General features: G+C 58.3%; 17 protein-coding genes and 2 long non-coding RNA genes across 28 annotated transcripts; 9 read left to right on the top strand and 10 right to left on the bottom strand.

The window, feature by feature from the left end:
* Positions 1-5709: 5709 nt before the first annotated feature.
* Positions 5710-11990, bottom strand: LOC138111052 (ras-related and estrogen-regulated growth inhibitor-like). 2 transcript variants are annotated; one of them, XM_069016235.1, is made up of 5 exons: positions 11787-11878; positions 9588-9723; positions 8188-8244; positions 7474-7547; positions 5710-7026 (listed from the first exon to the last, which is right to left on the bottom strand). In XM_069016235.1, exons 2-5 carry the CDS (start codon positions 9592-9594, stop codon positions 6541-6543), a joined length of 624 nt encoding a protein of 207 aa, XP_068872336.1. In that variant the 5' UTR covers positions 9595-9723; positions 11787-11878; the 3' UTR covers positions 5710-6540. The 2 variants fall into 2 exon arrangements, with proteins under 2 accessions (XP_068872336.1, XP_068872335.1); XM_069016234.1 differs by lacking the exon at positions 9588-9723 and having other exon boundaries at positions 11787-11990.
* Positions 11991-12015: 25 nt separating this feature from the next.
* Positions 12016-17568, bottom strand: LOC138111059 (uncharacterized). Its single transcript, XR_011151235.1, has 3 exons — positions 12978-17568; positions 12655-12796; positions 12016-12277 (listed from the first exon to the last, which is right to left on the bottom strand). It is a non-coding gene; the product is annotated as an uncharacterized lncRNA (long non-coding RNA).
* A 912-nt stretch (positions 17569-18480) lies between these two features.
* On the bottom strand, positions 18481-28745 carry MRPL21 (mitochondrial ribosomal protein L21). Its single transcript, XM_069016236.1, has 7 exons — positions 28684-28745; positions 28009-28069; positions 26752-26837; positions 24419-24582; positions 22751-22803; positions 19220-19323; positions 18481-18696 (listed from the first exon to the last, which is right to left on the bottom strand). Exons 1-7 carry the CDS (start codon positions 28712-28714, stop codon positions 18632-18634), a joined length of 564 nt encoding a protein of 187 aa, XP_068872337.1. The 5' UTR covers positions 28715-28745; the 3' UTR covers positions 18481-18631.
* A 37-nt stretch (positions 28746-28782) lies between these two features.
* Positions 28783-52202, top strand: IGHMBP2 (immunoglobulin mu DNA binding protein 2). Its single transcript, XM_069016222.1, is given in 16 exon segments — positions 28783-28870; positions 29448-29617; positions 29892-30084; positions 30598-30695; positions 35137-35300; positions 36023-36223; positions 38260-38407; positions 40163-40337; positions 44888-45070; positions 45498-45616; positions 46559-46653; positions 46947-47070; positions 48952-49779; positions 50157-50329; positions 51733-51921; positions 51923-52202. Coding segments are annotated over 16 exon segments (3087 nt in total). The 5' UTR covers positions 28783-28796; the 3' UTR covers positions 52076-52202.
* A 2030-nt stretch (positions 52203-54232) lies between these two features.
* Positions 54233-63268, bottom strand: SYT12 (synaptotagmin 12). The gene is made up of 8 exons (XM_069016229.1): positions 62912-63268; positions 60269-60333; positions 58783-58976; positions 58095-58487; positions 55948-56163; positions 55746-55866; positions 55443-55576; positions 54233-54882 (listed from the first exon to the last, which is right to left on the bottom strand). Exons 2-8 carry the CDS (start codon positions 60303-60305, stop codon positions 54709-54711), a joined length of 1269 nt encoding a protein of 422 aa, XP_068872330.1. The 5' UTR covers positions 60306-60333; positions 62912-63268; the 3' UTR covers positions 54233-54708.
* Positions 63269-66009: 2741 nt separating this feature from the next.
* Positions 66010-95991, bottom strand: PTDSS2 (phosphatidylserine synthase 2). 2 transcript variants are annotated; one of them, XM_069016226.1, is made up of 12 exons: positions 95807-95991; positions 87617-87718; positions 82929-83011; positions 78102-78169; positions 76405-76539; positions 75546-75596; positions 73961-74074; positions 73237-73355; positions 72481-72595; positions 70723-70868; positions 67721-67906; positions 66010-66933 (listed from the first exon to the last, which is right to left on the bottom strand). In XM_069016226.1, the coding sequence occupies exons 1-12, from the start codon at positions 95989-95991 to the stop codon at positions 66789-66791; spliced, it is 1449 nt and encodes a 482-aa protein (XP_068872327.1). In that variant the 3' UTR covers positions 66010-66788. The 2 variants fall into 2 exon arrangements, with proteins under 2 accessions (XP_068872327.1, XP_068872328.1); XM_069016227.1 differs by lacking the exon at positions 95807-95991 and adding an exon at positions 94602-94909.
* Positions 95992-103607: 7616 nt separating this feature from the next.
* Positions 103608-114797, top strand: ANO9 (anoctamin 9). The gene is given in 24 exon segments (XM_069016117.1): positions 103608-103742; positions 103745-103921; positions 104117-104233; positions 104479-104615; positions 104899-104948; positions 105197-105255; positions 105465-105547; positions 106263-106397; positions 106498-106594; positions 106880-106940; positions 107846-107928; positions 108180-108284; positions 108981-109145; positions 109225-109261; positions 109702-109813; positions 109972-110029; positions 110174-110271; positions 110411-110577; positions 110996-111148; positions 111371-111518; positions 111985-112095; positions 112190-112283; positions 112379-112491; positions 114180-114797. Coding segments are annotated over 24 exon segments (2523 nt in total). The 3' UTR covers positions 114208-114797.
* Positions 114798-116675: 1878 nt separating this feature from the next.
* SIGIRR (single Ig and TIR domain containing) lies at positions 116676-121779 on the top strand. 2 transcript variants are annotated; one of them, XM_069016231.1, is made up of 11 exons: positions 116676-116824; positions 117327-117405; positions 118565-118673; positions 118950-119136; positions 119213-119343; positions 119509-119649; positions 119747-119890; positions 119962-120064; positions 120136-120286; positions 120885-121065; positions 121206-121779. In XM_069016231.1, the coding sequence occupies exons 3-11, from the start codon at positions 118667-118669 to the stop codon at positions 121403-121405; spliced, it is 1245 nt and encodes a 414-aa protein (XP_068872332.1). In that variant the 5' UTR covers positions 116676-116824; positions 117327-117405; positions 118565-118666; the 3' UTR covers positions 121406-121779. The 2 variants fall into 2 exon arrangements, with proteins under 2 accessions (XP_068872332.1, XP_068872331.1); XM_069016230.1 differs by lacking the exon at positions 117327-117405 and having other exon boundaries at positions 116677-116824.
* Positions 121780-122288: 509 nt separating this feature from the next.
* PKP3 (plakophilin 3) lies at positions 122289-129149 on the bottom strand. Its single transcript, XM_069016223.1, has 13 exons — positions 128930-129149; positions 127885-127961; positions 127061-127767; positions 126555-126678; positions 126209-126413; positions 125832-126006; positions 125565-125682; positions 125184-125351; positions 124666-124851; positions 124395-124548; positions 123986-124178; positions 123507-123594; positions 122289-123252 (listed from the first exon to the last, which is right to left on the bottom strand). The coding sequence occupies exons 1-13, from the start codon at positions 129147-129149 to the stop codon at positions 123217-123219; spliced, it is 2451 nt and encodes an 816-aa protein (XP_068872324.1). The 3' UTR covers positions 122289-123216.
* A 5045-nt stretch (positions 129150-134194) lies between these two features.
* B4GALNT4 (beta-1,4-N-acetyl-galactosaminyltransferase 4) lies at positions 134195-152990 on the bottom strand. The gene is made up of 20 exons (XM_069016221.1): positions 152840-152990; positions 145625-145728; positions 143950-144060; positions 143777-143872; positions 143483-143573; positions 143052-143152; positions 142676-142743; positions 142255-142333; positions 140944-141010; positions 139449-139592; positions 139170-139279; positions 138813-138913; positions 138477-138559; positions 136667-137867; positions 136252-136559; positions 135909-136062; positions 135490-135562; positions 135245-135398; positions 134896-135022; positions 134195-134671 (listed from the first exon to the last, which is right to left on the bottom strand). The coding sequence occupies exons 1-20, from the start codon at positions 152988-152990 to the stop codon at positions 134557-134559; spliced, it is 3438 nt and encodes a 1145-aa protein (XP_068872322.1). The 3' UTR covers positions 134195-134556.
* A 2382-nt stretch (positions 152991-155372) lies between these two features.
* LOC138111055 (interferon-induced transmembrane protein 1-like) lies at positions 155373-156993 on the top strand. The gene is made up of 2 exons (XM_069016239.1): positions 155373-155950; positions 156458-156993. The coding sequence occupies exons 1-2, from the start codon at positions 155756-155758 to the stop codon at positions 156641-156643; spliced, it is 381 nt and encodes a 126-aa protein (XP_068872340.1). The 5' UTR covers positions 155373-155755; the 3' UTR covers positions 156644-156993.
* Positions 156994-159061: 2068 nt separating this feature from the next.
* LOC138110971 (interferon-induced transmembrane protein 5-like) lies at positions 159062-160101 on the top strand. Its single transcript, XM_069016116.1, is given in 3 exon segments — positions 159062-159245; positions 159248-159354; positions 159754-160101. Coding segments are annotated over 3 exon segments (639 nt in total).
* A 709-nt stretch (positions 160102-160810) lies between these two features.
* LOC138112088 (interferon-induced transmembrane protein 5-like) lies at positions 160811-161751 on the top strand. The gene is made up of 2 exons (XM_069018776.1): positions 160811-160969; positions 161533-161751. The coding sequence occupies exons 1-2, from the start codon at positions 160811-160813 to the stop codon at positions 161749-161751; spliced, it is 378 nt and encodes a 125-aa protein (XP_068874877.1).
* Positions 161752-163000: 1249 nt separating this feature from the next.
* Positions 163001-171778, bottom strand: PGGHG (protein-glucosylgalactosylhydroxylysine glucosidase). 2 transcript variants are annotated; one of them, XM_069016219.1, is made up of 14 exons: positions 171708-171778; positions 170593-170860; positions 169970-170180; positions 169049-169484; positions 168717-168836; positions 167537-167668; positions 167160-167271; positions 166687-166759; positions 166116-166252; positions 165749-165894; positions 165488-165583; positions 165267-165364; positions 163744-163955; positions 163001-163656 (listed from the first exon to the last, which is right to left on the bottom strand). In XM_069016219.1, the coding sequence occupies exons 2-14, from the start codon at positions 170843-170845 to the stop codon at positions 163592-163594; spliced, it is 2091 nt and encodes a 696-aa protein (XP_068872320.1). In that variant the 5' UTR covers positions 170846-170860; positions 171708-171778; the 3' UTR covers positions 163001-163591. The 2 variants fall into 2 exon arrangements, with proteins under 2 accessions (XP_068872320.1, XP_068872321.1); XM_069016220.1 differs by having other exon boundaries at positions 165749-165882.
* A 1107-nt stretch (positions 171779-172885) lies between these two features.
* On the top strand, positions 172886-174411 carry LOC138111040 (uncharacterized). Its single transcript, XR_011151231.1, has 2 exons — positions 172886-173198; positions 174193-174411. It is a non-coding gene; the product is annotated as an uncharacterized lncRNA (long non-coding RNA).
* Positions 174412-175607: 1196 nt separating this feature from the next.
* On the bottom strand, positions 175608-182542 carry PSMD13 (proteasome 26S subunit, non-ATPase 13). The gene is made up of 13 exons (XM_069016211.1): positions 182320-182542; positions 181970-182048; positions 181325-181359; positions 181121-181176; positions 180906-180949; positions 180620-180706; positions 179881-180052; positions 179291-179370; positions 179082-179207; positions 178573-178635; positions 177785-177865; positions 176999-177115; positions 175608-176282 (listed from the first exon to the last, which is right to left on the bottom strand). The coding sequence occupies exons 1-13, from the start codon at positions 182412-182414 to the stop codon at positions 176187-176189; spliced, it is 1131 nt and encodes a 376-aa protein (XP_068872312.1). The 5' UTR covers positions 182415-182542; the 3' UTR covers positions 175608-176186.
* A 58-nt stretch (positions 182543-182600) lies between these two features.
* Positions 182601-188541, top strand: SIRT3 (sirtuin 3). 4 transcript variants are annotated; one of them, XM_069016215.1, is made up of 8 exons: positions 182601-182717; positions 182891-182966; positions 184998-185189; positions 185461-185693; positions 185809-185909; positions 186102-186263; positions 186599-186808; positions 188052-188541. In XM_069016215.1, the coding sequence occupies exons 3-8, from the start codon at positions 185143-185145 to the stop codon at positions 188070-188072; spliced, it is 774 nt and encodes a 257-aa protein (XP_068872316.1). In that variant the 5' UTR covers positions 182601-182717; positions 182891-182966; positions 184998-185142; the 3' UTR covers positions 188073-188541. The 4 variants fall into 4 exon arrangements, with proteins under 4 accessions (XP_068872316.1, XP_068872315.1, XP_068872314.1 ...); XM_069016214.1 differs by lacking the exon at positions 182601-182717 and adding an exon at positions 182767-182817 and having other exon boundaries at positions 185831-185909; XM_069016213.1 differs by lacking the exon at positions 182601-182717 and adding an exon at positions 182767-182817.
* A 1261-nt stretch (positions 188542-189802) lies between these two features.
* RIC8A (RIC8 guanine nucleotide exchange factor A) lies at positions 189803-201878 on the bottom strand. Of its 2 annotated transcripts, none has more exons than XM_069016209.1 (11): positions 201790-201878; positions 200261-200434; positions 197966-198013; positions 195266-195880; positions 194829-194923; positions 193889-194039; positions 193189-193284; positions 192881-193025; positions 192386-192530; positions 191605-191724; positions 189803-190865 (listed from the first exon to the last, which is right to left on the bottom strand). In XM_069016209.1, exons 2-11 carry the CDS (start codon positions 200342-200344, stop codon positions 190745-190747), a joined length of 1620 nt encoding a protein of 539 aa, XP_068872310.1. In that variant the 5' UTR covers positions 200345-200434; positions 201790-201878; the 3' UTR covers positions 189803-190744. The 2 variants fall into 2 exon arrangements, with proteins under 2 accessions (XP_068872310.1, XP_068872311.1); XM_069016210.1 differs by lacking the exon at positions 201790-201878 and adding an exon at positions 200517-200648.
* Positions 201879-201901: 23 nt separating this feature from the next.
* Positions 201902-203921, top strand: BET1L (Bet1 golgi vesicular membrane trafficking protein like). Of its 2 annotated transcripts, none has more exons than XM_069016218.1 (4): positions 201902-201982; positions 202623-202714; positions 203395-203451; positions 203667-203921. In XM_069016218.1, the coding sequence occupies exons 1-4, from the start codon at positions 201964-201966 to the stop codon at positions 203832-203834; spliced, it is 336 nt and encodes a 111-aa protein (XP_068872319.1). In that variant the 5' UTR covers positions 201902-201963; the 3' UTR covers positions 203835-203921. The 2 variants fall into 2 exon arrangements, with proteins under 2 accessions (XP_068872319.1, XP_068872318.1); XM_069016217.1 differs by having other exon boundaries at positions 201937-202012.
* The last annotated feature ends 268 nt before the right edge of the window (positions 203922-204189 follow it).

Here is a 204189-nt window from a genome sequence, read left to right as displayed (position 1 = left end):
AGATTTCCATTGACTTCTCCATGCTCCAGTCCCCACTCACGCTCATCTCACCCTGTCTGCAGGTGATCAGGGAAGACCAAGCGATATTACAACCTGTTGGCTGCCAAGAGATAAAAAACTTGGGATTTAAAAGCATTTCCCCATCCTGCATCCCGGCAAGACCCCGGCAATCCCAAGGCCACAGCCCTGCTTGCCCCAGATGCTGCTCATCAGGAGAGTCCCAAATCCACCAGGAAAATTCCCATCTGTGGCCCAAATAAGCCCCTGGAGGGGCTTTTGCCCTCCAGGATTAATTTTTCATTGCAGCGGGGGCAATATCCAGTGTTGGATGGAGGGAAAAATGGTGGATCCCATCAGGGCAAGAGGGGACTCCAGAGCAGGAGAGGAGGTGGGTCCAGGATAAGGAGAAAGGATGAAAAAAGCTTGGATATGAGCTAGGAGACCGTGATGTCCATCCCAAAGAGGCTGGGGAACGTGATTAGGAGAGCTGTGGGTGGTGGACTCAGGGGACCCCAAAACTGGGTAAAATAAAGGGAAAAATTAAAAACCAAAGAAGGAAGAAGGTGTGTTCCTTCCACCAGGGATGCTACGGGCTCTTGAGGGGCTCAACACTCCCCGTGACCTGGAAAAGGGGAACAAGTAGCAGTGCATAAACCCTGTGGGGATTCAGAGCTGTTCCCCCACAGCATTAGCCAGAGCCGATGGAATTACTGGGGTGGGATTTACCACCTTTGGCGAGGCTTCGTAGATCCACGCGCCCCGGGGAGGGCTCGGCTCGGCTGCAAAGCCTGCAGAAACAGGGCAGAGGAGAGACAAAGAGGGATCTTTGGGATGATTTGGGATCCTGGTACACCAGGAAGGTTTAATCCTCTGTCCAGGGGAGAAAAAGGGACGTAGCAGCACCCAAAAGCCACAAAAGCTGCACAAGGATCGGCAATTCCCTGTTTCCCACCCCAAAGCGGGCTGGGAGGGGGGCAGCCGATGGGGTTGTTTGGCTGCAGCAGCTGAAGGCAAAGCTCTCTCACACGGCACAAGATTAAATCTCACCCGTGGAATGGCAGGGGGCCCCCAAGGTGGGATTAGGGAAACCCCGGGATGGCGCGGGTGCGGTGGGATAAGCAGGGACAGGGGGCCGTACCCAGGTGGGGTAGCAGGAAGTGGGGATGGTTTTAAAAACCTTTTCTTTAAAAGCAGCGCAAATCCCAGGGGAAAGCCCTGCTGGAGCTTTCAACAACTCGATATTCCAGCAAGTTTGGCCCCCCCAGCTCTGCACGTGGCCTGGGGGTTTGGGCCGAGCCCTGTCCCACCCTCCCAGAACTCCTGGTTTTTGGGAGGAGGAATGGTTCCATGAGCTTTCCTGCCCATCACAAATCTCAGCGGGAACTGGCTCCCACGAGCAGAATGAAACCTCCCTTCATCTTCCTCCCACTGCCAACAAAAACCACTTAGCCTTAACAGGTCATGGGGAAAAAAACCATTTTGGGGTGGCTCCCTGGATTCCAGGAGGCTGTCCTGCCCCTCTGCTTCCAGAGGGGTTTTTTAAAACATTTGAAAGTCTCTTCCTATGCAAAACAGAGCATCTTTTCCCTCTTCCTTGTTTTTCAGGGTTGAAAAGACCTTGAGGTTGCTTTTCTTATATCCAGCAGGGCTTTCCAAGCTCCAAGGTCGCTGAGGGGCTTGGAGCAACCTGCTCTGGTGGGAGGTGTCCGTGCCCATGGCAGGGAGCTGGAACTGGATGGGCTTTAAGGTCCCTTCCAACCCAAACCATTCCAGGATTCTGGGATTTGCCAGCACTCCAGGTTCGCCGGGCCGTGTGGGATGTGGCACCTACGGGTGGACAGCGCCCAGGGAAGGGATGGAGTGGGAGGCTCGGGAATCTAAGCCTTTTGGTGAAACACCCAGAAAACAGGGACTGAGAGTTATTCCCACTGGGATTTAGGGTCAGTGTCCCCAGGAGAGGCTTCCATCCCTGCATGCCCTGTGGATCACACTCCTTTCCAGAGCCCTGTCGCCACCTTTCAGGCTGCCTGGAAAAAGGGAGAGCGCGGAGAGCCACAGGGATTTTCCACTTCTGTGGGGTTGCACTTGGGAAGGCCCAGCCCTTTCCATCAATATTTTCCTACAGCCTTTAAGCACCAGCAGTTACAGCCGCAGCTTCCCAGCCAGGCCCTCCTGGGGTTTCTGGTTTGGGGTTTCTTAAATATTATTATTTTAAAAAATATATACAGGAAAGCTGTGTGGGTTGGCCAAGAGCAAAGGAAAACTGGTGGGAGCAGCAAAGTGCCTCCAGGACTTGGCATCCCTCCTCCCTTTTCCCCAGTGGGGAGCAGCCTCATCCCAAAAGTTTCCCTGCGGGGATGGATCCTGTGGTACCTCACAAGCCCCCACCAAACATCCATGATATCTACAAGCTGGGAGACACAGTGAGGAACCAGAGTGGATTCCCCGAAGATGCCAGCATGGATGGACATGGATATCCCATCTAACTGCCCTCCCAGAGTTTATCCAAAGGGAAAAGATACCTTCAGAATCCATCCCGGGAATAAACCAGCCAATGCGCCGTGGTGGGTGTTCTCCTTGCGTTTTCCTTCCCCTTGCAGTTCCCAGCCTTGCCTTTCAGGGCCAGCAAAAGCCTTTGGCTGTGCTGGAGTTCTCCGTGCCTTAGGGAGCTTTGGGCTCCTTACTGGAGCTGAGCTGTTGCTCAGTTTAAAAGAAGTAAAAAAAAAAAAAAGGCAAAAAGGGCGATGTGGTTCCTACATCCCCAGATCTCACCCCAGATTTCCTCCTGGAAAGCAATCCCAGATTTCCATGAACTCTCCAGCTATTTGTAAAGCAAAAAAACCGAGCAGCAGGGCTTGCAGTGACAACGTGGCCTTACGAACAGGAACGGCCCTTGGAAGCCCCCATTGTCCCTTCCCATCCCAGCTGTGTCCCACAAACCAGGAGCACCTGGATTTGGGGGCTCTTTGTGTCCATCCACAGCCCGTCCGGGATTTTGGGAGGGTCTCACATCGAGCAGCGGGTTTTGGGGAGACAGGGGGCCGGGGAACAGCCTGGAGCACCCAAAATAATCCATGGATGGATAATTTTCCAGCTGGAAAGTCACCAGCTCCAGCCACCAGTTTTGGTTGGTGCCGACAGGATGGAAACAGCCCCCATGTACCCCTTGCCCCCCTCTTCCCTTCAGGCAAAGCCTGATATTTTGGGGACACCAAACCCACGTTCCAAACGCACAATATTCCCTAAAATTGCTAATCTGGAGAGAGGGGAGCCCGCCCTGCCGAGGAAAACCCCGTAATGGGGCACCAGCCCCCCGCACCCCCACAGCCAGCCCAGGTACCTTAACTCAGACACCCTCAGTGTTCCTTCTCCGAGCTCAGATCCCTCAGAGGGGGGGTGAGGGTGCTGATTTGGGAACTCTGGTTTGGGATCTCCCTGCTTGGAAAAGGCTGTTGGCAATTCCACCGTCCCCACCGCTCCCAGGAACACGGCTGCGGCGAGGCCAGGGCCACGTGCTGCTCCTCCAGGAGAAGCCTTCGAAAAGGCCCAAAGCTCTGGTTTTAAAATTAAAACAAGGTGCAGCCGATGACAAAAGCTGCAAAGAGAGAGCAGCTGCACCCCACAGCCTCAGCCCGGGATTTTGGTTTTCCAGCAAACCCCTTGGCAGAGGGGACAAAGGGGGGTAACGGGGGGGCCTGGCACGCCAGGGAGCTGCTGGGGGTGAGCACAGCGAGGGAGCTCTTGGAAAGGACCTTTCTGCTTCACCCGCCTCTCCCAAGCTTCCCAGAAATCTGGTGAGCAGATTTGCAGCCCGCCTGCTGCCAAATTCAATCCCAGCCCTGGAGATGCCGTTTGGATGATGAGACCAAAATCGTTCAGCTTCTCCCCGTGGAGCTGAGCCACGGCAGGCTGGAAAAGTGCAGGACAACCGTGAGGACAGCAACGTGTCCCCAGAGAGGTGGCACTTCCCAGCGGCACACAGGGGATGGGCAGGGATAGCCCGGCTCCGTCCATCGCTGTTCCCTGCGGGAGCTGTTGGCAGCCCCGAGGCCTGGCGCTCCCCGAGGGCGCTTGTGGCTCTCTTGGGAGGGCTCCAAGGCAAACCAAACCCCGGCCCTCATTCCTGGCTTGCCTTCCCAAAGCCCCCTGAAGTGCGGCTGTAGTGGCACTGCCCTGCTCGGCAGGGAGGGGGCTGCAGGTCCCACAGCCCCACGGAACCACCTGTGCCTCCAAGGGGCTCCAAGGGAGCTCCGGGCACCTCCTTTCCAGGGACCTGGCCTGGACTCACCTGCCCGGGGCTCCGACACTCCGGTAAGGCACAGACCTTCCTCTTCCTCCTCATCTTCTTCCTCTTCTTTTCCTTCTGGTTTTTGTCCTTCCTCCTCCCTCCCTTGCCCAACCCCTGCAGACCCCTCACCACAGGAATTTAGGATTCATGCGCCCCAGAATTCCCCCCCCCACAACCTCTCCCCACCCCAATGGATGCTGCATCCTCGAGACCTTCCTTTATAAGGGAGAGGAAACTGCCCCTGGAGAGTCATTGGAGGCTTCCAGGAATTAGCAATTACCAGCCCTGAAGAGCTGCCCCTGCCTCTCCTAACGAGGTTTGGTGCTAATTATAGCGGGCAGGGCCAGGAGCCCTGGTGAGGGGCTGCGGGGGCGACCACACGGAGCCTTCTGGATTCCTTGGCACATAAAAAAGGGCCGGGGTTACTCCAGGACAGCGATCCCGGCTGTGCCGAGTGCTCCTCCACTGCCAGGAGCTCTGGGGATGCTGTTCCAGCGCTGGCCCGGCTTCCTGCTCACGGGCTGGTCCCGTCTCATCCATCACTTGGAATAATTCCTGCTGAACATTGTGGGATTCTGCCACGCCCAGCTCCAGCCAGCAGCTAAATCCATCCCCTTGGACGAGCCTTGGGGGTATTTGGGAACCGAGCAACGTGGAATGAGGGCACCCAAACCCTTCACTCGACAGGCTCAAGTGTGTGTTCAGCGTCCCAGTGGAGTCGAATCCCTCCTGGGCTCCTCTCTCCCCATCCCAGTGCTTCCCAAAGTGGCTCCTCTCTGGCCAGGGCAGCAATGCCCACCCCAGAGCTGTCGGGCCACAAACCCCCAGCCCAGCTCCCAGTGTTCAGCTCCCTCGGGAATGCCATAAACCCCCTAAAAATAAACAACCCCCACCACCCCCCCCCACCTTGTCCAGCCCCCTGAGGCGTTTTAGCCCCGTTTGGGCTCTGTGTATGGGCAGAATTTTAATTCACTAAATTAAATTTAATTCCATAAAATCGGGATTTTAAAGAAGGTGCTGAGAAGGAGCAGCCCCAAACTGCTTTCCCAGCCCAGCCCCTTGATGGGGCTCATTTTCCCCCCACAGGGGAGCGTGGGTGTACAAACAGAGATGGAATTTAAGGAACCCCCCCCATCTTGGAGGGAAACCCCTTGGACAGACACCGGCAGTGCTGGGAAACTCCTCTGGGAGCTGTAGGAGGGGAAGGGGTGTCTGGGTGGGTTCTGGAGCAGGCTGGGGAGGTGGGATAAGTGGTTTCCCAGGCTGTGATCCTCCAGGGAAGCCTTTCAGGGATGGAGAGAGACAGGAGGGCGCATAGTGCCAGGGCCCCAGGGGGGAGCTCTAATTTAAGGGCGATCCCACACCGTGCACCCCTTTCCTTCAGCTTCCTAAAATAACCTCTCCTGGGAGTGCCACAGGTGGTTGGGAACTCGGCTTTTATTGTCACAGGACGTGGCAGCAGACAATGGGGTCGGTCACGACAGGGGGGACAGGGGGGGTGACACCACAGGGGAGTCCCAGCACAGCCACCCCGATCAGCCTCACAGCCCCGGCATCCAGAGGGAGGGAAGGAGAATGAGCCACGAGCCCGGCTCCTTCCCACGCCTTTCCTGCCCCATCCCTGTGCAAAAAGACAAGTGCTCCGCCCACGGTGACTTTCCCTCTGGGAAGAGGGCAGCTGATGAGCAGACAGAGGGGTACCTGCAAGCAGCTTCTGGAATCGGCCCCGTTGTGTCCGTGCTACTGGGCGCAGCTGGGATGGGCTGCAAGGGTTTGGGGGTCCGGGGGGTTTTACTCACCAGCCACGCTGAGGAAGCAGGCTCCATTCCCAGGGAATGGCTGGTGCCAGCCCGGGAGCCAGCACGGCTCTCGGGTGGCCCACGGCAAGGTGGGTGCGGGATTTGGGGTACAGACACACACCCAGCCAGCTCAGGGCAGGGGGAAAAACCCCCCGACATGTCTGTGCTGGGTCTAAGCCCCACCAAAACACGGCTGGGGCTCCCTCCAAGGGTTGTCCCAACACCACCAGAGTCACCAGGGCCACCTCGGCTGCGACTGCAGCCACGCCGGAGGGGGAGGAGGGAACAAAGGGATCGGATGGATGAAGAAAACTTCCCTGCTGGCACAAAGGTTGTAAGAACAACCTACAGGCTTGTGTACCCCAGTCCCACCCTCTCCACTCCTGACCTTCCCCTGCGGAGAGCCGGCACAGCCCCAGCAGCCGTCCCCACCCGGGGCTGGAGCCGGGCCGCTCACTCGGGAATGTAGTCCCTGAAGGAGTTAAAGCTGAGGCTCCGGCCCGCGGAGTTCAGGCTGGAGCTGGCTTGCATCTTGGGAATCTTCTCCATGAGCTTGGACACTGTCCTCCTCTTGAAGGAGCCTGGGGAGAAGTGCCCCTGCCTGAGCAGCTCCTGGTAGAGGCTGCTGAACACCGCCACCGGCTCCTCGTAGCTGTCCCGGGTGGAGATCTCGTAGAAGGGAATCTTGAGGGCCTTGGAGAGGTTCTCCCCGTCCTGGGTGGACACCATCCTGTCGAACTGCAGGTCCTTCTTGTTGCCCACGATGACGACGGGGGGCTGCTCGGCGGCGCCGCTGCGCTTGGGGCTGCCGTGCAGGTGGTTGATGAGGAAGCAGAGCCGCATCACCTCGTCGAAGCTGCAGCGGTCGGTCACCGAGTACACCACGGCAAAGCCGTCGCCCCACTTGATCTTCTCCTCGATCTGCAGGGAGTCCTCCTCCTGCCGGGGCGGGCGGGCTCCCGTTAGCACCGCTGGAATGCCAGCACTGCTGGGTGCAACCCCGGAAAACCTCCCGGCGCCCTCTCTGTAACGGGTTTGGGGACAGCGGTGGTAACACCGGCAGCCCGGGGCAGGAATGGGGTGGCTTAGGCAGCGTGGCAGCCATCAGCCCTGTCCTGGCATGGATACAGAGGGATTCAGTGCTCCCCCGAGCCACCAGGATGCTCCACTGGCGCAGGGAGCCCAGCTGTGCCCCGCACGGGAATAGGGGAATATTTACCCGAAGCCTCACTGTAACGGAGGCTGGACATCAATTCACCAAAACGCCCTTTCCCTGAGGCATGCACCACGAGACTCCAGACAGCAGGGATCAGCCAGTGGAAGAGCAGGGACTGCCTTCCCTGGCAGGCCGCTCTGCTCCCACGCTGTTGTCCCGGCTGAGCTCACCTGTCCGGCCGTGTCGAGGATCTCGAAGTGCACCATCTCCCCGTCGATGACAGCCGCGTGCCTGTAGATCATTTCTGGGTGGGACACACAGGGAAGGTGTGAGAGAACCCCCAGGGAGCAGCCACAGCCTGGGTGGCTGAGAGGGCAGCAGTGACCGAAGTGTGGGAGCAACAAGGGAGGGAGAGGGGCTCCTCAGGAGAGTGGGAGGAGGGGACATTTCTGGGACATTCCAGCAAGGACATGGCTTCAGTGCTCAAAAAACAACCCAAATGGGAAAAAAAGAAAATCCCCAAATCCTAGAATTCAGGAGAGCACAGGCTCCAGGGGCTTAAATGCCTCCTGTCCTTTAAAAGCCACCTCCCAGCAGATTGGGAAGGAATTCAAGGAGCTGAGGAGGAACTGTTGGTTTGATGGTTGGACTCCTAGAGGTCTTTGCCATCCTAAATGATTCTGTGTGATTCTATGATTCCACATGATTCCCTGATCCCATGACTGAGCCTGCAGCACTTCCCTGTGCAATCCAGTGGCTCATCCCAATAGATTTTGCCATAAATAACAACAGAAAGGGGAAAAGGGATGCAGGACCCAGGGAGGTGTCAGGATGGCCGTGGGCTGCCTGTCTGGTTGAGGAGGAAGAAGAGGGAATAATGGTGAATTTGGGAGCAGAGTTGGCTGTGCCACGGTGACAGCACCCAGGAAATGGAGTTTTCCTACCTAGGGTTGGGTCATAGTCTCCAATGAATCTCCTGGTGATGAATCGTACGGTCAATGCTGGAAAAAAACACAGTGAACCCTGTTGGAGCTTTCAGTGCTCTGGACTAATTTTTCCTCCTTGCAAGGGCAGAGGAGCAGCAGGAGCAGCCACAGCTCAGGCAATTAAACCCCCTCATCTGATTACACATCTCCCTGCACCAGAGCCCGGCGAGGCAAAGCCCAAATTGCTGGCAAAACCCTCCTTGGGGCTTTTGGCCCTCACATCTTTTCCAGGAAGCTCCTTTGGAAACGTGGTGCTGATGCCTGGAGAGGGAATTTCTGGACAAAGCCACGGTTGAGAGCACAGGAGTGGAGGGTGGAAGTGGTGCTTGAGCCCTTCAAAGCGTCAATGATGGTAATGGAGATGGGAGTGAAAGGGAGTGGAGAGGCTAAAAGCTGGCTTGGAAAGGATACAGGAATGGAAAGAGAAATTAGAGGAACAGGGGAAAAAAACAGGGGGAAAAGAGCTAGGCAGGAGCACAGAGCCAGGAGGGAGAGGAGGGAAGGAAAACAGAGCAGGAGCATTGACAGGAGGATAAACCTCACCAGAACCAGGGTGTGATGAAAAGATGAAAACCTCTCCAGAAACAAAAAAGGGAATGAAAAGCCAACACCGAGCTGGAGCAACACACCGAGCTGCCTTTCCCTGGGCAACCCAGGGTCAGTTTGTCCCAGCTGCCCACCAGCAGATGTTCCTGGTGTCCTGCCCTCACAGACCCACACCAGGCCAGGATCTGCGTGTTTATCCCAGGAATGTGGCACCCCACATGGGCCAGGCTTAAATAACCACAGAAAGGGAAAGAGGGATGCAAGAACTTCTCCTGCCTCCCACACCTGCTTGGCTCCTCTTTGGGGGCTTCACCATCCTCTCACCCCCCAGTCTGTCTCTGGGTTTAAACCCTGCCCAGCAGGGAAGGCAGTTGATGGAAAAAGCAGGTAATTTAGCCAAACTGCTCTGAGGAGATAGCCAGGGACCCTGCAGGAGACACCTACAGACACCTTAAAGGAGGCGACAGAATTATCAGGGGGAGCAGGACGAGGCTGGCTCGGTCTCTAGAAAGCACCTGATTGTGTGTCATATGTCAGGCAGCCGCCCAAAGCTGGAGCACATGGTGTGGGATGAGAAGAGGAGCCAATTAGATTGATTAAAAATTGGCTGGAGTGCAGGAGCACGAGTGGAGCTGCCAGTGGGGGAAGCGGCTGCAGGCGGAGCGGCCGTGGCCACCCAGCCTTATAAGGAGCTTTTTCTCCCCATCCTGAACATCAGTCACCTCGGGAAGGGCTCTCCTTGGAGCTCAAAGGGTTAACTGTGCTTTAAATGTGGGGTGGGGGGATGGCCGTGGGCTCAAGGGGTGATTTACCTGCCATGGAGTCGGGCTGGGCACACCTGGGCCGTGCTGCCCCGTTTGTGCCGCTGCGGAACGGCTCCAGCGCCGATCCATCTCCGCTCCACGTGCTGCAGGCAGAGCTCTGCTCTGGATTATGGCAAAGTTTACGCTGGGCAGCAGCAGCAGAGGATAACATGAGCCCAGTCTGGGCTGGATTTCCAGCCCCCTGCCGCTGATTCCCACAGCCCCGATCCTGAAACCACACGGCTGCACCCAAAGCTGTCCCTCCTCGCAGGGTCTGGGACCTCTGCTCACCAGATCCTGGAGGTTTCCAAACTGCTCCGAGAAAACCCAAACTGGCTAACAATCAAGGGTTATTTTTCCTTTTGCAGCTACCCACATGGGATTTGCCCTTTGGGTTGTTCCCACCCCTCAGCTCTCCCGACCTGGCTCTGTATCCCATGGATACAGCAGCTCGTCCCGGGGATGCTCCGGCGTGGGGCCCACTCCCACCCTGCCAGGATGGGAGCTTGGCAGCTCAGGGATGGAACCCACCTTCACCCTCCCCTGCTTCACACCCTGGCCTGGAGAGATGTCACCCCCGTTTGGGGACCCGGCTGCCTCCCCTGTCCTCCCCACAGGAGCTCAGGCAATGATGCTGCTGCTCTTGGCTCCTTCCTCGCCTCTCCCACACCCGATCCATCACCTGGGATATCACCTGCTAGCTGGGCAGCGACAGCAGGACAGGTGTCCTCGTCCCCAGCGCAGGGGCTGGCAGCCAGCAGGAGGACTCGGCAGCTCGGGCACAGCCCCCGGGGAAGGTGACGCGATGTCCCCTGGCAGGGGAGGACGTGCAGAACAGCGCCCAGGGACACAGATGGGGAGGGACTCGCTCGGGGGGGCTGCTCCCTGCTCCTGGCACGCTCCAGCTCTGCTCTGCACGAGCCACGTATCGATTTACCTCCCCGTGCCCCGGCTCCATGGCCTGTGCCACTGCCACACACCCCGCTGCTGCAAGGCACACGGGCTGACAGCCGAACCCAACCGGAGGAACTTTTAAAGACCCTCGGCACGAGGATCCCACGCTAAGGAGGAGGCACAGCAGCCCCGCAGCTGCCCCAGGAGGGGCCCGGAGCTGCCAGGAATGGGCTGTGTGCCGGGTGGGATGCCCAGCAGCAGGGAGACACACGCCTTTGGGCTGGGGGCGAGCCAAAGGCTCCGTACACCCCCTACAACCATCTGCTCCAGCGGGGCCAAGCGCTGCCAGGGCCCTCCGGGGCTCTGGGTACCCCGGAGCTGAGCCCCATCCCGTGCTCCAGCATTGTTCAGGGACAGCTGGGAGTCGCTTCCTTCAATTTAATCAGGGAATTAGGATTTTTCGGCAATGCCGGTTGCACAGAAACGCAATTCCAGCGGCTCCAACAGCCTGGCACGGGTGCCACTGGTGTGGTGCCTTCCCTTTTCCAGAGGGGCAGGACATTCCCTGTCCCCAAGGGCACGCCAGCACAGCCGTGTCCTACCAGGCTTTGCATGGATCACGGATCACTGCAACGTGGATCCACATGGATCCACAGTTTCCCCTGCCTCTGACCCCACTCCTGGGGGCTACAGGGGACACCTGCACATGCAAGTGCTCACAGCCCGGGCTGGAGCAGTGGGAAAGGGGGGAGGATGATCCCCAGGAAGGAATGGAGTGAAGGAGGGAGCTGAGGTGCTCCCAGCACAGCATCCCAAACCCCCGCCCCAGCAGGCACAGACGGAGAGCGCCGAACAAGGCGCAGGGAAAGGGAGTTTTCCCGAAGGAAAACAGCCCGGTGCTGTGGAGGAGGCTCCGCAAAGCTGCTGGGGGCGCTGGGAATGAGCAGCGAACTCCTCACACCCGGGAAAACCCATCCCGAGCCCGGCTTTTGGGAAAGTTCTCCCGGCCAGTGATGTCCACCCCGGGTCCCCACGCAGCTGGGGACGCCTCGGGCAAGGGAAAACCCCCATGGGACGAGCCCCGGAGGCCAAATGTCCATGTGGGAAACCCGAGGGGAAGGAAACTCAGTGCCCTCAAACCCCACGGGTTGAGGGGGCGCAGGGATGATGCCCCTCGTCCCGGCTTTCTACGGGACGTGGGAAGGCTGGTCCCTCTTGTCCGGAAGGGAGAATGCCGGGGGGATGCCAGAGGGTGCCAGGGGATAGCAGAGGGATGCAGTGAGATGCCAGAGAGGTGCTGGGGGGGTTGCCTACCTGTCTTGCCCACGGCGCTCTGTCCCAGCACGACGAGGCGCAGGGTGCGGGCCGGGCTGAGGCTCACGGAGCGGCGCAGGGGCCGCGGGAAGCTCATCCCGGAGCCGGGCCGGGGCTGCCCCGGAATCCGCCGCTCCCCGCTCCGCCGGCCGCTGCTCCGCCGGCCCCGCCTCGGGGGCCGGGCTGGGCTCAGCCCCGGGCGGGCCCGGCTGATGCCGGCCTCCTCCTCCTCCTCCTCGCTGGCCAGCGGAGGCGGTCCTCATCCCGGCCCGGAGGCGCTTCGAGAATTGTGCCTCAGTTTCCCCGCACGCAGCAGCGCCGGGCGGCGCTTCCCGGACCGGGAAAGCTGCTCCCCCCAAAGGGGCAAAGCCAGAGTTGGACGGGACTCGGAGCCACCTGGGCTCTGGAAGATGTCCCTGTGCACGGCAGGGGGTGGCACTGGATGGGCTGCGAGGCCCCTTCCATCCCGAACATCCTGGGATTCCGTGGGTCTATGAACGTGAGGAAAGAGGGAACTGGTGCAACGCCTCCCCAGCCAGGGAAATACGGCCAGAGTGCTGCCTGTCCCCAAAGCCCTGCCTGAAATCATGGTTTTCCCCATGTTTGGGCACGAGGCAAGCTGGTAAAGACAAGAAGAGCTGTCTGAGCCCCGGCCTTTCCCCTGGCCCCAAGAGCAGGGCGAGGAGCGAATCCTGGCTCCACGCAAAGCAGTGACTAAATCCCTGTGGACGTCCAAGAGCAAGGACTCCACACCAGGCCTGGAAGCAAACTTGGTGCGTTTTGGTGCAGCGGCAGCACCGGGCTGCTCAGCAGCAGCAGGAGGGTGTAGCCAGGTGTGCAGGGAATATGGAACAGCTCGGAGCAGTACCTGGAGCGGGCATGGATGTGCCTTGGGCGTGCTGGGAAGGAGGGAAAAGCCCAGCAACAGCTTGAGCAGCATCTTGACTCTCTCCCATCAGGCCCCAGAGTGCTTCTGACCCGTGGGATGCAGATCGCAGGCAACTCCAGTACTGCAAAAGAAGTTGGCAGAAGGGACCCAGCCAAGGGTGTGGAGCCTTCAAACGCCCACAGCAGGGACTCAGTCCCTTTTCCAAAGGCTGCAGCCACTTCTCTGGCACAGGGATCTCTCAGCCTGACCATCTGGGGTGACTTGGCACAGCCCACTTGGTGCTTGAGGGAACATGAACCCACCTGGTATTTATAGCGCCTATCAGGTGTCCGAAGGGAACATCCTGGTGCCCACAGGGACAGCAGCACTCAACCGGCCGCAGGGTTATCGGGATCACAGCTGCTGCCAGCGGGATCAGTACTGGAGGGAGGCCCCTGGATAACACAGGGAGTCGTGGAGAGCCAGCAGACCTCTCCCAGAAACCCATCTTGCCATCATGTGTGTCCTCTTTGTGCATCAGCCCCTGGAAATGGCCCTGCTCTGGCTTCTCCAGAGCCAAAAATCAAGCTCCCAGCTACATCTGGGGCCCAGGAAACAACAGCGAGGCAATAAACAGATTTTGGGACAAAAGCTGATTCCCAGCTGGGGAATGGGGGGCGTCAAGAAAAAGAAGTCTCCGTTACATTCCTTCCCTATTTTTAGCCCCATTTCCTACGGAAGTGAGTTGTCTGCAATCAAGTCCTCTTCTTGCCTGATCCTCTCCAACACCAGCTTTAATACATCGCCTGATTCCAGGCAAATGGGGGAGAAGCCACGGAGAAAACCCTTCTCCTGCGAGCCGGGTGACAACAAACGGGCAAATTTCATGGAAAATCAACCCTTGCACTTTGGAAGGCAGGAGCTGGCTGGGGGAATGCAGAGCAACAATTCCTGCTGCTCCAGGTTCCTGCTGCCCTCGCCGCGGGTCCAGCACCTCGGAACAACAGCCCTGGGAGCTGGGCAGTCACACCTGCCTTAATTCCAACAGCACATGGATTGGCAGGGATGAGGGAACAAAGGGACAAGGAGGGTGGAGTTCAAATGGAAGCATGCGCTTCCTCTGTCACCTTGGGAAAATCGGCTCCTTTCCCACCGCCTCCATGACCACAATGACCTTCCAATCCAGTACCAGCTGCTCCAGAAAAATAAATCCCTGGATTCTTTAGGAAAAGGTCCTGGAGCTGGGGAGTCTGTGTCCCTGATGGCACAGCTGGGAGAAACTCCTGCTCCTCTCACACAGCTCTCCTCGGCATGGTGGAAGCCACATGCGTGTTCCCACGGGAGCACTGAGCGCCACGCCCCACGTTTGCCAGGGAATATTTGGCTGGATCCGAGTGGAAACAGGACTTTATCAGCGCTGATCGCTGGATAATCCGCCTCCAGTGCTCCGCAGCGGAGCCAGGTGGGAAAGGTGCAGGAGATACTGTGTCCTGGTGAAATATTTGTGGGCAGACTATTCCATACTTGCCGGGCCTTCAAGACACGGAGTCTGCTCCGGGAACCAAGCCAGAGGCTCCCATGAATCACGGCCCTGCAAACAGAGAATCGGCTGAAATGGAAAGCTGGCCCAAAGCAAAGAGCCAAATCCTCTCAGGCTGTAGCCTCGGATCGCGGGGATCCCATTCCATGTCCAAACCACTTCCCTGCTGGATCGTCAGCTGTTTTGAGAGCTGCCCAGAAAGTGAACTTTGGTGCTTTTGAAACAGGACAATGGTGCTTTTTTACTTAGGAAAGGAAGATAAGATAACCCCAGTCCCTTTTCTCTCCACGAGATGATCCAAAGTCATGGAATGCCAACAGATCCATGTGGGAGCCAACTCCAGTTCAAAAATGACTGAGGTATCTCAAAGCTTTGGTTCCCCAAGGTTAAGCTCCTCTCCCGAGCCTCCATTTGAAGGGCTCAAACCCTTTTCCAGCTCACCCACCACATTTAATTGCCACTCATTAATTGCTGCACGGACATTCCCACGTGCAGCTCCATCAGGGAATGCTCTCCAAGGATACAACCAAAGCCACACTGCCCTGTCCACAAACGTATTTTGGGTTGCTGCAGCAAACCCAGCACACCCAAGGGTCCTCCCAGCCTTCAGCCCCTCACATTCCTTGATCCACTCTGTTCTGTCTGACACCAATCCAGCTGGGAAACCTCTGCATCCACCACATCCAGGGCAAGGCACAGGGACACAGATCCCAGCTGCTTCTCCATGTGCTATAAATAGGGAGAGGGAACACAGATGAAAGGCCCCGTGTCCAGGCGTGCCGGCCGTGGCCGGACTCCTCCGGGTGGGATTAGCATCAACATGAACCCACTGGGAACATGTTCCCTTCCTTTTTTTAATAAAAGGCTGGGTTTTAGGTCACAGGAGATAATAAAACCTCTAGTGCGAGAGAAATCCAACCAACAGAGTTTCCTGGTGTCCTGTTCCTGCCTGCTGCTGAAGCGGATTCCGACACGCGGCCGGATCACGCTGAGAAAACAAATCTGGCTCCACGTCAGAGCTCAAAGACTCCTTCCCAAAGCTGTGAGGGATAAAATCACAGGGAAGGGGCAAATTAACAGCATTTCCCTCCCGCCCCAGGGCCTGAACAACATGTCCCGAGAGCTTTCCGAGCTGCTTTGCAGCTGGATAAACGGCGGCAGCTCCTGGGCTGGCAGAGTGCGTGATCCAAATGTCCTGACGGAGCTGCTAAATCCCTCTGCTGCCCCGTGGGCTCCAAAGAGAGTGTCCTGCACTTTGTTTTCGTGCAGGAGCTGGCTGCTGGGAAGGAGGATGCTGCCACAGACCCTGTCTGCCAGGCTCCGTCAGACTCTGCAAACAGCTCCTCACGGCGGGAAGCTTCCCGCTGCGGGAATGGCTGTGCTTGGGAAGCTGATTTTAGAACACAGAGCAGCGTGCTGAGGGAAGGAAGAGAGACCTCATCATGGAAGTAACTTAAACCTCCAGAAACGCTGCAAAAAGGGATCCTGTGGGATGGCCAGGATGGGGCTGCTTTACCTTCAGTCACAAGAAGGATTTTATGTGAAACACAAGTCCAAGCCCCTCAAAGCTGCAACATCCAGAGCATTGGAGGGGTTTGGAACAGCACCGGCCTTTGAAATGATGGAAACCTCGCTCCAAAGCAGCTCCCAAAAGCAGCTAGAGCTGAGGGGGAGGGAAAAACCTGGAGCCACAAAGGAATTCCGATGCCATGGGCCACTCTTGAAAGGGCAGAGGAAGAGGTCAGGGCTGGGCTCAGTGCGTGGCACACAGAAATCAGGGATTCAAACCCCTCCCGGAGAGAGGATGGCAAGGAGGGGTCTCGGGGGACACACACCTGGGATCCAGGGAGCAGCAGGGCCAGGGATCCGCTCGGTGCTCCTGCCCAAAACAGGGATGCCACGGGGAGCTGGCAGAGCAGCAGCGGCACCTCCCGAGTCATTCCCGACAGCTCTTCCCGAGCAAACCTCGCAGCTGGCAAGAAAACAACGCTTCCTTCTGATGGGAAATGTCAGGGCTGCAGAGCCAGTCGTCCTGCTGCCGTGGAGCCCTGCTGGCATTCTTGGAAAGCACGGCAGGAGCGGCACAGGCAGCGGCTTTGTGGCCAGCGGGCAGGGATCAGCGCTGGAATTCACTCCCAGTTCCCTGCACATGCCCTCTGCTCCGGCTCCCCAGCCTCCCTCCCGGGGGGACAGACGCCACAGGGGTGGCCAGAGCCCAGGCCTGCTTCTTGTCTGACCCACATGGATCTTCAGCTCCGGGCAAAGCATCTCAAACTCCACCCGGAGCTGTTTTGTCCCGGCGGATAAATTTCCACCATGAACCAGTACTTAAGGAGAAAAACCCCCAAACCTGCTTTGCTGAGAAATTGCTGCTCTTAAGCTATTTCAGTGCTATTTAGCACCGGGAAGGGTGACAAGGATCGCCCCCCTGACACATGAAGCCACGTGGAGACCTGTGACTTCATCCCAGAGAACTGGGCATTCCTGCTTCCACTTGGAACGACAAAAAGCTTTTGATTTAAACTCCCTTGAAGAAAGCATTAAAACAATCCCTTTTTACCTCAGTCTGAAAAAATAGTTCCAACAAAACCTGCTTGTTTTGCATCATAAACTTTTCAAACCAAGAACTTCCTGATACTGGTTGCATTTCCCCTTCCTGAATTTTTGTCCCCCCTCAAAGTGCTGTGAAACCACCCTAATTTTGTGTAGTATCTCACTTGGATCAGAACTACATTCCCAAGGGCTTTTTGGGGGATCAGACTGACAGAACTTAAGCCCTTTGCTTTTCCTTTGACTCCACAGCAGCCTCTGCCCTCCGTATTTCCGAGCCCTGAATCTCATGTTATTTCCAAGTGTTTCTTCCTATTTGGGAAGGACAGAACATTCCTGCTACATCCCCTTAAGAGCCAAGACATGCTGTTTCTTAGCCCCAGCGCTCAAGCACGGAGGGACTGAGGGTTTCCAGGCCAACTCCTTCGGCTGGCAAACGCCGCTTCCGCTCTGGACCGGGAACAGCCCGCATCCGGAGGCTGTGGTCCCTGTGCCAGCCCACAGCACTCCCTGCCTGCTGCTGGGATCTGCTGCTCCCAGTGTGGAGCTGCAGTCACCTGTGGGAGAAGGCGAAGAGGTGGGAGATGATTTTTGGAGGGGCCTCCCCACTCTTCTGTAAGAGGCTGGGAACAAGGATTGCGACGATCCAAGCTGTCCCTGCCTCCACGTTCCCTCGGCTGCTGAAAACCGCGTGTCCAACCTCAGCAGCAGGGAAGGAGCAGCATTCCCAAGGGCTATTTGTGCCAGAGGATCTGAAATGGGAAGGGCTGAGTCCACCCCTGCAGATCCAGCTGTCTCCAGTGGCTGAAGAACCAGCTGGACCCCGGCACACCCGAGTCCTGTGGTGAAGGTGAGATGCAGCCAGAGCCACCCGAGTGGCACCTGAAGTGATCTCCCAAAGGAAGTGTGACATTGGAGAGCCAGGGCAAGTCCCAGATGGAAGAGAACTCCCACTTCCTTCAGGACAGGGTTGTGGCAACCTTTGTCCCAGGAGGAGACATGGTGGGAGTGCAAAGGACACCCAAATGTGGATTTTCCTCCCAGTTTGAAGCAAGATATTCCCTAGGGAAGTGACAAGGTGAGCAGGGCCTGTTATCCCTTCCCAGGGTGGGATTTTAAGAACCCCATAGTACAAGAAACTCCAGGAAATTCCAGTCCTGGTGGATATCCAGCCTGGAAACACCAGCAGGCCTCGGCTGGATCCACCTGGCCTTGTTATGTGCTGCTCAGGAAAGGACAGTGCTCAACGTGCAGCCACAGAAGAGGGGAAAGATCAGGTTCTAGACATGGAGTACATGCAGCAGGCCAAAATCCAGCTCTAAAACAGGCACAAAATCCCTCCTGAGCCACCAGTGCCTCGTTCTGATGGTGTTACACACACACACAATTCATTGCTGCTCACCTTCAAGAGGGGAATTTTTCAGCTCCACTTCCCAGTGCTAATCCTTAAGAAGGATTTTCACCCCTTGGCACGATCTGGGAGTAGATTCAGGACCTTGCAGTCTCCTGGTTTCACTTCTCTCTTCAGTGCCATGGGCTGAGGGCCACACTGTACCCCAGGATGTTCCCTGGAGCCACAGAATGCCCGGAATTACATGACCGGAATTCCCAAATTCCTAAAGTTCAGGGAGGCGTGGAGGCAAAAAGATCCATTAGGCATGAAAAGGCCAGACAGCCAGCAAGGGATCCTGGGGGCTTCCAAACCCCTGCCAAAGAAACACCAGCAAAGCTGAAGCAACAGTTTAAAAAATATTCCATTATTTTAGAAAGGAAGCACATAGAGATTCCCATTTCCCACCACAGCAAGTCCAGGACTTCCCAGTGCTGAGGCCGTTTTATTTCCACAATTGCCTGGAGCAGCAGTGATTCCCAGGCACAGCCCCCCAGTCAGGACAAGCAGGGGTAGATTTCAATGGTGTTGATCCGGAGGACGGTCTGGGGGTTGGCAATGACTGAAAAAGAAGGAAAAGGGGGGAAAAAGAAGGATCAGGTACCAGCATAAACCTGAGGTGCCAACCTCATGCCAGGGTGCCTGGAGGGCGGTGCTGGCAGACAGCTGCATTCCATGGGGATGCCAGGGACAGCAGGTCCCAGAGTGGCACTGGGGCAGCCTGGTCAAGGCTTTACCATCCATCCCATATGAAAAGAGCCAGGATTCTTCCCTCTCACAGAGAGGGAAGAGTCACTTGGCAACCAAAACCCACACAGGACCCTGCTGGGGCCTGCAGGCAGCTGTGAGGACACATCCAGTGTTTAAGGCTTTGGGAAGAGAATAGGATTGCTCTCCTGCCCAGGAAGTTTAGGGAACACTGCGGGAATATTAAATCCCGGTGCTCTGTGGGCACGCCTGGGAGAGGGGCTGGGCCCTGAGGGGCTCTGGGGACATGGAGAACGAGCCCCTTCCTCAGGTCCTTGTGCTGGGATACCTCCCCTCCCACATCCAGCAGGGAAGGAAACGCGTCCTTTCCCTCTTACTTTTCTTCCTCTGGAAGTTGTGCCTCCTCCAGAAGCGCATGTTGACTTTGGGCCACGACTCCGTCTTCTCAATCACCGTGGCCTCCACACGGACCAGGTCCTTCCTTAAAAAGGAGTGTTAGAGGCATCAGGTCTTAGTTACTGACGTCCTGCTCCCGGGGAGTGGGTTTCTGGGAGAAGAGACGCGTGGATAACACATCTTGCCTGGCAGAGCCAGATCCCGGGAACTGCAGATCCTCCGTGGGAGGAAGGCCACCTGCCCAGGCACGGCCAAAAGCCTCCAGGTGCTGTGCCTGGATCAGGAGATGCGACAGGTCCCAACTTTCCTGTCACGCGAGGGATGAGATCATCCCACCTGAGCAGGCAGGAGAGACAGGGACCTGCAGGAACCTGTAGGATTGTGGCAAGAGGAATTCCCCTGGCACCTCCACGTGGATCTCATGGGCCCTGCTTGAGTTTCGGCACAGGATGAGCCCATCCCCGCTCCTGGTCACCACAGAAATCCTTCCTCCTCCTCCTCCTCTACGGCATCACAGACAGCTGGAAGAAAACCTCACCTTGTTGGAAACACTATAACTTTCCTAATAATTTTTAAATTAATTGTTCTAATGAACCGTAAACAATTTTCCACCATAGCCAGCGTTTAGCAAGGCTTGCCACGAGCTGCTGCTGTGGGAACACAATCTTTGGGAAAAATGACAAAAATGACAACTTGGGAAAATTTTTGGAAAAAACTAAGTTTTGCTGAAACAACTGTGATCAACCTTGATAAGCTTCAAGGGTCTCAGAAGGTGAGAACCCCCAGGCAGGATCCAGACTGGAGCTTTGGACAGGGGGGTTTTAGTCAGCAGCCACAGGGAAGGAGGGGGAGCTGCTCTTCCATGCACAGCACTGCAGAATTCCATTAAAAGCTCGTTAAGTTTGCCACAGGAAGACATTTAAAGACCATTTTGCTGACAAACGGCTCTGTCTGCACTTGAGGGGGGCAGAGGGGGAAGCCCATCCAGCTGAAATTGTTCCAGCAAGGTCACTGGGAGGCCAAGGGCTTCAGACAGCCACCATCTCTTAAAATCCACCCTGGGGGTGTGATTAAATCAGAGATTGGATCCTGGAGGAAACTGATTTATCTGCAGTTAGTGACCAGCCCAGAAGAAAAGAGCCAGAGAACAATGTAGATTTTAAGAGACCACTGGGTGACCCCGACATCCCAGCTCCAGGGTTTGCTCCAGATCCAGCACCACTGAACCACACACACGCCCTGCCACCCTGAGGGAGAAACCAGGGAGCAAACTGCACTCAGGCCGTGGTTTACCACTAATTTGGGACTAAACTTCCTGGATTCAAGGCTCTGGTGAGTTCTCTGAGGGACACAGCTCTAGGAACTGCTGGCGGGAAGCTGAAGCACAACAGAAACCAACTTGCTGGAGAAGAGCTCGTGGGCAGGACAAGTTCTCAGCAAAACAGAGCCCAAGGAAAAAAATAAAAATCTCTATCAAACGTTTTAGGTATGACTGGAATGTCCATAAAAATAAGAAGGGGGTCACACATTTCCCAGAGCCTGACACAGCTGGGCCTGCTGCCTTCAGCAGCAAAATGTTCCATGGATTGGATTTTTGCAGGAGGCGGGAAAAACTCCGGCTGGAATCTCACTCTGGATCTGAGCTGGGCTGAAAGGTGCTGTCAAGAGGCAGAAAAAAAGATCCAGGCAAGCTACAAGCCCACAGGATCATAACTCTTGGAGGTCATAACTCCAGCTGCCCCACAGGAGTGAATCCTGGCCCGGCTGTATGGGACAAGGCCTTTGGCACTTCCACTGCAAAAAGGAGCAGGCAGCAGGGGAAACAGCGAGGTTTCCTAGAGGGAAAATTCCCATCAGCTCTATTTTGTCCACAAATAAGCCAAACTTTCCCTCCACTCATGCCTAACACGGGTTCCAGCCCTTGTGCCAGCCGGGGCAGGCAGCGACTTGGACAAACACGGAGCCCGAAGGATTCCAGAGCAGGAGCCAGCCAGCAGCTCCCAGAATAGCCTCTGCCATGCAGATGTGGTGTTTCAGGGTTTAAAGGATCGTCATCCTGGGAGATATCAGAAGAACAAACCCTGTCCAGCTGTCCCAAACAGGACACGCTTGGGAGCCGACAGGAAGCGGCTCCGGTGAAGTGCCTAGGGCTGTGAGCGCTCACCGGGTGTTTATTTATCCAACAACAGAGACACAGAACTGCCTCTGCTCTCACCCAGCCTCTTCTCCCCTCCCCAAAATGCCTGTGGGCTAGGGGACTGTGTGAGAGAACCGCAGTGCACGTTGCTGGTGATGACCTTTTCCCATTCCACTTCTCCTCTCCCCCATCCCGTACCAGAGAGCTGCGATTTCGGTGGTTCCCCTGCAGCTCAGGGGGTGATGGCACCTCCCCCCAGCCTTCACTCTTCGTGGCCAGCCTCTTCCTCCTCCCACTGACTCCCTTCAGCCAAAGGCCCTGGAGTCCAGGCCAGATGTGCAGCCTGGTCTGCCTCACGCAGCTGCCAACACTTCCCACACCCTCCGGGCGCCTGCAGGAGCCAACAGCTGGTTTGCTTCCTGTCCTGGAGCTCCTGGGCATCCCCGAGCCAAATCCAGCACAAAGAGCTGCAAAGAACCACCCCAGGGCCCCTGGATCAGAGCTGAGGGAAGGAAGGTGCTCCTCACCTGCCTGACGTGGCACATCCCAAAAGGAAAAGCCCCTTTCTAGTCCTAGAAATGAGATTCCCCTTCCTAAAACCTTCCCCAAGGGCACTGTCTAGCAGTAACTCATAGAATCCCAATGATCTGCTATCCCAGATCCTCTTCCAGTGCTGTTACAAGGACTGGCAGCTCCCAAAATCCTGTCCCACACAGGGACCTGAGGCAGGTGCCACCGGTGCAACTCAAGGCACGTTAAAACTGTACAAATAACTCCTAAATGCCACCTGCAGTAACACCTGGGCCTTCTGGGAAGGCAAAGCCTGAGGAACCAGAGGTTCTGTACAGCAAGTCCTACAGCACTGGGATGGAGGCAGTGCCAAGGGATAAACTACTCCTGACTTCTGTGACTGCTGGATTATGTGATTGAGAGCAAGGGAAAAATTAGGAGCCCTAAAATTAAGGCTAAGGCCTGCTGGGGTAAGACAATGGCAAAAGAAAAAGGATTAAAAACCCAACTCGAGGGATTAAGGAAAAGGATTTCTGGCTTATTTCAAGATGACTGCCACCAAAATTAGGGTAAGAAAGTAAAGATGCCGAAGGGCAACGTGTCCTGCTAGTTTGTGCAAGGAGGAAAAAGATCCAACTGAGGTGAATATCCAAGAGCTACCTCAGAACTGGGACCTGCTGCTCTCCCGGCACTGGGGAGGGGGAGTCACCAGAGGCTGATGAGCTGTTTCATTGGTGATTCTTTCAGAAGCCACGGGGCTGGGATCACAGTTAGTGCTGATAAATCCCAGTTTCAGGGACTGCAGAGCCCTGAAACCACAATTAAGCACAAAAATGCCACATAATTCTTTTATGAAGCATCTTACCCCAGCAGCGGCCTTCCAATGAGCGTGAAGTCGTCAGCACCAACCAGCAGAACCTGGGGGAAATAAATCAGGCACAAATCACTGCTCATTGTCCTGGCAGAAATGCAAACTAGACCTTTCCAATTCTACAGCCATAAAGGAGTCAAACTGCTTAAAGCCAGGCCTCCCCACATTTCAAACCTGACACTAACTGCAGGGGTGGTGGGGAAAGCTGCAAACAGGCTGGAGACAGAGCCATTACTCTTCCAGAGAGCTCATCCCACTGAAACAGACTGCAGAAGTATCTTTCTCCATGATCAGAACACACTGAACCTCTCTGTCCTAGCTCACCAGCAGCCGTAAAAAAATATGGAAAGCAATCAGGGAAGAAGAATAACCTGCCTCGTGTGGGATCTGGACAAACAGCAGCTCCTAAACCGCTGGATTTTTACAGCAGTTGCTGCAAATCCCAGTGGAGAAACAATTCCCCCATTCTGCTCAGTAAGGCCTTGAGATGGGAAAGAAAGAAATGACCATGTGGGGGTTCACCAGCCCTTGCTGCTTTGGGGCATTTCGGCGGCATCTGAAGGAACGGGCAGGATAAGAGAGGAGACAGTGGGAAGAGGCTGCATTTCACTGAATCATCGAGGTTGGAAGAGACCTTCAAGGTCACGGAGTCCAACCATCAACCCAGCACCACCATAATCTTCCCTAAACCATGTCCCCAGGTACCACATCCGGAGCCACTTCTCCCAGGCTGCCTCACAAATCCTCTGGCAGCACTTTAGAACCACACAGAAATGATCCTGAGAAGTCCTGGCTTTCGTTTTAGACAGAAAAAAAAAAAAAGTCCCTAAAGGGTTCTGGTGCTCAGGCAAATTTTCACCTTCACTGCCATCCAGACCTTTGCATTCCGAGCTCGCTACACCACAGAAATCCCTCCTCTCTGCTGGACACAGGGATGTGGGACACAGCTGAGGACATGCCTAAAAAGCTGCTTCGAAACTGGGCTTCAGAGCAAAGGCTGAGCACAAAAACTCCTCAGCTCTCCTGAATTACTTGCTTAGCTCCAACAGCCCACATGAAGGTGAAGCCAACAGAATCCCACTCCATAATATTTCCCTTCAGTCTGGATTAATGAGCCTCTGCAAGTCCCTGCTGGTTGTCCAAGGCTGAGGATAAAGATATTAATTGGATCTTGGCAACTCTCCCCTCCGTTCCCCATCCCTCTGCCTCCACCCGGCCCAGCACGATAAGGATCTTGCAGAGCCCTGAGGAGTTTATAATCCCTCTGGGAGCCCTGCAAGGAATTAAGGGGTTGGACTCGATGATCTTAGAGGTCTTTTGCAGCCTAAATGGTTCTGTGATCTGGGGTGTTGGAGTCTCAAGGCAAACACAGGCTTTCGCTGCCGGCTCTGGAAACAACAACTGTCATTTTCTTTTTTTGGACGGAGTTAGGACAACAAAAATCTGTCTCCCCACGGAGTCTGGCAAGACTCACTCCAGCCCTGTTGAACAGAAATCGCAATAATATCTGAAACTGGAACAGAACTAAGGGAATTGGAACAAAGCAAAGGGCTGGAATGAGGTCGGGAGACCCCCCAGGAGCACTTTGGGACGTGGTGTTAAACCCGGTGATGGGTTTTGCCTCCAGGAACGTTTGTAGGGAATCTGCTCTGGCTTTTTCACCTTCTCCATGCGGATTCGGTCTCCACACTCAGCCTCCAGGACGTTGTCCATCATGATCAGGTCTTCACTGGTGATTTTCCACTGCTTGCTGGCGAAGTGCACGACGGCGAAGAGCCGCCCGTATTGCCCCGCGGAGATCAGCCCGTTCACCTTCCGCACCACTTCTGCTGGCAAACAGCGAGGCAGGGATCAGGGCAGCACAGCCAGAGAGCTGGGAAAGGCTGGGAAAACCCACCCAGCCACCCGGCTCTCCCCCCAGCACTCTTATCTCCTGGGAGTCTTTAAGCAAGGATCAACAGCAGTGTTGCTCCCCAGACGTGCGAGCCTCCCTTTTTAAAGTTCATGAGTTATTTGTATTTTAGGTGCTGGCAAAGCCACGTGTAAGTAAACATCTTGTATACACTGTGCAGCTACTCTACACTGCTGACTCTCAGCCCGTTCCTCAGGCAACCCAAAGTGTACTGTACTTGGGTATAAAGCATTCCAGCAAAGAGCTCTTGTCCATGCATCCCGCCTTTGGAGGAAATTCCCTCCAGTTCCAAGTCATATGCAGACAGCCCAGAACTCTGAGTAGTGCCTAAGGCACACAGGAACGTCAGGAAGAGCTTGGGAAAAGGCTTCCAGCACATGGCAAAGCCTGGCCTGAGAACGTGTACCTGCAGCAAGGACAAGAGACACCTGTCCCTCGCTCCCTCCCAGAAAAACCTCTTCCCCCATGCATGGAGGAGCAGGATCCTGAAGCCAGGTCCTGCACGTGGACAAACCCCATTTCCTGCAATCAGCCTCCTGGGCAGTGAATCCAAACCCAGCTTTTACAGGAACACCAAAAGGTGTTGCTCCCTGACACCATCCCACTGCCGAGCAGCAGCTTCCCACCCTCCCTGCTGCCCAGAAAAACACATTGTCCTCATTGTCCTAAAAAGTGGCCGAATCCTTTTTTCTTTTTTTTTTTTTCTTGGAATGCAAACAGAACATCCCTTTGGGACAGACAGGAATCCAGCAGCCAGGCAAACCCAACCCAATCCTTACAGGAACGCTCGGAAGAGGTCCAAGTTCCAAGCCAGAGGATACAAACTTAAAGCTAGAGGTAGGAACACAAATTACTTGTAGGGCAGGAGCTGCAGCAGGATAAAGAGTTGTTGATAACTCTTCCAACACCTCCAGTGCCAGGAAACATCAAGTGATTGCTGGCTTGGATCTCAGCACCATGCGGAGAGACCCATCCCAAAATATCCGGGGCTGTTTCCACAGCCAGCAGGAGACAGGAGGCAGAACTGCAATGCTCCCGCTGCTGTTCCCTGTGGATGAGCACAGCCAGGAGATACCGTTCAGCAGCAGCAGCAGGAGGGAATCCATCAGGGATGGCACCAAGCCCTGAGGATGGGACCCTGCTCCCCGCAGGGCTCGCACGGAGCAGTTTGTGGTTCGCTGCTGGGTTATTTCACACGCAGGGACAGGCACCCATCTGTCATTTGAGCAATCCCAGGAGCACGGAGCAGATAAAAAGCAGGATCAAAACAGCCTGGGAGGAGATGTGGAGCAGGAGGCTCTCTCCAAAGCACATCCCTCCATTAGGGACACTCTCCAGCCACATGAGGGGGGAGATCTGCAGGGAGGTGAGCTCAGCTCTCCTCGCCAACCTTGTCCCCAGCCCATCCACGTCCGGTCATTCCTTGGACACCTCCAGGGGTGGGGACTCCAAACCTCCCTGGGCAGCCCCTGCCAAGGCCTGGCCACCCTTTCCATGAGGAAATTCCTCCTGATGTCCAACCTGAACCTGCCCTGGCACAGCTTGAGGCCATTCCCTCTCACCCAGCAGTCCTGACAAGCTGAGGGGACAGGGACACGACCACCACCGTTGTGTCACGTTGTGTCCCGCCTCTGCAGGTCTGTCCTGTGCCCACCATCCAACTGCTCCTGCTGGCTGGATGTTCTGTTTTATGCACCGAAATACACCAGCTCTCCATGTGCCCACCATCCAACTGCTCCTGCTGGCTTTGATTTAGCCAGTGAATGCAAAATAGCTCGCTTCTCCTGCCCAAAAGGCTTCTCTCACGCTTTTAGTTTTTTTAGTACATTGTTTCATGCCACACATCGCATCAGGTAAGGTTCCTCTGGCAGCACGACAAGCTGCCACAAACTAAGGAAAAATCATATTGTACCCAAATCTCCCAAACCAGCAGCTGGAGCACAATCCAGCGACGCTAAAACACGTGAGAAACGAAAAAAAAACACCAAAAAAAGTGAGGAACACAAACTTCCAGCTGAAGGCATTTATGCTCAGTCAGGCCTCGAGGCAATGCTGGAAGGAAGACCAGATTTGAGACTTTTACCTGCATGATACTTGGCTTCTTCTGCTGGATCTGGAAGTTTCACTTCAGGCCATGGGGGCGAAGTCAGGGAAGTTTTGGCAGCAAGTCTGTGAAGGACAAGGTAAAATTCACTGCAGCAAACAGATACTGCCAAGAGATGGAAAACAGGGAGAGGAAAGAAGGAAAAAGGAGATGGAGGTGGAATAGAGATGGATATTAACACCCAACCAAAAGGCATCAGCTTACAGGTATCAACTAGGCAAGAATCTGCAATTGCACAAAACCAATCTTAGATATAAAGAGGAGGGATATTCGCCTTGGAAAGCTCCATGAGATGGCCACAAAGGTCGTGGTTCCTGAAATCTGAAAGCTTAGTAGATTTTGTAAATAGCATCCCAGAGCAAAAAGCAAACACCATCCCCCTCAGGGGTGGGCAGTTGGGGTTGTCCTGCGTGCCGAAATCCCCACTTTGCCTAAGCACCACAGGATGCGCAAACGGCATAAAATATTCAGGAATAAACATGAGATGGGAGTGGGAAAAAGCCAAATTGACTCAAGATCCTTTGCAATGATTGATTTACTTGGTAACCCCCAGCCAAACGTCCCAGAGGGTTTTAATTTAACAGGAACTCCAAGTGCCTGTGAGTACCTGACCACAGGCCCCGAGGCCTTACAGGGTTTAGTGAGGATTTTGGGTGCTGTGTCACCCAGGCAGAGATCCAAGGATCTCTGACCCTAGAGGATGAGCAGGAAGAGGGAACAGCACATCCTGCCGTTCCCTGCGGCAGGAATTCTCTGCTCCTGCAGTGTCCCCTCCTGGTCACAGCCAGAAGCAGCTCAGTCCTGCAGGAGATGCCAGCTCGGGGAATGGAATAAAAGCACAACAGGGAGCTGCCAAAGTGCTGGAAAAAGCGAAGCCTAAAGGTCCCGTTGGAGGAGTTATCACAGAATTCCAGAAAGGTCTGGCTTGGAACGGATGTTAAAGTTCATCCAGTCCCAACCCAAGGCAGAAACACCTTCCACCACACCAGCTTGCTCCAAGTCCTGTTCAACCAGGCCTTGGACACTTCCACGGGTGGGACAAAAAAAAACCCAAAAATACAAAATGAAGGGAAGCACCCTTCTGGGAAAGGTGACTGAAGGCAGGCAGAGTCTAAAACATCGGGAAGCGACAGAGTGACCAAGCCTCCTTCCCGAAGGAAAACCAGCTGCCCTGCCCACCCCGCTGAAGCAGGCCAGCATTCCAGGGGGAAAAGGCAAAGCAACGTGCGACATTACCCTGGCTGTGGGGACGAGCTCTGGGAACTCCGGTGCCGGACCGCAGCCGACAGCAGGGAGGCTGAAAGGGAGAGAGGAGGGAATTAAACACAGGCAGCAGCTGCTGGGCTTTTGCAGAATTCCAGAATCATTTAGGCTGGAAAAGCCCTCCCAGACCATGGAGCCCCAAGCTGTGCCCGGTCCCCACCTTGTCCCCAGCCCAGAGCACTGAGTGCCACGTCCGGGCATTCCTTGGACACCTCCAGGGATGGGGACTCCAAACCTCCCTGGGCAGCCCCTTCCCAGCCCGGGAAGGAGGAGATTGATGAAGCCCCTACTCCCTCCCATCCCCTGGATTTTGCTGAAGGGTTTATGCCACGGCGGGAAGAACTGTGTAAAGCTGATTCTCCTTTCTGTTAACATGGCCCGGCTTTCGGGCTGCTCCGAGGCTGACGCTGGGCAAGACCCGAATCCCTTCCATTTCCACCCAGGGAAGCGCTCCAGGGCTCATCCAGCAGGTGCAGGGCAGGGATACAGCGGGGCCAGGAGGCAGCAGCGGAGACCCTGACCTACTGTCCGCCTCCTTCCCTCCATCCCAGCAGCTGGCAGAGCTCCCTCCTTCCCTCCCAGCAGCAGGGGCAGGGACTGTTCCCGTTCCCGGTCCCGTTCCCGTTCCCGGTCCCGGTCCCCGCTCACCTCCCGCCCGCCGCGCTCGCGCCGCCGCCATCGCGGTGACCTCGCGCCGGACGCGGAACCGCGGGGGCGGGGCCGGGGCGGCTGAGGGGAAGGGGGCGGGGCCCGCGCGGGCCATGGCGGCCGAGGCGGCGGAGCGGCACCTGGGGCTGCTGCGGGACGAGCGGGAGGCCGAGCTGGCACAGAGCAGGTGCGGCACACACGGGACAGGCACCGACGGCCGGGGACACGTGCGGCGGGGGGGGGGGGGCGGGACCGCTGTGGGGAGCACAGAGGGACCCCTCAGCTGGGACCCACTATCTCCTGTAGAAACTCAGAGGGACCCTCCTCTGGGACTCCCTGTCATCTGTAGGAAACCCAGAGGGACCCTCCTGGCAGCCTTCTGTCACCCGTGGGGATCTCAGGGACCCTCCCCTTGGACCCACTGTGACCTATGGAAACCCTGAGAGATCCTCCCCTGGAAGCCCGTGTGACCTCCGGGAAACCCTCCTGTCACCTGTGGGAATGCTGCTGGAATCCCACCGTTCTGGCCAGCTCACCCCAACAGGAAACCCACCCCACGGGGCTCTGATCCGTGGGGAATCCTGCTGGACTCGCCCCCTTAGGACCAGGACACCCTCTTAGATGCCCACGCGGGGGGTACAGACACTTACCCAGCCGCGAGGATGGAGGTGCCAGGAGCCAGGATGAGGCCATTCCACACTGTCCCCTGGAGCTGTGGCCCTCAGCCTTACCCCATGGTGTCCCCACCCGTGTTTGGTTCCCAGGGCATGGCAGGAGAGCGTCTCCCTGAAGGAATTGCAGCGGAGAGGTGTCTGCTTGCTCAAGCTCCAGGTCACCAGCCAGAGAACCGGCCTCTATGGACGTCTCCTCGTGACATTGCAGCCCAGGAATCGGGATTCGGACACCGAGCTTCCCTCCAACAGCTTTGGGCCTGGTCAGTGACATTCCTGTCCTTCCAAGGAAAGATTCCCCATCCCTGGAGGTGTCCAATTTCATTCCAGTCATGGAATGGTTTGGGTTGGAAAGGACCTTAAAGCCCATCCAGTGCCACCCCCTGCCATGGGCAGGGACACTTTCCACTATCCCAGGTTGCTCCAAGCCCTGTCCAACCTGGCCTTGGGCATTTCCAGGGATCCAGGGGCAGCCACAGCTTCTCTGGACAGTGACACATTTGCCCCACCTCACGCTCTGCCTTCAAACCTTTGCAGGGGACATCGTGGGGCTGTACGAGTCAGCCGGGCAGGGGGACCCGCTGTGCACGGGCGTGGTGACACGTGTCACCCCCAAGGCAGTGACGGTGGCCCTGGAGGAGCCCCGGGATGGGGAGCTGGCCGTGGACCACGAGCACTCCTTCCGCCTGCTCAAGCTGGCCAACGATGTCACCTACAACAGGCTCAAAAGGTGAGGGCTCACCCGGGCTGACTGCCCAGAGGGGTGAGGAGTGCCAAGGTTAGTCTGGAAAAGCTCTTCCCAGACCCTTCCCAGTTTGGATTTGTCGTTCTACAGCCTCACAAGAGCCTCAGTTTACCCACCTGCTGGCTGGTCCTGCTCTTCCCTTCCCCTCTCCTGGCTGCGCTTTGGCCCTGTTGCATTTCCTCTGGAACTCTCTGGGTTCTGTGTAGGGCCTTTTCCATCCTGGCAGCAGGAGTGAACAGCTCCTTGCGGGATAAACGTCCTGAAAAAGTACACGTGGCTGTACCAAGCAGGGACGGTGGGAAGTGGAAGCCTGGCCAGCACAGGGATGTGTGTGCAAGGGCTGGGGGATGCAGGAATTGCATGGGATTAGTCCTGTGGGGTGGCATTGTTCAGCCTTGGAATAGTTCAGTCCATACTCACAGCCTGTCCCTGGGCCCTTGGGAGTCTCCAGAGGAATTCCTGCTGTGCCTGTAACCTGGATATTCCCTTCTTTGGCAGAGCTTTGATTGCACTCAAGCAGTACCGTGGTGGCCCAGCCTCCGACCTGATTGACGTCCTCTTCTTTGCCTCTGCTCCCAGGGCGTTCCCTGAAACAAGTAAGGATCCTTTTTTATCAGGCTTTACGGGCATCCTTGGGAATTGCCCATGGGAACACTGATAGCTCCGATCCCAGTTTTTATCCACACGTGCAGCCACTTTGCTGCAGAAAAGACCTCAGTGCTGAATGTGAGGCACCAGTGGTGCTGCAGCTGGTAGCATTGTGCTCATACTGGTTTATACTGGGCACATTTCCCTCAGGGAAAGACCCTTGACAAAAAACTTGGGTATAAGTAGTGCCCACTTTGTTGTGCTTCTCTGGAAAAAAACGAAAGATGGAGTGGCACAGCTTCACCTTTCGGAGAAGCCACGGGGAGAGCAAAGCCTCTGATCAGCAGCTGTATCAGGTATCAACAGCTGCTAATGGATTTTATCCCTTGACAGAAGGGAAGGATCATCTGGGCTGCAAAAGTCAGGGAATGAGGGCTGAGGGTGGGCTGGGCTGAAGGGTGGGCTGTGTCTGAGCCATGTGCAGAGCTCAGGTCTCTGCTCTCCCCACTCGTGCCGTCCATCCCTGCCAGGGTTCTGCCCCTTTTCCTCCCCTCCACAGCTCCCTGCAATGTCTGTCTTCCTTGGATTCCTGGATTGGGCTGCCCACCACGGTTTGCCTCTCTGCCATCCCCTCCAGCCAGGCTTGACTTCTGACAGGATATACCAGGGACAAAAAATGGGTGTTAATGGGTCCTATCCCCGTTTCTCTAAGCACTGATCCCAGTCTGAGTCAAACCTTTTAGCCCTTTGGCTGCCTGAGGACCTTGGTGCACTCAAGGTTTTTAATATTAAATAAAATAATTAAATTTTAATCAACGGACTTCCCTCAACAGTGCTTTCACCCCTGGGGGAGCAGAACTGCCTCTAATGAAGGAAAACTCCTTTTCACCACATCACTCTGCTGTGCCAGGCTGCGCAGAGATGAACTTTCCATCTCCCCAGCACTGGGAATGTGGATGGACGGATTGAGCCACGTTAGGCAGACAGAGGAGGTGCAGTGTGAACACAGAGGCCTCACAGTTACCCCCTCACTTCAGAGCTGCTTTCTCCCCAGCTAGAGAGATGTTGTACTAGCCAGGAATTAAGTGATAATAACTTGGAATAAGCCTGCCCTGAGCGGAAGGGCTCTGGCAGACAAACCTCCCTGCATTCAGGCAGCTTTTCCACGTCACAGCCTCTCCTTCCATGACCGAGCACCCATTAGCCTGGTTTCTTTGGGGATCTGTCTCATCCTGTCCATTACCTGGTTTCATACAAACCCATCAGCAGCAGGCTGAGTCAATAAGTCCTGGACAGCTGATGAAATTGGCTGTCTAGACACACATCTGTGTCAACACCATTCTGGGATGCCAGAGGAGCTCGCTTCCCTCAGAGACCAGGGAGCCACGGGGAGGAGAGAGGGCAAAATCCACTCCAGCGGGTGAAATGTGCAGCAGCAGCAGCCTAAATCTGATTTTTAATTTAAATGTGGGGGAAAAGATGAGAATCCTAATTTTTCAATCAGGGAATCTTGTAGGTGGGCCCTGATAACCACTGTGCATTTCAGTAATTAATTACCAGACAGCAGCAGCCCAACCCAGCACATCAAAGCCCAAGTCCTTTCAAAGCACTTAAAAATGCAATGATAAATACCCTTGGCATAACACAAAAGCATGGGACAGGCTGTGGGAAGAATAACCTAAGAACAGTCAAAAGGAGAGGAAGGGATCACCAGTGGGTACCTGGGATCTGCAGCAAAGATTGGGACTGGCACAAAGCACTTCCACACCTCACCTTGCTGCCTCCAGGAAGGTGCCAAGTGGGAGAAGAATTTTTCCAAAAAGGGCAGACTCTGAACTGAGCAGGAATTTTGCCCTTACCAGACTCCCTGGGAAGCAGAATCCAGGTGCTCACCCATCCAAAATGCCCTGCTTGTCTCCCTTCCACTTTGACCTGGCACCCATGGCCCTGCTGGAGCTTCCACACCTGAAATCTCCTCCAAACAATCCTCCCCTGCTCCCAGCATCCATGTGGGACCCCTGCACCCCCACATTTTGGGAATGGGGGGGAGCAGAGAGGCTTTGCTTGCCAGCAGAGGCCAGCATTGCTCTGCTGGCAAGCTCCTGGCCATGCAAGAGGATTGGATTCCCTTTGGAACGCAGGCTCTGCCTTACCTGTGCAGGTCAGTGATAGCTGCCAGCTCTCTCCTGTGCTCCTGGGCTGGAGAAAGTGAGGGAGGCTCATTTTTCATCCCAGCACTGGCTCCAGAAGGCCTGGCTTGTGTCCAATTCAGCCCATGGCTATAAAAACATTTGAAGAGGGAAAGAAGCAATTAAAAATCCTGGTTAAAAGGCAGGAATGTCCCCAGTAAAAGCCAGCCTGGCAGCAGAGCACTGGGAAAGCACCTGGGATTTCCATGAAAAACTTCCTTGGCTTTTTGGCACAAGCCACTTGCAAAACACCCGAAATGCTCCTCATCCCTCTGCCCTGTGACACCTCTTGTCATCACAGGGGCTGTGGAGAGGCCCCTGAGGCTCTTGGGGAAGACTAAGCAGTCCAGACAGCTCAGCTGCCAGATACTTTGTCTGGAGAACAGGGAAAGTTCTGATCCAGGCTGAAGTACCCAGCTGGATTTTGTCCAGCAGCTTGGCTGCAGTGAGGTTGTGCCGGGGAGGAGCTGCTGGGGAGGGTCTGGATTGCTCTTGGTGGGGAATATACCTTGGAAAGGGCTTCCAGCTCTGGAAAACCTGGGCTCTTCCTCCCAGAAAGGGCTGTTCCCATCCATTTTTGGTGCAAAGACCCCTTTCCTGGGCTTGGATATCACCCGCCCACCCACTGCCTCACCGGAGCAGCTGGAACTGTGCAGAAAAGCATCTCAGTTCCTGGGAATGTCGGGGCACCAGCCTGGGCAGCCAAGGTGATTTGGTTTTCAACACTAATAAACAGAGCTGTGCATCAGGGAACAATTACCCAGCCACCAGGGAGACACATTGCAGGGATTTCTTCAGATGAGGATACCTGGAGCCCGGCTGCTGCAGGGAGAAGAGTTTGGAGGAGCCACAGCATCCCATAGGAGGCTTTTCCCTCCTCCCCACCACTGCAGCCAGCCCAGGAGAGGCACATTCCCAGCCTTCCCACACAGCAGCTCGTGGCAGCGTGTGCTTAGGAGGGATGAGGGTGGGCACATGCCTGGAGAAGTTCCTGAGCTCATCCTTGAGCAAGGAAACATCAATGACTCCCACGGCCCGGCTGTTCCTCACTGTGGGAAAAGCCTCTCAGGTTTTAAGCTATTCCTGCTTTTTCCCCCCAGCCCATGGGATGCTTCCTGCTCTTCTCTTAGTCATTAACACACTCACCCAAAAATTACATCTAAACCAAGAGGCAGTGGCAGCAAAAAGCACCTCTAGCCCCATTTCTCTCTTCCCCATCACCTTCTCAATGAGTATATTTTGTTTAACCTCATTTGGTGGTGCTGCTGCTTCAAAAGCCCCAGGCCGCACGTGAGTTCACCTGCCTAAAACCAGGAGAAACTTCCATGGCTTTAATCCAGCCCTTAACGCAAAGGGAGGGATGAAGCACATGATGCCCGGCAGGGAAGGATGCCCAGAGACGTGTCTTACATAAGCTTTTGTGGGAACGTTATTTTCGGGAAACCTCGGTGTAATGAGTCATCATCCCTGCTGTAATTAACTCCCATAATGAACAAGGAGATTAGGAGCAGGACTGGGGGGGGGGGATGAGAATCAATTTGGGCCTAAATGAGATAAATCTGGCAGGTTAAAAAGGAGCTTTTGAGAATTCGGTCTCTGCAGTGAAACCAATTCTCTTCTAATGCAATTTGCATATTCTTTCCTCTTTTTTCCTCCCTTCCTAAAGCAGAAACTAATTTTAGTTTTATCATTTAAGTTGCTCTTTGTACCTTTTCCTGCCTTCATTCCCAGTCTTGGCTGGCCACCACGGGGCTGCTCTGTTCTGCTCACAGACTCTGTAGGTTTTCCTGCTTGTTCGCTGGTGCTGCCTTGGGTTTGTTCACTGGCAGTGATTTGTTTGCCAGATCTGCTACTTCCTCCCCAATTTTCATTGTAGATTTCACTAAAGATGCTGGTTCTCCTGCAAAACAAACCCAGAGCTCCCTCCAGAGCCAGGAAAACCTACCTGTTTGATGCTGGAGCAGCTAAATGCCTCTTAAATTCTGGGAATTCCACCACTGACTGGCTGAAGGCCAGATATCAGGGCTGGGGAAGCAAGGATGCAGGATGCATGGATGCCTGTTTGTTTTGGAAACATGAAATGCTTAATTTTACCTTCTGGGGTCTTCCAGCCCCCTCAGTGCCTTCCTCCCAGCGTTCTCCTCATTATCAGCTGGATTTGGGCTGGCTGCAGAGAGCGCCGTGTGTTCCTGGATTTGTGCTTCTCAGCCAGCTCCCAGCTGGGGCTGAGGTCCCAGTGACTGTCCTGCTGTCTCCCCAGAGCCTCTGGAGTTCTTCAATGCCTCCCTGGATGAGTCTCAGAGGGAAGCTGTGTCCTTCTCCCTGGCTCAGAGGGAGCTCGCCATCATCCACGGGCCTCCCGGCACAGGGAAAACCACGACGCTGGTGGAGGTCATCCTGCAGGCTGTGCAGCAGGGCCTGAAGGTGAGGCTCGGTGCCAGGGCTGTGGTGACAGGTGACCACCTCAGGTGGCCACCAGTGACCACCCTTCCTGGCGTGGGGACCTCAGAGCAGCTTTCCAGTTATGGGAGGGGCCTACAGGGAAGCTGGGTGGGGATTCTTCATCAGGAACTGGGGTGATACCACAAGGGGAAATGGCTTCAAAGTGGGAACAGGGGAAATTTAGGTTGGATATTGGGAAGAAATCCTTCCCTGTGAGGGTGGTGGGGCCCGGGCACAGGGTGCCCAGAGAAGCTGTGGCTGCCCCATCCCTGGCAGTGTCCAAGGCCAGGCTGGACAGGGTTGGGAGCAACCTGGGATAGTGGAAGGTGCAGGGGGCAGGACTGAATGGGCTTTAAGGTCCCACCCAAACCATTCCAGGTTTCTGTGATTATTTTGCATGCTCTGGGCTTTCTGGCAGCTGGAGCAGTTCCCATTGGATCTGTGCTAATCCAGAGCCTGGCTTGGCTTGCAGGGTCCAGGGGCTTCCCCAGCAGCTCCAGCAAGGTCCTGACAGAGCTCAGGTTGGGTGTTCACTGGGGACCCTACACACGTGCTGCAAAGCAGGGAGGGAATTACCTGTGATGGCGGTTTATTCCCAACAGAAGCACACTGGTCTCCCTCTCTCTGCTTCTTCCTGCTTGGATTCCTCTGCTCCAGCCTTTGGGTGCCCTCAGAGGTGCCAAGGCCGTGTTTGTGCCCGGCAGGTGCTGTGCTGTGCCCCCTCCAACGTGGCCGTGGATAACCTGGTGGAGCGGCTGGCCGGCGGCAGGGCGCGGCTGCTGCGGCTGGGCCACCCCGCCCGCCTGCTCCAGCCCATCCAGCAGCACTCCCTGGACGCCGTCCTGGCCCGCGGGGACAACGCCCAGATCGTGGCCGACATCAGGAGGGACATCGACCAGGCCTGGGTGCGTGGCCCTGCAGCACGTCCCGCGGGGGTGGGCACGTGTGGGGCCTGGAGTAATCCCACTGCTCTGGCTGGGGGTTAGGAAGGTCGGATGTTCGGGAGAAGTTCTTCCCTGTGAGGCAGGGGAGGCCCTGGAATGGCTATTTCAGAGAAGAAGCTGTGCCTGCCCCTGGATCCCCAGCAGTGTCCAAGGCCAGGCTGGACGGGGCTTGGAGCAACCTGGGCTAGTGGAAGGTGTCCCTGCCCATGGCAGGGGGTGGAATGAGATGATCCATAAGGTCCTTTCCAACCCAAACCATTCTGGGGTTCTCTGATCTTCGTGTGCTGGAGGGCAGAACTCCTGCCTGAATCCCTCATGGCAGTGGGAAAATCCCAGTCCCTGCTGCTGTGTGGGGAGCTACTGCCCCTCACATCACCTGTCTGGCCTGCTCCATGCCCTCCTCTTCACCAGAGAAACATTCCCATCATTAAGTCACTTCCTAACAAGCTCTCTGCCTGTCCTGACACTCCCTCCCACTCTCAGCCACCTCAAGCAGGAAGCAGAGCAGATTTAAAAATGCATCCTTAATTTCTTCTTTCTCACCCTAATTTTCCTAACCTTATCTTACAACATAGCTCCGTTACTTGGGGTGAGGATTTGATGCTAATTAGGTTCTTTTCCCTCCCTTTCTGGTGGCAGCACTGTCCAAAAGCCATTTTTTTACTTCTTTATTTATTTTCCTTCTTTCTCACTGGTGATTAATTTTCCCTTTCATGTCCTTGGGAGGATTCTGTCACAGAAGCTGCCCTTGGCTGCAGAGAGCTCATCTATCTGAGGTCCTGACCCATCTTTTCCTCCTCCTGCCTGTTTCTCCACTGCCACATGCCCTATTTGTCCCTGGAACAATTTCTCCCTTTGCAACTCCACATTTTGCCTCTTCTCCCTCCTTCCCTTCACCCCAGCCCACAGAAGGAGCAGTAACAGAATAAAAACCTGTGCCCTCCGTGGGCATTTCCTACCCCTTTGTGCCTCCTTCCCTCACCTCAACTTCTGGATGGCCCTTGCCCCCAGCAAGGTTTCAGCCCCACAGTACCTGGGCGAGAAATGCAGCACAGGTCCAGGGCCAGTCCAACCCCAGGGATGCTGAGCAGGGTCAGGGAGCAGTCCAGGAGGATGAGGCAGGGAGTCCAGGGAAGAAACTGAGCTCACTCCATGAGCTGGCCTTAAATAGACTCCCAGACCAATGAGTGGATGGGGGAGCCCCTATGAGGCAGGTGGGGATGATTAGAGCTGAAATTCCTAATCGCTAACTAGGAATGGGTGACATCCAGACTGACCATCTCCTCAGGGCCTGTGATCCCACCCCTGGAATTCCTGAGCCCATTTCAACCACACTTGACAGACACATGGAGGTTTCACAGTTTTAGATACCCATGAGTTCAACCAAAACAGGTGGCTGAGCTGATCCATGGTAGACCCTGGAAAATCCATCCATCCATCCATCCATCCATCCATCCATCCATCCATGGCATGACCATAGGAACCAGCAAGTCTTACTGTTTTAGCTGCATGTAAGAGCTTCTGTCTGCAGCCTTTTCATCTTTCTCAAGTCATCAGCCTTACCTCCAGGGAAATAATCCCAGTTTCCATCTGGGATTGCTCAGTCAGCCACATCTGAGCTGTGGTCCCACGGCTGCTGCTCTGGAAGTGCTGGTGCCCAGTGCTGGTGGGTTGGGGTGGTAGATGCATTTCATAATACCTGTTAAAAAAAGCCCTGGGCCTGTCTGGGTGCTGCCCTGGATCCTTTCCAGCAGCTCGGAGAGGCCAGTTTGAGATGGCAGAGCTGCTGCTGGGGCTTGGGGAGCCCTCCTGCTTCCAGAAGGGCTCTGCTTCCCCAGAATAAAATAGGAAATCCCAGTCTCTCCCTCAGCAGAGGAACAAGACCCCTCTTTCCAAGCATTCCTCTGTGCTCTGTGCCCACATGCTTTGGCTGGTCGCAGATATGGCCAGAACTGAGTAGCAGCAGTTGGCTCTATCCTGATTTTTCTATTTTCTAGGCAAAAACCAAAAAGGCCCAAGACAAGGGAGAGCGAAGCCATTTCATGGGTGAGATTAAGACCCTGAAGAAGGAGCTGAAGGAGCGAGAAGAGGCTGCCATGGCTGCAGCCCTCAGCCAGGCCGGCATTGTCCTTGCCACCAACACAGGTGTGAGATCCTCCTGCTCGGTGTTTTCCCTCCCTTTGCCAGGTGAACCACGTGCCCTGCAGGGCAGCATCCTGCTGGGATAGCTGGGAGACTTGCTCTGAGCTCCTGGGAGCTCAGCAAAGTCTCCCAAACCCCTCCCCAGTGGGGTTCTCCCAGCTCCCACTCTGGCACAGGATGTTGTTGAGCTCAGAATATGGATCTGGAAGGGCCCCTGGTAGCTCTGAGTAGGAGCTGGGAGTGCAGTGAGTAAACAAGTGCTGCTGGAGGTGTGCAATCTGCTCCCGATTGCGTAAGTCACGTGGGATTGCTTCCCTGCCTGGAGCGCTTCCAGGACTGATGGAATCCAGCACGTGTTTCCAGAGCCCGCTCCCACGGCTGCACGGGGCTGCTTCTGTACTCACCCAAATGGTGTGACACAGGACTTCAGGGAGCAGCTCCAGGTGTCCATCGGGCGCCTGCAGCTATGGGTGGGAAGGTTTGGCACATGTGGAAAGGCTTTTCTGGCTCAGGTTTTTGATCCTCCAGGGCCCACTTACAATCTTCAGATCTGGTTGCTCAAGGGTCGTTTGTGAAAGGAAACATCAACAATTTTAGGTCACAAAAAGCAAGTTACTGGAGTGAAGGTTAATGGAAAGATAAATCCTTCCGGGTCTTAGTCCCTGGGAATTGGCCTCTCTCTTCTTTTAACTTGCCTGAAAGACAGGGGGAGAGATTTCCTTCTCCCAGTAGAACTGGTATTCTTGTTGATCAGCTGTGATTCTCCCTGGGACTGGAGCTTCCCAGCCAGCTGGGGGTCTGTGCAAGTGGTAAAAGTCAAGTTATATCTGTACAACTCACCAGAGCAGATTCATACAGGCTGGAAAACGGTTTTGGAAGGAAAACAGTGCCTTTGATGGCAAACTGGTACTGGAACGTCTGAGGTGATGCAGAGCTGTAGAGGCAGCAGGATTTACAGTGGCAAAGCCAAATCCCTGCTCTCCGAGCTGCAATAGCACAGGAGCTTTGGAAAAAACATTTCTGTGAATAAAAATCCCCTGGTCTGGGAGGCTGGCTTCTCCACCCTGCTCTCCTCCATTGGCATCCTTTTTCTTTGGGAACAGCAGGGAGATTTGGACGCCCCTGGAATTCAGATTTCTGATCAAGGCACGGATCAGTATCAGTAGGTCTGGGTTAGAGCAGGATGTTTGTAAGGAGACAGATGTTACAGATGGACTTCTGATGTTAAAAATCAGCCCTCGCTGTGGCTGTCTGGTTCCAGTCTCCTGTTCTTTCCCTCTTCCCAGTGCCACAGGGAGGAGCAGAGGCAGTGGGGTCTCAGCCCATCTCCCCCTCCCCGGGTGTCCCTCGGTTACCAGACGGGTGGGTCCCCAGTCCCTCACCCTCTGAGTGCTGTGGATGAGGAGTTCTGTTGGCACTGGGGGGCAGCAGGAAGGTGGGTGTTCCTTGCTCTGCTCCGGGTGAAGCACTGGAGCATATTGTTTGGCATCTGGGCTTTGCTGCTGTTCCCAAAGATACTTGGAAGCTTCTGGGCCCAGATGCTGGGGAAAAAAGGACAAAGAGGAACTGGCAAAAACAATCCTGACTTACACATACCAGTGGATACATGTTTGGCAGGGCTGGATTCCTAAATCTCTGCAAAGAAACATGATTTCACTTGCCTCAGTCACTATTAGAGCTGGTGAGGTTTGTTTCCAGAGCAGGTTCCTCGCTCTTCCTCACTTCCCTGCTCAGTTGGGAACCTTCTCCTTCCACCAGGTGCTTCCTCAGACGGCCCCTTGAAGCTGCTGCCTGAAACCCACTTTGACCTGGTGGTGATTGATGAGTGTGCCCAGGCTCTGGAAGCCAGCTGCTGGATCCCTCTGCTGAAGGCTCCCAAGTGCATCCTGGCTGGGGATCACAAGCAGCTGCCCCCCACCATCATCTCCCACAGGTAAAAATCCTGGATCCTCCTGGGTTTTGTGCAGCTTCTGAATCCTCGCAATGGGAGACATTTCATGATGGAGTTCTGTGCTGCCTGCAGGCTCTGTGGAATGAATTCGGGCTCATCCTCAGGCTAATCCAAGTCTCTCCTTTAGTTCTGCTTCTGTGGTTTCCACATTTATTTATTTACTGTATTAATATCTGAATTGGCCCAGTGAGATGCTGCATTATCACACACCTCAGGGATTATAAAACCTCCTAATCCCTACAACGTGGATAATAAGAACAGTTAGTTTGTGAAAAAGAGCTGGGGACAGTGCAAATTGCCTGTGCTTCCAGGGGGATACTGCAAAGAGTTCTGAGGAATCTTGGAGTAATTTAAAACATAAATGTGCTCATGTTTATCTGGTTTAGGCAGTTCCAAATCTGGAATTACTGAACCACAGAAGCAGAGAAATGGGACTGACTTCATAAACGTCCTCTCCTGCTTCCAGAGAATAATGAACAAGACACATATCTGCCATCTCACTTGAGTTTTGAACACAGGAAATGAAAAATCCAAGGCAGGCAGCAGCTCTCGGCACATGGCTGAGAGATAGGGAGAGCAACGTTCAGGGGCTGCAGCATCCTCTCATTTTACCTCTCTCAGATGCCCAAAAGCTTGCTGATCGTGGCAGGTGATAAACACATGTTCAACTGCCTGGAGGTGTCTGGGCTGGTGAGCTCCAAAAGCCTCTCCAGAGCCCTGCACCCTTGGCATCCTGCTGTTTATTCCCTGGGAATTTGCAGGCCACCTCTCCATGCCTGGGTTTTCCAAGCAAGGCACGTTTTGGAGTAGTATCTTGTTGGTAGCAAGAAGAAATTGCCCATTTGGCCCTTCTAATTTCAGGGTTGTCATTATTTTCTGGAAGTGGTGCATGAGGTTCCTCTTCTCCTCCAGAAAAACTGCATCCTAGCTCCATAGTGCTCCATAGTGCCCATCCAGCTGGATCCACCTCAGCAGCCTCAGCCTGGTTCTTACCCCAGACTGTCAGATTAAGGGCAAAACACAGTAAAAATCCCAGCTCTGTTGCTCTGGAACGGGGCTGACGCTCAGCTGATGTCACTTTTGGCTCCCTCTTTTGAGACAAGGCAGCTTTTCTTCACTCCAGAAACATTACAGCAGCTGCTTTTTTCTGCTCTGTCACGGTGGCTGCTGCCAGGAGCCTTGGCTGGAGCCAGCAGCAAAAAGCTCCTCACGTCCTGCAGAGCTCCTGGATCTCCTCCTGCTTGGGGAGTTGTGCTTTTCTCTCCATCACCTAGACTTGGTGGCCTCGGCAGTGCTGGGGGAACGGTCAGACTCCATGCTGTCAAGGATCTTTCCCAGCCTGAACAATGTGATGCAAATAAATGGGACGCTGGAGAGCCCTGGTTTGGGCTTTGCACATTCCCTGCAGGCCCGGGAAGCAGCGCAGAGGCAGGTCCCTTCCACCTCCTTCCGTGGGTATTTCCAGAGCTCCCACAAAGGCCCCGAATCACCTGCCACCTCCTCTGTGGTTCAGAGGAAGCAAGGAGCTATTTCCAGGGATGATTCATGCGGAGGACTCCAACCCTTCCGCCCACCTTCCCCTTCTCCATTGATGACAGCGGGCCTGGAGTGGGTGGGCTCCTATTTTTGGGGCCACGGGGAAGGGTCTGAAGTTATCCGGGATGAATCCAGGCTGGCGGGAGGCTCGGCTGTTACTACAGCAGGGAAGTCAGCCCTGCTCAGGCAGGAAGCCTCTGTCCAGCAGGAATGCTCTGGGACTCTATTTTTCCTCCGTGGAGTCAGCATTTACCTGTTACTGTCAGCAGTGATTCCGTGAGGCCTAGGGAATGTTCGATGGAGAGTCTGAAGGGTGCTCCTCTTCCCTGCTTTCTGACACACCTGGAGCTGTCCCAGGATGCAGAGGGCATCCCCACACACACCGTGCAGTCCATGCTGGCACATTCCAGCCCCCTCTGATCCCCCTCGGCAGCTCTAGCGAGGCTCACAGGCAGCAGCTTCCAACGTCCATCTTGGAGGTCCTCCTTCTCCTCCATTTTGTCCCTGTCCCAGTGGGCATCTCCATGCCAGGGCACTTCCTGCGGTCTGACAGGAACATTTGTTTGCCTTGTTGGAGCCCTCATTCCACCCTTTTCCCGACAAATTCATCTCCACATCAGGGCTCTGATGTATTAATTTGGTTTTACTCCCCTCAGATATCAGCAGATGTTTATCAAACCTCTTGCTCTCAACCCATCTCCTAGACAAACACAGGGACATTTTGCCATCTAGTTTGCCAGTGGTCATTCTGGATGTCTGCACCATCCCAAATCATCCCAAATCCATGTGCTGATTCCCACATCAGGTCTGAATGGACTTGCTTTCACTTTGCCATTGAAGCGCCAGGCCTTGGGTTTCTGTGGTAGCCTCCACAGCTGAAATGTCCTGGGTGCACATCCATGAATTAATTAGTATTAATTACTATTATTATTAAAAACTCCATTAATGTGGAGTTCCTAAGGTGGGAAAACAGCCTTCTCCAGGCTTTTCCAGCCAAATCCAGTGTGTACTGCAGGGATCAGTCACACCAGCATCTCCTGTCTCAGGGATGAATAAGAAAAGATAGGCCATGACTGAGGACACAGTTCCAGCCTTCCATGGGAAACAATTCCCTGTTTTTCTCCTAGTGCTGATCATTGTGGACACGTACAGGGCAGGCTGGCCAAGCACAGCACTTCCTGCAGGGAAAACAAGGTGAAGCCAGGTTAGCAACAACTCCTGCCTGCTGTGGCCTGGCTTTGGGAATTCTACCTTCCCAGCTGTACTTTAAAGTAGATATTCCCAAGCATCCCATGCATGGTTCTGTCTGTCCAACCTCTTACCCCAATTTTATTTCTCTAAAGCAATTGATAGGTAAAAAACCATCTGCTCAGGGCACTCAGGATTTTGTGGGCAGAGAAATCAACCACTGTAGGAATTAATTGAGTGGTAAAATAATAGAAAATTATTAACAGGTGAAATATTGCCAGGCAGATTAATTCCTCATTATTAATTCAGCATATAACCAACCTGCTGCGGATCCCTGCAGTGGGAATGGTGCTGGAAGGGTAGGGAAGAGCATCATTCCTGAGGCTTGCTGTGAGGTTTAGTGGCTGTTTCAGGCATGTGCCTGCACCTGAGTGCTAAATTTCCTTCCTGTCCAGGAGATCCACGCTCTGTGGGCAGAGCGGAGCTGGGAGAGCCAAGCTAATTCCTGATAACTGGAATGCATCCCCCAACCCCACATCCTGCTCTGCCCCCTCACCCCACCCAGCCCAGCCCACCTCTGGCAAACTTCTGCCTCCCAAGTCCTGCAGCCCTGTCCATCCAGAGGTTTTTCCCCTTTTTTTCGCCTGTGCGCTGCATCCTATGAGTCAGCGATGAGGAGAGCTAATGAGGCCCGGCTTCTTGGAAAGATTTGTCCTTAATTGTCCCTTCTGCAGGTTTAATGACTCGGCAGTGTCTTGTCACGTTTCCCAAGTGCCTGTGGTGAGCGTGGCAGGGCTGGCCGGTGCCGCCACCATCCGCTCGCTGTGGGGCCACGTAGCGCTGGAACTCCCCCGGCAGGCATCGGATGCGTGCCGTGCCCCGGAGCTCGATGGAAAGCGTTCTCCTGAGCTCTCCCCTGTCATCCTTCCATCACCTTCGTGCTGCTTTATTGTGTCTGGCAGCTGCCAGCACCCCTCAGCGTCAGCCTCCGTGAAAAATCTCCGTACGCTTGCAGCATCCAAGCGCAACGACTTCCATCCTTCTTCCTCAGACAGTGCCTCCCAACAAACGCTCTGTGGGGCCGGGGAAAGCAAATAGGCTCCTGAAAGGCTGAGATCAGTAGGAATTTGATTGATTTGTGCCACAGATAGGAGGAAAGGGTGCTGCTGGATGTGATGGGGGTTTAATGGGTGAAAAAGCAATGAGTGTGGTGCATCCATGCGTTAGCCCAGGGTGATGGCCCAGGGAAGGATGGAAATGCTGGAGCAGCAGGGGTCTTGCTGTGTTGACACTGAGCATTCCAAACTTTGGGGTGGAGCTCTGATCCTAGTGCACCGGAGTAACACCGCTGCAGCCTTACACTGATGGATCATGGAATCCTGGAATCACTGAGGTTGGGAAAGACCTCCAAGACCACTGAGTGCCCCCTGTGACCAATCCTCACCTTGTCAGAGCACTGAGTTCCACATTCAGGTGTTCCTTGAACACCTCCAGGGGTGGTGACTCCACAGGCCATACGGTTGGCATTGCTTGAATTCCGGAGGCAGGATCCGTGTCCAGGCTTCTCTGATCTCACAGAATGAAGAGGGTCTGACAGGCAGCACTGTTGGCACCCAGGTGGAACAGGGGAGACCCTCAGCACGAGGGTGCTGAGCAGGGCTGGAGTGCAAGTGCTCCCAGAGAATTCCCACGGGCACCCTCGGCACCGACGGACACGGCGCGTGTGGGGAAGGGCTGGCCGAGTCCATCCCGCCCTGGGCCGTCACTGGGGGATGGACACTCCCGCTCTGAGGCTTTTCTCCGCGCAGGGCCGCGGCCGAGGGGCTGTCCCTGAGCCTGATGGAGCGGCTGGCGGGGCACTACGGGGAGCGGGCGGTGCGGATGCTGACGGTGCAGTACCGCATGCACCGGGACATCATGGAATGGGCGTCCTCGGAGCTCTACGGCGGCCGGCTCAGCGCACACCCCTCCGTGGCACAGCACCTGCTCAGGTGGGTCACTTGCTCTCTGCTGCTGCATCATCAGCTGAAATGTCCTTTTCATCCCAGTTTGTCCCTTCCCTGCGGAGTTTTCCGCTCCTCCTGTGGCCAGGGCGGTGTTTTTGTTTCAGCCATTGCTTCATCGAGGAGACATTGCCTGGGGGGGGTTTGTCCTTTTTGCCCTGTAAGCAGAAGTGAGGCAGAGTTGTCTTCTGTGTCCTCCTCCACTGTGATAATCATGGAATCCCAGGGTGGTTTGGGTTGGAAGGTTGGAAGCCCATCCAGTCCCGTGCCATGGGCAGGGACACCTTCCACTAGACCAGATTGCTCCATATCCCATCCAGCCTGGCTCTTCTGGGGACAGGGCAGCCACAGCTTGTCTGGATATTGCTGTAACATCAGCGATGGTAACTGGCCCTTTCCCATATACCTTGTGCAGGGACCTGCCAGGCGTGTCTTCCACGGAAGAGACCGGCGTTCCCTTGCTGCTCATAGACACCGCTGGCTGTGGCCTGTTCGAGCTGGAAGTGGAGGATGAACAGTCCAAGGGCAATCCAGGTACCATTGGCCAGGATGGATGGACTGAGGTGCTCAGCCCACCATGGGCTTGGCCACATCCCAGACATGTCCCCCTGGGGAAGGTGGGCTCCCAGAGAGCCTTGCTTAGCTGAGAGATCATTCCCTCCATAAATCCTCGAGCTCCAGGGACTCCGAGCTGTGTTGGAGCTCTGGTGACAGTGTCCAGCTTGTGGATGGCCACTCTGGCTGCCATGTCCCCTTACAGGGACATTTCTCCATGCTGAGGGCTGGGACAGGGTGGAGAATGCCTGTGGCAGGTGCTTTGCACCAGGGCAGGGCAAACAGCAGCAGGCAGAGCACAGGCCTGTTTTGGGAAGGCTGTGGATAGGGCTCAGAATTACCTCTCAGTCCATGAAATCCTGTCTGGCTCTTCTCCATGGATTTTCCTAGAACACTGAGTTCCTGCTGGTTTTCACCTGAAAAATTAGGTTTCATTACGGAGCTTGGATGCAAAGTCAGGCTGGAAAATGCAAGGGCAGTTTTTACCAGTTTAAATATCTTTCACCTTCTGTTTGACCCCCACCATCATTCAAGCACCCCATTTTTCTGTGCACCATTCCCAGGGCCCTGCTGAACACAGCAGGCTCTTGTTCCCTCACAGAGAGCCAAAAAGCCTGCTCTGAGAGAACTCGGGGATTTGGAGCAGGGGATTAGAAGCACATCTCCCCAAATTTGGGAGGCAGCCTTTTGGCACAGCTCACTGCAGAGCCTTGATGTTTATCACTGTGTTTTGCTGCAAAGCAGAAGCCCAGCCAATAAACCTTGAAAGAATTCGTATAGGATTTAATTTTTCCCCTTAGATCCCTCTGAACCAGGCACCATCTTGGATAACCAGTTTGTAGCAGCCTTTCCTGCTGTTTTGGGGGAGATGGGCACATTCCTCCAGCCCCTATTCCCTGTCACACTCTGTTCCTGTCCCAGGGGAGGTCCAGCTGGTGGGGATGCACGTCCAGGCCTTGGTGGACGCCGGTGTGAAGGCCAAGGACATCGCTGTGGTGGCTCCCTACAACCTCCAGGTGAGCTGTCCCTCTCCTGGCATCCCCCCTCTCCCTGCACACGGAGTACCACAAGATCCCAGAGACCTGCAGAGCCAAATTTAACCCGCATTTGGCACCAACTCCTGCACCTTTGGGCAGCCGGAGGCCGTGGAGGGAAGAGCTGTTAGTCAGGTGTTCCACTCCCAGCCTCAGGAGATGCCAGTGCTCATCCTTGTGGGTTTGGGAGGGAGGGATTTTCCCCCAGATGGTGCCATTTTAATCCTTTTCACCCATGTATTTCCTTTAAAAGCTACCCTTGGCCTGTTTCTCAGGTGGACATGCTCCGACAGCACCTTGGCCACAGCCACCCCGAGCTAGAAATTAAATCAGTGGATGGTTTCCAGGGAAGGGAGAAGGAGGCAGTGATCCTGTCCTTTGTCAGATCCAACAGGAAAGGTAAGAGCTCGCTGCTGGAGCGCTGCTCCCCGGGGAGTGGGATGGAAGTCGTGTAGCCAAGTGCTGTGGTTTAATTGCAGGGCTCTAACACTTGGCTCTGGGTGGATTTACTGGCAAACCCTCCCTTTTCAGCCGTTCTTGTTTAATTAATGAATCTCTGTGCTGTCAGGGCTGCAGAGGAGGCTCCCGTGGTACAGCAGGTCCAGGAGTGCTCAGTTTGAAGGTTTCCTGGCCCTTGAGGCCTCACACAATTTAAACCAGAGCCCTAAGAATGTCACATCCCATTAGCTCCACATTTAGGGGAGTTGGGGGGTAATTTCTTGGGGTTTGAGCCCATTTTGGGTCAGTTCCCTGCAGAAAGTGAGCAGGAGCTGCCATCCCAAGCCATGCACAGAAAATGCTGCTTTTGGGAGCAAAATCTAGAGCGGAAAATCAAGTTCTTTGCTATCAGCAGCGGCAGTGAAAGTTAATAGCTGGAAAAAAGCTGCTGCCCTGGGGGCACGAGGCTCCTGTGGGGGAGCTGAAGGATTTTGTGGAGCCAGCTGAGCAGGATCACTCTGTGATCACCTCTGTTCCATGCTGGGATCAATTCCCTTTCCAAATTCACAGCCCTGCTGCCCCGCATGTGCTGCTGGATGTGAAATGCTGAGGGCTGGAAGGGGAAAAAAGGGGGGAAAATGTGCTTGGAAGGAGGAGGTGCCTCTTTGTCCAAGCCTAGAGGAGGAAAAGCAGCCTTGTGGGGAGAATGGAGGTGGGGACAGCACTAAGAATAGTCTTGATCCAGGAGTGACTCACCCCTATGCTGGTGGGAGCTGGTGGCTCCAGGAGGGTGAGTGTCCCACAGCCCCTTCTCCTGCACAGGGAGAGGCCAAAGCTCAGGTGTGGGGCAGGAACTGCTTTCCTGGGGGCATGGGGAGGCTTCTCCTTGACCTGTCCCTCTGCAGCCATTCCTGATCCAGCAGGAAACCTTCTTTTAAGAGGAAATCCTTCCCTGGAAGGGTGGTGAGGCCCTGGCACAGGTTGCCCAGAGAAGATGGGGCTGCCCCATCCCTGGCAGTGTCCAAGGCCAGGCTGGACAGGGCTGGGAGCAACCTGGGATGGTGGAAGGTATCCCTGGCCAGGGGTGGGACTGGATGGGCCTTAAGGTCCTTCCCAACCCAAACCATTCCAGGGTTCAGAGGAGTTGGACTTGCCCCTGCAGCCGGGTTAAACCTCATCGGAGAAGCTGGGAACTGTTCTCAGAGCAGGGAGAGGGGCTCCCCCTCAGCCCGTCCCCCAAAGGCAGCACAGATGAGGCTGCTGGGGCAGAGCCAGGCTGGGCACTGCTCCGGCAGAGATGGCATTAATCTCTTCCTGACTGCCCTGCTGCTGTTGCCTGGAGCTCGGCACCACCCACGCTCCGCTCTCACTGCCTGATCCTGCCTGAGTCATCCCGGCACTGCCGGCTCTCGCTGCTGCCTGTGAGCAGAGCAGAACCTCCTCAAGTTCCCAAATGGCTGTTCCTACTGACCCTCTGAGAGTTTGGGAGCTCTGTAGGACAGGGGGAGTTCTTTACCTGCAGTCCCTCCTCTGTCGCAAGGTGAGCCTTTTCCACGCTGCTCCATCTTGTGTTTGCTCCCAGCTCCGAGCTGAGCTTGTGTCGTGGGCCAGGCAGGGAGATAGTTCCCCTTTCCACGTGCCTTCCGTCCTCTTCCCAACCCCAGGAGCTCAGTGTGGAGCCTGTGGAACACAGGTAGGAAGAGGAGCAGGTGTGAGCAGGGACCAGAGCCCATAAACGCCAACTCCCACCCTCCAGCAAAGAAATCCTTGGATCACTTGGACCAAACCCCTACTTGGAGGCAGCCCTGCCCCCTCTGGCATCCCTTCCCTCCTGTCTCCCAGGTGAGGTGGGCTTCCTGGCCGAGGAGCGGCGCATCAACGTGGCGGTGACGCGGGCGCGGCGCCAGGTGGCCGTGGTGTGTGACAGCCACACCGTGGGCAGCCGCCCCTTCCTGCGGCGCCTCCTGGACCACCTGTCCCAGCACGGCCTCGTGCGCTCCGCCTTCGAGTACCTGGATGACCTCGTGCCCCAAAATTACCCCGGGGAGGGCTGGGCCCAGCGCCAGCAGGGCCCCAAACCGCCGGGCCCCAAAGCACGGCCCGCTCCGGCCGGGAAGCTGAAGGCGGCGGCAGCCGGAGCAGGGAGCCAGAAACCAGGAGCACGGAGCTCGCCAAGCACCTCTGGGCCTGGGAGAGAGGGCTCGGGGACCAAGGAGGGTGGGGACAGGTTCAGGGCCATGCTGGTGGCCTTCCTGGCGAGCAGCGAGGCGCAGCTGGATTTCCCAGCATCCCTGAATTCCCACGAGCGGATGCTGGTTCACGTGCTGGCGGAGGAGTGCGGGCTGCAGCACCTGAGCTCCGGGGAGGGCCGGGACAGGTACATCAGTGTCCGCAAGAGACTCCCCCAGCAGCCGCCGCTGCCCTCCGAGCCCCCACTGCCCTCCGAGCCCCTGCTGCCCTCCGAGCCGCTTCCTGAGCCCCAGCATCCCAGCGGGAACACCCCTGACCCCGCGGAGCCGGGGAAAAGCAGCGAGGGCTCAGGGAAAGTGGACCTGAAATCCCTGCACCTGGAGAGAGTCCAGAGGGAGAAAGCCAGGCGGGAGGAGGCAGCAAGGAAGGTGCAGGAGCCCAGCCGTGGCAGCAGGAAAAAGGACAAGAGCGAAGCCAAAGGTGGGTCAAGCTTTTCCTAACCAGCACAAGTAATGCTCTTCCTTGAATGGATCTTAAATCCCAGTGGGGTTGCTCCAGACCTTGGGATTTGTGCATGGAGCGTGTGGCTCCTGGAAAGCTGCAGGGAGGTGGGAACTGGCTGCAGCACCCAGGGAGAGGGGTTTGGATACCTGGAGGCACGTTCCTTAAGTCAAAGGAAAAACACTGGGGACCCTTTCCCTGAGAGAGGCTCAGGAGCTGCATGGGAGGCTCCCAAGAGGAGCTGAGGGAAGTACCTGGCCCACACTGAAGGATGTAAAGGCAGAGGCTGCCCTGTGGCTGCAGGAGGGTGGGTTTGATTCCAGGCCCCAGTCCAGGTGTGTGCTCCCCTTTCCCAGGAAAGCCGGTGATCGGGAGCGCGGCCGGGGAGGATTTCGACGCTCTGATCTCGGCTGCCACCGAAGCTGACAGGACCTGTGGCTTCCCCCGCTGCAAGGCCTCTGTCACCACCCTGGGCCAGCTCTGCCACCACTGCCAGCGGCTCTTCTGCCTCAGCCACCACATCCCCGAGGTAAGGAGGGGCAGGAGGAGCTTAGCCTGGGAGTTTTCCCTGTGGAGCTCCCCGGGCAGGGTTTCCTTGCAGGGAGTTTGGGCAGAGCCCCCCTCCCTGTCAGAGCCTGCGCCCACCTCAGGTACACAGGGCTGGCAGGTGCTGACACCTGGGCTCTGCTCACCTCCTCCTGAGGGCTTTTCTGTTTTCCTCTCATTTTGTGCCCTTCTTTACCATTTTCTGGCACTTGTCCTCTGAGGCTGTATGGATAAAGTGAGGCAGGGAGCAGAAATGGAGAAGCACAAGTTTCAGGCTCGAGCGAGCCTGGACTCAATTCCCAGCTCTTTGCACATTCCCTCTGCATTCTGAGGACGATTCCCAGCCCTTTGCAGATCCTCTCTGCATCCTGGGGACAGGTCAGGCACGGAGCAGTGCTGCCTGGCCAACAATTCAGAATTGCCTCTGTGTTCCTGTCGCTTATCCCACAGTTTCCATGCCCTGTGGAGCCTCCTGGAGCTCAGCAGCCCTATAAATCCTAGGCACAGCTTTTCCCCCTGTCAAGAGCTATCTGTTTCCATGGCAAGGATTAGTTGTATTTATGGTCACTCACCATCCAGGAGGATGTGGATTTATTCCCTGCAGAATGGCCTCTCCCTGCTGAATTGTAACGAGGCTCCATCAGCTGTAGGGATTCAAATCCATATCAGCCCCAGGAAGGGCTGTCACGGCTCTGAGGGAACAGGCTGGAACCCCCCTCCATGGAAACATAAATGACTCTGGGATGGGCCAGGAAAAGGGGTCAGATTTTAGGATCTCAGCTGTGGGAGATAATTCCAGTGTTGGAGTTGGCTCATTAAAGCAGATCCATGGCTAAATAAGGTCTCCCATTCTCCAAAAGACCTTTCCCAATTCACTGGAAAGGGGGTGGAAGGAGCCACTTGAAGCATCCCAAAGGATGATTTACCTGCTGTGCAGAGCCCAGGACCTGGATCTTTGTATTTCATTCTCTGCGAGAGGAGCTATAAATGATGGCTTAATAAAAGATAGAATCATAAATATTAATTATTAATTTTAAACACTAAGTATATGAATAAATACATAAAAATATAGAATCTAAATATAAAGTGAAACTAAGTGCAAGTAAAATTAAAATAAATAGTAAACAACGATAAATAAAAATAAATCATCATAAACCAATAAATTTAAATTATAAAAATAGGCAAGTGTATAAAGCGATATGGCAACACAGGAATAATAGATAATGATGATGGTGATAATAATAATAATGATAATGGTTGTAAATGATGGGAGCTGATTTCAGGGGGATGCAAAGCAGGTAGAAAGGGAGTTGCAGGCTCAGGGAGTGCAAGCCCCTGGTTGCCACACGGGCGGTCCCTGGCCCGCTGTCCCTTCTCTCCCGCCAGGCCCACGGCTGCGGGGAGAAGGCCAAGGCCCACGCACGGCAGCGGATCAGCCGGGAAGGGATCCTGTATCCCGGCAGCGGCTCCAAGGACAAATCCCTGGATCCTGCCAAGCGAGCCCACCTCCAGCGGCGCCTGGACAAGAAGCTCAGCGAGCTGACGAGCCAGAGGAAGGGCAAGAAGAAAGACAAGGAGAAATGAGGGACCCAAATGCTGCTTTTTTAACCTCAAAGCCACAGCTCAGCCCCCCGAGGGTGAAGCTGCTGTTCTGGGCCTGGGTGGAGTGGGGGGTTCCATTTTGGGGGGAAAGCTTGGAGCTGGGAGCCTTTCCAAGCCGCAGGGCTGAGGCAGGGGAGGGAGAGCTGCTGTGCTGTCCCGGTTATCCGTACGGACACGGTGATGGATGCACTCAGGGGCCGGGGCACACGGGTGGAACGGGCATTAAACACCCAAAGCTGTCAGTGTCACTGTCACATCGGTCCCTGGAGCACAAAAAGTGGATGTCCAGGAGCAGGAGCGTGGGAGGCACCGAAAAGCCCAGCTGACCCTGTGCTCCAGGGAGGATGACTGAGGGAATGGCTGTGTCCCAGCCCGGCAGTCCTCCGGCACCGCTCGGAGCTGGGGGGACCCGGCCTGTCCACACCGCAGCCATTCCCTCCCCACCTGGGCCAGGGGCTCAGGAGGGGCTCAGCCCTGCTCTGCCTGTGCCTGGGGATGGGAACAGGGATGGGAATGGGGAGGCCTCGAGCCCAAACGGAGCCGCTCCAGCTCAGGGAAGCACTTCCCTGGGAGAGCCAGCCTTCCCTGTGGCACTGGGAGGTCTCTCCCTCCTCACTGCTGCCCGTCCCTTCCCTGACGCTTCCCAGACCTGTCCTGCCCTTCCTGCAGAGCTCCTTGGAGGCTGATTCCCACTGGGAAAGCCCACAGTGACAGCAGGTACAGCCACGTGAGCTCTGTGCAGCCCTCCCAGGTGGGAGGGAGCCTTGTGTCCCTCCTGGACCTTTTCCTAACCCCTCATGGTCCATCCATCTCCCCACCAAAACAGCTGCAGCAGCATTTTTTGAGCGCAGGATAAAGGAGAAGGTGCAGAGGTGCCTCCAAATAGGAATGACTGGAGAGGAGCACTATAAAAATGCCTGACCCACACATTCCCCATCATTTTGGGGCTGAGCATCACAGATTCCAGCACCTGTGGGAGTCACCTCATCCCAAGCAAAGCTCAGCAGTTGGCAGGAGCTGCCAGACAGCCAGGGATTTCTGTGTCCCTGTTTTCCCAAATACTTGGCTGGGATAGCTAATAAGCAAATTTTCCCCCAGACCTTGTGGCCTGTGGGTACTGGCTGTGAACAACTTCCCACGAAAACTTCCTCATCCTTCAGAAAACCTCATCCTTCAACCCCCCCCCCCCCCCATTCCTTGGCTCATGCCTCAGTGCCCAGGGCAAGGCCATGTGTCACCCATGGAGGGATGGCACCGGCTCCCCTGGCAGCAGATGGGACAGGGGGGCTCCTGGAAGGAAAGGTGGGGAGGAGGAACTGTGGGAGAAGGGAATCTGGGCATCAGTGAGTGGAGATGGGCAGGGGGAGGAGCCGGAGCAGAGGTGGGTGATGGAACAGGGACATCACAGCCGTGTCCCAAAGGGAGGGTCAGGCAGGACAGATGGGAAGGGCAAAGTGCCACCAGCTCAGGGGAGAACTCACCTCGGAGTTACTTTTAATCAGGGCAAAAAACATAAACGGCTCATTCACACCTTTTTCCCTGCTCAGATCATCCAAGCAGCCACATCCCAGCCCATGCTCATCCCGTGGTGCCAATTTCCTGGCACAGGGCCCCGGACACCCCCAGATTTCCCAGCCTGGCTTCCCACCAGCATCCTGCAGGCAGGGAAAAGCCAAGGCTCCAGGCAAGGAGGCATGTGGCCCCATGGCATCCTCTGCTCTCCAGCCTGTGCCAGGAGGGGCTCCATCACCCTGCACAAACCAGAGTGGGAATCAGCTCCCCAAAAATCCCAAACCTGGCTTGGGCCAGAGCCCACCAGCAGACAGGATCCACACAGGCTTTTCCTCTCTCTTCCTCCTGAAATGGGAGTTGGGCTTAAAAATTACAAAATTACAAAATTAGGGACCTCTCCCACCTGCCTTGGGTCACAGGGCCAAGATGTTCCTCTCTATGCCCAAATCCTGGATAAAATGAGTTACAGGGTAAATCACAGCCCGAGTCCAGGATTAGGAGCTGGAGAAAACAATCCTCAGGTATGAGAGTTGTGTTAAGGAGCAGGAGTTTGCCGTGCTGTCCTGAGCACCCCGAGGGTGAGGTTGGGTTGGAAAAGTGGCTGGGGTGGGAAAAGCTGCCCCTGATCCTACTGGACCTTCAGGGGATGATTCCCAGTGTGGATCTGGCCTCAAACCCGAGAGGTTGGAAACCAAGTGCAGCCGTGCCTGTGCAGCAGTGGAGATGGGCAGGGATCGAGTGTGGGGAAACAGACGGAAGGAGGAGCCGTATGTAACAATTGATTTTCTGCTGTAATTGCTCCCTTTTTCCATCCTCGCTGGAAACATTCCAACCCTGGCACAGAACACCAAAATCCCTACAAAAGATGCCCTCAGGATCACCACCCACGCCAGGCTGGCTTCTATCACCTCCCTCACGATTCCTGCCCCAAAACCACCTTCCGAAGGAATCCCCCCCTCTCCCTCTCTAGGAGTCCACGTTTGAGGATTCCGCGGATTTCAAGGCCGCCGGGAGCACACCGAACGCTCGGGAGCCGCAGTTTGGGGAGGTTCCTGCTGGTTTTGGTCCATTTGGGCTCCTTCCCGGCGGGTCTGGCCCAGCAAATGCGGGGGCGACCCGGGACGTGCCCCCAGAGCCGCTCCGTCCGTGCTCCGGGTGTTTCGGGCCCCTCGGCGCCGGCGGCTCGGCCCCGCGCGGTGCCACCGAGTCCCTGCTCCGGGCCCGCTGTCCCCGCTGTCGGGATGCGGCCTAATTCCTGCGCAGCGGGTGCCACATGGAGACGGGCTTGCGGAGCGTGGCCAGCATCTGGTTCCAGTGCGTGGTGCCCATGCCGCTGGCCGCGGGCCCGATGAGCACGTGGCCCGTGTTGTCGCCGCGCCCGTCCTCGCCGCTCTCGGCCACCGTCACGCGCAGGGACAGCTCCTGGGGGGCACGGGGCTGTCGTCACCACGCACAGACCCCCCCCGGACACGTGCCCCTGAGCCCTCTCCGAGGGGACGTGCACCCACGATGCCAGTGCATCCACGCATCCCAAGCCCAGAAAGTCGCCACCCAACCTGCTGTACCCCCCATACACACGGCCCTCTGTGCCCTCACCCCGTTCAAACCCAGCCCCTGCTGTGAAACCCCCCCAAGCCCCTACAAACCCACCCTCCTGTACCCCCCACACTTACACATCCCCCTCTTTTCCCCACATGCCCTAAATCCATGCCCCTGCCCACATACCAAACCATCCCTGTGCACCCTGCTATATCCCAACCCACGCATCCATATCCCTCCCAAGAGTTCCTCACACACATCCCCTCTCCAGCAGCCACTTCCACACATCCACACCTCCCCAAACAGCTCCCACACATCCACCCCAAACCAGACCCAAACACACACAACCCCCACAGCTCCCAGGATGCCCCCAGAGCCCCCAGGAGCTCCCCACTAGGTGGGTTTGGGGAGCTTGAGGAGCACTGGGATGTGCTGGGCCAGACCTGGAGCACGATGGCGGGCACGGAGAAGATCATGGCCTCGTTGAACACGGGGTTGGTGTCTCCCCTCTTCACCGCTGTCTTCTTCTTGCTGATCTTCCTCCCGTCCTGCAGCAGGTACACCTTGACGAAGGGATCTGCTCGGGGGGCAGAAGAAGGATCAGTCACACGTGTCCCCAGCCATGTGGACAAAGCAGGGGGACCCTTTCTGGTGGCCCTCCCCAGCAGGTCTGTCCTCACCGGGAGCCACTCCCGTGGAACAAATGGGACAAACCAGGACAAACACCACCACAGAGCCCCCCTCACCTGCAGTCACCTTCCCGTTGCTCCACACGAGGTTCTTGGCTTTGACCACCACCACCGTGAGCCGCTCGGCCGTGGGCAGGTAACTCAGGGAGAGCAGGATCTCCCCCACCGTGTCCACCGCCTGCGGGACGCAAAGCCCAGGCTGTCACCCACCGGCCTGTCCCCAAAACCCTGGCTGGGAGATGGGGCACCCCCGGCTCACCTTGTTGGTGTCCTGCAGGTAGAGCCAGGCGTTGAAGGGGCGCATGGCCAGGTCCAGGTCGGAGAGCTTGAGCTCGGCCACGCCGGTGCTGACGCTGCGCTCGTCCTCGTCGATGCCGAAGACGGAGAAGCGCAGGCTGTTCTCCTCCAGCGCCGCCGGATCCAGCGGCACCGAGAAGCGCTCGTCGAAGGCCACGGAGTAGGCGCTCCTCTGGATCTGCCACGGGAAGGGGGGAGCGCCCTGGCACCCACGGGGCTTGGGGCTGCATCCCTGCTCTGCCCCGTTCCATGGGAATTGCAAAGACATCCCCAGGGCACCCCCCATCCAATGGGATGATTTATTCCCGACCCAACCACAGCAGCTGCTCAGCCACTGGGGTAAAAACCATGGCTGTGATGTGCCCCAGTGCTCTCAGGTACATCCCACCCCCCTGGGAGCGTGGATGCACATCCGGCTTGGCCATATCAGCTGTCAGGATTTATGGATACCAGGTACAACCCCCAGCCCTTCTCCAGGCAGAACAAACTCCTGAATGTGCCCAGTGGGAATGGTGCTGTTTGGCTGATGCTGTCCCTGTGTCACGTCATTCCCTGGGAGCAGAGGCAGCAGCAGCTTCCACGGCTCATCCTGTGGGTGCTGATCCCAAAGAACTGACCGAGGGAAACTGCTCTAAAGTCATGGATTTTGGGGTGGTTTTTTTCCCCCTACTCCAGCCCTGTTTCAGCATCCAAGATGCCTCACACAAACCAGGGGTTTGTCCCATGGGATGGAAAGCTGCAGCCCTGGACAGTGTGAAGCAAAGCGGATCCACCAGCTCCCCAAAGCCACCCAAATCTGGGTGGAGAAGGGACTCCTCTGTGGGGCTGTGTGACCCCAAAGCCTCCCAGGAGAGAGTTCATCTCCCCCAAGGACTCTCCTGTCTCAGCCTGCTCCTAACCCTGCTCCATCCCTGGCATGGAGGACACAAATGTGGCACCTGCCATATCCCCCTTCCCAGTCTGTGCTCTCCCACTGGATACCACCAACCTCCAGAGTCCCCGGGGACTCTGAAGTTCCTCTGTGGGAAGAGCAGATTTTACAGCCCTACGGATTTTACAGACTGTCTGTCTGCAGCCCACGCTGTATTTTGGGAGCTCTGGATCAAGCAAAACCAAACAGGAGCTGCTATTTAAAACCCCTCCAGAAGCACTGGAAAAGCTCCGGCTGGGCCTTTATCCGTGGCCTCGGGGCAGCCAAGGAGGTAAATTGTGCTGGTGAATTATAAATAACTACGCTAAATAATAAATATCTCCAGAGCATAAGTAAAGAGCCAGAGATCTGGATGGGAAAATGGGCTAAAAGGGCACTGTGGAAATTCTGGAGGCAGCAGCCGGTGTGTGTGGATGGAGCAGCACCTCCAGCCCAGTGGAGAGATGCCTTAATGGGATGCACGTTCCTACTCTTTGCTGGAACATCCTGATTAAATCAAACTGGCTCTGCAAAAAAGGAGCTGCTGGAAGAAAACTGAGGCTCCTGCTTTCCCACAAGCAGCTTTTGAGGCACTTAAAAAGGGAGGGTTTGCCCCAGATCCACCCCTGGTTGTGGCTGTCAGTGCCGCCACGTGGATTTTCCGCTGCTGCGCGGGGATGGAAAAGCATTTGGGCTGCTGTGGGAAGGAGAGGGACTGTGGGGACTCAGGGGACTGTGGGGCCACGGCAAGATACCAGCAGCACCTGCCCAGACTGCCACTGGCCCCAAATCCCACCCCAGGCCACTTCCTCCACCTGCCACAGCATCCCCAGGAGCAGGGACAGTCAAGCAGGAAATTTGCCACCAGCCACGCTCAGAGATGACGAAGTGAGCCCAAATCCCAGCCAAGGGAGAGACATTCCTGCCTCTGCCAAGTTTCTGATGTGCAAACCCACCTGGGACACCCCCCAAAATCCCATGCCAATCCAGAGCTCACTGCTCCCACATCCCATCACTGCCTCGGGGAGCTGAGACCCCCCAAAATCCCTTGTCAACCACATCCAGTCTTCAACTCCATGCTCCCAAACCCCACCACTGCCTTGGGGAATGTGGCCAAGGGACACCACCACCCAAAATCCCAGGGCAATCCGTGTGCACAGGGGTCTGTGGGGGCGTCCGGGTGGGAATGAAGGGCTCACCCGGGAGATGCCGACGATCTGCTCGGCCGGGAGGAGGCTGATCCGCATGAAGCAGGACTCAAAGCGCGCGTCCTCCTTCTCCAGCAGGTCCTTGCCCTGCAGCAGCGTCACGTGCAGGGCGGTCGCCCTCGCGTCGTACTCCATGGACACCTCTACCTGCCCCACCGTGAAATCCTGCCCGAAGTTGTTCCCGATGGACGAGATGGAGTTGAGGGAGTCGGCCGAGATGGATTTCCGCAGGGGGCCGCAGTGGGCCAGGCCCAGGTCTCTGCCCATCAGCTCCAGGCTGCCCAGCTCCTGGATGCTCTCCAAGGTGTCCTCTGCCCTCAGGCTGCTCTTGCGGGACGAAGAGCTCCGACCTGGCGCCCGCTGCGAGCCCGGGGCCAGCCCTCGCTGCCAGGGGAAGGAAAACAGGCGCTGCCATCCATCCCATCCCTCCGTGCGGAGCCGGACAGCTGGGCTTCTCCTTGGATGCATCCCGGCCCCCGCCTGGCCTCAAGCTGCCGCGGCAGCGAGCCCGGAGCTTCCCGCAGCTCCCAGCTCCAGCGATCCCCCCAAAAGCTCCGGCAGCACCAGGTCGCTGCCTGCGGCCGTTCCCCTGCGCGAGGGGATCCAGGAGAGATTCCCAGCCCTCCAGCGTCCCGCGTGCTGCAAAGGGAAAGAGACGAACCCGAGTTCCCCCCCTCACCTTGCTCCTGATGTCCGGACACGCCGCTCCGTACTTCTGCTCCAGGTACCGGTAGTCATAGTTGGGGAAGGGGGAAGGGGCCGGGTAGCTCCCGGAGCGCCAGAGCTTCCACAGGTTGATGGCTGCGATTCCCAGCAGCGCCAGGGCGCCGGCGGCGTAGAGCCCGATCTCCCAGCGCGGCGGGCTGGAGGCCGCTGCAGGGACAGGGGGCTCCGTGAGCCGCTCACAGCCCCGGGAGCGCGCCTGGCTCAGCCTCGGCCGCTGCCGCGCCGCGACCTCGGCTCCGAGCTCCGAGGATGGGATGGGATGGGCCGAGGAGCGGATAAACCGCAGCTCCCCCCCGGGCTCTGCAAACGGGCCGGGCAGAGGCTCTGCCAGCCGAAGAATGCCAGCCCTGCCTCGGCTTCCCCGGGAGGTGAAGCTCTGCGTCCCAGCCCCGCTTCCCAGCGAGTGGCTGTGCCACTCCCGAGGTGCCAGGGGGTCCCTTTGCCAGCCGCGGCTCTGTCCCACGGACAGATGTGCCCGGCGCACATCTGCATCGCCCTCGGCCCCGCGGGACAGCCCCCGCTGCTGCCCGGGGATGCCAAGGAAAGCCGGGAGCAGGGAAAAGCCAAACGAGAAGCTGTCGGAAACGGGCAGAGCCCCGCGGGTGCCGCCGGAGCGAGCGGGGAGGGAGCGCCGGGCTCGGTTCCTGCTGCATTGCACCAGCCTCCATCACTCCCGCGCCGAACCGGCACCAGCCGCTCCGTGCGACACAGAAAAAGGGGGAAAGAGAGGATTTCCTCCGGCATCATCACGCCGCAGCGCTCCCTCCTTCGGAGCCGGAAAAAGCCCAAAGCCAGGCTGAACTCCCACATCGCATCCGAGCGCAGGGACAACCTGCTGCTCCCCGCAGCCCTCCTCCAGCGGGAACTGCGGAAGGAACTGAGTATTCGCATCCAAAGCACCTGCTTTGGATCCGGGAGCAGCCCGCAGGGATCTCCCGGGTTAAACATTGGGGTGGGACCCGGGTCCTGCTGCCTCCACCCCGACACAAACCCCTCAAGGGCTCTGCTTTATCCCTGCATCCCGGCTAATGATGCTGTGGGAAGCAGCTGGAGGCTCCCCGTGCCAGAGCTCCCAGGCTCCTGCTACGGCGGAGAGGCAAAATCGGGAATAAAATTGGGAATAAAAATAAAAATAGCAGAATAATCCTTTACTGGCTCCTACCTCTGAGTAACTCCAAGCGCAAATCCCAGCTGAGCTGGAACCTGCTTCCCCCTCATTCCTGCCCGTTTCCGAGGGCTGAGCTCTCATGTTGGAAAACTTGGAGGTTTTAAGGGTTTTACCCTTGTTTTAGGAAACAAAACCCCGCGGGCGCATGGAGCAGAGGGTTCTCCCCACGGGAAGCAGCAAGGACCAGCCATCCCTTCCCCCCAAAAAACCTCGGTGTGAGCGCCAGCAGCTCTGCCCCAAACCCTTCCCGGGCTCCCTGGGGAGGACTCACCACTGAAGCGGGATCTGCTTACGTGCCCCGTGTCCATGGCAAACGCTCCCGGCGAGCGGGACAGCCTGGAATGAGCGAGACACCTCGTTAGGATGAAGGGGAAGAACCCAAGAAGGGAATGCCTTGTGATTTTCCAGCAGGGACGCTCCATCACTGCTCCCCCTCCATCGCTCCCGGCCTTGGCTCCCCTTCCAGGCGCTGAGCAAACGCTCTGGAGCCTCTGAGCCACCGGCAGGAGCTGAAGGGGGGACAGGAATCCTCGGGAAGGGGCAGAGCCGCTCCATTTGCCTCGGGAGCGTTTAACAAGCGACATTCCCAACCCCTCTGTGTGTGTGGACATCTCCCCTCCAGGAGCCCTCAAAGCCCTTTGCTGCTTTTCCAGCTGAAGCCTTCCTTTGCCTCCTGCAGTTTCCCAGCCTCTCCCGAGGGGTGCCCTGCCCCCAGCCGAGGGGGGCAGCCCCATTCCCCCATTTTGGGGTCACTGCGGGGTTTAGGGGATGCTGTTGCCCAGGGATCAGCTCCTGCAGCGGGAAAGCTGCGTTGCCTTCCCCCCCCCCCCCGAAAGGGCTTTTCCCAGTCGAGTCCAAAGGAAGCTGCTCTGCCAGGCAGATCCCAGCACAGGCACCACGGATGCTGAGGGGGATTTATCCAAGCCAGCTGTTCCTGCTATGAGAAGGGGGTTTGGAATCCCCAAAAACACCCAACAAGGAAATCCAACGGGAACTGACCAGCACCCCCTGTTCCCTGGCATCCCTGCCGGGGGACCACAGACCACAGGGAGCTGGTGGGATCCCACAGACCCCCATGGGGACACAACCTCAGCACTGCACCTAAAGCCCCACACACCTCCCTCAGAGCCCCTCAGCCCCTCCCCAGAATTCCCAAAGCCCACTCATGGAGCTGGATTGGCCTTGGACAGATGATCCCACAATATTTGGGCCCCAAATTCCAGCTCCCCTTGGGTGCTCACAGCCTCAGGCACTGCGGGGCGTGATCAACTCCCCCCCAAACCATCCAGGCTTGGATTTTAAAGGGCAAAAGTGGGAATTTCACGACATGGAATATCAGCTGTGCTGGCCTGGCCTGGGCCCCTCCACAGGGGCACATGGCCCATGCTTGGGGTAACAGGAGGAGGGGGAGCCCTAATGTCACCCGAAGTGACAGCGATGCTGGGATGGGGCTGGGAGGTGCCCAGCTCCTCCCCGCCCTCCTCCCTCTGGCACAAATCCCCCTGTGCAATGGATAGAACAGTCCCATCCTGGCTGGGCTCGTGTCCCGGGCTGAGCTCAGCTCAAGGCAACGCTTTGCTGTTTAGTGCTGAAAATTGACATCTCCACAGACCAACGTGACAGAGATTTACCCTAAACTGCCTCTTTTCACGCCCTGAAAAGCTCCCGTACCCAAGCAAGGGGCTCTGTTCCTCCCCCTGCTTCCCAATTATTTTTAATATGAAAACAGCAAAGTTTCCAGGACCGGGTTTCCCTGCAGGAGGACAAACATCCCCTTTAAACCCCCTCCATCTCTTCCCAATTTCTTCTGGAAATTAGAAGGAATTTCTGATTTTTCCTTTCTTTCAGAGCTTCCACCCCCAAAACCTCCCTCTCTAATGAGCTCTAAGCGGCAAGTCAAGCAGATTTCCAAGGCATCACCACGAAAGAGACTGCGGTGCTCAGCACTGGGATGAAACCCAGAGGTATTTTCCTATTAGGAGAGCAGCATCAATCTCCCCTGAGCGAGGAAACGGGGGTGGAGGAGCTCGGGGAACGATTTATGGCGCTTTTTTTTGTTAACTAAGCTCTTCCCCGGAGCGTTGCACTGAGCTGCTCCGACATCCCCCTGACCTGCCGCTCAAATCCCTGGGAAATCAAGCCTGAGGCATTGGGAAGGGAACAGGCACCGATCTCCCACTACTGGCAGCACAGGGATAGATGGATTTTTCACCCACAGACCTCAAGATCAGGCTGCAGAGCCCTGGTCTCGGGTGCAGAGACCAAGAATGGGGGGCAGAGTCCCAGGTTTGGGGCGCAGAGCCCTCTCCATCCATCCCAATACCCCAACACAGCCTCATTTTCCTCGGGAGCTGCTGCAGAGCTCAGCTCTCTTTTCCCTGCTTGGAGGGACAATAAAACAGCATCAAAGCCACCTGTCCCCCCTGGAAAAGGGGGTCCCCCAGCCTTCAGGGGGTTGTCACCTCGCTGCTGCCAAGGCCCCAGGCACAGCAACCCCAACTGCTGGTCGCAGAGCACCGGGACCAACCTGGCTACGACCCCTCCGAGCACGCTGCAGTCCCCAAACGTCCCGATCCAGGTTCCAGCGATCTCCCTGCTCATCCTCCCTCCCTGTCCTGCCCCAGACACCCGTGCCCGGTGTGCTGAGCCCGGCCTAAACGCAGCTCAGCGGTGAGGCCGGTCCCGCAGCGCTGCTCGGCCGCTTCCAGCCCTGTCCTGCCCCCTCCGGCCCCCCGGCCTCCATCCGCAGGGCACAGAAGCGGGATGCAGTCTGCTCCCGGCACGAATAAAGACGCATCCCAAACTTGCCCAAACAGAAGGATTTGGGCTCTGCTCTCCCCCAGCGCCCTGCCCAGCCCCCGCAGGACACACGTCCCACCCACGGGCACCCAAAGCGGCGCCCCCCGCGCTTTACCTGGACAGGTACAAATCCTCAGGGACCTGCGGGGAGCGCGGGGACCCCCGGGCGGCCCCGGCATCCGCCGAGCTGCGTCCGCTCCCAGGGCGGGGGGGAAGCTGCGAGCCCCGGGGCCCGCCCGGCCGGCGGTGGGGACCGGGCAGAGCCCCCCGCGCCGCCCGGGGGTCCCCGAGCTCAGCCTCGGGATCCACGGATCTCCCCACCCCCGGGGACCGGGCAGAGCCCCCCGCGTCTGCCCGGGGGTCCCTGCGGCTCCGGAGCCCAGCCCCGGGATCCGGGATGTCCCCCCACGGCCGGGATGCTTCCCGGCGGTGCGGGACCGGGAGCGGCTCCGCTCCCTCGCCCAGCCCAGCCCGGGGCGGAGCCGCCGCTCATCCGTGCCATGAGCTGGGCGGTCTCTGCGCTCGCCAGACCCTCCCCGGGGCTCGGCCCGGCCCAGCCCGAACCCCCCGGCAGAGCCTGCGGACCCCGGGGGTCTCTCGCTCTGGTCTGTCTCCCAGGCTCCCAGCTTTCCTAAGGAAGTCGCCATAAAAAAACCCTCAAAGAAATTCACCCCAAACCCTGCAAATGCACCCCAAATCCCAGCCAGGAGTGAGGAGGACAATGCCAGACCCCTCACCCCACACCAGAGACCCTCTGCTGTGTGCTTGGCCATAGCAGCCTCCCCCAAATCCCCCAGTGCCACTTCCCAGGGACTCCCTGGTCCATCCCACCGCATCCCTGCATCTCCAGCTGCTCCTCCTCACGGGCCCTGAGGAGCGTTTTGCTGCATGGGGCCCCATGTCCCCTCCCCTTGTCCCTCAAAGGGCACAGAGCCCCTTGGGGTCCCTGGATCACCACCCCAAACCGAATCCTTGGGTTCTCCCTTGTCCCAAACAGCTTGTTCCAGCTGTGTATCCTTCCTGGGGCCATCCAGAAAGGTCTTGCCTTTGGATGCTCCTAAGAAAACCCATCAGATCCTCTCCCTCTGCACCAAGAGGTGAAATCTTTTGGCATCTGGCCCCAAAAGCTCCTCATGCAGTTTGGCTCCGTGCCCACCACACCCTGACACCGTGACCGTCGGAAAGACTGTGCCTACACACCTTTCCAGGGGATCTTCCCTTCCCCTGCCTTCGTATCCATGGCTTCAGCCACCTGACCTCACACGCCAGGCGACTTCCAGGGCAGCACGCAGCAATTTCAGACAGCAGGAGAAACACTTCGCTTGGAGGAAACGGAGTAATTGGGATTTTGTGGGGAGAAAACACCCACACACCGTGAGCAGAGGTGGGGTCAGGGGCCATGGAGCAGTGTGACATTCCAGAGGGACCTGCAATTCCCAGGAACACCCACCATATCCAGCCACGGGGCCAGCTCAACCCTGGCTGCAGGCTCCCTGCTCTGCCCTGGGAGATGCTCCTGTCATCTTCCTGGTAGGAAGCTCACTTTCAGGGAGGAAACAGCAAGTTTTGACTGTACCAAAAACTGGGTGGGAGAGCTGCCTCATCCTGCAGCCAAGGCTCCTTTCCATGGGGCTTCCTGGCTCTTCCCTGGGCACAGCTGGAAAAGAGCAAGCCATGATCCTTCCCCAGGGATGTGGCAGGCTGTCCCTCTGCAGCACTGCCCGGGACCCAGCACCCTCCTGCCTGCAGGGCACCTCAGGGCTCACCACTCCAGACTCTGGGCAAAAGTGACTCCCAGAGCTGTTCCAGACGGGATGGGATCAGGCTGAGGTTTGGAACTGTCCAAATGCCCCGGCTGGGCACCGGGATTCCTCCAGCCTCACACAGACACCAACCCTCCTATTGAAAACCCCTCCTTTTTAAAGCCAACACTTACCTTTGGCCAAGCTCTCCGTGGAATCAGGGTGACCACAGGTGGGACACCTGTTCCAGGTGAGCCGGACACCCCAGTGTGCGGGAGCAGGAGCCCTCCACCTCTGCCCTCTCCACAGGGAGGGTCCCATTTCAGGCCATGCCAAATGTTATTCCCACGAGGACTCTTGGCTTCCTTCCACCTCCTCACGATGAGGCTGCTTTGAGCACTGCCTTGAGACGATCACAAAGGATTCCTAAATCCAGGAGAGTTTGCCAGAGCCCACCTTTTTCCCTGAGAACCTGGACACATTCCTTACCTCAAGGCCCAGCATCCACGCACCCATCCCGTGTGCTGGAGGGGGCACCGCCCAACCCCCTCGGCCCCCGGCTCCGTGTGTGAGGTGACAAGAGAGGACCCATGTCCCAAAGGACAAACCAGCACACACAACTAAATGGGCAGGATCCAGACTATCCCTGGGATCCCTTGGATGCAGACAGATGAGCCAGTGGCTCATGTGTGAGGCCAAGTCTCCCGGATCCCTCTGGATATTCCTCACCAGGTGCTGCCAGTGCAGGTAAGCAGCCCTTTGGCGGGAGGGGGGTGCAGGGACAAGTCCCCCCAGGTCACCTGGCCACCCCCCCAGCTGGGGATTCCCAACTTCCAGACTGCCTGTTGCCCACTTTTTATGGGTGGAAAGCATTTGGGACACTAAAGCTGGGAATGTTGGCTGTCATTCCCACGCAAGACCAAGCAGGATTAAAACCCCGCTGTGTGCTGGGCAGCAAGTCTGCAAGCTCCTGCCACCTCAGAAGTTTGGGGTTGCACTCTCGGAGCTGTACTGTGGTGTGTGTGTCATTTTCTTCTGGATAAACCCTTCCCTGGAAAACAGCCAGATTGGATTAAGCAGGGAGTGACGTCAGTGCCCGGGACAGTGACGCGAAGGCTCGGAGCGGAGGATACAGAATCCGCGTGGATGAGTGGAGCTCTCACATTTTGGAAAAATGACCTGGGGAAACAAAGCAGCCCAGGCTTCCCATTCCCCTTCCAGGATGCTGAGTCACCAGCAGAAACACCGCCTGGCTCAGGATGCTCCCTGGCTGGGCTGGGCTGTGCCAGGGACGTGCGGTGCGACACTGCAGGGAATAGCTTTCCCAGAGACCCCTCACTCTGGAGCCATCCCAGGAGGAATGGGGCAGGGACAAAGGGTGGCAGAGCCTGACGTGCCCCTGTCAGACCCCGGAGCAAACCCCGCCGGGTGGGGACACAAACCCAGCTGAGGAGAACGCAGGGAACCCCAGACCGACGGGACACTCCTGGTTTCTGCTTGTGACACATTTTACTCCGCAGAGCGAAGGCAGGTTGACCTTTCTCACTTCACCTTCCCTTACATTTAAGAGATGACCGAGACTAGAAGAGAAATTAAAAATAAGAGCTAAGGAGAAGTTGCCTGTCCCCCCAGAGCTGGGACACACCACCCGAGTGCCGCAGGCCGCTCTGGACACTGGAAGCCGGCGGGATGCCCTGCAGAGGGGCTGGAACAGCAGCGTGCTGTGGTACATCCTGTGCAAGGAACGCAGCGTGGCCACAGGCCCCCGTGTACCCGCGGCCATCTCGCTCAACCCTTCACCCAATCCTCCTCCGCAGCTCCAGGTAGTTCCAGCAGGAAGAACAGCATTCATTTCCCGTGCCTGGTCTCTGTACGCTCCAAAACAAGTGTTCCTAGTGCCCCAACGCCCCACGGAGCTCTCAGTTCCCTGGGAATGCAGCAGCAGATCCCTGTGTGCCGTGCTCTGAGCCCCCTGCCTCCACACCAGGTTCCGAGGAAGACACGCAGCACCCGGTGAGGGCCCCGGCCCGTGCGCGGGGTCGGCGCTGACCTCCCTCCACACCGACTTCCTCTGGCCCTGCCCAGGTGACACGAGGAGAGGGGGGGGCTGTGTCAGTGCCATCCTCCCCGAGAGGATTCCCACACGCCGGAACGCTAACAGTGACAATTAGGAGTTAGGTAGGATAAGGTTGGGACCGCGCACCAGGCCCGCTCGGGCTCCGCGAGTTCCTGTCAGCCCCGTGTCCACGCTCAGAGCTTCTTCTCGCAGAGTTTGTCCCCGCTGGGCTCATCCAGCAGGGCCGAGTGTCCATCCCCGTTGCTCAGGCATTTGTCCTTCTCGTGCCTGTGCTCCTGCTTCTGCCGCCGGATCTCCTTGTACCGCAGGGTGATGTCCCTGCAACACACACAGCACACCATTCCAGCCTGCAGGAAGAACGGCACAGCAGCCTGCTCTGCACGAAGCTTCTTGGGATAACAACTCACTGGAGCCCCTGGCTGGGCGCTTCTGCAGCTGCTGATGGCACTGACTCACGGGCAGTTTGTGTTTCTGGCTGGTGGCTTGGCTCTTCCCACCTCTGCCACAGCACAACAGCCAATCCCACAGGAGCAGCCACTGACGCCCCTCCACACACCACTGCACTTCAAACTATCATGGAAGGGTTTGGGTTGAAAGGGGTCTTAAAGCCCATCCCATTCCACCCCTGCCATGGCAGGGACACCTTCCACTAGCCCAGGCTGCTCCAAGCCCCGTCCAACCTCGCCTTGGACGCTTCCAGGGATCCAGAGGCACCCACAGCTTCCCTGGGCACCCTGTGCCAGGGCCTCCCCACCCTCACAGGGGAAAAAGTTTTCCCCACACTCCATCTAACCCTGCCCTCTGGCAGTGTGAAGCCATTCCCCCTTGTCCTATTCCTCCAGTCCCTGACATGCAGAGTCCCTCTCCAGCTTCCTTGTGGGCCCCTTCCAATACTGGAAGGCTGCTAATTCCTGAGGGCCTGTGCAGCTGCTTTCCGTGATCCGGACAGGAAACTGCCAGGATCAGGCCCTGTTTATTTCAGGAGTTGCAGCCACCCAGGAGAGCTGTGCTCTCTCCCCAGGCAGTCCCGGGGAGCACATTTGAGGATGGGGGTTGAACAAATCCCCCTAAAGCCCTGGCCAGCCCCAAATGCAGCCCCACTCACCGAATGAAGAAGCGCCAGGCTGTCCAGGTGAGCACCAGGATAATCCCCAGGATCCAGCACTGGGTGATGTAGAAGGGCAGGGAGAGGGTGAGCGTGTAGGGATCGTACTTGACGACGATCAGGAACTCTGTGGCAGTAATAGCAGCAACCAGCCAGGCCTGCTGGCCCAGCTTCTTGTGGAACTTCCTGCAGGAGAAACACAGACAAAACCATCTCATTGCTGTAAAGTTAGGGATGTGGAGAAATCTGCACAAAAAGACAGCTGGGGCAGTGATTTCACTCAGCTTTGCACAGTCCTACAAGCCTAGTTCAGATCACACATGCACTAAGGCTCTGCAGGAGGACACTTTCATGGTGGTGTTACTTCAGTTTCCTCGCAGAGGCTCTAAAAGCAAGCAAAGTTAAACTTCATCGCCACACAATGGAGGGAAGTGTCCCCATTCCCAGGTAAATCCACATGAAACGATTCTCTGAGCAGCCTGAGACCAGCTGATGTTCAGGGTATGTCTCCAAGCAGGAGCTTCTCACACACAAGGCCCAGAGCTATCTTTGACACCAATGCGTGGCTCAAGCTACACCAAACCATCCAAATACCCCGGGAAAAAGCACGGAATAAATCGAGTGTAGGTGATTGCTGACGCAGAGGGGATGAGTGCATTCCTTCTTAAAAGGTATCCTGCCTGGATCAGCTCGGATGAAAGGGCTGCAGAAACTGCTCCAGGTGGTGACAGATTAAATGGGCAGAGACCAGCCCTAACCCACAGGCAGGGAGATGAAAGGAAGCAGCAGATCTCTCACAGGGAATTCCAGCTGCTGGGATGATGAGGGCACCTTTCTGCTCTGCTGGGCTGCTTCCTCCTCTGCCATCCTTTCCCTGACAACAGAATCAAAGGTAACCCCAACACAAGAGCTGTGCAGCCCCAAGGCAGCCGAGGAAGAGAGCTGGTTTCCTGCCCTAACACTCAGGAAAGAGGTGAAAGGTTTTTCTTGTGATGAGGGAGACAAAAATTCATGGCCTTGACGCAGACTCCCTGGAAGTGACAGGAAGGCTCCAAGCAGGAATGTGGGACTAGGGTCAAATGCTACAGGCTGTTGCATCAAGACACTCCTGGTCAGGAACGTTTCACACATCCAGTCCTCGGGAACTCAGGCAGCACGTGGATCAGGACAGCAGTGGGGTGTGTGAGGGCTGGAGAAAGCTCCACCCCTCTTCTGGGACTATGGCAATTCCAGGCACTTCACTGTCACCACACTCAGCCCAAGGCCCTGCAAGCAAAGCCCCAGAACTGCCTGCGGACACTCAGCATCCTGAATGGGAAAAAGAATTCTTCATGTTGGAATTTCACTGCTTTGCAGACCCAACACTGCAGGGCTGTCTGGAGAGACCTCATCAGTTCATCCCAGACAATCCCATCACCACCAGACAAGGCAGTGAGCCACGTTTCTGTCAAGGAAGGGCAGTGGGATGTTCCAGTCTTTGAGCATTAAGAATTTCCAAAAGGAAAAGGTCAGCAAGGTTTCCCACGTGATGTAAGCTGGGAGCCTCTGGTACAGCCTGCTCTTTCCAGCAGCTTCTCCCTACAACACCACAGGAAGAATCCTGAAGGATCCTTGGCTGGAAATGATGTGCCAGTGAAGCTGCCAAACGGGGGCAGATCCTCTCTGCCTGGATGGCCTGGAATGCAGGAAGGGGTGGCAAAACCCCCTGCAGAGAAGGTACCAGGTAAGAGCTCAGCTCTGCCCTTCTGCAGGAGCAGCCTGATGTCAGCTCTGGGGGGCGTCAAGCAGAGCCAGGAAGGCCAGGATGTGGGGGCAGCCACCTCCCCCAGCAGGGAACGTGGCAGGAGATGGTGGCAGTGCCGGGGGCGCGCAGCTCGGGATGAGCTGCTCCGGCTCGCGGAAGGAACGGCAGCAATCGGAACCAGGGCTGAGGCACCGGCGAGGGATGGCTCTCCCAAATTCCAGTGTTATGCCACGTGGTGGAACAGAGGGCAAAGGAGCTTTTCCAACCCCACCACAAGAAGATGAATGGCGCTAAGGAGAGGAGCTCGGCAGCGAGGCAGAGACTCTTCTTACCTGTGAGTTGGAGGCACGTCCCAAACCAGTAGGTCCAACACCAAGGGCAGGGCATCCTGCCCCTGCAGAATGTCCTGAATTCCGACTAAGCAATGTGGGCTGGCCCTTCTTCCCACTTCTAGGAGTCAAAGCCTTGCAAGGGAAACTGATCTTCAGACCATGTTGGAACCCTAAATTCTGAACACAGACACTTTTTTGCGTTGGTCAGCGACAGACAATGAACACCCCTGGAAGCCAGACGGTGCCTTAGGCTGAGGATGTGGGCTCAGGCAGGTTGTGACATTAAAAGAAAAGGTGATTTTGAGAACAAAGCTTTCTCAGCTCTCACATGGTCTGCAGAAACAAAAGCAGCGAGGACAAATATGATGCTGAGGTGGGAACAGTCTCAAGTACATGCACTGCTGTGTGTGGTGCTTCACCTGCAGCACATCCTGCTACCGAGGGCCTCTGACCTGCAAGAGGATGCCAGGAGAGCTCCGGAGGGCCAGGGGGAAGACAGCTCAAGGAAAGAAGTGCCTTTAAGAATCACATTTTTTAGTCTGGGCCCTGATGTCCCCAGAGGGCACATCCAAGGACTGCAGTTCCTGGCTCTCGGTCTGGAATCGGAGCACGGAGCTCCTCCGCCCACGAGCCAGTGGCACTCCAGCTCATTTCCACACTCCCTTCTCCACAGAGAGATCATTTACCAGACACTGAGGTTAACACAGTGCACACACAATGCCCTTAACAACAGCTGCTCTCTGACCGGGGGCAGTGAGAGTGGTACCTCCAAAACAAAGGAACACGAAGCGGGATGCTTTGGGATTAGGCCTTTTTTGTCCCTGACAAGCTGAACTAGTGCCCAAGATGGATGCCAGCAAGCTGGAGCAAGTTCAAAACAAAGCACGTGGAGCTCGACATGGGAAGTACAGAGAGGTGGGGCTTACGGGTCATCCATGAAGTCGTAGATCTCCCTCATGGCCACTCCTCCCACGTTGACAAAAAACACGAGGCGTAGCAGCACCAAGTAGTGTTCGGGGGGCATCCACAGCACAAACTTCAGGTAAAACGTGTTCAGCTCTGCCAGCAAAAACTGGGAGAAAGGACACGTGGATTACATTTGGAAAACGCCAGTGGATGAAGCCTGGAATGCCCGTCTCTCCCTGCAGGGCTCCCCCTGCCCATTTCTCAGCCCTGCTCAGCATCACTGAGTGAACCACCAGCACCAACCCAAAAAAACCAACTGGGTTTTTAAACATTTCCTCTATGTTGGAAGAGGCACTAAAAACAGCTGGACAAGCAGTACCCTCAAACTTCAAACACGTTTGTGAACTTCAAAGAAAGAGCCTGAAGCACCAGCAGAAGCACTGAGGACAGATCCCAAAAGCACAGCTTGTCCTTTCCCTGTCCTTTAAAACCCACCATAACAAGAGGCACGAGCTGCACATCCTGGGGGGCTGGGCTGGGTTGTTTTGTCTCAGTTATGCAAACTCACCCCCAAAGCCAACTCGGGAAAGTTGATTATAAATCAAGAGCAAAATGTTCTCTCGAGCAGCTGCCCTGGCAATGTGCTTAAGGGAGCAGAGAGACACCAGAGTGTCACTTCAAAAGAAGTGATAACAAAGGGCATTAAGCATTGCTTAAGCCCAAGGAGCGAGCCAGAACCTGAAGCTGCTTAGAACCTGTCAGCTGAAGCTGGGATGTGCTGAAAGAAACATAATCCCACAGTCCAGTATAAATTCACTGGGATCTCTGTTGCAGCAGCACCTCAACCCCAATTTCTTCAGGGTGCAACCAGCAACCTTTTGGGGAAACATCTGTTTTATTTACACTCTGTCGCTGCTCCCACAAAGCAGGCCTGGCGTGCCACATGAGCTTGGCCAATGTGTCCTGCAGCAGGAAGCAGGTGCTGGGAGCTTGTTCTGGCAAAACACAGAGTTCTGTCCTGTGCCACCTGAACCTGGATCATGCCCAGTGCCTCTGGATCACCCCGGGCATCACGGGGACGGGTTTAATTCAATTTCACAGCTGCTGGGTTGCAATAAGTTTGAGTTGCTCAGAGCAGAGCCAAGTGACATCCCACGGACGGCACAAAGGCCAAAGTCCCCTGGCTGGCAAAGGGGCAGGAGTGGGAAAAAGGCATTTAAACTGCCTAGTTCACCCTCCCTATCAGTGTCACGTGGGTGACAAGTTCTGTTCCACAGGCACAGGTTTGAATTTCAGATGCTGCATTCCCAGCAGGAAACAATTCCACCCCCTCAGGTGCTGTGTGTGCAGTGAAATATTTAAAAACTGAAAAATCCAGGAGAACTGAATTATTTAGGCAGATCTGTGCTTCAGGAGTGAGCTCAGAGGAGCCTGAGGCCTTGGATACAGCCCTTTCCAGCTGTAATGTGACCTGTACCTGCATAAAACTGAGGGGGTTTGAGCTGCTTTCACCCACAGTCGATGCTTTGGGGAGCAACAAATTGCTGAAAACCCAGAGATCCCACTTTATATTGCTCCCATTGCCAGCAACAGTGCTCAGCAAGCAAGGACAACCCTTCCTGCAGTGAATCTGTCACCTGTCCCAGAGACACGGACACAGCTCTGCGGGACTGGGAAGGGATCCCTCCCGGCCTCAGCTTCAGGAACATCCCCAGAACTGCAGCCTGAGTTACAGGAGCTGGAACCAGGGGACAGGAGGGCCAGAGAGGTGTCCTCACCACGAAGATGATGCCGCAGACTGCGAGCCACCTGCGCAGGCTGGAGGCCGGCTTCCACTCGAACTTCACCCAGCTGTACGGGGTGAACTGGAACACGATCCTCTTCATCTTGCCTCTGGAAAAGAGCAAAATAACCACTGCAGCTTGAAGGCAAGGCAAGAGGCATCTGCCAGCGCTTCCACTTGAGACACCAGTTCAGATATGCAAAACGCCTCCGTTTACTCCATTAAAATCACAACTTAATGAGATTAGCTCTGAGCTTGTTATTTCAATTATCAATTTAAGCTTTAACATAGTACACCCCGTGTTGTAAGCAGTTCTGCTCTGCTCAGCAAAGACACTACACAGCACGACGGGGCACTACTGGTACACCACTACAAGGGATTTATTAAATTTTAATTCCCAGTGTCCCAGTTCCCGTGAAGTTCTGGTTACTAGGGAAAGCAGAAAGACCAAACAGATCCTTGCTGTGAATGGGAGTAAGATGCCAGCTTGGATTCCCACACCTCCTTAAATGATTTCATTAAATAAGCTCACTTCCATCGGGCAATGCCTGGGACACACAGGTGTATTTCCAACAATCCCATCCACAAGGTGAATAAAACTCTCAAACAAACCTCCCTGCAGCAGTAAGTCACTGGATCCTGGAGTCACCTGAACACCCAGGAATTCTTTAATTCACATTAACCCACACGGAACAACCAAGCTCTTGAACAGGGGCCCAACCTTTGTGTTGTTCCCTCCTCCCCAGCTTACTTGTAGGTCGGAATGTTCCAGAGTCCTTGCCACTTGTAGGTTTTCAAGGAAAGCCAGGACAGGGTCTTCATCCCGCAGTAAATTCCTAACCCGTTACATAAGATCACATCCATTATCCACTGGAAGGAGAAACACACCAGTGATGCTGGGGAAGGAACACTAGAGCATGGGTCCAAGGAGTGGGACAGAATGTTAATTCCACGGATTTTCTGAAGGCTAAATAGCTTGGCTTGGTGTCTCTAATAATGCACTGACTTTTGTAAACACAACCACGGAGAAAATCATTCCAAGCTTGGGTCTTTCCCAAAATCCATCCAAACACAGACCCAGAGCTGTGTGCCCTGACTGCAGGGAACTCTGATGGCTCTGGCACCAGCTTAAACCTCACAGGAAAATAAAGCATAATTTTAAAAGGGTGTCCCTTGAAGCCCACACCAAGTTTTGCCTTCCTCTGAATTTCAGACTTTAAGCTTTGCACCAGAAGCCAGTATTTGAAAGTGTTCAGGTACAGCTTTAGATTCTCCCTCCGGTGTGAAATGAGCCCAAACAAATATTCATCCATGTCCAAGGGTTTGTAACCCACAAAATTACAGAAACAGTGACAAGCACGTCACAAACTCAACAGGGAGCAGTCCCACACGTGATACAATTCAGCTCTCACCATTCCCAGCCCTCCCCACAAAATGTGCATTCCCAAATAAGCCCTGGTCCCTGCAGTACGTACGTGATCCCACCAGCATTCACTGAAGTTTGGGAGCTGGTGCTCCAGGCTGTACTCCAGGAACTCAAACATGACACTGATGATCATGCACATCCACCAGTCCCGAATCATCAAGGTCTGAGGGGAGAAAAAATGTCTTTTAAACAGCTGCTAAAATCCATCTACAGTTGTAGATCTTGTCACCAGTATCCAGAAAAGGATCAGGAAACTCGGGATAGTTTTGTTTTCATGATGTGATGGTCTAAATGCCCACCGGCCTCTCAACATTGCCAGTACAAGGGACAGGAAAGACACTGAAGAAAATCACCTCTACCCCAGCCAAAACCAGCCCAGGAATATAGATTATGATAATAACCCCACCACATGGAAGAACAGAGAGAGGTAAAATGGGATTGAGCAGGAGGGAAATGAGTGCATGGAATTACTGGGTGCTCAACCACCACAGGCAGCACCATTCTAACAGTGCTCAGAAAAGGCTTTTCAGAGCTTTTCATGGGCTCTAAACGACTCCAAAGCCACAATAATTTCTGATGAATGAGGCCCATTCATTCTCAATATTGCCATCCTGGGGCCTTGTGATTTGGGGAAAAAACCCAAACACAAGCCCATCTCTGTTTATTGAGACAATACACTCAACCTCCAGCTTTTAATAGAGAAATAGGTTAATATTTAACATATTTAAGAGAAAAATATGCTATGGCCCAGCGGAAATCCAGCAGCCTGCTTCCTTCCAGCTGGGCAGCCCAGTTTCTACGGCAATTCTCTTGGAATAAAGAGGATCCAAGTTTTTCAAATTTACAGCTCAGTTCACTGACAGAACAAGCTGAAGTCCAGGTCTCCCCAGGCCCAGCAAATTCACCTCTGGTTCTGAGGGATGCCCCAAACCACTCACAGAACACATCGGCACTTTTAAATGAAAACACAAACCAACAGCTCCAGCTTGTTTTTCAAACAGCTGAGCTCTGCCAGCTTGTTATTTAAATAGCAAGCCCAAACAAGGTCTGCAGGGGGCAAAACCGCCTGAGTTAGTCAGTCTGCTTGGGTTAAAAAAGGTAATATTTAGACCAAAGTAATCAGCAAAACACTGCTGACTGTTCTGCCAGAGACAGGCGCAGCTGGAATTCCTTCCACAGTTGGTTGATACTGACTAAAAAGCAACAAGAATTAAACCACTGCCCATTTAATGGTTTAAAACCCTGATCTGATGCCACTGGGAAAGCAGCAGCAGCAGCATCTGTGTTTGGGAATATCACTGTCATTGCCTGCCCCACACTCCACTTCCAAAGGTCGTTCCAGCATTTCTGCTGCTACAGGAATTAAGTTCTTTATTGATCTGACCCCAGAATGAATCCCTGTGGAGGAGAGAGGGAGCCTGTTGCTGTAATAGATCTCTGGAAATAAATGAGGTGGTCTAACATGGGCAGGAGACAGAAAAAAGGGAGAAAAAGGCTTTTCACATCTTTACATGTGTTTTCATGTATTACAAAGCCTGGTATAACTGACTGTGGCTTGGCACCACAAAAGCAGCAGCAGTGAGGCTCTGGGAGCAGAGGAGCAGAGTCCCTAAGACGAAATGAGCCATTCTTACCTTCAGGTACCACCCAAAAAAGTGAGCAGGAACAAATCCATCCAGCTTGTCCTGCAAACCAAGAAGAAAGTGAAGGTCACAGCCCTTTTTTTCCCCATCCCACCCCCAAGAAAAATGCAGCAACAAACTTCTGGTTTTCCCACACATAAATACTTGCATTCCTTCATCAGGAAGGAATTTAGCAGAGCTTCTTAAATCTTACCAGCCCTGCCAGTCCCTGAGCACAGTGCCTTTCCCTCTACTTTCATAAGATCCCAGTTACTCCAGTCCCTGGGGCACTGCAGATTTACAGGGCAGACCCAAAGGATTGGGTGCTCCTCACTCCACAGAGTCAGGGAGCTGTAAATGACCATCATTCCTTTGCCCTGGAATTTCTGCCAGGGAGAAACAATAGCCTGATGGTTTTCAGGACTCAGAAAAGTGCTGCTGGAGCAACCTGGACTAGTGGAAGGTGTCCTTGCCCATGGCAGGGGGTGGGACTACGTCATCTTTCCAACCCAAACCCTTGTGGGATTGTGTGGTGCAGCTTCTGGGCTTCGTGCTTCAAGGTGACCGAGGAGAAGAGTCCTCAAGCACACAAAGAAACCCAAACTCTGCCGGGAAAATTGACACCAACAACCTGAGAAGGAAGGGCTGTTGAACAGTTCACCCCCGGGCAATCAGGTAATTGGGATCCCAAGAGACACATCCCCATCTGATGGACAGGAAAGGTCAAGAGAAGAGAAATAAAGAGGCTGAAGAGTCAGTCACAGGCTGTGCTCCGATTCAGCACTCAGCCAGACTCACAACTGCACTCTAAAGAGTTCAATTAAGCAGCTTTTTAGCCCAAAACTGCCTCATTAGTCAGTTTGCTCCTTACCCAGATGTTGTGGAAGGGGTCAGTTCCATTGCCAGGGTCATAAATCAGGCAGTTGCCCCCGTAGTCTCTCTCTGGCAGAGGAACCCCTAAATGGGGGTCAATGTACTTCATGAACTGCCTCCCGTCCTGCACGGTCTGCAAGGGAACACAGAAACCCAGGATCCTCCTGAAGGACCCACACACAAAAGGCACAAACAGAATTAAGGCCAGCACTGATCTTCACATTGACTTTCTTTCAAATTGGTTGCAGAACAATTCTTGACATAAAGCCAGGCCTCGAAGCACCCCACACACACACACCTGACTTGGAGCCTCCAATCCTAAATATTAAGGGGGAAAATGGCTACAGAATGACCTTAAAGATGAGAAATCAGTGATCCTTAACCCTTTACCCCAAGCCACTCCTCTGTGCTCCCAAAACCTTCACACAGCTCATCCTTCCCAACCCTCATTTCCAGTAAGGTCCCATGCAAACAGCAAAAAGAAATTACCAAAATGACCAAAAAGTGAACTCATCTGCCACTAAAACAGCCACACATTGCTGAGAGTTTATTTCCCAACGGAATCACCCAGTGCTGTGGTCAAGGCTTTACCCCAGAACATCTGTGACAGGCAGCACAGCAGGACAAGGCCAAAATTAATTAACAGAGTAATAATGAAATTACAGAATGAACTGCTGAAGCCACACGAACTCTGGGACAAGTTTCAGCCACGAGTGAGCTCGGATGTGCTGTCAGGAAGTCCAGCCACCTGCAGATTCAGCAGAACTAAACCTCATTTAAACCTGGGCAAGGCAATGATGTATTTTTAGTAAAAGAGCTGAGCAACAGCAGGGAGTTCCTTAACCACTAAATCTCTGCTGACACCACACGCTGCCAGAAGGAAGCAAAGCCATTCCAGCCTTTTCTGCTGGAATTCAGAGCCACACCAGTACAACCAATGAAAATTACTCAGTCTGACTGCAGCCACTCAGGACATATCATGCTCAAGGATGGCTGGAAAAACCCAGGGTGACCAGCCCCACTTCTTCAAGCTCACACGGCCTCTAGAAGCAAAACTTTAAAAAGAAAAAAAGCATTCCTCACCCTTCTCTCATGTAAAACGATTTTTAGAGCTGCCTGATGAGTATATTGCCTCAAAATATTTTAACTTCTGAGAATTGTAAAAGTCAGGGGGAAAGTCTCAGATTACCAAAGGACAAGATATGGCAAAATGTGGTCAAAAAAGAACACAGTAAAAACAGCTTCATTTGGAAGCACCAAGGGCACGTCCTTCCATGAAAAACCTCCCTCTCAGCTCCTGCCACCACACAAAGCTGGGTGTGAAGTTTTGGTTTATTGCAAAAACCCCACACCTACCTGTCATTCAAGGCTAAAGGTATTTCCAAAGGTGAAACCAGGTGAATTCCTCCTGAGTCCAGCAGAGCAGAGACTCCTGAACATGAACTCCCTCACCAGCTCACCTAAAACCACTTCAACACAGTGTCTGCCCCGGGCTGAGGGTGACTGGAGGTCAGAGCAGGTGAAATATTTCTGCATTATCATTTCCCTCAGCCTCAAAGCCTCATTAAACAGCCCAGTGATTCCATCTCACAAAAACGAACATCTCCTGTAGTCAGCGGGGGGAAAAAAACACCACAAAGGAGTTGATCTCCACATGGAAGTGGCCTTTAGGAGCTGGAGGTATCAGTCACTTACCTGGAAGAGGATGAAGATGAGGAAGAGCTCATAGACCACACTGACACACAGCCAAAACCTCCAGTAAGCTGCAGAGAGACACAGGGGGGATGTCAGGAGCTTTGGAGCAAACCGTAAATTAATTATTCATTTACTTCAATATCACCAAACACGGAATCCTGGAGTGGTTTGTGTTGGGAGGGACCTGAAATCCCATCTCATCCCACCCCCTGCCATGGGCAGGGACACCTGCCACTATCCCAGGTTGCTCCCAGCCCAACCTGGCCTGGAACACTTCCAGGCATGGGGCAGCTGCAGCTTCTCAGGGAGCCAACTCCGTTTCAAGGGATGCTCCCAGCACGGAATTATAAACCCCAGCTCCCAAGCACAGAGCTCCCCACCCTCCCTCAGGGCCACAGCCAGAGAGGATCTTCAGCTCCCACACAGGCTGCTGTGTAGGTTTGCTGGAACTGCTCAGGCACTGACCTGGATCTGGGAGAAGGGACCCGGATCCGGAGCACCTCGACCCAACAAACTCAGCAGTTGAGAAGCGGAAGGAAAGGAATGTGCCACCTGCACTGCTTTCCAGCAGTCCCTGGAGGGGAACCTGATCCTTCCTGAACTTCCTCCCTGGTCTCAGGTGACCTGACCTGTCCAACCTTGGCTACACCAGACACACCCAAGGCAGGCCAGAGCCACTTGTGGCAGCCCAGCTTTCGGCCCGAAGACAAGGTCGTGTCCCCGCGGGGCAGCAGCATCTCAAAACCCCAAAGACAATTTCACTTCCACTTGGAATGCAATTAAAACCACGGGGACCGAAGGTTCAGCAGGTGCTGGATGCAAAGCCTCTGAGACCACCGGGACTCTCCACAAGAAACGCCACGCCGAGCTCAGCTGCTTCGGAGCCCCCCGCAGACGTGTGATTACAGATCTGCTCACACCCCAGCGACACCTGAACCCAAAGGGTGCCCAAATTGCCGTGTCTGCACACTTCCAGCTCCACCCTGGCACCTCAGCCCTCCTGACAGGCTCAGCCCTCGGGTCACAGGCCATCCTGGATGGGAGTTTAGTGCTCCACGGGCTCATCCATGCCCCTGATCCATCCTGCTCCACCCAGAGCCTGGTTTCTGTCCCATGCAGTAACTTCTGGGCTCTGAACTCCCCCAGCGTTCCTGTTTCCTGCCCTGGGAGGCTGATGCAGAGCCAGGGTAGGCACAGACACAGCTCCAGCAGTTTTCCCTCCCCAGATCCAAGGATTCTACACAAGGGAATTCAGGAAAACTGGACATGTTCCCAGTGGGTATTGAAACTGCAGAAATATCACACACCAGCCCCTCTGGAACGGGACCTGCCTTCAGGTGTTTCCTGGTTATAAATGGAGCTGTCCTTCCTCAGGTCCATGGGGGTGATGGAGAGGAATCTCAACAGGGTTGGCCAGGAAACCCAAACCTTCAGGCCTGGCTTGGGAATTCCTCCCTGTTAATTCCAAGGCACTTTGATGTTTAAAGCAGGGCCAGGCATAAATCATGCAAGAATGAAACAAATTCCAGGCTTGCACCCAAGAGTTATCAGCTCAGAACCCCAAATCAACTCCCCATGGAGCTCCTCAGGAGCTGTTTTATCCAGAAATGTGTCTTTATCCAGTTCAGCCTCAAGTAGAAATAATGCTTAAAAAAACCCCAAAACAACAAAGAAACAGTAAGGAAAAAAAAACAAACCAAAAACACCAACAAACCCCACACATTTTTAAAAGCAGTCTCTGACACCACCCTTGAAACAGACCACAGTGTGAAAGGTGGGACCTTTTTGCAGCAAACCTGCTAAATTAATTCCATCCAAATCACCCATTTTACACTTCTGGAAAATAAAAAAGAAAAAGGGAAAATAAAAAAGGCAGGTGTGGCCCAGAGAACAGAAGTCCAGAGCTCCGTGAACTCTTTCACCCTCCTGTCTTTCCAGAATGCAGCTTAGGAAAAACCAAACAGCCAAAAAAAATATCCTCCATTGGTCACAGGAGTATTTGGGAGAGAGGAACCTCCTCCCAAGCTGGCACCACACTCAAGCCAGCAGGGAGAATGAACCTTTCCTCACCACGCTTCTCCCACCAGAACTGAGTGGTTTCTTTTAAATGCCACTGCCAGATGCCTGAAAATGCTGGTTTTTCTAACCCATAAACCTCGTTCCAGAGACTTTACACCGCTCACAGTCAGCAGAGTGACAGACTGGCCCTGAAAGTGGTGTAGACACAGAAAGCAGAGAAATCGAAACCCTTGTCTGAGCTTTCATTCCCCCTTGTCTGAGTTTTATTCCCCTCTGTACACAGGGCTGGGGCAGCTGCTGAGCAGGCTCAGCCAAAAGAGGAAATTAAAAGTTGAGATCTGGTTCTGATTTAGTGCCGTGGTTTCTCCCCAGCTGACAGAGTTCCCCGAGAGGTTCTGAACACACCCAGTACCTGCACCCCAAATGTCTTCAAGGCTCTACAAACACTGCTCCCTCTCCTCCTGGGCCAGGCTCAGCTTTCTCTGTAAGGTTATTTCGGCACATCTCCAATACTTGTTTCCCTCAAATTCACTTGCCATTTCTCCTCCCTCCAGCCAGGACTCTCCTCCTGATTAAGGAGGTCTCCACTAACCACTGATACACCTGCCAACCCAGTGATTCCCACGATCAAACATTAAACTGCTGCCTTTGCCGGGATTTGGGAACAGGGCATGAACATCCCGGAGAGCTGATTCCAACCAGCCTTTTTCCCTACTTCTGCTCAGAGTTTGGCCCACTCTGCCTGAGGGGCTAAATGAGAAAAAAAACCCACAAAAATCTGGGTTGTTTTCCCAAGGAAAACACTTGTCCTGGAGCTGCTCCTCCCAGTGCCACCAGTACTGCCCGTGCCTGGTCCCTGCCTGCACATTCCCAGCCATCCCAGCCCTCTATCCCATGGGTTACTCCAGACCCTCACAGCTTACTCCCCAAACAGCTTGTCCTGTCACACACTGTGTACCAAGTCAAAACAACTCCTGGCAAAGGCTGGGAATGTGAAAAGCTGCTTCTCAGGGCATTAATAACTGTCATGGATAATTCCTCTGGCATGACGGCGTGGATGTGTTATCTTGACAGAGGCAGTAAAGCATCCCTGGGCTCCTACAACACCAGGCTCCAGAACAGGAGCTGCCAGGGAGAAGGAAGAGTATCTCTTATCTGCAAATCCTAAGGAGACAGGCTACTGATGCTGACTGTATCCAGGATTAATTCGACTGGGAAATGCTCCCCAAATTTGGCTGTTCACCCACCAATAAATGGATCCTCAAGCAGAGTTTAAGATGTATCCCTTGCACCACACTGTTCCCTGGGGCTAAGGCAGTGCTCCCCCTTTCCCTGAAGGTTTGGATGGAGCCAAAGCCAGGGGAAAATGGGGTAAAAGCAGGGCAAGCCAGTAAAGTCTTGCCTAAACAGTCATACCTACTTACTTCCATGATAATCCCATGTTTTTGAGTTACAGGGAGGCAACTGGTGCCCGTCCACGTAGCAAATTATTAAACTGGAGAAAACAGGGGCTTGTGTGGAATCAGTAGGGAAATGGCAAAGCTGGATGAGCCCCTGGCTGAAGCTGGGAATGCTGAGAAGGCAGCCAAAAAAAGAAATAAAGCCACCAGTCTGGACGGGTGCCACTGAGGTGGTGGCTGGGATCAGTTTCCTTAATGGCCTTAGTGAAAAGTAGGTTAATGACACATAGCAGGAGCAGCAGGGAAGGCAGGGACAGCAGAGAAGATGATCCCAAGGGACTGCAGGGACAGAGGAGCCCCTAACACAGCTCCACACTCTGGAACCAGGAATTTGGGAAGCATCACAAAAATCCCCAAAACAACCCTGCAGCTCTGGAGAGGACATCTGAAAGCAGAAAGCTCAGAACAACACCAAAATGTTATGGGGAAGCATTACACTGAGGGCAAGACTAAAAGCCAAACTCCCCTGCTTTGTTCTAGGGAATAAAACCAGACAAACCCCCAGGTGTTCCAAACCTGGGCACACCCAAGTGTCACTGGTGCCCTCAAAAGGAGCAATTGATTTAACGGGAGGAACCACAATCACCAGGAACAGGAGGAAAGACTAAAACCTGCTACTTAACAAGAAAGGCCAATGTAATAAACGCCCGGGTGCACAGAGGTGTGCTGAGGGCACCGCTCTGGAACCACGCCTGCTTTGGCTGAGGCTTGTGGGGTGGCTGCTGGGTTACATTTTTGGCCTAAACCCCAGCTTTATTTGGCTGTAGGAGAGCCCAGTGCTTTCAGGAATATCATTTGAGCCTGCAGGAATTCCCTTGATGCCTTCTGTTTCAATGATTCACATCTAAAAACCAGCAAAAGATCAAAGACATCTACATATTTTCATGTTTCAGCTGCTGTTACATTACCTGGAAGAGGCTTGTGCTGTGCTTTCAAAGGCTTTCAAGACTTCCAGTCTTATGAGAAACCTTTAAAATCATAATCAAGGGCCTCTAGTCCGCCATGGATAATGGACATGGAGCTAAGGAAGTGCTCCAGCACTGGATACACAGTCACAAGCGCAGCCCCAGCACAGAGAGGAGGGAAAAAAAGAGGATAAACAGGGGAAGTTCAGGTTTAGGAACCTGGCAGTTCTCACAGAGTTTTTCACCAACAACGGGAAGCCAAACCAGGGAGATCTGAACAGATCTCCAGGCTCCATGGAAGCCCAGCAGGATGGTTATGGAGGAACCTCTGTGATTACTGAGATCACAACTTACCTGCTCTCCAGGCAACACAAACATTCACCTTCCCCACACACCAGGCAGCTCCTCGGGAGTATCTGAGTGAGCCCAGCAAGGGGAATTACCTGGGTGAGGTCTCGAGAACGGTCCATCCTTAGCTTGTGTCACCCCGAAACACAAGAAAACCAAAATACTGGCGACGATTCCTCTGGAAGGAAAAACAGAACACCCTGGTTTTATTGCCTCATCCTCCTCCTGGGACTGCAAATTACGTTCTTTGATGTGAGAAACGTCTGGCCCTTGTTTTCTAACTGCTGAATGTGTCCATCTTAAATGGATCCAGGCGCCATCCAGAAAAACCAAACAGAAAAAGGCTGAGGATCACAGCGAGTCAAACACTTCCCAGCGTCTGGGAGCAGCTTTTATTCCCACTGGCTCACAAAGACACTTTGGATTTAGCAGTGAGAGAGCTCTCACCAGATTTCCATGGAATTTAAAAAGGAGCTGTCAGACTTGTCACCACTCCAAAACAGCTTCTTAACCAACTAAAGACAAGCAGGAGCTCTCCCGACCACACCAGCACTGCTGCTATTTCAGGAGCTGGAACCACAACTCAGAGCCTAAGGAACACAACAGAGATTTTAAATAAAAACAGATTATCAGACCAGGAGCCCAAATATACTAAAGAGCCACGACCCTGGGCATGTTCCTTTAGTTTTAATGGATTAAATGGCACAAAGCAATCACAAAATGCTCTTTTTACTACACCTCAACTCCCACTGGATCCTGCTTGCTGTCTCACATCACCTGCTCAAGAGCTGGCTGAAAGGAGGGGCAACTGGGAAAGAGCTCACTCCACGTTGGCAGTAAATGATGCAACCCCTGACTGCAAATAAAATGGCTCAGTCTGCAGGAGCCACACACAACACCCAGTAATTTTGCTGCTAGGGAGAAAATGTTGCAAAGCAGAAGCGACACGAGACTGTTTGTGCTTTAAACGTGTCCAAAAAATCTTTCAAAACAGAAAACTGAAGGATTTACAAAAACTATTTTGTAACGTTCACCTCTGAGTATAAATGTTTGTGCTTCCTGAAAATAAAAATGGGGTCCAGTTAACAGATGTAACTCAGTTATTTTGTTTGCTTTAAACACTGGGAAACACACCAGCATTAGCTGCTGACTGGATCTGTGAATAGACAGTTCCACGGGGATTTCCAAAGATCTGCAGGGCAACACCCTTTCAGCTGACCTCCAATAATGAGAATATTCTGCAGTTTGAGTCCCTGGCTGCATCTGGAAGCCGCAGTGCTGTGTGATGTGACAATCCCATCCCCGCTCAGCCATGAACTGAGAGGTCCAGACCATTGCTCTGGGCCTTGGGAGGGTTGTTTCCCCAAAGCTGGAATTCAAATCCCGGATCCAAATCACCACGGGAGCTTAGCAGTGCTCCATCCCCTATAACCCACTCTCAGCCCAAGAGCAGCTGTGCTGAAATATGCTGGGGCTCCAGATACATTCATTTACTTCAAGTTCACCATGGGAAGTTTGGAAGCAAATCACAAATTTACATAAATAACCACACCAGCTCCATTATATATTTTTTTTCTCAGTGGTAACTAAATTTTCCCTCTTATCATCATTAATCTACCTCCTTAGGAGGCTTCCACTGCCTAAGCAGCAGCCTGGCCTGAGGCAGGAATGCTCCAGCACCTGAGAGGGGTTCTCCTCTCCTCACCTGGCTGGACACAGCCAATGGATTTTCTCAAGCAGCAAATCAGGAAGGCATCAAATAGCAAAGCGTGCCCTCAAAAATCATTCTAGCACTTAACCAAACAAACAAAAAAAGGGAGAGCCTGGCAGCAGCTCCATCAGCACAAACAAACTCTTGTTTGTGCTGAGAGTCGATTCAGACACACAGGACAATGAGGAGCTGTGTATGGCCCTTTGTCCTGGGATTCAAGGAGCCAGCTCCCACTCCCTGTCCCTTCCCGGGCTGGATCCATGCTGGTACAGCTGGTACAACCCCCTCAGGGTACCACAAGCCCTGGCAGAGGGCTCTGGCCTCTGGTTACCTCCATTTCCCTGCGGGTGCTCAGCCACAGCAGCAGGAGATCAGCATGCAAACCCACATGTCCCTGGATCTGTCCCCGTGGAAGGCAGGCATTGCCAAAAGCTATTTAAAAAAATCTCAGGAGAGACATTTCCCAGCTGGAAATTCAACAACCCTGAAGCATACAGGTGTTTTTAAACCCAAATGTGTTTTTATGGAAAAAAAAAGAAAAAGAGAGATTTTTTTTTTCTTCCCCAAGAAACCCTGCTCAGCATTCCAAATACTGGGGAGCTGTGGATTTCTCCCATGGTCTGCAGAGGAGGTGCTCAGTGTTTATTTGGCTAGCCTCAGAGCCTCAGTCCAGGCTGAACGGAGGAGAATGCCACAGCTGTCAGTCAGGATGGGCTATTCCATGGCTGGAAGAACTGTGGGAATAAAGCTCCTGTGGATCAGATAGGTTTGCAGCACAATCTCTCCTTGCCTAACAAAGGAAATGTTCCACGGCTCTTACAACAGGGGCAGTTTGATCCCGTGTGTGATCCCAATGAACTCTGACTACATTTACATATAAAAGTCTCCTGTAAACCTTACCTTAAAAAAAAGAAACCAATCCTCCTTTAATTGTTTCATCCCCAGCCCTGGTGCAGGAAGGAAAATATCCTGCAAGAGGTGCAAACACCAATCTCACAGCCACAGAAATCACACCCTGTGAGCTCAGAGGCTCCTGCTCGCCTTTGGGTCTTGCCCATCACTTCTCCTGTGAGTGATTCCACGAATCCACCTCTCACCCTGCTCCCGCCAGCGACCGGATGGATACGGTGACATTCGGTGACACAACCCTGATTTTATAGGGGGAAAGGTGGGACCATCACGTGACTCCAGTCTGGGAAACAGAGCCAGCAAATTTGGGAAGCTCACCTCAATTTACTGCTCTGAGCACCTACTGCAGCTCATAGGGGCACCTCAGCCAGGGCACGGAAACAAAGGAGGCTGGAGCCTTCGGAAGTGTGTACTTAGGCTCTGCACCTACCCCAGACACTGCTCCACTGTCAGTGTGCAGGAGGTGGAAATAAAACCCCGTGGCAGCTCCAGGCTCTGCTCCGCGGTGACAAAACCCCCCCCCCGGTTATTAAGCACCAAGTGCTCCCGTGGAATACCGGCACACAGGGACGGCCTCGTGCTGGATGGGGCTTGGAATCCAATTGCAGCACAGCTCCACGCTAGGACTGACCGAGGCCACGGGGCAGGATAAGGGATTTTAGGCTATGGAAGCAAAGATACAAAATCTCTGACACTCTGGGCTATGGATACACTGATTCACATCGTGCCCATCTTGCCCTGCTCTGAAATGCCTCTTTTTGTGCGGAGATACGCTTAAACACACGAAACCTGGAATATTTGGAAGGTCGTGTCCAAGCCTCAGGATGCTGCTTTTCAAGGGCTGTTGTGCCAAGACCTTGCAGAGCTGCAGGAGTGAGCAAAGCCCATTTGCTGCCCCTTCCCTGGCATGATGCTGTAAATCGATTTTAGCAGCTGGGCACTGGATAAGCAGACAGCAACCCATGTTTCCCGAGAGAAAGATCCACCTGCTGACTAATCTTCCCCGGGTTTGTTTTGATTCAGGCAGTCGAGGCTCTAAGCTCAATAATAAGATATTCCACTGAGTCACCTTAGCTCCGTGTTACTCCCTAAGGAGGCGTCACCACTTCTCCTTCAGCTTTTCCCCTTCCCAGTTCTGAGCGGCCATTCCAGGCCATACCACGCCTCCAGCCTGGCCTCCCTCATTATGACTGGGAATAAAATAGCATTTGTTCACACAGAAGCCTTCCAGAACCTTTCCCAGCTCCAGATGCCTTCCAGCTTGTCCCGTGTCACCCCCACGTGTGAAATCCCAGCCCTCAGCGGGGCACGGTGTGAGTTCCATTACCCCCGGGCACTGTGTAACTGCCAGAACAACAACCAAGATTATCTCAGGAAACACCCCAATTCCTGCACCTCCAGCACGATGAATGCTGTATCCTGAGTCCCTTCAGAAACGTACAAAAAGAGGAAAAAACCTTTCAACAGCAATGGGAAAAATTTCACTGTATTTAAGAAACCAGACTGGCAGAAAACAACGATTTTCATGCTTCTAGCAATGATGCTTTGCAGCATATTTTTAAGACATACTTAGCTTTTAAAACACCACTTTCTTACCTCCTTTTTCTTCCCTACTGCATTTTAAAAGGGGAGAAATTCAACCACATTGAACCAGTTTAAATTACAGTAGGAATTGACCACACACGTACGACTCATTCCCCCAGAGCTTCCCTCTGGGCTGCATGCTCTCACAGCGATTTTCAACAACAAACAAGGATTTGTACCGAAATCTGGAAGTTTACAAAAAGCACTTGAGCCAGAAAAATGTAGTCACAGCTCCCAGCATTTTGAAATGATGGTTATTTTAAGGAAAGGTTATTTTTAAGAAAAGGCTATTTTAAGAAACAGCAGCAGAACCCTTGCCAAAGAAACCCAGCCAGGAGGCTTTAGCAAGAGCGTGTATTTTGTTTTAAATCACACCACAGCGCAGCCACAGGCCTGACAGTGACACTAAACTGATTAGAAATTAAATTCAACGATCAGCAGCAGAGGAGCTTACGGATTTACGACTGGTTTTGTAACTTCCTAAGGGAACAGGCACTTCCACAAGGGAGTGCAGGGGTCACTGGAGGACCCTTTTCCAAAACACACCTGGGAACATTCAGATATTTCTCAGATATTCACCTCTTTGTGTTGTAGGCCGTGTCCTGGGGAGTCTCTTCCAGCAGGGTTACGTAGCCCAGCGCACAGGTGAGGATGAACAGGACTGTCAGGGTATGAGCTCTCCTGAAATTCAGAACAGACAAAAATGACATTAAGAAGAAGGAAAACTCACACCTCCCCCTGCCAGTGCAGCCTCAGGAGGCCAAAACCACGGCCAGCAGTCAGTAGTATTGAGGTTTTCTCTATGGCAGGGCACAGAGAACAGAACTTACAGTGGCACTGCCTGTGATCAGCAGCAGCTTGGGAAAAACCAGCACCCAGTGCAAACACCCGGATCTAAACAGCTCCAGGTTTGGCAGCTCCACATCTGACAGTGCTGCTCTACTTCACAGCCTGCTAATCAAACATGCAGCTGAGGGAACAGGCCCTTGAGAGCAACCAAAGGGAATTCACTCCAGACATGGGAATCACACAAGAAAAACTAGTCATTAAAAAAAAAAAATCTCTAAAGGACCATAGTTGCTGTTGTAGAACTCTGATGCCACCCCAAGATGTTGGATTTCCAGGGATTCCTACAGTTTCAGGGCACTTAGCACAAGGGGTTTCTGTGGGAACAGCCATGTCAGCAAAGCTGGGTGGCAGTTCCACACCAGTAAAACACCCCCATCCACGGGAGTCCATAGGTTTATACGGATTTTGGTGAAGCACTCAGGGAGAAATTCTCCTGGCACAGGGTGCCCGGAGAAGCTGTGGCTGCCCTATCCCTGAAAGTGTCCAAGGCCGGGTTGGACTGGGCTTAGAGGAACCTGGGCCAATGGAAGGTGTCCCTGCCCTTGGGAATGGATGAGCTTGAAGGTCCCTTCCAGCCCAAACCATTCCAGGATTCTGTGATTCTACGGAAGCAGAGTGAGCAGAGCGCACCCAGCCAGGGGACATCCACACCCTACACCCACTGATCACCACACAGAGAACATTCTTACAATGCCCTCATCTTTTCTTACTTCGAGTTGAAAATTCCTTTCCTAATGAGAAGTCAGTCATTGATTCCAATGGAAAACTCCTCCAGCCCCAGCTGGGAAGCACAGGAACTCTGTCCGTGGAAGGCCAAAGGACAAGCCGCCCATTTTGCTTAAGAGGACAACGTCCCTTAACACGAACTAATAAAACAAACCACGTGTAAAGAGGAAGCTTAGGGAGGACAAAAGCTGTAAAACAAAGTGTCTGTACGTGACGTATTTGGCTGTATTTCCATTTTCTTTATATACTCTTTTGTAACAGCAGCTCACATCCCATCTCCACGTCATGCCAAGGTTTGTATATTCCGGTTGTGTGGTGCACAATAAACCTCGGAATTTCCAAACCATCCACTGACTTACCTCTAAACAACCCCCCCAGTAACCCACCTAAAACTGCTCTGAAAATCAAGGAAAGAGTGCTGTTGAATAAAAATTCCATCCTACTCCAGACCCCAGTACTCCACACCATCCCTGCAATCCCACTGGGAACACACGCAGTACCTCATAAGCAGACACAATCCTCTTCTGCCCCTGCCACAACGGAGTTTGGCATTGAAGGCTCTCCTTCCTCGTGGTCCCGAGGACACGGACCACCAGCTCCAGGAGAAAACCACAAGGAGCCACGACCGCTTCTGGAATTAGCAAGGAATCGGCGGGCCAAAACCCAGGGAGAGACTCGGGAGCCGCAAGCTCCTGCTGGGCAGCTGCATCTTCCCGGGTGCCAGGACAGGTGATTCAGCCATCAGTGCTCACGTGGGGCCTGCCCTGGATCCTGCAGGAGCTGGAAAGCTCAACCCCAGCCTCTCCCAGGAGGCAGGACAGCAGGCACGGAACCCAGGCTCCAATCACACCGCGCTGCCGCTCGCTGCACTTACACGTGGGGTGCAACGAACGGGTTCTACCGCCGCCACCAAAAAGGCCACGTGAACTCAAGGCTACTCTTGTACCTTGTGCCTCATTTTGTCCTTTGCTTTTGGAACTTGTTATGGTATTGTTATACTGTTACAGTTATACACCTCGTTGTATAGTTATATACATTAAGCATTACACATAATTGTTACGTCGCTGTTTATTTCTGAAGAGGCTACGAAAACAGATCTAGAAATCCCACCTTAGCATTTCCCCACCTGGACACCCCCACCAAGCCAGCTGCTTTTCCAATGCAGCCAGCATCCCATAAACTGCCAAAAGATCTGTTATTACACGTCCTCCCTTGGATAAACGCCTCGAGAAACCCCTCTGCCAGCACCAGGATGATTCAGTTGCGTTCCTCCCTGCGAGGATCTTGTAGCACAGCGAAGGGTCGGTGTTGGAGAGCCCCATGTATCCCATTTCCCATTCATTTTCGGTGCCACAGCCACCAGCCTGAAACCCAACCAGCTGCCCTGTTTAAGGAGAAACAAGAGGCTGCTCTCTCATCCCTTCCCTTGTAGCTCAGCTTTCATCTCCAGCTGCTGCCAGATTTCCTCCTAGCAGGTTTTCAAGGTAAAGATGCTTCCAGCGCAGCACGAATTCCAGGAGCTGGGATGAAAGACTCTGGAGATGGGCTTGACTTCTGGAAAGAGCAAGCTGTCAGCTCTGCCAGAGAGCTGTGAGCAGTGACACAGCAGTGAGAGGGAGCACAGCACCACCAGACAAATCTGCCTCAGAGGGGGAAAAAAGCCAGGAAATATGGATGCACACCATGTCTTCCCACAGCTCAGGAGTTTAAAAATAAAATAAAACGCCACAAAAAGGAGCAGCTCTCCTTAAGGAAGGGCTTATCCGAGTGATCAGGATGAATTTAACGGCACAAGGGGATTGTTTTCATCTCCACACACATTTTAAAATAACACACCAGAGGAAGGCGAGCTAAGAACAACCCAGCAAGGTAAGCAAGGCAGGAATTACATTGTAAGGCTTATGTTCTCCTGGCCTGGAGCCTGGGAGGCTGAAAAGAGCTAAGCTGGGAATCTTCCCCTCAGAATTACACACAGGAGTTTGGGCAACACTTTGCCCGAAGCAAAGGGGGTACAAACTGCAGCCAGATCTGGGAGGTTTCACATCAAAAACTCTGCAAAGCAGTGCCTGACGTACCTGAGCACAAAAATATCTAAGGCCAGGGAGAGAACTCACAACAAATCCCAAACTGTTAAAAAGATATTAAGTGGCTTATTTTTCTGCCTTTCTGCACCACACATTTGGCTCTTTCCCCAGTCAAGCCCTGGGAGATGGAAATTAAATAAATCAGGTTTGTTTTCACAAAAGCCCTTGCCCCGCTAATTCAAACAGCCAGTGAGAGCAAGCAAAGCTCTCCTGCGCTGCAGATCACAAACAAGTGGGGTTCTTCTCCCAGTTAATGGGATTAAGTTTGATCTCAGCTTCTCTTTCTCATGCTAAGTCATTCTCCTGTCTCACTGAGGCACTGCAGGTTTCCCAGCTGAAGTCTATGACAGAAATGACAGAAGGAAGTCGTTTAAGTATCTCATTTTTTGGTTGATTCTGGCAGATCCTTGGGTGGAAAGGAGAGAGTAACACCCAGGAGCAGGCGGCCCATGGCCTCATTCCATCTCCCACAAAATAAAATCAGCCTAAGCAGGGACCGCACCCTTGTTATCCATGGCTTGTTTGTCACCAGTGATGCAACAACTCCATTAAACACAATAACAATCACTGGAACACAATGCAAGGAATTTATTTATTAATATTTTGGTCAGTCCTCTTAAGTGGAACAAAATTCCAAAGGAGAGCCAGTCCAGCTTGCCCCTTGGGTTAAAAAAGTTGCATTAATTGCGGCTGCTGGTGAAAGGATCTGTCAGCAAACCCAATTAGTCCCATCAGTGACTTTTTCATTATTTAATTATTTATTCCAAATAATGGCAAATTAATGAAACCATTCCTGAAGCAGATTTTTAAACAGATGTCAAAGCTTTGTACCCTCCATAGACCAACACGTCACCTGGAAATTCCAAGAAAATATGGCAAATAGCACAACAAACCCTTTCCTCCAAAAGCAGCAGGGGGTTCACGTGAAGAATAAGACACGAGAAAATACAACAAAAATTAATCCTGATTTAAAACCAACCACTTTTGAAATAAAAGTTGTAATTAACAGGCAAACTGTTAGGGATAGACAGAGGGTTTGGAAACCTTCAACTCAAACCCAGCCATGTAAATATCCCTGTTGGTTTTAAGCTCTCAGTTGTGTTTTAAAATCTGTCTAAACTCTCAGAGTTAATAAAACAGTCCCTATTCTTAGAGCAGTCGCACATCTTCGGCACATCCCTGAAGTCACCCGAGGCCGATTAAATTTCCATACGGACTTGTGACACTCCAAAATAGCAACCTGCCTTCTCCTTGCCATCTCCTCAAAGAAGCCCAGGAGCACAGACCTCCGGAGAACCAGAACCACAAGTCAACCAGCAAAGCTTTGGCAAACCTGGAGTTTTCCTTCCAATCAGGAGCAAAGACCGAGCTGCCAAAGTTCCCGAAGTTTCCACAGAGCTTGCAAGTTCCACAAATGCCCTATTTCAATTGGTAAACATTTTTTTATTTAAGCCTATGGAAATCTGTGTCTCAGGAGTTAGTTCAGAGCAGATCTACCAGGACAGGTGACCAGGAATTACAGGTAACACTCTTTGAGCACACCTTCCCCTATTCTCCTTAAAACTTTGGGAATGTGATTCCAAAAAAAAAAACGCAATATAGACAACTGATGTCCAGGTGGGGCATGGAACTCTCAGGCCCTCTCCACACAGATATTCCTTCTACACTTCCAGCTCACTTGGCACAACCATGCAACCCCTTCCTTTGAGGAAAGGGCAATGCTATTCCCACAACTCAATTCCCAAGGCACAGGCCCTCTCATCCATGACCAGCTGGCAAACGTGGCTTAGTGGGATTGCACAAGGCCTGGATGTCCCTGCTCCCTGCCCTGCCCAGGGCATTCCCACAGGCTGGAAAAGCATGGCAGGGTGACCCAGGACACTGGAGCAATGTTCCTCTGCTCCAGCGCAGTGAATCCTGAGTGGGCAGCATGGCTCGGCACGGCCCCATTAAAGCAGGGAAAAATCCCATGTTCAGTTCCCAGCAAACTCGAGGAATGCTGCCTTGGGAGTGCTACGGCCATCCCTCAGGAGAGGGCACAGAGAGCAGCTCCTGCTGACCTGCAGATGTTCCCTCTCCCTAATCTCTCTTCCAGATAAATCCCTACCCCTTCCTCCAGACTGCCCTTAGCAAATCCTGGGAGGTGTTTCAGAGATAAGAGCAAGCTCCACGAGGAATGGGTGAGGAATGTTCTGGGTTGAGTACCAACCCCTTCTTTCCAATGCCAGCCGGTTTGCCCACACGTATCCTCATTTCCCAGGCCATCTGGGAAGGCTCACCACACCGAACACACCGAGAGGAACACGCCAGCAGGGGCTGCCTCTCCCTTAGCTGCAAATTCCACGCTTTTTGCACAAAAAGGTGGAAGTAATTCCTCTAAACACTGCCACTAGCCTAGAGAATCACTGCCACTCCCTCTTTCTTAGTTCTTCTCTTATCAATTTTAACTCCACAGATCTCTGCTGCCACACCATGACCTCAGGAATTAATATCACATCCATGTGGTGGCAATATGGGATCATTAGTGCGAGAGATAAAACACATTAATAATCAAAAGGTGACATTAAAGCTAATTAAACTCAAATTAAAGTAAGGCTTTGAAAAACCAATTAACCCACAGAGTCACAATGGGGTGGCAAAGGTGCATCTGGCACCTCCCAACAGCCTCAAATCAAGACTGGATGGACGTTTTCCCAGAAAATCTTCTTTGGTTAAAGACAACCTACGAAATATCTACAGGAATTTTAGGAGAACATCATACACAATATCAAACGAAATGACCCCAAAAACAAGAGGGGCTCTGTGTGACAGCTCCTGCTGGAGGCACACAGACAAGAACAATCCAAGGTGCTGGAAACACCAGGGAACATGTTCCAGTGGCTTGCCAGGAGGGCCTGGCATTCCCAGCTCTCCACTAGGAAATTAGTTCAGGGATAAATGATACAGAAACCACCGATCTGCCTCAGAAAGCCTCCTCCTGTTCCCTTCCCTTGGCATTTCCTAATGGCAAAGGGAGCTGCCAGGCTACGCTGACTGAGCAGGTTCCCACAAGGGAGTATTTTCCAGCTCCAAGTCGTTTGTATGGAATAAGAGCAGAGATATTAGCACACAAGTGGTTTTCCAAAGTTTCAAACACATTTTAAAGAGCAGGAAGCCAGCTAGGAAGCTCTACCTTTCCCAAGGACCACATTGATAGCAGGAAAATCATCTCTACAAATTAAACTACTCCTGGAGTGATTTCTGCATCCACAGATCCCAAATGCTCTCATTTTCCCAAAAGGAGCGAGACACGTGAGGAACCTTATCCCTAACTCCTGAACTCCAATGAGAAGGTGCATTCCATATTTTTCCAAAGTCAGAAGGAAACTGCCACTGTTACTGTTAAAAATTTCCTTTTCCTGTAGCCACCTCCACAGCAGGAGAGGACTCCCAAGGGTCACAGGAAGAAAACCATTCCTCTGGATAATCTTTATTCTTGGACATGGTAGGAACTGAGTCATTGCCAAAGAACACTCTAACATGTACAGGGTAAAAGTAACACGAGGAAAAACCTTGGGACTTTTCCAGGTGTTTGAACTCCTGGCTGCCAGCACAAGCTACTAGGGAAAAGAAAATCGGATAAATAGGAAGTTAAGGAACACACTTGTCCATGCTGCCCTCCTGGAAGGGACCACCCGACACAGGGAAGCTCCTGAGAGAACAAGGCACGTCCAGATTTCCATAGGAACAATCCACATGGACACACTAACTGCATCACAGCATTTCCTCTGGGGTGACAGCCCTGTCACCACCACAAAAAGGTGCAACAAGGCGAGATTCTACAGCAAAAAAGAGGTATTTTAAGGCTTCACAAAACAGCTGGCAAGAGCCACCGTAACGAGGGAGTAAGGACAGGACAGTTTTACCCATTTTCCATTTAAAGGTTGGCACCGGGATCCCGCGATTCGCTCAGCCTACATGTGGTGTGCCCGCCAGGAGAGGTCCTTTTGTCCCCGAGACCACGGCGTCCCTCGGCTACACCCGCGCGCGTCAGGGCTCCGCAGAGATCCCGCCGGGATCCAGCAGCATCCCAGTGCTCCTTTGCAGCTTGCACCGGCAGGAATGTCACGTCCTTCACCGGGATCGACGCCCTCGGCTCCGCTGCTGCCCAGATTGGCAGGGTGAGAGCCAAGGGCCCTCCCCTCCCACTCCTCCACGCCAGGCTCCAGCCAAATCCCATCGCCCTCGGTTCGTATTCCAAACGAGCGTCTTCAGTGTCAGCCTGGTTTCCTTCATGGAAAGGGACGTGTGTTTCACACAGAAAAAAAACCCTGTACCTACGCACACGGGTGCTGCTGAGGGGATTTATGGAACAACTCCAGCAAGGCTGGGATTTAGCAGCACTTTTCCAGGTACCAACACACCTCTTCCTGCAAGGACCGAATTTAACAAAAAGCTGATTTTCTCCGCTGGCCCAACACCACCAGCCGTGGGTTTCTGCACCCGTTTTATGGACTGAGACACACAAAAATACACAACACCAGCAGGAGTGGGGCACGACAGCTTCAGCTTTCTGCCAGGATCACTGGGAAGAGCATGGATGGAAAGAGCCTCTTCCAAGATTAAGGGAGGGGAGAGAAGGAGGTGGGGTCCATATAAACAATGCTGATAACTGGAGTCAGGCAGGAAAGCTTGCCCGAACACGGTGGGCTCCCAAGGTGCTGGAAAACACCTCCCAGAGCACCCACCAGGCAGGACAGGCTGTCGGGGTCAGCCCTAAGGGTCCTGCTCCTGGAAAGGCGGGGACCAGGACAGGGAAAGGAGGCGCCACCGCCAAAAGCCAGCCCTGAATCCCCGTTACATTGCCAGGAAACCATTAACGGTAGGGCCACACCGGGAAAACACTGGCAGCCTGTTCCAGCACCGCTTTCGGCGACAGAAGAGACATGTAAACAAGACAACGCGTAGCAGACAACTCGGATATCCCATTTCTCAGGGCCCCCTCCGTACCCCATTCCTTCAGGGACCCCCATATCCCGTTCCTCAGCCTTTCCGTATCCCATTCCTTAGGGCCCCCTCTGGCCCACGCGGAGCCCCGAACGGGGTGGGGGCCGTGCCCGGCGTCTCTCACCAGAAGAACGTGTTGGTGCCGTCGTCGTACACCTCGGACTCGGTGCTGCGGCGGGGCCCGGCGCCGTCCCGCTCGGCCCCGGGGGCGCCGCCGTTGGGCTGCGCGGGGGGCGGCGGCGGCGGCTGCTCCTCCAGCGCGGCCTTGCCCACGTTCCCGCCGTGCGCCCGCCGCTCGCCGCGCCTCATGGCGGCGGGGGGGGGGGGGGGAGGGGACCGGCGGCGGGGACGCACCGGGGGTGGGGTGGGGTGGGGACACCCCGGGGGCCGGCGGGGCCGCGGGGCGTGAGGCGGGGACGCGGGGCGGGAGGCGTGCGGCGGAGCGCGCGCGCGCGCGACCCCGCGTCGGCGCGTGCGCGGGGCGGCCGCTCCCGGGGAGGGCGGGGCCGGGCGGGGCGGGCCCCCGCCGTTGCCGTGGCAACCGCGCGGCCTCCTCCCCCCCCCCCCCCCCCCCATCCCGGCCGCGTGACCGCCAGGCGGCGCCCTCCGCCGCCGCCCCTCAGGGGGGAAGCCCGAGCCCCTGAGGGCACAACCGAGGAGCGCCAATTAAACAAAATGTCTGCGTTCTGCGCACTCGCTCCGGAACTGTGCAGGGAAAAGCGTCCTTTGCCAGGCTGCCGTGCTGCTCTCGAGCACCCCCCACCTTGGGGATTCCAGTTAGTCCCGTCCCTGACGCCGTGGCTGTCCCGATCCCCGCGTCTTTGTGCGATGAGACGTTAAATGCCCGTTACGTATCTGCGTTTTGCTGGCAAAATAAAAGTGTGTTTTGCTTGGCAAAGGTTTTTGTTCCCACCCGGAGGGTGTTTGTTCCCACCCGGGGTTTTCCTTGGCCAGGGCTGGGGGTGCCTGCAGGGTGCCCCTGTGCCCTCGGATTCGAAGAATTCCAGAATTCCTCGACCCTTCCCAAATTACCTTGGTCAGGCTCCTCGTCCGGAACGTGCCATGCTGACCCTGGATGGCAGGCAGGGAGCTCCGGCTTTCTGGAAAGATCCGGGCATGGCAGCAGGCACCAGGGATGCTGCATGGAGGAAAGGGAAAGTCCTGCGGGAGCAGAGAAATGAAACGCGGAAAGAAATTAGAGGAAACATTTACAGGACTGCAAATAATAAACATGATCCCTTCCCACCCAAGCTATTCCATGGTTCTATGAAACACTGAAAGGGAGCAGGGTTAGGAGGGATAATGGGAAGAAATCCTTCCCTGTGAGGGTGCTGAGGCCCCGGCACAGGGTGCCCAGAGCAGCTGTGGCTGCCCCTGGATCCCTGGCAGTGCCCAAGGCCAGGCTGGACATTGGGGCTTGAAACAACCTGGGACAGTGGAAGGTGTCCCTGCCCCTGGCAGGGGTGGGACTGGACGGGCTTTAAGGTCCCTTCCAATCCCAACCATTCCAGGATTCTCGGATTCTGCGGAATAACGGAGCTGGCCACAGGAGGGCAGCAGCGGGCTGGGCGAGGAGCGGCCGAAACACGGTTCTGGGACAGATAAAGGACATCTCTGGCTGCTGCACAATCCCCGGCCTCCCCCGAGCCCGAAACGCTCCCTCCCGCACATCCCACGATGCTTTATGAGAGCTAGAGACGCTCACCTTGTTCCAAGAGACCACAGAATGTCCCGAGTTGGAAGGGATCCATAAGGATCAGCCAGTCCAACTCCTGCCCTGCACACACACCCCAGCAATCCCACCCTGTGCCTGAGAGTGTTGTCCAAACACTCCTGGAGCTCCGGCAGCCGTGGGGCCGTGACCATTCCCTGGGGAGCCTGCTCGGTGCCTGACCACCCTCTGGGGGAAGAACCTTCTCCTAATACCCAGTGTAAGCCTTCCCTGCTTGGAATGAGCACCCAGGACTTTAATTACAAGCAGGGCTTCACCCCAAACCACATCCTCTGCTGTAACGTATTGACTGTAGCTCCAAGGATAGCGATGGATCCAAACAGACCACCAAAACACCCCCAGCTTTACAAGAGAACGCAGACATCTGCTGCCATTTTAGCACTATCCTGAACCAGTGCCTTTGCACCCTCAGAAGAGGAGCTCCCTGTCCAAAAGCAGGAGGTGGACAGGCAGCCTCTATCCAGCCGCAGTGGTTTCACACACAAAACCCTTCAGCAGTCTCCTCGGGTGGGAATTACCATCTCCACATCCAGCCAGGACTAACAGGTCACAGAGTGCTCCTGCAGCTTCCCTACCAACACTCGGTGCAGGTCAAACCTCTGCCCAAGGTGGCTGGAGCCCAGTGGGTTCGGGTTTGTGACCGACCCAGCAGCCACAGAACTGATCATATCCTAAATAATTCCCTCTGCTCACACAGGGTTCGTGTGGCCGCAATACCTTGGCACAGGTACGATGCAGAGTTCCACAACACCTCCACAACAGCCTGGCAGGTGCAACATCTCCCTCCCCAGTTTCAGCTTTTCCTGCTGCTGTCCTCAGCCCCAGTCACCCGAGAGCAGCAAATGCAGGAAGGGAGGGAAGCACTGGAAGAGGGTCAGCATCAACCTGCTCACGTGCCTTGCTGCAAAAGCAGCTAAATCCTGCCCAGGCAAAACCAAATTCCTCCTAAACAGGAACAGCAGCAGCACAGTCTCCCCCGAGTGCCACGAGAGATGCTGCAGGGGCTGGATATACCTCGGACAAAGCCAACCTGCAGGGACAGACTCACCTTCCCCGCTGGCTGGTGACACCCATGGGCTTTCGGGACTGCTGCTGGGTGCTCCTGGGCTGTCCAGAGAGCCGAGTCTTTCTCAGGAGGGAGAAGCAGGAGCGTGGGAGGAGCGCCACGGGCTGTTCTTCCCACAGGTAACCCCGTTTCCCTGGAACACGGCGGCGCTCCCATTGCAAAGGCCTTTGCTCTGCTGTCGGGTGGAAAGCACTGCCTGGCAGGGCTTCACTCTCTCTGGGTAAACACCACACGCTCCCAGAGATAAAGCCCGTTCTCCGCTCCCAGCCCATGGATCACCCCTGGAAGGCTGAAGGTCTGCCCACACCTTGGTTTCACACACAGCAGGACATTGGGAAGACAACTTTTTTTCCCCCTGATAATCCCCAGGTCTGGTTTGGCACCTGTTCAAGGCACAAAGCCGCAGGGTGATGGTAGCTTAACTGGGATCACCGCTCTGAAAATGCTGGCTGCCTTTCCTAGCAGGATACAGCTGGATTACCACCCCCAGGACCTAGTTTATTTTACAGCAGCCCACAGGAATGCTGTTGGAGGCACAAGGGAATCCAGAGCAGTTGTTCACCATCCTGTTATTCCCAGGAAATGCTCTTCTTATCTGTAAATGAAAGCAACAAGCCCCCCAGAAAACAGGTGTAAGGCAAGACCTGGCTTACACATAACCTTTTCAACTCACTTTTTAGGGTAACAGTTATTCCCTGTTCCAAGCCATAGGTCCAGATTGGAGATGATTCTTTCCCCCTGCTCCGCTCAGGTGAGACACCACCTGAAGTCCTGCACCCAGCTCCGGGGTCCCCAGCACAGGAAGGACAGCGGCCTGTTGGAGAGAGGCCACAGGAGGGACACCAAGATGATCAGGGGAACGGAGCAGCTCTGCCATGAGGAAAGGCTGACAGGATTGGGATTGTTCAGCCTGGAGAAGAGAAAGCTCCGGGGTAACCTGACTGCCCCTTCCAGCACCTGAAGGGAGCCTGCAAGAAAGCTGGAGAGGGGCTTTGGACAAGGGCCTGGAGTGACAGGATAAGGAGGAATGGCTTCCCACTGCCAGAGAGCAGGGTTAGATGGGATATTGGGAAGAAGTTCTTCCCTGTGAGGGTGGTGAGGCCCTGGCACAGGGTGCCCAGAGAAGCTGTGGAAATGTTCAAGGTCAGGTTGATAGCACTATTACACATGGGGGGGAAAAAGCACACGGCTCCCACAGCTGTTTTACCAACCAGTGAGGCATCAAGAGGAGATTTCTAGAGCTTTCCAGAGCTTCTGCTAATAGCTCCTTTTGGCCAGTTTATGGCACCTCTTGGGGACGTCACAGGGTACAGCACACGGCCCTGGCACTGCGAGGGGCAGAGGGGGAAGCAGAGCCCTGGGGCTGACAGGAGGAACTCGGCACTGTTACCTGCGCTGGGCGATTCTGGGCTTGCCACTCCCCTGGGCGAGGGTGAAGGGCAGCTCCTTTGCCTCCTCCTGATATCTGCCCACTGCCAGGCAGAGGCAGCTCCCTCCCAAGGCAGGCACGAGTCCCACACGGAAGTCACGGCACCACTCGGTTCACATGAGACCTCTGAGACCTCGGTCGAAGGAGGTGGGGAAGGAAACCACAGAGTGAGAGAGCCCAGGAGCCTCCAGCCGGTCCTGCCTGCCAGCCCGCTCCTTAGGGATCTGCCCTGAGGGGCTCCAGGAGAGAGGGGCACCGAGGAAGGCTCTCCGCTTCACCATGCAGGTAGGAACAGAAACTGCCCCGATATTCCCAGGATGCTGCTTTTCAGCACCTCTGAGCACCTCTGGCTTGGAAACACGGGATACACTAACCTCCAATCTCTACCACTCCTCTGCTTTTGGCCTTTAAGGTACAAAATTCCTACCACAGGTGTGTGACAGGGAAAGCAGGATGTGCTGCTGGTCCCATGCACCATCCCAAGGTGTAGTGGGGTCACACTGGCCCCACATGTTGGTCCCAGAGTTCAGAGGTGCCAGCGCATGGTTCAGAGAAAGATGGTATGGATGGAGCTTATGTAAACCTAGGAACAAGCACTGCAGAGATGACAGCCTCAGGTGTTCCAGGAGCACCTGGCATACAGCAAGGGCAGAGGGGGAGCTGTGATCTTTTTCTTCTCTAACTTGGAAGAAAAGATGTGGGTTTTTCTCCTGGAAAAAGCCAGGCAAACTCTCCAAGGTCAGGGCAGGTAGTAAAGGTACAGGTCTGCCTGTCCAAGCAAAGGCTGTCCCACTTCTCAGGAAGCCATGGGCTAAGCTGGAAGTGCTCCAAGGGAAGCTGTGTAAGAATCATCCAGGAGATAAGAGCAACTTGATCATCTCAGTGTGGGTGATGGGAACCACCCAATCCTACACCAATCCATGAGTGGAAAGGAAAACAAGGATGCCGGATCCTATCCAGGTCCTTATCCTGAGTTACTCACACGGATGACTCCGCACCCAGCCCAAGGGTGCCCGTGGCCATTTCCCAGGAGGAACGCTCAGGGCAGTGGGTCACCCGGCCAGGGGACAAGGACCAGTGACACACCCGGAGGCACGGAAACCCACTTCAACACAGACATTCCTGCTTCCCATTGTGCCGGTCACTTCTACACCTTTGCACCGCGGCACCTCCACATCCTGTTCCAACCACAGGGCAGGGAGGAGTGAAACTGAAACTATCCTTCCTGAGAGCAGGGATGGAGTCCAGGGTTCCTACTACCACTGCAGAGCCCAGATGGCCCTACCTGCCCCTGATCCCACTGCCCTGTGAGGCCAGAGCACAGCAGCCACCATCAGACAGCGTCCCTAATTCCCAGGAAAAAAACAGTTAGGTGTGAGAGTAACAGTGATCTGAAGTCCCTGCCCTCTGTGGCTACCCCTGTCCAGACATCCCTGCCTTCCCATCAGGACCTGCAGTGGCAGGACAAGGGGCAATGGCTTCAAACTGCCAGAGGGCAGGGATAGATGGGATATCGTGAAGGAATCGTTCTCTGTGAGGGTGGGCAGGCCCTGGCACAGGGTGCCCAGAGCAGCTGTGGCTGCCTCTGGATCCCTGGCAGTGTCCAACACCAGGCTGGACAGGGGGGCTTGGAGCACCCTGGGCCAGTGGAAGGTGTCCGGGCCCATGGCAGAAGGTGGAACCGGACAGGCTTTAAGGTCCCTTCCACCCAAGCCACTCTGGGATTCTGGGATTCTATACACACTCCATATGGCCCCAAAAGCAAGCTGGGCACCCGCATGGCAGCCTGAGCCCCAGCAGCCACCGGGATGAATACAACACCCCATTTGTGAGCCTGCCTTGGTAACCTCTCAGCCTCTTCCCAAGGAAGTGGACATGCTGGCTTGGACTCCCAAGCAGGACTGTGCCTGCAGGCGTTGGAGTTGGGAACAGAAGGTGTGATGCCAGCAGATCCCTTCACCTCATCTTAAGCTCTACTGGGGTCAGCAGCAGCAGGAAAAGTGTGCCAAGGTGGCATTAGGAACACCCAAAAACATCTCCGTACCCAAAGGATAGCTTCCCGTCCCCATCCCCATGATTGCAGGCAGCACTGGCAGGGAATTGCTGCAGGATGAGGCTGGTGCACATGGAGGCTGAGAGAAACCAGCCAGGCAGGAATGAGCCAACATGACAGCAGAGAGTGTGCCAAGCCAGATCTGTGCCAGCATCAGAGCACTCACTGGCAGTGGGTAGATCCCAGAGAGGCTCCCACTCCCTCCCCTGTGCCCAGAGAGGGGCTCAGACTGGGATACAGGGAACTGCTGCACCCAATCCTGCCCCCCAGACCGGGTTAGAGCAGATGACAACACCAGAACCCTCCCTCTGCCTCTTGCCATAAATTGCATACCTTTTATCCTAGAGAAGTTCTGGCTCTTGTTACATTAGCACCTCTGGGGGAGAGCATCCCCTCTCCTCAAGCCTTTCCGCTTCTCCTTCTTGTCAGTCAGTCTCCTCATGGCTCTTGTGCTTCCAGCCCTTTCCTCATCCCGGCCTCTCTGTTCCCATGGCCTCATTCTCCAGTGAAAGCTTGGGATCCAGATCTTACATCAGGGCACAGTTGCACCACCACAGCTCTGCTGCAAAGATTACAGCTGGAGGAACTTGTCTGGCTGGCCGCTCTTTCAGGTCACAGTGTCTCTGGTGACACTGAGTGACAATATTCCCATCCTGGGCAGCTCCCTCCCACTGCTGCGCTGCGCCACCCTCCTGGGGAACAGCGGCATAACTGTTTGTGGGGACACACCACGGGTCACACCAAGTTGTGGGAAGATCCCCCACAGGGGCAGCTGATGGCTTAAGCTGAAGGAGAGCAGGGTTAGATGGGATATTGGGAAGAAATCATTCCCTGTGGGGGTGCTCAGGGCCTGGCACGGGGTGCACAGGGAAGCTGCGGCTGCCACATCCCTGGAAGTGTCCAGGACCAGGTTGGAGCAACCTGGGATAGTGGGAGGTGTCCCTGCCCATGGCAGGGGATGGGACTGGATGGGCTTGGAGGTCCTTTCCAACACAAACCATTCCACGATACTTGCTTTGTGCTCCCCCAGAGCTGCACCCTTGGATGTCTGAGTGAAATTACCTGCAACCAGGAAGGTGGGAGCTGCACAACTGTTCTTTCCAGAGCCACTGACACACAGGAGGGAAACAGGGAAAATCCAGAGTTCAAGCAGTGTTTGGACAACACTCTTAGGCACGTGGATGCTTGGGGTGGTCCTGTGCAGGGCCAGGAGATGGATTCAATTATCCTTGAGAGTCCCTTCCAACCTGGGATATTCTATGATTCTATGATCAGCAGCTCATCCTCCCCTCTCTGTCCCATGGCTGCAGTCTGAGGCATCCAACCTGTTTTCCAAGGGCTCATTTCACCTGCTTTCCTGCAGGGTGGTGCCAGCCTCCAAGTGTCCGTGCTCCACTCTCCCTTCACCGGAATTTAAAACTACCTTCCTCACCCTCCCCAAAAAGCCAACAGTGCCCTATCTGATAGGAACAACTGACAAATGGAAAAGGCCGATTAAAGCCTGTAAAATCCACTGTAGCGTGGAGAGAGAGAGGGTGAAGGGCGAACACTTCCCCACTACAAACGTCAAGGCATCGGGTGAAAGAGCTGAGGGAGGGTTTTTCTCCTGGTCCACATCCCTCACAGCCCCAGGGTGCTGTTGGGCATGGTGAGTTCTGGGGAGGCTGCACACCCTCCCAGGGCAGCAGTCCCTGCAGCATCCCTAAACACAAATCCCTGGCTGGCTCGGGAAGACCCCAAACTGGTGACCAGGAGCATGTGGGAGAAGGTTTCACACAAGCTTCGTCTTACCTTCCTCCCCGGGCATCCCTTCAAGGCTGCTGGAAGAGAAAAACATGGGATCTCCCAGGGAGCCTGATGAAGCCATCCCTTCACTGGTTTTCTTTTCAGCAGGATGGAATTCTGCTGACTCCCTTCAGGGAATCTCCTGTTGAGGACATGGAGCCCTTGGCCTTCCCGGTAAGCTTTGCTCCTTCTGCACCCACAGCGAGTCCAGCCCAGCTCAGAGAGGAGACAAATCCCCATTTCCCCTGCTCATTCCCAGTTCCCCTCCACACAGCCACAATGAGGGTCCAAACCTCTGAGAGGCTGGAGCTGGGAAGGAGAGCTCTCAGCTTTCCATCCCTAATAATTCCCTGCCGGTTTTGTGGGCAGAATGAAGAGAAGTGGGATTTTGTCCTGGTGAGCGACATCCACGAAGTGGACAGCAAGAAGGAGATCAAGAGGAGGAAGTTCCTGGATGAGCTGAGCAAGAAAGGCTTCACCATCAAGGTGAGAGGCTGTGGGAGGAAAAGGCAGCAGACACTTGGCCTGGCTTGGGCTCCTGCATCCCAGGAAATGGGAGAGGCCTGAACCACTGAGCTGTTCACCATGTCAGAGCTGGAAAATAACCCACTTGCTCAACCAGCAGAGAGAGACCCCAGCCCCAGGACTCACACAGCCCCCAGCCCTTCCAGCTCTGGCCCTTCCCTGCCCCTCTGGCCCTGTTTTAACAGCCCTTCTCTTCCCCTCACCAGAAAATTGAGGACACAAAGCTCTTTTATGGAGTCCGTGCCCCGAAGGACATCTTCCAGAAATACCAGCGTCTCCGCAGGAAGGCTGACAGCAGGCAGCCAACCTCCAGCGACCACGAGGATGTTGAAGATACTGCCAGGTGGGTGCTGAGCTGATTTCCAGCACCCTGCACTCACTGTTCTCCACACCAGCATCCATTTTCCAGCTCGGTTCACAGCTGTGCCAGGCTTTTCATTTTCCACAGGACCTTCCTGCACCTTCCACGTCCAAAGCTGATGGCTTCTGACTGCCCACATTTCTCCCTCCCTTGCTTCCCTGGGTTTTAGTGCACACCTTCTCCCTTCTCTGCCCTGTTTTCCTGAGCCACACAACACAAGTCTGTATCCCACAGCAGCCTCTAAACAGAGTTTCTCCTTGTTCAGGATACGGATCGTGAACTTCATCGTGCACAACACCGTGACACCCGACTTTGGTAAGGGAATGGGGATCACAGGGGTGATGCTCAGCCCGGATCTGCAGGAAGAATCCTGCCACGTGGTGGGCACTGGCATCTCAACTGCCTTGCCATCCTGGGGAGAATAGAAAAGGGGTGCTCAGACAAGACAATTTACTGCTGCATCCAGAGGCTGGGAGATGTGCACTGCAGGAACCAGCAGTTCCTCTGCTCTGTCTCCCCAAATCCCTCAGCCTAACCCTCTTCCCCTTCTGCTCTGCTCCCAGAGAAGCTGCATGACCTGATGAACAAGAAGGTGTTTGAGGCAGCCTTTCCCCTACACGAGGTGAGGCTGAGCACACAGCACCTGGGAGGAAAATCCAGGAGAGATGGAGGAGCAGGACGGGGTGGGGGGGACCTGTGGGTGACTGGGGCTGCACCAAGAGCTCGCTGGGTGAAGGGCACAGCAAAGCTCCCGGCAGCTGCCTCGGAGCTGGGCAGGGCATTAAGGGTGCTCTGATATTCCTGCATCCAACCAACTTCTCTGCTCTCCAGAAAGAAGAGATAAAGAGAATACTAAATGAGAAGTGGGCTCGCTGGGGAGTTTTATTTAAGGAACAGCCAATTGACGCGATCAGGTAATACAGGCACGAGAGGCAGATCTTTCTAACCAAGAGGTCCCCTGTGAAACCCAGAGGGCTCAGTGCCCTTTGCCAGGCTCCTGCATTGTCTTAAAAATCATTTGTTTGAACCTGGCTCTTCTCACAAGCACTGGGCTGCCTCTGCAGCTTCCAAAGCTCTTAGCCTGAGGGTTATCCCTCTGGCTCCAAGCTCCATCTGCTGATCCTGCAGAATGAAACAACCCCCGTGTCTGTGCAGACTTTAATGAACCCGTTTGGTTTTCAGCCACGTTCAGAAGGCAGGAGAGGTGGGAACGGAGCATCAGTGCTGCACACCCAGCCCGGGGCTGAACTCGGGGCAGTAAAGGCAACATGGGGCTCCTACAACCAAATGAAATCCCAGGAAAGATCACGGCTCTTGTTTTTGAAAACTAACTCCATGGGCAGGGGGCGAGAGGGCAGAAAGAACGTGTTATTCATAAACCTGCCAGGGGGCTCTGGTAGAGAGGCGAGATCTTAAGATAGAGGCGCTTCTCTGACAGCTGGCACAAAGTTAATTCCTCTGGGATACAGGGCTCCCAGTTCCTCAGTCAGTAGGTCATTTCTTATCTGTGACTCCAACCTGCTCCCCACACCACAGAAACTCAGATACTGCCACCATGGGCATTCTCTAGTGACTCCCAAAATCTAATCTCCTCTCTGGCCACAACACCCACCTCATCTTTCCTCCTAGGTGCTATTTTGGAGAGAAGGTGGCCTTGTACTTCGCCTGGCTGGGCTGGTACACCTACCTGCTGCTTTTCGCTGCCCTGGCTGGGCTGGTGACCTTCGTGGCTGGGACTACTGTTTTCAGTTCCAGCCAGGTGAGGTAAGGCCCTTGGGAATGCCAAATGCACATCCCGTTCATCTCTGCAGGTGGCTCTGAGCCACCCTTGTCCCCCTTGGCTTCCCTCCTCCTTTCTCTCCAGCAAGGAGATCTGTGACGCCAACACCACCATCATGTGCCCGCTCTGCGACCAGAATTGCTCCTTCTGGGTCCTCTCCGACACGTGCACCTATGCCAAGGTAGGGAACCCCCTTCCCAAGGCAGGCTCAGGGTAAAGGATGGGGAAACACTCCCAGCTCATGCTGCTCCCACATCGCTAAAACAAACCCCCACCCTGGATCACAGTCTCCATCGCATCATGGAATATTTTACCAGCAACAAGCCCCAGTGTCCATCACCTTCCTGCGTTTTGCCCTCCTGTGGCACCTTTACCTGTCTCGGGAGACATGAGCACAGCAAGATCCCGAGGTGCCACAGCGCCTGCACCTCAGTGCCCCATCACACTCTTCCTTCATCTCTTCCAGGTCACTCACATGATTGACAATGAGGCCACAGTGGCGTTTGCCATGTTCATGGCCATCTGGGGTAGGTGTCCATGTCTGGGTGCCCAGCACACGTGGCTTAGAGAGGGAGCAGAAGGTGGAAAACAGGACACCAACATAGCTTCAACCTTGGGGGGGGGGGGGGGGGGGGGGGTTTATACCTCCTCTGCTTCCAGGGCCTTCAGCTCCCCTTCCAAACACAGCAAGAGACAAAACCATTGTGGTGAAACCCTCCAGCTCCCCAAATATTCCTTACCTGAAGCTTGTCCTACCTGAAGCTTCCTCTCAGCACAGCCTCCCCCAACACACCCAGCAGTTTTCTAGCAGCTGCCCATAAACGGCCACTGCCACAGGAAGGAGGGGCCGTCAGACTCCTCCTCCACCTTCCCAAATCACTGCACGGCCTCTTATTTGCTGTGGGATGATGGGATCCCATCACAGCCTTACTTACACACTCATCTGGCTTTTCCACAGCCCTTTCCTTGACCAACCACCTCAGGATTGGGCTGGGTGTCCCACCCGTGAAGCCACGGCAGGGTCCTGGGTGTGTCCGTGGGCTGGGTCACGCGGGGACACACTCAGGAGGGTCGATCCAATTAACAGAAGGGGTGGCTGGAATTGGAGTTGGAGCGGCGTGGCCTTGCCAGGGTGCAGCGCAGGACACCCATTCCACCTGAAAAGTGACTTATCCTAAATTCCCTGCAGACACTAGAACAGGCCTGACTGCCAGTGAAAGCTCACCTGCACTATCCCCATTCCCTCAGTGCTGCCTGTCCAGGGCCCTTCCAGGTCACCAAGGTGCAGAGGGGACTGCCTGTCCTTCATGGCCCAAGGGCAGTCCAGGCTGGTTCACCATCACATTGGATGTGATGTGACCCTCTGGGAGACAGAGGAGTGGCTTTCAGAGCCATCCCTAAGTGTCACTGCTCTTTCTCCTTCCCAATCCAGCCACTGTATTCCTGGAGCTGTGGAAGAGGGAGAGAGCCACTGTGGTCACCAAATGGAAGCTGCACGAGTGGGATGAGGATGAGGTGAGGACATCATCTTTCCTACCCGGTGTTCCCTTTTCAGGGCAGGAGTCACCTGGACCTAGAAAAGACACATCAGAGGGATCCCCTGCCCAGACTGAACTCAATCAGGCTGGGCCATGCTGTTGTGGGTTGGGTGCTCAGCCCTGTCCTTCAGCACTGCTCATCCCATATGTCCACTGACACAAGGGGCACAAAGCGCTGCTGGGTCCTTTCTCTCCCATTTTTAACTTAATTTTTTTTTTTTTTTTAAGGAGGAGCTGGCTCTGCAGCTGATCAATAATTTGCAGCACAAACCCCGGTGGTACCAGCACTCCTACTTCCGCAGCACCATCATCCTCATCTTGGCTCTGCTGCTGGTACGTACCAGGTGACCACGGGAACGTTTGGGACCAAAGGAGCAAAGGCACAGACCAGGTTTTTAGGGCAGTTCCACGCCCATCACAAGGATCCTGGGGCTTCCTCGTGCTCACACCTCACTGTGCTGAGGGCAGGAGCCCCCCATCCTTCAGGGACATGGGCTGGAGGCTCTGCTCTTGCAGTGAGGATCAAGGCAAGGACACGGAGGGCAGGAAGAGGCAAATCCCAATGCACTTGTCCCCACTGTGGGTCAATGGAGACTGGTTCAGGTGGAGACATAGAATCCTGGAATCATAGAATGTTAAGGGTTGGAAGGGACCTTATCTAGTCCCAACCCCCGTGCCGTGGGCAGGGACACCTCCCACTACCCCAGGTTGCTCAAGCTTTGTCCCATCTGGCCTTGAACACTGCCAGGGTCAGGGCATCTGCAACGTCCCTGGGCAGCCTGTTCCAGTATCTCCCCACCCTCACAGGGAAGAATTTCTTCCTAACATCCAGCCTAAATTTCCCCTCTTTCAGTTTGTACCCGTTACTCCTTGTCTTATCACTACACCCACCTCATGAACCTATCAGCCTCCACCGAAGGGCGCTGGTTTGCCTTTGAAGCCACATCCAGAGTCCTGCTGAGGGGACCACCAGGTGGGATGGAACACGTGGCCTCGGTGGCTCCTGACCCCGCCTCTCCCTCTCCACAGATCATGCTGCTGATCGGCATCGCCCACATGCTCGTCATCTACCGGGCGGTGGCCATGGCACTGTTCATGCAGAGCGAAGTGAACCTGCTGAGCAAGCACGCCGACACCATGGCTGTGATGACAGGGGCCGTGCTGCACTACATCACCATCATCATCATGACCAAGGTGAGGAGCTGCATGGGGTGCCTGGCAGGATTTCTCCACGGCCAGAACTCCCTGCTCATCATACCCCTCTGTCCTGCAGGTCAACCGGTGTGTGGCCCTCTTCCTCTGTAACCTGGGTAAGGGAAATGGGGTGTGTGCCACCTGCGGTGCCCTTTTGTCCCTGAGCACAGCCACTTCACTCCCTTCACCAGCACAAGGCAGCTCCCAGGCAGCTCCAGCCCGGGAGGCCAGCAGCCCCCCAGCACACGCTCACCTGTGGGCCACATGCTGTCCCACAGCCAGTTTTGCAGGGACAGTCAACCTACAGGGCTGAGACCTGGCATGAGCAGGAAGCCACCCCAGCTCCAGGAGAGGTCACAACCTGGATTTCCTCCCAGTCCTAAGGCCTCTTCTCCCTCAGCTCATGGCTCTGAGGGACCTGGACTCACCTCCATCAGAGGGCTCAGGTGGAGGGCAGAGAAGGCTTCACAAGGGGCAGACACCCTTCAGACCTTCAGAGCTGCGGTGGCACCCACTGCTCTGTGACCAAGCCCCTGGGCATTGCTCCCTTTCCTAGAGAAACCACGGACCTTGTCCCAGCAGGAGAACAGCTTTGCCGTGAAGATCTTCATCTTCCAGTTCTTCACAAACTTCTCCTCGCTCATCTACATCGCCTTCTTCCTGGGACGGTGAGTGGAGAACACAGGGCAGCCAGGGTTTGGGATGGATGTTGCCCAGGGTGTAGGAACACCCCAGCCCCTCTACCCTCCCCACCAGACACAGAGGCCCCATTTGGGACTCAGGAGGGCCATGACCCCATGGATATCACTGTTGCTCCCTTGTTCAGGATCAATGGCCACCCAGGGCACTATGTGCGCATTGCTGGCCTCTGGAGGCTGGAGGAGGTGAGGCACCCACTTTCTGACCCCCCAAACAATTCCTCCTCTTCCTTTCCCTGCTGCCCAGGGAGCCTCTGGGAAGCTCAGCTTTCTCCCATAGCACCTGCGAAAGGGTCCCTCGGGCCCACCCACCCTTATTGTCCCCTCCAGTGCCACCCCAGCGGCTGCATCACCGACCTCTTCATCCAGATGGCCATCATCATGCTGCTCAAGCAGACCATCAGCAACATCATGGAGTATCTCATCCCGTAAGCTTCCCACACTAACACTTTTCAGAGAGGAACCCTGGTTGTTTTCCTTTTTCCCTTCCTCCAGGGATGTGCCGGCAACAGCCCAGCCCTGCTGTCCTCTGCAGGCAGCCACACAAATCCCTCTCTCCCATTGCAGCTTGATATCCCACCAGCTACGGAAGAAGCGCAAGCGCCCCAAGAAGAGAAGCATGATGTTAGGAGAGGAGGAGGAGGCAGAGGACCCTTGCAAAAGGAAGTGGCTGAACAACTATGAACTCAATGATGTCTACATCTTCAGCTTGTTCGACGAGTACTTGGAGATGGGTACGTGGGGCAGGGGGCAGATCCACGTGCACTCCTTGGCTGGGGAGTGACAGATGCTGGGGAGGCCGTACGCAGGCAAGGGAGAGCTCTGAGCCACAGCCCCACACCCCGTCCCCCTCCGAGAGCCCTGGGATGCCAAGATCATTCCCAAAACAGAGAGCAGGCAACTGTGCTGGCCTTGGGCCCTGCCTCGGACCTTCCTCTCCTTCCAGGGCCACGGCTGTAACCCCAGGGTGTGCCTGTGCCTGGCTGGCTCAACTATCCCCACAGATCCCACTCTCTGACAGCCCTGTGACAGCTGGGCGTCCCCAAGACATGGCTGTCTCCCCCTTCCACCCCTGTAAACCCCCTGACCCAAGCCACAAAGCAGGACAAACCCAGTGCTTCACACCAGCACCTGGCGTGTCCCCCTCCACAGTGATCCAGTACAGCTTCACCACCATCTTCGTGGCAGCCTTTCCCCTGGCCCCGCTGCTGGCCCTCATCAACAACATCATCGAGATCCACATGGATGCCATCAAGATGACGCGGCTGCACCGGCGCATGGTGCCCAGGAAGGCCAAGGACATCGGTGAGGGGGTCCTGCCAGCTGAGCCCCTGAGCACCCCATGGCCATGGGACAGCACAGGGAGAGCTGTGGGTCGGGCAAGAAGAAGCTGCTTCAGACCCTGCCAGAGGCTGAGGGGCAGCTCAGAGGCCCCTTCCTTGACCTGGCCATGCCAAAGCTGTCCCTGAGCTGGAATGGTGGCAGTGAGCTGGCAGAGGGACCTCACCGGCTGCTCCTCTCCCACAGGGATCTGGCTGCAGATCCTAGAGGCCATCGGCATCCTGGCTGTCATTGGAAACGGGCTGGTGATCGCCATCACCTCTGACTTCATCCCTGTGCAGGTCTACAAGTACATGTACAGTCCCTGCAGGAGGGAGAACCACACCAACATGGAGTGAGTTCAGTTCCGGGACAGTCCCTGCCCACAGCATCCCCACGGCCCTGTCCCCACAGCTGTGTCACCGCCTGCCCCAGTGCCACCACTGCAGGAGCGTGAGGCAGCTGAGCTGTGCCCCAAAGCGAGGTGGGAGGGAAAGGGGAGCAGGGGAACATTCCCACATGGCATTACCTTCAGCCTCCCACTCACATCATCCCTGTGGTGGGTAAACTGTCTGGGAAGGGCAGTGTGTGACACTGGAGAGCTGCAGGATTCCCAGGATGCAGGCACATGCTCTCTCCTGCCCTCTCCCTGTTCCTCCGAGCCTTGGCTGACTGACCAAGTTCACTCAAACTGGACAGAAGCCTCCGAGCCCTCCATTTTCACCAGTCTTCGTGAAAGTGGGTAGTGAGAGCCCCAGGTGGGTTCTGCTTCCCCAAAACAGGAGGGTACAATCCGTGCTCAGCCCGGTCCTTCCCCACAGCTGCTCCACCGGCTACATCAACAACAGCCTCTCTGTATTCCGCATCCAGGACTTCGAGCCCCACACCAGGGTGCTGCCGGAATTTAAGGGGCACCAGATCAAGGAGTGCAGGTAAGAGCAGCCCCCTGCCACGGCCCGCCCCTCAGCGGGACACCCAGGCTGGAATGGAGTGGCCTGGGCTGGCACCGACAGAGCTGTGCTGCAGGTACCGCGATTACCGGGATGCCGATGACTACACCTACACCGTCCAGTTCTGGCACATCTTCGCAGCCCGGCTCGCCTTCCTCATCCTCTTCGAGGTGAGCACCCGGGGAGCCAGGAGAGGGCTGGGAAAGGGGTTGGATCCACGCCTTGTGCCCGGGCTGGGAGCCCCTGACTGCCTTGCTTCCCACAGCACGTGGCTCTGTGCGTGAAGCTGATCGCAGCCTGGTACATCCCCGACGTCCCCCAGAGGGTCAAGAATGACATTCTGAAGGAAAAATACGAAAATCTCTGTAATGAATCAAGGTGGGTGATGCCCTGGAAGGTGCCTGGGGTTGCCAGGTTTCAGGATTCGTCTGCTCTGGGGCCCCTTTTCCTTCAGAAAAAGAAAAGCTCCAAGTTAAAACAAGAAGCGATTTTGCCAAGGGAAGGACTTTGCCCATGTTTTCCATCTAAACTTTGCTTAAAGAGAAAGGATTAAGTATCACAGTGGGAAACAGAACCATTGTACCTGCCCCAGTGCTGCTGTCCCCCACTGACTAAGCCCTGCTCTGGCAAGGGCTCAGCCTGACCCCCCTCCATGGCCACCCTGTCCCGGCTGCCACCCATAATCCCAATGGGAGCAGACAGCAGGGTTCAGGAAACACCTGTTGCGGTTTGACACTGGCCAAACGCCAGGCACCCAGGACAGCCACTCACTCACCCTCCCCTGCCAGAGCTGGGCAGAGGAGAGAAAAAATTAACAAAGGGTTCATAGGTTGAGATAAGGACCCGGAGAAAACACTCCAAGGGCAAAACAGGCTCAGCTTAGAAGAACAAAGTGAATTTAACACTAACAAAACCAGAGGAGGAGGATGAGAATTAATAAGCCCTTAAAAACACCTTTTTTCCCCCAGCCCCTCCCTCCTTCCCACCGACAGCGTGGGAAGACAGGGCACGGGGATTTGGTCAGTTCGTCACCTGAGGTTTTCTTCCGCTGCTCAGGGAGAGGAGTCCTTCCCCTGCTGCACCATGGGGTCCCTTCCCACGGGAGACAGTTCTCTGTGAACCTCTCCAGCGTGGGTCCACCCTCACGAGCAGGAGTCCTCCCAAAACTGCTGCAAAGTGAGTCCCTCCCACATGTACACAGTCCTCCCAAAACTGCTGTGGCGTGGGTCACTCTTCCACGGGGTGCAGTCTTCCAAGGACAGGCTGCTCCAGCCTGCAAGCAGGGCACCCTCTCTCCATCGGGTCTCCCACTGGAGCACAGCCTCCTCCACGGGTGGATCTCTGCAGCCCCCGTGGATCCCCAGGGGCTGTGGGTGGATCTCTGCATCCCCATGGATCCCCAGGGGCTGTGGGTGGATCTCTGCATCCCCATGGATCCCCAGGGGCTGCGGGTGGATCTCTGCATCCCCCGTGGATCCCCAGGGGCTGCAGGGGCACAGCTGCTCCACCATGGTCTCACCACGGCCTGCAGAGGAATTTCGGCTCTGGTTCCTGGAGCACCTCCTCCCCCTCCTTCTCCACTGCCCTTGGTGTCTCCATGTTGTTTCCCTCACAGTTCTCACCTCCTCCTCTTCTCTGGCTAGCAAAAAAACCTGTGGCCCTTTTTGTTTTGATTTTCTTCTTAAATCTGTTATCACAGAGGTGTTACCAGCCTCCCTCAGTGGCCCAGCCTTGGCCAGTGCCATGTCCATCTTCAGAGCCATCAGGGACTGGCTCTGCCGGACATGGTGGAAGCTCCAGCAGCTCCTCACAGAAGCCACCTCTGTGGCCCCCCTGCTACCAAAAACCAGCCCGTGCCAAACCAACACCCCACCACACTGCCACAGCTTTCTCTGCCTTCCTATTGACTGTGGGATTTCCCACAAACAGGGGTTTCCCACAAACAGCCTGTCATTCTTTCTCTATCTATTTTGGGAAAAAGGCCCTGTTCCCACAGAGTGCTTTTCCACACCTCCCAACCCAGACGGTTCCCTTCCCAGCGCCTCTCTCCTCTCCTCTCTCCCCAGCATGATGGAATACGTCTCTGAGGTGTAGCCACCACTCACCAAGGAGAAGGAGAACATGGACTCGAGCCCCTTTCCCAGCCTGGCAGTGCTGCGGGTGCTGGATGAGCTCCACGACATAGTGCCACATGTCCCATCTGGGACCGAGCTGGACTTGAGCTGGGAAGTGATGACAAGACAGTGGCTTCACAGGAGCAGGCTGCTTTCTGACTTGGGAAGGAAGGATGCCGTGCAGAGCTGGGATGTGCCTCCCCAGCACGGGGAGTGGCTGGGACAGAGCTGTGGCGCTGGGGACAAACCCAGGGGCAGCACCCGGCTGCTGGGCTGCAGGAGATGACCGGGCTCCTTGTCACTCACTTCCTTAAGCACAAGAAACACCACTTTACCTCATTCCAGGCTCCCTCTCCAGCCCTCTTTTTGCACCTTGGCCTCTTTTTCCACTGCCTTCCGTGACCTCCCCACTCTCGCACCACTGGGGAACCTGAGTCCCTCTTCAGCACACTCTTCCCCGGCATGACTCCCACGTGGCTGCAGCTCCTCCCTGCTGTCCCCATGGACACAGCTCCACCCTGGTGTCTCCATGGACGTTGTTACCTTGTGCTTAGCTCCGGGCTCAGCCGGGTGCTGAGAGTTGTTCCTGGCTCAGCTGCCACCGGCCATCGGTAAATAAACACAACACCCACGTGGACACGCAGACCGTCACCTGCTGCCCGGTATTGCTCCTGCCTTCCTCCTCTGCCATCCCAAATCATTCCCCATAACCTTTCCTTGTCTTACTGGGGACAATCACAGCAGGTGGGAGCTGGCTGGTGGGACATCAGCCTGGTAAATGTGCCAGGATAATGGAAACACCCGGGGAAAATGGGGAAAACACAGCAAATCCCGAATGATGGGGTTATCCCACCTTTTCCTTTAGAGACACCACTGCTGGCTGGTCCCCCTACTCCAGACAGAACGGGTTTGTCTGCAGCAGGAACGGGGTGACACCCCGGGGCTGGACAGGTGCCACAGCTCAGAGAGGTCTGACAGGGGATCCCAGAGGCAGAACTGGGGGGCAGCCCCCTCCTTTCCCACCGGTCGTGACCCTAACCTGGCCGGACACCAGCCTGACACTGCCCGTGTCCCTGAGGGTCCCACCACAGACGCTTCCCAAGGTGCCGGTCCTGGGGGCTATGCCCTGGAGGTGACATACCCGAGTCAGGACTGCAGGGAAAGGCACAAGGGTTAACTCAGCCCCAAGAGCATGGAAAGCCGCTAATGATCCCAAAGGGAATGGAAAGGAGCTTGCTGAGCCCTCAGGCTTGCCCTGTTGTTGCACCATTGTGACCAAAACTCTTCTGCTCCTCCATTTAACGAACCTACCACAGGGATAACCCTGACGGACAAGGAAGATCTCATCAGCTCCTGATTTACTCCCAAGCCTCCCCACACCCCTGCTGTGCCCAGGACCTGGGCTTGTTCCATGCAACCCTTCACCATCCCACAAATCCAACAGATTTACACTGGATTTTGCAGCTGATGCATCGCAGTGTCCATGACAAGTGGCCAGCCCTCAAAAAGGGGTGCTCCAACACCTGCTGCCCCAAACACACACAGCCAGTGGCTGTGGGGCCCAGGAGCAGGGGATTCTCCCCAGAGATCCAGCAGGATTCTCTCTGTCCCTTTCCTTCCCACAAGAAGCCAGCAGCACTGCTAGTTTACATCCTAAACAATGAGGAGTCAGAGTCGGGGTGTTTCTCCATGGGAACAGGCCCACAGACCTACCAGTGACCTGTACCTGTTTATGTATATATAGATAGTTATTCAGTATACATCTACATATATTTTTATATTATTAAATATCATATTATATTATTTTATATATATATGCATGCATACACTGCACCCATGGCCCTCTTCTCCCCTTTTGGGCCTCAAATCACATGCTGGCTGATGCTTTTGCAGCTCAGGCTGGTGTTTGTCCAGAGGCTGCTGGTGCTGCTGTGACCACATCCGTGCCCAGGGCCTGCCAAGGCTCTAATCACCTCCATGGTAATTAGCACAGGGGATACCTGCTGTCCACCGGTGGCCACGGCGGGATCCGGCTCCCCACAGCCAGCACCAGCCGGAGTAACCACCTCCAGTACCAGCTTCATCTGGCAAAAAGGCTCTGAAGTCACGGAGAGAGGGAAAGGGAGGAGAAGGAAACAAACAGGAGACCCCATGATGCCCACGGGTACAGCTGATTGCAAGTTTCTTCTTGCCCTGACATCCCCGTGGGCTCTTCCAGCCATGGAAAAACAGGGGGCTCCTCCTTGGCCCCCAAGCCTTGTGATACCTGCTGGGTGTGCTGTGTCCCCCTCTGCTTTTCTCTTTTTTCCTCTCTTTTCCCCTCCCCTGAAGCCGGAGTTGTTGAATTTTTCCCCGCAGGTTCAGGTGGAGGTGGAGCAGTGGGAGGAGGGACAGCCAGCCCTTCCCACAGGCCTGGTGCCTGGGGATTGGGGCAGCAGGAGCGCCCGGCCGAGGGCAGGGGCTGAACTGGGAGGAGAAATAGATAAACTATTAAAACAGAAAGGAAAAAAGAGAAATTCCAAGCACTGATCTGGCCGGTCCGGTTGGCTCAAGCGGGAGGCGACGGAAGGAAGCCCGCAGCTGGGGAAGCTCCAAAGGTAAAAGCAGCTCTGTTCTGCTCCCCTTTCCATGCTGAAGCCACCTCAGATGAGGTCGGCAGGGTTTCACCCTCACCCCATTCCCTGTGGCTCTCCTCTGGCTCTCCTTCGCTCTCCTCCGGCTCTCCGTCCCGCTTGCTCCCTGGCACACCCACCCCACAACTCCCTGGCCACGGTGCCTCCCTGCCCTCCTCGCTTTCCCCACGGCCATGCTCCAGGAAATGCTGCACCCAGCCATCATTTACCACCCCACAACATCCACACGGTCCTCTGCCTTAAATCCCGGGTGTTCCCATCCCAAGGTATGGGAAACGGGAGCCACTGCTGCCCGTTAGCCAGTGCTCCTCCCTCCCTGGCACTCAGCAGCCCCGGCACCCACTCACTCCCTTGTGGGCATCCAACGCTGTCATTCCCTGGAGCAAAGGGCTCCAGGGGTTTTGGGGCTCCCCACGCCCCCTGGCCAGGCTGCAGCTTGTTGGAGCTTCCTTATTCCAACCATCAGAGGAAATGGCTTAGGAGTGACCCATCCAGGAGCAGAGCCGGAGCATTGTGCCAGGCAGAGACAGCCCCATGCCACACTCGTGAGTGTCTCCCACCCTTTCTCTGCGTGAAATCCAGGTGGGCTGGCTCATCTCCATCCCGTCCTCTTCCTTCCCTGGCCATGGAGAAACTCAGTTAATCCTTTAGGCATAAATCACTTCCAGCTGGTCAAGCTGAACACGTACCAGGCGTCTCTCGCGTACCTTGATCCCTGTTTTCACCCCACGCCTGGCACCAGGCTGTTCCAGAGGGAAGCACCGTGCCTGCATCCCTGCTCCAAGCCAGGCAGCACCACAGACCTCCCACTTCCCATGCCACACCAACAAACACGGGGGGACCAGCCCTGCTCCCACCCAAAATCAGGAGTGCTGAAGCTCCAGAGCAAAGAGGAGCTCGGGAGAGGCTTTCACCCCTCCTGACTCCCAGAGTTAGGCCGGGTGTTTACCATGGAAACACCGGCACCGTGATGTCCCTGAGGCTCCCCCCTCAGCCCCAGAACCCGCATCACCCGCAGCGGGCATGTGGGGACAGAGGGGCCCAGCCTCGCTGGGCTCTGCTCCGCTCCCTGCTCCGAGCATCCGCCTCTTCCCGCGGGGCCAGCGCGGTGACACCGCTGCGTGGTGCCAGCTGGGGGGTCCCCGTGTGCCATCCCTGTGCTCCCCGCTTGCCTGGAATGCCGTGCAGCTGTGCCAATCCCTGGGCACGGCCACGGGGTAGCAATGCACCGAGGAACACCGCACCTCCAGGTGGGAGGCTGCGTTTCCATAAACAAAGCAGACCTCTGGTAATTAACAGGTTCAAGGGCATGTCAGGCTGGAGGCAGCTCTGCAGCCCAGGCAGGAGGCTGGCAGGTGAAGGGGGTCCCACTGAGACCCCCAAAGCTGCGGTTTCCCATGGCTGAGCTCATTTCCCCTCCTTGGTTTTGGATTTAGGCTGAAGCCAAATTTTTAAAATCCTGCGGCCCCCGGCTGGTCATTAATCTCCTCCCACCCATGAATTCATGGTTGGGAAAGCCAGGCTGGGAGTCAGTGCAGGGCGGGCAGGTGACACAGTGGCCACCAGGCCGTGGGTGGGACATGGCTTTGGCTTTACCGCAGAGCAGCACCCGCCACCCCCAGACGGAATCGCTGCGGGGGCCGATGGGGGTGGCCGGGCCCTCCCTGTGCCAGCACTCACGGAGCCCTTCCCGGTCTGTCCCAGGCCTGGCCCGCCCTGCGGCGGAGGCAGGTGGACTTTGTACGCCCCGGAAGACGCCGCCGCTTGCGATGCCGGCAGCGCCCGCGCCTGTCACCTGAGCGTGCCATGGCAGGTAGGTGAAAGCCCAATTTTCCCCTGTTCTCAGCTGGGAAGGATCCCTGTGCAGGCACAGCTGGGGGTGCTGCTCTGGTGTCACCTCACAGGGAGGGCGAGGGTCCTTCCCAGGCTCCCAAACCGGCTCAGCCTGCTGCTAAACAGCCACGAGCACCACTCACTGCCAGACCCCCACAGCACAGCTTGCTTTTCCGGGATGGCTACACCACTCACCTGCCCAGCGGGGAGCTGGATCAGCTTTCCCACCCAAACCCCCTCCCCTGTGTGCCCCCAGACCTTTGCAGTGTGCCCCCCGAAATCCTGGTGCCAGCTGCCAACGAGACGCTGGACCTGCTGCTGGGGAGCCGGGTCGAGCTGAACTGCACCGTGCGCTGGGCGGGCACCGAGCGCTGCCAGCCCATTCCTGCCTGGAGCAAGGACGGGCAGTGGCTGGGCAGCGGGAGCAGCCAGGACACCGCCTGGTAAGGAGCCTGCCCTGGGGACACCCATGCATCTGCTTTTGGGGGGTGTCACCACAGCATCCCCATGTCCCCCCAGGTCTGGCCAAAACTCCTCGGAGCAGCTCCTGGCCAGCGTCCTGCAGCTCAACCTCACCCACGATGCTGATTTTGGGGTGTTTGCCTGCTGGATCAGCAATGCCACGGCCACCTTCACCCTGCGGCGAGCGGGTAGGGACCTGCTGGGGACAGGGAGGGGGGGCATCCCACGGAGAGCCCAGGTGCACGGGGGGATTGAGGAGAGTGATAGGGGCACCGCTGCCTCTCTCGCACCGGGGTGCCAACCTGTGCCAAACCCAGGCGCGCTGCTCACCGTGCCCGTCCCTGTCCTGGCAGAGGCGGCGGGGCACGTGCCGGCGGTGCTGGCGGCCCTCCTGGTCCTGGTGCTCCTGGTGCTCCTGGCTGTGCTCTACGTCCGGTGTCGCCTGAACGTGCTCCTCTGGTACCGGGACCGCTACGGAGAGCTGGAGATCAACGGTGAGCCGGAGGTGACACCCCGCTGGGAACAGCCTCCCGCGCTCCGGGGGCTCACCCAGCCCTTCCCGTGTGATCCCTGCTCCCTGGCTCTCCCCAGACGGGAAGCTGTACGACGCCTACATCTCCCACGCCACCGCCCCCGATGACCGAAAGTTCGTCCACTTCATCGTGAAGCCGCAGCTGGAAAACCGCCACGGCTACAAGCTCTTCCTGGACGAGCAGAACATCCTGCCCAACTCAGGTAGGCACCACGCAGGGCTGGGCAGGGGGTGACACGGGGACCTGGGCTCTTGAGACTCTCTTTGCCCGCAGAGCCGTCTGCCGACCTCATCATGAACGTCAGCCGGTGCCGGCGCCTCATCGTGGTGCTCTCGGTCGCGTACCTGGAGCAGGAGTGGTGCAACAGCAGCTTCAGGTAGGAGCGGAGCAGCTCCCCCAGGAGAGGAGAGGGGCTGGCGGGTCCCTCACCCCCCCCCTGTCTCGCAGGGAAGGGCTCTGGAGGCTGCTGGAGCTCTCCAGGAAACCCATCTTCATCGTCTTCGAGAGCCAGTACCGGGAGATCACTCACCCCGCCATCACCCTGCTGAAGCAGCACCGCAGCGCCGTGACCCTGCTGGTGTGGAGAGCCGGCTCCATGGTGAGCGCCGAGCAGGATCCTGAACCCCCTCGGCACCCCCTTTCCCTCCCCAGCACCCCACAGTGCCAGCCTCCCTGCTGCCCCTTGGGGCTGCCTCATGGTGAGAGCTGAGCAGGACCCATCCCACCAGCACGCCCCTTCCCCTCCCAGCTCCCCATATTGTGTCAGCCTCCCTGCTGCCCCCGCCGGGGATGCTCCCGGGCTCCAGGGCTAAACAGCCGGTTGGGGCACTCTCCTTTCGGAGGAAATTAAAAAACCCAACCAGAAAAGCCCTGGATCTGGGAGCTCACCCCCCAAACCTGCACGGTCAGGACCCCATGGCACTCCAGGGTCTCCCCAGCCTCAGCTCCCGGAGCGGAGCTCTGGCCCCGGGCCACTCCGGCCATTTCGGGGCCAGGCGGGGAGCCGGAGCCCTGGGGAGTGTTCCAGCAGGTCGGGCCGGTTTCTCCGCCGGCGCGTGGGCACGGTGCCACGCCGGAGCACAGCCCTCACCTTGGCCGAGCTCCCAGCGCCGGGGAGAGCGAGCCGAGCCCGTGAAACCGTGCGGCGCCGTGCTCCGGCGGCCCCGGCCCGCCTCATCCCCGCCCGGCCCCTTCAGACCCCGTCGTCGGACTTCTGGAAAGAGCTGTGCCTGGCCCTGCCGCGCAAGGTGTCCTTCCCGGGGAGCGTGGGGGACCCGCAGACCCAGCTGCAGGAGGACAAGGACCCCATGCTGATCCTGCACAGCAGCTACCTGGACAGCGCGGGAGACCTGGACCCGGACGGGGACCTCGGCACAGGTCCGCGTCCCTGCTGCTTCTCCTGAGGGGACAGAGGCGCGCTGGACGTCCCTCCTGGGCTTTGCCTCCCGCTCCTGTGGCGGCGGGGGTGGGTCCGGCCCCTTCCCTTCCACCTAAACCCATCTCCCTGCTCCTGCCAGGCCTCCGAGGGCGCGTCTTCGGAAGCCCCCCGCCCCCCCGCCTCGGCGGGCGCAGCGCTCCCAGGGCTCCGGCAGCCGGCGGGATGGAGGATGCGCAGCTGCGGGATGGGCAGCGCTCCGAGCTCGACGTCTCCGATCTGGGATCGCGCAACTACGGCGCCCGCACGGACTTCTACTGCCTGGTGACAGATGACATCTGAGCAGGGCCACAGGTGTCCCCCATCCCTGTGGGGACACACGGACCAGGACACGGCCGAGGAGCCCGGGAGTTAGGATGGGACCAGAGCCACGGCCATGCTGGGAAATCAGGAGCTGGCTCCAAAGTGGAAAACTGGAAAACCATCACCAGGAACACCCTGCCCATAGTGCCTCAGTGCCACCCTAGGCTGCTGAGCCCTGTCCCTTGCCCATGTGGGCGGCAGGGACATTCCTCCTGCGTGAGGGACAAGTGCTGGGATGGGTGATGCTCTCTGAGGAACAATGTGCCCCAGCCCCAGGGAGCGTCCGACGGGAGCGGCAGCAGGACCTTTGTCCCATGGAAACCCCCGTGACAATAAAAGGCTGCTGCAGCCACTGGGTCTGTCCATGGTGGGGACACGGGTGACACTGGCAGGGTGACACGGGGGGGGTCTCCCCACCGCAGGCAGTGCTGTGCTCTGTCCTTCCCACACCACTGTCCCTGTCCCACTAACTCGGAGCCACGCCGAGCACGGGGTGGCACCGTGGGGTGAGCTCACCCTGTGCTGGCGTCCCCATGGCACTGGGTGTCCCCGGGGCGCTGTCCCCCCTCCCAGGTGCCATCCAAACGCAGGTGCAGGTGGGCAGCACTCAAGGCCTTTATTTCAGGGATACACAGGGCTGGGGGTTGTACACAGAGAGCTGCAGAGCCGAACACCCCCTGACCCCGAGCTGGGACTGCACCGGTGCCACTCACCGTGGGGAGCCCTCCATCCCCTCCCCCCATCCTCCCACCCCTCCACCTACTCTACATCACCCCCCAGGGTGCCCTGTGCCCCCCAAGCGCGGGGGCTCCCCCAGCCCCAAACCCACCAGCAGCCCAAAGCCACCCCCGGCCCACCCGTGTGTCCCCTCCCAGCCACCACCGCGGCACAGAGAGCTTTGGAGCCGTCTGCACCCAGCACTGGGGACACTGGGGACACCCGGGGCATCTCCCCACCCACGGGGCAACACCGTTCAGCAAACACGACCCGGATGGCCCTGCCCGGATCCTGCTCCTGCTGCGCCAGCAGGGCCCAGCCCTGGCAACAGCTGGTGAGGAGCGACAGCAGCGGCTCTGCCACGCTGGGACAGTCCCCACAGGGTGACAGATGGGGCCCTGAGGCCCCCCCCGGGCTTCCTGCACTGAGGGCCGGGGCAGCCCCATCAGACACAAGCCCCTGCCCACCCTCCCTCGTGAAGGGGAATGCAGCACTGTCACGGTGTCACTTCCCAGCTCCCTGCAGCCGCCGTGCCACCCCATAAATTGTGGGAAGGCACCTCAGAGCCCTCCAAGCCCCCAAGCCATGCAAAGCCCCATCCCCACCCAGCCAGGGCACCACACAAGTGTAATGCACAGCACATCCCACACTGGCACGGGGCACGGACGCCCCCCAGCCCCGCGGCTCAGGGAGCTGGGATGAAGCACCCCCAGAAGCCCCCTTGCCCCAGAATTGCTCTACAGGAGCCTTCCCAAATCCCTGCAGCTCCTGCCCCCTTCAAGCTGCAGGACAAGCCAAGTTTTGCAGACAGCTGGCTGAGAGTGGGGGAGAGCCCCATAACTGGGGTCCCAGTGGGGCCCCACAGCAGAGCCAAAAGCAGCAGCTGGGTTTAAGGCTGGGCAGGAGGGAGGACAAGTGTCCCCCGGCCGGGGAAGGGGACCCGGCGGAAGGGGGAGGTGCATGGGATGTAGGGATTAGGTTACAGGGCAGGGGTCCGGCGGCGAGCAGCCTCCCCACGGCGTGGCCGGCAGCACGGAGCATCCCAGCGGGGCATTCCAGCTCCCAGGGTGTCCTCACAGGCTGAGGAAGTCCTCCTTCCGGTACCCCTTCTGCAAGGAGACAGCCCCATCAGGCACACGGAGCCCCTCTGCTCCGGCACTGACAGGCCACGCTGTCCCCACCCCGCCTGCACAGGGACAAGGCTCTGGGAAAAGCGGGCGTGGAGTGGGGACCCAGCACATGCAGCATTTGGGTGGTGTGGCTCTCCAGGATGAATCCCCTGGCCTCCACTCCCTCAGGATCCCCGCTCAGGATCTCCCTCAGGGCCCTGCTGGCTGCGGGAGGCTCTGGAACAGGTACGTACCATCTTGAAGTCCCGGTGGAGCTTGGTGTACTGCCACATGTTTCCCAGGAGGCTGGCGGCGGCTCGGGAGGACTTCTCGTTGTCCGAGCTGGGAAAGGGACAGGATGCAATGAGGTTCTGGGCACCACTGAGCACGGGACAGTGCCCACTGGAGACCACCCCAGAGGGGCCCGGAGGGACTGGGGGCTTAGTGTGGGTGGGGAGAGGCAGGAGGTGAACATCTCGGTCCCACCACAACAGGCAGGAGCAGAGAGAGGCTCCCTGATGGGAAAAGGCAGCTGTGGCAGTGGTGGGGCGTCCTTAGGGGGTAACAAAGGGCTGGCAGGTGGCCATGAGGCCACTCTGAGCTGGTCTGGGGACTCCCATCACCACGGCTTGGGAAGGGACAGTTGTGTCCCTCTTCCAGTGTGCTGGAGCAGGGGACGGAGGGGAGAGCAGGACAGGAGCCAGGGTGTGAGCTGGGACACGGCAGCTCCCACCTGTCCCGTCGCTTCTTGATGAAGAAGAGCTTCCTGAGGCCGTCGAAGTAGACGATGTCGCGGGCGGCCATGGGGCTCTCCACCACCAGGTTGTTGAGCACCGCGATGATGTTCACGATGACATCGGCGGGCGGGGCCTTGTCCCCAACGCTCCCCGGCAGCTTCTCGATCAGGTGGCTGACCACCTTGGTGGCTGCGGGCAAAGGGCACGTCAGGGCTGGCGGCCGGAGCCAGGGGGGACAGAGCCACGTCTGGGAATAGGGGATGGAGCAGCCTGCACGCTCAGCTGTGAGCAGGGGCACAGCAGGCAGGATGGGGCTGGGATGTGGCTGGAGGTAACGGGAGGCCAGACTGAGGAAAAGGCTGGGAGGAACCCCCCCGCCGGGCCTGGTTCACCCCCGGCACTCACACATCTCGTCCTTGTTGCGGGCGTGGCGGGACAGGTTGCGGATGAGGCCGGTGAGGGAGCGCAGCTGGTGGTGGTCGGCGGTGCGGACGCGGTCCAGCACCGGGTTCAGGATGCGCTCCTGCTCCAGCGCCAGCCGGCTCAGCACACCCGCCCACTGCAAGGCAAACACCCCCTTGGAGACTCCTCCTCCTCCCGCTCACCGGGAGCGGGTCAGGATGAGCCCTGCCCAGGTGCCCTCCTTGCCAGGTGGGGACTGCCCGGCTCTCCTCACCCTGCGGTCCCCGGCCGTGATGTTCTGCAGGGCGCCCGAGGCCGCCTCCGTCGTGTGCTTGTTGAGCTCGCAGCGCTGCAGCAGCCGGTTGTAGATGCCCACGATCTGCGGGTTCCAGAGCCACTCCATGCCCTTGGGGTCCTTGGAGACCTCCGTGAAGGTGACGATGTCCGCATTCAGGTAGTGCTGAGGGACACGGGCACTGTTAGACTCCGGGGCTGTCCCCTCCGCGGTGTCCCTCACTGCCAGCGTCCCCTTTTCCCTGCCTGCCTGGCCTGAACGGCTGGACAGGCAGCTGGCAGGTCACCCTGGCTGCATCATGCCCCATGGCATGGAAAAGCGGGGCTTCAGCACCCTGATTCACCCCAAACACCTGATTCACCCTCCGCTGAGCTCACCCGTGTCCCACCCACCAGCCGAGGCCGGCGTCCACCTCCGCCCTGGCATCACCTCCGCTGCCAGCGCTTCCCAGCGCCAGCCCCACCCTGCTGACACGGCCACGACGTGCCCCCGCTGACCTCCCGGGCTTTCTTGCTCTGGGGGCTGAAACAGCCCACCAGCTCCCCCGTCACCGTGCCGCCGGCGTTCCTCCGGTGGCCCTCGAGGCGCTGGAGCGAGGACGGGGGCATCTCATCGTACAGGCGGTAGGAGAGGTTGCGCAGGACACAGACAGCGTTCTCCACGCTCTGGGGGGGACAGGGAACACGAGGGTGGCATCCCAGGGCCACCTGCAGGGTGTGTCCAGCTGGCACGGACGCTCCATGGCAGAGTCATGACACCGGCCGTGCCCAGTGAGCCCGGAGGTTCTGGTTCTGCCAGCATCACATCAAGGCGTGCCTTTGCACCACGGGACGGGGGAGCAGCACCTCAGCCCCCCCAGCACCAGCTCAGGGGCTCACCTTGTCCTCCGACTTGCCCACTTCCAGGGAGCTGTTCACGTAGTGGATCATGGAGTCCACCAGCCCGTGGCACTCGCGCATCTTCTGCCGGGTCTGCTGGCTGGCAGAGCTCAGGTTCCTGCATGGGAACGGGGCTGTGTCATGGAGAGGAGGGGATCCCCCACAGCCACCCCCTCCTGAGCCCAAAAATGAGCCCTGCAGACCCGGCTCCCGTCTCCTCCTCCCTTCCAAAACTTTGCTCCCAGTGGGAGGACCGGGAGGAGATACCTGAGGAAGCCTGTGGAGTTATAGAAGATCTCTGCCTCTGAGGGGTTCTGCTGGATGACACCCGAGCCCCCCAGCCCAGAGAGAGGGACCAGGACCAGGTCTGTGAGCTGCTCCAGCGTGTCCCGGGCCAGGCGATCCTTCAGGTTGTCACTGGAGGACAGATTCCACAGGATCCCTGCACAGAGGGGGCCTCTCAGTACCGGAATGGCTGGAGAGCACATCCACCCCACCTGCCCTCCCTGGGGGGGCTCACGCTGCTGACAACGATGCAAAGGGATCACCCCTGTGGAGCATCATCCCAGCTCCCCTCACACCAAGGGAGTAGAGTGCCACCCCCTGGGGAGGGGGACCCCGCCCAGCCCACCGTTGTCCCCAACCTGTGACGTTCTTGCGGAGCTCGTCGTCGGGCTCCCGCAGGGTGCGCATCAGCTCGTAGATGCCGTTCTCCTCCACCAGCGCCAGCTTGTTCTCGGCGTTGTCGTAGATGAGGTTGCGCATGGCGCCGGTGGCGTGGCGCTGCACCTCCTGGTTCGGGCTGTTGAACAGCTTCACCAGCTTGGGCATGGCCTGCAGGCTGCGGGCCTGGGGAACAGCCCGGGGGGTCAGACACGCTGCGCTGCCGGGGCTCCCTCCGGCCCCGCGCCTGCCCGCGGTGTCGGAGGGGCTGGGAAAGCCCCTGCTCCCGCTGGGAAAACCCCTGCTCCCGCCGCTCCGGGGGCTCACCTGCTTCTTGGCGCTGCTGTCGCTGTAGCACTTGTGCTGCAGGTAGGCAGCGCCCAGCACCTGCAGGTTGGGGTCGCTGGCGATCAGGTACTTCACTGCCGAGGGCAGGTCGATGTCGTCAAACCTGGAACCACGGCCGGGTGAGGGGCAGCCCCAGCGGAGCGTCCCACAGGATCCTCCAGCTCTGCACCCCACCACGTCCCCCACTTCCAAGGAGCCCCACCAACCCATCTGCTTCCCACTGCGCTCTGGGCATGGGACTCCGCTCCCAGGGGAAGGAGCATCATCCTCCTGCCACATCAGGATGTGTCTGTGGAGGAGCCAAGACCACAGGCAGGACCCGCTCAGACATCAGCCCATGCCGTGCCCCGTAGCCACGCCAACAAACAGCGCCCACCGTCCCACCCCTGACACCCACTGGGAGCTGGAGGGGTTCACCCTCCCCGGGCAGGTGACCACAGTGGGGACAAGGACCAAGACGCCCTGGAGCAGCCCCCGGCACTCACCCGCCGGCGTGGTGCCCGAGCAGCGCGCCGTGCCCGTTGTACATCTCCATGGCGCGCGGCTCCGCGAGGTGGTGGCCGGACTCGGCCAGGCTGCGCACGGAGGGGGCGCGGGAGCTGTGCTCCCCCAGCCCCAGGAAGGCGCCGCCGCCTCCCGCCGGTACCGTGCCGAAGGAGCCGGCGCTCAGCCGGGAGCGGTTGTTGCTCTGGAAGCGCTGGAGCGTGCGCATGGCGGGCGCACGGATGGTGCGGCTCGGTGGCCCCTCGGCACCGTCCAGCCAGTCGCAGGCGGCCTTGGCGGCCGTGCCGGCGCTCAGCTGCCGCTCAAAGGCGAAGGAGCGGCCAAAGCCGCCGGCGGCCTGGCTCTTGTAGAGCTGCCGGTGCCCCGGCGCGTCCAGCTGCTCCGACAGGACGCTGTAGCGGTCGTCGGTGAGCGGGAGGGGCCCGTCGGCCAGGCGCAGGGAGCGCAGCGACAGCGTGTCCAGGTTCTGCCGGCAGCGGAAGTTGCGCTCGTGGAAGGAGCTGGGCCGCGGTGAGGCGGCGGGCGCCTGCGAGGCCGCGTAGCCGGCGACGTACGCGCGGCCCTTGGCCAGGCCCCCGTTGCTGATGGTGGCCATGCGCTTGTGCGGGGTGAGGTCCACGGCCGAGCGCGAGGACCAGCCGCTGCCCCGCACCGTGCCGAAATCCTTCTTGGCCAGCGGCTGGTAGAGCTGCCGGGGCGAGAACGGCCGGTGAGGTGTCCGTCCCTCCATCCCTGCCGGGGGAGCCCAGAGCCCTCCTCGGCACAGCCGAGGCGGCGGGCAGGGGGACAGAGCCGTGGTACGTACCGAGGCTTTGGGGTCCACGCCATTGCTCTGGGAGCGGGAGCTGAAGGAGGAGCGCAGGGTCGAGCTGTACTGACCACCTGCAGGACAGCGACAGAGGAGGCAGCGTGAGCACGGGCAGGGCAGGAAGGGACCTGGAGATCAAAGATCGCCCCAGCTCATCCCAGAGGGACCTGCTGCGGGAACCACGGCAGCGCAAGCGGAGCTGGGGGGACAAAGGGGTGGGAGGAGGCTGCCTTCACCTGCCCGCTGGCCACGGGGTGCAGAAGTGGCCTCCCCGCCACGCCCCGTGCCCCGACGGCGAGGGCACTAATTGCCACCTTGGCGGGGACGCCGCGGCTCAGCCCGGTCCCCCCCGCCGCAGCCGGATCGGCAGCCCAGGCATCCCCCACAGCCAGTCCCGGCTCCCCCACCCTAGGAACGGGACCCTGGCAGGGCCTGGACACCGCAGTGCACCCCATGGCACCTCACGCTGCCCATCCGCCACCGCCCCAGGGCCGCCGGCGGGACGGGACGGGACGGGGACGCCGCCAGTGCTGGTGGTGCCAGGAGCGTGACTCAGGCCTGGGGCAGCCCTCGGGGTGCCACAGGGGGTCTGTCCCCACCACCGGGGTCCCCAGCACGGGGGTCAGGGCTCGGGGGATCCCGGCGGTGCCGGGCGGGGCGGCAGGGCGGAGGCGCAGACGTTAAATGGAGGAGCTGGAGCCCGGCCAGCGCTGCCGCTCAGGGCCGGGGGGGCTCCGCCAGGGCGGGAAAAGCCTCCCCCCTCCCGGCCCAGGGCAGGGTGTGGGGCCTCACCAGCGCACAGCCCTCCAAGGGCAGGCGGGGGAACTGAGGTGGGACCCCGAGTGGGGCGAAGCGAGCCCACGCTGGGGCTGAGCTACCCCTGATCCCAGTGCCGGGGGTGCTCGGGGGCGTTCGGGGGGCTCGGCCACCGTGGGGGGGGCACCCCGCACCCCGGCTGTGCCCAGAGCCCAGCGCCGGCCGAGGGGCTCCCACCGCCCGTCCCACCGCGTGTTCCCATGGGGTCCCGGGGGGGGTCTCCCACCTCTGGTGCCGTCGGCGAGGTCCTCGGGGCGGGCGGGCGCTTGCCCCCGCAGCATCATGCGGATGCGGACCTGCTCCTGGACGCGGGCGCTGCGCAGCCGCTGGGCCTCGGCCGCCTCCCGGCCACGCTCGTCCAGCTGCCGGTCCGAGGGCAAGGCCAGGGAGCAGACGCCGGCCTCGGGCTGCAGGGCCGACAGCAGGAAGGCGTTAGTCTCCTGCATGGCGGCGAGGGGCCGCGGCCAGCCCGGCCGCCCTGCGCAGGTGAGCGGCGGCAGTGGCGGCGTTCCGGCGTTCCCCAGCCGTAGGGAGGCTCCGGCCCGGCCCGTCCGTCCCGCCCCGCCGCCACGCCTCGCCGGGAAAAGGAGGGGGCCCCACCGGGGCCACTGTCACCATCGCCACCATCACCATCGTCACCGCCACAGGTGGAGGTGCCCAGGGGCGACCTCGCGGGGACGAGGGCATGGGGGAGGTGGGTGGTCCAGGGGTCTGGGGGGTCCTACCTTGGGAAAAGCCAGGATCCCCTCAGACAGCCAGCCCCTGACTCCTGGGCAGCCACACCAGTGAGCCCCAGACCCCCACACTGTTCTGTCAGTGAGCCCCAGACCCCCAGACAACCTCGCAGAAGAATCTTGCCCCCCCCCCAGAAGCCTCCCTGTTGATCCCAGAGATCCCTGCCATTGAACCCTGGACACCCACATTGCTCCCCCAGTGAGCCCTGCAGTATCACGTGGTCTCCTAGGAGAGTCCCAGACCCCCGGACAACCTTCCCATTGACCTCCAGAGACTCACATGGCCCTGGCACTGAGCCCCAGACCCCTACAATGTCCCCCCCCAATGAGCTCAAGGCCCCCAGGAAACCTCCTCAGAGAGCACTCTGGACCCCCATACGACCTCTCTGTACGGCTCTGGACCCCCATATTGTCACTCCAATGAGCCCCAGACCCCCACATGGCCTCCCAGGAGTGTCCCAGACCCCCATGGGTCAGACCCCTCAGCCAACTCTGACTGGCAGCCTCCACAGGGAGCCTCCACAGGGAGCCCCAAATCCCTCAAGCCACTTTCCAGGAGCACTCTGGACCCCCCTTGTGCACAGGGGTCCGGCCTGGAGCGGGGGCTCCGTGCAGTAACTCCTGGCTGAGCCCTCCCTGCTTTGCTTTTCAAATCAGCCGGGGAATGAAGAAACAACAACAATAAAAAAGGGGCGGCTGAGCGCCGCGGGCCCGCGGTGACGAACGCGGTGACTCAGGCCCCGCTGCCACCACAGGTACTAATTAGCCTCGCCCCACCCGCCGAGCCGCCCCATCACGGCCGGACCGGGGACACCGCGTCCCCCCGGCCCGCCGTGCTCGGGATCAGCTCCCGGGACGCCCCCGCCGCTGTCCCGCAGCCCGCTGAGCGAGCCGCCCGTTCCTGAGCAGAGCTGTGGCCGTCCTCAGCCCCTGCTCGGGGACACGGCGGCTCCGGGTCACCGCCCGGCCGCTTCGGGGTGAGCTCTGCGGCCGGCCCCGGCTCAGCGCCTGGCGTCAGCGCTCCGGCAGCGACAGCGCGTTCGGGCTGGGCCGCGTTTACAACAGCCGGCGGTGACACCGTGTGCGCTTCGGTCGGGGGTGAAAAGGGCGGCTGTCCCCGAGGAATGTGCCGCCGTCAGCAGGAGCCGGCGCAGGGGCGGGGTGGCAAAAGCTGCGGGCCAGCAGTTTGGGGTGACGGGCCCCTGACGGCCCCCCCAAATCCCCCGCGATGGCACCGTCCCGATGTTCGGAGGACCGACGTGGGGGTAACCCACCTCCCCAGCTCTGGGGTTTGTGGGAGCCCCTTTTGCCCAGGGGGCCCCCTGAGCCTTTTGGGGCGCAGCACCCAGGAAAACCCCCGAAGCCCCCCCTCTTCTCCCACCGCGGCACCGCCCCACGGGCGCACCGAGTTTGGCAGAGCTCGGCGGGCGCTCCCAGCCCTCCGAGCCCGGATGAATCACGGGTTCCCCCCGCAGCGGGCGGAGGGGGCGGGTCGCTCCCTCTGCAAGCCAACACTTGCCCGCCGTCCCCGTGCCAGGATCCCGGGGGATCGGGATCATCCCAGGAGCCCCCCAGCCCCGGGGGCTCCGGGGACACCCCTGAGCCCCCTGGCAGCCCCACTCTCCCCCAGCTCTGCCTCCCTCCCAAAACCCCGTTCCCCCAGCGTAACACTGCCCTGCAGCTGACAGATGGAAATTTGGGGGTCCCGGGGGATTCAAGGAACGCTTGGAGCTGGAATGGGCAGCGCTCGCCTCATCAAGCAGCTCGTTAATTGGGGAAGGGTTGGATAGGAGCGGGATACACCAGGGGGCTTAAAAACAGCAAATCAGCACAAAGAAAACATTTGAAGCAAAATCGAGGGATTCCCGAGGGGAGCCCAGCGCAGCTGGAGTGACACAGAGTTAAATAAACCCAGTCTGGGATCCCTAAAGCAGTCGCTGACCCCCCCCCCCCCCCCCCCCCAGCCCGGAGGCACCTCTGTCACTCCCTCGCGGGGTGACAGAGCCACATTCCCGGGGAGCCCCGGCTCCCGGGAGCGCCGCGTCCTCTCCCGCCCCCCGAGCAGCACCGGGCGCCCGTCCCCACGCCCGGGTCCCCAGGGCCGGCCGTGCCCGCCGGGGCCAGCGGCGTTGGGGCAGGGAGTGGCCGGCGTGGCCCCGCGCAGCCCGGACACGGCGCGCACGTGCCAGGAGCCACGCTGGGGACAGCGAGGCACGGGCAGGGAGGGAAAAGCCTCCCGGGGCCAGAGCTGGCCGGGGCTGGGCAGCCACCAGACGCACGCGTTGGAGCCCCGGACCCCCGGCACCAGGCTGGCCAGTGCATGGGGACAGGGGGCGGGTGACAGCGGCTCGCCCCAGGGACCCGCGGTGGGGACAGTCGCGCCGATGGCCGCGGCAGTGGCCCGCACGTACCTGGGTGGGTGGCCCCGGGGGGCCGTTGTCCTGCAGCATCCTCGGGCGGGCAGGTGCAGCCCTGGGTGCTGCGGGTGCGGGTGGGCGCCGGCGTCTGCGGCGGGCGTGGGGTGCGCGGGCCCGCCCCGCACCTCGCCCAACCAGTCTCCTGGGGCCGGGGTTTTGCATGGAACCTCTCGCCTCCCCGCCAAGGCCGGGCTCTCGGGGCTCACCGGGGCTCCTCAAAATCGTCAGCGCGGCCAGGGGTCCGGGGGAGCCAGCCCCCCACAGCGGAGCCACGTCTCCGCCGCCTTCGTGATGCTGCAAAGAGTCCCCGGGGATCCCCACCGCCACCGTGGCCATGATCCAACGCGCCCTTCCCGCCACGTCCCCCCGAACACCCAGCTCGGGGCACCCATGGGTGCAACAGGGAGGGTTTGGGGGTGCCAGAAGGAGAAGATGGAGGGGAGGCAGAGCTTGGGGGACACACACGTTTTTTGGGATGCAAGGGGCTCCCCCTGCTTCACAGGGAGCGTGTTTGTGTGCGTGGGATGGAGCAGGAGCCCTTTGAAGCCAGATAAGCTGAGAGGCAGCGTTTGAAACGGGCCAAACCAGTTTGGGGGGGGTCACCACTTAGCTCTTACCACCGCTAACCCAGGCCCCCCACCACACCCCACGCTCACTGGGGAATGCCAGGAGGGGACCCCCCGGCAAAGCCCAGTGCCGGGCAGGAGGTGCCGGGACCCTCCACACGGCCACTGCTGTCACGTGTGGCCCGTTCTCAGCCCGGGGTGTCAGGGGGTTTCTATGCTCCCCCCAGCCTCCACAACCTCCCCTCCCTCACTCCCGTGGCTGGGGCAGCCCCTCGGTGAGGGAACTCCAGGCTGGAGTTCGCCTCTGCCGCCCCGGACAAGCCCCGACGCCTTCGCAGTGTCCCCGCGGGGCAGGGAGGGCCAGGGCTGATCCTCCAGGAGCGGGGACCTGCCCGTGCCCCGCTGTCACCTGGGGCTCCGACGCCTGGCCCGGGAGAGGCTCCCTGTGGCTCCTGCAGTCCCCGTGATCCCTGTGTCATCCCGCGGCCACAGCTCAGCCACGGCGGCAGAAACAACCCCTCGGGCGTTGTGCTGCTGGCCCTGTCCCAAGCAGACACCATCAGCCGGCCCCGAACTGTCCCCAGCACGGGTGGGGATGGCACTGCTGGCACCAATCCCTGCCAGCACCAGCGGCAGCTCTGCGTTTGGCTGGGCCCGGTGCCTGCTCCGATGGTGGTGGCTTTTGGAGCTCTCCCGGCTGGGAAGCTGCTGGAAAAGCTGTGCCTAAGGCCAGGCTGGTTTTGGGATGGGACTGGTGGCCCGGGGGCCGTGGGGCCACCCGCTCTGCCCAGCCACAGACCAGCTCCCGGCGCAGCGGGCACAGCCCTCGCCCACAACAAAGCGCTTCCAAAGTGCTGCAAAAAAACAGGGAGCAGGGCAAGGAGAGGGGAGAAACAACTCCTGCCTGCCAGGACGGTCCCTCCCCAACAGAGCCTGGGGCCACAGCTACCGAATTTGGGACAAAAAGCCCCCAACTGGGGCTGTTTGCTGATGGCACTCGGGTGGCTGAGCCCCCCTCGTCCATCCTCACCTCAAACTCGGGATGCTCAGAGCGAGCCTGGGGGATGCAGATGGGGCACGAAACACTCGGGGGGAAACTGCCAGGCTGTTTCAGGGAGGAGCCCAGGGGATCTGAGGGACGGGCTGAGGAGCAGGAGCCCGTGGCAGGTGGGACAGGACACGCGCCTCGAGACGCCACCACAGACAGACTCCGGTGAGGGGCAGCACCAGCACAGAGCTGGGACAGGGGTGGGCAGGGACAAGTGTGCCAGGACATGCAGGAGCCCAGGGAACCCAGGCAGCCCCCCATGGAGCTGGGTGGAGCCCAGGAGTGGGGCGGAGGCTCAGCAAGCCCGGGCTCGTGGCTGGGCATCAAACAGGGTGCTGCCTCCTCCTCCTCCTCCTCGCATGGAAACAGCACGGAAAGCTGCTGCCCACTCCCACCACAGAGAGGGGACCCTCGGGGCCCAAGGGACAGAGGCCAACGCGGCTCCCATGCCCTGCATCCCCACCCGGGTGTGGGGGTGACAGAGCGGAGGGAAATCCCAGCCAAGACATTGATTTTAATTTTTTAAGAATAAAAAAAAAAACCAAACCAAACAGACAAAAACTTCCTGAAAACAGCTTCCTACCTCATAATTTCACAGAAATTAGCTTGGAAACGTCATCTGCCCATACCTGCTCCAGGCTCTGCCCTGTCCCCCCCCCCAGCCCAGCCCGGCACGGGCAGCGCCAGCCTCGGGGCTCTGCCCCCCACCCACAGCGTGTCCCGCGTGCAGGGCACAGCCAGACCCCCCCTTCCCTCCGTGGGTCCTGGAAGGGGAGCAGGAGAGCTTGGGCAGCCCCCAGCTGCAAAGCGATCCTGGATGCCACAATTCCACCTCCGGTATCCCCAGCCTGGCACAGTCCCCCAGGACCCAGCACAGCCCCCAGGACCCACCGGCACTAAGGAGTTAATAAATCCATTGCTGACTAAGAAATAAGACCCTCAAGAAAACAGCCACCACCCACCGTGGCCCTCTCCGCTCCCCCCTCCCCAGGCAGGGGGTGCTGGGTGCCCCCCGTGTCGGCACCGGGGCGCGGTGGCGGGGCACAGGCGGGTGCCGGGGCTCGGTGGCTACGGGCCGGGCTTGGGCACTAGTCCTTGGAGGGCTTCTTGCTGCGGGCGTTCCACATGCCGCGCTTGGAGTGGTAGTAGTGGTAAAAGTTCCTGAGGCGCAAGCGCTCCACCTCCAGCCCGCTCTGGAGCACCCTGCGGACCGAGGGACACAGGGACGGGGCTCAGGGGATGGGGCTCAAGAAATGGATGGACAGAGGGACAGGGCTCCGGGTGGACGGACAGAAGGACACGGCCCTCCCAAAGGGAAGTTTTGCCCTTCACCACCCCAGCCCCCAGCCAGCTTGATGGATGTGCCCAAATCCACGTGGCCGACCCTGCCCCTGGGGGTTCAGGGGCTGCAGGACCCCCAGGCTCACCTGTCCAGCAGCTCCCAGTCCTCCCCGCCCCAGCGGTCCCGGAACTCCTCCGTGTTCATCCCTCCCACACGGTCAAAGTCCGACTTGTAGATGCCAAAGAGGCCGAAGCCGTTCACCTCCCAGTAGCCTGGGGGGAGGAAACAATGAGGTGAGGGGTGGGGGGACCCCCAAATGCCCATCTCATTATCCCCTCTGTGCTCTCCCCAACATCTGGGAGCCACGGGGATTCCCCATCCCAACCCTTCTTGCCACCATGGGTCTGTCCCCATCTGCGCCACCTCCTGCGGAGATGCACCAGGGGTTGGCCCGGTTTTGGGGTGCTCCCGGCCGGACAGGGGTCCCTGCTCACCGTTGGGCTCCCGGGGGGAGCTGCCGCAGCTCAGCCTCATGACGATGGGAGCGTAGGCCAGCTTGCCCTCCACGCAGTGCTTCCGGATGCTGTCCAGGATGTTGGCAGGGAAATGGATGTGCAGGTCGCACAGGAACACGATGCTGTGCTCGTCCTGGGAGGGGACGGGCACGGTCAGGGCGATCAGAGAGGAACAGCCCCGGGGAGAGGAGCCACGGCCAGAGCTGGTCCCTGTCCCCGCTCACCTCCACCATGTCCACGCCGGCCTGGAGCCCGGCCGAGCGCTCGAAATTCCCCGTGCGCCGCAGGTACTGGAACCTGGGAGAGAGGACAGGGCAGGTAGCGCTGGGGACAGGCAGGGACACAGCCGGGAGGGGGACAGGAGCCACCGGCGTGGGGAAAGAACCTTCCCAGGAAGGCCCAGGTGCTACAGCTCAAGCTGAGGCTCCCCCTGTGGAGTCACAAGTTTCTGCACCCCCAAATCCACATGGAAAAGTAGTTTAAACACCCAAAAATGAGGAGGAGGAGGAGGAGGAGGAGGAGGAGGAGGGAAGGGGCAGTGAGGCAGGCTCTGAGCAGGCGGGGAAGGAGCAGCAGGCTGTGTGAGCAGCTGCCCCGCCACGGGGAGCCCCCCAGACCCCCGAGGCTGCAGGCTGGGAGTTACCGGGGCAGGCGGGCGTCCCGCAGGGCCTTCTCCACGTCCATGTCCTCGCTGTCGAAATCCACCAGGATGACGTTGAAGTTGGCGTCCCTCGTGGCCCCGTAGAGGCCGGCCATGTCCGAGATGAACTGCTGCACCCAGCGGGCCTGGTTCTTCACTGCCGGAGACATGACCCTCAGGCTCACGTGGGGCACCCACAGCACCCCCTCCCAGCCAAGCCAACCCCTCCTGAGGCGAGCTGACACCCTCATCACGCTGGGGAAGCCAAGGGGCTGCCTTCCTCCCGCTGGAGGATGCTGAGGGAGCAGCACAGAGCCCGGAGAGCCGTGTCCTCGCCGTCACCTACCCGGCACCACGAAGTGCACCATGACGTCCTGCCTCCAGCTGAGCCGCAGGGGCCGGCACAGGACAGATTTCCCATAGAGGACGCTCCAGGCACTGGGCTGGGCCTCGGTGGCCCCCAGGGCCAGCCCGTCGGGGTTGGCCTCAGCGCTGTCGTCCTGCTTGCCCTGGTGCAGGAGGACGTAGACGTACTCGGAGAGCCGCACCGTGCGCTGGCCACGCTCCGCCAGCTCCAGCTCCAGCAGGTACCGGTTCCCCCGCGCCGTGTCCCGCCGCTTCTCCACGTTGATGATCCTCAGGAGGGTGTAGATCCTACAGGGAAAAGGGAAGCCTTGAAGTCACCACCACCACCAGGCTCTGCGTCCCGTGATCCGGGACCCAGCCCCCGAACTCCCACCACCATCCCGCTCCCTCCGCACCCTCCGTTCTTCTCGTTGAGCCTCTCCATGTACTGGGCCACCACGTCCACCACCTCGCTCTCGCCCAGCTGCAGGTTTCCCGACACGTTGCAGCGCAGGTCGTTCCAGTCGGAGCGCAGCAGCTCGAAGTCCACGGAGCTGACACTGAACGTCCGCTGCCAGTTGATGGAGTCTTCCAGCCAGCCCTGCTGCAGCTCCCCCGCCTCGTAGGAGTAGTCCGACACCTCCTCCTCCTCATCCTCCTCCTGCCCCTTCCCCTCCTCCTGCTGCGACGCCGTCGTTTCCGACACCTTCAGAAAGGACGTCGCCTGCATCCCCTCGGAGCGCGTGGCCTCGGACGAGTTGTAGCCGGCAGTGGCTGCTGTCCTGCCTGGGGCAGGGGTCGTGTCCTCACGGCTGAAGAGCCCCTCGGTGCCCAGGGCGAGGAGGCCGGGCAGCCCCTGCTGCTTGGGCGGCCGCTCCCACCTCCTGCCGCTCTTCCGCCTGGCAGGGTCCCTCTCCTTGGAGATGTTGCTCAGGAGCCAGGGGCTCCGGCGGCCAGGGACGGCCCGGAGCTTATTGGGGGTGATGGGATGCTTCTGCGGGGTCCTGGAGCGCAGGTGGACTCTCTTCACAGGCTTTGGGTACAGGAAGATGCCGGGGAAGACCGGCTCCTGGGCCGGGGCTTTGCGCTTCCCGGGCTGCAGCCGGGTCACATAGACCTTCTCCTGGCTTTTCCGGGGCTTCTTGTCCTCGCTGGGAGCTGCCGGCCTGCTGGGACCCGGCATTTTGGCTTTGCCACCAAAGATGGGCACAGAGAGGTGGGGCTGCAGGCCCAGGGCCGGGCCGTGCTTCGGAGACGCCGCCGCCGGCAGCCCCAGCTCATCCTCCTCGCCCTCGTCCTGGGGCAGCCAGTGGAGCGCCCGGGCCGGGCCCCGCTCCGGCACGGGATCCTGCTGGAGGGCAGGGGATGGGCTGGACGTGCTCCACGTCCCCAGCTGCCCGGGGGTGCCCGCCTCGGCCCGTGCCCGGCCCCGCTGCCGGCGGAAGCTGTAATAGTCCAGGTTGTCCCCGTAATCCCCGGTGACCGGCGGGGCATCCTTCCCTTTGGCTCTGGGTGCCGGCCCCAAGCTCTGCTCCTTGGCCTCGGCAGGGGGGTCTGTGGGCTCAGGGCTGTCCACTCCTTCCTCCTCCTCCTCCTCCTCCTCATCCTCCAGGAAGTCTAGGGAGCAAAGGCAGAGGTTAATACCCTGAGGCCAAGACAAGGAGGCAGAGCCTGACACCACCAGGAGAGGAGCCTGTTTGTGGCTGAGGTGAGGGAGCAGGGCTGGGGCACCAGGGGATGCCCACCCAGGGATGCCCACCAGGGCTGGCAGCTCCAGTTGCTGCTGCTTATCCCCACCTCAAATCTCAGCACCAATCCCACCTCGTCCAGGAGCAAACCCAACCTGCCAGGGCTTTGCCAAGCTGCAAACTGACCAGGGCAGGCTCCAAACACCCTCTGGTCCCCCAGCAGCACCCCCAGGCTCCATGGACATGCCCAGACTCCACACTGGGTCCGGTTCCTGCTGCCCACTGCCAAGGCCAACCCAGGAGATGCAGCAGGAAGAGCAAATCCCACTCCAGTGTCCCGCTTCCCACACCGCCCTGTGGTCACGCCAAGCAGGATGCTCGGAGGGGTGCTCTGAGGGATGCTGCTCTGCACAGCCCTGCCCTCCTGGAGCCTCTGGCACCGCTGGAGTCATCCCGATGAGCCACAGCTCCGAGGGGATGAGCTGCCAGCGAGGCTGCCGGGAGCTCGGCCCTGTGCCCAGCGATGCCGGTGACTCACTGTCGGGGCCGAGGAAGAGAAACGCTCGCTGCCGCGGATCCTCCTCCTCCTCATCCATCTTCATGTACTTGTAGAACCCAAACCTGGGGACGGAGAGGGGAGCTGAGGGCCCGGGAGAAGGGAGGAGCAAGGGATGTGTGCGGGGAGGAGCACCCAGCTGCCAAGGGAGCCGGGGTTCCCAAATCCAGGAGCACTGCCAGCATTCAAGCTGCTGCTGCGTGTCCAGGAGATGAGCAAAGAGCCAGTCTGGGGTGGCCCTTCCGTGGGGGACAGGGACACGCGGCCGAGGACGCACCATCCCAGCGCTGTCCCAAAATCCCAGCCCCCAGTACCTACTTTTCCAGGTAGAGGGGAGACTCCCTGTAGAAGCACTTGTTCTCTGTCTCCATGTGAGTGAGGCGCGTGAAGTCGTTGGGATACACGAACGAGAGGTAGACCTGGGGGGGTGACGGCGCCGTGTCACCCCGAGCAGCTGGGGACCCGAGGCCACCACCAGCACCGAAGCGACCCCCGGCACCTCAAACACCCCATAGGGATTTAGCCCTGAGCCGCTCGGGCCGAGCCAGGGAAGCTCAGCCCAACCCTCCAGCGAGGGATGCTTCCTCCTGGATTTTCCCTGGATGGGAACATCCCCGCCCTGGGCTCCGCCGTGTCCCCGTGGGAGCGTGGCCCTGTTCCCAGGGAGACACTTACGAACTGCAGGCCCTGGTAGCGGGCGATGGGGAAATCCTTCACCACATAGGTAGGGCTGTAGGCACAGGGCACCAGCACGTTCTCCACGCGGGACGCCTCGATGGCGGGGGCTGTGGAGAAGCCCAAAGTGTCCCAATGTGTCCCCACAGAGGCCAGCAGAGATGCCTCCACCCAAGAGACGGGCAGAGGGCAGCAGGGATGACCCAGGTGCCCACAGCAGCCTTCTTCCTCCCCAGATCCCATCAGGGATTGGCACGGAGCCATTCCGCTGGAACTTACTGAGGAAGAAGGTGTCCCTGGGGTCGGCCTTGAGCATGTCGGCCCCGTGCTCGTCCTGCTGGGCCTCCCAGAGGTGGCTCCCGCTGTGGCTGGCCAAGGTCTGTGGGATGTGCTCCACGTGGTTCATCTTCAGGGACGACTCATCTGCGGGACAGGGCCGGGGCTGAACCCCCCGGCATGCCAGGAGCACCCTCCAAGGGGGCCTTTCCCAATCCCTCCAAGAGGGCTGGGAGCACTGTGGATTCCCCCTGCTCCCAGGGAAGCCGATGTTGCCCTCCCAGCCATCCAGCAGACCCCGTGACTAATCAGCCTAATGATTATTGCGTGGACTAATGAGGGCGAGGGCACAGCTGATCCCAGCCAGGCCACCCTGCTCCGATTACTGCGGCCTCAAAAACGCTCAGGGAACACTCAGGGCTTTAACTCCCAAGGACACGGGGATTAAACCCTGGGTGTCCTTCCTGCAGGTAGCTGAGACACGAGCTGGGGTGCCTCCTGCCTAGGGATGAGGGTGGCATGTCACCCTTGGCCACCAGCCAGCCCCCAGGCTCCCACAGGAGGTCACCTCAGCCGTGCTCCCACGGCTGCTCCCTTCCCAGGAAGCCCTGCCTGCTGCAGAGCCACAGGGAAGCAGGATTCCCCCTTCCCGAGCCCCAAATCCTTCTGCTTGTGGCAGGCAAAGGCTTCCGAAATGTGTCCCTGCAGCTGGCTGGGGTTGTGCTGAAGCCCCTGGAAAAGTCCAGAGGGAGGGAGGAAGGATGGAAAGAAGGAAGGAAGGAAGGAGCTCTGGCTGCTGCAGGGATGGGCTCCCCAGGGGTGACATGGCTTTGCCTCAGGGTGCTGCTAGGTCTGAGGGAGCCGGGAAGCAGGAGGGAGAAGCGGGAAGAGCTGGTGCTGAGGGACAGGGATTTATTTGCATGTCGTCCATCTCGTGGGCACCTGCATCAGCACCGCTGGCACCGCTCATCCCTCTTCTCCCCACGGATCCCGCCTGCCCCCTCCTCCTCATCGACACCTTCCAGAGCAGGAATGATGACCGCTCCCGCTCCGTGCGGAGCGCCGGGGCAGCACCCATCCATCAAGCCCTTTCCTGCTGCCAGGGCAGGGGCAGGAAGCAGAAGATCTATAGATTTAATTAAACCTTGTGCCATCCATCCCCGCTCCCACGACAGCTCCTCATAACTCAGGGCCAGGCCCCGGAGCCAGCGGGGTCTCGGCAGCCAGGACGAGGCTGCGGCACCAGCAGAGCTGTGCTTCTTCCGTGGTGTGCTGCCTCCACATCCCACTTTCAGCAGCGCCTCAGCCCGCTCCCAGCATCAATCCTACCCACTGCAGCCCTTGCATCCCTCCCTACACCAGGCAGAAGCCCAGTGGTGGGGATTCAGAGGCTGAGATCTCTCCCCAGGACCCCATTTCCCAGGTTCTGCTCTCCTTCCCACCTCTCCCAGCACGTGCAGCCCGCTGGCTGTGGCTGCAGGAGCAGCCTGGCCCTTACCTGTGTACAGGGAGATGTAGGAGGAGTCGATCACCTCAAACTTCAGGCTGGGGAGGAAAACTCGCCACTGGGAAAAAATAAAAGGAGATGGGGAATGAGCAGGAGAGAGGCAGGGGTGGGGATGCAGCTGCCCAATGCCGGCACCCCAGGATGGGTCCTCCCTGCCTGCAGCTCCCAGAAACTTCCCTGCAGAAGAGGAGCAAAGAGAGAGAGGTGATCCTGCCCCATTTCCTGCAGGGTTTGGGACCAGCAGGGATCCCCGCAGGGTCAGAGAGGGAAAGGCTCCTGTGGGTGGGACACAGGCTCATGCTGCTTCCCTCTGGGATTGCCACAAATTCTGTGGCCAAAGGACTCCTTTCCTCACTCCAGTGCTTCATAAAGGAGAGTTTGCCTTGATTTAAGAGGGTCTCCAGAGCTGCCTGCCCTGATTGAACTCCAGCATTTTAAAAGCCAGTCTGGAGCCTTTGTCGGGACAAGCCCTTCCATGCCCCCGGGGCGAGGCACACCAGGGTCCTGCTTTTGTTGTGGATGTTGTTGTTGTCTCTCTCTGCACAGCCGAAAGGTTCCTCTGCACGGCTGAAAGGCTTCTGCTCCCTCCTCCCTCACTCCCTCCAGCAAAAACATCCCATCTCAGAAACATCTCCCCCGTCTCTTTGTTTTCCCCACTATTTGTTTTTGCCCGAAGAAACTCAGATCTTATCGGGATGGAGGGGATGGGGAGGAGGGAGGCAGCCAGCAAGGAAGGGGTGCTGCCGCTGCCGGCCTCCCTGGTGCTCTGCTGGCACCGCTTTGACTCCGGTGATTAATGAGTTCTTGGGAGAAAGGAAACCTTTGCTAACGAGCCAACATCTTCCCCTCAGCCAGCCTGAGCCCCTGACACACGCTCGGGGCTTGGCCAGGGCTGCGCTGCCAAGGCAGGCAAGTTCAGATTCGAAACTCACGGCGGTTCCAAGGGGGGAAAAGAAAAAAACAGGGAATCGCTCCATCGCCTCGGCCGCCTCTCTCCCACTGCTGGGATGCAGCCAGCAAGGTGGGACCTGCCTGCTCTGCGCTCTCCTTGCCCACGGGAGGGGGATGGCAGGGTCTTCGGCTGCCCAGAGACCACCAGCAGGAAAGGAGAATTCCACGTGTCCCAGTGCTGGAATAACCAGGGAAACGGCGACCCTGACTTGTCCCCACTGTCAGCCGTGGCAGGGGGAAACCGTGGCTTTGCTCCGGGATGAAGCACTTTGACACGCGTGGGGAAAAGCCCTGGCATTGGCTCCGCAGTCCTGGGAGGAGCCTGGCGTGGGGTGGGGGGCACTGACTCACCCCAACCTCCACGTGGTCCGAGCCCCGGTCGTCCTGCTTGTGGAGCAGCTCGAAGTAGTAACGCCGGGAGGACATGAGGCTGCAGGGGAGGGGACACGGCGGTCAGAGCCCAGGGCCAGCCTGGGAAAGCCTCCCTGCCCTGCCCACGGGTGGGTAATCCCTTCCTGGGGCAAGGAGAGCGGGAGCTGAGGAGGGTGTCTGCTCCCCACCCCATCCCACCGCTGAGGGGTTTTGTGGGATCGGGCGGACACTGGGACATCCCCGTCCCCACCTCATCAGCTGCCCCTTCAAACCATGGATCTGGGGTCCAGCCCAGCCCCATGTGCCTTCTGGGAAGGGACCATGGCCCAGGGAGGTCAGAGCCAGCAGCTCCACGTCCCTGACTCCATCCCCATGGGATGATCCCCAAGGATGCACTCACCGCAGGGGCTTGGAGACTTGGGAGCTGAACTTGGTGAACTCCCCCGGCGCTGTCCACTCGGTGCCCAGCTGGGAAGAAGGGAAGGAAGGAGGAGCACGAGAGCAGCAGGACACCACACCAAAGCCCACCAGCCTCCCGTCACAGGGATTAACCCCAAGAAAACCCAGGGATAAACATTACATCTCCTGGTCTGTGGCAGCTGCAATCCAGAGGGGACCAAGGGGGCTCCTTTGGAAGCCAAGCCAGGCGGGGCCAGGGGCAGGGATGGGAGCAGGCTGAAACAGCCCGCATTCCCAAGGGAACAGAGAAGCCACACATGGATCCCACACAGGTCCTTCCCCCTGGAGCAGGGAAAGGAGGAGAGGTGATGCCATACCTTGCCCACAAAGGCAGCCAGCCGGGAATTGGAGGGACTGTCGTCAGAGCTGAGCCAGAACTCCGAGTTGTCATCCGATGCCACGGAAAACTGGAAATCCCCTGCGGAGAGCCACGGAGAGGGTCACCACGGAGGGACACGGGGAGCCCGGTGGCGAGGGCTCAGTCCTGGTGCCTCATGGTGAGATGGGGAAACAGGGATGAGGACACCCCTGACCCCACGTCACGGCTCTGTCCTGGATGGGATCAGGGCTTTGCCTCCCTTCAAAGCCACAGAGAAAAGTTCTGGGCTCCAGAAGGACCCTCCCGCCCAGGAACCAGGATTTGGGGACCTTCTCCAAGAGCCTTTCTGTCCTCCTGTGGCCAGGAAGGGGAAGGACACGGCGTCTGCACGCTGGTGCCTGGGGGAAAAGGCCACGCCCCGTCACTCACCATCCTTGAAGGGATGGATGTAGCCAAAAATCCTCAGCCCGTAGTTCTTCCACTTGGGAGACACAGCCAGCTTCTTGACTGTGGTGCGGGTCTGCCGAGGAGACAGGCACGGATCACCTCCTCCGTGTTATCCCAGGCACAGGGGGGGCCCCATCACCACCCACCTCCCCTTCCAGCTGGGAATCACCTCCCCAAGCCAAACGCTGCCTGCCAGGGCCTAGAGGACCAGCGGAGACCCAGGGAGGGATGGGTGGAGCCTCCCACCGACCCCCGAGCACCTGTCCCGGGACTCACGTGGGGAAAGAGCGGGAAGTGGAGGTTCTTCCTCAGGTGCCTCACGGCCCCACCACACCAGTCCTCGAAGACGTGCAGGTTTGCCTTCCCTTTGTACTGTGGGGGAAGAGGGGGAGCTGAGTGGGGCTCCTCCTCCTCCTCCATCCCCCCCAGGCTGCTCCCTGCCCACCCACCTGCTCGCTCCAGGGCAAGGCCTGCTTGGTCAGGTTGAGTTTGGGGCGGGTGCTGGCTCGGTTGGAACGCTGGCTTCTGGACAACCAGCCATCCACGTCCTGCCCGTCGTTCTGTGGAGGAACAGAGGGAGAGATGGGATGGGTGATCGGGGCCAGCACATCCTGTGCCTGTGGGATGTCTCCCTGCATCTGTGGGGAGGCCCTGGCACAGGCTGCCCAGAAAAGCTGTGCCTGCCCCATCCCTGGAAAAGTTCAAGGCCAGGTTGGACAGGGCTTGGAGCAGCCTGGGATAGAGGAAGATGCCCCTGCCCATGGAACTGGATGGCTTTAAGGTCCCTTCCAACCCACACCACTCCAAGATTCCATGATCTAAACACCTCATTTTGAGCGTTGCCAAACCAAGGCCAAAGATTTCACGGCTCACGGCAAAGGAAAGCAGGAGGAGGCACAAAAGTATTGGCAAGGTGGCGCAGGCAGCAGTTACAAAATGTTCCAGCTAAACTTGTTTCCCTTCCTCTGCCAAAACTTCTCCAAAACAGTGAGTTTTCTGTTCGTCCAAGATGCTTGGCCACTCTTGGGGGCCGCTGGAATTTTGGGCTCCCTCTCCAAAAGCACAGAGGTGATCTCTACGTCCTGAGTGGAGGAAGTGGGACGTCTCTCCACTCTCCCTCTTCCTTTAAAGGGGATTAGGTTAATCCCATTGCTTGTATCTCATCATGTAGAGGGATTAAGTGAGCATTCACCTGCCTCCAGCTCGCTGATGGGTGACAAGGAAGAGCCAGGTACTCCTGGAGCCCCTCCAGAACATCCCCCCTCTTCCTCAGCTTCCCCAGAGCATCATCCCCCTCCTCCTCGACCCCGCCCCGGGGCAGACACAGCTCTGTCACCACAGCACAGCCCAGGTGGATGCACAGTGCCAGGGAAATAATTAGCAACCTGCCTAAACAAACTCATTAGAGCCCCGGAGGAGGGAGCAGTGCCCTCGGAAGACCTCACGAGGGAGGGTTTTGTGCCACGCTCGCCCGCTGGAAGGATTCTCCCTCCTCCCAGGGAAAGCTGGGATGCGATTCCTGCTGTGCCCTCTGTCCTTACCCAGCACCAGCCTGTGCCTCCTCTGGGCATTCCTCCTTTGTCCATCTGTCCCTTATTTCTGAGGAGTGACCCACTGGTGGGATGGGGCAGGGAACACCCCGTGGCTCCCCCTCCCGCCATCCCACCCGGCTGCCCTGCCACGAGGCCTCTTGGTGACAACGGGATGCACAGGGACAGCAGGGCTTTCAACAGGGCCTCGGTGACCTGCTGGACAGGGGACAGCAGCCAGGTGTCCACGTGGCCACAACTCCAAGTGCCTCCTGCCCGGAGGCTCCCAATGTCCGGGATGGAGTGGAGCACATGAGAGCAGCCGGCTTTGCCCAGCAAGGCAGGAAGTGCAGAGCAGATGAAGCCGGGCCCTTCTCAGGGAAGCTGTGCCAGGGCACAGGGAGCAGGGTGTGGGATGCTGGGGGGGATATCCCGCCCAGTTTCAGTGGGAGACTGGGGCCGTGCCCACTGTGAGGGCTGCTGGGCGGAATCAGTGGTCGCACCCCTGAGCCCTTGGATCGCCTCAGCTGGACGAGGCCGGCAGCGCTCTGCTCTCGCACCAGAGACCTCCACAGGCCCCATTCCACCCCGTTACCATCGGATCTTCCTCGTGGCTCTCGCTGGAATCCTCGGCTTTCCTGCGCCGCGCCGCCGCCGGCCGCCTCCCGGGATCCGTCACCTCCCCCGGCCTCTCTCCATCTGCGAGGGCAGCAGAGAGGGGTCAGACCACAGCCCCCCATCCCTGCACCTCTTTTGGGGACACCCCTCTCCCCAGCATTGCCTCCGCTGCCAGGGGACAGCGACACGGAGAGGGGGGTGGCATGGGGAGCCCTGGCTGCCACTCCCCTTGTTCCATTTGCCCTAAGCAGCTTTGCAGCAGCTCATCAGCAGCAGGTTTAATTACACCCCCTGCAGCTCCCGGCCCTTCACATGAGAGATGCCAGGATGAGCTGCCGGGGGGTCTCGCTCCCCGTCCATCCTCAGGGATGCATCCCTGCTTCCTGCCCCTCCAAACCCCAGCTCTCCCAGAGCACCACCATGCAGCTCTGCCCAGAGCCCCAGACCATCATCCCCCCAAACCATCTTCTCCCCACTACAGCACACGCACATCGAGACCTCGCTCTCAGACCCATCAGCTTCGTTACCGTGCTGGGTTAATTATCCCCAGCCTTCAACTCCCCTCTGCAGCTCCTTTTCCTTGGGCAGGGAATTTTAAACTGCCCCCAAAACAGTGGAGCAGACTTGGAAAATGTTGGGTTTTTTTTTTTTTCGGGGGGGGCACACCCCCTTTTTCTGCCACCCCAAAACCCGGGGGGGGTGGGGGGAGTTTGCGGTTCAGTCGTTCAATCCGGAGCCACAGGAAGCTCAAGGCAATGCTCGGAGAGGTGGGTGTCCAAAAGCCAGCTCCACAAACACCTGCGGGTCCCCAAAAACCAGCCACCCCCGCGTGGCAATGAGGGGGAGCCTCAGGTGCACCCAGCAGTGACCCCCCCCCCCCATAGGAATTGCGGGAAAGGGGTCACTGACCCATTCCCAAGGGTGTGGGAAGATGTCCCTGTCCCTCCACACCCTCCTTCCCACCACCAGCGAGTCCTGGGGGCTCCCACTCCCCAAAATGAAGCGGCCTCAGTGGCTGCCACAGCCGGGGAGGAGCCCAGGGTGCCCGGAGCCCCCCGCCACACGCCTCCCACACCATTAGTATTCCAGCGGCCGCGCAGCCGGCGTCTCCTTGGAGATGGCAGCACAAATCCCATCCCCACGGCAGGGACAGGAAATTAAGCTCTAAAGCCCCTTCTTCTGCTCTCGGCCATTCTTCAGCCCCTGGCAGCCCCAGCTCGCTCCTGGCAGCTCCCCCGGCCGCCCCCTCCCTTCTCCCAGCTCCATTCCCGCATCCATCCCTCTTCCCTTGGCGAGGAGGGTGATGGGGAGCAGCGGGACCGGAGCCAGCGCTCGTCCCGCGCACTCCGCTCACGGACAGCGTCGTTCCCACCGCGCTGATCCGTGCGTTCACCGCGGCCACCGGGAGCCCGGCGCTCCCAAGGGACCTGCCCGGGGCTGGGAGGCAGGAGTGGCTCTGTGGCACCCACTCAGGGAGTCTCTCCCGGCCTCGGGGGAGATAAATCTGTCTCCCGTGGGATTTGCCACAGACAAACCCCCTGCCTGGCAACCCGAGGCAGCAGCATCCCTGGCCGCATCCACAGGGATGGCTGGACGTGGCCATCCTGCTTCACTCTCCCCCAGGAGTTAACCCAAGCTGGGCAGGCTCATCCTTGGAGCTCTCAGGACCCCACGAGCCCCCCGTGCTCTCCCCATCCCTTCCGAGGGGCTCCCACATCCAGGGAGGAGCAAAAGCACCAGCACCGCTCCAGAAAAGGCTTCCGGGCATCCACGCAATTCCCTGGCAATGTAAATATCGGAAAACGACTGCTGGTCGGGCTGTGGGGAACTGGGAACCAGAGCCATGGGGACAACGGGCGGGGCAGGGCAGCGCCCGCTGCCAGCGAGCATCACTGCTCCCAAAAATCCCTTCGGTCCCGAGCGCAGCCCTGCGGGAGGAGCGGCTCAGGGGTAGGAGAAGAGGAAGAGGAGGAAGAAGGATTCCAGTTCCTCCCAGCATCCCACCGGGATGCACAGCAGCCCTGCTGCACCCATTCCCTCGCCAGCCTCGCTCAAGGAGCAGAGAGGGCGGGAGAGGGACAGCGGAAGGTCTGAGGACAAGCAGGGACCCGCTGGCCTCGGGAAGGGGATGCTCATGGAGGGGATGGAAGCACTAAAAGCTCTTCCCTGGAGCGACGCTGATGTGTCGGGAGCAGCGGGGAGGGGGCAGGAAGCACCAACCATGGCACAAACCAGCTCTGAGTCACAGCAGCCTCCAGACAGGGAGCCAGGATCCTCATCCCGGGGAGCAGGCCATGGGTACGACGGACCCACAGCGATGCCTCCCACGGGAGAAGCGCCTCCCCGCTATCCCAGCCCCGTAACTCCGCTGGGAAGCACAGAGCGCCTTTCACATCCCAGCGCCCGCCTCCTCCTCCCCAGCTCCAAACACAGCCCCTTTCTTCCATGCCGGGGTTTCTCCTGGCCCTTTTCCAAGCCCTGCGACGCGGAGGGATGGAGGGAGGTGACATTTAAACCCCGACACAGCTGCAGCAGAGGTGGCGGCAGCGGCGGCGCCTCCGTTAAACCCCGAGGTTCCATTCCCAAATCTTCCCGGCCCTGAGATGTCAGGCGATTATAATTAGCCAGCGAGGAATCAATACCACAAATCCCCCTGTCAGTGCCACAGAAACACGGGACAAAAATCCCGGCCACGACCCCCGGACGGAAGGTGGTGGCACGGGCTGGGTGACAGCCGGTGACGCCAACGGGGCCGAGGGGAACGGGGTCTGTGTCCACCACGGGGACATGGCACCAGTCCCTGGCCACCCCTGCCCTGCCTCCCTCGGGCACCGCTGCCTGCACGGACCTATCACTGCCTTGCCGAGGGAACTGGAGGAGTGAGGGGGATTTTTCCTGCCTGCCCCACTCCTTTCCAGCTGTTTTCCTGCTCTGTGACAGCCCTCTCGGCTGGAGCCATGGAAATCGATGCGGAATCGCTCTGGCTGGCGATGGAGCTGCCATGAGACCACTCCAGCTGACAAACACCCACCAGGGGAGGCGGCTCTGACACTTCCATGCTCATAATCAGGACCTCGAATCCCTCCTGGGACCGGGCAGCCCCCAGACCACCCCCATGTCCCTCCCTGCGTGCCCGACACCCTTCAGCCCCTCCGGTGCAGCCCCACAGAGAGCAGGAGCAGCTCCCACGAGACCCTGCTCCATGCCAACAGGGATGATGAGGCTCACTTGCAGCCCCCAGCACAGCCCAGAGATTCGGCTGCCTGGGATGCAGCCTCTGGAGAAGGTCCCTGTGAAATGCTGGCAATTTTAGGGTGCATTTCACCCCAGAGACATTCCAGCCCCTGAGCTCCGCGCTGCCCGTGGGGTCACCATCCCAGTTCCAGCTTTCCAGCCTCTTCCAGCAGCTCCCACCTGGCTCCTCATCCAGCCAAAATCCCTGTGTCCTGCCAGTGCCAAGGCCACTGATACCCCAGGGGGCTGCTCACCCCTTCCCAAGGAGCAGCTCTGGAGAGGCCCAGCTGCAGGCCCAGGGAAGGGATGGAAGAGACCCAGGGCAGCGCTGGGAAGGATAAAGCTCCCAAACACCAACACAAAGAGCTCCCGGTGCTTGGGAAAAGCCATCCCTCGCCTCACCCCCGGCTGAAAGGGGCAGTTTTGGGGACCCTCTGGGTGCCAAGGGGGCCGGGTCACAGCCAGGCTGGGGACAGATGCCACCCTGGGGTGGTTCAAAGCCACTCGTGCCTCTGAAGAGACACATTTTTGCCTTTGAAAAGCCCAAAAGAGGCAGGTGCCAAATTTTTCCCATTGGGCGCCCCAGAGGATCAGGGCACGGAGCCTGGGGCAGCCGGGGAAGGGCTTCCCATATGGAAAAAGGGTCCCAGTGACACCCAAACCAGCCCATTCCCCCAGCTCCAAGCTTCCCTTCCAGCAGCAGGGATGGGACCTGCTTTCCCTGGCACCAGGACCCCGTGTGGGTCCACCCAGGGAAAACAGCCTTTCCCAGCAGGGACAGGAGACCAGGGTGATGCCAGGAGAAGAAAAAGCAGCTCCCAGCCCAGTCCCAAATCCCGCTGCCCTTCATCTTCAAAGGGCCCTTCCCATTCCCTTCCCTACCCGCTCCCGGCGTCCCCGACAAAAAGGACGGAGCCCATGGCAGGCTGCAGCATCCCAGCCTCCCAATTAAAATCAAAGGATCTGCCGAGACGGATCCCAGAGGGACACATCATCCCAAACCCTCTCCCTCCTGCTCCCCCCAAAGCTGGGTCCCTGCAGGGAGCACAGCCAAGGACAGGACACTGAGCATCCATCCCATCGCTGCCTCGGGATCAGGGGGTTTCGGGAGCCCTCTGGACCACGGCAGAGGGGTGGCCCACATCCAGCAGGCAGCATCCCCCGTTTCACCCATGGACTGCCTTTAGCACCCTTGAGCACCCATCCCGTGCTCCCCGGAACCCCAAAATCCTCCCAAAACCTCGCTCCAGCACCGCCAGCACCCTCCATGCTAAATCCCAGCAAACCCCCAGCCCCACACCCCCACCGAGAGCCACTTCAGCGTTTTATTGTCATTTTCTCCCTCTTCTTTTTGGCTTTCTCATCCTTTCCCCTTCCCTTTCCACCTGGCGCATCCACGTTTCCACCCCACTGCCTCGGCGCGGTTTCCAGCCGGGCGAGCACGGTAATGGCCTCATTATTTCCAAGAGGAACCCGTGTGTTCAATTAGGCAGAGAAGGGCAATTATCTGCTCGGAGAAGATGAGGAGAAGGGGGGTGTTTTATCAGGGGCCAGCCCAGCTCCCAGCACAGCCCCTGGATGCTCCAGGTGTCACCAACGAGGGGGCCGGAACCCCTGGGATAATCCCACTGTGCTCCCAACCCCACATGGATGTGTTTTCCCCACTTTACACCCCCCAAAACTACCTAAAATCCTCCTGTCCTGCATCTGCAGCCTCCAGAGCGTCCAGCTGCTCACTGACACCCTGTTTAATGAGTAATTAACCTTTTTCCCTGTTAATTAACCGGGCAGCACCCCTGGCACAGACAGACAGGTCCCGGCTCACGGTGGCCAAATCCAAAAGTCATCCCCAAACTCCTTTTGGAGTGCAGACCCTTGAGGTGATGCTCTTCCCCCAAAGCCTTGCACCAAGTTTTTTCCTCAATGTGGTTTATTTCCTGTGATCTATTTGGGGTTTTTTGGTCTGTTTTTTTTTTCTACTCCGTTCAATGTTTTTCCACCTAAAACACTCCCTGGCTCTCCCACTCTGGCAGCAGCAGGATGAGGGTCCACCTGTGCACGGCCAAAGCCTTCCCCAGCTTCCACCCAACCCCTTTCCACCACCTCGTGCCCAAAAAAGCTGAATGGGACCTAAACTCTGCCTTTCCTACACCTCCACCCAGGTTTTAGGTGCCCACTGGAAAATCCCAGTGCAAGGAGCAGTATCTCCCTGGAGTCCTGCCCTGGACAACTGGATCCAGCTTTCCCTGGGGAATCAGCCATCCCTCCACACCTCAGCCAGGGAAGGAGCCCGTGTTCCCCATGGCAAGGGGCAACCCGAGCCCATCACCGGGCCAACACTTTCCCATCTCTCTTCCCCCCTCCCAGAGACCCTGTTCTCCACCAAAGCCCAGCGCCCCTCGCTCCCAGCTCGCAGCCATTCGGCCCCACTGGCACCCAGAGCGGGGCTGGGCATGCCCTCCCCTCCTTCCTTCCACAGGAGAACCCATGGAGCACCCCAGGGGCCGGCCGGGATGCCAGGCACGCAGGGAGAGCAGGGATAAGGCACGTGCCAGGCTCAGCACCTGGGAACATCCCGGCACACGGCATCCCTGTGCATCCTCGCGGCAGGAAAACCTCGGCTCACCCTCGCGCCGCTGCACCCCAGCACCCGGGGGGGACCCCGGTCCACGGTTTTCCCAGCCAGCCATCCACAGGGATGGCGACCCCATGCCATTTCCCCCCTGCCGGAGGCCGGACACGGCCGTCCCGAGCACCGGGATTACGGCGGGGCCAGCGGGAAGCACCTCGGGATGACGGTGGGAACACAGGGAAAACCCCCTCGGGAACACCCGGCGGACCCTGCGGCTTTCCCACCACGGAGGATCCCGCAGGGAGCCGGGAGCCGGCAGCCCCCGGTGCCCCCCCTCCCCCAGCAGCCTCATTTCCTGCCTCGCTCATTCGCATTATCCCGATTTTACCGTAAGGCCCAAAAATTTGCAGGATCATGCTGCTGCTCCGCTCGGAAACTTTGGTTTTTCCAGCCGGGAGGCTTTGCCAACCCCCGGGACCGCTCTGACCCCCTCGGGAAAGCCTTACCCTCCCTCCATAAGCACCAAATCCCGTCCCTTTCTCATTTTTTAGGACAAAACGCGCTGGGCGAGGTCGGTCCCACCAGGAACGCTGCAGCTCAAGTTTCACCCAGCAAATATTCCGAGCCGCTTTGTGCCCCCCGCCGCCCCCGGGCAGCCCACGGAGGTCTGCCACGGGAAAACCGGGAGCGGCTGGACACGAAGCCGAGCCTTAGGGCACCTGTCCCTCCGGAGCATCCCGGAATCCCGTCCCGGCCGCGATCTGAGGGCGGGAGAAGAAAGGAATTTTGGTGTTTTATACAGCAGAGAAGCACAGGCTGAGAAAGTGTTGGGATGGGATGGGGAGGGTTGGGAAGGGCAGGGAACGTCGGGAAGGGACGGGAACGAAGAGGTTGCCCCTTCCAGCAGCGGCGAGCGGCTATAAATGGCCTCTTTGTCATCGCAGCCAAGGCAGCGGGTGGAAAAATGAGGACGGAGCCGCTCGAGGGGGGACAATGAATGCCCCGGCCGGTTTGGGGGCCCTCCTGGGTGTCCCCTTCTCCCGAAGGTCCAACGCCGGGGCGCGGAGCCCACGGAGGGGTCCCGCTCGCCCCAAACCCACGCGGGTGATGCGGGACGCAAAGCCAGCGCTGCAAACGGGGGGGTCCCACCGATGAGGGGGTGCTGAGGGGCCCCAGCGGGGCGGGGAGCCCTCAAACCCCCTGGGGACCCCCAAACCCCAGGTGCTCTGAGAGCTCGGTGAGGAGGGGGAGCCCTGTCACGCCCTGGGGACCCCCAAACCTCAGGTGCTCCGGCGTGGCGGGGGGGGCTCCACCACCCCTTGGGGCCCCCCAAAGCCCCCCGAGGCCCCGCTCCGGGGGCTGCCGGGTCCCCATTCCCCCCGTTACCTTTGCCGTAGGCGAAGGGGAGGCGCAGGGCGCGGCCCTGGCGCACCAGGCTGATGTGCAGGTAGGTGAACCAGGCGGCCGAGGTGAGCAGCGCCAGCAGCAGCAGCAGCTTCAGCTGCTTCCGGAGCTTCTTCACCGGGAGCCGCGGCATGCTGCCGCCCGCATCGCCCCCGCCGCCGCCGCCACCACCACCGCCGCCGCCGCCGGGCTAACCCCGGCCCATGGGGCCCCTCGCCCGTCCAGCCCGCGCGCTCCGGGCCGGCCGCGGGGCGGCTGCGGCTCGTGGGGCCGGGGGTCGGTGCGGGGCTCGGCGGCCCCGGGCCCGCCGGTGCATGGCCCCCCCCGCGCCGCGCCCGCGGGGGGAATGAATGAGCGGGCGCTGTGCGCGGCCACGCCCCCGCCGAGGAGCGACGGCGCCGCCGGCCAATCACGGGGCGCCGGCCGCGGGCTCTCCGCCAATGGGAGTTCCGCAGGGGCGGGGCCTGCGGAGGCGCCGCGCGTCTCCACGCCAACGGTCCGGCATCCCCGCGGGGCGCCGCGGGCGCGGCCATGCGGGGCGCGGGGGGGGGCGCCGTGCCCCCGGCGCTGTCCCCGGCGCCGCGCGGAGGGAGAGCGGGGCGGCGACGGCGAGACGGAGGCGAGCGGGGTCTCGGTGCCGCGGGGACGGAGGGATCGGCGCGTTTGGTGACGCGGGGTTCGGCGGGGCCGCCCCCCGACTCCTCCCCCCGGCGGCGAGGATGGTACGTTCCCGCCCGGCGGCGGCGGGGGCTGCAGCGCCCAGCGCGGTCCGCAGGGGGGCGCTACCCGCACCCACGGGCCCCCCCGGACCCGCGGGGATCCCACGGGATCGGAGGCGGGATCCCCGGGATCGCCCCGGGAAGATGAGTGCGGGATCCCCGGGATCGCCCCGGGAAGATGAGTGCGGGATCCCCGGGATCATCCCCCCGCTGGGTGCGGGGGTCCCGTGGGGGCTGCGACCCCCCGACTCGCATTCACTGGGTTCAGGAGCCCCGTGGGGGCTGGATTTCCAGGATCCTCCCTGGTGGGTGCCGGGATCCCCAGGATCCCCCTGGCTGGATGCAGGGTCCCCGGGGGCCACGGCTCTGTGCCCCCCCGGCCGCCTCTGCTCAGCCGAGCTGAGGCCGCCCACAACTCACTGCACTGATGTGCGGGCTGGTTCTTCCCTCTGCTGCTCAGGGGTGAGAAACAATGGGACTTTTTCCCTCCTGTCCCATTCCACAGGCTGAGGCAGTGTCCCCTCCTTGCTGCGGCTCGGGCTAGGGGCGAAAAGACGGGAGAGATCTGTTACTAAAGGAAAAAATAACACTCACGGCTGGGAAAACTAGAGGGCACCAGCGCCCTGGGCTGCGATTCCCAGAAACCAAATCCCGGTTTCCAGGGCGGGGCCATCCTTGTTCGGTTTGTTTAATCAGAAACATTCCAGCAGGATGTTACGGGCCAGCGTGTCCTGCGGATTCCGATGCATTAACACAGCTCGAGCAGTCTCACACCGTGAAGCCCGGGAGGGGGATTCCTTTAAGGGCATGCAGCCCTAGGGAAGCGGAGCTTTCCAGGGATCCCAAACGGCATCTCCAGGAAGCGGTACCTCCCGGCCTCACCGTGTATTTGTGGGATCCAGGAGAAACTTCCTCCAAAAAAATTCCGGGAGCAGCAATCTGCATCCCGTCGGGACCGAGAATCCAAGCCCTGGCAGTGGGGGGGGGTGGGAGTGCCAACGGGGGTCCCGGTGCCACGTAGAGAGGACTCTGTCTTAGGGCCTGTTGTCCCAAACGCACCCCAAAATGCTCACGGTGGTCCCCAGGTTGCTGCCTGGGAGGGGGCAAGGAAAGGGACAAGATAGGGACAGGGAAAGAGGGAGGGAAGAGAAGGGGGTACAGATAGCAGGGAAAAGAAAAAGGGGGTAAAAAGGGGGCAATGAAGGGGGGCAGAGAAAGGGACAGGGAAAGAAGTGAGGAAAAAAAGAAAGGGTGAGGAAAGAAGCAGGCAAAGAGGGGACAACGCAGGGGGAGAGGGAAGAAAGGCACAAGTAAGGGAGGAAAAAAGACGGGAAAGAATGGGGTAAAGGATAAAGGGAGGATAGGGGGCAAAAAAGGGGACAAGGAAAGGGACAGGGAAACCAGGAGGTAAAGAGAGAAAAGGGAAAGAAAACGGTGAAGCAAAAAGGGGGCAAAGAACAGCTAAAGATGGAGATGAGGAAGTAAGCGGGCAGTGAGGGGGCAAAGAAAGGAGCGGGGAAAGGGGTAAGGAGAGGGATAGAGCAGGGAAGGAGGAAAGCGGGGAGAGGAAACGTGTGCCAATGTCTTCACGAACAATTCCGTGGGTGGGGGCACGGGTGTCTTTGCAATCGGTCTCGGCGTCGGTGCTGCCTTCGGGCAGCCGGTTCGGCCCCGGGCGCGGGCGGCGTGGCTGCTGAAACAGACACGGCTCTGCACAAGCGTGAACTTCTGACCTTGGCATGTGGGGCAGGCGGTTCGGGAAGGCTGCACCTTCCTGCTGCCGCAGCCAACGGGGAAAGGAAGAGAGCAACGTGCGGCCGGGAGCTTGGGATTAAAGGAGGCTGCGTCCCCCAAAACCGAAAGAGAGAGAAAACCCCGCGGGCCTGTGCCCCGGTGCACTCTCTCCTTTTATTCGAATAAAGTTGAAGGAGTCCTCTGTCTCCCTTTTGGACATAAACCTCTGGCGCCGGTGGATTTTCCTGACAGCGGGTTCTTCCCACGGCGGAGGAGGAGTCTCCTTCCCCCTCACAGGGAGGTCCGGAGGGGCCGCCTCTTCCCGCTCCATCCTGAATCTCGGGGAAACGAAACCACCACCAGTGCACCCGCCCCGCCGTGCCTCCACCTCCCGGTCAGCCACGTGTCCCCCAGGTGCCACCTCCGGTGTCCCCGAGCCGGAGGGATGCAGCACTCACTGCCGCCTTACGAGGTGCTGCCGGCGGACGTGAGCATGGAGGAGCTGCCCCGGAGCACGACGGTGACGGTGGAGGAGACGCAGCCGCCGCCGCCCCGGGACCACCTGGTGTGGTCCCTCTTCACCACCCTGTACGGCAACTTCTGCTGCCTCGGCCTCCTGGCGTTCGTCTTCTCCGTCAAGGTGGGGAGCCCGGGGGGGCACCGGGGGGGCACCGGGGGTGGGGACGGCCCCGGGGACCCCACGGAGTCCCCGAGCTCAGGGACGCCCATCGAGCCCACTGAGCCCCCAGCCCGGGATGCCCCGGGGACCCCACTGAGCCCCCGTGGACGCCACTGAGCCCCCATGGACCCCACTGAGCCCCCGGCCCCAGGGAGACCCATGGACCCCAGAGAGCCTCAGTTCAGGGCTGTCCCATGGACCCCACAGGCTCCAGACCAGAGGGTGCCCCATGGACCCCACAGAGTTCCCTCTTCATGGACTACTGACCCCACAGAGTCCTGGATGGAAGCTCTGGAGACGGCAGGGGTTTGGGGCGGGGAGGGCAGTGGGCACCTCAGGGTATCCCCGGCGTTTTGGGGGGATTCAGCCCGCTCTGGCACCTCCAGCATCTTTCCCACCCTCCCGCAGCCCTGAGACCCCGGGGTGCCCCCGCCCAGCCCCACTGACTCTGCCTCTGCCTCCCCCCAGTCCAGGGACCGCAAAGTTCTGGGTGACTACAGCGGGGCACTGAGCTACGGCTCCACGGCCAAGTGGCTGAACATCACGGCCCTGGTGATCAACATCCTCATCGTCGTCATTGTTGTCACCGTCGTGGCCCTGGTCGTCTCCGGCGCCATCGGAAGGATGCAGCGCTACCCGTACGGCCCCACTTAGTCCCCTCCTTGCCGCGAGAGCTGTGCGTTCCCCCTCCCCTCCGAGTTCCCCTCAGCCCTCGGAGCCGGGGAGTGCCCTGCAGTCACCGAAACTGCAGAGTGACAATCCACGTGTTCCCCCGGAGCCCGCTGGTCTGCTGTCCCTCTTCCCTCGCCGCTCGGAGCTTTTATGGAGCCCTCGCTGGAGGTGTCTGGGGACGGACACCAGGGAGGAGCTGAGCACCCCCAACCCCGCTGTTGCCTGTTTGCTGCTTTGCTCTGGGTCTGGAGCCCCAAGTGCCTCAAAATAATCCCGAGGAGAAGCACCTGGTTCAGAGAAACCTCGTTCAAATAAAGGTCTCTTTCACTTTTGCCCCATCTTGGTTTCTTATTGTAGGGAAGTGGTTTTGTGTTCCTCCACAGCAGCTTGGCCGGATGACAAACAACATCAGCCCGTGGGATGTGCCTGGGGGAGGGGGAAACTGTCTCTCATCACAGAGACAAAGCTCGGGGGACACAGCAGGCTCCATGATCCTGCATACTGCATCCGTACGGGGTGTGAAGGGTCACGCTGAGGACGCGGGTGGAACCCGATCCTTGCCGGGGTGTCACTGGGAGCACCCCCGTCCTCGCCGGCCCTCAGGAGGGGCTGGGGGCAAGCTGGCTTTGGTGGGGCAGGATGTACAAAGGGCTTGAGCAGGATATGAGCTGGAATGGGATTGTGTGGGGCAGCGGGGCTGGAGAGGCTCCCAGAGGGAAGGGGCCGGCGGGTGCTGCGGGTCCATCCCGAATCCCCTCACTGGGGCTGGATTCCATGGCTCTCCCCTGCAGCCAGGCGATTTGGGATCCTGCTATGGCTCACAGCCCCCATCCCGCTTGCCTGGAGCCCAGTTTTCCCGGGAACAACTGCCCATCTGCCTGCAACGGGAAGCAGGGAATGAATTCCGTGTCTTGCTTCGCTGGCATGCTCTGTTGCTTTCGCTATTAAACTCATTCCAGCCCACCAGTTTCCTCACATTTATGCTCCCAATTCTTTCCTCATACCACAGGGGAGGGAATTATAGCCGGAGGAAGCCACACCAAGCACCAGCCGTCCCGTTCACCCGGCTGGAAGGGCTGGCAGGGCAGTGATCCTCGCGCCTCCGGGCTGCTGCACGTGCCACTCCCTGCCCGGCTCCGGCGCAGTCTGGAGTGACCTCGGCAGGGACATCGTGGAAAATCCTGGCCGCAGCCCATCTGGCAGAGCCTCAGCTATGCAGCTGGCCTGGCTTCCCCCTTCCCCTTCGCACTCCTCACCCTCGGCAGACCCCGGTCCTCGGGGCTGGGGCCCCGCAGGGATGGGAACAAAACCCTGTTTTTCCCTCGCTCCGCGAACATCAGGCTCCTGCCAGGACACCGCACTCGTAAGATGTCTGAAATCCCACTCACAAACACAGCCGATATTTGTTGCAGGATCCCTGGCACTGAGCCTCTGGTGAATCATTTTTTGCTCGCTTTTTCCTGGAAGACACGGGCTCCTCGCTGCAAGCAGGATCTGCTGCCTGCCCGGCCCCAGGCTCGGCCTGCCCAAACCCCAGCACTTCCAATGGGAACTCAGGACAGCAAAGGCTGTCGCTCCAAGATCCCCTCTTTCTCCTTCTCCCTGTTTTCGTCAACAGCTTCCAGCACAAATCCAAAGGGCAGCCCCACACAAGCCAACATGGCAAAAAAATCGACCCTTCCCCAGCCCAAAGCCTCCCTCCCTCCCGCCTGTGGCCACTCTGGGCTGCCATGGAGAGCTCCCCCCCAGCCCATCTGTCACCAAAACTCGGGAAGAGAATAAAAACCCTCCAGCACGATGTTTGTAGAGGCAGAGAATCAGGCATGACTTTGTTCTGGCCAGGACGTGCCATGGAGAACATCCCATCCCCACATAGCTCCTTACCTGACGTTTCCCATATCTATACAGACAAAACCCCAAAGAAATCCTCGTTCACCAGTCTTAAAATTGCACAGTTCTTAGTACTCGATCTCCTGTTGGTTCTTGATCCCTTCGCCTTCGGTGATAACTTGGTCCTCATTGTTCGCTTCTCTCACCGATCAATTTCCCAGCCCACGTGTCCCCGACCACGCCAGGGGAGTGATGCTGGTTCATGTTCGCTACTGGCCGCTTCTCTCCTCTCTATCTTCTGGCTGCTCCCGATCTGTGCATGTTCAGATCATCGGGCCTCTCCCGGCGGACAGAGAAATTTCTCTTTTCCAAGAGAAACTTGAACTCCCCTCCCCCCGGGCGAAGGCGAACAAACCCCTGACTAAAGTTACATAAAAAAGATTAGAAGTTGTATCATTTCCAACATCCCAAACTCCCCTCAAGTCCCCTCAGAGTCCCCTCAGAGCCTCCCAAGTCCCCCGAAGCCCCTCCAGGTCCCCAGAACTGCCCTGCACCCCCGGGCTGCGCGGGATGGGGGTCCCGAGGGCCGTGCCCCCCTCCCCCTGCGGGGCGGTGCGGGGCCGGTCCCCCGCCCTGAGCGCGCTCCGTTCCCGTTCCAGGCGTTCATTCCCGGTCTTGGAGCCCAGGCAGGCGGACGTGTCCGTCCCACTGCAGTCCTCCGGGCGGGGGCGGCCCCCCCCGGCCCCCGGTCCGACCCTCAGCCCCGGGACTACGTGCTCTGGTCAGTGTTCAATGTGCTGCTGCGGTGCGCGGTAGGCGGGCTGGGCTGCCTCGGCTTCCCCGCGCTCGTCTACTCCGTCCTGGTGAGGGGCGAAGCGGGGACCCTCACCAGGCACCCCGGATCCAGTCCCGATCGGCCCCGGCACCCCCACGCAGACCGACCCCCAGCCAGCTCCTCCCAGGACCCCCCGACTGAGCCCGGCACGGGACCCCCGGCGTTTCCCGACCCCCTCCTCAGCTCGGGACCCCCCAACCCAACCCGACCCGGGACCCCTCGACCCAGCCCGACTCGGACCTTTCCCTCACCTCGGCACCTCCCAGTCCCGTCCCCCCACCCCCAGCCCTCCCTGACACCACCTCGGTCCTCACCCCTGCCCTTGGTGACACGTCCCTGGGGTCCCAGCACAACCTTGAGGCCACCCCCGGCTGGGTTGGCCCCCCAGCCTGTCCCCCACACACTGAGCCCCCCGATTGCCCCCCAGGCCCGTGACTGCAAGTTGGTGGGGGACCTGGAGGGTGCCCGGCGTCACGGCGACCGCGCCAGGGTGGCGAACATCACCTGCTCCGTGGTGGTCGCCGTCGTCGTGGTGATCATCATCATCATCGTCGCCGCCATCGTCATCTCCACACACAGGACCACCCTGAGTGTGCTTCCTGGCCTGGCCCCACCCGCGGGGTGCTTCCCCCCTCCTCCTGCCCCCAAAACGCGGCGCGGGGGCGATGGGTGTGAGCCCCCGTCCCCTCGCTGTCCATTCCGCGGGTGGCGGGGATGGGGCGTGGGGAGCAGCCCCCGCTCTTTGCTCTGCTCACGCCCTTCCTGGCACCTGTGACACACCCGTGGGTCACCGCTGCCCCCAGGAGAGTCCGTCCCGCCAATCCCCCTCGCTGTCACCTCATTCACCGCCGGGCGCCGCAGAGGGTCCCCGGGCATCTTTGTGGCGTCCTCCTCCTCCTCTCCCTCCTCTCCCTGCCTCCATCCTGCCGCGGAGCAGAGCGCTTCCAGGCCACATCCCAGGAAAGTTCCTTCCCAACACCTTGGGCACGGCAGGAAAAGGAAATTAAGGCCCCTCCGTGTGTTTTGGCTGCCCACGCCCCCCACGCTGCAGCCCCGTCTCCTCCCCTCCCCGCCGCGGAGTCCCGTGGCTGTGGCTCTTCCACCTTCCCACATCAGCTTCCCATTTCATCCCGCCGGCAGCCCAAAGGTGCTGCCGAGGGGGGGCTCTGGCCTGCCCAGCACACCTGGAGGGTGGGGCTGGAGGTACCTGTGCCGGCCAGCGCCGTGGTGGTCCTCGGAGTGACCCTCCCGCGGCGTCCGAGCCACGCTGGAGCCACCCGTGCTCCTCATCCCGGGAGGAAGGCTGGCTATAAAAAGCCCGTGGCCTCGCCATCCCAGCCGTTCTCCCAGCCCGGCCCGCGGGACAACCGCACGCCTCAGGGCTGTAATTTCCCAGGTTTATATTTAGCGGAGCAGGGGTATAAAAGGGGCGCCGGCCGCGCTGCCCCGAGGCTGCCGGAGCCGCGGTGCCCCTCTCGGTGGCCATGGACACCTCGTACCCCCGGGAGGAGCGGCCGCCCCCCAAGCGGGGCCCGGCCCCCGCCGCCCCCGCGCCCCGCGACCACCTCATCTGGGCCATCTTCAACACCCTCTACATGAACTTCTGCTGCCTGGGCTTCGTGGCGCTCGCCTTCGCCGTCAAGGTACCGGCACCGGCGGCACCCGAGCGCCCGGGGGGCTCCGGGAATCCCGCCCCACGCGGACGGCCGGGGAGGGATGCCCGCGGAGGCACAGAGCACTTGGGATAACTCCCGGGCTGGCAGATCCCCACACTCTCCACAGGCAGGTGACACCTGCCGCTGGTGAACCCTCCCTGCTTCTCCTGCCACTGATTCCGGAGGTTGCGGGACAGTGACAATCCACAGCCCCCTACCCACCACCCGAGGAGCAGCTGCTTCATCCTAAGAAGGGCCGTGGGGGCCGTGACGCCTCCAGCCCCTCTGGCAGGAGCAGCTCCAGCTGCAGAAAGACGGGGACGAGCAGCGGCTGGAGCCAGAGAGGCTCTGGATGAAGCAGGAAGGAAAACACGAGTGGGAGAGAATGCGGGGCTGGAGGGGAGCAGGAGCAGCCTGGGATGGACGGACGGACGGACGGATGGATGGGTGGGTGGGTGGATGGGTGGATGAATTGTGGGTTGCAAGGGGGACAAAGCAGGAAGGGGCTGAGGGAAGGGGCTGAGGGAAGGGTCTCTCCCCGGCTGTTGCAGGCTCGGGATCGGAAAGTGTCCGGGGACGTGGAAGCTGCTCGGCACTTCAGCTCCAAGGCGCGCTGCTACAACGCCCTGGCCACGGCGGGCAGCGTGGTGCTGCCGCTGCTGCTCGGTGCCCTCATTGTCACCGGTGTCATCCACCTCTCCAAGCTGGCCCAGGAGTCCGTCGGCTTCTTCACCTACCAGTTCAGCGGGAGTGACGACGAGGACCAGTGAGCCAGGGATGAAGGGCTGGTGGAACCTCCTCTGCCTCGCTGGCGGCCGCCCAAAAGGCCACCACCGCTCTCTGCCACCCCGCTGCGAGGGCAGAGTCATTTTTCTTTGTCCTGTGGGGGTTTTTTTCACCTCCCGTGATCTCATGTGGAGCCCCAGCTTCCTTGATCACTGTTTAGTCATTAAACGCTTCACTGAGCGCGAGTTTCTGGGTGTGGAAAGGGACAGGGGGGTGCCAAAGGGAAAACGTAAATAGGGATTTTGGGCTCCGATCGGGCTCCTGGCAGCCGGGTGACACCATCATTCCCACAGCCTTCAGGGCCACCTCTGGCCACCTCTGGCCCCAGGACCGAGGAGGGGAGGAAGCAGAGCCGCTCCCGGGCCTCGTGGGGACAGGATGAAGCAAATGGGCTGTCACCTCCCCACCCCAAAGGGGAGCTGAGACCTGCAAACTCATTACAGCAACGCAGACACCCCCAGCGAGCCCCAGCCAGGACGGGGGGGAATTGGGATGCACCCCCACTGCTCCCTGCTCTCCCTGCCTGGACTGGAGACGGCTCATTTTGGGACTAAAGGACCCCTTTTTTGAGGATAAACCCCCTTGACTGCCAACTAGCCCTGGCTCAGAGCTGGGCTTTATCCCAGCGCCATCCAAATCCCAATCCGGGCGCACTGACGGGGCTGGGGACATCGTGGTCCCTTTCTCCTGCCAAGAGTTGCCTCTAATTAGGGGCCGGCGGCTCTAATGAGGCCGGAGCAGGACCCAAGTAATTACACGGCAGCGGGAGAGTCGCTGCTCCAGCCCTAAGCAGTCCCAGATGCTTCGGGGCACGGAGCAGCCGCGGGGCTTTTTACAAACCGTGCCGAGATTCCTGGGGTCGGTTTGGCCAGGACAGACCCCGCGGGGCACGGAACGCCTTCGGCACTCCCTGCTTCCACCCGGGGCTGTCCTGCCCTCCCCGGGGACAAGGGAGGGTGCGGCAGCGAGGATGCTGCGCAGCCCGGAGTGCGGGGCGGGGGGTGCCACGCCCGCCCTGTGCAGGCGCAGCAGTTCTTGGGATTTCCGTGACACCGGCAACGCCCTGAGCAAACCCACAGCAGCTCCGGGCCCGGGAAAATGCTGCCCTTGCCGCCATCTGGCAGGGGGGTTCTACAGATCACTGCCGTCCGGGCTTCCCGCAGCCCCTCAGCCGCCAGGTGAGAAAGGATTTCACGCCAAAACCGCTTGAAAAGAGGGGGAATAACGCAGATAAAGGTTTAAGAACACGTGTGTTGTTACACAACAAACAACGGGGAAGCAGCTGTGTGCTGCCCACACGGGGCTAAAAGGCTTTCGGCTGCACATCTTGGGGTAACATTCAGTGCCAAAACATCACTCATCTGGTGGAACAGCGCTGGCTGAGCCTCCACAGCCTTTGAGCCCACGGAGCAACACGGCGGGAAGGAGAGGAGTGGGGCAGCACATGCTGGAGGGGCTGGAGTCAGGATCCTGGAGTCAGGAAGGGGCTTCCTTACAAACACAAACACGTGAGAGCACAGACAGCTCCTGGGTGTTTAGAAAACACGTCTGAAATGGTCGTTTCCAGGCTGGGTTTCCTCTCCTGTGCCGAGTAAGAGATGTGTGGAGGGCAGTGGGGAGCTCTGACGTGGTGACCGCTCTGGCCATGGTGACAGCTCCAGCCACCGACCCCCGGAGCCACAGCGACAGGTGGCACACACAGTCCTGGGGGGAAAAGGCCTCCTGGCACAGCCTGGCACCCCCTCTCCACCCACTGTTACCTTCCCCCACCCCCAGCATCCCAGATCTGCTGCTCCAGGGGGCAACGCCCGGATCAGCCAAGGTTTAGGGGGTCCTGCCGGGGGACCTCTGGATCCATCCGGGCGCTGTGGGGAAGGAGATGCTCTGCCCTGCAACACAAAACCCCTCATGTGAGATACAGGAATGATTTCTTCCCAAATAATTTCAGGGCGCAGATCTGGGCACCGCTGCCGTACCTTCCCTCAGGGGAAAGCGCTGTCCCGACTCCAGCACAGCTTCCAGGGCAGATGCCGGAGGGTCCCGGCAGGTCTCAGTCACCTCCATCCTGGTCTCCTCCCTGGTGATGGTCACCTCCAGTTTGTTGCCCAAGTAGGAGACGCCGGAGACGTTGAGCTTGGTGATATCGTCGGGAAAGGCGGGATCGAAGAGGAGGCCGGACCTCGTGATCCTGGAAAGGCAGGAGCACAGCGGGGTGGGAACAGCAGGAGCCACAGAGGAGCCCAGCTCGGGCTGGGGGAGCAGCCACCTCTCCAGGCATCACCACCCCAGAGGAGTCCGAAAGGGTCCTCAGTGCACCCGGGGATCCCCGGGCAAACCCCGAACACCCCGATGGAGCACCTGAAGAGGAGCTACCGGGGCCGTGATTCCACAGCCCACCCCAGGGCACTCCTGTCCCATCCCGGGCTGGGGCCCGGCGTTTCCGTAAGCTTGGATTTTATATTAAAACAAACACAGCTCGGTTCCCTGCTTCAGTAGCAACCCTGCTCCTCTGGGAGCAGGTGACCCTCAGACTCCCACCCCAGCTGCCACTCCCACGGGATGGAGGGCTGGGAGCCCAGCACCGCTGGTCATGCTCCCTGCCCAGAAACAATGGAGCAAGATCCCGGCTCACTCCCTCCATCCCTGACCCAAAGCCGAGCTGCCTGGGTGGGCATTGGCTCTGGGTGAGGAAAAGCAACGGCCCCTCTTGTCTCCGACCCAAATCCCGGCGCAGCAGAGTGCTGAGAGGGCTTGAGGGACCGGAGAGGGCTCGAGGGAGGCTTGGGGAGCCCCAGCGCTGCGCAGGATCCGTGTCCCGCGGCGGGACAGGCGGCAGCGTGGCCGCACGACGTCGCCGCCGCCTCTGGAATTTGGCCGGAGCCCCGAAGCCGTGGCTTGAGCCAGTGCCACGAGGGGCCCGAGCCGGCACACACCGGGCGCCTGGAGGCCTCCCAGCTCAGCCAAAGCCGAGGTTCCCAGCTGGGAATACGGCAGCTCACACCCGGCTCCGCCAAGGAACGGGGTGGGTTTCCCAGCAGCTCTGGCCACACACAGAGAGTAAAAACACATAGTTAGGGCTGGAAGTTTTCACCGGGAACCAAAAGGCTTGATCCAGCCTCAGTTAAACCAGGAATAGGCTGAAGAGATGGTGGCTCCAGGGTGGAAACCACCACAGCTCTGAAATTACATGAGCAGCTCCGTGTTTTCCCAGGATATTTTAAAGCTGAGGCGATGCCTGCTCAGCACCTCCCTGCAGGGAGGCTCCCGGAGCCACATGTGAGCAGGGAGCCCACAGCAAGGCTGCAGGAGGTGCTCCCTCACCACATCCAAAGGAGATGTGGTGATGTTGCTGCTGAGCCGCAGAGCAGGCTTAGGGAATGGCGTTTTGCTTCCCCAAAGTGACCTGGGACCATGAGCCTCCTACCTGTTCCCAGCCAGACGGGGACATTTGAAGGGGCCAGCATTGCTCGGGAGTTAAAAGTGACACAGCAGGTCTCACCTGAACCCCGTGAAGCCAAAGAGGACGACCTGCAGGAATCCACCCATCCCCGTCAAGAAGTTCACAGCTCCCGACCCATCCGAGTTCTCCACCCAGACCTGCTCCAGCATGAGAAAGAGATGATGCAGGAGCTGGTTTGGGATGCTCCAAGCGGTTTTGTGGGTTTCAATCCCATCGTCACCCGCCCGGGAGCAGGAGGACTCTGCAGCCCCGCTGCTCACCTTGAAGGGCTCTGTGATGTTGCTGAAGCACTTCTGCAGCTGGCTCCGGGCTCTCTGCAGCTCCTTCAGCTCCAGCCAGCCCACGGCAAACATGCTCTGCCGGAGAGGGAAAGGTGGCAGCGCAGCGGAGCAGCGCCGCCTCCGCCACCCCTGCGACCCGGGGCGAACACTTCCAGGGCACGTCCCAGCTCTGCAGCATCCCCTGGATGGGGACACCCCCCCGGGGGGTCAGTCCCAGGCTGGGCCCTGCCCTCTCCTCACCCAGGTCATGGCCGGCCCGGCTGGGTCGGTGACGGGCTCGTACATCTCCAGGTCGTTCCTCCGGACCTCGGCACTCATGGGATGCATCAATGGGAAGCCCAGCAGGACCACGTCAGCCTGTTTCACCGGCTCACCTGGGGACAGGGCTGGTCAGACAGGGACAGTTCCCAAATTTCCTGAGTTTTTGAGCCCGCTGATGAGAAACAATCTAGTGAGGCAGGAAAACCACCCCGAGCCCAGCTCTGTGCGCTGCAGCAAGAGCAGGGACTCTTCTTTTGCCATTCCCAAGTCTGAACCGGTCAGAATTCTGATCCTTCCAGGATTAAAAGTGTGATCCGTGGGCTGCTGCCACTGCCTCCCCGCTCACCTGGGCTGTAGCCGTCGTACTCAGGGTGGTATTTCCTCTCCTCGTCAAAGGGCACTTTGATTTTCCTGGCACGGTCCTCCCACTCCTCTGGCACTGGGAGCAGCAGGTCCCGAGCCAGGTCAGCGGCAAAATTTAAGCTGGAAAGGAGGAGGAACAAGGTTTTACGTCAGGGATGGGTGACAGTGAGAGGAGGGAGAGGACAGAAGGAGCTGCAGAAAAAGCTGCTGTGGAAGAACGGGGGGGCACAGATTGAGCCGGGGTAAGAGCTTCCATCACGGAGCCGGGAGCCCGTTCCCCTGGCTGCGGGCGTCTCCAGCTGGCTGACAGCACGGACGCCTCACGGAATGCCGAGGGAGAAGCCCCGCTGCGAAGGGAGATCCCGCTCAGCCTCACTGGGCACTGAACAGGGCGGAGGAGCCGGGGGAGCCCCTGCTCCTCCTCCGACTGCAGAGGGGCGACAGGGAGAGGGGTGTGAGCAGAGGGAGGAAGGATGCCCTTGGGAGTGCCAGGTGGAAGAGCAGGGAGCCAGGCCGTGCTTCCCGGTGCTCCTGGGAGGCTTTCCAAGCGTTACCTGCGCCGGGCCAAGGCGTTGGTGAAGGCAGAGTTATCGACCTGGCTGTGGTACTCGTCTGGGGGCATGACACCTGGGGGGACAGGAGGGGACACCTCGCACCTCAGCACACCCAGGGGCTGCCGTGGCTCTGGGCCCCTCCTCAGGGACATGGCTGGAGGAAGGGGACCCTCCTGCCCATCCGGATCCTGCTGGCAGGGTCCCGCCCAGTCCCGGTGGGATGCTCAGTGGAGAACATGTGTGGTGCTGGTGCTGAAGGAGGAACAAGCTGGGATGCAGCTCTGGCTGGTGGATGCAGGCACCTCATCCTGAGGGCATCTTGAAGGGGACCTCCAGGTCATGGAATCCCAGGGTGGTTTGGGTTGCCTTAAAGCTCATCCAGTTCCACACCCCTGCCGTGGGCAGGGACAGCTTCCACTAGACCAGGTGGCTCCGAACCTCTGCTTTCCACCCCATTCCCACAGCAGAGGTACCTCTGATGTGGTAGAGCTGCTCCTCCTCACTCCACTCCATCCTGCTGCACCAGTACTGAGCCACGGCTTCCACCAGCTCCCAGCCCCCGTCCTCCCGGAACAGCTGCTGGTCCTGGGGCAAAAACAGGGCCATGAGGGAGACTCCGCCAGGCCCAAAGTCAGCGGGAGGATGGAGAGGAGCTCTGAGGAGATGGAGGGAGCAGGAGGAGAGACTGGCCTGGTTTGAGCCAAAAAGATGCTGAGACGCCCACGGGAGCAAGGACAGAGGAGGCAGGGCTGCAGGAGGGAGCCTGCGGAGCAGCGAGGGCAGAGCTCCTCAGCGAAGGGACAGCGACAGCGTCCAGGTGTCCGGCCACCGGGGGGGACCCTCCCTTTACCTGCGTGGTGCAGTAGTACTGCTCGAAGGCCATCAGGACATCCCCGCTGACGTGGATTTCCTGGGCTCCGTAGATCTCCTCAGGACACACCTCCCGGCCAGTGGCCGCGCTCTCCCACGGGAACTTTGCACCCTGCCGGGCGAAGCATCCATGAGCACATCCCCTTGTGCTGCGCCCCGCGGGAACAGCCCGGGATCCCCTGGGGACAGCGCTGGGAACAGGGCTGGGGACAGGGCTGGGGACGGGGCTGGGGACGGGGCTGGGGACAGGGATGGGGACGGGGCTGGGGACAGGGATGAGGACAGGGATGGGGACAGGGATGGGGACGGGGCTGGGGACAGGGATGAGGACAGTGCTGGGGACAGGGATGGGGACGGGGGCTGGGGACAGCGTTGGGGACAGGGCTGGGGACAGTGCTGTTGCCCACCGACCACAAACACAAACCAACAGAGAGTCAGTTTATGCGGTGCTTTATTCAGGGCCCGGGGACCTGGGGACTGGTGTCCCAAATCAGGCTTCCCAAAGACCTATCGTTTCACTCAGCTCTTTATACAGTTTCAAACATTGGCACACATACAAAATTTAATTTTCAAAGTAAAACATTAACAATTGATAATCATACCCCAAGCCGTATATCTTCATGGTTGTCTAGTCTTAGATAATGCTCAACGAACTCCCACCACTGAAATCCCCCTTGCATGCAACATATATCGACCCAGAACTATTTACTTTTAGACATGTTCTCCATGCCCAGCTAATTCACTACTCCTAACTTCCCCACCCAGCACATTCCATTCCTGTTTCCCAAAAGAACTATTTCTACACCTGAGGCCTTACAGCTTAGCAGAGCCTTAGCCTTACTACTTCTAAAATCCAATATCCTATCCCTTTTGTAACAGTGCTGGGGACAGGGCTGGGGACAGGGATGGGGACGGGGGCTGGGGACAGCGTTGGGGACAGGGCTGGGGACAGCACTGGGGACAGCGTTGGGGACAGGGCCTGGGCACAGCACTGGGGACAGCGTTGGGGACAGCGTTGGGGACAGCACTGGGGACAGGGGCTGGGGACAGCGTTGGGGACAGGGATGGGGACAGCGTTGGGGACAGCGTTGGGGACAGGGGCTGGGGACAGGGGCTGGGGACAGCGCTGGGGACAGCCCCGCCCGGTGTCCCTGCCGCACCTCGTAGCCCTGTTCCTGCGCGTTGCGCCTGGCGCCCTCCAGCGTGCGCAGCCGGTAGTGCAGGACGGCGCGGGCAGCCTCGGGATACAGCAGCAGGATGTTCGGGAACACCCAGGTGTCCTGCCAGGCCACGAGGCGGGATTGGCTGCGGTGGGGACACCCAAGTGCTCCCGCCAGCTCCACCCTCCAAGGACACCCCCATCCCGGCGGAAGGATGGAGCCTCGTCCATCCCTACTGAAGGACAGCCTTCTCCACCCCGACGGAGGAAGGATGGAGTCTCCTCCATCCCCCTCGCCGTGCCAAGCCCCCAGGTCAGCACGGCCCCCCTCACCTGGTCCCAGAAGACGTGTCCCCAGTAGTCCTCGCCGCGGGTGCCGTTGGACAAGCCGCCGGGGCTGATGCCGTGGAACGGGACTCCGGGGCTGTCCTGGGGCGGGACGGCGCTCAGCAGGTAGTAGAGGCAGCCGTGGAGCGCCTGGCGCAGGGCCGGGGGCCCATCCAGCTCCACGGAGCAGCCCCGGCGCAGCGCGGCCCAGGCGCGGACGTGGGAGCGGTGCAGGGACCCCGCGGCCACCAGGGCCAGCCCCGCGCTGTAGCTCCGCTTCGCCTCCTCCTCGCTCCCGGCCACGGCCGCCAGGAACTCCCAGCACCGCTCCCGCTCCTCCCCGCCCAGCGTCAGAGACTGTGGGATGGGGGTCCACAGCATGTGGACAGTGGGACGGGGGCCCCCCTCTACCTCGGGAACCAGCGTCTGCCCGTAGATGTAGCTGTGGGAGACGGGAAGCGGTGGGGGAAGGTGTTTCTTCCCAGTATTCCATCTAACCCTGCCCTCTGGCAGTGGGAAGCTGCCACAAATGGTCTCCGGTCCCAGGAATCCAGTTCTAAAAAACGTCATCCCCTCCAAACCTCCCGTTTTCCCCAGCCTCACTTCTTTGGAATCACATCTAGCCCCTGGCCCCTTCCCTGCTCTCACACATCAGAGTGAGGAATAATTCTGGAGCTGCAAGGAATAAAAATGTTACTGTGCTTAATTTCAGGGGGTTTCAGGGGTTTTCGGGGGTTTTCAGGGGTTCAGGATGAAGTGGGTGTGCAGAAACCTCCACACCCGTCACCATTCCAGCCCCACACCCCGTCACCATTCCAGCCCCACTCCAGCCTTACACCGGCAGTTCATTCCCCAGGGGAGCAGACCCCTGTGCCACAGCCCGTGGAGGGTGGGCTCAGGGCCGGGACCCCCAGCCCCCACACTCACTGTGCTCCCTGGAAGTCTGGCCCTGGGGTCAGGTCCAGGTCCTGGCTCTGCGGCACGAACAGGCTCTGGAGCTGGACGGTGATGGGATGAGTGGAGCCGTCCAAGCGCCGGATGGTGATGCTGAAGGCCATCAGGTGGACCAGGGAATGGTGGGCGTAGAGCTGGTGGGTGGCCGTGTAGCCAGGGGACCAAATCGTGTGGCTGAAGGTGCCTGTAAGCACACCCAGAGCCACCAGCCTTTGGAAACACATGGATTCCCACCCCTGCCCTGTCTGCTGGTTCCTACTGGCCAAGGAACGGCTTTTCCTGGGTCCAGAGCCAGCTGTGGACTGGACAACACCGCTGACACCGAGCCTGGCCAAGCTGCTGAGGGATGGTCTGTGCCATCAAACATTTTGATTAAAGAGCATCTGCCGAGCCTGGCCCTAGCAGGGATAGAGCTACAGCCTGAAAATCGCTTATTCCCGCACAAAAGGGGAATTTCCCCCTTGTTCCAGGGGAACAGCACCCCGAGGCGAACGGAGCACGAGAGGGAAGATGCGACTGAGCGGCAGAGGCAGCAAAAGCAGAGAGAAGGGAACCTGCGGCAGAGCCCGAGGGGAAGGGGGCGGCTCGCTGCTCACCTGTCCAGGTGTCGAGGGTGAAGCTCTCGGCCGGGCAGCGGGCGCCGGGCGCTGCCATGCGCAGCCCCAGGGGGCTGGGGACATCGGCGCGGTGCGTGTCCCCCGCGGCCCCGCTGTACACGCCGGCGGCGTGCAGGATGTCCCGGAACACGCGGGTGCCCAGGAAGGCGTTGGTCACCGTGGGCAGCAGCCGCGGGTCCCCGGGCAGGGCCGTGGCCGTGAACACGCCGGGGTCGCCCTCGCCATGGGCCATCGCCGCCGGCCCCGCCTGCGGAGCGCAGCGACGGGGCGGGGGCTGAGGGCACAAAGCGCTGCCCGCTCCCCGTCACCCCCCGCCTGCCACCGGCCGTCTCTGTCCCCTCTGGTCACCTCCAGCGGTTTTCCCCCATCCCAGCTTCCCCCCAGCCCCGCGGTGGATCCCCTCCGCTCTTCCACGCCATCTCCAGCTGTCCCAAACCCCCGACAGCTCACGGGCTTCATCACTCCTCGGCCTCCCCCCTCTCGCTCTTCTGCTGCCGCGATGGGATCGCAGCGGTTTCTCCCACCACACAGAGCCACCTTCCCCCTCCAGCCTCCTCTTCCTCCCCGTGCTGTTCCGTGGCACTTCGAAAAGTTCCCGAGACTTCCCCCTCTCCCTGCAGCTCACTGCACCCCTCTGTTCCCCCTCGCTCCCGCATCTCCAGCTCAGCTTCCTGGGGCAGGACCTTCCTATTCCACTGGTTTGTACACAAATCGTATTTACGTGCCACGTACAAACATCCGTGTAATTACAGACCAAAAACACGCACAGAGACGGAGGCGCGTAAGCAGCCCCCGACAAAAGGGAGCTGCAGCTGCCTCCTGGCAATGCCGGGCACAGGGAAAACACGGGAGTGATGAAATGGGGCTCTGAGAGACTCCGAGCAGAGCTGGGAATCCAGCCGGGGGGACGCAGGGGCAAGGAGGGCGCCCAGCCCCCAAACCCCTCCCTGAGAGCAGCCGGGTGCAGGCACGTTCGGGCTCAGCCCGGTTTCCTCACCGAGACTGAACGGCGAGGAAAGTCCTGCCTCCGGGAAAGTGAAAAATCCCGACCCAGCCCAAGCCCCAGGGCGCGGAAGGGAGGAGGTGGGTCTTGCCTTCGGTCCCGAGGCCGGGCTGAGCCTGTGCAGGCAGAGAGAGGCTGCTCCAGGGAAGGACGGAAGTTGCCCAACCGAGAAAGAAGGAAGGAAATCGCTTTTTTCCCCCCCTCTCCTTAAAAAGAAAGTTGGAAAAACGATCCTGGACACGCAGGTGTTGGTCCAGCTGAGCTCAGTGCCCGCGGAAGGAGCCGGGGAAGGAGGAACCGAAAGAGCAAAACCACGCCGTATGGCTCGTGGTCCCAAAGCCGCCGGCAGAGAGCCGGGGTAGCAGCACACCCTGCTGACCTCCCGTGTCCCCAGCCAGGCTCTGACCCTTCCCCTCGGCTGTTTCCAGGGAGGAAAAAAATTCCATGTGGACTCTGGCTTTGGCACGCTTTTCCAAGCCCCCAGCCTGCTGGCTCAGGGATCCGGGGGTGGAGCTGCGGCCAGGCAGCACCGGCCCCTCCGAGCGGCCAGCGGCCCCGGTGCCCACAGGGGTTATGCCACTGGCCGATCCAGCCCTCACAGGACCGGCATAACACGTCTGTCCTCCGCTGTAAATCCACGGAAACCCCCCACGGAGCCTGGCTGGGTCAGTCCCCATGCCCCGGGGCCACCCTGGGGACACCCTGGGGACACCCTGACACAGGGCAGAGCCCGGGCAGGTGCTGCCAGCTCTACTCCTTTGGTGTCCCAGGGTCTAATCCCAGCTGTGCCCCAGCAGGATTCACATCCCCTTTGGTTTGTTCCTCACAACCAGCACAGTGATGCCAGCACAGGCTGAGTCCGTGGCAGGGGCAGGGATATCCATCCCCTGGATGGGGATATGGCTGGGCATCCGTAGGGATTCTGGAGCACTGGATCATTATCCAGCAGCCACTGGCACACGGGGACGAGCAGTTCCTTCCCCAGCTGATCCCAGTGGAATGCACCCCACTTCCTTCCCTTCACCAGAGGAATTTGGAAATAGGACTTTCTGGAAAAGGCTCTCTCGCTGAATGGTTTTTTGAGCGCTATAAAGTTTGTAAAAGCCCGCTGAAGAGGAGGTCCAAGGAGAGAGGAGTTCTGCTCCAGAGGAAGAGTTTTGCTCCAAGGGAAAAGGCCCCTGCAAGAGGAGGTCTCTGCTCTCCAGCAGAGCGTCTCAGTGTCCCCCTGTGCCGGCTGGGGACAGTTTTTGGTCTCAGAGTCCTGGGCAGTGCTGAGGGGAAAAAAATCCGAAAACAATTAAGGGAAGAAAAATCAGGCAGAGAGCAATTTGGGAAAACCTTGCCATGCCAGGCCGTTCCTCCCCGTGGCCCTGGAGCCATGCCGAGGGTGGCAGGGGCGTGGTGGCAGCGGTGACAGTGACAAGCTGGGCAGCTGCAGAGCCAGGAGCAGCGGGATCGCCCTGACAGCGCCATGAAGGGTTTCCAGAGGGGCTCCCAGCTCCTGGCAGCTGCCCTCCGGATCTCCCGGGTCCCCCGGGCACAGCTCCGCTCCCACCCCCCCGAGCACCCGCTCTCTGCTGGCGTGAGTATCCTGGGGGGCTGAAAAGGTGGGAACAAGCCCGGGTTTTTTTGGGGGGGGGCGAGGGGGCAAACCCTCTGTGTCAAGGCCAAATTATTTTGGAAGGGAGTGGAAGCAAAAGGGGAGGGGGAGGAACAGGAGGAATGTGCGCCTGGCCTCCAGCCCACACCCCCGCGCTGTCCATGCCCTGCTCCCTGCCTCCGGCTCCTGCTGCCGTTTGTCCTTTCAGGCCCTGTCTTAACCTTTGGGGTTTGGGGGTCCCCTGCAGCCCAGGGCGAGGAGCAGCCGTGACACTGGTGGCCCTCAGGGACAGACCCAGACCCTGTGTCCCTGTCCTGGGACAGTCACCCCAAAGGGGTGTCCCCACGGGCAAGGACAGGGCTGCTGTCACCACAGAGCCCAAAGTCCCTCTGACACTCCCCCTGTGGGGACAGTTTCCCCCAAAGCAGACCCTCCTGGGCTGGGTGAAACAAGCTGGGAAAAAGGAGCTTTCTACCAAAATCCTGCCCGGTTCCCCCTCCACCCCCTTTTTTGGGGGGTTTCCCTCTGCTGCCTTTCCAAGGTCTGCAACAGAGGAGCTGCAGGGGCCTGGAGAGGCTTTTTCCAGGCAAATAAATCGAAGAAAGGTGCCAGTGCAGGGGGGTTAATGCTGTCCTGGTTCCACCAGGGATACGAGGCTGCAATTCCCATCCCAAAGTCATCTGAAAGTCAGGAACACCGCAGGCCCCGGCCCCAGCCTCAAGGTCACGCACTGCTCCCGTGTCCCAGAGAAACAACGAACCCGGAGAGCACCAGCTCGACCCACTGCCAGTGGGAACAGCTTTGCTCCCCAGACCTGCCTCCAGAGCCCCGGGGCGGCCCCACAGGAGGGGGAAGAGCGCAGGGGAGCGAGCTGGGGGTGCGGTGTTGGACGGCACCAGCGCAGCCATCCGGGAGCCCCGTGTGCCGTGGCCGCGGCCCAGCCGTGCCCCTGATTCCCGCTCCTCGTCCCCCACAGGAACAAGCCATCGCCTTCGCCATGATGTTCACCTCCTTCCTGCTGCCCACAGCCTGGGTCCTGGCCAACATACACCACTACAGGAGCCGGCCTGAGTGAGGAGCGGCAGGAGCAGCCCGCTCCCTGCCGAGGGAATCCCGGGGCAAGAGGCCTCGGGACAGAGCCTCGCCGGGATGGAGCCCCCCGAGCCTGCTCATTAAAACCCACGTTTGTGTTCAACAGTGGCTCGCTGGGTTTGCTCCGCCCACGGGGTGTCCGTAGGGAATGATCCGGATTCCTGCCCGCAGCCTTCCCTCCAGGGCTGGCAGCAGGCTCCTTCCCACTGGAGCCTCTTGCCACTGCAGCGCTGCGTGCACCCCTCCCAGCGCAAGCCAGGAAGCCAATCCAAGGTAAATTCCTGGCAGGAAAACACTCCAAGGCTGGAAGTGACATTAAAAGGGTGCCACAGGCTGGGGGCTGCACGTCTGCCCGCTCTCCTCCCTGCAGGAAGGGCCTCTCCACCTACCACATCCCAAGGTACCTGTGCCAGGGAAGCAGCCAGCACGTGGAAGATTCGGGTAGCGAGGTGTACTTCCAGGTATCTTGGAAAAACCTCTGGAGCTGTCACGGTTCTGCAGATCTGAGCCTCATTCCCAGGAGCTGCTCAGAGCTCCACAGCCAGGAGAGCTGTCGGAATGCTCCTGGGAGAAGCTGCCACTGCTTCCCGCAGCGACATTCCGGGTTTTGGATGCCGATCTCAAGCGGCAGCAGCCCCATGACTGACTCCACTGGAGTTTCCTTTGCTCCCTAAGGAGCAGTGACAGCTCTGGGAGTGAGGGCCAGCTCTGACACGGCACTGGGAAGGAGACCGTGCTCCTTAAAGCCTTCTCCTGTCCCCAGCTACGAAATAAAGGGACTATTTTCCTGATCAGAACACTTATCCCTTCCACACGCTCTCCTGAAGTCAGTAAAACTGGCACCAGGAACAAGCCTTGGAAGACAGGGTGCAGCAGGAACTGGGGAAGTCAAACCCAGTGTCTGGGCAGGGAAGAGGCAGGCCCCGGGCACTGAACAACCCCCATCCAGGCGGGAATTTCAGCCAGAAGGGCCTGGAGAGCAGCAGCAGGAGGCTGAGTGGGTACAGACTCCAGCAATTCCATTTTGTCCTGTGTCCCAAAGCTTGTCTCCCTTGCATGAGGCACCTCTGTGCCTGCACCAGTCTGGCACCAGCTCCCTTCTTTCTTTCGATGGGTTACGCCCTCAGGCAAGGCAGGAAAAGCAGGAAAAGTACCAAAATTCCAGCAGTGCCGTTTGCTACCAGAGAACCAAACTGGTGGGGAAAGCTCCTGAATCCCAGCAGTGGCAAGGCCTGACCGTGGAAACACGTTTTCAAAGGGATCAGCAGCTCAGCTGCCAGGGACGGAGACGACACAGAATTCCCAAAAAGGGAAGGCAGAGACGTTTATTCCGGCAATGCCACTGCACCTCACCTGAGCACAAAGCGTTGGTGAAAGACAACCACCCCCTCAAGTGTACGGACACACCCACTAACCAGGAATCCCGGGAAAACCCTTGGATGGAGCAAACGCTCCCTCTGCTGCAGATGAGGAGAGGTGGAGGGAAGGGGGGCCAGGGGAGGAAGAGGATTTGGGGAATGCTGCCTCAGGCTGCTGCAGGGGCAGGGGGAGAGGGCAGTGGGACAGGCCGTGCCCCCTAAGGCCAAGACCCCTCGGATCCTGCACCAGGATCCCACCCTCCTGCAGCAGCTGGAGGCAGGAGGGCTCAGGAGTGATCCATCCCCCCAGGACGGAGCTCTGGGATCAGGGATCAGAGCCACTCATGCCAGCAGAGGGAAAGCTTGGCTCGAGCACCAAAGGGTCACACGGCAAAAGGCCACATCCTCGTCCTCCTGCTCGCCACATCCCCGGCTGCTCCCGCTCTGCCCACCCACCCCTCCGGGGATCCAGTGCAGTCAGTGCTGCCGGCCTCGGGAGCAGCAGGAATCACTCTCTCCTCTATGTCAGGATGTCGTGGGCTTGGTGCTCCACCAGCATCTCCATGCTCCGCACGTCCGTGCACCAGAACTCCAGGCGATCCTTCATGCCCTTGATCTGCAAGGCAAGGCCACGAGGACGGAGTGCCTCAGCTCCTGGGAATGCCCACAGGCTCCTCCTCACACCGGAGAGCCCACACCACTCCCCACAGCCCCACACAGCCAGAAACAGGGATGCCCCATCCCTGGAAGTGTTCCAGGACAGGCTAGACAGGGCTTGGAGAAGCCTGGGATAGGGGAAGGTGTCCCTGCCCATGGCAGGGGGTGGCACTGGATGGCCTTTAAGGTCCCCCCCAACCCAAACCATCCTGGGATTCTGGGATGAACAGCTTCTACCAGCAAATCAGCAAGGGTTAAACTGAAATGCACCAAAGGAGTCGTTTGCAGCTGGAATTCCAGGCACTCGATTTTGGGTTTAAAGGTAAAGACACCCTGCACAGTCTCCTTAAACCTTACAAGGATGAAGCTGAGAAGCTCAACAGCTCCATCATCATCCTGGACTTCCCTCTTCCCAAGAGCAATGTGCCTCCTACACCCCCAGAACTCCCAGAGGCTGTTTCATGCACTTAGGAACGAGGCCTGGATCCTTCTGGAAATCACAGCCATGGCTTCTGTGTGGCTTTCACGAGGGACGTGCCAGCCCTGTCCCTGTGAAACACCCCTGGGCAAAACCAAGCCCCCAAGGAGGCTCATTCCCAAGCTGTGCCCCTTCCCAGCTCCGGTGCCACTCCCGGGTCACCCCACTCTGGCCCAGCTGGAGCTGGTGGCCGTTACCTGCTGCAGGTCCAGCACCCGTGGCTGCACCCACGTCATGTGCACCCTCTTGTCCACCTCGTCGATGCTGCCCTTCACCAGCCCCACCGAGAGCGCCTTCATCACCAGCAGCTCCACCTGGGAACACAGATAATCCCGGGCAATGACCCAGGCCGCCCCGCTTTCCCCCTGACAGGAGTAAAACCTGGCACCTTCACACGAGATCCCCTCAGAATCCAGGGCAGCAGCTCTCACACCTGCCCCCTTTCAGGTGACAGAACTGCCTCGAGACTCGGCACCTCAATGGGGAGGAGTCCTGCTCCCTAGAACTTTCCCCTAAAACTGGATTTTAGGGTTTTTTTAGTTCTTTTTCCCTACAACTAGATTTATTTTCTTTTCTCTGAAATCCCAGGAAAGACAAGGCAAGTGGAGAAAGCCAACAGAGCCCAACTGTCCCTGAGCAGCAGGTGGGAGTCGGTTTCTTCTCCCAGGATTCAAGGGACAGGACAGGAGGAAACAGCCTCAGTCTGCACCAGGGCAGGTTCAGGTTGGACACCAGGAAGGACTTCCTCATGGGAAGAGCTGTCAGGCCTTAGAAGGGGCTGCCCAGGGAATCTCCATCCCTGGAGGTGTCCAAGGAATGACCGGACGTGGCACTCGGTGCTCTGGGCACAGGTTGGACTCGATGATCTCAGAGCTTTTTCCCAGCCCAGATGATTCTGGGATTCTGTGTGGTTCAGGTCTATCCAGGCACTCTTAGAGCTCCAGAACCTGGACATGACCAAGGGTGTCCACCCCCAAACTCACCTCGTTGACGGTGACTTTGGCACTCTTGGCAATCTCCTCGAAGGTGAGCTGGCGGTGGTTGGCCGGGCGGGTGAAAGTCATCTGGATCCAGGGAACAAACCAAAAAAACAACCCCCACGGGGTTTTAGGGATTCCCACAGCTCCCAGAGCCTCCCTCAAGCTGCCCTGCCCAGTCTCACTCTGAGCTGGCAATGGCATTTCTCACGTTTAACCAAAGTCCAACGAGAATGTTTTACACCAGTGTGGGGCGGTGACAACAGAGTCGGGGCCTTCCAGTGACAGGAAGGGACTGTTCAGGTTATCCACCAGGGAAAGGACCCTCAGTCCCTGGGAGACAGAGACGTTTAACCGTGTTCCAGCCTTTTGTTATCCTGGAACATCCTCCAGACACCATCCCTGAGGGATTCCTCTCCCCCTCCTCCACACCACAGAATGGACACCTCCCTCGATCCCCAGCTGCTCCAAGCCCCAATGTCCAGCCGGGCCTTGGACACTGCCAGGGATCCAGGGGCAGCCACAGCTGCTTTGGGCGCCCTGTGCCAGGGCCTCAGCACCCTCACAGGGTGCCCAATATCCCATCCAGCCCTTCCCAATAACCCATTCTCCCCCGTCCCGGCACTCCATGCAAGAGCCCCCCTGGAACTAGGGACAAGCAGCCCAGCACAAGGTGTTTTCCCTCACAGCACCTGCTCGTGGCTCCATCTACAGGCAAAATACACCCTGAACCTCCTGTATCCAGGAGTTCCTGCAGCTGAGGGATCAGGCACCCTGAGCACATCCCAGCTCACCTCCATGAGACACAACAGCTGGATCTTCTGCAGCAGGAGCGCTTCGTTCGCAGCCAGGTCGGGCTGTGAGGGGAGAAGAGACACCAAAGCAGGTCATTATTGCATTTCCCCCCCATCCTGGGGGAGAACATACAGGAATAAATCCCTGGGAGGGTTCATTTAGGAGGAAGGAGGCCACCACAGCCCACCCAGCAGCCAGGAATGGTTCCAGAAAGCAATCCAGGTGCCAGCGGTCTCACAAAACCACTGCTATGCCAGTGCAGGTAACACCCAGCATCACTGCTCTCCTTCCCACTTCCCAGAACAGGAGGGAAAGCACTCCAGAGGGAAGCCAAAAGAAAACTAATGATGGGTACCGAGATGGAATAACCACTCCTATGCTCCAACCAGGATTACACCAGTGCTCCAGAGCCAGGAATGAGGCAAAGGTGATCAGGAAAAGGTCCACAGACTCCAAATGTCAGCTGCAAACTCCAAGCCTGGGCCTTCAGCAGTGCCAGAGCCCTCACCTGCTGCCCCCAGGCCGACTTGAGGGCCTGGAAGGTCTCCACGTTGCCGCTGTTGAAGGCGAAGAGGGTGTCGATGAGCCACTGCCGGTCTGTGCTGCGCAGGGACTCCAGCACGGGGTGCATCAGCTGCAGGGGACAGGCAGGAGGGTGTGAGCAGGGGAGAAACAGCTCCTGGGGCTCCAGGGATCAAGGGATATGGCAGCACTCACCAGCTCCCCGAAGTTGTAGACGCCTTCTCCCAGCAGCCCGGCCAGCCCCAGGGTGAAGGCTCTCTCCTGCTGCTCTGATACTGGAAAAAAAACCAAAACAAAAATAATTTGCATGAAAAAAAAACCCAAACCAAAACCGCTATGGATAAAGAAAACCTCAACCAAAAATAATTGGATGATAAAAAAAACCCCAAGCCAATAATATTTTGGATAAAGCACCACTTTAAGCTTAAGCCCCATCGAGCCCTCCCTCACCTACATTAAACAATTCCCAGCCCTCATCTTCCCCCACGCTGCCTGAAACTCAGGAGCCTGCAGTAAGCACAGCACAAAAGGGCTGCTTTTTGAACCTAGAGTGAAGATTTTGGGGAATTGGAACAAACTTGTCCTTCTGGCAGGGGCACTCCCCCTCTTCCCCCTGGTGCAGGCCAGGAGCAGGTCCTCAGGGGTCACTCCTCAGTCCAGCCGGACCTCGGATCCACCACGGCACAGCCAAAACAACAGGGAGAAAACCCCAGCCAGGGCGCTCATTTGGCTTGGGGGGATGAAGCAGGGCGTGGGAAGTGGGATTTCCCCTGCAGAGGAGTTACCTGGCAGGTCCTTGACCTCGATGCAGCCCAGGAAGCGCAGCGCATCCTTGTAGTAGGCGGCGTGGTTCCCCACGGTCTGGTAGTACTTGCTGGAGAGGTCGTAGAAGCGGCTGTGCACTGATGTCACCCCGGGGAGGGTGTTCAGCATCTCCTCCACCTCCTCAATGGTCTCCTGGGAAGGGCAAGACCTGGCTCTTACAGGGGAAGGAGCACCTGGGGCGTGCCTGCGCTCCCGGCTCCGAGGGTCGCAGCCCTCCTGGGGGATCCCCAGTGACATCCCGGGCAGCTGTGACACAGCCAAAGCCACCACCACTCCCAAACCCCTCCCTGTGCCCAGAGAAGCTCTGGCTGCCCCATCCCTGAAAGTGTCCAAGGCCAGGGTGGAGCAACCTGCTCTAGTGGAAGGTGTCCCTGTCCATGACTGGGTGATCTTCAAGATCCCTTCCAACCCAAATCATTCCAGGATTCCACCCCCCAAACCCATCCCTCTGTACTTGCTCGAGGAGAGCCAAAGCTGCCCTGCCTGAAAAACATCATTTCAGGTTTGAAAGATGGTTTTAAAGCCAGCCAAGGATGACAAGCCCCATGTGCTTCGCTCAGGCAACACCACCACAGGTCACCGTGAGCAGCTCCCTCATCCTGGTGAGCTCACGAGCCCCTCCGAGCCGGGAGCTGGGATAACCACGGAATGTCCCAGCACCCCAAAACTCCCCATCCCCCATCCCAGGCCGCCCCTCACCTTGGTGACCTGCAGGTCCCCGATGTTGAGCTTGAGGGCCCCGATGGCCGTTTTGCACAGGATCACGGCCTCGTCGCTGCTCTTCACCTGCAGGGACCCAGGGACCCCTTTGGAGTGTCACCTGCAGCCAGGTGCGCTCCAGGGGCTGCACAAACGTCCCTTGTGCCCACATTCCTGCACTCAAATCCCTGCGGAGAGGTGCTGCTCTCCAGCACAGGTGTCACATACACCCGTGCCTCCTGGCCTGCTCACAGGCAAAACACACCGAGAGCAACTCCCAACGTACCTTTTCCCGGGTCTTCTCCAGAAAAGTCAGGGCCACGTTGGGATCTGGAGCAGAGGGAAAAACGGGTTTAAACGTGCAGCTCTCGTGGAGCCAAACCTCGCCTACCAACATGCCTTTTACAGGATCCCTGCAGGCTGCACTATGGGTTCCCATCCAGGGCCCCCAGCCACGATCCAGAGCTCACAACAGCACGGGGAAGAGGGGAGGACACGCACCTGTCATCTGCCGGACCACGTGCAGGATGATCTCCACCAGGGACAGGGGGTTCACCCTGCAGGGAGCAGCTCCGAGTCAGCAGGGACCCCCAGTTCCCCCCAGGTGACCCCAAACCCTCCCAGGTGACCCCCAAACCCTCCCAGGCGACACCCAGTTCCCCCCAGGTGACCCCAAACCCTCCCAGGCGACCCCCAGTAACTCACCTGTGCTCAAACTCGCTGATGAAGTTCTCATAGAGCTGCGGGGACAAGGACAGGGACACTCAGGGTCAAGGAAAGCCCGGTTCAGAGCTTCTCACCACATTTCCTCTCTATTCCAGCTCTATTTGAACAGCCCTGGAAGTGCTGGACAGAGCTCTGAGCCAGCTGGGCTAGTGGAAGGTGTTCCTTCCAGGGAGGGTGGAACATGATGGTCCTCGAGGTCTCTTCCAATCCAGAGCATTCCAGGGTCCTATGATTTCTCCAGAAAATCGGGCATCCCATACAGAAATTCCAGCACTGTTCAGAACCCGGAACTGCTCATTTTATCTAATTCTATCCCCACAGGCTTCTTCCAGTGACCACCCATCCTGCACTTGTGAACCTCTTGCTAAAATACGGAATAATAAAAAAAAAAAAATCCCCCTTTAACCCCCAAAAATGAAAATCCTAGGCGAGTGAAGGAAAGAATCACTTGGAAGCTTCTGAACTCGAGACACTTGATTTTAGCAGAATTTTCACACAGTCACCAGTGCAAACAGCCCGGGAGCCGAACCCACCCCGGTTAGTAGCTCCCCGAGAGGACTAGGAAAGAGAGAAGCCACAGGCTGAGCTTTTCCCGGTACAGAAAACCGGGAGGAGTCCGCTCACCTTGATGAGCCCATCTCCCTGGGCGAAGCAAGGGTCCTGCACGAAGTCGAGCACCTGCAGAGTGAGCTGGTGCCACAGCCTGAGGACACAAACACCCCCGTGAGCCCAACGCCGCCGGCCCGTGCCCCCTCCCGGGCCGTGCCGAGCAGGGTCTGAGGGGGCGAACCGGGGGCTGGGACCGCCGGACAGGGGCGAACACCGCGGGAGCCACCTCCCGGGCGAGCACCGAGGCGGCTAAAGGGACGCGGGTCCGGCCGAGCCCCGCGAGGGCTCCTCAGGCGGGCGGGCCCGGCCGCGCTCGGCTCCGGCACCCGGGGCGGGCGAACCCCCCGCACCCCGTCCCCGCTCACTTCTTGTTGTAGAGCTCCTCGAGGCGGTGCCACACGGCGGCCTGGCCCGGCCCCGCGCTCTGGCTCTGCTGCAGGAAGCCCGGCACGTCCTTCATGGCGGCGGCGGGGCCGGGACGGGGCCGGGGCCGGGACGGGGCCGGGGCCGGGACGGGGCCGGACGGGACCGGAGCGAGGAGGCCGCGCCGTGCCCGCTGTGCGCACTCACTTCCGGCCGCGCGGGGCACGCCGGGTACCGTAACGCCCCGCGCCCGCCGCCGCCGCGCACTCGCTCCGCGCCGGTACCGCCGCGCCCCGCGGTCACCGCGGCAACGCCGCCGCGCCGCCGCCCCCCCGCGCCTTCCCCCGGTGCCTTTCGCCGCGCCCGCGCCGCCGGAACGGCCGGAACGACCGCGGGCGGGGTGAGCGGCGGCGGGGGGGGGGGCGGGAGCGCGGGCGCGCGCGCTCGCGGCAGTGCGGTAGCGGCGATGGAGCGCGGGGCGCGGGCGCTGCTGGCGGCCGGTGAGCGCCGGGGCCGGGGGGAGCCCCGGGCCGCCCCCAGCACCGCCCCCAGCACCGCTCTGCTCTCTTGCAGCCTGCAGGAGCCTGTGGCAGCGCGGGGCCCGCCATGGCAGCACGGCGCGGGCCGCACGGCGCGGCGGGGACGGGAGGTAGGCGGGGAACGGGCGGCCCGGGGCCGGAGCATCCCTGCGGGAAGGGCAGGGTGGGAATCGGTGTTGGGATGGGATGCGCTGCCGCGATGGAGGATGTCCCGTCTCCGTTTGAGCAGGGACGTCGCTGTGTGAGCCAGGGCTGGCCTGGGAGCCCGCAGAGTTGGGATCTGCCGGGGAAATGTCGAGTTCAGCTCTCCGGGAACCCGGTGTGACACGGCAGAGCCGAGTCCTTGTGACAGCAGGGAAAGGCCGTGCGGTGTCACGTCCCTGGGAAGGCACTGTCACATCCCTGTGACAGCAGGGCAAGGCAGGGTCACATCCCTGGGAAAGCAGAGCCACATCCCTGTGGCAGCAGGGCAAGGCAGTGCAGGGGCACATCCCAGGGAAAGCAATGTCACATCCCAGGGGAGGCAGTGTCACACATCCCAGGGAAAGCAGTGTCAGCCATCCCAAGGAAAGCAGTGTCAGCCATCCCAGGGAAGGCAGTGTCACACATCCTGGGGAAAGCAGTGTCACATCCCAGGGAAAGCAGTGTCACACATCCCAGGGAAGGCAATGTCACATCCCAGGGAAAGCAATGTCAGACATCCCAGGGAAGGCAATGTCAGACATCCCTGGGAAAGCAGTGTCACACATCCCAGGGAAGGCAGTGTCACACATCCCTGGGAAGGCAATGTCAGACATCCCAGGGAAAGCAGTGTCAGACATCCCTGGGAAAGCAGTGTCAGACACCCCAGGGAAGGCAATGTCACACATCCCAGGGAAGGCAATGTCACACATCCCTGGGAAGACAATGTCACATCCCAGGGAAGGCAGTGTCACACATCCCAGGGAAGGCAGTGTCACACATCCCTGGGAAAGCAGTGTCACACATCCCAGGGAAAGCAGTGTCAGACACCCCAGGGAAGGCAATGTCAGACATCCCAGGGAAAGCAGTGTCAGACATCCCAGGGAAGGCAATGTCACACATCCCTGGGAAGACAATGTCACATCCCAGGGAAGGCAGTGTCACACATCCCAGGGAAGGCAGTGTCACACATCCCTGGGAAAGCAGTGTCACACATCCCAGGGAAAGCAGTGTCACACATCCCAGGGAAAGCAGTGTCACACATCCCAGGGAAGGCAGTGTTAGACATCCTAGAGAAGGCAATGTCACACATCCCTGGGAAGACAATGTCACATCCCAGGGAAGGCAGTGTCACACATCCCAGGGAAAGCAGTGTCACACATCCCAGGGAAGGCAGTGTCACACATCCCTGGGAAAGCAGTGTCACACATCCCTGGGAAAGCAGTGTCGCACATCCCAGGGAAAGCAGTGTCACACATCCCAGGGAAGGCAGAGCTGACCACTCTGAGGCCTGGAGACACTTCCAGCTCTGTCCTTGCTCCTCGGGCTTGCCAAGCCCCGCAGCTCTGCCGGCTCTCCCCACGCCTGCTCTGAACTGTGCACAATGCCCTGCTCCAGCAGCACTAATTTTCTGGGAGAAGAAGCTGTTCCCTGCTGATAATGAGTGTTCCTGAACTGCTAATGACTGTTCCCAGATGATAATGGCTGTTCCCAGCCCAGCTGGGCACAGGCTGTGATTCCTTGGCACAAGGACACACACAACCCGAGGGGGGAACAGGGGAACGACAGTGTCTGTGCTCATCTGGGCAGGGTCACACACCACCCTGAGAGAAACTTGGTGAACTCAGGACACAGAAGAGTCTCCTGGATCCCAGAGGAGTGTAAATCAACACTGAGGCTGGTGATTCCCAGTGGGTCCAGCCTCGTTTCCATCCCTGTCCAAAAAACCCCTCTCACAGGAACGCCGGCGATTTGGTATTTTAGATCCATGGAAGGAGGCGCAGAGGGACGTGTCTGCTCCAGGGTTTGGGTTGGATAACGGCCAAGCTCTCTCCTAGTGAAGCCCTAGCACAATCCTGCCCAGGGAAGTGCTCCCTGTGGAATTTTTGGGTGGTTTTCTCCCCCCGAGCCAAAGTCACTGTCAGTTGTCTCAGTGCTGTGCTTCCCCCTGTGCCGAGCAGGACCCAGGGCTCCAGGCCCTTCTGTCTGAGCGCGGCTGCCAGAGCCATTTGGGGCACGTGGGGAGGTGACGAGGGGAAGCAGAAGCTCACCTTGAAGGACGTGGCCGAGCTGCTCCGGAAGAAGGAATGTCGGCGCGTGGTGGTGATGGCCGGCGCCGGGATCAGCACGCCCAGCGGCATCCCGGACTTCAGGTGAAGCCTCCATCCTCTGCATCCTTGGAGGGCTGAGGTCTTGTCCATGGGAGGGGTGATTAAACATTGGAAGGGGCTGCCCAGGGAGCTGGTGGAGCCCCCATCCCCGGAGGTGTCCGAGGAACGACCGGACGTGGCACTCGGTGCTCTTGTTGACAAGGTTGGACAGGTTGACGGACCTGGAGGTCTTTTCCAACCTCAGGGATCCTGGGATTCTGTCTCCAGCCCAGGTCCCACGGCAGCCCCTCTCAGGTGCCCCCTGTCCCCGCAGGTCCCCCGGGAGCGGCCTGTACAGCAACCTGGAGCAGTACAACATCCCCTACCCTGAGGCCATCTTTGAGCTGGGCTATTTCTTCGTCAACCCCAAGCCCTTCTTCACCCTGGCCAAGGAGCTCTATCCTGGCAACTACCGCCCCAATTCCGCCCACTATTTCCTCCGGCTGCTGCACGACAAGGGGCTGCTCCTGCGCCTCTACACGCAGAACATCGACGGGTTGGAGAGAGGTGAGCTCCCTCCTCCCATCCCCAGCAGCAGCACCAGGAGCTGAGGGGAGGCAGGAGTGGGGAGACGTGCACAGGGAGGCTCTGGCTCAGTCCTCTCCCCCATGCTGTACTCCAGTGGCTGGGATCCCTCCCGACAGGCTGGTGGAAGCCCACGGCACCTTTGCCACTGCCACCTGTACGGTGTGTCAGAGGAACTTCCCCGGAGAGGACTTCAGGGTGAGTGGGCCCAGCCGGGCATCAACACAATTAACACAAGGAGGCATTAATTATTATCGTAATGACAGGTCCCAACCTGTTCGGGGGCAAGAGGTTTAAGGAGGGGACCAGGTTTGGGGTTGGGCGTTGCTCTGAGGACACATGGTGGTTCTGAACCCCTGTGACGGGCAGTTTTGGGGCGTCTCCCTTCAGGGAGATGTCATGGGGGACAGGATCCCTCGCTGCCCGGTCTGCACCGGAGTCGTCAAGCCTGACATCGTGTTCTTCGGCGAGCAGCTCCCACAGCGCTTCCTCCTGCACCTCACAGACTTCCCCATGGCAGACCTGCTCTTCGTCATCGGGACATCCCTGGAGGTCTGGGAATGGGGGAAACCCCTGGGGAAAAGGCACACGGACAACAGGGCCTGAAGGGACTCCGGAGGGGAGAGAGGGCTTAGAGGAGAAGGCAAGGAAATGGGTTAGGGAGGTGGAATTTGAGGTGGAGGCTAAGAAATAGGGTGGAGGTGCTCCGAGAGACCCTCAGGGCACCTGGAGAGCTGTGGGGCTACCTGAGGGAAGGCCACCAGGTACCTGGTGACGCTGCGACCCATTCAGAGCCGGGGTGGCTGAGCGGTCGCAAGCCCAGTGTGCCGGGAACTGGTGCCCCTGGCAGGGTGACCGTCCCCGTGCCCCCTCGGTTCCCCCCTCAGGTGGAGCCCTTTGCCAGCCTGGCCGGAGCCGTGCGCAGCTCCGTGCCCCGGGTCCTCATCAACCGGGAGCTCGTGGGCCCCTTTGCGTGGCAGCAGCGCCACAACGACGTGGCCCAGCTCGGGGACGTGGTGGGCGGCGTCGAGAAGCTGGTGGAGCTGCTGGGCTGGAGCGACGAGATGCAAACGCTGACCCAGAAGGAGAAGGAGAAGGTGGGAAGAGGCTCGGAGCCCCAGTTCCTCCCTCAGCCCCTGCGTTCCCTGTGCTGCAGTTATCCAGGGGAGTGGGTTTGTGCTTGCTGGGGTCACACCACACAGAAGAGTGCAAAAAAACCCCAAACCGACCCAAAGCTGAGTGCCATTTCACAGCCGGGGTGCCAGGGCAGAGCGCTGTGTGTGGCAGATGGGAAGACGTGGATCTGCCAGTCCCGGATGAACTAGGAGCATGGAGAAGGGCAGGATTTGGGCTGGAAGCAGTGACCCCCTCCGGGACTGAAAAGCTTCCTGCTACATCACCTGCTGTGTGATTTGTTCCCAGACAAGCCCTGTAGCTGCAGCTGGAGGTGCCGATTCCAAGGGCTGGGAGTAACCAGCCAGGAAATGCCCCCGGCCAGCAGTGCCTCAACACAAAACCCGGGATGTGAGGGGCTGGAAGCCCTCGCTCCCTGCAGGCCCTTCATGGCTGTGCTGCCACTTCCAGAGGTTCCTCTGGAGCAATACGCAGTAGGAGAGAGGGAAGGGAGGCTCCAGGTGTGCTGAGACCCAGCCTGTGCTGCCGTGGCTGGACAGGGAGTGGGGCTCCTGCTCTGCTCCTGCTCCACTTGGCAGTGATGAAAATCTTTAAACAGACTTTTTTCCCCCACCATTCTTACACCTGTCACCTTCTGGGATCTTCAGGAGTGAGAAGCTGCAGGGGAACAAGTTCTTAATTACTCAGAGCTCAGTGCTGATGTTAATTACTACATTCCTGTAGACCACTGGGAGGTTTTTTCCACATTTGACATCAAACAGAGCTGTTATTTTTTAGGCATACATTGTCCAAACGTGACTCCACAAAATCTGGCTTCAACATTCCAATTGTAACATCCAGGTTGTTCTTACTTCCCTCAGATAACACAGCAGGAATGAGTAGCAATTCTTAGCCTTTTGTCCAGGTTTTTGATTCTTCGGTACCAACATTTTGGGGACCAGCCAGCCCTTGGCATGATGCTTGTGCTGCTCTGAATCCCTGAGGGATAATGCTGCTGCAACAGTGATAGAGGAAAACCAGTTGCGTGGAGCAGCCTGGACTAGTGGAAAAGTGTCCCTGTCCGTGGCCAGGGGTGGGACTGGATGAGCTTTAAGGTCTCTTCCAAGCCAAACCACTCCGGGATTCTGGGATTCTGTGACTGTGGGGATGGTGCTGGGGCTGGAACGTTTGATGCTCCCTGGCCAGCGCTGTGGTCTCTGTTTCCAGCTGGATGCCAAGGACAAGTAGGAAGGTGCTCCTGTCACCCCTCAGCACGTCCAGCCATGAGTGTCACCAGCAAGTGTCCGAGGGCCTGGGGGCTCGTGCCAGCACATCCAATGAGCTCTGTGTCTGCAGCTGCTGTTTGCATCTCCCTGCTTCCAAACCATCCATCCTGGAGCCCCTCACAGACACTGGTTCCACGGAGCAGGAGCTGGAATGCCATGAGGGTCAGGCCAGGACAGACTGGAGAGTGTTTTCCAGCTCCCACCGGGCTGAGCATCCAGTTCCTGTCACAGCTCCTCCCCAGGCACTGTTCCCTTGGCCACGATCCTCAGCTGCTGCAGGCTGTGTTTAGTCTTCCATGAAATTTCTGCTAATCAGGGGACAAGCCAGGGGCGGGGGGGCTGCCCCCCATTCCCATTCCAGCTCAAGCTGCTGGGGAGTTTCTGAATCACTGGAGTGTTAATTATTTAATAATAAAGACAGATAATTCGTTTCTGGATGTCACCTGAGGGGTTTTCTGTAAAGTCACACCTTCTGTTCCCACCACTGCTTCTTTCACCTGCTTTTCAGTACCTTTTTTCCCTTTTTCCCCCTCACACAAGTGCCTTTCCCTGCTGTAGATGCCATCCTGGGGGGTGGCAGCGTCACAGCACTGCAGCCATGTCCTGCTCTGTCCCAAACCTGCCAGAACACAACGCAGAGCCTTATGGATCCACACTGGAAATGGTGGGGACTTCGTTTTTAACCATCTCCTGCTTCCCCCCAAAACAGAGTTCCATGATTCTATGAACACCTCCTCCCAAAACGCCCAGTGCCAAGCTCAGCCCCTGCTCCAGGGCATTCCAGGCCAGGCCTGGCAGCTGTTCTTAGGGATTTAAGCTCTCTGGAAAATTGAAACAACAATATCAGAAGCAATTGCATTAAAAGCACCAAACCCCCCTTTTCCTTTTGCACAGAAAGCTTGGGAAAGCATCAGCAGCTGGGAAGGGATCAGGGGTCTGTGTCTGCACACAGAAGGGCTGGGGGCGGGGGGGGTTGCTAGTTAAAAAGAGAAAGGTACAATTGGCCTAAAAGCTCACACTGTGACACAGCAGGGCTGTCCCCAGTCCAGCAGCCTGGAATGGTACTTGGGGGTCAGTCAGGAACTAAATGGGACCACAGAATCATCCAGCTTAGAAAAGACCTCCAAAATCATTGAGTCCACCCTGTGCCCAGTCCCCACCTTGTCCCCAGCCCAGAGCACTGAGTGCCGCCTCCAGGCCTTCCTGGGACACCTCCAGGGATGGGCACTCCAAACCTCCCTGGGCAGCCCCTGCCAAGGCCTGACTGCCCTTTCCATGAGGAAATTCTTCCTGATGTCCAACCTGAACCTGCCCTGGCACAGCTTGAGGCCATTTCCTCCTGTCCTGTCCCTGTTCCCCGGGAGCTGCCCCCTCCTGTCAGGGATCTCCCCAGAGCCTCCTTTTCTCCAGGCTGAGCCCCCTTAGCTCCTTGTGCTCCAGACCCTTCCCCAGCTCTATTCCCTTCCCTGGACATGCTCCAGCCCTTCAATATCCTCCTTGCCTTGAGAGGCCTCAGCAGTGGAAACGGGAGAACCAAGCAAAGCACCCCTCCAGCTCTTCACCTCCAGGACCACGTTCAGGAACACCCCCGCTCCTAAGGACACCCAAGGGCAGGAACACCTCTGCAGGATCCTCTGCCACGGGGACAGCCAGGGGGGTTTCCCCGCTCGGAGGAATCACGGCCACGCTCCCACGCGTCAGGCTGGCTTTATTCTAGCGTCACTTGTGCATTCCTACTCGTGATGGGAGGTTTGGGAACTCGGGCACATGAGACAAACGGGAAGATTTTCTTTCCAAAGAAAACAGGAATGAAAATAAAGACGAGTCTACACCAGGCTCGACAGCAGCCCCTGGGGGACACAGCGACCTGGGGACAGCGAGGAGGAGCCAAGGGCAGAGCACAGGTATTGGCCTTTCGTCTGGAAAGCGGGATGTGGGGAGAGGCGAACGCCCAAACCCAGCTGGGTGGTGACAGGGACAGCGCCCAGTGCCAGGGAAGGGACATCGGAGCGTTCCCAGCAGCCGCCCGCGTGCTCTCTCCTGCGGCCAGTGGAATGCTGGAAGCTTCCAGGGCCTGGCCGGGCTCTGCTCTGCTCACCCACGCGCTCCGGGTGTGCACGGACATGGACACAGCCACCTGCACCACGCCCTGCGGATCCCACTCCTGCTGGAGGCCCACACCCCTCTCTGGCAGCCCCCCTTCCCACGGCATTCCTGGGGAGCAGCCCCACTGTGGGGCCGGGCGCACACACAGCCGCGTGCACACCGGAGGCTCCGTGCATCACTGAACCGTGGTGGAGTGGCAGGAAGAGCCTCCCCCTGACCCTTCTTCCCAAACAGCACATACTTCAAAACCAAAAATCCTGCTGGAGAGTCCTGGAAGCAATTTGGAGTGTGAAATCCTCAAGGCTGCTGACAGGAGAGGTGGAGCCAGGTCATGGAGACCTCTGGAAGGAGAGGTGGCTATGGAGCTGGGAAGGAGGCAGGTGTTCCATGTGGTGGGCTGTGAGGGGTCCAGGCTGGATCCAGATCCCACGGGGAGAGTCCGGGAGCAGTGCCAGCCCCCGGGTGCAGCACCAGTTCCGAGGGAGAGCAGCTGGAGCCCGGCTCTCCATGGCTGGGGCGGGGGCCGGGTCAGTCCAGCCCCAGGTCCGAGTCGGAGGACGAGCGCTCGTCGGCGATGTTGCGGATGGCGTTCTCCATGGGCGCCAGGTTGCCGCTCGGGGTGATGCCCATGGGCTGGATCACCTTCTCCCTGCAGCCAGGGGAGAGGGGGAAGGTCAGGCGGAGCTGCAGCGGAGCACGGGAACACACCAGGAATAGAGCAGGAATGTGGGGCTTGTGGAAATGGCCTGAAACACGCCCGGCACCACTAAAGATCCCGTCTGAGAAGCGGGGACAGTCCCAGCCCTAAAACTTGCAGCATGGCGAAGCAATGGCCTGGAAGCACAATCCTATTCCCTGGAATAGGCTCCCTTCTAGAGTCCTGCTCTGTGTGGTTCAGGATTCCCAGAGGGAAACCAGCACTGGGGTCTATGCTCCTCTCCCTCTGACACACGCTGGAGTTACTTCCCTCCTACTCTCCGAGGCCTGAACTCAGCTGGGCTCCTCTGGGTCAGAGACGACTGGAGAAAGCACTCCAACAGGGAAAGTGGCTGGTGGCGCTGGCTGCCATCTGTCCCCCCTGCCTGTCCCCAAAATGCTGCTTCCCCCTGAGCAGCACTGCCACGACAGGGGCTGCTGTCCTTCCCAAGCACCTGGACAAAGCTGGCGAGCAGCAGGTGCTTGGGAACAGTGCAGGCACAGTGTCCCATCCTGCCAAAGCTGGAGGGGCTGGCAGCGCTTCCCCGGCACGTCATGGGGCCATGCTGAGGGAAGAGTTTCCACACACATCCCCTACCACTCCCTCTCCTAGATCCCCTCAGGCCTTGGGAACGCAGCCAAAGGAAGGTTTGTGACAGATGCACCCCCGGACACACACCATGTCCCAGTACCTGGACAACTTGTCAAACATGTTGACCAATTTCATGGCTTCATGCTCCTTCTGCTCCTCTGTCATCCCTTCCATGGGGTTGGGCAGCTTCTCCTCCACACGTCCCGTCACGGGGTTGATGCTGCACAGAGAGCAGTGAGGCCAGGGCTCAGGAGGGGGACAGCAGGTGATAAAGGGCTGTTTGGAATCCTTCTGAGCCTCATGGAGCAGAGGATTGGCACGACAGGACTGGCTGTCACCACTGCTTGTGTCCTGAGCCCCAAGTGCCATCACAGTGCTACGAGGGCTTCTGACCTACATCCTTATAAACACCTCCCTTTTCTCCAACACCCCCTCCTGCCAATGCCACGGTGCCACTGGAAATGAGGTACACAAGGGCAGGTGACATTTCCTCCCTCTCCTCAAGGCAGGAGACAAAAGCTAATGGAGAAAATCCCAACGAACCCAACCTGCAGGGACACTGAACAGGAAGCCAATGAGTGTGGGACACACGGGTGGGCACGGGCCTGGACCCCCCACCCTCGAGACACCACCCATTGTGGGGGAAAGGAGAGGGAAAGAGAAAGAAAAAGAGAGGGAAGGGGAAAAGAGGAACCAAAAACTAGTTGGGTGTAGCAACATTGAGCTCTGGAGAGGGATAGGAGTAATGGGCACTTCCACCCCTGCTGCACGTGGAAGAGCAAAACAGGGAGATGGCAGCAGGTGCACAAAGAGGGATAAAGCAGGAGCGGGAGGAAGGTGAGGGAGGAGGGGAGCTCTAGAGGGGGAGCAGATCTCTTTACTTGGGCTTTGCCTCTTTGTACTCCTCCGTGTCCGTGTCTTCATCCTCCGAGTACTCCCCCTCTTCCCGGCCGCCGGCCATGAGGCCCCGTGCCGCCAGCAGCCCCGCGGCGTTCCCGTAGCCCGTGTACTTCACAAAGCGGGACACTGCCGGGAGAAGGGACAGACACCACGCTGGGCTCCCCCCCTGCCACCAGCCCCGTGTTCCCGCCAGCCCCGAGCGCGCTTGTGCCATGCCTGCAGGCCACGGAGATGCTGACAGGGAGCAAGGCCCACGCGTGGGGGCTGAACGGCACCAGGCTGCGTGCAGGGGGCTGGGCTGTCCTGCAGCACAGCCTCTCCCTCGCCGCTGGCCTGCGAGGCACCACCTCCTTCCCACAGAGCTCCTGGAGCGCTCCCCTTTTCCCCCACTCGGCAGGGCTGTCCCGAGGAAAGGCAGAATCCCTGCAGAGGGTCCCCATCCCAGGGTCTCCCTGCGGAAGCCCCGCAGGACTCACCGCTCTCCTTGCAGAGCACAAAGAGGAACTCGGCGGCGCAGTGCTTGACGTCGGTGTCGATGTGGGTCATGAGCCTCACCAGCTTGTTCCGCAGGGAATTCCCCACCTCCGGCCGGTTCCGCACGTCCCGCAGCGGCGGCAGCACCTGCAGGGCCACAGCGAGGGTGACGGGTCGCTGCGGGTGCCAAAGGCCTCAGCCACCCCCAGCAGAACCCAGAGGTGTCCGGAGCGTGGCCATAGGCAGGGCTTTGCTCATCCCCGCTCCCCTCAGGGCAGCACCCCTGAACGTGGGGCTGAGCACAGCCTACCCTGGCCTTCAGGAACTTCCTGGTCTGCCGGTGGACTCGGGCGCTCTCCGTCAGCAGGTTCAGCACAGGGGTCAGGTTCTCCTTCAGCTTGTGGCCCTGCAGAAACATCCCCAGAAGGAGCAGCACGTCAGGCATGCTGAGCTCAGCTTGTGTGGCTCATGCTGGAGAACACGAGCACAGACCATCTGGGAGATGGATGGACACGGAGCTTCCCGACCTCTGCCACAGGCATTCAGTGCCTCCTCCCTCCCCACACCACTTGCTGTGGCACAGGCAGTGCCAGAAATATTTGGGCCGGGCATCCAGGGCAGAGAAGTGCAGTGGTAGAATTTGGAGGCCCTTTGGAACAACTCCAGAGGCTGAAAACCGTACTCAGCTTGAAAGTAACATGAACTCAGGCTTCCAGAGCTGCCCACTGGATCGCTGCTGAGTGAAACAGGGCTGATTTGTCAATCACCCAGTTAATTATCAGCTAATCATCCCCTGTTCCACTGATCTCACTGCCTGCAGCCCTCAAAGCAATGGCAGTCACCTTCCCAGTCCACAGATGCTGGTTTAGTCCCACCAACCACAGCTCTGCCAAAGGCTATCCCCCCTACGAAGGGCCAACTGCAAACCAAGCATGGTGCTCCCACCAGGCTCTTCCAGGCTGAGGGAAAGGTGCCCTGGACCTGTGAGAAGCAGCAGCCCCAGCACTCACCCTGTCCAGGCGCCGCTCCAGGAAGTCCAGGAGGATGCTGACCGCATCCATGTTGACGCCCATGTACTCCAGCGAGCCCGGCTGCACTTTGGGAGTCAGCAGCACATCCAGACACTTCAGGGGCAGGTTGCCCAGCAGGTTGACCGTGTGGCTGCACGTGTGGAAGAGAAGAGAAGTGAACACACAGTGATGGAGCTTTGCTCACAGAATTTCTCCAGTTCTGCAGAAACGAAGGCCCGTCATTAACTTGCGGGAGTGTGAGGACCCTGCGATCCGAGTTTTCCTGGAGCATCTCAAGCTCCTCACACCGCTGAAAGGGAGTAACTTGAAATGCTTTTTGGGCAGCTGAACTATATGCTGAGAGTCCAAGAGACTTCAGTGACAACTGAGAACCCATGGATCTTGACACAGAGCCAAGCAGGACCAATCTGGGTGGTCCAAGGTCTGTCTGTGGAGTCTCCTGCTTCACTCCTCGTCCTGACGTTCCACACCAGCACTGCTTGGGATCCCCCTGACTATGTGTTCTTGGGGACAAGGCAGTGCCACCTGCTCCGAGCTGAAACCCCTGCACCAATAACACCCAGCAACATGACAGCCAGCTTCTCAGCACGGCTTAAGGCTAATTAAGGCCACCTCATGGACTTTTTAATTAAAGCAGCACACGTCTTCTCTGGCCAGTTGCCCCCTGAGGTGGATGTCACCGCTGGGACAGCCTGACACAGGACACGGAACAAGATCTCAGGGGCCAGGAGGCCATGGCATTCCCACATGGCATTCCCAGGGCAGGAAAAGCTGTTTCTGAGTTCCGGGAGCGTGAGGGATCCCCAGGCCAACCCCAAGAGCTGCTGGTCAGCAGGGTCCCTCCCAAACGCCCAAGGTCAGGCAGGATGTGCCTGGGGGAGCTGTTGAAGCTGCAGGTGAAGCTCTTCCCAACACAGACCTGTGGAACTCCTCGGTGCGGTCCTCGCCGTCGGCGGAGATCATGAGGCAGTGGCGCAGGAGGGCACCCAAGTGCCGGTACAAAGCAGCATCTTCCTGGCCCCAGCATGGAGAAAGGAACAGCTCCATCAGCAAAGGGGATCCCACACACCCCAGAGCCTGCAGCCCATCCCACCCCCAGCAGCCTGACCATGGACTGCAGGGCGCTCCAAGGGAAGGAGACTCTCAATTCTCCCTTTGGGAATGCTCTAAAAGCACAGGCAAAGTCAGAGGTGATACTGCCCTGGACAGAGGCAGCGCCCCAAGGACACCCGAGGCCCTCACCACCCTGAGGGTGCACAAGGACCAGTCTGGGACACGAGGAAACACAAGGGAGGAGAAAAACCTGCAAAGCCAGAGCCCGGAGACACGTGAATGCCCTGGGCCCAAGGAGCTCACCTCGTCCACCTCCCTCTTGCTGGAATCAAAGGTGATGTTGAAGAGCACTTTGAGGATCTCCATGGCTCGCTCCGTCTCCTGCCGCGGCAAAGGTGGGAGAAGTCCCTCCTCGGTGGCAACTTCGTAGGGGTCCAACCACTTGACGCCGAGGGTGAGCTCCAGGGTGTCTGTCATGAGGCTGATGCCTCGGAGCTCCTGGGCGAGCTGCTGCCGGACGTCCACCCTGAGGGCCGTCAGCAGGAACAGCAGGCGCAGGTCGAAGAACTTGATGTCGTGAGGAAGACTGCGCTCGTTGTAGAGCTTGATGCGCCGGGCCAGCCCCACCACCAGCCGCCCCTCTGCCGTCAGCTCCTGCGCCATGGCGCTGCTGAACACAATGTTGCACAGGCATTTCAGGGATTCCAGGATTACATCCAAGTCTGGGACCTCCCGGATGAGCTCCTCCGAGTAATCGATGCCGGCGTGCCTGGAGAGGGTCTTCAGGCCTTCCTTGGTGGTGAAAGGGTCGAGGCAGTGCTTGTCCCGGGACAGGATGCGGATGCTCTCCAGGCAGGTGACCTGGCAGGACGGCTGCAGCTCCCTCTCCAGGAACCTGATCAGCAGCTGGGCCATTTTCTGTGCAGTTGGAAACAAGCAATGCCTCGGATACTGACGCTTCCCAGTGCTCCCTCCGGCCCTGGCGTGCTCTGCCCTGGACAACAGCAGTGTCACCTGGGCCTGCTCAGGTGTGCACTCAGCAGCACTCGGGAAGTGCCTGGATCTGGCATTGATCCTGACCAGTTTGGACAAGAACAACCAGGAAAAAATGTCTTGCAGAGGGTATTGGGTGTAAAGGGAGAGCACAAACAGGTCTCTGTGGTGGCTCTGCCCTGGTGAGGATGGTTCAGGCTGGCAGGGCCGACCTGCTCCCCTGCACAAGGGAGGGACAAAGGACCCAAGGGAGGTGAAGAGAGCACGTGGTGCCTTGGGAAAAGAGGTGAAGAGACCTCAGGAGATTCAAATAAGCAGCATCTCCTCAATTTCAGTGCTGTCTGGAGACCTACTGGCCCAGATCCTCCGTGGGTACAGACTGGCAGCGCCCCACTAACACAATTCACAGGAGCTGCAAAGCTCATGGGGAACAGTGAGTCACGGAGCAGCACGAGAGCACAGGTAAGGCCTCACAGACACGGGCAGCTCAGGCTGAACCACGTGTGGCAACACTTGACATCACAGCAGTAACCCACACACACCGCTGCGGGAGCCCACCAGACCTCAAACACAACACGGCTCAGAGCACGGGTCTTCCTGTGATGTTGCAAGAGTGAAAGAACCCAAAAATGAGGTTTGTAACTAGCTTAACACAGCCCCATTGGTTACACTTCGAAACAATCAGAGAATCATTAAGGTTGAAATCATTAATCATAATCATTAGTCATTATTCATAACCATCCAGGTTGGAAAAGACCTCCAAGACCATCAAGTCCAACCTGTGACCAATCAGCACCTTCACAACCACACCAGGCCACGTCCAGGCGTTCCTTGAATACCTCCAGAGATGGACAATGACCACACCACCTCCCTGGGCAGCCCCTTCCAATGCCTGACCGCCCTTCCCATGAAGAAATTCCTCCTGATGTCCAACCTGACTCTCCCCTGGTGGAATGAAACTGCTGTGGGAAGGAATGAAGAAAAACTGAACTTCCGTCCCAAATGTGAGGCTCATGGTGTGCCCCACACTCACATCCTGGGGAAATGAGGAAGTACAGCTGTTCCTCTTCTCCGTCCTCACATGGAGACAGAGCTTCAGGTTCAGCCCCAGCAACCAAAGCCTCAGGCTGGCTCAGGAGAAAGAGATCTCGGGGTGTGTGCCTGAAGCTGAACCATCTGAACACCTGAGCACCAGGAGCTGGTGGTGATGCTCAACTCGTATTTGGGGCATACACCCCAAAAGTGGGACACTGTGCCCGGAGCCACGCCCTGTGTGACTGTCCCAGCTCAAGCAGCGGGTCAGTGCAAGGCAAAGAGCTCGGATCTCATCAGATCCAGCCCCACGTTTCAGGCTGCGCCTGGAACACTCCTGGAACGCAGCTGGCCCTGGCACAGCCAAAGGAGGCCCTGCTCTCCACCCGGGTCAGCTGGCCTGCACTTGCTGTGCTAACACAGGCATTGGCACCATCCACCAGTGAACTGACCACAGAACTGAGCCAGCTGGAAAACAATCCAAAGAAAACAGTCATCCTTGCGGCAGAACAGCCAGGCCGAGGCCTGCCCTGGCACGAAGAGCTGCAGGAGCAGGAATGAGCAGGCAGAGTGCTCCTTCCCTCCAAGTGCCAGGTTACACCAGCTTAAAGGATCTGCTGACACACAGTTCCGGGCAAATCCCGCTGCTGGCTGCCAGCGGAGCCCCTCACCCTCCCCCGGAGCCGGCACAGCTGTGATCCCTGCCCGGAGGCCCCAGGGATCACAGCTGTGGCTGGGACTATGTGGGTCACGGAACCACTGCTAACGCCGGACGGATGCTGCCCTTTATCCAAACCGCCAACTCCTGATGCAAAAAACACAGCCAGGCACTCCAGGCACACCACTCCCTAACCAAGTTAATGGAAAACTCTCATTTCCTCTCCTGTGGGAGCTGCTTGCCAAGCCCAGCTGGACATGAGTACAGAGCAGCAGATTTACACGCCGACCAGAGGAGAAAAGCAAGCAGCGTGTGCCTACCTTCCTCTCTTCCCGCTCCTCATCCTCGAAGGTGAAGCACTGAGATTTCTGTGGGAAAAACAAAACCAATCAGAATAAGGAATAGGTTAAAACTCCATGGGACCAGGGCAGGGACATTCAGCTGGAAAGCAGTGGGTCCAAAACATGCTGCAACAGCAAACAGACCATCTCCTGACAGCCCCCCCCTTCCATTCTGGGCATCACCCCCGGATCCACAGCACTAGTGGAACGCCGTGGGCCAGCTGACGGATGGGTTTAGTTTAAATACTGCAGCAGCACAGTGGGTATTCATCCCAATCCCAGTATCCCATCAGAGCCGGTAATTCCCGTGCTCAGCGACACCACTGAGCTGTGCCTACACATCTCCCCTTGACATTTACTATTCCTTTTCTTGACCAAAGGAAGTCCTGTCTCCCTGGTACATGGGAATGGATCCTCATGGTTATCCAGGCCGTTCTTTAAACACCAGGGACTTGATCTCCACACTCCATCCTGTCCCCTGCCTAACAAACACTCCTGATCTCCATTCATCAGGCTTCTCTCGCTGTTTTGGTTGTTCTTCACTGACAATCTCCTTCCTGGCCAAACCTGCTCCCACGGAACTGGAGAGCACAGGAGACCACAGGCGCCGGGGGAGAAGCAGCACTTCCCAGTGAGGGAGGCAATCCTTGCTCATACCAAGAGAGAGTTTGATGCCAGCTTGGAGAACGAAAACGTTTAAAATCCATGAAGCACTGATCCTGTGTGTGCAGTCACCGAGAGCCCGGGGACGGGGCTGGTCTGTCCAGCCTGGAAGCGGCGATGGACACAGTGCCTGGAGCAGCCCCGGGCGTGGGGCTGTGTGTGAGCTCCAGGAGCTGATCCACCCACAGGCTGTTGGACCATGTTGCCAGGAGCTGGAGGCTGGGTCCCGGCACCGCTGTGACCCACAGGCAGGCTGCTTGTTCTTCCCTCAGTGCATCCTCTCTGCAGGCTGTAATCCCATTTGGGGGTGTTTTGGCCGCACCTGGGGTTTTGCTTTAGCTGTAGTTTATTCCCAGCAACCAAAAACTGCGTGCACGACAGTGAATTAAAATAAATCCGCGGGAAAAGGATACAGACCCATCAGTCTTGCAGCAGAAGCGATGCCAGGCCGTGCCAGGTTTATCTGCAGTTTCATAATCCTCTTTGACTGCTCCATTTCCTCCAGATGGGCCAGCAAACCCTGTGGTTCCAGTTCCCTGGGCCCGATACCCCGGGAAGGACCCAGCTGGGGGAATCCAACAGGAGATATCGTGGCTTGGGGGACACACAGACACTGTTTGCACCCCGAGGACTCCAGTGCTGCACCTGCTGCTGGTGCTGTTAATCCCCCGTGATGTCCTTAATAGGCACCTGCTCCTTCTTGGCCAATACCTCCCCATTCCAAATCCAACTGTCAGGAATAGTTCCACACACACTCTCTCTCACACGCTCTTGCAAAATATTCCTCAGGTTTTCCCTGCTGGCTTCCACCTACTCCAGAGCCTGGTGCAGAGTGAGTCAGAGTGATCCACAGGGCCAGCCCCTCCCAGGGGAAACCTCCAAAGGAAATTTCCCTGACAACCAGAGTCGGTGTCAAGCAGGATTTCACAGAGCCATGGAATATCCTGAGCGGGAAGGGATCCATAAGGATCAGACACTCCAACTCCTGCCCTGCACAGGCACCCCAACAGTTCCACCCTCTGCCTGTTGTCCAAACACTCCTGGAGCTCCAGCAGCCGTGGGGCCATGACCATTCCCTGGGGAGCCTGCTCGGTGCCTGACACCCTCTGGGAGAAAGAACCTTCTCCTAATATCCAACCTAAACCTCTCCAGCTGTTCCCTTGGGTCCTGTCACTGGCCACAGAGAGCAGCGATTGGAGCTGCCCCTCCAGAGGAAGCTGTAAACAGCTGAGGGTCTCCCCTCAGTCTCCTTTCTCCAAGCAGAGATTTACCACCACAGATAATCTTTTCCTACTTCAAGGCTAGAAACGCTCCCACCTCTGCTCCCAGATCATTGGGGTTTGATATTCCATATTCATTATTTCCTGCTTTCAGAGCCGTGCCCGCACGAGATCCCAGCAGTCACCTCTAATCATCTTTGCCTTGCAAATCCCAACATCGTTTCACCTGCAGCTCCCCCCTGGACTCTCTCAGCACCTCCAAAACTGCCTTAACATAAAAGCTCCTCCTACTCGGTCCTCACACTAATTTCCCGGCCAGGTTTTACTTGGGATCTGGACAATAATTTTTTTAGGAGTCCCTGATTTGAGGGAGGGGTTGATGCTCACTCACCTCTTGGTTGTAGACCTGGAGAACCTTGAGAACCGTGTCCTGCTCCCCGCTTTCCAGCGTGGATACCACAGCCTGGAGCTCCATTATCCCAACAGCTCAGCTACGGCGCAGCCTGGAGGAAGGGGAGCGAGGGGACTTCCAGGGTGATGGAAAAGCACCTCGGCACACCGATCTCTGAGAGGGAAGAGAGAAATGGGTGGGGAGAGCAAGGAGGGAAAAAACGCAGCACAAAAAAATCCCCAGTGATATTGCTCACGCTGCTGCATCCATAAAAGTGGAGCGGATGGATAACCCGAGCAAAGCCAGCAGCCAGCTTCCTCTCTCTCTCCGGCTAATCCTCTTCTTCCTCGCTCTGCTTTTCTATGTTTCATTTACGCCCTCCCAGGAAAGCACTCAGGGAAAACCTTCCCCCCACCAGCCGGGGATTAACGCGGAGCAGATAACAGCAGCTCCCCGAAATAGCTCCCTGCCTCCTCCTCCTCCTCCTCCTCCTCCCCGCCTGCCCTGATTTCTGCTGCCGCACGGGGCGGGGTGGGGTGGGGGGGGAGGAAATAACAAATAAAGCCAGAAACATTCCCGTGGAGCGACAAGGGATGGAGCGGCCAGGCGGGAGAGCATCCTCCGGCTCCAGGCGGAGCTACCTTCGCAGGTGGCGGGGAGCAGCCGAGCGGGGCTTGCTGGCGGGTTGGATTGTGGCCGATGCCTGCAGGCGCAGCCACAAGCCCCCCGGGCGAGGATGTCCGTGCCGACACTGCCAGCGAGCAGATGCGCGGCACCGCGCGATGCTTCTGGACGCGGCACCGGTTTAGCGGCTCACGGAGCCACGCGAGCCCACGGGGCAGGGGGGACGTGACTCCCAGCGGGGGGAAATCCAGCAGGTTTCGGCTCGGACATGTGTCCGGCTTCTGTGTTCCCACGGGGATGAGGCTGAGCTGGCCACACCGACCTCAGCAAACCGGGAACTCAGGCCCAGAGCCCCCGGGGTTTGGGAATCGCACGGGTTGTTCCCTCCTGCCCACGCAGCCCCAGAGGGGCTTCTTGGGGAGACCAAAGGAGGCAGATCCTGCATTTTGGAAGGCGGAAAGCTGCGGAGACAGGAGGCTGGGCTGGCCGGGGGCAGGGACACAGCATCCCCATGCCTAGGGGCTGGCATGGAGGGGATCCACCTCTGCTTTCGGGGGAATGGCACGAGCCAGTGGATCTCTGGGCATATCCCCCTTTTCCATACTCCTGCTGGCTCCTCACGCTGCCACCTCCTTCCCCCACCATTTGGGTGCATTCCAAACCCCCCTTTGAGCCCCCAAAACCTTATTTATGTCCCTAAACCCCTACTTTCCCCCTCAAACCTCTATTTTTGTCCCAAGACCCCCAATTATTTCCCCAAAACTTCTTTTTGTCCCCAGACCCCTATTCTTGTCCCCGAAGCCCTGCGTTTGTCCCCAGTCCGCCCCTTTTTTTGTCCCCAAGCCCCTACTCGCCCCCGCAGCCCCGAGTCCCGCCCCTGAGCCCGGGCAGGGCACTGGCCGTACCTGCGGCCCGGGATCGCTCGGGGGGCACTTCCAGCCCTTCCGCCCCGGCCCGGGCGAGCGGCCCGAGGGTCCCGGTGCCGGGGGGAAGGAGGAGAAGGAGAAGGAGAAGGAGGAAGAGCGGGCGGACATTTCGTGGCGGCTCCGCCCGGCGGGGCGGGCCGGGCCGGGGCGGCCATGGCGGAGCGGGGCCGAGGTGAGGGGACAGCGACAGCCACGGGGACAGGTTTGAGGGGCAGAAGGGGCTGGAGGGGCTCAGAGGGAGGAGGAGCCCCGATCCTACTGAACCCCACGGGGCCTCCTGCAGTGCCCCGATTTCCACCCTATAGCCCCGGAATCGCCCCCCCCCCCCCCCCGTAACCCACAATTGCCGCCCTGCGCCCCTTTTGGGATCCTCAGCTGCACCCCCCCAAACCCTTAATTGTCCTCTTGAAGCCCCAAGTGCCCCCCATAAGCCCTGAGCAGCCCTTGGAGCTGCCCCCATAACCCCTGACGGCCCCGGCGCTCCTCACCCCCGGAGCCCCGCAGCGGGGGCGATGCCGACAGACCCCAACACGGGCGAGGGGCAAGGGGCCCGGCTGTGCCGTGTGCCACCCGAACCTCCCCCACGGATCTCCCCGGGCGCCGAGGCCCCGAGCCGCTGCTGGGCCGTGCTGCCAGTTCGGGGTGCAAGCCCGGCTTCTTGCCCTGGCCTCTTTGGGGAAAGTCTGCGCTGTTTTGGTCACGTTTTCAGAGGGTTCCGCGGCGCGAACCGTGCCGGGAGGGGCTGTGATGGGAACAGACCCGTGCTGTGGCAGGGCAGGGACGACACGTGTGCTCCTCCTCCTTCTCCCCAGGGCAGAGCCCGAGCGCCATGGAGGACCTGCTGGATGTGGAGAACAAGCGGATGGCCGACAGCCTGGCCAGCAAGGTCACCAGGCTGAAGTCGGTGAGTGGCGAGGTGACATCAGGCGTCGAGGCTCCGCTTACCTGGGGGTCCTGCAGGGGATCGCAGAACCTTGGAAAGGCTTGGGTGGGAAAGGGCCTTAAGGCTCACCCGGTCCCACCCCTCTGCCATGGGCAGGGACACCTATCCACCAGACCAGGTTGCTCCAAGCCCCTGTCTCACCTGGCCTTGATCACCTCCTAAGCTCACCTCCTCGGGGAAAAATTCACCCAAAAAAGGCAGGTAGCTTAATTTTGGAAAATACCTGTGTCTCTGTGCAAGGGTTCTTAAAGCTGGGTTGCTCTTACTGACATCAAACACTTTGATTCAGAGCTTTAGGCTCTAAATTATTATTAAAAATTTAGTGCAAACTGTGAAAGAAGTCATTGACTCACCGTGTAAAAGGGCAGACTGAATTCCTGCCATCGTGTCCCAGGGTTTAAACTCCCCTGTCCTTTACCTGACAGATTTAGACAGTCAGACTTTGTTTTCAGAGCTGGAAAAGTTCATCTGCCTGACGGGGAAACGCGAATCATTTTCCTTGTTCCTGCACCAGACAAGGCCCTGTGTGTCTGTTGCAGCTGGGAAAGCAGCAGCTTGTTTGAATAATTTGCATTTCAGATTTTAGAGGTCCTCTGGACATTAAAAGCTCATTAATGCCCATTTCCTGCCTTGCCCTGCAGCTGGCTCTGGATATTGACAAGGATGCTGAGGAACAGAACCACTACCTGGATGGCATGGTAAGGACCTGGGAAACGGGGCACGGGGCTTTCTGTGCCAGTCAGGGATTGGGATGGCAAAGGCCCTGAAGGGAGAAGCCCTAAATCAGCCCAATCAGGGCTTGTAGGGGCGTCCTGTGCGGGGCCTGGGGTCGGGCTGGCTCATCCCTGTGAGTGCCTCCCGTTCGGGATGTCCCGTGGCTCTGCAATGCCTGCAGCGTGTGTTCTCCCGCCAGGACTCGGATTTCCTGAGCGTGACGGGGCTGCTGACGGGCAGCGTGAAGCGCTTCTCCGGCATGGCGCGCTCCGGCCGCGACAACCGCCGGCTGCTCCTCGCCGTCTCCGTGGCGCTCGTCCTCATCTTCTTCATCCTCTACTACCTGGTGTCCCGGGCAGGGACCTGAGCCCGGCCTGGGAGGGCGTCCCAGGGTGTCCCAGGCCAGACCCCGCCACCCACAGACCTGTCCGCGCGTTTCCAGAGGAGCCTCCAGCCACGCCTCCGCCTTCCGAGCGACTCTTCCTCCCTCCAGCTCCTCGTTGCTGCTCCAGCAGGGCCCAGACAGCTCTTCCAAAACAAGTTTGGCTCCAAAGGGATCTACCATGATTTTGGGGTCGTGGCTCAGGCCGTGACCTCCTGCCTTGTGGGCTGCTTCTAAGGGCCACGTCCTCATCGCCGCCCTCGCCAAGACCAGGAGCCGACGAATCCGGGCGCTGGTGGTGGATGCTCCATAGTCCAGCTGAGCTGTGCTAGCTGTAGGA

Source organism: Aphelocoma coerulescens, chromosome 5 (genome assembly GCF_041296385.1).
Source record: "Aphelocoma coerulescens isolate FSJ_1873_10779 chromosome 5, UR_Acoe_1.0, whole genome shotgun sequence".
NCBI classification, from domain to species: Eukaryota; Metazoa; Chordata; class Aves; order Passeriformes; family Corvidae; genus Aphelocoma; species Aphelocoma coerulescens.
This window is presented reverse-complemented; position numbering and strand designations above follow the sequence as displayed.

What these genes read in the sequence shown, in the direction of transcription:
- LOC138111052 (XM_069016234.1), bottom strand. Translation starts at nt 11,883, where the DNA reads ATGAGCTTCCCGCGGCCCCTGCGCCGCTCCGTGAGCCTCAGCCCGGCC. An exon ending in AGACTATGACCCAACCCTAG is followed by an intron (nt 7,548 to 8,187) that starts GTAGGAAAACTC and finishes TGTCCCACCCAG; the next exon opens with AAATGATCTACAGGCACGCG. An exon ending in TCCTCGACACGGCCGGACAG is followed by an intron (nt 7,027 to 7,473) that starts GTGAGCTCAGCC and finishes CCGCCCCGGCAG; the next exon opens with GAGGAGGACTCCCTGCAGAT.
- MRPL21 (XM_069016236.1), bottom strand. Translation starts at nt 28,714, where the DNA reads ATGGCGGCGGCGCGAGCGCGGCGGGCGGGAG. An exon ending in GCGAGCGCGGCGGGCGGGAG is followed by an intron (nt 28,070 to 28,683) that starts GTGAGCGGGGAC and finishes TCTCCCTTTCAG; the next exon opens with CCTCCCTGCTGTCGGCTGCG. An exon ending in CAACTTCCAGAGGAAGAAAA is followed by an intron (nt 18,697 to 19,219) that starts GTAAGAGGGAAA and finishes CTTCTTTTTCAG; the next exon opens with TCATTGCCAACCCCCAGACC.
- SYT12 (XM_069016229.1), bottom strand. Translation starts at nt 60,305, where the DNA reads ATGGACACGGGGCACGTAAGCAGATCCCGCTTCAGTG. An exon ending in AAGCAGATCCCGCTTCAGTG is followed by an intron (nt 58,977 to 60,268) that starts GTGAGTCCTCCC and finishes CTGTCCCTGCAG; the next exon opens with CGGCCTCCAGCCCGCCGCGC. An exon ending in GTCCGGACATCAGGAGCAAG is followed by an intron (nt 58,488 to 58,782) that starts GTGAGGGGGGGA and finishes TTCCCCTGGCAG; the next exon opens with CGAGGGCTGGCCCCGGGCTC.
- PTDSS2 (XM_069016226.1), bottom strand. Translation starts at nt 95,991, where the DNA reads ATGAGGCGCGGCGAGCGGCGGGCGCACGGCGGGAACGTGGGCAAGGCC. An exon ending in TTTTTGGGTGGTACCTGAAG is followed by an intron (nt 74,075 to 75,545) that starts GTAAGAATGGCT and finishes TTCTCCCCTCAG; the next exon opens with ACCTTGATGATTCGGGACTG. An exon ending in GCCTGGCGCTTCTTCATTCG is followed by an intron (nt 66,934 to 67,720) that starts GTGAGTGGGGCT and finishes TGTGTGTTGCAG; the next exon opens with GGACATCACCCTGCGGTACA.
- SIGIRR (XM_069016231.1), top strand. An exon ending in GAACATCCTGCCCAACTCAG is followed by an intron (nt 119,891 to 119,961) that starts GTAGGCACCACG and finishes CTTTGCCCGCAG; the next exon opens with AGCCGTCTGCCGACCTCATC. An exon ending in GGACGGGGACCTCGGCACAG is followed by an intron (nt 121,066 to 121,205) that starts GTCCGCGTCCCT and finishes TGCTCCTGCCAG; the next exon opens with GCCTCCGAGGGCGCGTCTTC.
- PKP3 (XM_069016223.1), bottom strand. Translation starts at nt 129,149, where the DNA reads ATGCAGGAGACTAACGCCTTCCTGCTGTCGGCCCTGCAGCCCGAGGCC. An exon ending in GCGTGGACCCCAAAGCCTCG is followed by an intron (nt 127,768 to 127,884) that starts GTACGTACCACG and finishes TCGCCCCGGCAG; the next exon opens with CTCTACCAGCCGCTGGCCAA. An exon ending in ATCAAGAAGCGACGGGACAG is followed by an intron (nt 123,595 to 123,985) that starts GTGGGAGCTGCC and finishes TCCCTTTCCCAG; the next exon opens with CTCGGACAACGAGAAGTCCT.
- B4GALNT4 (XM_069016221.1), bottom strand. Translation starts at nt 152,990, where the DNA reads ATGCCGCGGCTCCCGGTGAAGAAGCTCCGGAAGCAGCTGAAGCTGCTG. An exon ending in GCCACGAGGAAGATCCGATG is followed by an intron (nt 144,061 to 145,624) that starts GTAACGGGGTGG and finishes GTTCCTCCACAG; the next exon opens with AACGACGGGCAGGACGTGGA. An exon ending in CGGGACGCCCGCCTGCCCCG is followed by an intron (nt 135,563 to 135,908) that starts GTAACTCCCAGC and finishes CCTCTCTCCCAG; the next exon opens with GTTCCAGTACCTGCGGCGCA.
- LOC138111055 (XM_069016239.1), top strand. Translation starts at nt 155,756, where the DNA reads ATGCAGCACTCACTGCCGCCTTACGAGGTGCTGCCGGCGGACGTGAGC. An exon ending in CGTTCGTCTTCTCCGTCAAG is followed by an intron (nt 155,951 to 156,457) that starts GTGGGGAGCCCG and finishes GCCTCCCCCCAG; the next exon opens with TCCAGGGACCGCAAAGTTCT.
- LOC138112088 (XM_069018776.1), top strand. Translation starts at nt 160,811, where the DNA reads ATGGACACCTCGTACCCCCGGGAGGAGCGGCCGCCCCCCAAGCGGGGC. An exon ending in CGCTCGCCTTCGCCGTCAAG is followed by an intron (nt 160,970 to 161,532) that starts GTACCGGCACCG and finishes CGGCTGTTGCAG; the next exon opens with GCTCGGGATCGGAAAGTGTC.
- PGGHG (XM_069016219.1), bottom strand. Translation starts at nt 170,845, where the DNA reads ATGGCCCATGGCGAGGGCGACCCCGGCGTGTTCACGGCCACGGCCCTG. An exon ending in AGTACTACTGCACCACGCAG is followed by an intron (nt 167,272 to 167,536) that starts GTAAAGGGAGGG and finishes TTTTTGCCCCAG; the next exon opens with GACCAGCAGCTGTTCCGGGA. An exon ending in GTACGACGGCTACAGCCCAG is followed by an intron (nt 165,895 to 166,115) that starts GTGAGCGGGGAG and finishes CTGTCTGACCAG; the next exon opens with CCCTGTCCCCAGGTGAGCCG.
- PSMD13 (XM_069016211.1), bottom strand. Translation starts at nt 182,414, where the DNA reads ATGAAGGACGTGCCGGGCTTCCTGCAGCAGAGCCAGAGCGCGGGGCCG. An exon ending in ATCAGCGAGTTTGAGCACAG is followed by an intron (nt 181,177 to 181,324) that starts GTGAGTTACTGG and finishes TGCTCCCTGCAG; the next exon opens with GGTGAACCCCCTGTCCCTGG. An exon ending in CGAGGTCAAGGACCTGCCAG is followed by an intron (nt 179,371 to 179,880) that starts GTAACTCCTCTG and finishes TTTTTTTTCCAG; the next exon opens with TATCAGAGCAGCAGGAGAGA.
- SIRT3 (XM_069016213.1), top strand. Translation starts at nt 182,784, where the DNA reads ATGGAGCGCGGGGCGCGGGCGCTGCTGGCGGCCG. An exon ending in CGGCGCGGCGGGGACGGGAG is followed by an intron (nt 182,967 to 184,997) that starts GTAGGCGGGGAA and finishes TGTGCCGAGCAG; the next exon opens with GACCCAGGGCTCCAGGCCCT. An exon ending in CCCAGAAGGAGAAGGAGAAG is followed by an intron (nt 186,809 to 188,051) that starts GTGGGAAGAGGC and finishes CTCTGTTTCCAG; the next exon opens with CTGGATGCCAAGGACAAGTA.
- RIC8A (XM_069016209.1), bottom strand. Translation starts at nt 200,344, where the DNA reads ATGGAGCTCCAGGCTGTGGTATCCACGCTGGAAAGCGGGGAGCAGGAC. An exon ending in GCAAGAGGGAGGTGGACGAG is followed by an intron (nt 194,924 to 195,265) that starts GTGAGCTCCTTG and finishes TGCTGGGGCCAG; the next exon opens with GAAGATGCTGCTTTGTACCG. An exon ending in TGGAGCGGCGCCTGGACAGG is followed by an intron (nt 193,285 to 193,888) that starts GTGAGTGCTGGG and finishes ATGTTTCTGCAG; the next exon opens with GGCCACAAGCTGAAGGAGAA.
- BET1L (XM_069016217.1), top strand. Translation starts at nt 201,964, where the DNA reads ATGGCGGAGCGGGGCCGAGGTGAGGGGACAGCGACAGCCACGGGGACA. An exon ending in AGGTCACCAGGCTGAAGTCG is followed by an intron (nt 202,715 to 203,394) that starts GTGAGTGGCGAG and finishes CTTGCCCTGCAG; the next exon opens with CTGGCTCTGGATATTGACAA. An exon ending in ACCACTACCTGGATGGCATG is followed by an intron (nt 203,452 to 203,666) that starts GTAAGGACCTGG and finishes TTCTCCCGCCAG; the next exon opens with GACTCGGATTTCCTGAGCGT.